We start from the raw sequence: 248,696 nt of genomic DNA, 5'->3' as shown, positions 1-248,696 counted from the left end.
CATCAAGAAACTAGGGTACGCTCAGAGATTTATTAACCTAGGTATTTTACTCAGAACCACCTTCCATATGCTCCATGTCATCTAAATTCATATGTAAGACACAGTTTAGTTATTATTAATATATAAATTGTGTTGCAATATAATAATAAAAATATGTTTGTGCAGCTACCTCTATAACATATTTATGCAATAAATCTCATATGTAACAAGACTGAAATTGCTTTTTAGTGGGGTCAAACCAGATAGTTCATTACAACTTTGCTTTGTAGACTCATCATATATTTTTGCAAATATACTGTTGTACAGTATTATGATGCAATCTAAATGACAATAAAAAGATCATTATTATATGCAAGACAATGCTTATATGGCTTTTAGATTCGAACGAGTGTACTTTAATCGAATATTTCAATAAATATTTTGTTACGTAAAATTTCAATCTAAAAACGGCTGTCAAGAAAAATAATGATTGGTGTTATTGGATTCTTCTGTAACATAAAACATTCCTGGCATGTTTTTTATTATTTTCTGAATAATAAATCATATAAACATACAAAAAGCAAAGGGAAATTCAAATCCTGTCTGGATGTATTTTATTTCGAATTACGATATCGAGTGAATAGATTTTATTTTGGCTCTTTTTATTTTCATATAAAATATTTCTCAAGAAAAATGATGAAGTTATATTTTAATGTATCGCTATATTATTTTTTAATATACGAAGAAATTTGATCATTCGGGCGTTACTAAATAAATTATGAATAACAATACACACCAATAAGGAAACGACAGAGTAAGTCTTAAGGAAAATGTTTAATATTACATAATAAAAACAGGAGTCTCGGCTGCTATTATAAAAAAATATTTTTAAATAATAACAGCTTATCATTAATAAAATTTCTTAAAATTGTAGAGATTGTTTCACCGTTGAAATGCATTAAGTTAGAATCTAAGATTTATATTAATTGAATAAATAAATATAGTCTATTTCAATTTCAATTGTATGTGTATATTGTATAAATGTGTCTGTAAATATTTTTTCTTACATTGTTTAATAGCCAATGTTATTCACTGTTCGTATTTACGCTGGCACATTAATAAATCATGTATTCCAAAAACAGTTTCACTGTATTATTAAATTTATATGTATAGTCACTTTAAGTGTCCTGCTCTTTTATTCATATGATTTTACAGTTCGTCAAAATTCTTAAAATTTCAATGTACAAATAAATTTATGACGCTAACAAAAATAGCATATATTAGAAAAATATGTTTTTTTTATATGCAGACACTAATTATTTATAACGCTAATAGAAATATCTTATATTAGAAAAATATTGTTTTTTTATATGTTCTTGAGATTATGTATTTGAGATAAACGAGAAACAAAAATGCTGTAAAATTGTATTTTTAATAATTCTCGGTCCATTGTGTGTATACCAATTTATTTATGTCTAATTAATTAACCCTTATTACCTGTTTATATAATCAAATGTTTCTACTGTCAAGAAATTTTGTTCCAAACCATTTTCTTGCATTGTTTAACGACATATCTTATCATTGTAATGTTTTATTTTTAAATTCTATTTCACACAAAAGGGTTAAATATAATAGATAAATACATAATTAGTTTGTAACATTTGATACACCTTCCGGAATTGATGAATCAGTGACAATTTAAAAAATTGGAAATACAATACAATTAAGTGACAATTTTAAGACTTCATTAATTTTTTCCATTATGTCGTTAAGGCGTAAAAAAATCAAATACTTTTTTCACAGTATCAGTATTTTTACTACAATTAAAAAAAATATTATTGAATATAAACTTTTTTGTCAGACTGATTACGTACATATATACATTAAAGTTGGTATTGTTAATATTTTAATATGAAAATGTGTTATAATACATAAATCCTAATAAATTAGTTGATACATATATTCAGCTTCAAAGAGTGTCACATTAACACATTTTTACATTCATATATCAACGTCAAGATTTTTTAAATGTAAAATACCTTTATACATGGAATATTTTTTCGAAAATGAAAACAGATGAAATTTCGTTGAATTAAATTAATATTTCGTGAACAAGTTTATATTTATTTTGCTTATTTCAAAGCATTCGTTTATATAATCTATTTAGGGTCGATTCCGAAAATCTTGTTATACATTTTTCGTTTGAAATCATATAACAAACATGGCGTGAATGACATGTTCAATGTATATTTTTGGTATAAAAAACATATATGATAAGCTTTTCTTAATAAATCATACACACGATAGAAAGTAAAATATTACGTTTAACGTTACATTATTATAGAAATTATAAAGTTAAATTTCTGCGTGTTTGAGAAATGAATTAATGAATATTATATAAGTTTATTGTTTGCCATTGTATTTTTCGCCACTATTTTTTTATCATACAACTAATTTTTTAACAAAATTTACATTCTTATAAAACACAAAAAAATAAAAAAAGAGATCTACCGGTCTCGAAAATGGAGTACCACACATAGTAAATTACAAAGATGCAATAAATATAAATATTGCATGGATCACCTAAACTAAACCTTAATCAGCCATACGTACCGCAAAAAAACTACTATTTGTAGAAATAGATGCGAGCTAGACAATGTTGTTGTATCCAAGAAGCGATGCAGTTGTCTCGCAATCTCATTTCATCCTCACTTGCGATTCGCCATAGCTGTTTTGAGTCACGGCACTAGAGACGAACCAAGAGGATCGCCCAGAGAGTATCATGAAAACACATAACCACAGATCCCAGCTGTTCCACAGACTTCATAGCCGACAAAAATACAACTCGACATGCCAACGAAGACTCTCTGATGTGGTTATTTATATGTTTATAATTTAACTATTATAAGATTATTCGGCATCTATATACCTGCAAAGTTGCACTGCTCTGAAAGTTTAAATATAAATACGAATCAGGCATGCAACAGAAAAAAACGGCAGCAGTTTAAATGGTTTCCGAATTTTTAACATTTAAGCGGAGCCGCGCTTTTCCATTGGGCGTGAATGGGTGAAAGTCAATAAATTCTTAGACGAATATACGTTCAGTATGGTGATACAGTGGCGTAGCTATGGTGGGGCGGAGGGGGCGGGCCGCCCCGGGCGGCACTTGCTTGGGGCGGCATATTCGCGATGGAATCGTCTAGTGTGGTTCTTAACTCTGAATAAACTAAAATTTATGTAAATCTACGAAATAGCAAGAGCTTAACAATAATCAATTTATTATTCTAAGAAATGCTGATTTTATGACCTTGCAAAAAATATATGGGGGGGGGGCAGCAATTTTAAGGATTGCCCCGGGCGGCACATACCCTAGCTACGCCACTGTGGTGATATCTGTCACTCCAGAAAGTATATGAATTGTAACAACAGTCTCAAATACTATGGTTAAAAGCATCGTGAAAGATAATCGCCGAGTAACAGTTGTAGGTAAATCATGGTATATAGAAGCATATTTTAATTTTGTACACTATAATATAAATAAATATTTTTATGAAATAAGAATAAAATAAAATGTTTCATTGTACTTTTATTAAGTATTATATTTACAATATAGATCACGAAACAAGCATTATTATTAATTTCTACGTAAAAATAAACAGACGTGAGATGTAATGTTCAAGAACCCTTGAATTTATTTTTAAAATATACAAAATTTCAAGTTCATATAATTTTTAGTATTTTGTTTTATATATTTTACAAGCGTACTGAATCAGAAAACGGCTACTAACCACTTATATACCATACACATCTAGACAGCATCCACTTGAAAAAATATTGATTAAATTTTAAAGCAACTTAAATTATGGCGAATAATCAAATTAAATTTAACAAAATAAGGATCGATTCGAAAAAAATTAAAATACTCAAAATGCAATCATAATTGTAAACATTGATTTTAACGATTTAGTGTTTATGATTTCATTAAAACCTAGTCATTTCTTACCAATTTCAAGGCTGGCTATGGTTTTAGACGATTCTTATAAAATTTTTGATTTAAAAACGAGCACTGTAATTGACATAATTTTTGCTTTGCACAGATACTGAAAAATAACATTTATTTATTGAAATAACTTGAAGCAGTGAGATTGTTCATTTCAGATTTTAGAATTTTAAAATATTTTAATATTGATTTTAATGGTTAGGCCTCATGAGCGAAGTTAAAAAAAGATATAGGAATTGTTATTAAATTCTTTGCCACTGTCATTTAATTCCGTGGTGAAATACAGCGACGTTTCTAAAAGAAATAACAAATTCCTCTTTTGTATTATATTACATATTGCGCATTGTTCGGTTCGCTAGTAACAGCTTTAAAATAAACATTTTTCTTGGCCGGTAGAAATGTGGTGTTAATAATTTTTTATTAATTTTGTAATGCAATCCGCTGTATAATATAAGTATACGTTCATTATCGTTTATGTTTATGTACTATAAGGTTAAATTATATATATTATATTTTTTAAAATATGGTATTTATTAAAGGCTATGCTAAAATTAAGAAGATAAGTTAAAAATAAATCAGGGTAATTTTTTCGCCTTCAATTTCCGAAAACCATACTTAGGGTGAGAAATTTGATTATAGCTATGAAACAATATGTGAGATGCTGATCATCTCACATATTTTTTCATAGCTATCACCGGCATCCATGTGATTAGAAAGCTCGATGTAAAGCTGGATGGCTCGTTCAAGAAGAGCGTTCTTAGACGCTGACGTTTTGGCCACGACGGGCAAGAATAAGGGGCGCGATCGCAACTCTTAGTGTATTCTAAAGCTTGCATCAGAAAGAGATGGATTATCAAAACCTTGGCAAATTCAATATTTGCTTCAGTGAGCAACACTCCTTAGCAACTTTAACAAGTGAATTGTATTCTAATGCTTCTAGAAAAAAGGCACAGGGATACAAATACAAGCTAAAATTTATTACTTTAGTATAATATTTACACATCTACACACAATATATGATATATCATAATATAACATTAAAGGGACTTTTTGTTATAACATACGTATGTCTTCGTAATTTATATGAATGAGCGGTCACTATAAAGTGAACTAATATGATACGATGTCTAAACTTCAATAGTAAAAGCTATATGTTTCTAATGGTTTAATTTTCAGAATCAATTATTTGTATCAAAGGTTTATGCGGTCTCAAAGGTTTTCTTTTATTCGTAAAATTCAAATAGAATGATTTTACTTTATTGTAAAGTTTATGTGAGGAGGTGTAGTAATTTGATTTTGGTATTGCGTTAATAAAAAGAACCACGATTTATGCACACTATATGTTTAACGTTTGTTCAAAGTAATTTATATTTTATTTTATACACTTATTGCAACGTTATAAAAATTTTCAATGAATTTATTTACTACGCCTTAAAGTCACAAATATTAGTTTGAAATATTTTAAATGAGAAAAAAGTCTGCTGGTAGGTTGGTGATTGGTATCAAGATCATATAACATTTTTCGACAAGAATCCGGATAATGATGCTAAACTTAAATTAGTTTGATAATGTACATTATTACTCAACGTTCATTTTGTTTAATTTTTACGAGTTTTTCGATAGTTCATTTTTTGTATCGATTTACTAACAGCTGCTATTACTGGAGTATTTTAATATAATTTTAGGAGACTATGCGTGTATGGTTGATGAGTTCAACTTATGCTAAAACATATTATTAATGAAAAAAAGGATACTAGCACTATGATTAACAAAACTAATTTCAGCCAAAATGTGTTTCTATTGCCAGCTTCCACTTCAAAAGCATCCAGATATAAAGGGTTGGTCAGCCAGGCCTTGTTTATTAGTTACATTATAAACTGAGTGCTCAGTATTTAAATATGGTTTTGAGAAGTTAAAAACGGGACTTTTTGCTGGGCATGATTATGTTCTCGATTTCATTTTGAAGGGTTGCGAAGTTAATTTAACTTGCTTATATAAAACGTATTTTTGATCTAATTCTCAAGACGTCATTATTTTCTGATCTACACGAATTTTGCATAAAGAACTATAGACCAGTTGCAGTGTAAATAGCTTCTGCTAAATTTTTTGAAATAATTATCTATAGATACATCATCAAGATTTGTTTATTATATATATGAGTATTGAGAATGCTTTCGACAAAGTTTGTCATCAATTATTATTAAAAAAATTGTCGGACCTCGATTGTTTGGATGAATTAACTTGGTTATTCTCCTCGTATATTATATTTATTTAAGCGGTAGTATATATTTAATAATTTATAAGATACCAAACGTTAAAATATATATTTAGGGCAGGCAGTATTTAATTACATACTTTTTTTAGCTATCCTCCAAGGTGATTAAGTAATTATTTAATTATTAATTATTTTTGTTCAGTGAGCAGTGAAACTTGGAGTGAAGCATGAATATTAATGCCGCTATCACGCAACTCAATTAACAATTTACTTATAGGTATGATAATAACACATGTGATGAGCTTTATTTACCATTTTTACTGAAAATAATATCGAAGCTCATTGTTGATTTGTATGAAATATAACAAATACTTATGATTATATAATTTCTAGATTTAAATCAGCATTTTATCTCACATATTATTTTGTATTTTCACAGTTAAGATTACCCGAACGTAATGTTATTTAATAAAATTATATACCACTATAAACATTACGTGTTTACTGATTCGTTTATCTTCGTTACAATTTCCACAAAAAGCAGGCCCGAATTTACTCAATAAATTTAGGGTATCAAACAACCATAAATGATTTTGATGAAAACACAATATTAGTGCAAAACTTATTGTAGGTAATATACGTGCTCGATTTCCCGCACGTGTCGTAACAAACGGAGCAATTTGTTGCGTCGTTTATTATATGGCACATAGAGATCCTTTGTACTATTTTGAGTGGAAAATATCAATTTACCTTAAAGCAAAAGTGCCTAACTTAACCGATAGCTCTATTTGATTCATCTCTATGACTTCTAAAATTAGCACACTTAGTCGACCTCAACATTATATATGGCATAATCATTATTTAATTAATATATAGCTTCAGAGCATTACCAATATATATATATATATATATATATATATATATATATATATATATATATATATATATATATATATATATATATATATATATATATATATATATATATATATATATATATATATATATATATACATATATATATCTTCGGAAATTAGTATTATGTAACACATGTTTTAATTACAAATATGACTAATTATACTTTATGAACTCAATTGTATAATTTTATTTTCAGTCTAATTCTTTAGCGGTATCATTTTAGTAATTTAGTGATTAATTCAATACACAGTTTCTTTGGTAAAGCGGTAAATATAGATTTTCTAAGAAATATAAATAGCGTTGGCTTATCAAAATCTTGAAATTTTGTTAAAAAGTCACATGTTTTTAATTTTTTCACTCGGCAAGCAACCTCTATAAGGCGCGTCGCCGAGCGTCTGTACCCCCGGATAAAGTACTCTGTTAACCGTTTCTTCAGTATTGTTCTTTTATCTATGTTTAATTAGTGCTTTCATATTTTTTTATTTAAATAATAAAGCATTCTACTCAAAAATATAATAGCTTGAATTGCACAGCTATATAAATATTGTAATCTGGTTTAAATTATAGCACAATCTTTTCAAATTTTATAGAATAAAAAGTCGGTTTTTATTCACATAGTTTATTAAAATTTAATTGAAAGAATAGTAATAATAAAAATTATTATTATTTATTTTTTTAAGAAGCTGAATTTATTGTGGCGATCGTTTTTCACACAAATCAACGTTTATATGAACCACATGGCTCATAACAGGCTATCACCGCAGCGGGCTGCCATCTACTAATCGTTCGTCCTTGGCTGGGCGCTCCCATTGCAGACTCAACTTCACTTCAGACATCCTCCAAAAAAGATTTGAAATTTCACTCATTTAGAATAATCTGTTAATTATAAGATAACTAATAAAAGGCAAACAGCAAATTGAACAGAAAAACATCTGTAAATGTTCGATCAAACGCAGAACTTTACTAGTTTTTAAAACAATTAAAAGTTGACATTTCAAAATATCTATAAACTGTCGATTCTACATTACACTACCCTTTTATATAATATTACATTCGGTTGAATTATTAAAAAATAATGGTACTAAAAAAGGCTTTAATAGCTGGCAAAGCCAGTTTGTTGGATCAGTTAAGTTTTTTTGACACAATTATGTACATAAGAGGGATGAGGGAAATTAAAAATATAAAATATATATTTCAAGCATTCTATTTCGTGATTAACTTATGATACTTATTTTTGGATATTATCATTTGGAATGCATTTATTGATTTAAACGTTTTATAGGCTATCGCCTGTTCTATTTTTGGTAATTCATTTTATACAGTTATAGATAGGATTCGACATTATTTATAAAGTTCATTGATTGAATGCACAAAAAGGCATTTATTTTTACCTTTTTAAATGAGTTTAGATTGGCAACTAATTGTCTTTCACTCCTTTCTTAAGCATGAACGTCACTTTTTCGTGTTTCAACTTCATTTTGCTTGAACATAACGTAGTTGCCATAAACATAAATCAGAGATGAGTAGTTAATTCTTTCAAACGGAAAAAATATCCATTTACAGAAACTAGCTTACTAAGGCAGAGTAAAAAATATAGCAAAATTGATTAGCTCAAGTAAAAAATAATTTTTATTTATACTTGCTTTACTTATACTTTTTGAATATTACACAAATTTACATTATTGATTTTTCATTGAATGAGTTATTAGCATTGAAAACATCATTTTTTGTTTGGTAAGCCTTGTGTGTAATGAATTGAAAAGCACGTTTGTTGCTATTAAACCGAATTTTCAAATTCGTTTTATTCTGGGAATATCTTTATGTACATATATTTTTCTTTTTTGTGCCTATTAAAACACACCAATTATAGTTAATTATGTTCCGAGCTAACTTTAGATATTTAATTGTATTCCAAAAAATCTACAATTATAATACGATGTCGTTAAAATATAATATTTATATAATGAAATTATATTTAAAGTAAACATTTCCGAGGATAAAATAGTAAGATATTTTATTTTATTATTTATTTATTGTAACTCTTCCGTAATGTAATGAAGTCGTTAGCCAAATGTTTTGCAACAGGATAAACAATCAACAATTACACGTCTGTAAATAATATTTTATTAATTATAAAGTATATGCTTTCTTCATGATTTGTGTCATAAGGTGTATGTGATCTATGGTGTGTCTGTTTGGTTTAAAACCGCATAGACACTTACTCAGGATCTCTTAACAGCAATCGCCTAATCTGTTATTATAAATTAAAAAATTATGTATTAAAAATCAAATAAACATGTTTCGTATTTGAAAATATATTTCAAGAGCAATATATTAAGGTGGACTCTCTCAATTTTTACGTAATTCATGTGACCCTCGCACATGAACATAATTCCTACTCTCGCTGTTTCCACGCAAATATGATCAAAATATGATACTACCACCTCTCGTTTAAAGCAATCGTAAATATCTATGTCTAATGCACATATGTATAGTATACGGACATATAAACTATAAAAGTAACCATAGTCTAGAAATAAGGCAATACTTTTAGCATTATAATTTATCAAAATGGTAAAATAATTTACCTAATTCATTAATTTGGATTTGTCATATCAAATAACTTTCACTAAATTTGTATCTTACTTTCTGAATTATTATTTACTGAGCCGTTTTAACGACTTTTGGGAAGCGTAATGTATACAAATAATTCGTTTCTTAATATTGGTCTGATTCAGCCTTGCTAAACCAATATAATATTCGTTCTTTGAACTTCACTTAAATCGAGGTCTTCTGTATTCATGAAATTTTAATATTATTTAATTAAAAAATAAAAAAGTAATTATTATTATTAGTATTAAATACCTTAAATAAAAATACAAACTCCATGAACAATAAACTACGACTCCCTTTTAAGCAATCATTAATTAATAAACAAATTCGTTTGTATTATCTCAGAATAGCATTTGTAAAAAAACGTGCATTTGAAAATTATTTCTTGATGATAATTTAGCCAAATATGATTTTGATTAATTATCACGATATTCAGCTGTGAGATTAGAAAAATTTAGGAAAACTTAATCTTGATAAATGATCGGAATTATAATTATATATTATCTTTCAATACTTAGTCATGGACTTACATGACTGATTTATCATGCTAGCCAATAAAGTTTTATATAATTTTTTATGTTTTTATATATTTTTCATTATAATTTAATCTTATATTATATATTTATACAGCTTGTATGTCAATAGATAATTCCTTGGTATAGTTTTAAGGCTTTCCTTAGTTTAACTTGGGTTTGGTTTGTTTGAATTTGAACAGAAATTGTACGTTTCGCAACTGCCAAATTACTTTTTATAGGCATTTTAGAGTAGCATATAATTTCACTAGCTCTAAGTTGTAATTTTGCTAGTATAAATGTATTCAGATATAATTTCACTAAAACGGTTATTAAAATTATATTTATACTAGCGAAAATAAGACTTCACAATATATACAACGTTTTAACTCATCGTATAAACTATACAAAAACATATTTCAGCCCTCTTGAGATTTGTGGCTCAAAGTCGTCCCCGTTGTTGTTTTTCATAAACGTAAGTAGCATGTGATACATAAATGAATATGTATGTAATTTAACAACATATAGACAAGACAAGGTAAAAGAATTTGTGTACGGGAATTAAATTATGAGATTTATCTTGAAAGGTAAATTGATATTTGTGAAGCTTTTATGTGTAATATATTAGATTTTTTTAATGTAAAAAAACAAACATTTTTTGTGGCTACAATTTAAGAGCAAATTTTAATAAGATAGATTAAAACGTAAACTCGTTGATATCTGATTTTTACAGTAACTCTCATGAAAAAGATTAAGAACAGTATTTTTGTGAATATTATGAAAAATACAATGTAAAGTTAAGAGAATAGTACGTTAAATTAATTTCACTTTTTAAATTGAATTTTAAAATATTTATTGTAAAAAATATTTTATTTAGTTTATAGTACATATAGGAATTTTAGGTTATTTTTTTATTTTAATAAATCTTCCGTTGTAACCTGACAGGTGTAAGCCCAATGCGTTACAATGGGGTTAATCTGTACCAACTGAGTAAGTCAAATAGATATAATGAATAACCACAAGACTAAAAGTCTGGGAATCAGTGACAAATATATTAATTAATAAATATAAATTATTATGTGTAATATAATTTATAACCAATAGATGTCACTGCAGTCAGGGCCAGTTATTTTTTATTAATAGCGCATTTTTTTAAATATAAATTCGAGTACCGCTGCCGGGGCTCGAGCCCACAACCTCATAGTTATTAGTCTGAGACGTTACGGACTACGCTATTCCGTAAATTTATTATGGTAATATTGTTTTGAGCATACTGAGTTCTTTTTGGCAGCTGATTTAGTTAATGCTTTTTACTGATTTAAAGTTAAAAATGGAAACAGTTACTGATATTATATTTTTATTAATGAAATAAATATCTTGATACATTTCGTTGTTTTTTTTATAACAAACGTATGGATAAATCTATTCATTAATCAACTGTATTTTTTATAACTTTACAGATATATTCAAATACTCAGGTATTTTATCGTTTATCATACGATATTTTTATAATTAGAAATAACGAATATTAAAAAACTGGTGATAAAGAAATATATTTTATATTAGAATTTGCTTGTTGTGGAAACAATAACTTCGTGGCTTTGTCATTTATGATTCTTATATTGATATTATCGACATTGTACTTTCAAATCTATATCGTTGACAAATATTTATTGCCAGCGATTAATTACTGCCATATCCTTGCAATATAGTAATGTAAATAAATATTAGGATATATTGAGTGATATCATAATATGGATAAGGAAACGAAAAAACGTGTTAGCGACTTTTTAGTGAGTCACCTGTTATTTCTCTTCATGCGTCTGTATCTCTTTCTTTAAATAAATATAAAATACTTTGTTTACTGAATATGAAAGCTAGTACAACAATATTTAATAATTAATAAAAAATAATACGTAAACTTATATAGAAAAAAAATTATGTAAAAATAATAATCATCAAATGACGCACCGGTGAGTTGCTGGCGTTTAAGCAAATATTCTAATGTAACTTTAGCATGATTATGTAACAAAATATCTTGAAACATATTAATATAAAAAAAGGAAATTGTAAATATGTCACACATATAAATACATTTTTAAGCAAAATTTTGTTGTATCAAGTAGTTTATTTTTTATTTTTATAAATTAATTTTTCAGGATTAATTTATATCCGTTGTCTTACTAAAATGTAATTTTGTATAGATGTTGTATATTTATTTGGTTTTCAGTATCGAAAGCTTTAGTCAAATGAAGCTGATAAACTTTAAGCTTACTTCTTATGGGAAAACGTGTTACATTACAGTCTAGTCTTACTGAAACGTACAATATGATATTCGAATACTATTGTGTTAAAAATAAAATAAAAACAACTTTAATCTTTAATCACTAAATTTACAATATACTTTCTTAGCATATATGTTTAATTTTATATATTCAGTAGCAAATACTATGTTTTGTCTGTGTGTGAAAGTTAGAAGTATGATATTATATATACAAAGATATATGATAAACTAGGTAACATTTCAAACGCACTACTAAGCTAATGGAGCTCTACACTGGAGTGTTTTGTATCATATAATCCTTATACACCTGGTATGTTAAATCGTACATGCTATATTATTATTGTGCGATAAATAAGAGGACCGTTGAGTGAAACACTGGAAAACATTTTATATATATATATATATATTAAAAAAACTTAATTTTAAGCTTTTTATATCAATATTTGTATAATTTCAAAATAAAAGTTCGAAGTAAAATATCACAAAAAGTTCATATTAAATTATTAATGTTATATAATTGAGCGAAGTAATTTTTTAAAATAAAGTAGCTGTTTCATAAAGGCACAAAATATTGTGATTATGGTGAACTTTTTTCTATTTTTAAGATCAACATTTTTTCATGTTTTTTTAAACATCTTGTCGGGTGTTTCTAATATATTTTTTTTGTAAATAAAACCACTTTTAATAATTCAGATGTGAATATAACTAGAGACGAGTAAAAGTTTTAAGTAATATGTTTCTTCACTAATACATTTATGGTTCGTTGAAAAGTTACACATAATAACATTTTCATATTTTATATAATATAATAACATGTTCTATTAAATAATAAATTATGGGATATGAATCAGAGTTTATATAAACAACGTTAAAATATTCACTTTTAATTTTTATAGCACTTGCAATAATGTTGCAAATATTCATTATATAATTAAGTATAAATAACATTCATAAATATCATAGCAAATTATAGCTTAATAATATGACAGCAAGTTAACATTTTAGAGAAATAAGCTAAGTATTTACATACATTATTTTAAAAGTTTCACGTACACATCTAGAGATGTTATTATTTCCATATTAGATAGATGATAAAACATATGCAAAGAGTATCACTTTTTTTGGTAATGAAATATGTGCTAAGCATGGAAATGAAATTGGGCAGAAAAATATCATTGTGGGAAACGAAAGTAGTGTTTTTACTGTTTGAATTATAAATCGGTGAGATGCGACTACCGTGTATAATGTTATGAGATTTCCACATTTGAAGATTGTTTTCGAAAAACATATCCGCTTAGATATCTTATATTTATAGCAATGAAAGCTAAACCATATAATTTTATTTAAGCCTATTCTAAAATAGTATTAAGATATGCAATTGATTAAAATCCACGAGAGCTTATTTTTCAAAACTCAACTAATAACTATATACAATTTTTCATTTAACACGTGTAGCACAATATAATTTATTAATCAAGGCTTATCAAAAGCTTCCTTTTTAAACTAAAGTTCACCATATAAATAAAACAAATAATAAAATGAAAGAAAAAATAAATTAAAGAATGACATTGAAATGATCATTTATAATTTTTTCTGTCTATTTTTAAGATGTATGTATTTCGGTCTTTTTTTATGTATTTTAAATGCTAACGCATTAGTAACGAAGTATTGTCCAGTGATTTACTTTATACGTATATTTAAAAATCTATTTTATACGTATATTTAATAAAAATTTATTTTATACGTATATTTAAAAATCTCTAACATTATTTATTTATTATAAAAACTTAGGATAAAAAAAATTTGTAATATTTTTAATAATGACTGTAATCGAAAAAATGTTATAAATATAATAATTTTATATTGACATTTTTTTCAGCGATTTTTTGAGGTTATTAATATAATATAAATTGACAGTGAATACAAATCTCAAACAAAGATTTTATATATACTGTAATATAAAAGCGATCCAAATAATTATTAATTTCTAAGAATTTAAATTTATATAAAATATTGATAACAATTTTGTATTATCCATTCATTTTTAAGTAACCTTCTAATGGAAACATGAATCTTATTTTAAACCTATTGAAGTATTATTACATATTTAAGATACTTTAACAAATTAATAATAATAAATTATTGTATTTAGTCATTTAATATATATAAATTATTATTTTAAATTAAAATATTTTGTTATTTATTAAAATATTTTGCTTGCTCATTTCTGTTCCGACTCGGAATTTTAACGCATTATTAAGCCTTTTGACTTATAAAAAAACCTATTGCCTTTCATAGCACTGTTTATAGTAAAAAAAATAATGTTTTTTTTTGTATGTATTTTTAGATATAAAGGATGGGTATGTAATAAAAATGTATTAATATCAGCTACATATATACAAATGTTTATAATTATACAAATAATAGATTTATGTAATATATGTATGTATTCTCTATAATTTATAGGGTGTAGTCGTTCCATTTCTCCGATAATAGCATAAATTAACCATAAACGCAAGCCTGCATAAGCAAGTAAATTCGAATGTTAATATAATATATTTGTGTATATATTAAAATTTAAGCATTCATTATTTTGTATACAATAATAATATTAATTTTACATTTTAACAATACATTTTTATCGCGAGATTTATATTTATGATCAATATTGAATGAAGAGTGACAGAGTTTTCGAAACGTCAGATGGGTGGTCATTTCTAGTTTTTGAGTATTTATAGATTTTTTGATTTTTTTAAAATTATATAGGAAAATATAAAATAAAAAATACTGTAACATTTTAAGAGCAAAAACAAGTAAATTATATATTTACAAATAAAATTGGTGAAAATACCATTTAAACCTAATTTTGTAAATAATAATTCAGTCAGCATTCATTACATATATCTATAATATATGCAAAAACATAATAATTATAATATCTTATTATATCACAGCTTCGTCCTCATCTAGTTCTAGGTAATGTACGTTTATAGCTATGAAACTTGACCGTGATGTCGCTATATCAAATGCTAACTGGAGTCGCACACAAGCATTACACAATTACTTATTTATTTTAAAGTAAATTGTATCATCTACAACTAACTATATTGTACTCAGAGCAGAACGATTTTTCAGATAATAATGTTAAAAAATATTTAATGTATCAACTAATAACAAACATAGAATTTATTAGACCATAAGAATAATAGCAAAATGAATAATAAATAATAATATCTTATAATGTATAATTGGTTGTATAAAATAATATATGATATAAAAATAATGATTATATGGTTATTAATATATTAAAATTGATAATATACAAAGGGGCTCCATAATACAGTGTTAGCATAAAATTATTTTGGCATAGGTAATATAAATAATATAACTATTGTATGTAGATAACCACAGCAAATAATAAAATTGTAATTTAAAATATTATTATTTCTTATTAATATTAATTATGAGAAAAATATTTATACGAAAAATAATAAAAGTAAAATGTAATATTACTAAAGTGCGAAAGACATCACATTTATTTTCAATTGCTTTTTTCTTTGAAAATTCAGAATATTTAATAGCTAGATATTATTCACGAAGTATCTCAAATATTTTTTTTTATATATGTGTGTATATTAATAATTTTATAAAGCGTATATCTAATTTTAAAATATACTTAAGAAAAGGATAAACATAAATCTATACGTTATTTATACGGATGTTTGTATTGACAAATTTATGTTTATTTGTATGTTAATATTTCTGGTAAAAATTTGGTACTGTGAGATTGAATTTTCTGCGAGATTGAATTTTCTCGTGGTGTTTTTATTCGATTTATCGAAGTATTCATTGAGGATATCTATTTTTAAGTCAAGGTGTAACATCGAGTCGCGGACGAACCGTAGAGAATTCGACGCCATTCTTAATGAAATATTTTGTTATATTAAAGCTTTAATGGGTACTTCTGAAACTGAGTAAGCATACGAAATTGCAGGCGTAATTTTTATAAATATATGTATATGTACTACATTATTATATCAACTATTTAGCAAAATGAGATTTTTATATTCCAATGGTTCATAAATTTCCAATTCAGCTTATTTTTCGGCATTGCAACATTTCTTCATTCTACAAAAAATATTATTTCAATGATTTTGGTGAGATTTGCAATGTTTTACAATTGTCAGATCGGTTAAAATTTGTCCAAATTATAAACCTCAGTCCAATTAACAGGCGTCGATTTAGTATCTAAAGTTATATTATCGTCGAATGGTTTTGCTCGTGTGTCTGGTCCAAATTATTGCGGTCAATTTTGTATGCTCCCTGAAACAACGCTGCTGAACAGGGAAAATGTTTAGTTTGACGAATAATGCCGTATCTTTGATCTTTAATTTTTCCATGGCGGCGATATATAAATACGTCCATTATTTGGTGGTTTTACTTTTTTCTAAGCGAAGAAATGAAACACAGTATTGAGCATGTCAATACCATATAATTTAAATGGAAATAATTATATTATTTAGTGGTTTAAATTGTAATTGTTATGCTTTTGCGAAGGTCTGGTCCTTTGATTATGTTTTTGAAATTATATATGTAATTTAAAATTATGAGAGGGATGGACAGATTTATTTAAATGCTTTTTTTGGAGTAGATCTTTTTTTAATTAATGCTAATTAAATACAGATAAAAGGATGTTAATAATATTGACATTCCCGGGAGCTATGAATTTGCAAAGCAGCTGAATAATATTTTATATTATGTTTGTTAGCTATAAAGGGTATACAAGGGTTAGCTGGAGAAATTTAGATATTTTAAAAGTCAAATAGGTATGTTTCCTAGAAATTTTCTTACAGATAAAAATCAGTCAGTTATTTTTATCAAGAATAATTATTTTGCATTTAATATTGTAATTTATGACGGTCTTTTGCGGTAATTATGCAAAAGTCATCTTGTTTAATTTTTATTATTATGTTGATATGGGATATATTTTATTACTTTTGAATTATTTTAAATTACCTGAATGTCAACTCAATTTATATTATACTAAGAATTACAATCCAATTTATATTATACTATTTAATACCTGCCTTTCATCTTTTATTTAATTTATTTACCGTATCCCAATATAATTCCTCAAGTATATTATTAGGGAAAATTTTTTTACTGGATGTATTGACTATTGACTATATCATTGAGGTAATTTGTAAGATATTGTTAAAATATGTTGAGTGATATATGTCACATTAGCCTGGTATTATTCCCAGGGCTTTTTTGTCATGGCACATTTTTTACGGTCTTTTTGATCTTTAAAAATCGATTGAAAATTTGCGTAACATTTTATTTCTTTATTTTTACGTAAATATGACGTCATAAGATAAGAAGCTACAATTTAATTTATGAAATTTTTAATAATATTACGATTTTCAATGAGTGGGAATTAAATGAAGCACATCTAAACCGAATTTCGCCCAATAGGAGAGCTCAGAAACAATTATCCCTTCTCAGAAGTCAAAAATCCACGTCAAAAGCAATAAAATGCCACGTCAAAAGCAATCAAGTGCCGTCGTAGTAGGAACGCTTGTTGCCGAGCGTACCCACTACGACGGCGCCGATACAATTTTATTGCTTTTGACGTGAATTTTTGACTTCTGAGAAGTGATAATTTTTTTGAGCCCTCATATTTCCCCAAATTTGGTTTAAATACACTTTGACTAATACTATCATATCAGAATTCCGTAGAAATATCGGTAAGGATTGCGATCTATTTTTAAAACATAGTGTTACATTTAAATGTAGACAAACTATGTGACAATATGCGAGATGCGACGACTGTCTGCACTTCTTCTTCGCTTATTTTCTCCTGAGAGATGACTTGGCTGTACTTGTATATGTATAAAACTATTAATAGTTCTAAAACTATAATTAGTTTAAAACTTTCGTTAGGTCAGGTTTGGGTTTGAGCAACAAATAGACGTTTCACGACTATCCTATATTTGCTACTAGTGTATAAATATTTGCAAAATTCAGAATCTTTCACCAGTCAAAAAAAAAAAGATTTATTTAGTTATTCTCTATGAAATTTTTTTTATAAATGGTTTACTTAATTTTTATGAGCTTTGTGACATAGTAAAAGCTGCTTTTAATGCAATTAAATGATATTTTAATATCATATTCTTTAGTAAAATGCTTGCCAAGAAGTGAGTTCCTGCATCTTTTTTGTTTATAAAAAAAAGGGCTGTATATTCTCCTTATATTATATCATTTTATAAAGTATAAGAATAATAAAAATATAAATTCAATACAATAGCTATTATTAAATATAACATGAATTAAAATTAAATTTGAGTCTAACTTAAATTGCATTAGTAAACAGAAGGATGGAAAATAATATTTATATTCTAAGACACATTTTGCAGGTTTTCACCACAAAGAAAATTGGTTATGAAGCACAACGTTGCAAAGAGACTACGTTGATGTCTGCCGAAGTAATTAGGAACTTTTAAATTAAAAAGTTAATATTATAAAATTGATATTACCATCAAAGAGTAGATATAAATAAAATACATATTAAAGTACATATAAACGAAAGCCGCTTATCTTTTGTATTTTTTACTGACTACTTCAAAAACCATATCGAATAAAAAAAATGACTTGTTTTTATCGTGTAATTTGTGATTTATTATTTGATAACCTTTGATGTATTTGATGACAATGTAATTTTGAGGCAAATGGTATAATACGCTGAAAATGAAAAGGAATACCAGATAAATAAATTCAATAAAATTAAGCACAAAATCTGTTTTTCACTGAAACTTATATATAAAAGTCTCAAATCTGGTTTATTCTCAGTATTTATTAAATTGGATTTCCGAACTTTCTAAAATTTGCCATTCTACCAAAGTTTTTCCGAGAAAACGTCGGAAAAAATACTACACATATTGTAGTAAAGAAACAGCTCGCTGGCGAATTTAATTATATGGTAGTTAAGGATGCATTATAAATTAATTTGAAACTTGTCAGTTTTCGCGAGCACGTTCATTAAAGTAGCTAATTTAAATTTGTCTGATACACTGAATAATTTCGATGAAAGATCTGGTGTCTTTGTACTCAAAATGACTTAAGTCATTATGAATTATCATGGTGTCTGATTTAGTTCAAGTGCGACTAAAATCGCCCTGGAATCGAAACAAATTACATGGGGGAGAGATCGTCATATTTTCTCCACAGCAGCTCTCAGTTGCTCGCGAACCTTTGGCGAGGTCGCACGCTTCGAATGCCACGCGTATATATACATCTCGAGTGTCCTTGTCCGCAAAGTGTTAAAACAGCAATTTGCGTTCAATTGATCGGATCAATTGACTGGCGCTAACGACTCTGCCATGAACAATTATGTGACCAGTCTTTCTGGTTTTTAGTTTTGTTGTTGTTGTTGGGAGTTTGCAATAAAAGAAAATAAACAAGAGGATTCCTGCGTCTCAATGTTAGTATTGCGATAAAATAATGATCATAATTTACAATTATTATAATTTCATTTAGTAGCTCGAACATTCCATTGTGTACTTTATAACTATATAGTTAAGATTAATCATGATGTAAAATAACTAATCACGAGGAATGTTTTGCTCAGTGTAATGATAAACATAGACATCATAAATATAGAAAAGCATAATTTAAAACACATGTAGAGAATCTCTGTATGTTTACTGTTTAAAAATAATTTGATACATATGCATATATTATTTAAGTATACAGTTATATATGTATAAACATAAATGTAATTTATAAAGGTGGAATAAACGTCAATATATCGTGAATCTTTAATGCTATAAAAGTACAAAGAATGAAACTAAATGCATACCCTCTTTAAGCCCTTTTCATTTACGTATAGCATTTTTTTTTAAAATAAGTTACCAACAACTTACATATGTTTTAAAAGTTTTACGCTACACTTCAAACTCCAACTGATGCTAAGAGGTCAAAGTTTCAAAAGAGGGATATATTATATACAAAGGATGTGAAAATACAGTTTTTCATTTCTTATCTATTATACAATAAATCAATAAAAAGGACTTGAAATGACCCTATTGGAATATTGCCTTGATGTATCAGTTGAAAGGATTTTTTTTATATATTATATAATAAGTTTTTTATTCGTATCATTAACGATTCATGAAATAATTCTGTTTTTACAGCTTGTTTTTAATGGATTATATGCTTATATAAGTGATAATATTTTCTTAAAATATTGCAATATTATGTATCACTTAAAAAAAAACGCTGAATAATTTCTTTTGCTGGATACAACATAACTGATATATTATTATATCGGTTTCATTAAATGTATTTTTGTTTTGAAATATCATCGGGAAGAATCTTAATAATCAGCACGATAAATCAGTGGTGTAAGTTAATAAATTACACATAAAACCATCAAGAACTTATATGTTTTAAAATTATTATCGTGTCTGGAAAATCGGAAATACTGATTTTAATAATTCCAATCAATCAACGCAGATTAGATTTTTATTTTCTAATCTCACAGATAAACACAGTAATGTATAATTAAAATGAGTCCCTAAATTCTATTTTTAATTAGCTATTTTAGAAGGTGCTTATAAATACATGTCAGAGACAATCTATTAAAGTTTCTGGGTAAAGTGATTTATAAACAAATTCTTTTTCCTGTGGTTAACTATGTATGATTTTCTTTCGTGTATAAAAAAATTGTAGTATTTTTATATATGTATATGCTTACAATTATATAAAGTATGAGAAACGTGGATGATTTTGGGTTATAATCAAGATAGTCTGACTTACTCAGCCAATATATAAATATAACAACAGTAGGCGTTGATATCGAATGCGTATTTGTCTGGATGGATCTCAATTAGTAATCTGAAGTAGAGAGACAAATTTGTAGTGAAGTGAATACGTGAAATAATAGTATTTGCAATTTATAAATTCTGTGTGTATTTATCTTGCGTTTTGTTTAATTTGTGTATAATTTATAAAGAGTGTATCAATTATAATACATACAAGGCTGCCGAGAGAAATTTTTCGCGTCCATGCCAATGCCCTTAAAAATCGGCAGATGTAAAAAAACACTTGTTCAGTCTTTCATACTTTTTTTTCACACTCGTCAACTCAACAGACAAAAAGAAAAAAAAAGTAAAACTGCGCTGAAAAACACATTTTGGTGTCTGTTTTGAGATAAGGGATAAACAATGGCTAATGATGGATCATTCCGACTGTTTTGTTTGTTATAATCAAACAAATTGAAAACTTAGTTATTACTTAGCTTTTCAATTTCATATTTTTATTGTGTACATATGTTTTGATTGCTTATGTCTAACAATAATTTAAAATTATAACTTTCTTAAGGTATATTTTTAGTTATTATTGAAATTAAAAAAAAACATTTACAAATTTACTAACGTGATTATTATTTGATTATCGAGAAACATAGCTAAGACTAGGTCATATGAGTTGAGCGATTCATTGATTATTTATTATTATTATGTTACAATTGGCATCCTACCGTCTGTGGTTATCGAAATTCCGCATGAAAACTTACTAATTAAACACCAATTATTATTAAATGCACTTGAATGGTTTTGCATACATTGTTATTATGGTCGTTATATAGAAGATACACGTGAAAAATTAATATGATATGTTAATTAAATGTAACGCGAGAAAAAAATGTCGGTGAAACTAGGTACTATTAAATATTATAAAATAAAACCTTAAAGCGTCGAAAAACTGATTTTATTACGTTAAAATTGTGACTAAAGAAGATTTGTGGTTCTTAAAATAATAGATTAGTGAAGAAGGTTTAAATATAACTACAATATATTAATTAACAAGTACATCTTTAACTGACTTGAGACGTGCTTAAAAAGTGTTAAATAAAAATAAGTAAAAAAATCATATTTAAATATATGAAAACTGTGAATTCAGAATAAAATATTTAATTCATTATATTCCATAATTATAAGAGTTGATACATTTTTTTATGTTTTTAATGTATTAGTTTATTAATGTAATTTCTATAAATGGTTATAACTTTTTTTCAATAACATGATTTTTGCCATTAAAATATAATTTCTGTGAATTTAATGCAAAAAATGAATTGTTTACTGTATTTTTTTACATATAATTCTGATTATTTTTTTTATTATCGATTATTGTAACGCTTTGTAATGCTATGAATAAAAAATAAGTAAAGGAATTAAGGTATGGGGAGTGTAATGGGCGTATATTAACACCCTAGTTTAATTATTTTAGCTTGTGTTGAGTCACCACCGTCACACAAAGACGCATGTCATGGTGAAAAACTTTTCTGTTACTAATTGAGATGAAACCTTTTTAAGAGAGGTGTATAATTTTGTTGATTAATTGAAATTATCTTTGGATGAAATTGTTTGTAAGTTACAAAAGTTTATAATGTACAATACTTTTGCAAACCCGCCATACACAAAGAATTTAATTTTTGCATAGATTTAAGTTTTCGTGGTACTTAATAGGATTTGTCCAAGCATACCCTAATGCCTTTTTCGTATTACGAAATGAGAAAATAAGAAATGCTTAAATAATTATATAAGTTGTTGAAAAGCTTTTATCGAGCTTATCAAATATAATATTTTTTATCTTTGCTTTGTAGTTCAAGTTTTGAGCTATAGTCTGATAAGAATGATATATTCAATCACCACTTTTTGATTGATAATTGCGGGTAACTATCACATTTATAAGAAAGGATACTTTTTATATATTATAACTCAAAATTATCATGAGGATTTGACTTTTACAAATCAAACAAACATTAGCAGCAAAAGTTTCTTACCATTATAATTATTTTATTAAGGGCACTGCCTTGTATGGAATTTGGTGTAGTAAGTCTCTTTGAATATATACTTTGTTCGTGGATATTGTAGCGGCATGATTCAAAGTTTGTATGATTATAATCATTATCATATGCATGATTATCATCATTACCATATGGATCATTCTGCAACTAGGCGAATGACATTATTTAAAGTAACCGATGCGGGGTATGCGCAAGAGCATTTCCGCATTCGCTTTAATCTGGGATATATCAGCACAACGAATACTTCGATTGTGTTTCAGATGTTTTCAGGTTACATTTATCAAAATAAGTAAATTTTAAGATTATATTGATTTAAAATAACACCTCAATCGATTAGTTGGGCAGCCCTGCTCGATTCTGTTCGTTAGCTAGGCACAACCATACAGAAAGTGGAAAGGACGCGTCCCGTATACAATAAAATAGTTTGAAAACAAATGTTCACAGAAAAATAAATTGTAAGTGTCATAAAAGAACGTCTGAACTTTTGCACCAACCCAAAACAAAGTTCACAATAATATATAATATTAATATGTCAAACAATAATATTGTATATTAACATCTAATTCTTTATTATCTATTTAATATTAATTTGATTTAAAATTAATCAAATTTACGGTCTTTCATCATATCGATTAGTAAAGAAAAATATGTATATTTATATAAAAGTTATTAAGCAGAAAATTATATTATCTTACTTGTACTTTTATTGTCGGGTTTAAATTTACCTGCATTATAATAATTTAATCTATGGTTTTAAATTTATCGATTTTTTACACCACTGTATGCCTATAATACACGACTTTATTATTATAAAAAAAATATTTATAAAGCTGTAACTCTAAATAATACACAACATAGGTTTAACGTGCAAATAAATTTATTTGATATGAGATCTAAAGTTAAATACGCAAAAGTATTATTAAAAATATTAATAATTTATAATCAGATAAAATACGATATACAAATTAAATTGTGTCGTTGTGAATTAAATCTTTAATTAACTATTTATGAAATACGTTTTTATTCACCACGTAATAAATTGTGGGAGTTGGTGTTCATATTTTTAATCACACAAAATATTTTTTTTTTTTACATAAATAATGAAAAAAAATATATTTGTATATGCTTGTATTTGAAACGCATCTGTGCCTGCTATTACCATTACTAATTTGTAACACATTTTAATTTGTATTCATATATATATTTATATACATATATATACAATAATTTTGAGCTTACAATTTATTTTAAGCTCCTAAAATTTACGAAAGATTTGCCAAATAATATCGTAAATTTATCTTTAATTATAAGAAAGCAATTTGCGGTTTCGTTATCTTAATAAAATAAATATTTTATTTCAACATCATTAATACATATTATTTTTTCATGTATTTTTATACACGTAAAATTATTTTAATGAAACATTGGTTTAACATTGCAACCGTTGTTATATAATATCAGTCTATTATTCGGTAAATTGAGCTCAACCTAATGTTTCTTAACAGATAATTGTGTCAGTATTTACTCGAGTATAGAGAAATGATGAAAAAACCTGACCCTAGAAGATCCATTAAGATTATTATGTCGCAATTATAAGTTCTAATTACTCTGGAGAATTCAAGTCAATTTATTCGTGTCTCAACAGTAGAATTCTGGTATTAGTTGTTACCGTATTTCATATTGTAAATATGAATAGTCAGTGTTTAATAATAAAACATACATTTAACATAAGTTTGATTTTTTTTTATTGAAGTAATGGAATGAGTTACTTCTTAGTGGTATACCATTTGTATTAAACATGATTTACAAATTATAATAACAAAACATATTGTATTTGTATTAATATTAACTTACACAGTTCTCAGATTTTCAGCTTAATTTTAAAATCAATCTCTCGTAAATAGCGCCCTTAGGTATACTAAAAAAATAAAGTTCTTTTAAGGATATTACAAGACATAGAGCAGCGTTTCTACGAAATTATGGAGGGAGTGTGTTGTGAGGTTAAAGGTTTGGTAAAAAAATAAAAAATAACAATGAACAGTAACTACTTTACGTGCTTAACGAGATATCAAATCTGGCAAAACTGTTTTTGAAACATTGTTTTTAAAAAAATCAGCGCTGGATAACATTTAGGCTAATTAAGCAAAAGTTAAACGACTTATATGTTCCATAAAAGTTAACATTTTTTTAAATTAAGTAGTTCTATCACACATTATTATATCAAAATTAGTAAACATTATTTTAACGAAGGTAAATCGTTCCTAATATTAGAAAAATTGTATTTATATAAGATACAAATAAAATAAAATTTGTTATATTCCTTAACGTAATATCAGTTATTATATATGTTTAAAAATATATTATGCATTTTATAAGGTCACTTGACCTTGATAGCCCGTGTCAACCCGTGTCAAAAATGATTACTTGCAAGTCAAATGGTTGGTGCCAAGTACAAAGGAATGCCTCAAGTACCTAACACATTCAGATTACACTATTATCGATTTTACTGATTCTAAAAACGTTCAACGAGATTTTTATCATAAATTATCAAATATTCCGAATGGGTTTGATTATCCCTATTATCAAGGTGTGTATCTCAAAGGGCTCGAATAAGGACTTTAATTACGGTATTATTGAATTTACTTTTGCCATAAAATATCATTTTTTTAAGCACATAGGGTCAGAAATTGCCACTATAACCACTTTGCTTTTTAGAAAAAAAGGCTTTTGGAATTTTGAAAAAATTTCTACTTGACAAGCCGAATGGAATGCGTCGATAGGTATCTAAGACTAAGATCCAATAGAAAACACAGCGTTTCCATTATCGATCGATTATTGATTCACCGTTATACAAAAGTTATTTAATTGATAATAACAAATAGTCTGTTTCCGCCCCAAATTATTGAATTGGTCAGTAATCGTAAATTGGAAATGATATTGGACTCTATTTTAAAAATAATATTAGCTTTACACGGCGAATTATTTAAATAATTTTTTCAGGAACTTTTATTAGAAATACAGTTTAGATAGAGCTGGGAATTTGCTTTGAACTTTGAATAAACAAAAGTTCAGCTGAACTTGCACCTAAGACAACTTTTGTTTAGCCAAACAGTTACATGAAACCCCAAAAGTTCAACCTGTCTTTCTATAGGACTTGGAGATTATGTAGCGCAATACTTTGTCGGGAATAAACACATATATGTATGTAACACTCATAGTTGTACAAATGGTAAATTTAAAGCTTATTTAAAATTAAAAACTTTATATCTATACAAATAAACGCGGGTGCTGTTGGGTACCGTACATGTAAAATATTTTTGATTGTTTGATTTTTGAAAATAAATTAAGCAAATATTTACATTGAGGTGTTGTATAAGCTGTTGTTCTTTTAACTGAAAATTAAATCCGAAATGGATGGTTTAATTTTTGGTCTTAATTGACAAACAGCTTACTGATCACTTTTAGCCGTCAAAACACAGCGCCATATTACCTCATTAATCTTTCTATCTAAGATGTCAAGTAGTCGCTTGTCTTGTGACAGAGATCCGTTTGTAAGCACGGATTTCTTGTACAATCTTACTTTGGTATTCCCGAAGGTCTGTATGCTTTTAAAGCCCGTTTGCCAGCATTGTATTTATTTGTTATTGGTAATAGCGAACCGAATTCTGTGAACTGCTTGAACGTTTCGAAAGTATATGTGACCTTTATTTTTTGTATTTCATTTACCTCGAGAAACATATTTCTGGTAGCTTGGCTTATACATCAAATGTATTATTTTAGCGCCGGATAAGAGGTCCATATTGTCTGCATATGCTAGTATTATTAGTAATCAATAAGCGATTTTGAATAATAAACACGCTAAGACATCATCTTGCCTTAGTTCGTGATGGTTTAATAATGGACTTAATCTGTAGCTTGCATAAGACGTTTGATATCGACATCTCAACCATTTTCATATTCTTGCAAGTTATATTCAAATATTAATTTGACACGTAGAGTTTGAGTTTTAGTAATATGCTACATACTGACTTGTCTATGAATAGGTGATGGTATCAATGTTATATTCCCACGTTTTTGAGTGTATACATATATTTGACGGTCGTTGATCTTCCAGGTACATTTTTTACATTGGTACATAACGCATATGTATTCTTAGACTCTAATATAGAAATTGAAAGTATATTATATGGTGGTATTCATTGTAGAAAAAGCAATTTGTGACATCAATTTTTTATGCGAACGGAAAATCATATTTACAACTTATTCTTCAAGATTTTCATCCCCTTAAACCGTACACTTATTGAGTTCGGTTGTATATTAGCTAGACCAAGTGCTTCATAGTGCTTTAACAACATTTCTTAGACTTGTTTTCTTATTTACTGCTATGTCAGTTGAAGATGCTATTTGGTTTATTATTATTTACTCTGTAAGCAAGCTTAAAAAAATCGTGCCATGATTTTCTATCATCGCGAAGCTTTTGATCTACCTGATCTTTTGCAATTTCTAACTTTTCCTGACCCTTAAAATTTAACCACCATATATAGGTGCTATCAAAGGGGAGATAATGTACTGTATTTCATTTGCCTTTCAAGTTAAAACAACGTTTTTTTTGCATTGTTGAATCGTATAATTTACTATTCTTCATTTTAAATTAATGTATACAATAAGAATAGAAAAATCTGGAGTTTTAGAATAACTTTGCAGTTTATAAAGCATAGTTCTGACTAAGCTATTAACTTTTATGTGAACAGCTTAAGTTAACTTTGTTTAATATTTGCAGATGTATGCTTCTTCAAAAGCAACATGGTTTCCGCAAATTTCATCTCACTGCCACTAGCCTAAAGTGATTGCTAACTTTACTTTGAAATCATTGAACTCGGATTTTAAAGATGCATTTGCTAAAGTCAATCACGAAGTTACTCTTAAATTACCTGACCGATAGATATTAGTTTGTCAAGTATGAAAACTCATTTCTAAAACGATATAATTCCCCTATTGAAATACCGCAAAAATCCAACTTGAGTCTAATGCTGTTTCTATAGTTCAATAATGACATAGAGACTCATTTTTTTATTATATGCAGAAGACTTAAAAATGTTCAGGAAAATGCAATCGATTTCAGATTTTCTCGATCTATGAAGATCTCAAATATTTATGTAAGTGGGCTTTAGTGTCATGCAATATCACACAATTTCATTCTCAAGGTTATTGATGCCGGAAGAATTCTTCTACCATCTCGGTAGATATATTCTAGACAGACCTTCCTTTACTTAGGATTTGAAGTGACATTTGAGAAGCACTGAAAATTCAGCTTGAACATTGTAGAGACTCACAAAAAATTGGTAAAGATTTACGGTTTTATCTTGAGAAATACACGCTACTTTAAGAATTGTATGGCGCACTCTTTATGATGCCCTACTCAGCAGCATACTATAATCTGGCTTTATTTTATGGATTTGAAGCGCTGGGAAGCTTTGGAAGTATTTTATTGTCAAGTAGTAGAAATATTTTTGGTGTTCTTGGACATTTGAAGCTGCTCGAGCAGCTCCAAATATTGTTCCCAGAGGGAGGTTTTATGTTGCATCCTCTGTTCTTGCCTCTACTCTACTAAGACTAGGACTAAGTCACTTGTCTCTTCTCTTCTCTGATGAAGGTCGTTCGGCTTCTCAATATGGAAAATCTTGATATTTTTCGTGCACATACGGTACGTTGGTTCAGTTCGTATGTAATAATGTGTCTGTCCTCTTTTATATATATATTTTGGATTTGTTTATGTCTACTTGTTGGAAAATTTTGCATTGCTTAACTATTAGATATTCATTTAGCATCCAACTTATATATCAATATTGTACCGAAAACCGTTTTTTTGCTGCTTTTTGATAATTTCTCTAGTATTACATACGGTATGCATAACAAAGGACTACAAAACTAGCGACCATTGTTTTATGGCGCTTTTAACGCGTAAGATTCGAAAAGTTTTTTCCTACGGCATTAAAAAATTAAAATACTTACTAATAATATAATCTACATAAGTGTAATAGGACTGTAAAATCAAAAGAAAAACATAAAGCCTATTTTAAATGTATAACTGAGAAAGTTTGTGTGCCGACTTCGCCAATGGGTAATTAATTTATTTTGACAGCTTCAAATTATTTCGTTGTATATTTTTCATATTCTTATAAATTGTTACAAGCTATATTTGCCGTTAAAATATATATAAAAAAATAACGCCGAGCAAAGTATATTTCTTGAATATGTATTATACATTATTCGTTTTGTACTTTGTATTAATAATTTTTTGTTGTGTCTTTTCTCAAAACGATGGCTGCGGTTGAACACACTTCAACCTTGATATTTTTTTCAAGAACCCATCATCAAAAAGCTACGTAAAATTCGCTTCTCGCCGATATACCGATATAATTAAAAATTAGATTATTATTTACAAATATGTGTCTATATATTATTTATTTATGTGTACATTATGTGTATTAGTAATTAGTAGGACGGGATATTAACTTTATGTTAATGTAATTTTAGTGAATTCTAAAATCCGCTCAAATAATTTATTTTTTCTATTTAGACTCACGTACTTTTATGATGTAAATAAATAAAAAGTTCAAATCAATAAAGCTCTTATTTTGTGAACCTAATAATAGTAATTAGTCGTAGACTAAACATCGACACTTGAATTAACCTCTTCAGGCTATTAAGAACAGTATATTACGAGAAATAAACTTGTTTGTTAATTACTATTTTTATAACGCCAGATCGGCTTACTAACTATCGTTATTTATTGTAATAGAAAATCATTTCATACGATTGAAAAGTATGTGAATAAATATAAATAATTTATGCTTTAAAATTAATTAGTAAGGTATAAATAAAATTGCAGTACTTAATAAATATATTTTTTAAAGAAAAGATAATAAATTATTAAATATTTTAGTTTTAAGTTTAAAATGTAAAATATTTTTAAAGTGTAGTGTAAATATTTTTTTGTGCATTAAACAAAATAAAAATTAGCAATAAATAAATATTTTTATTTATTTTTTTAACTAGACTTTACTTAAAATTATTGATATATCTTATTATATCTTATCTTAAATAAGTTACATATAATTATTCATGTTTATTACTATATTGTATTGCGATTAAATGTTATAGTTTATTTTATTACTTCAAACTTCAAACGTTTTATTTAAATGCAAATGTAATGTAATTATATATTTGTTTTTCAAAGTAGTAACTTCAAATACACAGTTTCTATTGTGAATTGTTACAAAGGCAAAATTGATTATCATAATTAAATGAAACATTTAGAAGTAAAGAAAATAGAATCACGGGAAAATGTATATAAATAATATACATAATTGACCAAGCAAGCGCTTGTTGCGCAGTGTATTTATTTTTAGTGAACAAATTATTTTATATTTATGTATGAAGATCCAAATAAGGGAACACATTAATGATAAATTAGGTATTCTGAACATAAATATCCATTTTTTTTAAATAAAAGTCAGTCATGCTTTGACCGTTGATACATGATACATTTTTTGTTAAATATTTGTTAATGCACATATTGACTTCACATTCACGAAATTTACGATGGTAGAATTATCATCTGATATTTAATATGATAAATGGCATTAGTAAAATATCATAACTTTAGAAAAAAGGGCTTACTAACCTGATTTTTGATCGACACCTAATCAATTTATATAATAATAGAAGTATTATTTATTCAATTAATTTTTACTTCAAAAAGTCTTCAGTCAAAGCATTTTATTTTATTTTCTGAGGCCCAAAAATATATTTCCTTTTTTATGAAAGGACGAATAGTTAATGAAAATTTATATATAGAAGCAACGAGACATAACTTGTAGCGAATGACACGTGTGAGCCCCAAATTAATCTTCTCACTGCTTTTTATTTTCATTTATTCGCCATGTAAAAAATATTAAATTGGTATATACGTAAATAAATATATTAAATTGCTATGTAAGAAAAAATTCTATGAAGGACTTACGTGGGTAGAAAAATGATTGAATGTTTTTAATTTAGGAACTCTTAATGAGGATATAACACAAATCGCAAAAAATTCATAAAAAAAATGATGTACTGTAAAATGTAAAAATAATCGAGTCCATAAAACAATTTGCGGATTTTGGTGAATTTAACTCAGTGATTCATGTACATCAAGCGTCAATCAACACAAAACGGAAAACCCTCTTGAAAAAGACGCTTTTCAATTAGCGGTATATATAATTTATTTTGATATAAAGTTTTTTGAACCTTTGTGTGTATAAATAAACATACTTAATACAAACAATATTCTATAAATATTAAAGTCAAAGAAAATTTGTAATATTATTTTATTTTAGTATGTAATTGTTTCTAACAATAATTTATTAAACATTAAAGCAAGCTTTATATAGAAATTAATAATTATATAAAAAAGTTGTTTTCGAAATATTTTGTTAGTTATTGTCTTACATTAATTAACAACAGGAGAAAAGTAATGTAAATATGGTAATAATGAAATGGTATAATATTCTTAAAATAAGATCGTATTGTTGATTTCTCGAAAAAATTAATAAATTTATTAGGAAAATTTTTAATGAAAATATACAATAAAACGGGACATATTATAAAACCAAGAACACGTTTTTTACTTGATGAATATTCCTTTGAAATAGTGAATTTCACAACGTGGCCCTCTGATCTTTTTTGTGGCTTGCCACCACTTAAATTACAATTTATTTTTTTAGCGCTCGAGTCCCATTGTTTCTCGCATTCAAATTTTTGCATAAACCGATGGTTAGAGCAATAATTACAAGTGGTTTTCTGTAAAGGAAACCCCTTGTAATTATTATTCCATAGTGCTGGAGTAAGTATAAACTGCAAGGGTACGTTTAAAATACATTTGCATTAATATTTCCCGTATTGAAGATTTTCCCATACTGGGAATCTAAGAAATTCCTGGATACAATAAAGTATGATAATGTTTTCCAATAAGCATTTATAATAATATATATTGTTTTTTTAAGGGTATAAATAAAACGGTATCGTTTAATGTAATATTGTCTTAAATAATATTTTAACGTTACGAAAATATGTATTGCTTATATAATATAGTTATATAATTAGATTTAAGAAAACAATGCAATCGAAGCTTCGGTCACGTGGAAGAAATCGCTTTGAGAGTAGGAAATATAATATTTCTGTTTTTCCATTTAAATATCGAGTTCCATTTTGAAGTTTTTCAGAGTAAGAGTGTTACTATTATTTTTGTATATATAAATATATACAACTATATTGTCTCAATCAGATTCAGCAGCATTTCAGCGAAATGAATAATTGTACTGATATTAATAGTGTGTTTAATAAATGTCCATATTCTTCAAGAAATAAAATATTATTTCTTTAGTAATAATTCTAGTCTTCAAGACTGTCCAAAACTGTACAGAATCAATAGAGTATTTACAATTATTTTACATCACAAATATGAGGAAGATATTAAGTTCAATGAGATGAAAGTGTTTTTTGGAGTAAACTTCAATATCGGATTATGGCATGTAAAATGAATGCCAGATTATTGGTCCACTTACCATAATTGTAATTAAGCATTTTTTTTACTTATAAAACGTTTTTTTTATTTATTAGGTAATGCCGAAATGAATGCTGTTTTTATAATAAAAAAATCACTTTAAAATGCTTAATTTAATTTAATGATTTTTTTAAAAAAAAAAATTTTCCTCCATCTGATCTTCCAAATTTTTATATCGCATGTATCTAGTTACTATTTCATTGATCAGAATAAGTGGTAGTCAGAAGGAGCAAGGTCTGAAGAATATCGTGGATGAGAATAAACCGTTTAGCCAAGTTCCTTGATTTTATCGAGAGTCAATTTTGCCACATGGTGATACGCATTGTTATTTATTGACAAGTGCATGCCTTTTTTACTTACTTGTGCACACCATATAGTTGATTACAATGAAAATTTTATGTTATTTTAAGCCAGGTTTAAGAGTTTCGTAATGCCATACACATAAAATAAACTTTTTACAATGAGCCCGAGCTTCAAAGTAGGTTTCTTACTGTTGGATAATCACTGTTTTCTACGACGATTGTTGTCATACAGTACATATTTATTATCTTCAGTCAGCAAATGATCAAGAAAAGGTGACTCAAGATCACGAGAACCGACTGGTTTTCTTCGCTCAATTCGCGTGAAACCCTTGCATCTTGCCACAATCATATTATTGTATTATATCTATGTACTCTTGTTTAATGTATTAGCCAACCGTTCTGGTTTAGTATATGAGGATACACGTCAACTCATTTTCTTCGCTCAATTTGTGTAGAACCCATACATATTGTCTCCAAGCCTTCCCAATCTATGCACTGCTAGATCGGACTAGTTTAGTTTTTCAACCAGTTCATGGATAGTTTGAGTAGGATATTCTCCCATTTCTGCAGTCAGGATATCATTTTGATATCATAATCTCCCGTTCATTTTTTTTAAACAAACTTTGCCATTAACGGATATCTTATGAATCACCTACCACTTCACAAATGTGTTTCAAGTGGTCGTAGGTGAGAATTTTTTTAATAAATTCATATAACATGCAAATTCAAATAAACTGTCCACTTCTGGCATTGTAAATTTAAGTCCCAATTTTTTATATTGGAAGATGTGCACTGACGTAGATATAACTAAATGTACCTCAAGTATCAACAGCCAAAGCACAACTGTCTGTTAAAACTTTTTTTATTTAATTAAAATTTAATCTCTCTATTCAGACATTAAGCACTTCCAATAATATATATATTTTTTTCTTAATAATGCCAATGAAGGCTTCCTTTAAATATTTAACATAAAATTAAAGTGTTTTAATTATATCTTTTTTATAATATTATTTTATTATAGATTAGTTAGTAGTACTTTTGATCTCATATTGATATCTATTTCTTAGTTTTAATATACATACACACTCAAGTCTACATTTAGTTATAACATTGTCTTTTAGCAGATTACTTGGCTGTATGTTAAGGTTTGAGTTGAGTTTTTATTCTATACAAATATTGTTTCTCTAATTGACACAGTTGCAGTGACTTAATATATAATTATTAAGCACAAACCAAAAAGCACCGATCATTAACCTGATGAATTTATTCTAGAATCTCTCGAGAATATTAATAGAGCTCTATAAGACCTCGCTAGTTTTATGAGTTATATATTAACATTTTTTTTCAATGATAAGCTTGAATTTGCTCCTGTGAACCAGTACAGTATCACATGTTTCCCATTGTTCTAAATGTGAGTTTTACAGGTGTCTTTTGTCGACATTAATTCCAAGATATACGGGAAAGTTTTCTTATGGTATCCATTTACCGTTAGAGGATAGCAGTGGACAAGTATCTTTTTTCAGCATAAATGTAATATGGATTGATTTAGTTTTATTAGCTCTGATTCGGCATGAGCTTTTAGCTTAAATTACTATTCTATATGTTAATATATATTTGACTACAAATATGATGAGTATATATACTTTTGTTGCGGTATGAAAGGATAATATTTGTTTGAGCATTTTATTGATTCACCAAGGAAATATTTAATATAATTACAGAAAGTAAACCGATGCTATATATTATATGTATATATCAATAGGATAAAGTAAAAATTTCGCTTCGTCACTGATTAGATCACCACAATAAATATTAATAATAGAGACAAATTCAATTGAAATATATTATAATAAATATCGAGTCAAAATTCACGGAAAAATAAATGTTTTTCCCAATATTTATAAATCTTTTAGATTTAATTTAATACCTATATAAAATGTTTTTTTTAAATCACTTTTTTATTAACTCACAAAGAACGTATAAACAGTTCGAAATCTTGCAGAAAACTAAATTAAATTTTGATCAGTCAAAGCAAAAAAGAATATTCTTATTATAATTCATTACTACAATTCAATATCTGCCTCTCACTTATACGATATGTGGGAAAAAGTATTGGATTATTTTTTTACCGTTTCTTCTAATCAAAAAAATATTTGTGAAAAAAACTATTTAGTATTGTCTTTAGCTAACTTTAAAATTGTATATCCTCTATGGTTGCAAAACATTATTTTTTTAATATATTTTATATCTGTTGAAAACATAGAGTAAATAAATTTCTTTACTTTACGGCTAAAACACTTAACTCGAATTTTTATTAATAAAAAAACGGCATTAGCTGTAGTGACTACTGGTTATAAATTATATTACACATAATAATTCCTGATTCCGTCTGGTGGTTAATTATTGTAGGTATTCATTATATCTCATTGACTTACTCAGTTGGTACATATTTACCCCGTTGTAACACATTTGGCATACGTCTGTTAAGTTACAAAGGAAGATTTAATAAATAAATAAAATTAAAAAGTAGTAAGGGATTGTATCTGATGAATATGGTAGCTCAGGCATCACGACGGTGTTGTGTTAATGTTAGTTAGCCCCTAATAATCTCAAACGCTTAATTGACTTTGAAATCAATTGTCTTAAAACAAGCCCTTGTAAAGTTCGTCTTCTTCAAAGGTAAACTTCTCAAAGATTCGTATTTACAAGCAGCATATATAATTAGCGCTAATGTTAAAACCAATTAAAAGCATATACAAAACATACAAAAAAAGCGTAACTAAATTTGTATATTCTAAATAAATAATATATTTGTATATTCTAAATAAATAATAATTGTTTTTATCTATATAAATAATTCTTGAAGTAAAAAAAAATAAAAATAAAAAAAATAATATTAAATAAACTTTGAAATTCATTATTATACGTGACGGTGCTAGTAACTCAAATTACTCGTATGTTAAATCAATTTTCGCGTTACGTTTTTTTGCTCGTATATCGAGACATTGCTCGAAATTGACTTACGAGCAATGTCTTTACATACGATATGTAAAATTTAAAAAAATGTTGCTCGTATTTCGAAGAAGTCGAGGTTCCACTGTATTATTAAACATGATATATATTAAATTATTATGGCGTAAAAATATACAATCGATTTAATTAAGGGCTGTTTCAAGACCTTTGCAAGATTTTATTCCACATTTTTATATTCGAAAATATTTTTTATCGTAATAGTTTTAAATATTATCTTAGCTCCTTGAGGAGTATCGCCGTACATGTACGGCGGTCGATCTTTCACTGTTTTGCGATACCCCAGATAGTTATATATTTACGTATATAACTAAAGAAATAAAAAAACATTATAATTTTTTTAAATTAAAATTTTTGTAAAAGATTTTTATTAAAAATAATACTAATAAATTAAAGAGTACGAAATAAATTACCATAGCAAAAAATATTTAAATTAATTTTATAAAAAATATTGTAAGCATCTGTATTGATATAAAAAAAATCTACAAAAGCCGAATAATATATAATAAATATGTAAAATAAATCAACAAAATTTAAACATAAGAAAGTGTATAAATAAATTATTGGAACATACTAATACAAAAAAATTGTAAAATAAATGAATAATTATAGAAAAATTTAATAATTATGGAAATATACATAAAATTAACTCTCTCCCAGGTGTATACTAACAAATTAACTCACTACTCAAAGGGTTAACTGCATTGTCCAAATTGATTAAAAATATCATTATCGACCATTTTTTATAATAGGTTGCAGAAATATTCATAAATTAGCAGTCCAAATTTGAGCTTTCATGCTCAAATGGACAAAAACAAAATCGAGGACAGTTTTATAATACATCACTTTCACATTACCCTTAATGGATATAGAATATAAGAATCACCCTCAGATCATTTGGCTATCTGCCTTAATGGCAAAAACGTAGTTAACCTGACGTATAAATTTATTTTACTCTCATCAAATAACATCGAAAACGGTCCAGCTTTTACGTAGATTGATGAATATATTGCGTATTAGAGTCAAATATACGGGTGTATATATTTATTTATTTAGCAAATGTTTTGTAAATACTCACTCGTAATATCCACATCAGTTTTACCCTTATCATGTAAGCACATTCATAGTAACACTCCATCTTTACTAAGGGATATTTTTACCTTTAAATCGATTTATTATACCCATGTTAAGTTCTTTTAGCTGTTGATTGTTTAAAACCTACAGACTGTGAAAATTGTCTTCTCAATAAACTAATTGACGAAAACACAATAATATCGCATTTCTTACTCAAAATATAAATATTTTCAAGATGAAAGCTAAATGCTAATTGGCTAAGCTATCGGTAAAAAAACAATATAAACATTCCGCTAAATGAGTGAAAAGTTCGGAAAATCCAACCAAGGATTACGGATATATCTTGAATTATAATAATTTTAAGATGTAATGCGTTTTTTGCAAGCTACTGTACACAAAGAAAAATGCGTCACCCTTTTGTTCCTTTCTAAGATGTCAAACTTATATCTAGATCATAATATTAGATCAATAAAAACTTGTATATAGATTCTCATATTATATTTTAATAATAGATTATATAAATATTACCAATTAGGAAGGCCTGAATTTTTTTTAAGTTTCAACACTCAGTCGTACTTAGGCCGTTCATATTAAAGTAGTTGTTTTGTTATTTCTGTATTAGTATAACTCTAACTACGTCTACTAAAATCATTTGTGAAGTAGTGAGTGATTCATAAGATATCCGTAAATGAAAAAGATGGTTTAAAAAATTAAAGCGAGAAATTACGATATTAAGATGGATGTGGGAGACAAGAAAAGATACAAAAAAATGTGTATTTTAGTGGGATAACAACATAACTTAACATAACTTGCTGGTTTCACACATATTGTGTACATTTGAAAAAGCATGCCAAATAATACAAAAATAAGTTTAGTTTAATATGTTTTATTACTAATTAAGAATATGTTGATGTATTTTTTGATTAGTTAATTAATGACACCACTTAAAATGTTTAATAATTTCCGTATTTTTTCTCAGATAAAATTTACATATTATTAAAATATATATAATAGTATTTAATAAAACAGCTGCGTTTATTTTCAATATGTTTTTAAATTGTAGTTATTATACCACCAATTATCTTTTTATTAATTTTTAATGAATTTAATATATCGACGTATAGATGTTAGTCAAGGTGAGCATACCACACCTGAAATAAAAAATAACAAGTAAATCTAATTAAAACAGAAATCTTTATGAATAATTTGTAATTAATTGGACAGTTTACGATGCGCGTTAGACGTTAATCGCTATTTCTTGATAAACAAATAAAGTCTCCTAATTATTATTTTTACCGTATCGAGGTTTAATTATTTTATAATAGATTATTAAACATATTTTTTAATTTATGTTCGAGAACTTTTTTTGTGTGAAAAATGAGTTTTATTATGTTAAAATTCTAATAAAATTAATTCGATTTTAATCACGGTCATTAAAGCTTTTATAAAGTTTTCATTAGTTTTATTGCGCAGCATATATTTTTTATTAGAGTTGAGCATTTTATGTCTAGAATGTCATTGCTTAATATGCTTACGTCGTATATTAATTAATAATACCTAATTAATTAATGTATAATATATGTTACAGTGAATATGCATTACCAGTAAAGTGAAAAATATATATTTAATATGGCATTTCAATGAAATCATATTGGAATTTATTTTCAGCGGATGATGTAATATAATTTGACATTACATCAGTCATTATGCTACTTAATTTTTAGAATTATATATTTTTTTTGAAACTATAAAGTAAAAGATAGTATAACTAATTTCATTTAAAAAAAATAGTTGAGCAAAATGCCAATTTAATAATATAATGTAATATAATATAAAACAGTGTTACCGCACGTGTCCTAGCAATATAATACCTGCATCATGTAAAAGGGTTAAGAAATTACCAACATGTGTTTTGCAACATATTGCTAAGAATTCCTGTAAATACGTAATAAAATATTTTTAACAGTAAATATTATATAATTTGATTATTAAAATAAAATTCACTAAACCCACCAATCTGCATTAATTCAGATAGTATTTCTGAAAATTTTCACACAAATACTATTTTTGTAGATATATTGTCAAACTTTTTTATTGAAGGTACTGTGAAAAATCGAAAGTCAACAATTTAACATTGTAATCTGTTAATATGGAACTTTTATTTGTTCTTAAATTATAGTAGCAAACAAGTTTGTTCTTTTCTTAAAAATAAATCTAATATATTATATAAAAGATTTTCAAAAATACTAGTTTGGCTTTCAAACCTCATAATTGAATTTCCGTTAACCAATTGTTTTATAATTTACGCCTTCAGTTCTCAAAAAATATTTATAAGAAAAACAATAGACTATTTCTTAAGAGTCTTGAAAAATAAATAACTTTTCACTTGCTTGGGTCCAACTCTTACAATGCTCTCTAAAACAAAGCTAATATTTATTGGTAATAGCCTATATCTTCTAAATTCAGCTTTTCAATAGAATTTTGCTTAGAAATATTACTATAAATAATAATATATATATATATATATACATATATACTTACATTGTTTGATAAGTTTAAGTCTGGTAGAAGCTCATATCAATACTTTACAATACAAAGTCAGATCGCCTTCAAATGTAAATTGCTTTAAAGCATATGCGATATATCTAATAACATTGCGACGATATTTAAAAAATATAATAATTAAAAATTAGGTGCCCCATGTCACACAAAGCCAAGGCGAAACTGGCTCTGGATATATAATATAATACATACAGGCGGCGCTTCGATAAATATTAGAGAGATCAACAATCAGAGTCTCGACTGTAGATACTATTATATATTATAAATAATGTAAATTTTGCTCTTTGAATTTAACTTTTTTTATACGGTCAAGATAAAAAACAAATAAATATTACTTATTACCATTCAATTGCAATTTTAATAATCCATCCATAATCATTGATTTAATTTAATATGCCAATAATTAAAATACTAAAATTACTTGTTATTTTTATTTTAATTATTAAATTTGAATACATACAAATTAAAATTTTTGGAATGAGGGATTAATAATTTTTAAACAGTTGGAACAACTTGCTACAAATAACACATGGAATTTTGTTTAATGCACGATACCGTAGCGTTTGCTTTCATGTCAAATAGTTACATACTCTAAAGTTTGTAATAGAATTTACTGAAAAGGAAAACTTTTTATGTTATATATTATATCTTATACATACATACTATAAATGTTACTTCTGGAAAAATATATCTTACTCTTTAATATTATTAACGATAAATTATCTTAAATTGGATACACTTATATAGCGAACAAATACGATATATATAGTATATATATATAACGGCTTATATTCCATTTCTGATTATCGTTCGAAAGGTTAATATAACTGATTAAGCGATTAGCGATAAGCTGATCCACTTAATAAAACCAAAATAAATCATTACACTTGAAACGAACGAACATGTGATAGATATATCTATATGCATAGTACAGATACAAATAATATTGAGGAACTACAGTAACTATTTAATAAAATAATATTGTTTACGGTACATTTATTTATGTTTTATATGCATCATAAAAAAATATATGAATTAATTTATCGTGGTTATAAAATGATAAAACAGTTTTAGCTAATGTTATAATTATGCACGTTAGTCGTTTGGTTTATATAATAATCCCCTGATTAATTGCTTGGATATAAAGAAAGCCCCCACATAAAGCTTCTCTATACTAAATATATAAAAGCAAAAAAAATCTGAGCGCATTTGTTTTTAGATCCTCGATCTTTTAATTAGATTACGACTTATTACATATAATATGATTACATACATAGAATAATGATGAATGGGGTTATTTATAGTTATATTATGAAATTCATAATTATTTATATGTTTACTATAATTATCTTGTGAGCAACTTATTCTGTAATATGAAAATGTACTTTAATAATATATTTACAAAATAAATTGATAGCTAGAGAAAAAATGCATAATTCATAAAAATCATAAGTATTTAATTTATATTCGTAATATTTGGTTGAATTGTTGAAAACTTTTTACCGCTTATTTATTGTTGTTTTTTAGGCAGCTTTTATTGTGAAAATATTTATAAAAACTATAATGTCATATCGGCCACAGTTTAATTTGAGTAAAAAATGCGATATTATTGTATTAGTATTAGTTTATTAGGTTATTGACAAGACACAATTTAGTACGACTATAGGTTATAAACAAATATCAGTTTAAAGACTTCGAAATCGATGCAATAAATCGGGTTAAGAGTCAAAATAAAGTAATTACCTTTGGTGAAGAATGATATTACGAATGTGCAATGTTCAAATATTACCTATATATTTATTTTTATAACTCCTTCATTTTTTCTCACTGTTTATTATGTGTTTTTATTTTATTTTTTACGTATTTTAAATAATACAAATTTATTAAAAATATATCACATTTTTTAATATATGTATTATATATGAAATATGGCGATTTCGAAAGTAAGCATTTTTTTTTCATAAAATAAAGATTATTTTATTTATTCTTATAATGGAGTATTTTATATGAAGATACTATCTCAACGTTACCTCAGCACCGTTACTTTTTATCTATACGTAATAAAAAAAAATATTTTAATAAATTTATTAGGAATGCAATTTTTTGTTGTGAACTACTAACGATAAAAGCAAATTTTATTAATAATATAATTAACACTAATGCTACAGCTGAATTATGTTATCTTATAATATTACTACGTTACGTGTTTAACAATTTAATTATACTATATCAATACCAAAAAATATATTACCAATAATATATTTCTTGGTATTGATATTTTAGCACTGTTTGCTTTATGTGATTCTTAGAATTAATTTTATTAAAATTAAAGCAGATCATTATTTATGTATGATATGTACATCTAATATAAAGCGACATAAACACAGTCTTGTTAAACTTGCTAGTCTTTTCGCCTCCATATTTTGCTTTATAGAATACATTCCTTGTAAATTCAGTATTTACGCAACAAAAATATTGCATATTTTTCATGCAACTTGATTGAAATTTAGCTTTTATATATGAAAAATATTTCACATTTCGAGTTGCCTTTTCATATGTTTTATATTTATATTCATTTATTATTTTATGAATTAAATTGTTTTTTTTTTAATTTCAGATAAATGCATCAGTTGAAAGCTCAACGATGAATTCAAAACACACTTTTGGCGTGTCAGAGATATTTTTATATGGAGCTTTTACTTTGACGCTTCGTTTTAAAATATAAATACCGTCTCTCGTTTAAACGTCAACATGGATGAAAGTTCTACAATGATGGACGACAACAATACGCTGTCGACGATCGATACGATTGCCAACTCTACGGATCTGTTCGACAATATTTTAATAGAATTCGGTCCGAGCAGAGACCCTTTATACGTAGTTTTACCAGTGACTGTTATATACGTAGTGATATTTTTCACGGGATTAATAGGTAACGTTAGCACGTGTATAGTGATCGCCAAGAACAAGTCGATGCACACGGCTACGAATTACTATTTATTCAGCTTGGCCATATCCGATCTGCTTCTGTTAATCACTGGTCTGCCTCAAGAGATATACTCGATATGGTACAAGTACTCGTACGTGTTCGGTGAAGTGTTTTGTGTGATTCGAGGATTAGCAGCTGAAACATCGGCCAATGCCACTGTGTTGACTATTACAGCTTTCACGATAGAGAGGTATGTGGCAATATGCCACCCCTTTCTTTCTCACACCATGTCCAAACTTTCCAGAGCAATCAAATTAATTTTGATTATATGGTTGGTCGCTATGCTATTTGCCGTGCCACAAGCGTTACAGTTTGGCGTGGTGACTCACAAAGGCATAGTCCTATGTGTCCAAAAAGTTGTGATTATAGAACACTCGTTCGAGATATCGACGTTCCTGTTTTTCGTTACGCCGATGACTCTCATCACTGTGTTGTACGTCTTGATCGGCCTGCGACTAAGGAGTTCAAGCATGATGAAAAAGGAAGGAGGAACGGGTCTGCAGGGATCGAGGCCTTTAAGGGCCACCGTGAGGAGCAATAATAGCTCTCGGAAAACATCGGGACAATCTTCGAGGAGGGTGTTAAAAATGCTAGGTAAGTAATTTATTAGATTTATACGTAAAGTTAGATTGTTATGTTTAAATATTTATGCCAGCAATCTTTAAGTACAGATTTTTATTTTTTAAATAGCAGTTTTTGTGATATATACGAAATATCTTAGAATTATATATTACAGGGTGTGTCATTGATAATAAGCCAAACATTTATTAAACTTGGAAAATACGGATGCATTAACTCAATTGTTGCACAAAAAATGAACAAACAATAACTTTGACTGGTTGGGAAAATATTGCAGGACAAAAAATGCTATTGCGAAATAATATTGGCGATAGTATACTATATAAAAGTTCAGTTTTCTCTTACAATTCTACGGCTCATAAAGTACTAGGGTCACTTAATCCAGGACTGCAAGCCACAATTCTACAATTAAATTGAAACTAAATCTCAGAATCTACCATTTGTCGGTCTACAGTAAAATAATATTTTTGTCGACCGACCTCAGTCATCTGAGGTCGGTCGACAAAACTGATCTTTACCAAATAGACCACAACTCTGCTTGCTTAGAGATCTGCCATACGCCGCTCATAGACCTCAGAGTGAGACTTTCAAGCTGTACCACCTTCTAAGCTAAGAACATAATAATATGTCGACGCCAACAAACGATTCTGGCTTTTAGATTTAGATCTCTTTTTACCCTGGATTTCTATTGTCGATGCGGGAATTCGGCATCAGATGAGAAAACGTCACGAAACTGTTAATCTCAACGTTTACCTGAAGTCATCAACAGTCAGCTACAATAGATTGTGCAATTGCCGATGTCTAATGCTGTAAATATTTAAGTATAGATAAAATACCATCACCCATTTTCTTGGTTAGTTCATTTTTTTAAGTACATGATATTAACATAAAATCGGTAAAATATTTATAAAAAAATACTGCACCGCAAGGCTCGTAGAATTGCAATAATGGCTCTGGCCTTTTAGGGAATTTAGAGCGGAGATCTTGCGGTGAGTTCAACTTCTGTTTTTGTCCTTTAAGGCGGTTTAACTGCGACTGGGTATTAAAGCAGAATTTCAGTCATCAGACCGATTTAAATTTTTTAATATTAATCTTTTACATATCCAATGTCATTGTAATTCCGATATTTTGCCTCCATCTATGTGACATATCTCGTCCGCCACAATATAAGATTATTTATTTATTTATAAATATTATGATTTCTATTTCAAAGCAATATAAACTAAATAAAGTAGAGTAAGCGAAATGTAATATATAAATAGATAAATATAATATATCCCGCACATCACACAAGAAATACAAGTAAAAATATAATGTTCTTCAGATTGTTGCCGAAAGTCTGTTACTTAGTCATTTATTAGTTTTAAGAGTACAACTGTATTTTATTTAAAAAAAAATCAATTATTTGTTTATTTACCAACATTTTTTTAATATTGTTATAAATATAAAAGTTGTATATTAATATATTATAAGAAATTCCGGTGAAACACATTTAAAATATCAAAGTGCTTCGTAAGTGTCTCTATTTTTAAATCTCAAAGTTAGAATAAGTTTTGGACAAACTTCGGAGCATTTTCCGCAATTATAATTTTAGTAGGTACTTTCAGAGAACAGGCTTGAGGCAACAGCTATTTTTAAAGTTTATTAAAATTATATATAAAGTGTTAATGCTTATTAAATATTTATTAAATCATAGAAAAATAAAAAACTTTTCGCGCTTTAGCACTTGCAAATTTATCTATTATTTTTGAATAATATACAATACGAGAAATTCGCTTATCTATTTTTAGCATCTCCAGTTCACTTAGTTGCTCTTGACCCATTATCAAGTTTAAATCTATTTTAGAATGATGATTTTTTCTTTTAGCCACACTTTAAGGCATTGTTAAAATAGTGGGAAGCACGATCACTGTACGAGCTTATCCAATATCAATCATTTTTCTATTTTCCCAACTCCATATTTATATATTTTTCTTTTTTAAAAATACATCTTCTTGATCCATATAATTAAATTATTATATTTTATAAAAATTCGAATAGAAAAGTAGCTTGATATCTACGTGTGATTTCATCTATTATTGAATCGAATATTTTGTAAGCTATATTATGATTTATATTTGGCTTAATTTTTTATTCTCGGTGATAACTGAATTTGTAGTTTTTAAAGATTAAATTTTAATCTCAATATTGAATTTTTAACAAACAGTGTTGCAGTATATACTTTGATTATGCGAATTGTTTATTGTAATTATTCCAGAAGTTTCAACTAAACTGTACACATACATTCAAATTTTGACATATACTTCGGCATAAATTGTAAAATTCATTTGAAGCGGGTCGTAGTGAAATCTAAGTTAGAGCCATATGCTTAACTGCGTCAATGTTTGATTAAAAATATGATTTTAACAACCACAAAAAAGCAAATAAAATTTGAGGTCAATATAATGTTAAGACTCACGAGTATATCAATAGACTGAGGAAGAACACAAAAATGCAGGTTTAATGATAGCTTGCTAAGTTATTGATCTATATTTATATTGAGTTATGTTTGTGATATTTCCATTCGATTATAACATCTTATAGACTTGTTATAAATACTAAAATACGTGAAAATTTAAATTTCAGGTGCAAGTCTTATTGAATTATTCTTAAATCAAAATTTAAGAATAATTAAAGTTGTATGTAACAATTATCTCTTTAATATTGAACATTAAAAAAAATAGATAAACACAGTTTCAATTTTTTTAGAACTATGCAATTTTTTAAGAAGCGCGTATTTAACTAATTTTGAGTTAAAAGAAAAAAGTAAAATATGTAAGGTATATGTAAATTATTTACTTAGTATCTTAATTGTTTTGAACTTCTACCATTTTATTTAGAAAACATATTTACTTAAGATCTAATATTGTGAATAACAAATTACAATATATTGTATAGGTTGATTGCGCTTTTTAAAGACAAATTGTTTTTCAGTTATATTTAATGTAAATTAATTAGTCAAAAGGAAGGAAAACAATAATACTTATCTACCCAGTTACCCGTGAACTTAGTTTAACGCTCTTTTAATTTGTTAACTTAGACTTTCAGAACGTTAATTTGCATAAATTTCTCTGGTGTGTTCGCAAAGCTCTTCTTTATACTTTATGTTGAACTGTTATTATTATTAACATAAAAGTTTCAAATGGTCAAATTATTTCAGCCTTTGCCATATTAGTGAGGCGAGTGAAACATTCTTTTAACAAGTACGTTTATATGTTTTTTTTAATAAAGTACAAACGAATTTGTCGCTTTTTACTGTATGATTGCCTATAAATAAACGTCCTGTTTCGTCGGACATTTTATTTTTTTATATTTTGTATGTATTTGGATTATTACGTAAATTTATAAAGTAACTGCAATATAAGTGCAATTAAAAAGCAAATATAATTTGATTTAATTAAGAAAGTCTAAATGGAAACATCATTAGTAAACGAATTAGTGGTTCACGTTACGCTTTTCAAAATACGGTAAAAGGGTTAAATTACTTTGTTAGCAGTAGTTAAATCGCAAAATGTTTACAAGTAGCGACTCATTTATTTAATCATAAACGGTGAGCAGAAAGGGCAAATAAATATTGTAGAGGTTGAAAAGCTTTACGTAACCCGTGATTTTTATAAAAAAAGGGATTTTTTACTAATCCAACTTTAAGATAAATTTAATTTTAAGTAACATTATATGTCCTTACATTTTTTAGAAATTGGTTTTGTGAATGTGCGTGAAAGTTTTGAGGTTTCAGGAGTAGCAAGAGTAAGAATTATGTTCATGTGCAAAGGTCACATAAATATATCTTGCTAGATCAACATTACTGATGAAAACTTTCTACTGCTTTAGGGCTAATGGTTTTGGATTGCCATGCTCAGTTTTATTATCAGATTTTCAATAGAAATGTTATATTTATCAATATGTAAGTAATTAGTTTTATATGTCTAAAATATTCAGCTGTAATTAAAGACAATGGTTTAAAAGCAACATTAATGTCTACTTATAAAAATAAAACACATTTTGGTTAATCTTCTCTATACGTATGGATATTGGTATGGTTGTATATATTATATGTATGTATATATTGCTTTATCAAATTTACTATGTAGTTAGAAAGTTTATGAAATTATAATGAAATCGTTATCAATTCTCTAAGGTAATAATATTAAATATAAAAAATGATTAACTTTTCAACAAATCTTATCCCCATAAAATGGCAAATAAATTGTTATCTTTTTAATATGTAAGCTTATTGTAGGCTATATTTTTCTCTCCATTATCTGTTTTATATTTCACTGTCAATATATAATTGCCATAAAATTTTAATGCGAATAAAAAAATATGTTTTTTACGTTCATTGTTATCTAAAAATATAATACATATTAATATATTATGAGTAGTATCTTCTTATCAATATATAACTTATCTGAGCTCTTAAAAGCCTTTGATCCAAAGGTTGAAAATCTTCAAATTGACAACGTAAGTTTTCGTTCAATTTCACTCAGTCACATGAAAAATTTACTATGCGAAAAAAATTGTTTTGCATAGCTCTAAATATTTAATTTATAATCAATGTATCAACCTATCAAATTTTATCAACTATCGTTATTTTTTTGCGTATATAATACATTAATAATTTTTACATTATGAATAATAAAAGAACCAATATAATTGTTGATTTTCAAACAAATATAAATTATAAATACGATTTGTTATACTTCGTAATAATATGATACATATTAAATGTAATATATTATTATGATAAAGTAAAAATATTACATTAAAATTAAAAATAGATATAAAAAATTTCATGTAAAATATATAGTAAATTCAAGAATGTGAAACCTTTTATGTGTATAAGGATAGGTAATCTTTTTTGCATAAGCATATGAATTGCAAATTCCTTTTTTATATAAAAAATCCTGATATAAATACACCTGACCTTAAGACTTGTCCTTCAGTAGACTGCGGTCAATAAGATGACTTTTCCATTACTTGATGAATAAAAATATTAATATGTGTAATTCATTCAATTATTAAAAATAATGTATTATTTTACAAGAGTACAAATTCCACCAAGTCTCATTATTAGGTACTGTAATAAACTTTTTTTCTTAAAACCACACGAAGTTTGTACCACGTAACCTTGGATGTCTCGTTTTTTTCATTTGATGTAAAATTAAATTTTGGACAATGCAAATCTTCATTATAAAAACGATATAATAATATTATTGTGTTTTTATTGCAAGATTAAATTTATTTGCTCATTGTATTGAAAATAACTAACTATTTAATTTACCAGAGTTTGGCAGTCGTTATTATTTGCGACTTTAAATTGACATTACTACAAAATTAATTATATCATCACATTCTTGAACTGTTATATAGTAGTTGAAATGTTATATATGAACTGAATCTTCGTTTAAGTTATATTATTTATTGATTTACTAAGGCTTATGTAAGTAATATAATATATTGTACCTATCCAGTACATATATGTATAAACTAGTTTGGTCGTGGTGTAATTAAATTTGCAAATATATTAGTTAAAATACTTAAGATGTAACTAACAGATAAACTTATTTATTTGGAAAGTTTAAGCATTTCGATATTAAACGATTATGCAATATTACATTTAAATTTTAAAACTTAGATAATACACTTTTTAATTATAATTAAAGTTTTCCCTTTTGGCACATATTGACTTTAAAATTATTTTAAAGCCACATTATGTTACTTTTTAAGTTGAGAAGAATGCTTATTTTCTTAGCCTTAATTTATCAACGCCTTTGTTGATATCCTTGAGATGAAAGTTATTTTCCATGAGCAAAATTTTTCCTCGATTCTTCAATTGTAAAATATATATTTATATATATATATATATATGTATATTAAAATAAGTTTGAATTTTGTTTGTGAAGAAATAATTTATCTTCAAAAGTATTTTTTTTTATTAAAATAGATTTCTTAGATATCTTTATATGAAGGAATACAAATGCTACCAATTTATATTTCTCACGAAACTCCCTAGAGATATGTTAAAATGGAAATTTATATTGTCGAGATTTCCTGAAAAAGCATTTCTTTAAGTCATGCGTTTGCGTTTATAAAAAAATATATTACTATATGATTCTCAGATAAGCACAGCCATCCAAATTTATACGTATATATGCTATAAGTGGCAAATAAATTTGCTCTGTTATTATCCGGACACTTACACACATGTTTTTTTGAACGGGTTAAATAATATTTCTGAGGGTTTTGCGCAATATTTATTTATTTTTTTTAAGAAATATTTTCGCTTTCTTATTATGTTTGTTTTTTAGTATTGACTATCCAAAAATTGAGCGCTCAGATCTTACACATGTCTTTGAAAAGTTCAAGTAGGGATGTTCTTTTGAGCAAAATTTGATCACTGATTTAATTTTAAGCGAAATCAATCTCGATGCTACTCTTAAGCGTATCTTTTTTTGATTCTTAAGATGTCATCATTTCCTGATCTTTGAAAATGCAGTGAAGTCTTAAGCGTTTGACAAACTGCACAGCAAGATTTATAGACTAGTCGCAATATTGCTACCTATTGCTAAATAATTCGAAATAATTATTAATGGTTATGCCTTTAATAACTTTCGTCAAATTTTGTTGGACCAACGGCATGATTTTCGTCTCACTTAATCTACACTATCTAGCCTTCTGTATTTCACCAAAACAGTGACGAAATATCTTGATGTTGAAATAAAAGGAGACGTCATAACACATATACTGATTTTAAAATAACCTTTTTTTAAAATTGTCGGACCTGGTATTTTTAATTGAATTTTGATAACCGATTTTAGAAAGAATATTTTACCTCTTTAGGAGTTTCTCATGGGTCTAACTTAGACAGTGCTTTTCTCAATATTGATTAATAACATAACGGCTGCTCATGAGCCAAATATTTATAGAAATCATGACATAAAGCCAAGAAAAAAGAAAGTTGCTGTCAACTCTGCTTTGCTCGATGATCCAATATATACTATCCAGCATAGCTTAAAACTGTTAATATTCCTGGCGCCTTGCGAAAAATAGGGCTTCTAAGAAACGTGTGACTAATAAATACTCCAATTGATAAACCCATGATTTTTATATATTTTAGAAAGGTTTTATTCACACTATTTCCTTTCTAGAAAAGTGTTTCTGAAAAACGTTGAAACATTTTATTTTTGCTGAACACTCGCCTCAGTTTAATTACACAAAATTCGCTATTTTACTTATTTATTTTGAGTAATCAGAAAATCAGTTTATTGTGTAGTATGAAATCATATTAAATAATATTTTAATTAAATGTAAATTGCGAGATTAATTATTCTAAGAGTGTTGAATATTTCATTCACTGACACTTTAATAATGAAAGTTTGATATTTTTGCGTTTAAGGACTGTGACAAAATTTAGTTTAAATCAAGCGTTCATGTCAAAGGCCTCCTGATGATTATATGAATCAGGACGCATTCGATATGTTGTCAGGTTATTAATCTGAAGTAGTGTGTCGAAATAATTGAGTTGAGTCTTAGATGCGATGATGTTAGAAACACAGTTATTTTATATGATTGATGCTTTTATTATGATATATTGACTTGAATAGCCAAGAGATTTGACTAATAGTAAACGGATTTAATTGAGCTATTTATGGCGACGGAAATTCTCGACCCCTTTTTTGTACACTAGTAAATATGAAAAATCAGAACAATGATATTTATTTCAGCGTGACAATAGCTTATAAATATTTATAACGAAAGTTTGTTGAGTGAATGAAATTTTTGTCATTTTGTGGAAGTCTCTGAGAACGTTTTTGATGATTTCACTTGAAGTTGATTTATAAAGGTATTTATGTATAAACAAATATTGTTTATTTAGTTACACAAAGGATATTATTAAAACTGGTTAGTTTAAACATCGAATTGGAAATTAAAATAAATATTTTCTTAACACCAAGTATCGAGTAGATAATATGATATTTAGCTTGGGGACTACGGATCGGATAATTTTAACCAGTGGGCCGTAAATTGTAACGTTATAAGGTGGAGAAGTGTATTTAAACTGAAATAAATATGTAGAAAATTATTAAAATAATAATATAATAAACTATAATAATAAAATATTAATAATATCCCACAATTTATAAAAATTATGAAGGCAGTGGCATTCGTTGTCTCTAATATAATATATAAAAATATGTAATAAATTAATATTTGATCATAGGCAAGATCCACCCCACTAAAAAATAATTAAATAAAAAAATAGACCAAAAAGTTTTTTTATGGATTTATAGTGCAAAGAAAATTAATTATGCATAATTTAAGAAATTTATTGCAGTATTAGGCAGCATATAGTTGACATCAAATACTCTACATTTTAGCATACAAATGGTTTTACAGACGATGTATTCCATATGATATAACCATCAATAATTATTAGGTACGTAACATTTATAGACCATAAGCTTGTCATTAAAGCATTATCATATAAAAGGGGTCAGGAAACTTTTAATGTCATTACACCAACGACACGTGTGCAGCATTTTTTCAATAGTATTGTTTTATTAAGAACAATACAAAATAATACATAGGTATATTAATATAATCATTACTACATATAAATATAGATTTGTTTACTTTAGATATATAAGAAAAACAAGTCATCTCGTTCGTTAAAAAAATAATGTATTAAAAATCAATAACAAACTCTTTATTTCTATTTAATAATTTAATAAATAATTACATGAATATGCAATTATATATTCAAAAGATTTGTATCGAACAATATAAATTAATTTATGTACATATATAGCCTTCAAAATAATTACGAAAGCAATCAGGATTAAGGAATTAAACATTGCCTGCCTAATGAATTTGTAGAAAATTAATAATAACATGTTAAATTTATCTATTATCGATGAATGATATACCGAAACAAACTTATGTTTTACACACTAACTGTTATAACGTTATATTTTAAGAACACTCTGAGGTTCAATAACAACTTCGAAAATTAAATACAAAATTAACAAAATATTTAAATGAAAAAAGTACTTTTAATTTACGTTTATTTAGAGCTACTTATATATTTTTATAATTAACTATTGCTTTTAAAAAATCACATACATGAATATAGAAGTTTTATTAAAAAAAAATTTCATTCCATTTGGGGTATTTTAACTTAGTTTTTCAACCCCTTTATTGATGTGACTGATAGGGCTGAAAAAGGATTAGCAATCGCTTATGGAAAAATTACCTGACTTTATTTTAAAGATTATCAATTCTAATGAAACCTTAAGACAATGAGATTAATTTAAAGAACAAATTTAAATATAAAAAGCTTTTTAGCTCATAAAAAGCTTTAGATATAATGCTCTTAAAGAATTAGTATTTAGAGGCGTAACAAATAAAGCTATTTATGGATGTTAAATATTTTAGCTAAAATTGTTGTTAATATTAAATATTACAAACAAAAATCTAAATTGGTTACGTTTTTATTTTGATTAATGACGTTCATAATTTATAAAATGAAATAATAAGCTTGGCATCACAATTAAATAATGTATGCTATTAAAAGATTAAATTCGATAATGAGATATTATTTAAAAAAAAAATAGTAGAAGAAAATATTTTATGAATTGCTAGATGAAGTACCAAATGATTCAGTGGAATAATTAAGAGAAAAATGATTAATTGCAAATGTGCGTTAAAAGCGTAGTCAACTAAATGTTGTTAGCCTTTAAAACTAGCCGACAAGAGCATTTTTTATTCCTATGATGTAATAAAAAATTAGGATTTATAAATATACTATAATTCCTAATATCTTAATGTTTAATTTACACAATAGATATAATATTCCTTTATACATCTTTAGGTTAAAACCTAAAGATGTATCCAAAAAACTTATCTTTGATTGTTTGGGTTTCTTTAACAGATTTTTTTAATAATATAAATTGGCAGGGCTCAGAAAGAAAAATAATTGTTGAGTGCGAAGTGCAGGAAGAATGAAGGACTTTAAGTACGTTTGATTCACCGATATTCAGATATTTAAAATTATATGAAGGTTAGTCAAGGATCTGTCTCGAGATGTTTGTTACAACTTCCAGTAGAGCTCCTCTTTATAGTAATACTTGTTGAACCAAAATAGCTATGTCAAAGTGTTTACCATGCCTTCACTTTATAATATAAAGTGAAAGAGTAATATAAAGTTTATATTAATGTATGTTTTAGTCACTAAATTTGCGGTTGTTACACGAATGAAGTTGTAACAAAACTGCGCTAGAGTTAAGTAGAAAATTATGATAAAAATAACAGTTCCATTACAAGATACGACCATTTACACTTTCTGAATAAAAATGGCAATTAATTTTACATCATCCGAATATTTTTTTTGTTATATAAGTAATAATTTTTATATTAAAAATATTATTAGAACTTTTAAAAAAATATTTAACATATCTTGACCAAATATATTTTTTTATTTAAATTTTTTTGAGCTAACAAATCAACATTAGTTTTTTATACATAATATTATTAAAAGCCGCATTGGCGGTAAGCTGTTACGATTTACAAACATTAAAAAAAAAAAAAAATAGATTATTCAAAACAATTTATTGCTGTGATTTTTCTTTGAGCTTTTAGTTTTTTTACGTTTTGTTGAAATATACATACCACTTAATCAAGACGAATTTTTTATTTAAGTTTTAGTAATATTATTATAATCCTTAAAAATTAAAAATTAAATATTTCATATTTTCTATAAATGTTAAATATATATTTGTTATATAAAAAGTAAAAAAAATAACAAATATACTATACAATGTATAATGCTCATTTACCAGCATTCATTGTTTGTAAGTGAAATATTTTAGCACTCGTATATAATATGAAGGGATCTCTAAAATACGTAAGGAACCCAACATCTACATGTAATATATACGTTTTGTGAGAAAAAATTATCATGCGTATGAATAACACGTTTTATGAATAACCATAATATTATATTTTATTAAACATAATGAATAAATTTTATGGACTATTATATTACGTGACTTTGACGAAAATCGAGTTTTTACTTAATACAGGTTAAAATGGTGTATATTTATTCGTACATTAAACTCGTCTCTTATTATCTTGACGAAAGTTGTCTTGTTGATGTGTAATAAAATGCTTTTCGGTAATTTAACTTCATTTTCGCCTTATATGAAGCCGTTTCTACTACGCGTCATAAAGCACCCTTTTTGTTCTATATAAAAAAAACATCTCCCTTTCGGCAAGTATAGCTGGATCAAATATATAACAAAGCAAGCTCGCGACAAACACAAGCTCGTATATATATATAGAATTAAACCCTAAGGTGAATGGGTTGTTTTTTGTTGCTAAGGGTAAAATATTAAATTTAATTTAATAGAAAAGTTAATAATTTCTGATCTTATTAAAATCTTTTATAACAAATACTTGGAAAAAAAATAATAACACATTTAAAAACAATATGTAATGTTATATATAAAACATAAAAAACGGGAAATATGTTTCTTCAGAAATAATGAAGTAATAAATTTAGTTTCTTATAGGCAATTTGAAGTCTGGACAATGGCCCAATCACGCGTGACCTTCGTGTGTCCAATTGTTATTAAGACCTTTATTTAATTTATTCGAATCGCAGATTCGCAACATTCCCTTGAAAATTAGGTTTCCTTTTTTCTGGGCAAGAATATTCAATTTTTACAATATAAAAGGTTAAGCTTTAAGAAAACTCTTGTGTATTCTCGTAAAAGTTTTGTTACACGTTGGCAATTTTTATTAATTTAAGAGCTTAGATTGTATTTATATTTTTATACGAAAACACGTTTTAAATACTTATATTTTAAATAAATTTGTTTCAAACTTAACAAACATTTTTATGGAATTAAAAAATATAAACATTGACTAATATTCGTTTTTGAGTTTAATATTTTCTACATAAATATGATACTTTAAAAATATTATTTAATCTATAAAAAGATAACTAAATTAAAATGTAAAATAATACATTACTTTTTACTTATTCGTTAAAGAGGCTATTTTTAAATATATATATAGTTCATTGGTTTGGTCACCAAATTACATAAAATATTAAAAAATAAAACATAAAGAAACGTACAAATCGCAAAGAGACGCTCTCAAACGTTTTTCTTACATAATCCCCTACATTTTTTTTAAATATGATAGCGGTTTTTGTTATTCATATTATATATATATTATTAGTCAAATATTTACAAAACTTAATCCTTCGTTAATTATACTATACATGGTTAAAGATTTCACGATTTATTTGGCATGTAAGCTTATTGATGTTTGGTTTCTGAAGAACAAATAAAAATAAAAGCGATTCGAGCAAAATCCAATCTACTTTTTTCTCATCTAGGGGTCAATTACGTCTATGAAAAATACCTCTTAAATTCCATTATATAAAAACCTTTTCAATACGCAAATTATTGAGTGAATGTTTATTGCACTTTGACTAATTAATAAAGAAGGATTTCGGCATATGTTGACTTTTACATAAACGGACAATATAATAAGAGTTTGTTATAAATATGATTTTTGTAACAACTGACCATTAATTTAACTTTAATGGTCCATAATTTGCACGCGCTTCTGTTTTTAACAAAATTCAATAAAATGCTAATGACTCTATGCAAAACTTTTGTAAAACCAAATCGAAAAGTAAATAATCTATTTTTTTATTATTATTACATAGTTACGATCTGTGCTTACTTTATTATATTAATCGAGATTTTAAAATTATTTTAATACGATAAATCTCAAAACTCCTATTATGCCTGACTGGTGAGTGAAAAGTAAATATTGAAATAAAATTCAATGTTAATTTGTATTGTAACATGTGATTAAAAAATAGGTTTCTTAGGAATAATTATCATGAGTTCTACAAAATATTCCTGTAGAATTACATGTGAAAATAGCGATAAAATAAAACGGCTTAAATTTAAATGAAAATTTGTTGTCATATTCTTTAGATTCAATTTGAGTCGTCTCACTGTAAATATACATTGATTAACGAAATTAATAAATATAACCAGCAAGATCTGAGCAAAATTATTTATATAAAATATTGAAAATTCTTTAATAATGCGCTACTTTAATTCAGAGAGAATCATGTATATGTTTTCAAGGCAAGAAAATATGTGACGGCATTGTGTAAATTAACAGTAAAGAAAACCTATTTACGTATTTCGTACGAGAAAAATGTTTTATCGATATCGACTATCGCCTTTCTAGCGCAAATAACGCTTTTTAAACAAGTATTTATTGCTACATTAGCACGTGTTTAATTCATGAAAGTATATACAAAAATATAGTATTCTGTCAAAACTCCAAGTAGTTATCGAAACTACAAGAACGCAAATATTTAGTCATAGTAAAATAAAATAATGAATTTTCTTGAATCGCCTAAATCACATATGATTTATTTTAGTTAGTTTTATTTTTTGGATAGATAAAGGGGCAACTTTATATAAAAGAATGTCTTATTATATTAATAAATATCATTAATCTATATTACTTTTTGAAAATATCATCTATATTATATTTCGCGGCACGAGTGGATATTAGTCGTTGATTTCCACAGCAGCTTTTCTACTTTTCTCATCAAATTTGATTACGCGAGGTAGTCACCTCTAAATTTATAGGAGTATACTCAAGCTTTGAGATGACTTGTAGGCTATATGACGCAAAGCTACTATAAGAAATATCAACTGTAGTTTGAGCTTGATGTCAATCATTTTTTATAATTTATTTTTAAATTAAGGGCGTTAAATAATTATATAAATGTATTATATATATTAATAATAATACTTTTAAAAGCATTAAATTTTTTTAATAAGACAAGTAGGAACAAGTTTATTATAATTGTTATATAAACGCTTGGAATATGCTTTATTAAGTCGGTGAAAAAAGTTTTTCAATTTTTGATAAAATGTTATTTTTCCATATAATAATTAAATTAAAAAAAAAATACATGTTACTGGCGTCTAACAAATTTTATTTTTACACTTTATTTTAATACAATTTAATTTAAAAAAGCTTTACCGGCTAGGGTTAAAAAAAGGGATTAAAGAGTAACTACAAAATGTTTTTCTAAAGATCTTGAACCATTGAAATGTAATCTTCTACGTCTAAAGAATTATTTGATTTGTGATTTCATATCCCAAATTATTTGAATTTAGTGATTTTTAGTATTATAAAAATAAAAGTTTGGTTACTATTTGGCAAATTTCAAGTGTGAAAAAATAATGTTTTTTAATCATTGGTTTTTTGAATAAAAGGTACCTTAGATTTAATTATTAATTTTAATTATTAATTTAATTTCGTTTTTCATAAAACTGTAATTCATTGCATGAACATATTTATAATGACTCTTTCAATATAATTTTATACATAAGTTAGCTAGTATACTAAATTTTTCATTGTTTAAAATTTTTTTTCCTGTTTTTCAGTCGCTGTTGTTGTGGCGTTCTTCATATGTTGGGCCCCGTTTCATGCCCAAAGGCTTGTAAATATTTATGGTACGCAAGATAACCACAAAGCTATCTCGAAAACGATGGTTGTGATCAATACCATAATGACATACATCTCCGGTGTGCTCTACTACCTGTCTACAACAATAAATCCTGTGCTTTACCACATCATGTCGAATAAGTTTAGAGAAGCCTTCAAGGTATGAATGAAACACATTTTAATTATTTTTATTACAATATTTACTAATAGTATGAATTATCTATGTATGTTATTCAAATAAAATATATATATATTTATATATATTCATAATAATTTCAATTTTACATGCCCACATACTCGGTAATAGCGATAAATAAGGAGGTGAATTAGTTATTAAATAAAATTAGAAAATATTGACACTATGAATTGCATTTTTTATCTTAGTAGATATACAGTCTCAAGCAAAAAAATGACCAGTATAACTGTAAAATTATAAAAAATTGACTAAACGGCAAAGTTCTAAAAGCTCAGTTAACATAATTAATGTTAAGATCGGCTAGCATTATTTTTCACTAATTTATAAAATTTTCAATTTGTAGCATGTTTGCGAAGTCGTAATTAATAATTATAATAAATTACACTAACTTTCATACTCATGTATGTTTCTGATTATATCATAATTTTTTCATTACTTCAGTTGCTCTACTCGTGATTATGTAATTATTATAAAATTTAATAAATATCGATATGAGATTCACAACGAGAGAAGAATTCATTGTAATTAATTTATTGTCACATTCTTGCATTTAAATAAATCAATCAATTACATTGGTTCACAATCAATCGCGTTGCTTTACACATCCTTTGAGGGTTTGATATTTTGCAGCATAATATAGTTAGTTTATGCTATGGTATATAATTTACTTGAATTAAGGGATCCTATAATATTAATTTAATCGTGTATTTCCCATTAACCAAGGAATTGATTGATAACTAAATACGATTTTAGAGATCTACCACTAAATTTCTTAGCAAGTTATAAAATTATGCTGAACATTTCTATCTTCAATACTGTAATAATATAGTAATGGTCAATATATGTAATTTAAATGTGTTTTTTAAAGCTTTTTGTATAGCACAATATGCTTTTCGCACCTTTATAAAGTATAATATGTAATAAAAAAAACTAGAAGGCGCTGTATATATGTAGGTATTTATTTTATTTCGTTCGTGCGAAATCAGTGAAATGGAATTGAGCAACCGTCAGTCGCAAAATAAGTAAAAACGCTTTTTATATATACTTTATTTAATAGTATTTTTAACGTTGTTCATATATACAAAAAATATAATATAAACCGTAAAACATTAGATAAAGTCATATTTAATAATTACAGCAATATTGTGTCGCGATCAATTGTAATCGTTGCGATTAATCGCAGATACTTATTTGTATCCCGTGGATATTTTAAGAAACGAAGTTTTTTTTCTTCGTCGGCGTAAACCAACTATCTTGCATATCTGTTAATGAACCGTAAAATACTTTTAGATTATTTCCCTTAGTGGTATTCAGTACATGGGCGGATATTTTTTTACAGTTTTAAAGCATTAAAACTATAAAAAAGCAGAGTGTTCGGTGCACATCTTCGTCGAACAGGTTGCAAACGCAGTATCTCTGAATTTATCATTCGATATAATGCCGATTTGCCGATTGCTGATTTTACCGATTTTGACAGATTTTAAATCTTACGTTAATGAGACTAATAATATCTGTTTTGGACAATAGCATATTTTTTTATATTAACCACTAAACCATTGCAACAGCAAATGTTTAATAATTATTATATACTTATTATTCTGATCGATTATCACAAATTAGGTTTAACAAAAAAATATAATAAATAAATAAAAGACAATACTAAATCATTAGCTAAATTTGAATAAAAAAAATCATAGAAAAATAATTAAAAAAACAATAACCATAAATAAAAAATAAATACATTATTACCATTTTATTACCGACACCAAATTGCCTAAAATTAATATATTTCAATATATATTTAACCCAAAATACTTAGATATTACATAGACTTTGCGATTTATGACTTCGTTCAAGATAATGACCCCAACATCGTCGGTCGAAACGTCGACATAAAAAATAATGAAATTACGAAGATTATGAACTAAAGAAACTGTGAATTGTGAAAAAACGTTGAAACTAAATGGATTTGCTAGACCTTTTCCAAAAAAATATACAGAAAACATATAACTTAAAAAAGGTAAAGACGTATTTTTCATACAGCTAAGGGATCATATACAAAATACTTCTTTTTTTCCTAAGTAGAAGTCAGAACAATTTTTAAATCGTTAAACATAATAGGATAAATTTTACTACGTGAAAGTGACAAAAATTTCAAGGAGTTCCAGGAAATAATTTAAATGTATTGTAGTTACTACATGATAAGGTTTAAGCAAAAAGTTTAAACTTGTTTTAGATTTTCTAGAAACTGAATAAAACCAACTTTTTTTTTGACAAAAAAGTGAAGTTCTGCTTGAATGTTTTTTAAGGCTTTTTGATATTCATGTATCCAAAAATATATAAACTAAAATATAACTACAAAGATAAATAAAATATAGTATAATAACTAAATGTATTACAAAGTTTTTTTGAAATTAACTTTATTTAACTTTAAGTTTAATTTATGACTGAAAACTGGGTTACAAATCAATAAAAAAACAAATATTTTAATCCGACCAATTCTTACCGTCTTGAGCAAAGTCCTAATTTTTATATCTACTGACGCAGATTTGTAGAGTAGCATCGTCGTTTTCGATTTTGTGACTGTTGCTTAATATATGCTTGTTGAGTAAAAATATGTATTCGTGTACATATAGTATATATGTATGTTTATTTATTTATATAATATTCTAAATGTAGATGAACTGCTAATATTATTGTTTTCCAATGAATTAAATTAAATGTGGTTAATAGAATATACAAGTGAAAATTATATATTATAGATCTACATACATCTTTCAATACACACGAACGAATAATACTTTTATATTATAATAACATAAATGTTTGAAATATTAGCCATTTCGTATATACGATACTAATTTATATTTTGTAAATATACAGTATATTATAACATCATTTAACATACAAATAAGAGGAATGTTACAATCAAAGCAAATATGGTAGGATTGTATCATGTTTTATTCGTTGTTTTGTTTGAGCAAAAAAATAGAACATTTAATATTAATATATATTCTGAGAAGAGAGAGAGTATGTAATACATTATTAGAAGTAGTATCAAAAAGTGCTAAATTTATATTAACAAAGTATTAATACGTTTTATATATATATATTCAAGTATTTAGCCTTGGGCAAAGGTAGACACCATAACGCATACTTGTCATTATGGATACACGAACGACTCTGATGACATTGAATGAATAAATTATACAAATCGAATATAAATGTAATTATAATGCTTTATGATATAATCGACGTGATATTGAAAATTCTTTCGTTGAGTAATCTTATACTGCAATATGAATTTAATTGTATAATTTTTTTATTTTATAGTTACAATAAATTTTGATGTTATTAAGTTTTAAATGTTAAAATGATTATATTGATTTTTTGTATCATTTTTATATTTAATATTTGGAAAACATTATTCTTTTTCTTGGGCCATGTCCGTTTCCAGAAGTTGTTGATTAGTTCCAAGTATTCCTCCCGGTCCTTGGCTGCACGTGCTTGGCAACACTTTTCGGCTTTCATTCCAGTCCATAGGCGTATATTTAAATTTTTTCATTCAACTTTTTCCATTATTAAGGTATAAAGAAGTTCATATTTTGGAATTTGAATCATGTATCCGTTTGATAGTTAAAAGGAGTTCTTGATCGCTTCCTATCATGAAAAGAATTCGGTCATTCGAGACTCTCTTAATCCATGAAACTTTCAGTATATGCTTATAAAGCCACATTTCAAATGCTTCTACTATATTTATTAATATATTTTTTAAAGTTCAAGTCTCGTATCCGCTTAATAGTACTATCCAGACATAGGACTTTTGCGAATTTAATTTTGGTTTAAAAACGTATGTGCTTGTTTGTGAGACCAGCTTTAAATTCTTAAAACTGGCTTTTATAAATTTCAAAGATTCTATCAATGTCAACGTTAATCTTTTTATCAGGGTTCATTTCGACATTTACGCAACTACCCAAGTATTTGTATTTCCGACTAATAGTAAACATACCAGGACCACGGGGGGCTTGCTTATAACCATAAATTATGTTTTATCGATGTTTATTATTTTAAATTATTTATTTACACTATCCAGGGATCTTTAAAGATCGGCAACGGTATCAGAAAATATTGTCGTGTCATCAGCATAACAAATATTTTTAATTGTCTACTGCTGATTTAATTCAATACAGATTTTTAAGAAGTATACATCTCTGTCAACTAATTCGATAGAATTTAGGCCATTAAAAGGATGATTATATTTTACTGTTTTTTTATATTTTCTAAATTTATAATGAAAATGTAACATGTTTACTGACATAAAAATAAAAAATTAGAAACATTATGATATTTTCATATACAATTTTATATGTACATATGTAATAGGTGTATGATGTAAAATATATACAACTTTTTTTTTCACCATATGATATATTTTGTTTTTTTTTTCTATTTATTTTACTTTAAGTACATTTACAATTAAAATATAATAAAAACTTTTAAATTGGTATTTAATTATGACATTTTTAATGCTTTTAAATTCTATTTAAACTTAATTGAAAAAAAACTTTTTTACGTAATTATATTGCCTTTTATGATTTAATTTTTTTTAATTATAACTTAAACGATCAACAAACTTTTGTCTGTAATTTAAATCGTTTTTACAAGTATCGTTTTAGTTATAGGTAGTTATATAATATTATTTTAAATATTAAAATTGAAATATATAAATAATTAGCAAACACTTGAGCTTCAGCATTTGCTTTCATTGAAGTGTACTATAAAGTTTCAAATTATCAAAGTCGTTCTAAGAAAATTCAATTTTCGAGTAGTGACTTTTTAATAAAAATATGAAGTAAAATATAGTACTGATACAGTCTGGCAATAATAATGTTTTATGTATTAATTAATTAGCAATTAAAATTTAAATAAGAAAATTAAACTATTTAAAATACATAATAGGGCTATGCATATGTAATAAAATATGATTAGTAATTACTCTTAATTTTGTGTAACTTAATTTTTACGCATTTACTACACACATAATCAATTTAAATAAAAATACTACTTTCTTCCTATATATATATATAGCTATATACTAAAACTATGAAAACTTTCTTTAGAAACTTTATATATTTCTCATACTTCCGTGTAAATATTAATCTCTTCACAACATTTGTAGTGTTTCTTATATACTAAAGCACAGTGTAGCTTTATTTTATTATTCTGTTTCGAATTTAGCAAACTATGGTTAAGCGAGGCTCAGCTTGAATTAGGCAAGTTTAATTAGTAAATAGAAAACAAGGATTCGGTAGTTAATTAATTTGCCATTAAACGTACTTAAGTAAAATAACTTATTTAAATACAAGTGAGCTTTACTTTTAACTTATGTTTAGTTAAGGTTGATATACTGTAGCCTATTTAAACATATATATATATATATATATATATATATATATATATATATATATATATATATATATATATATATATATATATATATATATATATATATATATATATATATATATATATATATATATATATATATATATATATATATATATATATATATATATATATATATATATATATATATATATAAATATGTAAAAAAAGTTTTTTACTGTATTAATCGGCAGCTTTTAATTAATATACATATAATACTTTGTAAGTCCTCCAGATTGTACGTTCGTCTCTTTTTCCCTAAGACACGTTACTTTATTTATATAGTGATAAATAAACAGAAAGCTCATTAGGGAATGGCAATTTCGAGTTCTACTTTTTTTAAAAGTGCCTTTATCAAGTCGATTAATTATATTTTTAGAGTGATATTTATACATTATACCTTATTAAAATACATAACATCCATTTCCAAGCATTTTTAATGAATCAAATATATGCTTAGCAATAATATTAAATTTATATTAAAATAGTCTTTAATTTTTTTGTGTAAATATAAAAACTTAATATATGACATAATAAAACAAAACCGAAAAAGTGAATTAAACATTTGATTATACATATAGATCGACCTAAAAAGGTTAAAATGTTTGTTCAGTGTAATTACTTCTATAAAATAGAGGATTTGAATCAATATGTAACAGAAATAATATGTGATGGATTTTTTGTCGAAAAAAAAATATTTTAAGCTCTTATTTTAATTCCAAATTTATAAATATATTTACACACAGCATTTGTGTTATCAGTTCTCTTTGACAAATTATTTATAATATTAAATATAACAATCTATAATATATAAACATAAAAGCTCGAGATATAAAATAAGATAGGTTGAATAATTTATGGAAAATTATAATTAAAATTATATTAATTAACTCGTACGATACTTAGCGATTGCGACTTATACATATTATAATCAAATGATATTATTCTCTCGTTTCACTGTACTTATATAAAGCTTTAAGCTTAATAATTCTGCACTCCGTATAAACAAATACATTCAATATCTATTTTAAAATTTTGTTTACGTTTGCCTTAATGAAATTTACTTACTTAATAAAATTGAAATTTGAGTTTGGGCAAGGATTATTTAAATAATGTGTTAAAAACAGACTAAGCGCAGTGTATATCGGAAAATTATACCGGAAACCATAAAAGTTATTCTATGTACAGTATATTTACAGTAAAGAGATGAATTATTCAATGTAAAAATCCATGGGCGTAAATATAACATAAAAGCATTATCATATAAAGCTTTTACGGTATTATGTATTTACCATAAGTTAAAAAGATATAATAATATATTAATTAAGTTAAAATATTGTAAACATTTATTTTACTTTCTCAGACCTAAATAATGTAAACACGATTAAACGCTTCAGTTCAACAAACACATGTAATGTTTCATTCAGGTAATATGTATCTATATATCATCATATATTAAATTTAATTCTTATGAAACTTTGCAACATTTTAATAAGCATATAACGTAACATGTAATAAAGTCATATTTAATTATATATTCTATTTTTTGAGACAGTATATCTTAACGATTTCAATAAAGTTAGTTTTTATGCAATAAAGTTAGTATTTCTACAAAGTAAATGCAGCTGTATTATGCAGCTGTATAAGTGAAATGACAAATAAATTTACTTTAATCTTGGTATCGTGAAATTTACTAAGAAAAAAATAAATTTACAAAGCAGACAACACTAACGAAATTCTTCTGGAATACTACACCTATGATTCTTACCCCAAAAGTTATTTTTCTCGCCGTCATCTACCTTATCTGGGCTCTCTACAGCTTCTGATAACTCAGATAATAGCACTGATGACTTTAAAGGATTAGATGACTAAAATGTTATTATGCATCTCTTTTTTATGAATAAACTTTGGTATTTTTAATTACGTAAATAATCAATAGCTTAAATAAATTAAATATGTTTTTGTAAGATATTTCCAAATCACATCTTTCAAATTAAATAGAATCCAATTATTAAATAATAGCCTAAAGCAATCCGAGTAAATTAGCAACAAAAATAAGATATCAATTTAACTAAACTCTGATTTGTGAAATACATTCCCATTCGGATATTAAAATATTCCATTGATGAATATATTTATAAAACAACAAATATTGGAAATATATATTACGGCTATAAAATAACAATATTATGTTTCATTATTGCGCAGTTTTTTAATTTATTTATTATATTATAATTTTAAATTATCAAAATATATCTTATAATGTTTTATAGAAAATATTGTGTTATACGTGCATTTTCTGAAACATTTTGTATGCGATGTGAAACTTTTTTCATGGCTCACTAATTTTTTTCGCTTTTCAAATGACAATTTAACAAATCGATTTAAATGTAAATTTTCGCCATATTGTGAATTCGTGTGAAATTCTAGCTCACGACATTTATATTTCGAACAAACATATCCAATAGAAAGCTCTATCTATATAATGAGAAAGCTCTATATTTATATATGGATAAAGCGAGAGCGTGCAAAATTATACAAATAAAAATCATAATGATTAAAATTGTTTTTGAAAATGCAAATAGACATAAATGTAAATTAAAATTCTTCGATATTGACATACGTGGATTCTTTTTTGTAACTTTTCAATTTCAAATTAATATCAAATATATATTGTGACAGTTTATTTACCGAAGAAAAAAAAAGATTGCCAACGATCCGAGCAATATAGTAGTACATAATAAGATGTATTATTCACACACTTTACATGCATGCAGAGCGAATGAATTAAATTCGCTGTATTTAAACATAATAAATCGATTTACTGTTTATAAATACATGATTTTATTTTTTTTAATTAAAAAACATTACAATTGTATAATTTAAAAAAAAAATAATACGCTTATAATTGGTTTTTTTAAAATCAGTCATCTCTCAAAGTGGCACAATGTACCCAACTTGTATATAGAAAATATACTTATAATACAGTATCAAAATGACAGCACTATAAAAATAGGACGTTTCGTAAGATCAAAACTTTTAGCAACATGACATTTTATGGAGTAATATTTTATTTCGTGGATGATTTAAAAGCACATGTATATACAAGTATTTATATAGATGTTCGAATATTTTTTAGATGATTTGAAAGGATATGTAGACGTGTATACATTAATATTTATATAGACGCTTATATAAATATAACTTTATTATATACCATAATAAATAAACATACAAAGAACTTCAATACATAATACACAATGATAAAATATATAAATAAACACAAAGAACTTCAGTAAACGGTTTCAGTTTCACACCAATAATCAATATTATCTATATCTTTTCAATTTCGTTTTCCACCATTTCATCACAAAATAATGTGCTGAACAATACTCAATAATGTTTATATATTGAATAACAGTAAAAAAAGAGAAAACACGTGTTTTAAAATATATTTTAGATAAAAATAAATAATAATGTATGTTTCTTATTTAATATTGGAACATCAATTATTTATTATATTGGGAATTTTAATTTGTCCAGTGCAGTGAATTACCACGCCAACCTAATATGTACTTACAAAATTTCCTTCTCGAAATAAGATCTTTTGGTATGAAGCCATATTATGCATAGATACTTTTTTCATTATATGGGAATAATGAGTTTTTATGTTTATTTTTAAAACACACCCATTTAAAAGCATATTACATACAAATAAGATCCTTTTATGCAATGGAATCAAGATAAATCCCAACAAAATACGATAATATGAAACCAGAAAACGTATTTTACAAGTATGTACACACATATTAACAACAGCAAAAATTATACTATAGAAAATTCATATTATATAATGCATTATAATGTATCAAATTTTATTATAATTATTTTATTCTGAAACCAAGCATTGCGATACATATCCTAACATTATTATGAAATATTCACATTTATATATATACATTTTATTAGCTAAATGAATATCTATTTATATAGTAATAGAAATATCAGTAAACTAATCAGTAATATGTTGATCTCAACATCGAATTTGCCTTTTCATGTGAATGGGTAAAGATAATAGTATGCGTGCATATGCTTCAGTTTCGTATTATTACGAATATATACACAATATTCATAAGGTAATCGAAAATATTTTGGCTACGAAGCGAAGAGATCATATACATATATAAGTACACAATATGTATAATAATAACATTGCTTAGTCGGTAGCGATGATACTTTTCTGATAACGACCGTGAAATAATAATATGCGTGTATGGAAAAAAAATAAGAAATACCCATGTAATTTTGACAGTTATCTAAATTTAAAATAAAAATAAAATATATTTTATTTTCAGTGGATGTTTTCGTTATGATGTTTGTAAATGTGTACTTATATAAAAATAATATATAGCACTCATATTTATGTTAACCTTAAATAGCTGTAAGCAAAAAATAAAATTTACCAAAATCAAGTTTTAATTTTAATTTAAAAAATAAAATCTATGAACTCATTTTTCTCAAGATGCTTGAGTGTTAATTCTATAATTAGCTAGAATAACTACCATTATTTAATCAGTTTAATTATAAACAAATTTAACTTATTATTACTACTATATATATTATTATTAAAAACTATTTATTTTAATATAAAAAATTATCACAAAGAACAAATTAAATAACAAAAACCACAATAAAGAGTGGACTTAAGCAATTATTGAAAATTCTTTGTTTATTTACTAACCCGATTCTAAAATTTAGTGAAGTAATTTATTGTTTTGAAGTTATATAAATTTAGGGAAATTTTATAAAATTAATTTCTTAGAAGACTTACTTTTTAGGTGATCGGATTATGATATTTGTTTGTTGCGATTATCGTAATTCAATGACTTTTATTACGAATCATTCCTAATCTAGATTTTAAAATATATCATTATATCGTTCGGTTTCTCCATTATTTTTTTCCAGAGATTTGACACTCATTTCGTATTTGAATAAATCTTCATAAAAAGCAATCCACGTGAAATACATACTGGTATATATATTTTGTTGCTGTTCAATTGTAAAAGTTAAATTCTTATTTATATTAGAGCTTTTGCCTAACAAGGCAGTAGTGCAAATATGGAAAGTAATCAGGTAGCTCATAAAAAGACCTGATTTAAAAATAGGAAGAGAAAATAATGTTTTATACGATTCAGGTGGTAAATAAAATTAAAAATATAAACGTAAACGCAAAGACAATTGTATTTCAACGTAATTTAAATGTAAATTTTGTATAAAAAGAAAATATAATATTAATTGCTTTACATAAAATAAACTTGTTACTGGATTACTTGAATGTGGAAATTACGTTTAATGATAAAATTAAGCATCTTATTATTCTTGTGATATTAATAATGTTGTAACGCGTTGTCGTGCTGAAGAATCATCTCATATAGACCATTTGATCGTCTTTAAAAAAATGCTATTGCTAGTTGTTGCAGTTTTCAGCAGTGTATTAATTATTTTATACCTCATGCCGATTTACCGATTTTTTGTGGTTCCATGTTTATTTTAAAGCACTACTTTTCATTCCCTGATACGATTAAAAAAATAAATGGCCGATCCTTTGTTAAGCAAGAAATTTCCCTCTCCACAATAGTTGTTAAAAATAAATAAATAAAAAAAACACATATTAAAAAATTATACTGTTTATTTTGAAAGTACAAAATATATTTCTTATATATTCTTATTTATAAATATATTTTTATATTGACATATATTTTTACTTAAAAATGTATTTTTGTTTAAATTAAAATTTTTCCCGAATCCAATTTAAATTTTAATAAATATGTTCCTTATAAAAAACTAAATTAGTAATTAATATAAAGTTCGCTTTATTTAACGTGATCCTTGTGTTTGATGTATACTAGTAAGTTTATTAATATCTGGTTTACAATATTGTCAGCGATAAATGAAGATTGTCTGTATTCAGAGGATCAATAAGGGAACAAGCTTTTGAGAGGAGATGCATATCTCGACTTCAATGGCAAAAGATGTGGGAAATGCAATTAAATATAAACTTGCCTTCTTGAAATGTACAGTGCTTGTTTCAGTGCTTATCCAGAACTTATCTTTATCTATCTTAAGCGTTAATATAAATTTGTTGATCATAAAACGCAGATATAAAATTTGTGGAAATTATAATTTTTTGTCCAACGATTAAGGCACTTGATAACTTCATTAGATTTAATAAACTTTGCAAACACGTGCAAGATTCGTCACGCAATCGTATATTCATACTGAATATACGATTGCGTGTGAATACAGTATGAATATACTATTCAGTAAATTGTTTACGAAATGCAATCGCATATTCAATACGATGACTTTACTTTACTTTTGAATATTATTTAAATATATTATTTTATTTAGACTGTGGCTCCCTTGCAGTTTGCTAAAGCTCCCCAAAAGCTAATTTCTCTTGATGCATTGTGTGACTCCGTGGTTGAGAAACTATTTATCGCAGACTTAATCATCTAAAGTTTAAATGATTAAGTCTGCGATAAATAGTTAAGTGTCGGTGTTGAAACCATAAGAGTCCGAAGGAATACAACACGTACAAATGAGAATCTTAATCTCAAACGTAAAATGCCATAGAATTTTTATAGGATAATAATATTCTTTGCGCGAGATAACCTAAGCTGCGTCACTTTCTTATGTGACTTGTCTTTGTTTACGTTTTCCAAAGTATATTGATTTCTAATTTTGGGTGAATTTGTTATACAATTTCTTTCGAAGGTCGATTTATTAAAATGTTTTTTAACGCAGAAGTATGTGGAATACCATACAATCATTATTACAATTTAAATTAAAATAAATACGTTATTTATATTTTTTAAATACAACCCAAAAATATAAAAATTAGCTAAAATTGTGTTTTTCATGTACATGATATTCTCTATGTGCTTAAGTATTTATTTTAACTATATATATGACTTAGTTTAATTCAAATTAATCAATACGGTATTCATACATTAGATTATAAAAATCTATAAAAACTTAATCTGGTCTAATTGATCGAATTTACAATTATATAACAATCACTAATTTTGATCTCCCAGACACGATAGAAATTGAAAAACCACAAAGGCTTATATAGAATTTGAACCCAAGTCTAACGAGTATTCGTCATTTAATAAGCATTGTCTTATAAAAACAAGACTTTATGTATTCAATTTTATGCAGGATTTTCTTTTAATTGTCTCATTAAATCAGTTATATTTGTATTTAATAAAAAGCTTCAAACAATTAATCAATTTGATAGTAATACAAATTAGACATTCATATGGATTGGCAAACAATGTATTTGTAACAACTGAGATTCTTTGGTAAACATTTTTTTTTAAATTTAAATTATACATGTTAATGAATAAAAAATATTTCTGCCAAAATTTGATACAATTTTATAAAATTAATTTAAAGAATTAAAAACAAAAAAAAATATTGCATATAATTATATTTTTAATTAGAAAATACTTTTTTAATAATAGTGTTATTTTAATGGTATATTTTACAACTACTTCACTCGTCCTAACAAAAATTTTAAGAATTTTTTCTGTAAGATAAAATTTATTTACGATTATCATATTAATAATATAGTTCATTAAGCTTTAATGTAGACAAAAGTTCCTTGTGATTAAATTGAGGAAACGTACATTTAACAATACCGTGAAATATGTTAATTCAATAGCAAAGAGTAGTTATATGTTAGACATGCGAAAAGTCGTTATTATATAACCACAAAGTCCATGGAAATACATAAATAAACAGTTATAGGAAAAAATACAGCAACATGAGAAACCTTACAGGGTGTCACTTACTTGAGTTTGATAACATGCACTAATGGTATAAACTTTTCGAGCTTTAATAACTTTACAGTAAGAATTTTTAATAGCGAAGTTGTTGTGTTTGTTAAGCTTAAAAATTAGTTGTTATTTTTATTAAAGTTAAACTAAGCTATTGCTTATATATATAAATAAAAACACGTTAAAAAGTTACGCATTTGAAAGTACTACATATATTGTTTATGTCTTGAAATAAAATCAAATTAATAATTCTAATTTTATCTTTTTTTAAATTGATACGAAAATTTTAATAATTAAACAAACATACTATATTTTACAACCTATACTTGTTACTTAATACAAATATAACAGAACAAATTCTAGAAAACCTAAAAAAGCACAATTGAGCTGTAGATAATGTAGCCATATATCAAACTAATGACTATTTTCATTATAGTACATTAAGAAATAATACCGACGAAATTAGTAAATTTTAGGTGTTTTGCGATATTTTTTTTAATATTTCATTACAAATAATAATAAGTCCATGTGGATTGAAATATTGTCGTATGGTCACAGGGTGGTCCTGACCAGGCGCGTACCGTGAGATATTTTCCCTTTCGCTTGCTCGCGTGTTAAGTGACGAGAGTTAGTGAGAGATAAGGGTGTGCGTTACATGCGTTCTGCACGCTCTTATCTCTCACTCACTCTCGTCACTTAGCACGCAAGCGAGCGAAAGGGAAAGTATCTCAACATACGCGTCTACCTGGCACAACCCTATTTGAGCAAATTGAATAAAAAAAATTTATAAGCAATTTATATTTTCCATCGGTAATTAATTAGCTGTCTTGACTTTGTAGTCACGAGGTTTTATATATCAAAGATAATTTTAAATTATTATAAAGTGTGCAGCAATTTAAAAATCACCTAGTGTGTAATTACTATCAATTCCAGTAGCCTTGTCTGCGTCTTGTTGCTGGATCAAGGTTGACGTGAAGAGGAAGTGGCTGCTTTCTCGTTCCTAGAGGAACGAGAATTGGCTTAGAAGACTTGGAAGCAAAAATGAATACGTGAAGTATTAGTTTGCTCACTAGAAATGTATTTTCAAAACGTAGCTGATATGCTAATTGAGTTTGATTTAAATGAATTTAGGTCAGCTGTGTGACCAAAGTTTATATAAAATATTTGTAAGATTTATTACAAAGGTATCTGTTTGATTAAAATTATTTTCCGAAATATTGTAAATATTGTCATAATAATGGTATTTTAAATTAAAAAAAAGAATTAATATAATTTAAAGTTCTTTAAAAACTTTTTGATATGTGCTTAATTATTTTATCTGTTTCTAGTATTAAATGCTCAATGATATCACATAGGTTATTCATGCTATTCTCGCGCATTTCACAAGATGAACTAGTTATAAAATTATTTTTTTATAATTAGAAATTGATTATGTAATTTAACCTCTTTAGGTATACTGTTTTATAATTTTTGTTAATAAATTCGCAGTGCTTCTTGTTTAGGAGACGTTGGCGAGGTGCTGGGGCAATGGCGGCCGGCGCACCTACCGTGAACTTGCGCAATCGATGCTACCAAGAGTCGGAGTCACTCCAGAAGACAGTACCACATACTCTGGTAAGTTTTGTGGCTTGGGAATAAGCATGAAAGATCTTTATGTGCCTTTGTGTTTGCGACATCGAGCGAATAACGAGCGTAGAGAGAGACGCTTTGAAGTGTCAAGAAATAGAGTGAATTCTGCTTGACGCTATTTTTTTATCAATAACAGTTACGTATATATTTGTATATGTAACAGTTTATTTAAAGATCGCTACATCAACATAAAATGTAATTCATTACTTCTCTTTGAAGCGTAAACATTTATTAAAGTAGTTGATACATATAGGTAGCACTAAAATTAACGCAATCTCTTTACAATGTCGTTTTTGTTTGTAACTTAAGTCTTGAAACAAATTTGACTGCTTCTTGCGTTAATCCCATAATATTAGTCAAAATTGCTTTCAATGAGCGGTACCATAAAATGAAACAAAAAATCAAATTAATATTACTACTAAAATTTAACGAGTTTATTGCTTGGAATTTTGGATTAAAATTATTATTTTTTTTAAATTTAATACACAATTATTTCGCAGTATTAATATTATTCACGCACTACTTGGCAGCTTAAATATCTCGTTTCCATCACGGAAAAATGTATAGAAAATCGTTTCAAGGAATTCGAGTAAGTAATTTAATTAAATGTAAAAATTCGGACGGCGCAAAATAAAATATAGCATTGCTGGAATTCGATATATTTGATGTAAATTAAAAAAAAAGGATAATATTGTGCTTAGGAAGCGGAAAATATTATTATTATTATTCTATAATATATTTTTTAAGTTCTCACTCCAATTATGTTATAGTCTGCTGAAGTAATTATGAACTTTTTAATGAAATAAAAAGTTCTTAATGAAACTTAACTAGCAATAATATATGTTTGAGCCGTTTAAAAAACTTGAATAAAATTAAAAAAAAAACATAATTTAACACTAAAAGTGATTTTCTAGACACTCCTTAGTATCATGAAAACATAGCAGTACAAAAACAATCCCATTCTTAGTGATTTTTTTAGTATTATTTTATTATTTGATCCTGAAGCAATATTTATGTCAACTACTAAAAGAAACAAACATCATCCATGTGCATTTTAGAATAAAATTTATTTGATAACACCTGCTTTAAATTCGTCTAATAGGTTTTTTATGCTCCATTTGAATATGCCATGTGCTATCAATTAAAAATTTGAATATTGTAGCTAGCATTATGGTCCTTTTTTCAGTTCTGCATTTTCTCGAAAAATTTTAATAAACGGTAAAAATATGTAATATATAGAATATGATTATAATATATTATTGTAAATATCTACATTATTTTTATTTTTGAATTAATTAACGCCAATATCTTTTTATGCAGTTTTTGTAAAACATTTAAAATTACTCGTATAAATTTAATTAAAAAAAAAAATGCGTTATGAAAATTCTTGAGAAATGTGACTTTTCGATTTGGCATTTTTCTCGAGAAATTCTTAAAAAAAAGTTTTTGAGAAGAAACATTATTTGTGACTTACCAGACTGACACTAAAGTCTAAAATTCAGTGATATCTTATTTAAGATAGATATATTAAGAGACATTAATATATGAAATGTAAAATTTGTTTTTTTAATAAAATTACAAAGATCCTCCAAGTCAGTGTTTATTACTTTCTCGCAAAGATGCAATACTATTTCAGCAAAAGTGGGTTCGATGTTGACTTTGGAAGCTTATAGATTATTACAATAAACTTTTTCATTATCAATCTATATTGATAATGAAAAAGACCCAAAACTGAAATTACTCGAGAATAATATTTATATATATTATAAAAAATCTTTCAGTAGTTTGAAGAATTGAAGGTATAGCGACATACGAGTTAATTTTTTTGCCAGAACATATCGAATCATTTTTCAATGTGTGAAATTCGAATTTTCTATAAAACTGAAGCGCCATAAGCATCCCTGTTATTCTCAGTTGACCCTACTGTTGAAACAAATTTTTATGTTAACAATTGTCGGTTGCCACCAATTTAGTGTTAACGTCTCGGTTTGTAGCTCTAGCTATTCAAAGATTAAAAATAAGGAAAACACATATTTGTAAGTAAAGAGTATTTATATTACATACGGTTATACATAATTTATGAATATGACAAGACGGTTTGAGAAGGGTCGTATGTAAATAAGCTTAGTATAATTACCTGTGCTGCAACTTCTCTTACCCAACTGTTAGAGATCGCTAAGCTAAATCTTCTATTGGTCCTACGCCTGCTCCTCTCCTGATAATAACATTACAGTTAATCTGAGTCTTTGAAAATCAAAACTATACCATCTTTGGATTTCGGTATAACTGTATTTTATACGGTTTCGTGTCACGCATACATTTGCGATGATTCGCCAATACTATCACATTCAACTAGTGTTAAGGAACTATATAAAAAATATAATATTAATAAATACATATTCTTTCGATAAGTAACAAATTCGTTGATATCATATAGCACACAGTGTGACAACACTGTTACAATACTAAATATAATTTTGATCGTAAATAATTTGCATTATAATGATAATATTAATTTATATATGCATTAATATGATAATATAAATTTACAATTTGCATTAATATGATAATATTAATGAACATTTTTGATACATTAATACAATAACAAATTAGTGTCAAAAAATAGGGTTTTAAAAAATACGTATCATATATGTATCAAATCTTATAATATACAGGCTCAAAAAAATATATAGGAAGAGTGGCACATAACAAATGCGCTGGGACACAATAATGGACACTAACAAATATTCTCACATAAAGGTTTCTCACTAACTTTTCTGCACTTTTTCAATTAAGAGAGAGAGAGGCTCCTCATGAATTTCAAATTATAGATCCTGATTAAAAAACGAGATAAAAACAGTCAATACCGGTATTACCAGTAGTATTACCGGTATTGGCATTATAACAATTAATTGGTAATAAAATAACGAAAAAAAAATTGTACCATTCACCTGAAAATTATTGTTTCGTTTTAATAAATATTTACAATGTCTACATAACTGGATGTAATTATGTTTTGTTAAATGTTTTTAATATAATACATTACAATTAAATTACAACAATACCTAATTGTCATGTTAAGTGTCTTTAAACATTGTTAACTCGGCTTAAGATGTCCATTCATTCAATGGCTGAATTATTGCTAAGTTTATGCTGTAATATATTGTTGAATGTTAATATATGCTTGTGAATTTTGCGTAACTGCGTAAATATTTAGTAACTATTGTCGTCTTCGTGTTTTTTTTGGTAATATAATAAACAAGCAGAGCAAATTTAGACTTGAGTTTGTGAATATTTCGTGTTTCAAACAATATGAAGCGTTTAAGCAAACTTTCTTATATCTATGTACTTAAAAAACACTTCATTGTGTTATTTACGAGTACCAATAAAAACTGTGTCAACAAAAACCGTTTGGTTCTACTTATTTCTTTACTTTTATTCATTCATTACATTTAAAAAAAAAATTTTAAATCGTGGGTGTCAAGTCTTTCTTCTTATAAGTCAAACATTATTTTTGAACAAATATTGTCTTTCATCGACCGAAATTAGATGCTTCCTAATTTTTATACCAGGGGCCAGAGCCAATTTATTCCAATAACATATATTCCTATATTACGCATCCCTTTTTGTCAGTTACGATTTTCCGAAATAATCTTATGAGAAAGGAGTGCGTACAATATTATAAATCTGTTCGTTCAAAATGCGACATATTTTTTTTTAAAACAGATTAATGTGATATTTACGTGATTAAGATATTGAAAAATTTAGAAATAAAAATAAAATATTATCGAAAATTCAGAAAATACAGCTCTCTGATTTTTGAACGCAACACAAGATTTGTTACATTGTATAGTAAAAATTTCAAAAACGTAGAAAAAATTATTGCAGAAGGTTTTTACAGTTATGTAACAATATCCAACCAAAATTTTATCAAAATCTTAATCTTTTCTACATCGTGTTTACATGATTAATAATAATTTTAATTAGTCAAATAGTTTGCTAGTTTCTACAATTTTTGCGACCGATTATTTATTTCGAAAGTATTATTATTATTTTAGACATATTTACGTTTAACCCATTTAACCCTTTGGGTCCTTTATCCACACGTATTGGACATCTGTGTTGCTGGCAGCTCCTATGTCCAAAACGTATGGACATATTTATAATCACATTTTTTAGTCATACTTATTTCTTATAAAGTTTTTAAAAGTACATCTTAAAATTAATAATATTATAAATAAAGTAAATAAGAAAACTAAATAAATAAAACTCTATTTAATTCAATAAGAGAAGAAATTAATGAAACAATTCTTATAAATAATGAACTTTTTAATCTAATAAGAATTTTATTAGTACATTTCTTGGATTAATATCAATTAAATTCTATTTATTTATAAAAAATAGAAATCTACTAATAAATAAATATAAGTTAAAAAAATATATTTTTAAATAATACTATTTATATTATAGCTATATTATTTAACGTTTAAAGATAATTCTGCAAATATAAAAATTATTTTTTATACTATATACCTAGAAGATATCATTTTTTTTGTATGATTTTTAATGATCAACTAATTAATAATTTAAATATATTTATTCAAAATAGCATGGAATTGGCGCAACCCTTATTAAAAACAATAATAATATATTATAACAGTTTTGTTGCAGTTGTCTCAATTGTACAGTTAACTTTAATGATCAATCGTTGCTATGTGACGTCTGTCATAACTTATTGCGCAGAAGTTAATAGCTATTCGGTCTCCTTTCGACAATACAATTGTGATGTATCATATACTGCGTTATTATGTAATATAACATATGTTTTTGTTAATCTAATCTCACATGATTATACAAAAAAAAACATTTATCATATTGTCAAAAATACACAAATATTTAAAACTAATCGATCAACATACAATGTATTTTTCAATTCGTTTTCTCATACTAAGTGTATATTTCTGATTATATGTATTAAATGTCAATCCTAGCCTTGACTTCGTATATAACATTTCCTTTAACAATTCATATTGGCGATATTTTTTGTTGAATTATATCCATCTGACAGCACATATAAGTTTTTATATACTCCGCTTGTAACTTTGCGACATAAAATTGACAATGAGATAATCCATCTTTCAAAAATATATATGTCTTATTAAGCGAGTATCTCTATAACTTATATCATATATTGTTACGGTGAAGGAAAGCTAATTGGAAATTTAAGTTGGAAATTGTTATGAATTGTGTCGTTCTAGAATTCAGTTATAATGCACTTTATAATAAGACAAAGTTAATAAGTTCGCCTTTCAAATTCATTTCGATTCCCGGAATTTAAAAAATTAAAAAGTAGATAATATATAGTTTTTTCTGTGTACCTTATACTGTCATTTAAATATAATGAGAGTGCTGCAATTAGAATTTCTTTAATCTATTATGTATTAACAAGAGTTATTTCAATATATATAATATTAATTAAGTTTGAATCACACGAAACAAAAAAACATAAAGCAGCTGATATTTTCGTAAATGTGAATTACATAAACGAAGAAGACAATAAAAATGGTGATGAAAAAGGTAAGGGTAAAAATGAAAATGATTGATAAAAATATTGATGTTTTTAATATAATACGGGCTTAGGGACACCTGGTACTTATCGGCGCTCCCTTTTTATTTGGTACCGACAGTCTCATTTGTTCATGTTCTTTTTATTATTTATTTTAACTGATAATGAATGTATGCTTAGCACGCGCTTTGGAAATCCACCGACAAAAAAACACTTTTTTTATTCTTATATTATATTCATGTGTGCTAGAATAATAGTTAATATTAACAAAATTTAATGCGCAATATTTTTATTACTAATTATAACACAAATGTAAATAACCTTTGCTTATTTTTTTTATTATCACAAAATTAACATCCGAATCCCAGATATTAAAAAACAGTTCAAGAATAGTTCATAGTAGATTGTTATAAAAAATAACCCATCAAAGAAAAATAATTTTGCGTGTATGGAATATATTCGACTTTATGTTAAATATTTTTCTACATAATTTGACATACATTTTACAAAAAATATGACATGACATGAAAATGAGACATATAAACAGAAGAACAACCATTGAGAAATACAGCAAGAATATCTATTCATATATTCAGTGTTTTTAACGCGGTCTCAAATAAGACTTTTGACATTAATTAAAATCTTAAGACACATTTTTATAATTGCTTTGGTTTTTTGAGGATTATTTTGACACGGACAGAATGGAATGTGATATATCTGTCAAAAGAGATCAAAGAAAAACTGTGTTCATTTAATATACATTGATATAAAAATAAGGACCATTAAAACGTAGCAGTAATATTTTCTCGTAAGAGATAAGCTTTAAATTAAAAATAATAATAAACCAGCGGGAAACACTAAATATTTGAAGTTTTCGTAAATTTCGTGAATTGCGCAATACAAGTATTATAAATTACTAATTCATTAAAAATAATTTTATATGCTTTCCCGGTCGCTCCCGGTATACAAAATTCACGTTTCTACTCACAAAACATTTAATTAGGAATCCTATCAAATGCAACTTGATTTGTTTACAACTCGATGTTACACTGTGACTAAATTAAATCAACAATACTGCGAGAGAAAAATATCATGATCATAAATAAAAAAAATACAGAAATATTAAATAAAAATTGAGTGAAATCCAGACAACAACTAAAAAAACCTACACTAAAATATTTAAATAATTACGCAATTGAGATACAATTATATAGGAATTGCATAAACTCTAAAATATATGCGAACTGCAAATTAACATATACATATAAAAACCGGTGGACCATATATGAATTGTGGAAAGGATCACAGAATATTATTAAAACACTATACAATTCATGAATAAAAAGTACAACAAGATGATACAAATAAAACAGCTTTATTCGTGTTTCTTTTTGTGACAATATTTGTATATTGCCATTTATTACTTAATTACAATCTTAGCAACTACTTATGTTTTAGGTAATCGCTATGTTACTTGTACTCGTAAGTCTTAAAAGTTCAAGTTTTTTAATTAAAATATTAATTCAAAAACAAAGTAATAAAAATAGTCAATTATTAAAATACTGCAATCAAAAGTCAGGAACAAGCAAAATAAAAATAAAAATATGCTCTATACATAAATTGAACTAAGCTTCAAACTTTTTAATTTTTTTTTAATTTGTATGTATTTAAGTGAGCCGAAACTTTTTTCTATATATTGTATTTTCGGACTTAAAGGAAAATGTTCAAAGTTAAAGTACCTATTTAAGGAGCACTTCGCAAATAAAATTTCCTTTAAATCAAATACTGAGCATTTAAGTTTAAGGTTCAATTAATTTGACATATTCGTACAAATATATTTAGAATTCAGAATTCAGCACGTTTAATCTAATAAATTATTTAAGTTCAAATATGCACTACACCGTCGACTTTCATTACACAATACTGTAATTAACCTTTGTAAATTTCATTATTAGATTACGAGATAGCTATAGAAATTACTTCAAAGCGATGTTGATTGAGTGGTTTTTTATCATTAAATACAATATATGCATTATAATCAATTTGTTTTTAATATATAAATATTTATAATAAAAAACAGTATCAACATTTGCTTCACATAAACAATTGTATTTTTAGACAATAGATTACTTCAATCTCTACATATAAGACTCGCAACTCATATATACAATATTGGTCCCTTGACGATGAAACGGCACACACAGATAAAATCATATGTCTTAAAGGCTTCTTGCTAAGGCATGTTAGATTCCCAGATATCGTTTTTATAACAAATTGAACTCTCAAGATCGTGCAATATAGCATTGACTAAAATGTTTCATTACGATACAAAATTGTTAATATTACTCAAAATTTATTGGATATCTATCGATGACATTAATTCCTTTCGTCATTTTATATATAAGATACATATAGCAGTTTCCTAATAGCCCATTTGGTAGAGCCAAGCTAAACAAGCAACGGACTTCAATAGATCTGAAAATAAACATGTCTGAATTCAGCGTAACGGTTAATTTTAACAAACTACAATATTCTAGTAAAGTTGATTTGTCAAAATAATTAATAAAATATTGCGTATTTCAGATTATTTTGTTAAATTAGAAGTGTTATTGAATTGACATTTCATCAATCTATATGAAACAACCAAACAATTTTTATTTTCAAAATCAAAAAGCAATACACCAATACAAAATACTAATTATGAATACTATTAAAGCTAAAGGAATGAGTATTTAACTTATATTACATAATATATTATAAATATTACAAAGTGTGATTCTCGAAAATGCATACATTTACTAGGCAATGTATGCTCTGTGAAATCACTTTAGTTACACACAAATTATTTTTTGAATAATGTAGCTATTAATTGTATACTCACAGCTTAGTGCTTGGTAAAATATTCAGAATTAAATAATTGATATATTTAAAAGGTATCTTATTTCCAATTTATTAAATCCTTCTTTTAAGTAGATTCGTAGAATCAGATTGCAGAGAATTTTCTTTCTGACCAACGTTATTTTTTTGGCTTTATTTGCTCTACGATTAGTCGCTCGCGGTTAGGTTGTTCGTTGCCGATTAAACTGGCTCGCGTCGAAGAGTTCACAAATTCACTAGTTAGTTCACAGATTCACTACTGAAAGTGTACATAAAATGTAGTATTGTAAGCTTTAACTAAAACTCAAAGTTAGTGCATACTTTTTCTAGGCATTGTATACTTTATTAAAATTTGGCACATACATATATTATGTAGTCTGATACACAATGAGTTTATTTTAATTGTTGAGTTAAGTTATTATTGAATGTAGGTACATACATATTTACCATATAAAACTTTGTAATATTTCTCTAATTACGCTTGTAAGCTGTATACATTAATTGTGCACATAATTTAATATTTTAATTCCTTAGCCTGGTTAAGTTTCAATTTTTGACATACATATTCATAAATAGTATCATATACATAAAGTCTCTCATTATAATAATAACACAGTGAACTATTAAATCAGCAATTACAAAATAGCAATATTAATAATTGTGCCACACAATACATTACCAATAACAGATTTTCGAATAGCAATTGCATACAAATTATTGACGAAAGAAAATAATATTTAATAAACATTAATTTACGGAAAAGCTACAAAAAACTGCAAAGCTCTAAAAAAGTAAATTTTACACTGATTTGCCGCAATTTAAATAACAGATTTCGAAATGCAAATGCACACAGAAAAATCACAGATAAAGAGGATATGGGAGGCATTGGTTGGTTGCGCTCCGCTTGCCTCGGTTCTTCCTATGTTTGAGGTTCACTCGTCCAGAAAAAGATAAACCATTTTTAAACCACATTAAACCACAATGCGTGATCTAAGCCTCACCAAATATCGAGCACTACTTCCAGTGGAGTACAACCAGAAATATATATTTAGTTTTTTCAGAATTAGTCGAGAGCCCAGCAGACGCATAAGAGCAGCCAATAGTCAATTCAAGATTTGAGGCGACCCGGCTACTCTCAGGCACAAAGGATCCAGTTACACTAAAATAAGTCACATATATACAAAATATTTCACATAACTTGTACGTCTCATTTATTAAATTTGAACATTAACTCAAGAAAAGTGTATTTTGCATATTGAAAGCATACAATAAACTCTAAAAATATATATTTAGTTTTATCAAGATGGCCCTAAAAATTTAATAAATATACTTATTAATTAAAACGGGAAAAACGTGACGATCGAAGATTCTGACGGATTACCTCAACAAAAGAACGGCCAGTGTTTGGCAAGCTCAAAGAAAAAAGTTCTTACAAGAAAAATAACAGACAACAACAAATCTATTTTCACTCTCAAATCGTCGCACTAGTAGAAACATCAAGAGTAAGCAGATCAAACGTACCTCCCCTTTATCGACCGGTATATATTTATAAGCGCGTACATAGCGTATATCAGACACTTCCAGGACACAATAGAGTTCATCTGAACAAGCACAAGGAGGAGCTACGCCGAGCATTGAACGAGACTTTGAAGACCAAGGAAGCAGCAAATTTTTAGTGTACTTCAATCTTCTTCAGCTGCAAAACCTACAACTTAAACCTAATTAACCAGATGACTGTATTTCACGAGGCGTATCATATGGTTATTCTAAAATTGTTGGGAATTTAATAATAATTTATATTACCAAAAACATTGCCTTAAAAAAATAACCGAGTAACCGTTAGCACGATATTATTATATTATTTTTAAAAAGCTTTATTTATGTTAAATTTGTTTTAAAACTTAAATTGATGTATCAGAGTGATTTTATTATAAGTCATAGTATTATAGAAAAAAAATAATGACAGCTAATTAATACACGAATTTAATTTAATTTAATTTAGCCTTTCTAAGTTCATTGTAAATAAATTTAATAAATTTACAATACAATAAAAAAATATTTTATAATTTTATTTTACATGTAATACTTATATAAATAATTTAAGGCTCAGCCTATACTTATTATATTAAATATGTCTAGAGCTTTTGACGATCTGAACATGAAATAAACATTTAAATGAACGTCTTTCTTATTACATCTTCAAATATATGTATGTATATACAAAAATATGTATATTAAAATATGTAATAATGATATAATTTTTCTGACGTGAAGATATATTTACTTTATAATATTTCAGTCTATCCCTTTGTTATTTTTAAATCACATGTATAAATTTATTCTTAAGAATACTTTTATTTTTTATTAAAATTAAATTAGGTTTTATATACAATAATATTTAATATATTTTATACAAACATATTTTTCTAAGTATACTGGTGTATACAAATTATAATAATAAGTAATATTCTAAAAACCAGAAAATAGTTAATTTCGTATATTCGTCACTGATTTTTTATTGTATATAATATTTTTTCAGTATCCTCCTATCAGCGGGTCAAGTAGGGGACTAAACAACAATCTTAACTAAAATGTTTCTGATATAGAAACTAAATAATTAGTGAAAGTGCGATTCTAAAAAAATTGTATTTAAAATACTATATACGTATATACAATTATAATTTATTTGAAAAAAATTTTAAGAAGCTTATATTTTAATTGGCCGATATATACTCTTTATTAGGTGTATAAATACAAAATATATCGCTTTAAAATGTTTTTGTGTAATCTGCATTGAATCAAAAATATTTCAATTATTTAAGGCGATTATTTATTATCGATAAATATTGTATTTATACTAAAAATATACTGTTATTTATGGTTAATTGAAAAAATACAAAATAATATTAAAATGTGCAAGATCTTAAAAAATACATGTACAAAGTTGGGTTTTTGAGTGCGATCTCTTAAAAATAGATTTTTCAATACATGAAAAAACTTTATTTCAAATAATGGCATTCATTTACAACACACTTCAATATGGAGATGATTTGTTATCAAAGACGCAAATAATCGAAGGAACAGAATGAATCGGTCATGGGATAAAGTAATTTCGGGCTCATATATTTATACTCGAGTCGTAGAGAAAATTGTTATTAACAACTGTTACTACTTTTTAAATTTTATATATCGAACAATATAGAAGTAAAAAACCCCTTTGGATTATTGAAAAAACGAGATTTAAATTTTATATCGTTACTCTGTGGAAAGCCTCCACACATTTTTGGAATCTGTCAATTCGCAATAATGTAGTTTTTAGATTATTAAAGTAAAGGCTAGGCCGGTTGGAGTGGTTTAGAAAAATCATAAATACTTTTTTTTGCAATTTGAATACTTCCGACTTGCATGCATTTTATCAAGCATCAGTCACGGAACCACCCTTTCATATGCAGCGGTAAAAAAATGCAGCGTTCATAAATTGTTTAAGAATGCTCATACAAATTTGACTTTTACCAAAAAAATACGAATCAGTATTTCTTAATTTGATATTTTTCTCGAGAAATTCTTGATTAATAATTCTCGAGAAGAAACTCTAAATATAATACTTCAGGCTGACAGTAAAGTATAGAAATCGACGACAGTGTATTTTAGGTACATATTTTAAGTAATATACATATTAATACAGATAGTATAGATTTAAATTTTTATAGGATTATTTTCATATTATTTTACACTCTTGTCTTGAAGACTTTGATAATTTTTTCGCAAAGATGCAACATTAGTTTAGCAAGAGCGGCTTTGGTGTTGGCTTTGGAAGCTTATAGATTATTGTTATAAACCTTATTAAATTCTCGATTTGTCATTTTTTTGGAGAAATAATTCTCAACAAGAAACACCATGCATAACCATTAAGTATTTTAATTATATTTTATATAGATACATAATATATATTTTTGTTGAACAAACGTTATTTTATTTAATGTAGTAATTAACTAGAGAACGTTACAAAAATTTTGAGCGAATAAAAATTGATGTAATTAATTATAAATACATGTTTTATGTACGTTTATATAATATATTGAAACATGTCAAGTCATGATAGTCATATTTTTAATAATAAAATAAGTCGGGTTGGAAAGTTTTATCCTTAAATAATACATTATCTGACTTTGAAACCAATAATAAAATATGTATTATTTCACTTGCGACTCACTCAGTTCATGAAAGTTTTACACGCATCTGGTTGTTCATATATTATTTACGTGCTATATATAAAATCGAAATAGTAACATTACATTTGCTTTCAGGTAATTCAGTGCGCGAAGAAAGTTTCACCAGTGGGGGCCTGCAGCGTTTTGACACAATGAAGGTGGCCAGGGGGCGAAGGACAATCTCGGGGAGCTCCGCGACTTCCGCAGATGCCACTATAGACATTTGTCTGCAGCATACCACGTCGTTGAGCCGAAATGTCCCATTGGCCTCGGACAATATTACGCCGCCTCACCTGACCAAGACCTTTGATCCTTTAATACACACGATCCCCTGCGGAAAGGTTCTTTTAGCAAATTCTCCTTGCAGGGATGAAACTTTCAACCGTTCGACCGACACTAATACTCGATTATGCAACCCGGTCGTAAAAACCAACGTTTACAGCCTTAAAAGCTTCTCAGACGATACAGCCATAGCTACCAGCAAAAAGACCGGAGCTTGGTACATATTCAGATGTCCCAAAAGAAACGAGAAACACTGTCCCATATCGCCCGCGAAAACTAGGCTCACTGTTGAGAATGAAACGCAAACTGATTTGGTTCCTTACAACATTTGCGATAGTTTTGCAGAAACCGATAGGGGAAACATTGAAGACGAGCTTACTTCTTACATGGAAGAGTTGTATCGCAGACAAAAACGCTGCAAGATGACTTAATTGCGTCATGTAAAAAATTACCCAAGTTTGTGAGATTCATTAAACGTGAAACGTTGAATTATTTATGTCTAGACTCGACTTTCTAGACTTAATTAGTGTATTATGAAAGTTTTACGTGCTTAAAATGACATTAATTGCCAAAATGTTTCGCATCAGAATATTAATAATCAGAACGTTCACATGTATCATATGCATTATATGAATATGATTGAAAATACATTTGAGTATAGGAATAATTTGTATTTACACATGTATTGTAGTATTTACATGTTATAATTGAGTACTGTACTGGCGTACATACAGGGTGATACAAACACAAAACGATATTTCTTATATATTGTATTATATATTATTATGATATATTTTCATACACTGTATGATCAGGACAATTTGAATACCCTAAGGTTTAATTACAACTACATATACATTTACTTAACCTATTTAATCGGAACAAGGTTCAGTAATTTAGAGCAATACAATATATTCATATAAAATATTTCACGGGTTATTTTATTCTAATTTATTAGGTAGGATAGTTTTGTTTATGTAACGGGAAGATAAAAATTCTATTGGTCAACATTTAACCTAAATGTGATTTCTTGAATATATACATAGATACATGACTTTTGTGAAGCATTAACTTAGAGGTACATCGATTTTGTAGAATATATGTATAGAAATATAATTTAAAAGACACTAAGATATATGTAGAGACATATCTTATACAACAATATAAAATAGTCAATTTTGTATCGATGTATTATAATAAAGGTTCTTAAGATATCACCATTTAAAATATCGTTTTATTGCTACTAATATAATAAAAATAATTACTTTTTATGTTATATCAAACAATAATTGCTGTAACTTAAGAAATTCCACTTATTTTAGAATTTAATTTCACTACTAAGCGAGAAATCTCATATAGTTCCCCTTGTTGCAAAACAAAATCTATTATGAAGGCAATTGTATATAAACAATATGGAGAAATTGACAATGAAATTATTATATTTTACAATATAATTATATTATTTTTTGATTTATATAAATATAATTTAACGAATAAAGAATTAAAAAATTAAATAAGTATGCTTTAAAAAATTTACATACTGGTTTTAGATTTTTTAATTATTGTTTGACTAAAACTATTATGTTTTGACATTTTATACCTTTTAATAAAATTTTATTTAGAAAGAGTAGTTTTTCATTATTACTATTTAAAACTAGCGATCTTTAAAAATATAAGTATACAGCATGGCTCAAATTGATATGAAGCTAAAAATCAAGAAAATCTAATTTTTTTATTTAATACATTCTCTATATTTGACTATTTATTATTAACATAATAGTATATGCATACTATTATATTTTAATATCAAATTTGTGTTCACTGAACAGGGTAATGCTAATAACGAAAATATAGCAGGGTCACGGTTATGAACAAAAACAAATTCTCAATATATATTGTATATAATTGCTGGCAATTCATATCTATTAACTATAATGGAAATTTATCTTAGTACATAATCGAAGTATTAGTGTCGTTCATTGTATAGCAAAATAATTAATATTATGATATATTTTACTATACATATGTATGTTTTATGTATACACATAAAGCATGGTTATTGTTGTCCAATTTTATTGTGAATAATAATTAGCACCTTGAAGGTGATATTTGACCTTTTCGTATGTTAATCAATGTGATATTAAGGCATTAAAACGGTGTGATATAAAAAAGATCTCATAAATAATCCGTCTAGGATCTAAATATGAATAAATGTGTATTTAAAAAATCTAATTAATTGTAATCATGATTTATAAATGTTTCTGTGTTTATATGTGTTATATGTGAAATTAAATTTTATGTATTACAATCTATGTGTATTTCTTTATGAAAAATATTGCATGAATAATAAAAACCTTTTGATTGACTTTAGAATATGTTTTATTCTGTGGGGTCCATTGATCATACAACTTATGCATTAAAAGTGCCATTAGCCAAATGTCATTAGTGTTTACGACACGGCAGAACTTATACCTATGTCTTTACCGTACGTAACAATAAAGGGATTATCTAAAAGCTCCGCTTCAACGATCGTTTGGTGGCAGTAAAAACACACGAAACTGTGAAACATTGACAAAAAGTGATTGCGAAACTACAATTATCCAAATCTCCAACGGTTTTGATTCAAATGAACGAATCTAGTTACACCCCCTAAGACTTTGTATCTTGCCGTTACGGTGAAAGTGGGCGAACAAGAGACGAATACAAGCTCAAATTCCTGTTGTAAGATAAAAAGTTCCTCTCTATCAAGTAGAGCTACGCCCACAATCGACAGAGCGGCTGGTTCTCTCTTCACGTCAACCCTAGCTTAGCTACGATAAAGATATTATTTAAGTACTTAACGTATTTATAACAATAATATTACAAATCGCACGATATTAAAAATAATAATTTATAGTAAATAATAATACCCAAGTCAGATCAAATCCAAGTAAAATTATTTAATTAATAAAATTAATAAATAATATAATATTAAATAAAATATATAAATACCCTTTTATTTTCCAATTAAACTTTAAATTAGTTTAAATAATCTTACACATTAAAAAATTTGCCTTTACAAATTGTTAATTTTCATGTGGATTTCAAACTAGTTACATTATTTGTGATAAACATTAATTCATATATATTATAAATTATTATAAAAATAAATAATCATATTATTTTCAGTCGATCGAAACTTGAGTTGTAATTAACGGCAACATAATAAATTAAAACGAGATTTCAAAGAAGAAAGAAAATAACATCAACAACGTTGACATGCCCACTGAACAAAACATAATTGTTAATGAACATCTATACCTGAAATATAATAAACAGCGTTTTGCTTAATTAAAATAAAATATTCGGTGGAAATATTTTATTTTAATTAAAATATTTGATCGACTAAAATTAAATAAATGCATGAAAATTCAATGTAATTTATTGTAAATCATTCCATTGAATATTTCATGTTTTAAATATCAAATTGTGTTTGGGTGTTTAACTTTCAATGCGTCTAAAAGTTACTCTCGCATTTTATGTATCGTTATTCGATTATAATTCCATCAAACTTAAATCATTTCAACATCAGTAAGATAAGAATGTTTTTGATTTGCATATTATTTAGAAAATCATTAAATAAATATGTATTAATATTTGGAAAACTTAGTTCATAACAACTACAAAACTAATTAGACTTTGTGTAATATTTATTAAGTACGAACATTATTTATTGAAATGGCATATAAGCATACAAAACGCGTACATTTATTTTTATCAAACACATTTTTTCTTTACAAACAAGAATTTCATATCAATTAATATTTCGAAAAAATATGTTACGTACAAAGAAAAATGTGTATTGATAAAATTTCTAAAAATAGCACTGACTATTCCACTGGTCTATCGTGCTGGTTGGTGAGAAAATATCTTCATGTTTGGATATACATACTATCAATGAATGATTTGGTTCGTTATCAGTGATTATAAAAATGAATAGCTTTCTTTATCTAGCACAAAACATTTATTAAACCAGTGTGTAATAATAATTAAAATATAAACAGATTCCCTCAAACTTTTATATTGGCTTTTTTATTAGTTATTTAAACCGATTACTTTAATTGTATGTAACATGTGACGTTTGTTTATGAGTAACAATTTAATCAGTACATCTCAAGCATTACAATAATCTCACAAGGTCCTTAGAAACTTTAAAGCCACCTACCGTTTCGTAAGTGCTAAAACCTGATTGGAGTATTCAAAACCTCTTGAATAGTGTAATCATTTCAACTAATTTCACTATAAGGAATATTTTTGAACAGCTCTCATATAAGTAGATGCAATTATATCTTTAGTTTTTAATGCGCTTGAATTCAATGATATAACCATTCTTCATTAACTGAAAATTAATGTTTCTTAGAGGATGCTCGGCTTAATTATGCAGAGCGCGTATCTCTTTAACAGTTTGTAACATTTTACGTTATGTACGATATGCTAGTTCATGGCCCAAACTTGGCGACACTTGGGTAACACTGGCGTGACAGATACTAAATAAAGCCATTATTTAGTATCCGTCACGCCAGTGTTACCCAAGTATTTCTTCTTATTGCAAAGAATTTTGTATCCTTTTGTTGGAATATAATTCATTGCAATATCTCGGCGGAGCGTCTACTCAATGAAGCATTTTTGTTGTTAAGGGGCGGTGTTGACAATCTGGTTATGCTTGGCAATTTTTAGCTGCTAGATCTAGAGTGTTTTAGAGAGTCGCAATTGCGTCCCTTGTTCTTGTCCGTCGCGGCAAGACATCAGTGCTTAAGAACGCTTATTTTGCATGAGCCATCCAGCTTCGCAACGAGCTTAAAAACCCAAGAACGATTTCGGTGCTCGTTGACGTTCAGCTGCGAGCGTTAGAATGCCGTAAGGAGTCGCAATCGCGTCCCTTATTCATGCGTGTCGTGCCCAATACGTAAGCGCTTGAGAACGCTCCTCTTGCACAAGCTATCCAATTTTTTAACGGAAAATGTATGATGTTATTATCTATGTTTCGGTAAGTATCATAATTGATTTTATGTCAATGTCTACTAAAGAGGGTGTGTATGAATATATGAGTGTTCAAATTGATGTGTAATGTATTTATGTGGAATGTTAAATATTTTTATGAAGCATTGGGTAATTCTGTTGTGTCATGATGGTCAGATTTGTTATAAAAAATAAAATTAAATAAAACGGTTTGTCAATAAGAAATCAAATGTATTATATCACCAAGTTTAACTACGCGTTATAATAAAATCAATTAAATTAAGTTTATATTTAGATTTATACTTACGCACTTTGGTTTTAAAGTGCACAATGGATGTTTTGATTGAAAGTTTGCTAATCATATTTTAAAATGTTGCAAAATTTTATTTCTTTCTAACATATTTTTGTTGATTTATCTTAAATTATATGTTAAAAAAAATATTTGATTAAATTGATATATAATACATATCCTTTCAGTGCTTGTACTAAATCTCACGAGCAATTCTACATTCAGCGTAAAAATCAAATTGAAATAGCTTTAATGTTTTTTTGTGAGAATATAGTTAAATCCGCAAGGTATAAAGTAATGACATGTTGTTAAATAAATAAAAAACAGATTGAAAATGCTGAATGTTAAAAGAGTATATAAAAAAATAGAGTAGTTATATTTGATTTATTTTATGTACGAATTAATTAAGAGAGATTAATTAATTGTAAGACTTATTGAATAATTTTCAGACATTGCACAAACTAACTTGACATCAAGAGCAATCCATTTAATTAAGTATTTTTTTAACAAGAACACGAAATTAAATTAAAAACTTATCAAAATCCTAATGTAAAAAAGTATATTCATTAGAAGAAGCTCTAGCATTTATACCCGAAACAGAATTTACAGTAAAATAACATATTTTAACTTATGAATATATTTTAGAAGCAAAAAATGCACTTTATATAATATTCTTTCTCTTATTCTTTGCAAATTTATGATAATTCCTTAGAAGAAAAAAAAATTAATTTCAAATTGCTTTTCAAAATGTGTAATTATTTATACATATGTTAATTTTTAAGCGTATTAATAATAGGACTGTTAATATTACCTTTAGATAACTAAATACATTTTAGAAGACTTGATTCGTCACCATTTTGCGCAAGTTATAAAAAACATTGTAAATATAATAACCAATCACTTATAATTTTTTGAAGTCATTTTTCACGTGACTATAATTAAAACATAAATATAATGTTTATCCCTGAGAATATAACCATCATTATTCGACCAATGGATCAATGTGTTATACATACATTTAAAAATTATTACCTATTATTGATAGACAGATCTTGATCGCAATTCTAGAGAGAGTGTGACATTTATAAAGCTGTTTAAAAACTTAGTAAAGACTAGAGTAAATTATTTTGTCTAACATGAGTAACGCATGAAATAAACTTAATCATCAGTTGGTCGAGGATAGTATGCAAACTAAAATATAACTTGTATGTTTTTAACGAACTAGCTATAATGACCAAAAAAACTGGTTCTGGAAAAAGATATTTTTTAACGAAAACGAGGAACAAAATTTTTGTTAAAATTGGGGACTAGAATTTTTTTTTCAATTTTCTGAATATTCAAATATGATCAAGAACGATCAGCGGTTTTAATTTTGTACTACGTGTTTTTAATAAGTATTGTGTACCTATATGAATCAATTATATTTTATTTTACGTATTTTTCTAAAGTGTATTTATGTAGGATCATATATTTTTTAAAAGTAGCTATATTACAAATTTTTACATTTACTTTAATCAATTTTAGTTTAATTCGATTTACTTGTTAATTCGACTTGTACAAAAACTTTGAGGCGAGAACTTACTGTATATTTAAAACATTTAAACTGAAACTATACGTTGTACATAAAAAATATATAAGCATATTATTTAACCGTGTAAATTAAGGGATATGTTACATGCTATGTAGTATTCTATATTCTTAGGCTAGGATCAGCATTCTTTTATTGTCTACTATTACAACGCATTAAGAGTAATCTACGTAAGCCATCTTCCGTTCTAACTAGTTTTATTTATTTTTGCGGGAAAAAAAGGGCAATGAGTTTAGATTGAGTCCCTAAAAGACAGTATAATAAATAAACAGTTTTCATATTCACACAACTAATTTGAAATTTATCTCTTAATATCATTACTAGTAATTTACACGACATAACTATTAATTAATTGGACCATAAGCATTGAATAATTGTGGCGCGTCACATCGGATTATCCTTTAATTCCTATTCCTCTTCGCAATTCAACTTCGTTTATCCATTTGAGTTCAAAATTACCCATAAAGACACTTCAAACTTAATACTAATAACACAATAGCAATTATCCGATAAATTATTACCATTAAACGTGTTTAGTTAATTTATTACCAACTTTTTTGAATTGCGAATTTATTTTTCAGAATATCACAAAATAATAAATTAATTTCTTTTAGTGATAATTAGAAAATGGTACTAATCAAATATAATGTTTTTTAATCCAAACTAGATAACTCTTAAATGTATGTATTAATTTAATAAAATAGGATTACGTAAATTAACATGAAATACGTGTATCCACATAATATGTTTGGAATATTTTCTAAAATAACGTAAATATTATCTTGAATACAATATATACACATTACGCATTTTAATATATTATGAAATTTACTAATTGATGAATATTAATTCAATCATGTATTAGAAACGATTAATACAATATTCATTGATACAATGTATTTTATAAATGTTTAGACAAGGTAATTATAAAATAATTTGTCTGTATGCTACTTATTAATAATAAGATAACATATTTGAAAACAAATAATAAGCAGATTGCACAATAAATCATTAAAATATATTTACTCTATAAATATATAAAATTGCTTTGCTAATAAAGTTTCATATTATAACATAAATATTATTTTATGTTTCAAGCCTTCGGGGATATTCAATAAAATCCAACAGTTGTTTTGTACCGAATACACAGTTTCACTCTATACAATTTTGTAAAGTGGTTTCTTTAGCCTATAAATACAATTTAACAGAGTTTTCGTCCTCGTTAGGTTCGTACCTTTATCGTAAAAATATGTAAAGCTCCGAGATTAAACAGATTTTCAATTTTCATATAATACTCTGGGATTTATGTAATCACGTAATTTTGAGAAGTGTAAACAAAAAAAAATGTTTAAATATTTCGTTATTAAATTTGCATATTAATTAATAAAATATAATGAAATACTATTATTAATAAACATTTTCCAGAATTTAATCTAGCCGTACTTGTTATTATAATATTGTAATTAAAATGCTAATTTGTGCCATGGTTAATTATGTGGGGGGTTATTTCCTCCAGTGAGTCACAAAATTTAATGCGGCCAAGCTGAAAAATTTTTATTCGAGAAAATAAGAGTTAAAAGTTCCGAATTTTGTTTTTCAGAAAGTCAGCATCTTCCTTTATCGCCACCGAGATTCGAGACTAAAAGTCGTCGAGGACGACAATTGGCCACACACCAGAGAGTACCAGAGCGAAGCGCCAGTGCCACCAAGGCCAAGACTAAACTATAAACTCTAGACAGGACAGATCTAATCAGAACCAAACAGCAGCTTCTATAATGATTGCCCCAACAGCAGATAATTGCAGGCAACGAAGTTGAAGTATTCATTTGTGGACGGCCAAAGATCTTTTTCAGCTGGCTGGTCCAACCCAGCTAGTGACACTGTCACAACATCACTCCCAAGCCGACGGCAGAGCGCCCGAACGCTCCCCACACTGCGAACGATCAGCAGCCATATCACGGAGGATTTGTCCCAGAACCGAGAAGTTGCAGCATTATCCAAGCTCTTCGCAACTAACTGGCGGATGATGAGACGTCCAGCTTTTTTAATATATTATTTATATGTAATAGCAAACGTAATTACTTTTCAATTAACAAGATAATAACAGTCCCTAATACTAATTAATAAATATTAATATAAATTTTGCCTACATATGCATTATTTATTTTAATTTAAATGTTTTGGTAATAAATCTTAATAATGTTTTTGTAATAAAAATTGTTAAAAAATATAAACTAATAATATTCCACAAACACTAGAACAAACTAAAAAGTCAAACGCGTGATTCGTAAAATTGACAAATTAATGCTAAATAATTAGTTTTATAATAAAATTAAAGTAAAAATCCCATGGAATTGAATGATTAGATAAAAAAATATCACTACTTATTTAAAATATATAATTAAGTTATTCTAACAAAATTACCACTGACCTTCTAAGGTTTAATAATAAAAGACAAACAGCAGTGATTTGACAATTAAAGATATATATACCAAAGTTAATTAAACATATTACAATGGTAGTTGTTCCGTTAATTTTGTTTTTCAGTTGTCGTTCAAATTTCATTAATGGATTATATTAGTAGTAATAATGTGATCAATGTTTTACTTTTGACAACAGTCTTATTGTTTTTAATTATTTTTCAGAAGCAATGATAGAATAATTTGATGATCTATAACATTGGTCGTCATATAGGTCCTATATGACGACAACGCAGAATTGGTATATATAAACAAAAAATTGAAATGACTGTCAGAAAGTATTATCTTTTTATAAGGAACATACTACATAAGTTTGATGTAACAAAATATCCTGAATTTGAAAAGAGAAATTATTTCACAGGAAAAAAATGCTAAAAAACCATGACGTAGGTACATATTTTGCCATAATGGAATTAAAAATAGCCCACTCTTAGATATTTTATCGATTATTTCAGGTATGCAATCATATATTTCTATTATCATTGTAAAATATTGTCTATTAGATAACATCCAAGAGAGTACACATTTATAAGCTGTCCGTATATATATATATATATAGCGTTCCCATTGCGACGGCGCCGATTTGATCGACATTAACATTCAATCCTCATACATACTAAGGATATATTACAGGTTCACGCTTAAAACGTATCGGATTTGCAAATTGTCAAATCTAACAAATATGTATATTAAATCAGAAACAATGATAATTTTTATGTATTGTAAAAGGAAAAACTCACTTTTGGGCCTCTGAGTCCGTCGACGGGAATCCAAAATTTGAAGATTTCATTACGAAGATTTTTGTATGATTGCTATCTAGTTTAATCAGTGTATTCTTATAATCCTTACACACAAGTATATATTTCATTTTCATAGTTATAACATACCTAGTTAATTTGCAATCCGATTATTTATATTCAGTCAAATCGAACAACGCACATGCCAAAATAATGAAAATTTTTGTCGCGTAACAAAATTATTTACAACTGTTGTCACGTTACTGTCGGCCATCTTGTTTTATATTTGAAAGCTTATTTTTCATTGGTCGAAACAACAGAATTCATTACCAGTGCCTCGGAAAGCAATAAAGCAAACTCAATTTTTATGTTTATTATTATAATTAAATTTATTTCCTTTGTTTACGTGTATTATTATATACACCGTTCATACAAAGCAATACGATTTACATAGTAGAGAATTAAACGGAGAATGTTTTATTTTAAAATATGCGCGTCCGGAAGTTACTTAGAACAATTATATTATAAAATAAGATAGAAGATAGATAGATGTCATACAAAACATACCGAAAGATATTATCCAGAATCGGTGACTACTTCAAAACCAAATTTGAATTGAAGTATACAAAGCATATGCCTAAGCACATCTTAATTAAAAACGTAAATTTAATTTCTAGTAGTTTCAGGTTTTCAGTTTAATATGTTATTACTTTACCACATGTTATCTTGTGTTTTTTTATTAATATAAGTTCTATTTCATATTTTTAATTACTTCTTGGTAACAATAACATGGTTATAAGCCAGCAACTTGTACTTAATTGTAGTGTATGTATTTCCTCTATTCTTAATATTTTTTTAAACGTATATATATAAAAAAAAATTTACCTCATGATTTTATTATAATATAATAATAACATTTATTTGGTAAAAGTATTACTTAAATTCAGACGTATGTTGCATAATTATTCATTGTTTATTATTAGATGAATTTACATAATAAGTACTTTATTCACGCTTCGATCTTTATTACCAAATAGGACAGTAATTTCGGATAATGTTTTTTATTTTTAACTTTTTAATATATAATTGTTAATATCGATAGTAAACATAAACTTGAAAGTTTCAGAATAAAGTTTACTAATCCCATAATTAATATTCCTAGTCTGAGACACAAGGATTAGATTTAATAGTTATTAGTGTTCGTCTAAAATTGTAAATCTGTACTTTCGACAATTTTTATAAGCTTAGCATAAAACAGCGAATTATAAATTATTTTTTATTGTTTTGCTATGTTTTAATTAAAGGTTAGAAAAATTAGTATAACACGTGTATATTATTAATACTGGTCTAATTATTTGTTCATTATTTAAATACCACATACTTCACACGTGCTCACCATTCTATTAAATTACACTTATGAGAGGCAAAGGTTGGTTACGGGTTGAAACTATTATGGCTTCCGTTTTATCTTTTAATTATTTAAGTTCTGCAGGGACTTTTTAAATTTAATTGAAATTGCTTTAAGATAGTAACTAATATTGCTGTGTCAGCAACGTATGTATATGCATCGATCAGGGAGGATTTTTTAATTAAATAGGATATAACTGGAATTTTTCGCGTTATCGACAGTTCATTACCTAACAAAAGTATTATGTAAATATTATTGGATTATCAGTAGTTTCAAAATTTAAAATATTAAGATAATATTTATTTATCTATCGTGCCATGCCGTATATAAAGCTTTTTTTACATTAAGCTTAAAAGACTTGTACTTTTCTTTTTATTCAAATTGCTGGAGATGTGTTTTGAAAGTTGTTTGAATGATTTTCTCGAAAACAAAATTGTTCGTTTATTATTTTACGTTTGAAGGAGTTCATTTAAAAAGCATACTTTCTTAAAGTTTGCTAAGTGGCGGTAATAAACTAATAGTTAAATAATTGTTTTATTATACAAAAAAAAATATATAAATAATTATGCTGAAAATATTAAACTAAATGAATATAGCAAATATCCCGTAGTAATTGTGTAATATATTATTGGATTGGACCTAATACATATACACAATATAAATCAACATTTGTGTCATTGTTTAAGCATTGTCGCCGTAGTCACGTCACACAAATCGATTAAAGCGGTAAGCTAATAAACGTTTTGGTTACAAACTGAATTTAGTAATGCCGAAGCACTTAACCGATTTATTATCATTATTATTGCTTTTATCTATAATATAGATTGTAGAGCACACGAAACTGTGTTTAATTGAAAATATTTTTATAAATATGACACCAAAACTAATATTTAGAATCACCCTGACACGTATCTCGTACGAATAAATAATTATTCACACAAAGGCATCTATCGATTGTTCAACCACCAAGTCTCGACATCAGCAAAGCAGAATAAATGCTACAATTAACCCTGCAGTATCAGCGCTTGCGTTTTGGAGACTAATAATAGTGCCAGACCTTACAGGCAAGGGCACCGAGAGCGAACCCGGGCCCATTGAAAATAACGATTCCGGGCCACATAACAAAAATGGCATTTTATATATTTTTTAACATCGTAATATAATTTTTTGAATAAATAATAATAGGCACAGATACCTTTCTAAGCTACAAATAAATATAAAAATTAGCCACCTTTGCGACATATTTTCTGAAATCATATTTTATGCGAAATATTTTAGTTGGGCATTAAAAATTATTAAAAATATCTACTCATAATATTTACTTTTTTTATAGATATATTTTACCTATGATTTTTTTCTAGAGTCGGGCCTCGGGAATTTGTATACTCTCACCCCCCCCCCCTCTCGGCAGGCCTGCTTACAGGTCCTAACAAAATTATTATTTATAAAGTAATTTAAAACTTTTATTATTAACGTTATAGTCATATTTTTTTCTTTATTAATTCTCATGAGGAGCATGACCATGAGAATTTGCTTCATGAAAATAGTTAAAAGTCTTTATATTAAATTCTAATTATTTTAAATTAATTAATATTCTCGTAGAATAAAGACATTCGTGCGTCGTGCGATTTGTTTTTCATCCCTTTCGGTGGAACAGCCAATTACAAAATAGTGGCGAGTTTTTGAAACATTGCCGTTGACCGAAAGAGCAAGAGAGCCTGGACGAACGTGTTATCATTTTGCAAGGCGTTTACGACGAATACCTTTATTATTTTTAATTCACGGCGAGTACTTTGATTTAATCTGCAAAAAGGTTTTCTCACGGAGGTGTCCCTTTTCTGGCTTATACGTTTAAAACCCGTTTTTGTATACCACATGTCGACTAAAGAGTTCAATTCTTGAATTGAAGAGTGGTTCAATTAGCAAACTCAAATAGTTTATATTTAAATATTAGTTTAATAGTAAGTAAAGTTCGATTGGAATTTTTTATGAGCAAAATATAGCGATATCATTCACGAATTAGGCAATGAATGATATTTGTTTAAATAATAAATCGATAGCAAAAATAATAAATTAAAGGGGTCATATGATTTAACCTGATTCTCTAAGTCTATACGATCGTTTAAATAATATTCTAGCATTCTTTCTATCCATTTTTATATAGGCTAATATAAACTGGGAACTGCTCTTTAAGTAAAATAATATTAACAATTACGTGTTTTAATATTTGGATTGAATTAGTTCGTCGAAAATTTTACTCGTGATAAGCATAAAGCTAAGTGGCCTATAAACAACGAGAAGAGTTGAAACAGTTTACATACAACTTTTATGTTTGCCTGTTTTAATGAAGAAGGAAAATATAAGTGTTAAATATAAGTATAATGACACGTTTATGATGATATTAATAAACAAAACTAATAGCAACAGGTGGAAAGAAGTCTACCTAATATTTCAATCGAAATCTATTCTAAACGGACAACGACCCGACCATTGAGAAACGAAGATAAAAAAATGATGGAATATTCTAGAAAAATGAAAGATGATATCATATGCATGTAATACAATATTTACATACATATATCTATTCAATGATAAACTAGTAAAATTAACTAGCAGTTAGATATTGACGGCCTTCATAGCAAGGTTGTGATATATTATTAAACTTATAAAGATTGCCTAATAATCTCTACTTTTTTAGAGAAGATATTCAAGTCTTTAATAGTCAAGGTTAAAATTGTCTTGATTGAGCTGCAAAACCAATATTTTTGATATTATTGATAACTTAAAGGCCGAATAGTATTCTATAGTTGGCCGTAGTTATTTTTCACAGATCGCATTCTTGGCCGTATTAAAAAAACATGTAACGAATAAAAATACTATTATGCTTACAGATGATTATATTATAATATTTTATAAATGTAGTACTATAGTGTACTTGGAAATTTCTTATAGGAAGAATACTGTAAGATGTGTATTTAAGATTAAGTTCACTAACATGCTAAATGTAATAACTAAAAATTATACGAAATAAACTTTGCATTTTTTCTAATGCGTTATTTGGTTCTCTGTCCCCACTAAATTAATCTAATTAATTGTTGATAAAAACAGGTATAAAATTACTAGTTTGCTAGTCAAAGATGATTTGACACGCAGTTGGTTCTTTAGTTGATTACTGATTGTTAATATTTATTTGATCTATCAAATTATTTACTCTGCTGATTTGTTTTAAATAGTTTAAGCTTGGAATAGTAACGTAAAACCTAGCTGCTTAAGATGTATCCACAATTACTACAGCTTTAAGTTCATATTTATACACCTTGATCTTAGGTTGCCCATGTGGCTCATTTTCAAGATTAAAATCTCAAGAACGCAATTTCTCAAACCATACTGTGTGCTTATTAAATCACATTTTCGCGAAACACGTCGTTGATATTTCGAGCTGTATTTTAGAATAATACGTTTTTTATTTTTATTTGGTTACATTAAGGTTTATCTGAAAATATAATTTGAAAGCTAATCAGAAATTAAAATATGAATGTGAAAGTTATAATATATAGCTTCACAATAAAAAAAACAAGAACTGCTAATCTGATTATTAAAATAATATTCCCAGATAAGCGAAGTTCTCCTTGCTGTAAAATAAAATTCAAAAAAAATTTCTAATATGCTTTTTTGTTGTGAGTTTTGAGTGTTGGGATACAATTTAATGTGCTCTTAGCGTAGCGTCAAATTAATGAAGTTGTTAAGGGGTGGTGTCTACAATCCGTCAATGCTCGACAACTTTCAGTTGCGAGCTATAGAGTGCTCTAGTATCGCGATCGCGTCCCATATTCTCTTGCACGAAATACCCAGCTTCCAGGATGGATAATTTTTAGCGATAGCTAGGAGGAGCTGGAAAAATATGTAGAATAATACTCATATATTTTAAGTGTGCGCCATAATTGTTTTGATTTTTTTTAAATATTATTATTTATACTCGTATAATTATTGTTTGTAAAAAAGCCATAATGACGAATTGGTAAAACATGTGAATTCTTGATGGCCGGAAATGCTATAAATTATTTTAATAATTTTAGTAGTGCTTTAATTTCGAATATAGTACTTTAATTTGAATTTAAATTAAGAGTTCACACACTCACTAGTTATAACATACATTATCTGGTGAGAGTATACACGGAATGTAGCATTGTAAGCTTAAGCTATAACTCATAGTTAGTGAATACTTTGTCTATTCATTGTACACTTTATCGAAATTTGACGTCTTAACATACATATATACATCGCTTATTAATATAACGCATATTATTATTAAACTGGTACATCTAACAAATTTGATATTATATAAGCACAAACTTATAATATTCTAGAATGATAACCATATTAAAGTAATCTGTGTTGTAGTGATAATAACGATTTTTTAGCTAAAGAAAACTCTCAATTTCCTTCTCGTACAAAAGAATACAATTAAGTTTCACATTTTTATAGCTATTATATTGTAAAATATTATTATATAAATCCGTTAAAAATAGCAATAAATTGCCAAAACACACAACAAAGAAATTTATGTATAATTTTATAATAATAATATATAATATAATAATTTTAAGTGGAAACATCACGGAACAATTAATTAATATGATAATCGATGTAATTTTTTTCTCCGTATATAAATATCGAATAAATTAATTAAAAAATAATTAATTGCTGCTTTAACATATCTTATTTACCATATTATAAATATTTATTACCCAATTATATTTTCATTATTAATTAAGTATCACTTTACAAAACATTCTTTCCGGTATTTTGCTTTTTAGTATCAATAACACATATCTAAATAATTTTGGAATTAAAAATATTTTTTATAAAATATATATATATATGTATGTAATACATACTGAGGATATCAATTCATGGGATCCTATCAAAACAATGCCTTTGTTGCTTTACGATTAATCTTCATATTTGTGACAGCCATTGGATTCTGTTTATTATGTTTCTGATATAGGTGTATCTATGACACGTGTACGGAAGTTAATATTTTACGTATGCTTTTTACATTAGAGATCAAAGAAGCAAATATTTTCTGTTTTTAATATAGTATGTGCATAAGTCAATCAATCTTTTAAAAGATGTAAGTATTTTGAATAGATCTGATTTTGCAAATTATTGAAACAACCTGCATAAATTTACGAGCTATCTGAAAGATCTTAAACAGCTGTCGTTGCCATTACAATTATGTGATTTTAAAATTATAAATTGCCATTTTCTTTTATGTTTCTAATAGTTATAATATGAATATCTATACAATAATATTTTTCAAATTGTAAAATGTTATTTAGTTCTTATCCTTAAAATTGAAAACGCTTAACTGATATTGTAGCTAATAACAAAATTGTAAATATTAAAGTTATTTTGAACCACTAATATTTATTGTATATAATATGCTTTGAAAATAAATTATTGTATTGAAACAATCGTATTATAAAAAAACATTTAATATCACCAACGAAGTATCTAAAACACCTATATTTATATTAGCAAATATAACTATTTAACAAAAAGTTGCCAAATGTTGAAAGATGCAATATAACTAAAAATCAATGTTAATAAAAGGTACGAAAAAACGATTGAGTAATATTACTATTATCTTATACTCAATAAACTTTGCAAATAATGAATTGTACAGAAAAAATCTAATAGTTGAATTACCCAATATAATATAAGACATAAACAATCTTCAAACCAAACAAGCTTACACATTTTGTCATTGAATATGTTGTCACTTTTCCAATACTCTTTAGGCATTGATAATAGACGTATGAAATAAAGCTTTGGTTTATCAATTCGTCTGAGAAGTTTTGTTACGAATATGTTGATATCAACTTTTACTGTTATTAACGTTAAATACAATTTAACACAATACAGATATAAATAAAAATACTTATTGTTCAAAGGAAACTCCAATATCCGTGAATTATTAACTTGAAGCTATATACTAAAAGATATTCACAACGTTTGAGTATTTTCTATATTTATAATCATTGATTCTAATACTAATTAATAATTAATCATTCGCGTACAACGTTATTAGGAATATAATAAAAATATTTAGTATTGCTGAAATACAATTAAATATATTTTATATCCGAACTTAAATATTAATACTTTTTACTAAAAATCTGACTTATGCATTTATCAATATTGTTTTTAAAATTTATAAGTTTTTTTATATTAAATATCTCGCAATTTCGGCGAAATGTATGTTTTCCTAAGGTGCATCGTTACGATATTATGTTTAATTTATGCAAGCAAAATTATATAATTAATTTCCGTGTTTTAACATTCGAAGAGAAGTGTTTATTTTAAATCCTTCTAGTTGAGAAATTCCCATTGTTATCCAAACGTACTTTAATTTATGAAAAACAAATGTTTTATTAAGGGTTGTATAAACATTTGACCTTTTTTAAAATACAAATTATTTTTAGAATTAGGTAGCCCAAATATAATAATATATAAATTTATTGAAAAAATATTTTAATTGTGCTACAGAAGTACAATTATTTTAATTGCATATTTTTTAAAACATACGAGTATTTTAATTTTACATGTCATACGAAATATTGCTACACACATTACATTAATTAAGTTCTATATTGGAAGTTTATGAATTGCCCACTTGAAAACCTTGAACAAATTTGTGTACATGGTTATGCACCGATAACGTTTATTAACCACTTTCATTATATATATATTTAATAAATATATAAATATTTTTTATATATTTATGTATGTATATATATATATATATATATATTTGGAATCTCGGGATTCATCGCGATTTTCGCTTACTTTCTTTCTATATTTCGGGAGCGATGCACCAGCCATGGTCACGAATTATCCGTAACTTCATTGCAGCCGAAATATAGAAATAAAATATGCGAAGATCGCGATGAATCCCGAGATTCCAATAATATTAATACTCGCGAACCTCTTAAAATCCATACACACACACACTTGTTAGACACAAATTTATACTATACACTTTATTTTTTAATATTTATTATTTTACAAAAAATTGGTTATATGTTATATAAAATATTTAAACTAGCTTTTATAAAGCCTTCATTACAATCTTTAGGAAAACATAAATAAATAGATTTTGTCAACTATTTAAGAGTGTAATGATAAATTCATATCCTAGAGTTTTGCATCTAAAGTGTTATTAATCTAAAAGTAATAATATTATTTGAAAATAAGGAAGTATAATTATTTTGTAGATATTTATAGAATGATTCAGATAAAATTCTACAATTAAAAATAAAAATAATCATATATTTCTATATTACACACATAAAATGTATACTTTTATATTTTTTACAATAAAATATTACTGGATAATATTTTTTTATATTTTTATAAATACAAAATGTAAGACTCTTTCATAAAACATGAAAGCACTGTGTCTAAAACATACCTCTTAAAACAATAACACTGGTATTTTGTTATTGAAAAGTTAATCGAAAAACCATAATCATTTTAATAATTAATTCCCAACTTAAGACAGATTAAAATGTCAATCACAAATCAAAATATAATCAGTGGTTTTGAGCATCTAAGTTTTTCATAGGTAAGATATTGTATTAATAAAATGTGCAAAGGAGATTTACCTATTCAATGACTAATTTTTAAATATAATTAATTAGAGATATTTATCTTAGGTGCAAATTTTATATGTACACAATATAAGCGGCTTTTCTCTTAAGTTACACTAATGATTCGGATATTAATAATGACGTTACAGTACATATTTTTTATTGTTTATTAATAAAATAATAAATAGCTATTTATATATAATATTTAGTAAAATGAATTGACAACTGTAAAATTTTATATAATTAGGGTGTTGTCTTCGTGGCCATTATGTTTGTATAAATAATATACTAACACATCTTCAAATATATTTTAGTATCGTCGTGTAAGATATATATCGATAAACAATATTAATATGATTTTAATAATTCATTAAGAGAATACTTATAAACATAATTTTACCCATTTAATGTTTAATCTTTGAGCAAGCGCGTCGCATATTTTACCATAAATAGAAGCTTGTACTATTTTTACGTCAAGCAATATTTGCTTTCCTACGTGATATTTTATTAATATAATATATTATGTAGTTAATAAATGTACAGGAAAATGTTATTACACAATAAATAAAATTTAAATTAAATTTATTAAATACTTTATTTACAAAAATTATCTATTGTAATCATAAATCAAACTTCAGGATAGTATTTTGGTTTGAGAGTGGCGTTTAAAAGTTAATAAGCTACATACTTTACGTTTTAGAGACAGTTTTTGATTAATATTTTGATTAAATGTTGGTCCAAAATATTATTCAGTTTTTTAAGAAATATCTCCGGGTTAAAATCCTGACATTTTTCTTGTAAAACCGTATAAAACTATGAAAAAAAATAGTGTGTGAATATTTATTAATATAATATTACAATTAATTATTTTTTTCATTCTCTTTGCGTCCTGTTAATATTGAAATTAAATAACTTACCTTTCCTTAAACTGTGTGAGTGATGTTCCATGCGAACAATATTCGTATGAGCAATCTCCTTGTAAGCGATCGATTTGTAACCAATATTAGTGTGAGCAATCTTCCTGTGATAGGTTGTCATGTGTGCAATGATCACCAAACCGGTTATGTTAGCTTTAAGTTAGATTTTCCTTGGTCTTTCAATGAATTTTATTCAATAATATTTTGATGACATAGTAAAATTTAATATTTATGTATTATATGTCCTAATATACTAAAAGTTACTATTAAATATAAATGTATATTCAGAGAATAAATATCAAATTAACTCACTTAGTGGTAGATAATTATAGTAACGTTTGAGCGGGCGCAATGTTGTAAATTTTACTAGAAATTTTGTTCACATAATAAACTTTTCTGAGAATAACAGTCGCACCAAAAGTCGCTTCTATTCTTAGATCAAAACTTTATTACGGAATTCAAAGTAACAAAAGGCTTATTTCTATGTCATTTGAAAATTATATTTTTAGTTTTTTATTGAGCTACAGATTGTTTAAATTGTTATTAAAAAATCAAAGTTATGCTCTGATCTAGCGGTCACGCGTTTATTTTTATATGGAAGGCAAAGATATTTCGTTTATAAATTATTATTAAATGTGCTACTTTTTTTTTAATCACGTATAGTTACTGTAATATTTATAAATACTTTGTTGACGTGAAGAGGGAAGCGGCTGTTTCCTCGGTCTTCTAAGCCTGGATCAATGCTTTGGCGTAGCTCTGCTTGGTGTGAGTTCGAATAATCTCTTGTGTCCCAAATAGGTACTTCTGGTGGAAGTTCTTGATGAAGCTTTGCTACGAAAGTGAATTCTTAGTGGAGGAGCTCAATATGAATGGGGTTCTTCTGTTTGGCCCAAATTGCAACTATTTGGAAATAGAATTAGATTTGTTATTTTTTTATTTCTTACAAGAATCTTTTTTGCGTAAACGTCGGAAATTGAACAAGTAGAGATTTGGCAACATCATACTGTCAATACAATAACTATCTTTTGTGTAAATGCACCGAACGGCCGTGCTTTACGGTCTATTTCGGGATGTTAATCCCTCGGAATCTCCAATCGCCACGTCCTTCAACATAACAAATGTCCTTGTCATCAATCGTAAAGACACATCCTTTCTCAGACTCTTAATTACAAAAGGCGATCAGGTACCAATAAATCAAGCAGTCAATTTCAAAATACGTATACCAGGTGATTTACTGACATTTACGTTAACTTAATCCTAAAATCCAAAAGTAAATTCCTAAGTTTTTAGACTCGTTTATTTGCTGTTAGTATTATGGGCTGAATGTTGTCGTTTTAACCACAGATTATAATATTTTGATGGATCGAAAAGTAAACCAACTAGTAACTTAAATAAATTCTAATACAACGAAGCTCTTGTTGTTTTTGAGGACTGTGTATGTGGTGCCGACTGAGACCTTATTAAAGTCATTAAAAATACATTATTAAAATAACAAAACGCAATGACACTTACACTGGGGGGAAGGGGTGGACAATATACATAAGACGCAGATGACGTGCTATTTAGCGGCTGCAGGCTGATTAACCAAGGGCGGAGCCGCGGCGGCGGGCATTCTTCTGAGTTTTGATTTTTGCTTCTTTAACTGCAAATGTGCGAATATGAATAATTTATCTCAATTCGTCATTGATGCGTCATTTCTTATATTTCCAGCTCCACCGCTTATGCCGACGGGCGCATTGTTCTCGTTTTTCCCCGTTAGTGTGACATGTCGGCCGGCGCAGGATCGTAATAAGATAAATTTGCTTTCAATCAAATTTCTGCGTGTCTTTTCGAGAATATAATTACGGCGTGTTGCAATCTGATTTTTCTAATTTCCAATTCTTCAAGTGCCAGTTTAATAATGATTTTGTAAAACGCTTTGCTATTAAGTGACTAATTTAATGACTCTCCCAATTTTAAATAAAATATATTTGGGTTAAATGCACGATTATTATAGGGTCCAAAAATCGTTATATTAATTTTTAATTTGATTGTATATTATGTGTACATAATATACGAGCTATATATATTAAAAACTTTCAGTTGAATCTTATACTATTTGTTATATTAACTAATCACATCGTGGTTGTGAATTTGGACTGAAGCTTCTTAGAAAGACGGATTATATAATTAGCTGCTCTTTCTCTTATGACTTATTAAATATACATATCTAAATCATACTCAATCGAAGCGGTGAAAATACACATCGTAATTATTTATGTATATTATAACTGTATCAAGTTTCAATGTCATAGTATATATTAAATTACTGTAAACCTCTAGTCCGTGTATCATTAATTATTCACATGTCTTATTATACCCTTGGTTGTGAAGTTTTTATGGAAAATTAACAAAGGTGTAAGCGTGTCGCTATTTTAACCTTAGTATAAATATATAATTTAAACGTCTAACCAAAATAAATGTACATGTAATACTACAAATGGACATAAATTGTATAAAGAAAATAATATAAATAAACTACTTTATACTATAAACAGTTTAAATTCTAAGCATATAAAAATCTGTTTATTTCACTAATGTTCTTAATTAGTTTAACCTCCGGTTTACATTCATAATGGTATTTTACTGATTTACTGCTATTTTTAATCGTGTTGCGCTGGATATCGGTACTACCGGTTTTACAATCCTTAATCTCGATAGAGTTATCCTCGCATAATAATCGGCCATCATGTCTCCCCTACGCAGATTAGATCTTCCAGTAAGGTACGCTTTTCTGAATTTTCTATGAAAATTCGCATAGATTCTATTGAAATTCGATAAGACGTAATCGCCGTACATGGCGATGACTTGTTATTAAAGCCTTAATAATGTCAGGACCTTGCCACGATCGAAAAATTCCTCGCGTCTTACAACTGTAAACTAATATCCTACGTATTGACGTTTTTTATATTTAAATTTTTGTGTTTCTCAATAGTTGGTGCTCTCTATCTTGAAGGATATTTATTTACTTGTTTGAATATCCTCTCTGATATTAAAACTCTGGAACTCTTTCTATGATCGAGTATCCGAGAGCCGATGCTCACGAAACTAGGTCCATTACTTGTTTTACTTCATATATTTTATTACTATTTAAATGGCACGATATCTATATCGTCAGAGTTAAAAGCTTTTTTGCATCAAAACAACTTTTTTATGAATATGAGATATGATAATAGATGTACGCCACTCAAAAGGCACGTCTTCTTATTTCTTTATAACCTCGTGTAAGTAGCATAACATCGTATTATCATAACAATAGCATAACAATTATCAAAAAAGTATATATATATACATATGTATTATATACAAATTCAAGGACTTCATAATAACTGATTTATTTAGTGTATTACATACTTGTGTGGTTGTAATTTTTCCTTAGTTATCTCAGTAAAATTGGGTAGAGTTTGTAAAATATTATGAGATTTAGGAACCCTGATGGATGAAGGCTCGTTACTTGACACCTGAGCCAACTTGTTTTAATTATATTTAGATTGCTAATTTGCTTTAATATTTTGCTAATAATTTAAAATATTTTTAGCATAACTCTTGTACATTTAAATTGCTGTACATGACTTATAAAACCTTCATATTTAGTAACGACATAAATACTTTCACGATGCAAGCACGTGTTTTGATTTATATAATACGTTTCTATGGCTGGAGATTAACTAATAAGAAAGCGGACTGTTCCTGCCATTTCCAAACTGAAATAAACATGTGCTTTTTCACCATATACGGATTTGTTTGTCAAGAAATGTAATTTATAATTTTATAAGTAATAAGTAAACAATTAAAATTAAAGACCAAGGAATAAACCGCTTCTGACTTCACATTAACCCTTGTCTAGCTTCAAAACGCAGGCGATGCTACGAGAATGTCACGTATTTATAATAATTACACAAATTTTAAGTGATACAATGTTGCACATTTAGAAATAATTTATTACTGAATAACTTTGACATAAAAATAAACGCGTGACCACTGTTGGGACATATAAATAAAACAATAAAAACTGATAAGTATTTTTTTTTAATATTTTTGTGGAAAATTTATAAAATCAATACATTAGCAAAAAATACCAATATTTTCATGATCTTTTACCATAAAAAAGCGGAAATTTTATCGATTTTTCATTTGCGCAAAAATATGTCGGATGTATCCAAAGTAAACGAAAAGTTTTCTATAAGAGCAAAATATATATCATACTAAAGAATCTTTATTACACTCATATTTCTTGCTTATCTTTTGCTGTAATGAGAACTCCTTTGCTTATTACAAACCTTCTCGCTAGTTTGTTTGTGTTTTCTCGTAATAACTTTTCAATCGAAATCGATTAAATTGAGATTTCATGATCAATATACGAATTTTCCATTTGTCAAAGCCACCGTTCGCTTGCCCACAATTTTGAAGCTTTAAGACTGTTTATCAACCAAGGTAAGCAAATTTTCAAAGTTTCAATCCGAGTAAGAAATTTTTCAATGTTTTAGTTTAAAGAGATGTTTAATTTGTTCAAAATCAGTTAAATTTTATAAATAAATATTACGCGTAAGTCTTGAATACGATATAACGGATATTAGAGAATAATATAATAATATAAACAGTTATTCAGAAGATTACGTACGTCATTTTACCTAAATACAATAACCAAAAACGATTAATAAAAACCTTGAGGAACGAAACGAAATAAATAAGACTTAATCATGCCTTGTTCTTATAATTAAAGCGGCTACAAATATAACCCAACATAATTGCTAAAAATGCTAGCATAGAAAGCCAAAAGAAATTAATTAATCATAAAAAGTAGTTCGCTGTAAAAGGTCCACCGATTTATCAAAACATCTAAAGAACTTTCTTTAATAATTCCAGTTAGCATAGAAATTCAGGACGACACATCGCAGAAACAATGACGAATAGGCTGTAGCTTAAACAACCTACTTCGGATTTCTAAATAAAAATACTTTCGTTTCGACAAGTATTATACGCATTCCAATTTGGATTCAAAACTCGGCATGAGTCATGCATTCGACCAAAGATTTATTGTTTAAAGTTAAAATCAAGTCCACCTCAGTCACATGAGACAACCAAATCTCGCTTTTGCACACATGATAAATAAATCTGATCTGCGTCGTTTTACATAGTACCACCATTTACTAATAAAATAATACGCGTAGGCTATATTTCGAGTAAAGGGTAATCTATACAAATGCATAGAGTTTCAAAATGTTGAAAAATTTGATCATTGGTCACCAAGCTAAATTAACATAGAAACTATACTCTCAAATAAATTATCTGTCGAGCTATATAATTATTATTTTTATTATTTCACGTATTCACCAAAAGTTAGGCCATAATATAGAGAATTAAGAGGAAAATTTATACATATATACAAAAATCTCACCACAAACAAAAACAGCAAAAAACACGTTATAGGATTTTAATTTAAAAATGTGGTATTTTGTATAATACAGTCGGGACAGTATATTAGTTGAATACTGTCCCGAATTACTGCGGGGCGTACAGGCAGAGAAAACTGACATATATCGGCAGTCGGCCCCGATCGATTCGACGAGGCCTTAACACTCCGAACTTAAATTTAATAAACACTTTAACAGAATTACAACGTTTTTACTCTGCGCAATTTAATACTCAACAGAAAGTAAAGCTTCTCGTGTCATTGTCTAGTATTTACTAGAACAACATATACATAAAATAATTGTAAACATTCTATTAACAGTAAAACATAGTACAATAATTTTAATAACCTACTTAAACTATACATTACAATAAAACAAACTAGTTTAAATAATTAATGAAAAGCCTCGAGATTTTCATCCATAAGTGTGTTTCAATATTTGTATTCCGCCAACATCACAGTGGTCATAGTGGAAAATGAAATCTCACAACAGTAAGTAAAATAAAACAACGACTAAACTCGGAATCCAGGTTATTTTTTAATCCGATATTTTTCCCGGTAATAATTCATGCAGTACGGCAATGTTGAATCCGGTACCGTTTTTCATAATCTATGACGTCTGGTTATATCATAAAATGTTAAGTCACACTTTAACCTTTGAGGGATTATGCTTTTCAGATCTCATAAACGGTCGGTGTTAAAATAAATATAAGAGGATTAAAAAGTTCAAACCGAATCAAAGCAAATATAACAAAAATCTGAACTCTTTCCATTCGCTATTATACTAGTCGTAAAGGCAATGCGTATCGAATAAGATTTTAACAACACAAAATCTCAAGTAAACATGGACATGACAGCTATTTACTTTCTTTATTTTTCTTTTGCTTCTCACCCTTAAAATTTATTGCTCTTCTAAATCGCCAACCGACATACTCCTATATATTTATTTATTTGTAAAGACAAATAAAAATTAATTTTATATTTATAATAATGGCTAGGATGTAAAGTTTATGTTACTTATATGCATGCATTTTACAGTATAAAGTATAAGTTGTCTTATATGCATGCATTTTACAGTATAAAATTGCAATTTTAAAAAATGTAGATGTTAATATCGTTATTTCTTTCAGACGAACTACTTAACATGCGTCATTTTTTATTTTATCAGGTATACTTTATTATTAATGACTTGGCGAAGCGCAGTTATCTTGAAAATTTATTCATATGTATATACTTTCCGACTGTCTTTAAAATCACGCCATTTTCTTGAACGAATATAGCATTATGTACCAGAAGCTTAAGTGTGTGTGCCACACAACCTATAGTAGTGATGACAGCGTGTTGACAATACGATGATAAGCTTTAGAAATTTGTGATTATGTCACTTATTATTAACTGTCACGCCCAGAACATTAGCGCTCGAGAATACTCATCTAACACGAGTCATCTAACTTTTTTAAAAGCTTGAAAAAAAACCAAAAATTTGTTCTAGTTTGTATAATTTTACTCTAGGATATCATTGGTTATGCTCAAGATTATTGAACTAATCCAAGCGCGAGTTTATAGCTTATTTTACTGTTGGCATCCGTGAGCTGTAGACGCAGGAATAAGAATATTTGTTATTAAATATGTATAAAAGACGAAATAAAAAATATAAATCCTAGAATCCCAATAGGACAGTAAAAAGAACGCAGACTTTTAATCAAAGAGAGAAGTTAAATATATATTTTCAGCGATAACTAAAACTAACTGGAACATTTTTTATGATGCGCCACTCTCTTAGACGCTGATATCATTTTTTTAATCTGTGCTATTTTTTTTTATTAGTTTTGGTATAATAACCATATTGTCTCACAATATTCCTCCCTAACAATTATATATTTAACCTTAACGTTACGTTGTTGATGTTGAATTGTTAATAAGACGGACTCAAAGTAGCATTCGCGCAATATGTTTACTAACCGTATCTATTTTATAATATTATCGTGTATTTAGTTATTAAAAGATTTAAAATTAAAACATAAGTTGTCCATTTGTTCGATATTACCCCATTTATATAATGTTTACTTTTACCTTCATTAACGCATTAAATGCTTTAAAAACAACGTTTTAAATAGCCTTAATTATTTTTATAAATGTAGATGTGTAATAATTGCTGGCTGATTTCGATCGTATTTATTTATAATTTGTAAAAAATCGCCACCGTTTGACAGTTGGTTGGAATCTGGCAACATCGGTAAGCCCACACTGGATGTATGGTGGTCGAGGGTTTGTCTGATTTGGTAGTCGGAGGGACACTGGGGGAATGCTATGGGGGCGCAGGGATCGTCTTCGTCGCTAGACGAAAAGGCTCCCCCAGCCAATCCAGCGCCCTCGCCCTCCGGCGTATTCATCTCGATAAAGATGGACACAATGGAGCTCTGCTACAGGTTTATTTGATTAATATTTATATACATAAGAATATAGAAGGAAACGAATTTACGCAGTTGTAGAATAACTATATGTGCGTAAGAAAATTATTGTCATGATAAATTATTATGCTGGAAAATGAAAGAAAATGAACTAATGTAGTAGAAAGATCTATCCAAACTTTTAAACACAAACGATCTTAATCAGGGTGATTCTTTATTATGCATATTTTTTAACATTAGAGCACAAAAAAGTAAATAGCTTACATTGTAAATCATAAACAAATGTATGTAAATCCTTGCTAATGCAGTTGACATAGATATAGGCATGCCATAATTATAAGGCTCTATGGTGTGACAGCTAAAAAAAGTCTTCTCGGACATTTTGTGAAACCGGGACCGATGTGTGCAACCGAGACGTATGGTAAGCCTACATAGATAATAACAAGCTCTAAACTTCAATATTCCATTCATTATAATTTTTGGATATCTTGTTATACCGTTTATTTATAAATCTCTGTATATAATTAAATCAAAACTTTTATTAACAATTATTTATTTCGTTCGTTCAATATTGATTTACGAACTGAACATAATGCTTTATGTGTTTTATCTTACAAGTGTAGCTTATGTTGCCCTGAAGATTTATTAGATGTGACATAGAACCCACAATGTTTTTTGTAATGTACCCATTTGCCTAATTAAGGCACAGGTGAAAGTTTTTGTCTCCAAATCCTATGCAAAAGTAAATTAATAACATTTTTTTAATAATTTCAGCATGAAATATTGACCACTCGTCAATTACAACATCCAAACATACTACCGTACTATAGTTCGTTTGTCAACGGCCTATATCTATACATTGTAACGCCTTTAATGAGCCTCGGTTCTTGTAAAGATTTGATAAATAGATATTTTAATGAAGGTCTTCCAGAACAAGCTTGCACAATTATATTACGGGACACTTTGCAAGGTTTAAATTATATTCATGAGAAGGGTTTTATTCACAGGTAACTTAATTGTTATAAAAATATTGCATTTGAAGTTATATTTAACACTGAATGAAATTTTCAGGGGTATACGATCTAGTCATGTATTAGTATGTTCTTCTGGCAAAGTGTGCCTTAGTGGTTTACGCAGCGCAGCTTCGCTACTAGTTCGAGGTAAGAGACAGAAATCGTTACACCACTTGCCTCTTCCTGAATCTGATAATACGTCGTTGCTGTGGTTGAGTCCCGAAGTCTTGGAACAGGTATAGTTTTTAGTTTCGAAAGTATTATTTTATGTAGAATTTATTAATTTATATTTTTTATATTTAGAATTTGCGCGGCTATAACGAAAAATCTGATATATATTCCATCGGTATGCTAGCGTGTACACTGGCCAATGGAGCGATTCCATTCTCAAATATTCCAACTACGTTAATGCTGACTGAGAAAGTGCGAGGGAATGTCCCTCAACTTTTGGACTGCACTACATTTAATGACGTCTTAAATGTTGATAATTATCAGGGAGGATCCGAAATGAATGGTAATTTTATTTGCTTAAATGCGATATATTTATATAAAAGAGATATTCGGAATGAACAGTCTACAAAATATTTTAAAATCATTTTATTTCGGAATTAACTATACATTTTTATTATAGTCAATGCATATTGCAAGCCTGTGAACGATTTTATTGCTTTCGATGCCATAAAAGTCTCACTTCTGCTTGATTTTTAAGCACAATAAAAAACAGCTCTAAAACTTATTGGCTGTGAATTCTATAGCACAAGGAATGTGTCATTCCATTTGCCTGGAAAATATCTCTTCTCAATCATTAATCAGTAGCAAGTTTTAAAGGTAGATATTACATGCATCAATCAATTTCAGACCAAAGCAACAGCGGAAGCAACATGGGCAGTGCTCAACGTATTGCTCATGCTTATTATACCAGAAGTTTCCATAATACATTCCATCAATTCACTACTATGTGTCTTCAAAGGTATAAAATCATTTTCACTATATATTATTTAAGACTTAGAAATATGAGTAAATGATCATTTCGCATCTTTTATTTTAGGGAACCAAATGATCGTCCTACTTGTTCACAATTACTAAATCATTCGCTTTTTAAACAAATTAAATCTGATTCCTTAGCTCATATTTTATATGAAACCAAACCTTTAGAAGAAAACAAAGGTTTGTATACAGATATAATGTGTTGTATGTGTAATTTTTTACATATTTGACATTTTACAGATAGCATTTCAGGAATGATGTTAGAAGAGCAGATGAACGAATTGGACCTAGCTAAACCTTGTGATTGGGATTTTTAATATAAATATAATGTGATACATATGTATATACTATTATAATATATTTATAACTTAGTTGATTCGGAGATTTATGTTACATCAAGATTCTAAGTTAAATATATTTTTACTGAGAATGGAGAATCTTACTTTTTAAACATCAAAGTCAGACGGAAGAGTATTATTGAGCAGTACAAGTGCACACGTTCTATGTACCTTTTCGATCTTTAAAAAGGATTCCAGGCAATTTTAATTGAAACAGATAAATTTAAAAATATTTTTGTAATCTAGAAAGTAGACCATAAATGTTCAAGATAGTTTGTGCAAAATTAATATTATAGCACTGACTAATATAAGTATATAAATTTATTTGAAAAAAATCTTGTGTATTTTTATTTTATTTAAAATATAATAATTTGATTTATTTATAATTGGCGGTATAACAATAAATCTTAAACATTTTTTAAACAATAAATTTGGTGACTTGATTAAATCTTTTAGACCGAAGAATGATGAACTACATTAATAAACATAGTCGGAACGAGTTATCAATTCTCAGAAAATATAATATATTTTTAGTAAATATCATGAAATTGTCGTGGTCCAACTTTAGCTAATAAGTTTTTTAAGTCCTCCCGTCATGTGGATTACCCCACTGAGAAATTAAAAAATATGGTTTCGAGCCGACTCGATTAGATAAATCAAATTTATTTCCCTACAATTGCAATTAAGTATTTTTTGTTTGAACGTTTTATTTTTGCAATGGTCTTTAAAATTGTTGTTAAGGCCAGATAACGGCGACGAAAAGTAGCGTGACGTCACCGGTGACAGCGCCCAGCGGAAGAGCGATGGTGAGTACCTGCAATCAATTTTCCCGACAAATTGTCGTATTTAGTTCCTATACTAGAATTTGAACGCAATTCTTCAACTAAATCCTTGTATTTGTTCCAGGCGAACTATTCCGAGGACCAGTTGGCTGGTGAGTGACATACACTTTTTGTAAGCTATTACCTCGGTTCAACGACATAACATTGGACGGACGTAACTGTCAAACTGCCATTGAGATAACTTAAAATAATACTAATACGATCTTATTGATAATAAATATCTGTTACGAACATATATTGATGTATTTCGGAGAGACTTGTGCCTAAATATTTACGCATTGTACTTGTTTGCCTATGAGTCAGTGATCGGCTGACGCGTGTCGAATGTTGGGCGTTGTGAGTCAGCAAAGATACAGTCCATAACAGGAGTCGCCCCACATTCCTTATATAGACGTATTTTGAAATACATAAGTATGAAGCAAACTCGAATGACCATGTGTATCGGCGAAGCACATTTTTTATGTCGATTCAAACGGCACACAACTGTGAACAGTTGTCCATTTTAGTACACCCTCCATCCTTCTCCCTGCAAACATCTCATCAAAGAGATGTACGAACAACCCAGTAAACTAAAGCTGACCTCTGTCGATGGTAATTATTTATACATACATATATAATTTTAATTCAATATCTCTAATTTGTTTTTTACTTACGGACAATGTTGTAAAACTCTTAGCAATAATCTTCAGTAGAATATTCTCCGAACTGAAGTTTTTTCCCTCAAAATATGTGTAGATTTTTTTATTTTTCGCTGCACTTCAACTTCAGTTTTTGCTGAAATAGTTAAATTTCGATTTGAATGATAGAATCAGTTAAATATAATGATACAAATCAAAATCATATAAAATACAATACACAAAAAACAAAAGAATAGCACAAACCTGTTTCTATATTCCACTAATTATCTTAGGAACACTATTATATAAACTAGGACTCCCTAAACTTTTTGAGAAACTGTCTGATTTAAATTTTGAAATGTATAGCATGCTAGATGAAACAATATTCTTATTTGAATCCTATTTGTAAAGTTCTCATACACTTCTTGACGATAATTATTTTGTCAATTATACCGGTATCTCAAATTCTAGTAATTAGTTGGGGTTCGTCTGTGTACTTTTAATGGATTTTGTAGAGGTCTACCACAGGTTACATTGTGAACCATGTGACGTAATTTCGGCATCTCTGATATAAACCTACAACTCCATACAATATTTACTAAGCTGTTTTCATATTCTTATACCTAGCTATTATTAAATTATCGCTATTTCTACTTATAATAACACTTGAAGTTATGTATGTCATTTGTAATTCTAGCGTTAATGACCTAAGAAACACATTAGCCTCATTTAATATCACAAAAATATGTATTTACATATAAATATATTCTACTTTGCTTAATATACAAATGTTTCTGTCTTCTGAATAGCATCATAACCAGTGACATAGTATAATAGACATTTTTCCTATTATGATTACTTAGTCATGCAAGTTTTATGTCTCGCTTGTGAAACTAAGAATTAATATAATTGATAATATTAAGAAATAGTGATGATGATTCTAGAATGAAAATTTAAAAAATCTAAGTTAACAACAAATTTATTAAAATTTATATTCATTAGCTTATTTTGCATACATTACAACACTTTTATAAAACTAACCTTATATTTTCAACATTATTTTCAAAACACTTTGTGATACTTCTCAAAACAGGTACATTTGTGGAGTAGAACGGCATAGGATGCACAGATATATCAGGTTTTGCTGCATTTTTATGCCATAAAATGATGTGTTTATAAAAAAACGTTTGTTATTCATAGAATTTTTTAATAAATATTGTTGTAGTACACATGTTCCTTAACATATGTCATTAATAATATTTATTTTGCCGCCCAACATATTCCTGTACCTGCAGATTAGTGTTAACTTCATTTATAATTTTTTATTTCAGCTCCTTTTTCATAACACTTGTGGCTTTATTATTGTCGACGTTTTCGATATTTAATATAGTCATATTTTTGTAATCGTTTGTGGTAGATTTTAATGATAAAAATACAACCACACAACGGTAACATAAGTATAGTTGAGTATTTCGTCACATGGTAAAGATCTTACTATCCACTGTTCTCATAATTCTGGCCTGAATCTTAAAATTTGTATTTTTTAAGCCGTAGATTAAATAATGTATTGTTCTCTCAGATCTTGGTTCAATAAAGCGAGTTACTAACATAATATTATGATGTATTTATTCTTTAACACCTAAGCCTATGCAGTTTAGAACTTGAATTGTTATGAACAGTTTTAATTTCAGTAATGGCAAAATAGTTTTTGATACCATGAAGCTACAAAGCCGGGTGTGCATTTTTGGATTAGCTTTTGTAGTAGTACATGAGCTATGGTTTGAAAAAACAAATTCTTATCTGTTGATTGAAAGTCTGCTGAGTTAAGCATCATCAGTATTTTTCAATCAAATTGTCATAACATTGGCTGACACATTAATTAATAAAATAATTGTTTTTAAGTAGTTTCAAAACCTAAATCAGCAATCATACCTGATTAGTGGAATGCAGTTTTTGATTCAGTATTTCCAGTGCAAGTTTTAGTAGTAAAAAACAAGATTCTCAATATGAAACCAAATTTCTCTAAATAGTAATTCTCATTGCACTTAATTTTCTTCGATATTCTGTTATCTTATATTGTCACAGATTTTTTTTCAAAGAATACATCAAATTTACGCTTCAAAGAACAGCTGAAGTATTCTCTAAAATTACAATGCAATAAAATATAAATTTATTTGTAGACTTCCAAGAGGCGTTTCAACTGTTTGATTCGCGCGGAGATGGAAAGATTCACGTGGCGCAGGTTGGAGATGCTCTGAGAGCCCTCGGTCAGAATCCTACAGAATCTGATGTCAAAAAATGCACGCATCAATTGAAATCTGACGAGAGGATATCGTTTGAAGTCTTCTTGCCGATCTATCAAGTAAGTTTTAATATTTTTTTAATATGTTATAAATATCTTCTCAAATTACACTTTTATTTAGGCAATTTCAAAAGCACGTTCCGGTGATACCGCCGATGACTTCATCGAAGGTTTGAGGCATTTCGATAAAGATGGAAACAGCGTCATTTCATCTGCTGAATTACGTCATCTACTATCGACGCTTGGAGAGAAGCTGAACGACGATGAGGTCTTATCTCTATATTTTTATTTAATACACATACATTGAACAATAATCATATATTAAATAATATATACAGGTTGAACAGTTGCTTCAGGGACAAGAAGACTCTCAGGGAAACATCAATTATGAGGAGTTTGTGAGGCTCATCATGCAGGGTTAAATATAAAACGCATTTAATTTTTTCCCCTCCATTTTATTACATATAGTATTATATTAATAGTATTTATGAATTGCTTAAAATATAATGCATTTGATATATTTTAACATTTTTTAATCCTCATCTAATGTCATCTCATCACGTTATAAGCTAACGTGTTTGTTCTAGATCTAACAATGAATGTCCGCGTTTGATCCATTCCAAATTATACTTAAATCATTCGGTTTTCTCTCTTTTATATGGTTTTATACTTGAAATTTTAGCAAGCAGTATTTTTCTTATTGTATTTCGGTTTGTATATTATTAACAATAAGAATAAAATATTTGTGATAAGATATCTTTTTTATATTATTTTAATTCCTCTAAATCCATGTGTTGAGTATTACGATTAGCGTTTTATTAATACACTACTCAATAATCCAATCGTTCAAGGATTATATTTCTTAACTCGGAATGAAAATGAAAAGATGTTCTCTTGACATACTTTATTTCGATAGCTACAAATATATAATATTTCTGTACATTTTTAAACAATTAAGACTAGGTAAACAAGTTTTGTCAGTTGTATAGAATTTTAACTGATTGCTGCAGTAGAATTTTTAAAAGACTAAAAATAATTGGATATTTTCACGTTATGTACAATGGAAGATAGTATTGTATTATCTAAAAATTAAGTTTTTATTTGTTGTTATTCAGTAACGCATTCTTTAAATCCAAATTAATAAAAAATCTAAATTAAAATAACGTTTTTTTTTATCCCATTTGGCTATCTGAGAAAATTTAAAGTATGTAGATATGTACATACATCTATTTTTTATATAGTAGATTCTTACATAACTATAATACTTTTTTATTTGAGATAAATAGGAAATTAAGTAAAATTATTATAATAATATAATTATGCAGCAACCAAAAGTAAATTATAAGCGAAAGTCATTGTGCAACCGATATTTACATGCATATAAACAATAACAGTATTCAATACAAAATATTGAAACATAATTTGTCATGGTAGTTTTACAAAAATATTTTGCTCTACATAAATTTTGCTCGACATATATGCGACTTAAAAATTAACTATATTACAAGACATTATTTGGCTGCTCTATATTTCTTTAAATATTAAAAATAAAAGCTGCAATAGATTGATAATGATTTTATTTTGACAAATCTAGAGAATCATTGCAAAAATATTAAAAAGCAATATAATGCGCATTCTTGCTTGTTTTTGAACAATTCAAGAATCTTTGGTATACCTAGTGTATAAATTCAACCATTTTCAGATTTAAAGTTTATGATTATAATATAATACAAGCGAAAAGATCAGCCATTGGTCATGGCTCTATTTTTTTAAATATAGACACGTAAGAAATGGAAGAACATTTGCTAATACAATATTTTCATAAATTATCAGTCTATTATTTTTACCTAATACTTATCATTTTGATATCTTTGGTAATTAATGAAATGGTATTACGTAACTTGATAACAATAAAATATTACAGTATAATAAGGTCTATATATACAAATCCTTAAGTTAAACAATAAAATCGATTTTAAAATACTGTTATTAGAAACAGAAGATTTTGTAGGAGAAATTGTTATTATAATTATTTATTTGATCGTATCTAATTGTGCAAATCAAGAACTCGGCATAAATGAGGAAAAACATAACGATATAGGAATGATATTTTCAGTCAGAGATATATAAAAATAAAATTTAAACCACTTCAATGAAACAGAAACTATTTAATAACACAACCATATTAAATTAATGTATTTCATGTAATAAATATGTACCAGGGTGGGTTAAATGAAAATATTCGAAATACGATAAAAAAATTTAAAACACTTGAAAATTGGCAGCAGTAATAAAGAGCCACATCGCTTTCTATAATTTTTTTGGTGGTAAAGTCACGAAATTTATTGAAATTCATTTAAAAATGAAAGTTTAGTTTTGTGATGTATGTTTGTTACTCCAGCAAGTGTAATAAATGGATTCGAAAGTTTCAAAACGGAGTGAAATAACCTCACTTCTGGACGATTAATGGACAAGCATGTCATCACATGTTCTGCAATTCTAGGAGTGTAGTAGAATTCAGATTGTATTGATTGCTTTGGGTTCATCATCACTAGCCAGAAACGAGTCAGGAATTGCATAATACTTTCTGACCAAAACTAAAGAAAATCGACAGTCAATCATATGCAAGAACATTTTTTTTTAAACGAAAGGTAATTTTGGAGACTTTTGTTAATTTGTTCTAGAATAAGATTTTCATTTGACGCACCCTCGTACATTTAGTGGCGTAACTATTGTCTGAATAGCCTGAGCGGCTGCTTTTTACACAAAACTTTACATAGTCTTAACGATTGTATTTCGTTATGTCTGTTATAAACCAAATTAGACAAATTCATATTTTGCATTTGATTAATTCAGTACAGTAGAGACTAAATATGTACGACTTTGACACTCCTGATACTTCTAGTTACGCCACTGTGTACATCTTTGCGATAAAAGTATAAGTCCACAACCAGTTATTTTTTTCTACAACAGTTATGGATTTGTACTTGTATTTAATTGTGTTTACAGGATGTTGCAAGCTCTAGATAGTCTCTGCTTTAAAGTTCTCTTCCCTTTGTCGTTTTTATTTTTTCTGTTCTTATCGTTTGGCAGCTTACCGTTGATAATGTTCGGATCATTCAAACTATCCCACATGTACTCTTCAGTCAACACTCGATGCATAACGACTCGGTAAATACCGATAATCGGACTCTTCGAATTTAAACCTATATTATCACATAACATCGTCGAATCTATACCGTATTGATGCAACTTCTCCCTCGTTTTCACTTCCAACGGATTGAGAAACGTCAAATCGTTTGTGCAAGTCGGAAGCATTATAAACCTTCCTTGTTCCACAGGCGTTCCATCCGGACACTTTAAAATTACTGCCGATTTAGATGACGGAAGCATTTGGACGTCAAACGACTGGCCTTTAGACAAGCCTGTCAACTTTTTCTTGTTTTGCACCGTCAACGTTAATTCTCCGTTATTTTGCTTTTCTTCAGCAATACTAGAAATAGTATCACTGCTGAGTTGATTGACGTTAGGCTTATTTCTATTATTGAAGTTCTTTAAAGTCGTGTCTAAAGGTGTGGTAGAACATTTTCTATAGTTCTTGTCTTGATCGTTTGAATCTGTGATTCTATTATTGGTCGAAAGCGGAGTTGATCCTCGGCGGAATCTGGTTGCTAGAGCCATTATGGAATTTTTTCTACGCCTACTGAAATCTGGAACGGGAGGCGATGGAGGCGTTTGGAACCACTCGCTCTCCATGATTTCGTCTAATGTCATGCGCTGCTTCGGTGCTTGAATCAACGTATGTTCTACGAAAAAATTAGTTTAAATTAATATGAATACAAAAACAGTGTAGTGTACGTTTTATAAAAATGGCTCACCTATGATATAACAACATTGATCACTGACAAAACCAGGAATCTGATATTTTCCTTCCAATATAAAATTTTTCAAAGCGTTCACTGTGTGCGCTCTGAACGGCATAGTCCCAGTGACCATAAAATATAATAATATTCCTAAAGCCCAGACGTCGACTAATTGACCGAAATAGCTCTCATCTCTGAATAATTCTGGAGCGGCATATGGAGGAGATCCACAGAATGTGTTAAGTGGCTGCCACATTCCTGTAAAATTAATGATATAGTAAAAAATTATGGTTTATGAAAATATAATAATGTGATCGTTCCATACCGTTCATTAATTGGGTGCTGAATCCAAAATCACCTAATTTTACAACAGTAGGTGATGCGTAAAATACGTTTTCAGCTTTGATGTCCCTATGGATAAACCCTTTGGTATGCTGAAAAATAAATATAATGTATATGAGTACTTATTGTGATATTTATAGTAACAAAATGTATATAATGGATCCACATAATATACATATGTATATATTTGTTTACAGACTATTTATTTTTAACAATAATGCTCAAAAATATTGTTCAACGGGTTATCATCACATGCTCTTAAATTTTTGCACTATAATTGGTCGGTCGCCTTGAGGGGCTGTATTGGTTTGTTGCTCTCGAGGTACCGTTGTCGAGATTATCTTATCGCCTCTTTAACTATTGTTATAGTTGTACTCATATGTTTTATTTATTATGATCGTTACGTACTTTTGTAATTATATTTATTTATATATTAAACCCTCACACATATATTTAAAATTAATCGTCAGTTTCTTAAACATTGTGAACTTTTATTATACTTTCTATGGATGCTGGCAACTATTGCACTCTGTACTCGAATTCTTAGGCTTTGCGCTTGTAAATTCGCGTTTCGCCTGACTTACAACTCATTATTTAACTAAATAATTTTCATGTATTACTTGCTAATCATATTAGTAAAGTCTAGGCATTTTAACTCCTTTAGCCGCAGCCATGTATATACCTAAATTAAAAAATACCTCTTATTTAGAATATAAAATATGTAAAAAATCTTTAATAAAAATTCAAAATACAATTACAACATAATGAGACATTTATTATCAAAACGATTTTGCTATTTATATTTATTTAACAATATTTTCTGTATCATTATTTTTTTTATATGATGCATCAAAGTAAGATTCTTAGCACATTATAGTTGCGATGATAAATAGACGCTCTAAGGCTAAGAGGGTTAAGAAAGCATAAATAGTTATAAGAATCAATGATAATGAAATTATTATAAGATTAATTTGAGTTATCGATTTGTATGCTTCTAAATATTATTTTAAATTGTATTTTTTTTATATTACATAATCATACAGGTAATGGACTTATTGAAAAATTAGCACCATAAAAATCATATAAATAGGTATAACGTTAAATCTGAAAAGCTTTTGGTTATTGCATTATTGATTTTAATTTTGTTTTCTTAAATTTAAAACACCATTAAAACATATATTAATAAACCTAAATTATTGCATGTAATTCCACTCAATAAAATATATTGAAAAATGAGTGATTTTGTACGGAAAATCCGAACTCTTTTATAGTGGACATTGGACAATATTATTGTGCAATCTCGTCATTTTGGCAAGATTTTTTTTAACGTATGTAATATTTATATTTCGAATTTTAGTGTTCTTACGATTTCTGTTTCCCTGTGAGTATAATTATCTGTGTCTTGTTTGTAATGTGGTTTTATTTCATTTTTTGTGTGAGAATCTCGGCTCAGAATATTTATTGACAATAGCTGGATTGTTTTATTTGATTATATTTAGGAAGACATTTTAATTGGACTCTGTCCACAGTACTAACCCTCTTGGTCACGCCTGATTTAGTAGGTGCGTGCGAAAAACGAAGTGTGAAGATACTATAACATTATATTTTAACAGTGATTAGCAATTGTCAATCCTCACAAAAGTTAATGAATAAGATTTTTACCTTTACTCTTATTATTTTATTCCATTATAGTATTTACTGTCAAAATTAAAATGAAAAAATACAGATATATATATACCATTAAACTTTAAAAAGGTCATGCTTTATTTTTTCACGAAGCATGATTACACTTTTCTTCCTTAAAAAATAATGTTCTATTAAAGAAAACGCAATGCTTCATTTAACTGCGCGAAGAGAAACTTTTATTCGCTTGAATATACATTATTCTCAAGCGATTAATACACGACATTCGCGGATTAATGGTTTTGAAGCAAAACAGTATTGGATTTTTTAATTTGCTTGGTTATACACTAATTAAAACGAGAAGTATAGTATTAAAAAATATTGCTCCTTAATAATTTTTAAAATTAAAATAGCACTTATTTTTTATGTACCACGAGAAAATGCATAAAATAATTTAATTTATTTTTAGATAAACTAAAAACATTTCATATTTAAATTTAATTGATAATTTCTCTAATTTAAGTAAAAAGACAAATATATTATATGTATGTGTATATATTTTACCCTTAATTATTTTAGCATTTTTATTGATCACTTTGTTTTGTAATAGTACTTTTTATCTCGTCCCTACATATTAAAAAAATAATGTTCCAAATATTTTAAATATTGGTGTAAGATTTATAGTTATTTTTTTATATATAATGCATCTTATTCTACTTTTTTAAAACTTGTATATTTAAATACATTTAAATATTTAATTGTATTAACTAATTATATTTTGCACACATAAATCATCACTTTCACATCTTTCTCATTATCTCTCTTACTATTAGTTTTGCTTACATTAAATTTTAATTTATTTTCCTCCAACTAACCATTTATCATATCCAATTCATTATGTAGCACTTCTACTGCTACGTTCATACTCTCACCTATAAATTAGCATATCAGTAAATAGATTAATTTTACATTTTTTAACTACATCCACAATATCATTTATATATGACACAAACAATAATTTTCACTCAAAGTATTCAATTTATACATTACTTTCTGCTTTGTCTTTAAACCAATCATTCTCTTTATTCTTTATGAAAGTCAATACAAACATTTTATGTATATTGTATAAAAGTAATAAGTTTTGTAATAAATTATATATTATTGAAACAAATCTACCAGAAAATTATACCAAAGACCTTTGAATTACGAATCAAATAGCATTACTACTATGTACTGACCTAATATGCAATTATACATATGTCTTAAATTATACTAACCATATGCTTAACGGCGTGTAGTACTTGCATAAACAATTTCTTGGCAACGGGCTCTTCCAATTTTCCATCCATTGATATCTTATTAAACAGCTCCCCATCTGATGCGTATTCAGTAACTAAATGAATTTTACTATACGTTTCTACCACTTCAAATAATCTGAAAGAAAACGATACATCAATTATAGACTGTAAAATGAAAGGTTTATTTGTAAATAATTTTACCTGATTATGTTCGGATGATGTACGGCTTCCATTGTGGCTATTTCTCTTGCCAACATTTTTCTAGTCTTACAGTCTAGCTTGCTTTTGTCTATGATCTTTATGGCAACTTTGTCTGCAAAATGAAATACAAACTTGACAATGAATGTGGCACAGAGTGAATGGTGCAACGGAATATCAATCAGCTTGCGACACACCATATGCAGGTAGCCGAAAATAAATAATTCGGTTCACTTTCTTACCGCGAGTCAATTGGTGGACTGCCAATTTCACTTGCGAAAAGTTGCCGCTGCCTATGTCGTTGGAGAATTTGTAGTATCCAACCCTTTTGCCCAGAGATAGCTGAGAATTTAAGGAACGCTTTTTAGTTAAAAACTTAAAGATATATGTAGTGCGATCATTGAAAAAGGCAAACCTCATGCAGCCATCTGTTGTCATGCTGAAGGCCGTGAAGAAGTTGTTCGTAGTGGGTCTTGGGCATTGACGGCACAGGTGCTATAATCGAGAGTTAAACAGATTGAATTAAAAATAAAAAATAGGAATTTAAAAAATTGTGCGATAGTTACCAACTGAGCTCCTCTGTACCAACATGTCAGCGATTTGATTTCATCTAACGCCTTCTTTCAAATCCATTAGTGAAGTTCTTATGAAAGTCATCACACGCCCATTACTATCTAGAATAAAAAAAATATATGGATAACAATCATTAAATACTGTATTTTCTACAGATACACCTTATATTTTAAATGATGTACTTCGATACTAATTCATTACAGACGACCATGAATCGTTTAAAACGAATGGTCAAGCTAAGTTGTTTATATTATAAGTGAAAGTAGATTAGCGAACACACGGGAAATGCGATCTAATCGATCATCAGATTCGAATCATCAACCACAGCTGGTCTTATCGTAATTAACAAATTTATTATAAACTGACCTTGTGTGTGTTACAGAAATACAGAATCGATAAAATAGTATTTTAGATAAAGCACCGAATTACTAATGGCGCTATCTTAACGATCACTTATTACCATACTCGTATATTAAATCGAGATAAAATTAATGTTAATGTGTTATCTTTAGATTTCAATACAGATTGTGTATATGTACTCATAGATTATAATTACATATTTATTGTGTTAGTTTTCTTAAATTATTATATGATAAATATGATTTAATAATAAAATTACAAAAATCGTTTCTTATATGTATCATCATAGTAATCAACAATTTTTTTACATTACCTCTTGTATGTTAAGTAATTTTAACCACAAATTTAATTAATCTTAAGTAACTAATTTACTCTGTTAAATCTGGAAACATATGTAGAGATATGACAAATATTTTAGTTAAAACTTCAAGACTCAATTACCTACGTAGCATTCTAATAAAATATTATTGATTGAAAATTTATTTTATTTCACATTGATTTTTAGATTAAATGGGATTTTTTATAAACTGGTTGTATATTTGGCCGCGCAGCGCAATTTTTCTGATATTTTATTTATAAATAGCTATTTGATTAATCAACAAAGTTTAATTATTTGTGCAGTAAAAATATGTGTGATTCACTTACACGGTAGCGTCATATTTCGTATATGACAAGGTATGTTATATTTTTTATAATTTTTTTACAAACTCTTTAAATCTTTATTGAAGTATTACACATAAAAAAATAAAACCTCATAAGAAGCAGAGAATTTTTTTTTTTTTATTAAATTCTAAAACAGAATGTAGGCAAAACCTATTTTAAAATCGTATATTACCACTAATAATATTATTATTTGGTTGTATTCCCTTTAGGGTGCAATACTGCTAACTATATTTTTTTTTAATTTTGACCTAAAAATATTCTATCGGTTAAATTAATGACTGTATATAGGCTAGTTAGAATTTTTTTTAATGAAGTATATTTTTTTAAATCTCATATTAATCAAAGTCTAAATTTAAATTGTGCTTTTCCATCGAAGGGATGAAATAAAAATCAGGGCAGTTTTATAATCCACCACCTTTATTGTTGATAGAGTGGACACCTTCCATTCCGAAATATAAGAAGCACTCCCAGATATTTCGATTTTTAGATTTAAATACATTTTTCTTTTTATCTTTCGCCACCTTAATGACGAATGAAGTGCACGCTATCAGACTTATATGAGAAAGTGTAATTATTCTTTAATTAAAAACAATCCAGCTTTTGTGACGATCATCCCATTTCATTTTAATAATGATTTTTTCCAGATATAAGGGTTACATGCATTCATTTCCTTATAAAATGTTTTTTCAAATACTAACAATTTTACGCCTATCACATTAGCACATTTACCAAGGGTAGTTATTTTTACCCTTAACCTGATTCATTGCACCCTTTTTGACATTTTTTTTTAATTCTTTGATCTGATGATTAGTTATATCTGTAAAATTATCTTGTCGATAACCTAAATTGTGAACGTTATGGTATTCTATTGTAATTTTTATAAATAGTTTTACCACAAAAGTTGACGGTAACCTTTTTAAAACACTATAGACACACCCCTAATGATTAAAGCATATTTTTTGAAAATACAGTCAAAATCAAGAAATATCTTTTATATACATATGAGATTCTAAATATATTATTTTGATGGATAAATAAAAATTTGTATTACTGTATGCGTTTTAATTGATATCTAGCTGGTTGACATTTATACGGTAGTTGTCTTGTCTTATTAAAATCAAATACATACTTACTAATATTTTTCATTTTTTCTTTAAATTATCAGGATCATCTATAATCATCTCACTGAAATTAGTTTTTATAATAACTATGTATTTTATTGATGAAAGCGATCAAATAATTATTAATGATTAATTAGGTTGTACAAATTATGTTTTTAAAATAGCCTCTACATATATATAATCATAATATAATATAATACAGTTAAAATAATCCAAAGATTCCAATTAAAATCATCGAGATAAATCACAACTATTTATATATGATATGTCCGATTTAGTAATGGCTTTTAAAATGAATTCTGAAATACATTATAATAATCACAAATAAGAAAAGCCCAAAGGAAATGTAAACATCATTTTTTTCTCTGGACAAACCCAAACGCCATAAATTAACCATAATTTACGTGAAAGCGTTTAGCGTTCGTGATGGCCGAATCGCATGTTGTGCCATTCTACACGTGCGATTTTAGTTTCGAATGCATTTGGACACACCCAACGTTTTGTAAAATGAATCGATATGTCCATTTGTATAACTCGAGAAAGCTTTCAAATAAATAACTCAAGAAACACCTTAACGAACCTGTGTATTTATATACGGTTACATCCTTGAAGTTCTACTAATCGATTTAATGGCACTTTCGTCGAATTTATCGCTTTAATTGTTTTGTAGTACAGTTAAAAAACAAACACTAAACAATTGTAGAAGTGTAAATATGTATCATATTATACATATGTGTAGTTTAAGTAGAAGTTTATTATTAATAATGTATTCCAGCCAAGCATTATCTCACCTGTTAATTTGTTTACACTTTAATAAGCGAAATTGTTATGAGTTATTTTGCCGCAAGGTAATAATAAAAGTTTTATATATGCGAATAAATAATATAAATAAATAGCGTAACGCTCCTTTAACAGTAGCTATTGTTTATAATAAAATATTGCGGCGTTATTAAAATAAATAAGGTGACTAATCCCTCGAAGATCCGGGCTCATATCTTATAAAGAACGTTGTTTTTAAAACATTTTTTGTAAAATCTGCTAAAAAATAAACGTAAAAATAACTATGAGGAAAATCTTGTCACATTGATTGACCATCCTTCTGTCATATGTATTGTCTGTGAGGATCGTTTCTTCGAACATAAATGTGATCAATTATTTCATAAGGAACCGCGTTATTTTACAGTTTTAGTGAATCCAAATTAATCAACTGCGTCATATTGTTAGTTCTGGCGTGCTAATTCACTTCTATTCATAGAATAAGACTGGTAGTTTCTTCTTCGTACATTTTTTTCAATGAACATGCTGCAACTGTGTTAATCTTTTCATTCAAGAAATTGTTTTCATTAATTTATACATTTATTACTCAAGTATTTCTTGAGTAAATAAATTAAATCAAAAAATGTTTTCTAAAATCTTTCCAAATCGATTGATATAGAAAAACGGCCATATAATTTGGTCAATATTGTTTACTAGATTTAATAGTACCAGGCTTCTTCCTGTGGGGCTTCCTGAAGGAAAAAGTGTACGTCAACCAGCCACAATATATACAGAAGTTGAAAGCAAATATTCGAGCGGAAATTGCTTTGATATAATAGGAAACACTAATAAAGTTAATGGAAAATTATACGAAAAGAGCGTACTCCAACGTGTAACAAAAATGGATTCCATTTACTTGATATAATTTAATGAAACATCAAATACTCTTATTTCCAACATTTTTTTTTAGAATTTTATCAAATAAACTAAAATAAAGTCTTAAAGATATGTAGTTTTGATGTATTCTGTATTATATTTTACTTTGTACTATATGAACAGAAAATTAATAAATAAATCAAAGTTATTGACGTACTTTTAAAAATACATGTTATATAATTATTTATCCATCGAGTAAACAATGCAAAATATTTCTCAGAAAAAATTAAGCTGCTTTATTACACCGCTATTGGAGGGCAGAATCGTAAATTTTTAATCTTTCCATCTACTTGCAAATCAAATATTCTGAATCAAAAGATTTCGTAGAAATTACGTATTTAATACAAAAGTAGCTTTTAATATTTATTTTTCAAGCGATTTAAAAATCCTTGTATCAACGTTGTAATGTTGTTGAATTTATAAATGTACATATTATGTCTAAACGAATCCACAGTAATGTCAATAAGAAAGGAAAAATAAATTCACATCAGTAAATATTTTTTTATTTCTATTAAATGGATTTTAATAGTATTTTAATTATCAAATCTTAAAAAAATGAAAACATAACAAACAATCAATTATTATTGATAATGACGTAATCGAAATGCGTCTGTCTTTTTTTTGGCAACAGTTTATACAATCACATCGTAAAATCCCACGCGTTACAAATTTCACAACACAACTCGTGGGAAGGCATCGACATTGCGAAAAAGTTTCAATATATCAATCCAGCATCGCAAAATATTGTGTTTGTGACATGGGAAGTTTTTCCGATGGAAATCTCTTCCGTGATCACGTAACACACGTAACATTTTTCACAATGAACACACACACAATTTTCATTTAATCTAAAGTTTAAATCAAAAACAACCAACAATTAGGGCGATTAAAAAAGGCTGGCATTAAAATCGATGGTTCGCGTGAATTAACGTTTACAGTGTATAATATGATATTTATATTGTTATAAAATAACTTTAAATGTAAACGTAACACAATTGGGCTACACACGATAAATTTAAATAATAATTTTTATTATACGTATAATGTGAATATAAACACGAGGCGGATTTCTTAACTAGAAAGCATGGAATTAAAAAATTGGGTACACGTAATAAATTACTTAATAATGCAAATTAAAACGTGAGTTATTAACGAACGTTTTGATAAATTGTGAATTTTTGTTTGTGTGTTGCGATTTTTATTTTTATATAATTCCTTTTACACGAAACCCAATTTTTTGTAAGGAAAGAAAATAAGATCTTCAGTTGCGATAAAATCTTGGAGTTTTAAATCTACTATGAGGTCAAGGGTTTTATAGGATGTGTTCTGATAAAGCATTATATTATATTTTATGAGTAAATCCAATAGCAACTTGCCTTATTTGATAGATGTAGTACAATAAAAACCTATTAATTTTGTTTTACGTATATATTTTTGTATTGCTATAGAAATGATTACATAAAAATTATATTTGGATCAGAAAAATAAGAAAAGTATGTAAAAAACATATCAATCTATTGTAGATGTCCATCAACTTCAATATTTGATTGTGTAAAAATGTTTATAAATGTATGTATATGATAAAACGTATATCAGTTATATTTCGTAATTGATTTTATATATACATAGGCTTATTTACTGAGTAAAAATGTTTGCTTGAAAATTCGTTCAAGTAATACATTAACTTTTGATGTAACACATTGTTTAATTAAATATTTTATGTATGTAGCTTTTTCCAAATTGAATGAAGTAATAATTAGAAAAAAAATTGAACATACTACGCCCCGAGATAAAATACTTTTTTAACAAACATGTGTTTTATATTGAGGTATATGTTTAATTGTATTATCGAAATTTTGTATATAAAATCTTTAACTATCATAACATAAATATATATTTATGATTAAACATGAAAATATTCTCAAAAATGTATATAGTTAGGCTTGGAAAAAATCATTTGGTTTATTACATACATGTCGATAGAAATACTACAGAATAAAAAATAATTATCCACATAAAAATAATGGCAATCGTCGCTTGGATGAGTATTTCGCTCATGCATCAATAATAACTCGAAATATTTATTATATGTTGATAACCTAAAAGGGTGTCGATAACCCCAATGTTTGGTGACTTTTGGCTGCGAGCTTTAGAATGCCCTAGAGTCGCGATCGCGTTCCTTATTCTTGCCGTTGCGGCCAGGACGTCAGCGCTTGAGAACACTCCTCTTGCTCGAGCCATCTAGCTTCTCAACGAGCTTGCAAACAAAAAGGGTGTTTTTGACGATAGCTATGAGGAAGAAAAAAATATGTGGGATGGTGCTTATCTATTTTAGATGTGCACCATAACTGTTTTATTAAATGTTTATTATTGTTTGTGTAATGATAATCGTGACGCATTATAGAAATCTGTCAAGTTATGGTGGTTTGATTTGTAATAAAAAAAAATATAAAATAGTAAAATAATTATTTGTGCAATAAGAAATCATTAATATATCAAAAAAAGCAAATTGTTGTTAGTGAAATATCAAATATTTTATTAGTAAAATCATCGTTTGAAATACCTTAAATATCTTAAAGTAGTAGACACATAAGATATTTATGAGTTAGATAACAAAACTTTTAGAATATATTAGTGTGTTTTTTATATGAACTATTTCAAATTATTTTAGTTAAAAACCACAAAAAAATGGTTATGTTTTATAAATAAATGTACAAATAATATATCTGCCTCGACTCGCTTGCTTTTTGGGTTAAACTCGTTAAAAAATAACATGAAACTTATAAAAATAAACACACATAGTTACAACTGTATCATCTCATTATATAAACAATATTAATTATAATGCTTTACATTATATAGTGTGACGAAACAAACCGCTATTTTAAATGAATAAATATAAAAACTTTTCTTCTCGATAATACAAAATTATCAAAGAAACAGTAGTAACATTTTTATATAAAAACAATATAAAAAAGATTTTTTAATTGCACAATTAAGTGAATACAATAAAACTCTTTTGTGAATTCATAAGACTAAAATTTAATTATTATTAAGTACTCGCAATTATTTTTTAAGGCGAAAAGCGTGTTTTATTCTTATAAAATTTTCACTGCTAAGTGCGATGAATTTTATTGTCGAAATATATAGGAGCTTTCTCTGTAAGCGCATTTTCACGACAGAAAGCACATAAAATCTCGTCTTGGAAACAAAGCGATTTTTCCGATCAATTGATTTTGTATTCGAACACCTAAACGGGACGAATTTTTACACCCCTATCGAACCCCCACACATTCGTGAGTTATAACCGTAGAAATATTTATCAATATTGAACGTATTTATATCTGACAATAAGTATTATAATAAACTTTTTATTGAATATTTAAACTAATATTGAAAATCAAATATTGACATACTATTTTATATTGTTTATAGATATATAGCAAATTGCTTTACAAGACAATATTAACTTTAGGATATTACTATTTATTTGTGTTGAATCACCTGGATTGGCCAAAAAATCGAGGAATAGTAGGAACGTGGTCTCCTTATTTTTTTATGGTATATAAGCCAGAATGCCTCAGATATTCACTACTTCAAGCGGAACTATTTATGCTGAATCGACCAAGATATCCCATAAAGCCAGAGAAAAGCAACCGCTTTCATTTTGATAATCTGATCAGGTCCAATAAGTCATTCTGAAACTGTAAGAGTTAAACTAGACCCTTAAGAGTACATGGAGCATTTTCCGATCAGGTAGAAACCTTTCAAATAATATTGTTACCAGATTCACGTAATGCACCTGACAGAAGCTAGAAATTAAAAATAAGATATTAAAATATAATTAATTTCTACATGCTTGGTAAAAAAAGTGTGAGAGGAGTGTCGTTGCTCTCCTCCCATTTCCCCGATCATATAAGTCGAAACGTTGTCACTTCCAATTGTAACTTTTATTTTCACTGAAACTTCCCATTTTAATGCGCTTTTCACCGGTTGATCGACACAGAAGAAAAGCAGTGGCTTTCACTGTTAATGTCGGGTGTTTTCTAACCAAGCATTAGTATATAAATCTTAGTATGAATGATTTTATAGCTCATTTTTAACAAAAATATATTTGCCATGGGAGTTTTGGTTTCAAATTCATTCTTTACAGTCTGTGCAGTAATCATGTTTTTTTAATTATAATTTATCTTTAATAGTAATTCATATTAAATGCTATCAATTGCATTCTAAGATCTTAAGAAAAATATAGTCACCACCATTTTATGGGTATTTTACCCAAAACTTTGTTTCTATTTTCACATTTATTAAAAAATATATTGCTTTATTAAAAGTAAAATTATTTGTATATTTTTTATAAATAAAATATTTTTTTATCGATATACATACATACAATACATAAATATAATACGAATGACTCTTTTGAAAAATCACAGGTATATTTACGTTGAATATTAATTCTGTGGAGAGTTATACACGTTATATTCATTTAAGGTTTCTCATAAAGTATTAAAAAATCATATATTAAAATATGTATCAATGTATAGTACAATATGTATTGTATAATATATAGATTTTCAAAAGTACCAAAATAGAACAGATTTTCCGATATTTCTCGTTAGGGCATAAATATTTCTGGTGTTATGTCATTCCAATAATAATAGGTTTCGTGAAAGCTTTCCCGTTATTCGCGACACGGGTCAAAGGAAAATGCCAAAAAACTCAAAAAGGATTTACGAAAAGCTCTCAAAAATGTCATCCTTGACTTTTCGCGTAGGCGAACGGATATTCCTCGTTTTCAATTTCCTGTCATTACGATTAATCGGGCTAATGGCTATCGATAGAGGTGTATGTAAAACTTTATAAAATATATTTTATATTTAGATATATTGTACATAAAATATAGTTGAACTTACTTTTAAAATTAAATTCCAAAATTATAAAGTTTGACGGTTTGTTCGATGGAAAAATATAAAACAATATATATATAAGAAAGGGATGTGAAGTTAAAAGTTCGACGTTTGGCGACATCGTCGTAGTTTGCTTTAAAGTTTAACTTTTTTACGTGGCGCAATTTTAATAAGTAGAACCAACACTTCTATGGTTTTAGAACGTAAACATGAACTATAAATACGTGTATTGCTATGGCAGTGAATATTTTCATATATCACTTGAAATACATATTTAACTGTTTTTAAACATATTAAGTTCCGTAACTAACCTATAAATAACTCTTTTTTTTTAGGCAAAAGTAAGAGTCTTGTGTTTAATAATATGTTCTTTTTTATGTTAATAACATATTAACACATAATAGAATATAACATTTATTTTAATCTGCGAGTATCTGAAAACGAACTGGGTTAATTTTTTGCTTGTTTGGATAATTCATATTTTATTGTTAATGAATTATTCGAAGTTGGTGTTAAAAATATAACATAAGGCTTGATTTTTCTGGTTGTATTGAGTTTTGAGTTTGGTTAATCTATATTTTAAAATTAATATTTTCTAGTTTGTTCAAATCTTTCGAATGTCGCGCTAAGAATTTGTGGAAGATCTAATGGTAATATTAACCTTAAATAAGAAATGTAAGCTTTTAGTTACATACATGCAAAGGCAATAAAAAAATATAAGAAATGTGGGCAAATAAATTTTGGATTTTACGCGACGAAAACGCACCGGTCAACACTTATCCACATATAAATATGGCATCTGCAATATTATTCTGTCCCTGCAGATTAAGAGAACATAAAAATAATAACGTTTTGCGTTCATATATTAGGTAAAGGAAATGTTACTGAATTGGTTTTAAGATTATGGCTAAATAGTGTAATTTTATAATTATTTTGCGGATTGAAAAAACTGGTTGCGTCAGTGTGTCTAATAAGAACTATTTTAAAAGGACAATATCGATATAATATAATAAATAAATGCACTCTGTTTAAATTTTTCCCTCGAGAAGAAGTCGGGGTTTTTTCTGTTTTTGCGTGCATGCATTGACCCACGTCGAAATGCCTTCTTATCAAGGATCGAAGGACCAGCGAAACATCGTAACATACATCGACTTATTTGACAACAAATATGCTTAGCACGCATCCATACTTTACGTAATCAAGCGATATAAAACCGGTTGGGAACTTTCCTGTCCAGGTTTTACAATAGAAATATTTTTAATGGATATGTCCCAAATAAATCAGATCCCTTTCTTAGTATCGCTATTTTTTCTGTCATTATACTGAATACCATATGTTTCAATATTTGCTTAATTGCACACTAGAACAATGAGAAAGTAATATTAACCACCACTTTATAACCCAACCCTTCCTAATCAAATTTATTCGAATTTTCGTACAAACAAATTGTTTTGTATTTTTTTTTGTTATTTTTTGCTTAAAGTTTTGAAGCTAAATATGGTTGTGTATTTTTCTGAAGAACCGGTTCAATAAAATTTATTTTACTATAAATTGCCAGTTTATTATAAAAAAAACTATTGATAATGAAACTTTAATGAAAAAATCTTTAATTTTATTAATAATAATTATTGAGGATGTTTTTTTTAATATTTATGTATTATAAAGCTGTGTATAAAAAAATAATTGTTGCAAATGTAAGCCATTGTATTTTTTTCTATATTTAAAGTTCTAACATATTTTACTATCTAGTTCTAAGGTAAAAAATTGGCAGAAAGTCATTTGATGACGTTGATTAAACATTATGAAAAAACGTCAGAGAATTTATTTATGAGTCAATTAGTTTTTTTTATTTTAATGTTCTTCATTTTTATAAATAGATAAAATTACGTAATATACTCGAACGAATCAGAATAACACATGACATTCTTATTAACATACACATATAGTTTTCCATTAAAAGAAAAAGTCCGCCAGGTAATCATACGTGCCGAAACGCAGAATTTTCCTTTCTAAGAATTATATTTTTTCCATTTGCGATCGATAACTTGACATGTCATTAAGTGTTTTTGATGAAGTGAATTCGTCAACGAGCTAACTTATATATTATATGTACATATAGGACATTATACATACACGTGAGCAGGTTTCGTCTATCAAAGGTAAAACCTTCGTCTTTCATCCGACCTTTCAGTATTTATAGCAAACATTCTATACCTAAAGGCATATTATAATAATTTCAAACAACGTGTTGCAAAATTAAAGCAAATTTTTCGGTGCGGCATAAACGTGGTTTATATTCCAGACATAATATGTTTTATTAACATATTTTCCATCAAGGCGATAAAAGACGGCTTTATTGTTCCCGCGAGTACTGTGAAACCCAATTCGGATACCTCTGTAAGTTGTTACCTTTAACGTTTAATTAAATTCTCCCAGATAAATAAATTCTAGTTTAAATATTGCCTTTGAATTATTTAAATAATCTGCATATAAAAAATATATAAGATACTTACCGTTGTCTTTAAATGTATATTATATAACTCTACTTTTAGGTTAGCTACTTTGTTCTCACTGTATTGATACATATTGTATTAAAATCTCACGTGCCCAAAATAACAAGCGTCTCAAGAAATCTTGATAATGCTTTTGTCACTGAAAGTATAATAGCACTGTAAAATATCTAAAAATAACTTTAACCATCAAAAATTGAACTTATGCAAATTTTATACCAGATACTTTCGTGTAAAGTTGACAATTACAAACTTATGATATAATTTATTTTATAGATTTTTTATTTATTATATATATAATTCAATAATTTAAAGTTATTAGACATTGCCATGTAATACTCATTCACTACTGCAGTACAATAAATAAAATATATTAATATTTTCGTCAGATATATTTATTTAATTATGCGTATAATTACTGCACAATCATTACGTATAATTCACTCATATTTAATTTATGAAGTCGCAATGTGTTACGAAATTAAATTTAAAGTAAAATAATTGTATACCATTACAAAACGTCCATCGAACTTGATGCTTTGATTGTCATCGCGTGTTTCATAGCACAATATGATACATATTTCGAAGGTTTCACATGCATGTAATTTTTATTGGTATCACGACTTCAAAAACCTTGGCTGTATTTATTTAAGTATATTTTTAGGATGCAGGTCGTTTGCTGATAACTAATTCCCATATTGTTTCAGTTAATACCATGTTGAAAGTTGCATTATGTTCCGATAGATATATTATTGTATACATAACTAATATATATATACGAAGCTAAATAGGTCACAGAGAAGATAATTAGTTGAAGGGAAACGTCAGGATCGATGGTAATATAATTATGTTAATGAATACAGATTGTTACGTAACTCTCAGCAAATAAGTGCTAATTATTATACCTAAGTGAACATAACTTGAAAACAGAATACAATAAATTATTGTCTTACGAAAAAAAATAAGAGCATCTTTAAATATGTTTTTAAATTAATATCAATGAGCAAATCTATTTGTATTACATTCTAAATTACTTCGGGCAAAGAGTAGTAGACTAAGTAATGGTTAAAACGAAACAATGAATGTAAATATAGTCGCGGATGTAAATTAATGGTCTCAGCAGCACAGAATGGACACTTGAAGATTGGGAAAGTCATTTGTTTCGATGAACTTAACCGTCACATATACATATATTTAAGTTGCAGTAAATAATAAATGAGTATGACGATTGTCACTCCGATGAGTATTTCGCTAATTTTGGAGTATCAAATAGATCCAATACTAGTCCTCTGCTCTTTTTGCTCTATATCAACGACAAACATGCGGCAATTAATAGCTCATAATATGCAAATGATCTAAAAGTGTTTTAGAATATTCGCACAAATTCAGATTCATTCTCTTTACAAAAAGATCTGGAGTCGCTAGAGTAAAAAAATCTGAGATATCTCTACAAGAAGGAGTACGGGTCGTATCTGTATTTATATCTTAGTGCCTTTTTGCTAAGAGCATTGGAATACAATTAACTGCATTTTCAGAGAGGAACTTACTGAGTATATATAAAAAAAATCAAGAATCTTAAAATGCTTGGAAAGTTTTGATCTGTAAATTTAAAAGTAAATTTCTATTCAATTTGTAAATCGGCGATTAGTGTTACAGCACATCTATATTCCTCTCGTCTACAAAATTATACACTCAATTGACTTTTCAGACCCTCGTTTGAGTGATTTTCAATATTATCTCCGATCGTTTCTCAAAATGCGATTCAAATGCAAATCGGACGTTTTGCGTCAGCCGAGCCCGTTCTTCCGTCAGTAAAAGTATCGCATTTGCATCCTAACTGTCGGCATTAGCATCCTGACTTAATGCGATGACGGTACCATAACCTTGAATATCTCCACGGGTCAACTAACTGCCGCCTCACAGTCACGAAGGGGTTAAAAGTTCGCGTGCACCGAGCGTCAAGGGGGTTGGTCCACTCTAATGCCACTTTAAACTTCTTCTCGACAATAAAAAATACCTACGTTTACTTTGACGAGTTTGGATTCGAAGAAAACCTTGGGGGGTAAATTGCCCGGGCGAGTACATTTCTTAATTAATATATTATATGAAATTATAAAGAAAAATATGCGCCATTGCGTGACCGCGACGAATCGAAAGGTTCTTCACCCAAATTATGTAATAGAACCTCGAACTTGATCGGAATCGAACCCTAATCGCGTTTTTGCACTGGTAAACACGAACAATAATTAACAGGGTAGTAATTTTTATTTTATGTGAGCCTTTTTTTAATTTAGCAATTTTGTAGACTTTTTTCCGCTGTTGACGTTAAAAAAGTGTGATTTAATAGCTGTCAAACACGAATCTAATAGTAAAATTTGACGGTGCGATAAAATTATCAAAATACTATATGGAATTCTAATCAAAAAAGGTTCTGCTTTATTTACATACGTCAAACTAACTTAAGCAGCACGTTTTGTACTCAGTTACATGGTCTTTAATATAAAGTGACTAACTTAAATTTTGGATAAAAATGACAACTCATTTAAAAATGACACTCACTCATATTTCTTAAATAGTTAATAAAATGTTACAACTAAGCGGAACATAAAAAGTCAAATGACTTTATTTTCTTTCATATTAAATAAATTTAATAACACACTACAATTTTTATCCTTTGTAGAATAGACAATTATAGACAATTTAGACAAAATAATTGTTTTTATCTGATAGGGTTGAAAGCTTTGTTTGTGACATTTCGATATACAACTCAATACAATTAAGCTCTTGAGTCAATTAAAGCTCGTGGAAGTCTAAACATCGCATATGTGTATAATATATAATTCCTTCATTACGTTGCACAGTTTTGGTGTATCCAAAATCCTCATTAGTATAATATGTTTAGTTTATGCTGTTCAAGACTACTTCTATTAATCGGTTTTAACCCTTTCACTGCAGATGGCTTTTATAGAAGACATCCAGAAAATCGCCAGTACTCATGTTGCACCTAAAGGTGCCATAAACCTTTGAGCCTAATAATATAGTTATTTAGTATAATTTAAGGTTGTAAATCCATTGAATTTATTGCAAGATAATATTTTAACCCACAATTATGGTAATTTTCTATCAATTGCTTTGTTTAAATAGTATTAGTCCTTATTGACCGTACCAAGTATTAATAAAAAATCATAGTGATATATACCGTTAATTAAAAAATAAATAATAATAAAAACCTTGACATTTGATCGAACTTGACGTGCTTTTTTGTCCTTGCTTTTCACGGCGCTTTCATGGAAACGATTGGACCATTGTTTTAATATCACACCCACTGCTCATGATTTCTCACCTGTTATGAGGCGTTAGAGCAATTCTATGTTATCTCACAATAACTCAGATGAAGAAATCGCCAAGCGTGAAAAAATGCGTCGTTAATATTTGGCTGTCAAGCACAAACTAACTTAGTTTAATATGGCCAAAAATTGATGTGATATATTAAAATAAATGTGTACATATTCAATCTATAAATAATATTAAATTACGTGTGTCTGAATATACATATATAATTCAATACACCTAGCTGCACACACCATGCTCCAACCCCTGCGAATTCAATTATTTGAGACGAGCGAGTGACCTCAGAATACATTGGAATCGGTCAATTAAACCCTTTTGATGCCAATTAAGCGCATTTGTGCTGGAACATAGCCGAGATATGCGAGCGTAATAATGTACATATACATAATCCTTCGTGATTTAATTTAATCACGACCAGCTCGTCTAATATCGTCCCCGAAGGCTCTAAGAATGGAATCAACCCTTTTATGTGTATATAGCATGTAATATGTATGTATTTATGTAATGAGTATGTGAAATTGTTGCAGTAGTGGGTTTAATAATGGTTTATAACTAGAATACAGCCGCAATGTGTAATCGTGGAGTATATTGGAGCAAAGAAAATTCAACAAGAAAATATATGTAATATGGACATAAACCCCAAACATTGGAACGTAATACGTACTTTACACAAACTCTGAACTTGTACCCTACTTAAATTTTCTGAGCAAACTAGAATTTATTTTGCTTGAAATATAAGAATAATAGTACACATACATACATATATAAACGTCGATAAAAATAAACAATCATCTAAACCTTCAAAAATGTATATTTTATATTACAAAACTCTAAAATTAATCACATGTTTATTCTCAGAAAATTTTATTTCGCTTCACCATAAATAATAATATATTAAATTAAATTTATTTTCTTTCTTTTTCACGATGTTAAGAAAGTGGCGTTTTATATTATATTTTATATTGTCAGTGAAAGTGCGATATTGAGTTGGTGTTATACATATACATATATGGATTTATATAGAGATCAAGCGCACTTAGTTTAATGGTGTACTTAGTGTATATGAATAGATGTATATATAACATTATATTTAGACTTGAACCGGGAAGATAAAATATGACATCTCGCATGCATCGCATTATAAAAATACGTAATTAGCATATGTACATATTTTTTTTAAAGTACATATACATACATATGTATATGGGAGTCTCTTGTTACAACAGTGTTATTAGAATGTATTCAGAACAACATAATTTGATAGGACAAATTATAATATCGATTTTAAGCTAATATAAATAAAAATTATTTTATATCGAAGCTATAAATAAACCTGAAAGTTAATAAAAGTTTTTAGTTACTGAGGGTATTTTTTAAAAGAAAACTCAAACTCCCTTCGAAACCTTTAACGATAACTTGAACCTGGTAGATTAAAAGAGTCACCGAAATTTACATCGAAACCTTCACAACTACAGGATCGACGACGACATAAAATTGATAACAGCCGTGGGATTCAACGACACAGACAAATTCACAAGCTATTTTTTAAATTGTCAGTCATGCATATGAACGATTTAACCTTTAAGCATGAAGCATATTTTTATAATTTATGTTTTTTAAAATAGATTTTTTAATATAGAAAATATATTTTTTCATTATTTTCTTTTTTTATTTAATATTTGTCTTGCGTTTCGCATCGAAGTGAACAAGAAAATATAATGAGCACGCACAATAAAATGCTTAAAATTCACATACTTCATTTACCAATACCTTGCTCCCTAGCCCTCCTTTCATGTATACACAGAATAAATTGAAATAACATTGGCTTTATAAATTGTATTACTTCATTACTTCAAAATATCCGCCTAGTAAAAGTCGTAAATTGTATTTTAAGTAGCAATAAAATGTATTGAAATATTTTATAATAATTAAATACAAACTAATATATAGGAAGAAAATGACAAAACTATCAACATTTTTTTCTTTAAAACAACCAAAGAAGTCTTTAAAGAATTACTAGTGCACATTTGAACAATATGTACATTCAAAGCATCTAGGAAAAATAACATTAGTTATAGTAGAAATAAGAGGACCAAATCTTGGCAGTATTTTATAAAAATATAATTATAAAAAATAAATTAAAATATTAAAAAAATTAGTCATCGTCTGTCGTGTTAAAACTGATGCGTTTGTAAACATTAGAGCCTTATTAAAACTATGCTTGTATATGGGTATCCGTACAAATGGCCGACAGGCATATTGTATTAACAAAGATGTTCTATAAGTTAATAGTTATTAATTAATATATTTAGAAGTGTGGAGACCACGCAGAGGCTATCGTTTGTAAGGGATCTTATTCTTGAAACTCACGTAATTACTCTGACCAAAAGTGATTATTTAGCAATTAGGATAAATAAGACAATAGTCTGATCACACAGATGCTCTCGTTACGACTAGAACTAAAGGGTTCGCCATAAATAACACGCAAGGATTCTCCGGTGCATTGAATGGATATTTCTTTGTTACGAAACGGTCACGGGAAATAATATATCACCGGAAGACACAGTTCAACCTCGGAGATATCCAGCAAGCAAATGTCACTTTCTAAAAGCGTGTACTTATTTCGTCATTCAAAGAAACGAATGCGACGATTAGCTGGATGAATGCTGCATGATTGTGATGGTGAGCAAGCTTTAAAGCCCTGAATTGACCTGGACTGAGGAGAGGGCTCACTTGGCAGTCTCCGGCAGACACTCGAAGATACAGACGCAAAGATACGACCTGAGACTCCAGAACACGATCATCGTAGCAAGAGGAACGGTCTCCAAACACTGTCACTGCCACCTACAAGACCTCTGAGGATTTTCCACAGATATCATCCCTGCGTCAGCTTCTCCACCACTGCTCAGAGAAAACGATACTCGCCCATCATAGTAGCCGCAATATATGTAATATAAACTAATTAAATTCTCACTAGTTTCCACCTGCATTTTACTGGCTGTGAAGTCACACCCTTTAGGGTTACCAAACCTTAAAAAATAAATATTCAAACTTTGCCAAAAATTATTATTTTTTACAAACTATTTTTTTTACCATGAGGCTTAAAAATATCTGATAAATAAAATAAAGATAATAGGAGCAGCATTATTGCATTAGGTTTTTTATAGTGAGCTCCTTTTTGTATGAAATTATTTTGGGTAAACTTTTTAAATCTACAAATAGATACATGATTTTAAATATCGTGAAGTTTAAGCTATAGGCTGTCGAAAAAATATAGAACAACTATATATTCATTTACTTTGTCGTTCATACGTCCGAGTAGGATTTTGTCCATGTCGGTCTAATGGTAGTGTTAGCCTTTTATTAATGTTGGCCTAGTACTTGTATCAGCCATTTGTTCTTGTTGGCCTTATGGCATTTAGTTTTTTGGGATAGACCCTTGTAGCATATGCTATAAAAATTATACAAACTTTTTATGTTTTATTTTTATTTAATAAAGAAGGGAAAATATAGCTTACAGATTCGAAAGAGTGTTCACTTAAGACGTCTAGAGGATAAGAAGAAGAGAGTTACATATGAGTGAATCCAGATGACATACAATTTATTCTTTAAAACTATTCCTATATTTTTAAAGGCCATTATTTTTTTTAAATCAAAATATAAGTTATTAAACACCATCTACAATTAATCTATCATGTTTTCTAGAATCGATAGATTCCGAGTCTTAGCTTTAGCAGTGAAATTGCATATTTAATACTCAATTTCGTTAAGAATCATTGATTTGTAAATACACACATACAATATATGTACATATACACACATACATATATAAAAATACCACTCACTATAGTGATATCGAATACTGCAGTAATACGATACGAATGGAAATAGTATTATGAAACGCAACGAAATATATTAGTTAGTTGAATATAGTATAATTGTAACATTAAACTTTTATTAAGATCTACATTTTGTCTGAATAATGCCAAGGATTTCAGGTAAACCCTAATTAAACTAAAGTGCACAAAAAACGTGCAATTCTGTTTAATTTTCATACCTCAATACTATGTTTTCTACTATGTGTTTCAAATGCAAGGTTTCGCCGACCTAAGAAACAACTTCCACTCTGGATAATGGCTTTCGTCTTGTCGGACCTCATGAGGTCGGAAAATGCGTGCACAGTAACTCAGCGGGAAAACTCGGACGAGGTCGTGGCTACTACTAGGCATATACACACTATCATCCTTTTTTGCGAAATCCAATTCAATATGTGTGGTCATGCGTGAACAGCTTTGAATAACGGAAATATTGACATGTGATAAAATACAAAAATATCAAAATCACCATCTAATACATAAATATGTGGATTTTGTTAGTGCTATATGAAATCATAAGTCTAGTGAATTTGGGTCACGAGAAACTAACTGAAGGCTAAGAAAATATATTTTGGGGGTTTGTTTGTAGCACTATCGTTTTTTCTATCTTTGAAATAATCCACCAATTAAATTCTTCAAGCATCCTTAAAAGCTGAAGCTATGCCTTTGCCGATAGATAAGCTTTGTTTGTTTTAGTAGGCTATCACCGCTCGATCTTTATACTCTGATTAGTTATGATAAATTTACTTAAAAAATAAGTTCTGACGGATGTGATAAGCATTATTATGGTCTATATAGTGTATGTATAGACCATAATACTGCTTATCACGTCCGTATCGTATATATTATATACGATCGAGGAATAAAGAAAAATCTTATGTCCAATTATATTCTCTACCCTTTGATCAATGCAGATGATTCGAGACGTAACCAGACTTTTTGTTTTTATTTAATACATATCTTATTAGACTCTTTGGAGTGTATATGTATATTTAAAATTGTGTACATTTTGCATAGTGGATATTCTCCAGAATTTGCTGTTTTGGCTTAGCCAACGATTTTAGTGCAGCACTTTTAAAAGATAGCGATAATGAACATCTGCTATAATTCTTATTGAAATTGAGAAACGTAATTCTAGTAAGGGTTTACAAGCCTTTCAAGTCTTTTGGCGCAACGATTATGAGCGATCCCGGCAACATGACTAATTTCAGTAATAGTCAAATGTTATTTTTTTCACGCCAGTATCAATTTTTTCTCAAGTAGAAAACATATTATATACTATTCGCATAAGTCACGTTCAGTGTTATCTAATAATAATTACAATAAGACTATTAATATATCAACGGATATGATATCATTTGTATGGAAACCTAATCTTTTTGTTAATTAAATATTATATATAAACTGTTATCAAACCAAAAATTATCTCCTGTTAAACCAAATGATAGTTTTATCTCACGTTTCATCTATTTATATTAAATTATGATATTAACCTAAATGATCGCCAATACGATTAAAAATACTATTGTATAACGAATTTAATTAAATAAGTGTAAAACTATTTATTTAAAGAAAAAATTAAATTAAAACACGTTCAATTAACTTTGAGTGCATGATGGATTATGATGAGAATAACATTTTTTAACATTGGCCTTCGAATGTAAAGTTTGATAGATTGCCGGCTTTTAAGCGAAAAAGAGGCAGCGATTCGTTTACTTAAAAAAACAACACGATACTCATCATATGGGCGCTTTCACTTAAACGCAGTTAAAATATAATCGATTGCGTTAACTGTGCCGTTAACTGTGTGTGACGCTCAAAATTTACAATTTTTTTCACTTTTACCTACTGTAATAAAATAACACGTTAATTGTCTCAAATTTTATGAAATATCAATTAAATGTCTATCAATCTGTAGACGTAAAAATTAAATCACAATAATAATTACTTAGATTATTTTATTTTATTAGGTAATTATTATTGTGATCAAAACATACAACTGAATCAAAAATACAACTTAAAACATTTCAATATTTTTATGGTTTTTCACAATTAAAAGTTTATTAAAAAATAATTAAAAACTTTTCCAATGCTATGAGAAAATTTCGATCCTATATTCATATTATTATCCTGCTTTGTATTAGTTGTATAGTTAAGGATCATATTAAATAATATTCTAAATATTCTTTAAATACAAACTTTCACTTTCTCTCTCACACATAATAATTGTAATTCCTTAAATATAATATATGACATTCTTAAGCAGGTATTAATTAATTTAAAACATGACTAATATATTTTTTTAGAAACAAGAATCTTTTAAATATGAGCATTATGAATTATAAAAAAATCAATTTAGATCTGATTTTATGTTAATTTTGAAACTTAATGTACATATGCACATTAAACTCAATATTATATTTAAAGCATACCAAATAAGATGATTTATTACATAATATTTTATTTAAGTTATTTTTAAATCGATTTCTATTCGTATGTGAATAATCTATACATATACATATAATTATAATAGTAGAAAATAATTTAATATAGTTTCAGTTAAAAATATACGGTTTTCGTATATTACCACACACAATTAAATCGTTTAATATATTCCATAATAGTTTAATTGCTGAGCAACCGACTAGAAAGTATGTGCAAGTTATTGAGTGATTAAACTGTGGTTAGTCTTTCACCATGCCAAGAGGGGGGGGGGAAGAGGGAAAAATTTTCCGGAGCCTGTTCTCCTTTAGGGGCAAAACTATGAAAAAAATCATTCCAAGAATATATTTATAAAAAAAGTAAAACCAATCTCAAATAGTAAATCTGAACTAAACTACAGTTGTTTGAGATGTACCTACATATATACTGATGTATTTCAGGTACAAGATCCTTCAACTTTTTTATGCACATTATACAATAAATAAAAGGAGCGGAACATTGCCTTCAAAAGCACACACTTTCTAGGTAGTACTTTCACAATGAAAAATATTATTTAAAGGGACAGATTATAGTATTTTGACGCGGCTCCGTTTGTGTTAAAATTTGTTTGCAAATTATTGTTGACTTTATTGCGTTTTTACCATTTAAGAAATATTAGATATGAAAGAAAATACAAAATATCAACAACAGTCTTGCCTAATGGCCTAATTAAAATATATTTTAATGCCTAATTAAAATATTACGCATAAAATATGATTTTAGAAAATATGTCGCAACGAAGGCTATTTTTTATATTTATTTGTAGTATAGAAAGAGTTAAACTGTACCTATTATTATTTATTCAAGAAATTATATTACGTTGTTAAAATATATATAAAATGCCATTTTTGTCATGAGGCCCGGAATCATTGTTTTCCTAGGGCCCGGGTTCACTCTCAACGGCCCTGACTATGGAAGAATACACAACTTAGTTAAATTTAAATCATTCCCAAAACACCACATCCGCTTTCAAATATTCATAGATACAAAAAAAAAACAGATAAAGTCTACTTGTTTATAAAAAGAAATATTTTTCAGCTCTGTTTATGCTGTTATTGCATTATTTCTGTATAAATCGAATCGACTGAGTCAACCTGGCCATTGTCCAGGTCTGCATATCTTGGCAGTGTCATCTTTTAGGAACGGTCCATTGTCCAACAGAGAGTTTTGACTGATTGTTGTTATCGCTTCATCGAACAAGAGAAAGGTAAGCATAATAACAAAATGCCAGATGTAATAATAACGAAGAAGTATCTAAAATATTATGTTTTCGTACTATATACTATATAATAAAACACTAGACGTCACTAGAATAATAACATGTTTTTTACATCACTAGATACGAAAAACATGTTTTTTTTCTTAATAATGACAGTTTAATTTTAACAACACATAATACTCTCCGTTAATTTTTCAACGATGCTGGTACAAAATACACAGATTCATGCATTGTTTCTATTTTAAGTATTAATCTCTCTAGGTTAAAAACATTTAAAGAACTACTGATAGTGAGAAAATATTTAGAGCGTGCACGCACATTCTAAGAAACAGAAACGTTAAAGGTTAATAGGAAAATGTGAACTGATAAAGAATCTAAAAATATGTACTAAGTGACGTATGATAGTATTGTTTTTACCATGTACTAACATGTTAGATTATAAATTCGTATTAAAATTAAATTCTGTTTAGTGCAAAATTAATTTTAATAATTATTTTTATCGACACGTATATTTAAAAGCAATACACATCTCTATTGAGCAACTGTGTAATGAATAAAGTTAATAATATATTATTAATATATGTATAATTAAAACAGTGTTGCTGACTAATTTGTATTTACTGTGAAAGGAAATCTTTGTCGGATTTCTACGAAGGTTGATTAAATATGGATGAGATATCCGAGAGGATGTTATCGAATTGTACGTGTGTCAAATATTATTAGTCTATGGATTTTTATAATTAACATATTTTAATAATTCATTTTAAAGTATCTGACATTGCCATTACATACAACATTGTATCTCAATACTATTTGTTTCTAAACAATAAATAATCTGATGCGTATGTTAGTATGTATAAGAAATGATAAATTTAAGTGATTTCTGGCCATTGAAATACATTTTAATTGCAAAAATAAACTATTTTTATCAGAATAATATATAAGAAAAATAGTACAATATTACTTAATTTAGTATACTACATATTGTTATGTGTACAGTATAATATACGAAAGACAAAGTAAATACACAAAATTAGTAAAAATGAAAGCGGTTGACAACACTATTATTTCCGTTAGAATCCTTGTGGTATTTTGCTTGACTTCTTAATTCTAATTCCTGATTACTGCAAGTTTTATTTAGTGATCTATTTAAAATATAGCTAAATGTCGTGAATTTAAAGCAGGAAATGAAGTGGATGGCCATATGTTAATACTGATAAGCTCATTCAAAAACATTCAATAAAATTTATAAATGATGACAAGATTTGTTTAGAACTTTATGAAGTAATTGTCAAAAGATAAGGCTATTGAAAACTGTAGGTTTTGGGTGCCAAAAAATAATCACAAGCGTTAGAATTGATAAACTTATTCACATGCTTACCAAATACATTAAAATAAGTATGATAAAATCGAAGGCAATCCTGAAATAAAATGCTATGACTATGCATCTGTATGTATACATATCTATACAATAAAACAGAACGTGTAATCTATAAAATAATATATTATTAAATAGATTTGGGCTTGTGGCGTACGGTATTTAACAAAGTAGTTAATAATTTATAATATAAAATATAAAATACACGTGTGTCTGTCCGTAGCGACGTGACATTTGCACGTGTCATTCTGGCTGCCATTTCTAGATCAACTGTGCTATTTTAAGCTTATAGCTTTCAACTTTTAAGTTGAAAGTTAAGCTGAACAGCGACGTGTTGACGACCGATTATGTGCTACTGCAATATGTGAAGATGGGAGACTAAGAATACTGCATACAGCTAATAAATTAAATCAATTTGTAGTAACAGAATAAATAAAATTAATTATAATAAATAATGAATGCTCACAAAATTAAGCAAAAAAATAATATTTTTAAAACTAAATAAAGAGACGTTCTAAAGCAATCCTGAAATAAAATAGTCCAGTTCATCAACACCAGCCGGCAGGTACTAACAGGTCTACAATTATTTTAGCGAAATTGACGCATTGAGAGTGAGAACTAAAACCATTTACGCTTAAGGTAATGAATCAGTTTTTAAATTTTAAATTTTAAGCTGACAACCTCGTTGTAGCAATGCGTTACAACGGGGTAAATCAGAATTAATTGGGCAAGTCAATCAAACACAAACATTACATAAAAGTAAGTGTTAACCATCAGACTGAAAGTCTAGTAATTGATAACATATATAAAGTATAAACTATTATTTAAATCATAGCGTAGCGTAAGCGTCAATAGTATCGTATTTTATAACAAAAAAATCGAGTTCGCTGCGGAGACTAGAACTCGTGCCCTATAGGTTATCAGTCCAGGTCTTGCGGACTACGCCATTTTGATCATTTAATTTTTACGACTTTCTGCAAATTCAAGACAAACGAGTCCAAATATATTCATATAATGGAGAAATTATGTCGATTGCAAGATCCTTATTTATGAATAGTGAGGTTTGTACGTAATTATAGAAGGATTTAAACTAAAAGCAAGTAGTAGCCGTTCAAGTTCTTTTCAATTGTTACGTTATACAAGATAATGTTAGGCTTAAACCCCACACAACGGTCAGACGCAATACCAAATTTACCGTGAAACCCATATATCATCATAGTTATCCGTTGCAGCAAAAAATCTCTCCTGATTGGTCATGTTTATTAAAGCGAATAAATGGCGTCTCAATAGACAGCACCAAGTTCGTACGAGCTCAATCATGTCGCCAATCAAAAAACGGAGGAGAGCAAGAACGCGTCTGCTTCTCTCTTCACGTCTAGTTCAACGTCTGGAATTCAGAATTCAACCCGCTTTAGAGACGATTTCACATTTATTTGAACATAATTATACAATTTTAAGTGAACGTTGCTCAAATTGTTGCACAATATTAATCAACAAACAAAACTACTTTTTTATATTAAACATATACACCTTTCACACAAAGACCATGACAAAATATTAGAAAAAAATATCTGAACTTTGTATCTTATAACATATTTTTGATCTAAAGTGTAAATTAGATCTTTACTACAATTTAATAAAAATACTTTGAATTTGTTTTGATATGTGTTGAATGATCAATGAAGTGAAATGATCAAAGAAATTTGTAAACGATTTTTTAACATTAAGCTAAGAAAAACTATCGAAAACTTCTATGGCGATAGTCAATAATTTTGTGCAATGGTCCACTAAATATATATTATCTGAACTGTATTATATATTTAAACTTAAGTATATATTCTATATCTTTATAATAGTTAATTTTAAAGGAAGGAGCAAAAACTGCATGATTTAACTTTTTTTTTAAATGAAGTAATAGTAAAAATATCTAAATTTTTATATTTTATTTCATGTAATATTTTCATCAGTTTTTTGACAGTTCTACATAAAAAATGTAAAAAATTGCAGTTATTTAATCTTAATAACGCTTTTTTATGATTACATTATAAGTAAGTTAGAGTTAACCTACAACCATCAATATTATATATTCGATTTAATATAATTATAATAGAGTGAGGTCTATATTTTATTCATTCACGCGATATTATCTGCTCCTAGACCACCCAGAGTGATCAGATAATATCTGATACGAGTATTGATCGGGTTTTAAATGCGTACAATTGTATTTATATAAATACAATTGTACGCATATATATATACTTATATATGTTGCTGCAATTCAGTCACCCTTATCACTGCAGCGAACAACAAACTAACTGTTAACCGTGACCGTGAACTGTCAAAGAGTCTATTTTTAAAATCTGGCATCGTCCGATTTCGCCCGCATTCATTTTCATGCATTATTTAAAACGATAAAAAAACATACACCAACTTGTCAGCAAAATGCCAGAGCGATATAACAGTAAAGCGGGGGAAATTTCTAAAAATATTACGAAATAATGGAGCAACCTAGAAAATTATGATAATATAACCAGAATGTAAAAAAATATATATACGTATGTTAAATTAAATCAGCTCCTATCAAATTAAATCAAGAGAACCTTACAATTCAAAGAAGTAAAATAAATGGTTTCGCGGATTTGAAATCAGTAAAATTATATTTTTTTCAATATATTTCGTGTTATTGGCAGTTTAAAAATAAAGTGAGATCGTATCAGTCGCCTCGGGGTTAAGTCTCGGATCAGTCGGTCAAATCGACGCGTGAAAATAAAAGCCTCGGGCGAAAAACAAATAATTCACGCCCGATCGACGCCCGTCGTCGGTTCAAGTTTAACCCTCGGGTCGCGTGGTTAAAAAAACTCGGTTAGTATCGACTGACTGGGCGATTTGAGGGTGAGTGTTGGGCCAAAGGTTACAACAGCATAAAATCAAGTTAACGTCCGACATAATGGATTTTTAACACCTACGCCCGATCAAAACACCTTTTTATATTGCCTAAAATAATAATAATACTGATATAGTGCTTTGGGCTTAGCAAACGAAACAACCAAAATTAAAATAAATGTCGGAAAGTTTGCTTTTGTTTATTTACCTTTTTAAAAATACGAGTTATAGAAGTAAGCACGTAAAAATAATTGTATACATTAATAGCTATTTATAGATGCGTTGTTTATCTTTGTTTATTGTAAATGAGGAATAGAGATAAAGCAGACTTCTAGCGTTTATAAGATACGTAAATATAGCACATGAACGTATGTGTGTTTTTATGTAATATTATCAGTACGTAATATAATAATCTAACTATATTCTTGGTATTTATAATGAAAATACAAAAATACCAATTATTCAATAAATTCTACATATATATTTTATTTATTAACGTTATTTGTAATGAATATTATAATTTGTGCAAATATTATTGTAAAAAATGCATATAATGCGTTACAATCTATTGTATACATTTTTTATTTAACATAAATCTTTCATTGCATTATAACAAACGTTAGCCCAATGCGTTACAATGGGGTAAACCTAATCAACAACTACTTAGTAAGTAGTATGGCAGCAGACTAAATTAAAATACATATATTTTAATAATTATAAACTATTATAACATCTAAATTTTGTAGTTTAGCTCAATTTTATTTTAATTATCTATCTCTATATTTATCTGTGATGTTCGGAAAATCTAGAAAAACCTAATCTATGATGATCTTTTGGAATTACAATTTTATAATAATCACCAATTCCCATTTTAAAGAAACGATACAAATTTAAAAATATTATGGTTCATATAGGATCTGTACCTATATCTTTCATGAAACGATAAATGATACATTTAGTGGTAGAATATTATCAGATTTGATTGTACTACATATTTTTATAATATCCAAATTACCTATTGTCTATAAAAAAATAAAATAAGTATAACTTTATTTACCTTAAGTACAATTGGCTCGAAATTTAAAAGTAGTTTTATGTTATTTTTAAGAAATTCAGTAGATGGAATAGATATTAGTTAAGTGATGTAGTAGATAATAATAAATAATAAAAATATATGGCCCTTTACTCTGTGTATTTGTTTTGGAACAAAATTGATAAAAGTCTCTTACTATCAATGCAAAACAAAACCTATTTTGTGTTGCTTCAGATATAATAGTATTTTTTAATATTATTATTCAAAAGCCCTGATTCATAATAAATTATGCATTATTCATGATTCATAAAGAGGGTCAAACTACTTTTTTAATAGTTGGTTTTAAGCATCTATAATATATTCCAAAATATACTATTTGCTTTATTGTGATTTTTACCATTATATTATAAGTTATAAGCACTTGTTTTTAGCACATATACGAATTTGCTATAAGAGATGTATTTAAAGCTTCAGCACACTGATATTGCAAATTGAACTTATGACTACAAATAATCGAAAAATTGTTCTAATAAAACGATCTCATTTCAAATTCTATTTTAAGATGTGGAAACACTTTTATATTAATATTCTAAAGAAGAGTCAATATTATTATCGCTGAAGATACAATAGATCCATGTATCATATATTTTTCTTTAAAATGTAAAATATTTTCTTTTTAAATCACGATAAACTTATTACAACATACTGGTATTATTTTATTAAAAACTAATTTATATGCAAGAGAAGACATTTATGAAGTTAACTATAACCTTAATGGACATAACCATAATCTTAAAATTTGAATTTTAAATATTTTAATAATATAGCCAAATATTTATAATTAAACTTTTACCACAGATCCGTAGTCATAATTATAAATAAAAAGTTCAACTTTGTTTGACTTTGAATCAATTTGGTTTTTAATTTTATTCAACGTTTTTTGTAATACCCATATAATTTAATTTCATATAGCCACTTTTGTAATTGAACAACTTAATTATATAAAAATATATTACTAAAAAAAAATATTTACGTTCATCTTTAGTTATGTTACGTCTTCAATTGTATGATATATCGCGATCTAAGTTTATGAATTACTTTTGGAAAATATAATGCATTCTTAATATCCAATTATAATTTTAAAATGCTTATAAGCATGTTGTTGTAGCTTATAAAAACAAACTGGTTTAAAGCCGCCCACTACATTATCATTCGTGGGAATTATCATATTGAAACTATCAATATATACTTCAGTTATTTTAGTATTTGTATATACGAGTATATGTAGACATTTATAAACAATTTGTTTCAAATGTAAAGTTTAAAAATAATAATAAAATATGTAGATTTTTTGGTGTGTATTATAGATTTTTGTATATCGTGCCTTTATTTTTATTTATTGCGAAATATGTACTATGTGTAAGAACTAGATGCATCGTACGACCTTGACAGGATTAACAAAAAAATTTTCCTTAAACTATATACTTTATGAATGGCAATTTCCACATAGGAAAACATGGTTAGTAGTTAATGTTATCAATTAGTGGACAACTTGTAAGTAAAAAAAACATGATTCATATTTCAAAGAAGTTTGATTCATATTTCAGTTTTGTTAGTAGTATTGGAAACATCTATGCTATAAAACAGAAAATAATGTATCCCAAACAGTACACAATAGCGACGTGAAATTTGTATTTCTCATTTTGCCAACAATTTCTATGTCAACTGTGCTCTTTTCAACTTTCAAATTTTAAATTGAAAGTTACAAGTTGAGATGAACAGCGACGTGCTATAGATAGGTTACGTGCTACTGCAATAAATTAAAATAACATACTAAAAATATTTTATTCATATTAATTTTAATAAATAAAGTATGAGTTTAAATCTATTCCTAATGAAGCTATAATTTGATAATAACAAGAAATTGATAACCAACATAGACGTCATAAAATCTTGTATATTCGCATTTGCAGTATAGATAAAGACTTTGATTTCTCAAATTCACTAGATAAAAAAATATATTTAGTTTTTTAATAAAATTCATTTAAAAGACCCTTAACCCTTTTAATAGTAAGTTAATTTAAACACGTTTGTTAATTTTTTAGTATACACTTGGGAGTGAGTTAATTTTACGGATTTTTCCATATTTATATTTGTTGCTATTTATATTGCATTTATATTAAATTATATAAAAAATGAGTGCTTCTCAACGTGTAATTGCTTTAATTTATTTTACTACTTTTCTGTGTTAGGGTGTTTTAACATTTATTTTACATATTTTTTATATGTCAATTTAGAGGATCTCAATATTTTTTTATATATTTTTTGTAATTTTAATTTATTTTTTATAAAAATAATTTACATTGAATAAAATAAAAAAACAAATAAATATAACGTTTTTTAATTATTATATTTTTAGTTATATATGTAAATTTGTAACTATCTGGGGTACATCAAAACAATGAAAGATCGACCGCCGTACATGTACGGCCATACCGCTCAAAGGGTTAAAAGTAAAGTCGAGACGCTTACTTGCAAATATTTTTGAAAAAAATATTTTGACCCCTATATAGAATTGAAGCAGCTCTCGGCATTTAACCTTTCCGAAAGTAATTACTGCAAAAACAGAATCTATCGTGCTAATAGAAATAACGAAAAAATATGCACTCTTAAAAATCAACCATTTGATACAACCCATAGACATGTCGTCAAACTTTTACAATTCCGAACGAAAGCATTTATTATAATGTTTAGAATAGGCAAATATTATAATTTTATAATATTTGCCTTTTCTAAACATTATAATATTAATTTTTATATTGATGTTTTCATATTTTTAGATCATATATATGCCAAAACGCTGTCATAAAAAATCATAATATCTAAAAAAATTATCAGAACTTCTGAAGCATTACTTGAACTACCACTACGCCAAAGAAGCAACCGATCTTTCTTCGATTGTCCGATCTGGTCCAGTCAAGCCGTCACTTTAAACCTTCAAAAATTCAACTTAATCTTCTAAACAACTTTAAGACTACTATAATGTAACACTAGGGCTACTAACTATGTAGAAATTTCATCATATTATCCACTTATTTTACAAATTATAAATTTATAACCATTATAATATCAAAAATACATTTTGAATGAATTCAGCTTAAATATTTTTTTCCTAAGATAGTGTTTAAATATATGTTATATTAATAAATGTTTATTAATGCTTACTAATTTTAATTAAGATCAAAACCCATCAAGCTCGACTAAGACCATACAAAATCACACAAGTTAAGCGGGGCGCAACTTCTTTGAAAGTTGTTACGAAAGTGTGCGTATAAAACGTGTCACGGAACTTCCGACAACTTTGAAGCAAACATAATCAAGAAGTTGAAGCTCCACAGAATCTTGACAAATCTCCAAGGATCAAACATCATGGCGGCATTCCATCAAATTAGTGAACCCTCCAGCTCGATGGAACGACGCGACGGATATTTTTCTTGTGTAATATGAGAAACCTTGGCGATTGCTTATTCATAAAAGTATGGTTTTATGGACTGTATCGTGTTTTGAGAACACCGAAACGAAAATATAATGTTTTATCATTAGTGATAGCGCGACAAGTATAAGGCATGCGAATTTCGCATAGGGTCAAATAGCTCTCCGTCACGAAAAGTATATATTAGTGACGCGGGATATATAGCCTGTGAGAATATTACCCGTGACGGCCGGAAGTCGAAGAAATTCAAGGTTGCTTCCGGTTTCGAAGTGGATTTTTGAAACACCTTTTAGCTAATGATATAGCTTATGAAAATTGAACGTTGTAAACTTCACGGATTCTCACAATGTTGAAATATTTTTTTAGTTAGATTTGTATTGAATGTGCTTCATTTAAAATATATGTTTTTAATAATTACCAGCATACTTTAATATTTAACAGCTTATTGATAATCCATTTACAGCAATCAAATATTAAAACTGTGATATATTTAACTGTAGTGTCAATCCTGGAATTAAATTGCTTCAACATATGTTTATACAAAAATTTAAAAGCACTACAAATCACCTCTATCAATGCTTTTCACAAAGTATTTTTACTAATGACTTAAATGGACATTGTTGAATAATGATAGGAAATACACAAGTACGACAATAATGAGTAAATGAGATAGTTTATCTAGCAGTTAAACAGCAAAAGGGTCACAAAACTAATATCGCGTGATCTATATTATAATTTAAAACGATTAACACTAAACAACGCAGCTCAAGAATTCAAACAGAGAGGAAAAGTGTTGCATGCCGTCAGCAGTCTCGACTATCAGCACGTGAATTATAAAATTGTATACGTTTAATAGCAATGGGTCGACTACCTTACGATTTCAGTAGTTGCCAAACATTTTTATAATATTAACAATATCGCGAAATGTAGGTCACTGAATAGGTATTGTATTTTTGGTAGCATATTGCGATCGTAAATCAGCCAAGCTAGTATTGAAATTTTGCCAAAAGGTTGGAAATTAGATCCAAATACGGTTCCGTAAAGAAAAATCTATATATGATAATCTATTTGTAATTTCTAGTATTTTTTATAAAATGTTGAGAAAAAATTCTCAGAGACTATATAATTTTAATAGTTTATAAATTGACATTTCTAGGTAAAGCATAATCTTCTATAACTCAATTACTCTCTTTTGCCAGACGGTAACTTTTAATATTTTTTAAACAATACTAAATTATGAAGTCGATCAGTTGAACTAGCTGGTTAAACTTATTTAACGCCTTATATAAAAAATATTTATCTACGGCAGAAAAATAATAAAAAACTAACGACGAACCTAATCGTATTAACTAGTACCTAAGAAAAAAAATAAAAGCTTAGTGGGTTACATTATTAGTCTAATCGACAACACCGTATAATATACATTTGATCAATAATTATAAAAAAAAAATTTACATACAGAGCATATTTTCTATTCAATAAAACTAAAACATATTTTACTGCAAAATTGTACAGTTCTAAATTATGTACATATATAGATTATTTTTTTTATAATTATATACAATTGACCCCCAATTTGATTTTTATACAGTAGACCCCCCCCCAGACCTATTTGGGTGCCTGTTACTTTATGTGTTAGCGAGCCAAAAGGATATCTCACTACAAGCACCTGATTCGTACGTACGTATTTCAAAAAATTGTATGAGTATTTTCTTGTCCCCCAACTACACGCACCCAAATAGCATGTTTCCAATTTAGCGTGCTATTGGGGGTTAACTGTATGTCATTATCTATATATTGGAGTTTTGGAAATTTATTTCAAGATAACTAAATTATAAAGCGACATCAAAAGAAATTAAGGTTTACTAAAAATTAAACGTTCAAAGTCAAATAAAAGAATACGGCATAAACAATACTGTGCACAAATAAACTATTGTTACTTATTTGAAAATCGATTGATACATATTTTTTTCACTCATGAGAATGAATCCACATATTATAAATTTAATGACAAACTGTGTTTTTGCACTGAAATTTAATAGCAAGAACTAAAGTTTGATGGTAATAATTATTAGCAAAAAATAATTTTGATCCAATAAGCATTTTCTGATAATCATAAATGAGAATCAGTTGACTTTTAATAACTTATCAATGTATATTTGCATTTTATACAGCAGAGTTAAAAGCTTAAAGATATTTTCAATTAAATGTATTCACCGGTAGTATGTGGTTAGTATGTGGTTCATTCTGTGTTTAAAATGTTTTAAGTAATTAAATAAAGAGAGAGAGAGAGAGAGAGTATGAATGTGAAGCAAGTATTTATTATGGGTGCAGGGAGTAAAAAGGGTTGAGAACTATGGATTTACATAAATTTTATATTCCAGGATAAATCATACAATTTCAATATCATACAGTCGAGTTTTAGATATTTCACAATTTGTTACTAATATTAATTTGACCAATTTAACTATGAACTGTGGCGGCCAATATGTGTCACGCGGACGGAAAAAACAATATTGAACTCATAAATATAAACTACAATAAATCATTCAAAGGGTCGAATCCCGTTTTCTAAAATATCCGCCAAAAGAGTTACATCATAACGAGAAATCTGAGCGTTAGTTGTAGTTGAGTTATGATCATTTTTCTTTTTGCCACATAATTTTTCGTCTATCTTGCGAAAATGGAATAGATGGAGAATTATATTTTTAGAAACTGCTTAACCCTTTGAGGAGCATCGCCGTACATGTACGGCGGTCGATCTTTCTATGTTTTGAGGTAGCCCAGATATATATTTACATATATAACAGGGAAAATATTTTAAAAAAAATGATGATTATATATTTTTAAAATTGGATTGAATGATTTCTATAGAAAATAAAATTAATAAATTAAAGAGTACGAAATTAATTAACATAACAAAAAATGTTTTATATTAATTTTATAAAAAATATTGAAAACCTTTGTATTGATATAAAAAATTACAAAAGCCGAATAATATATAATAAGTATGTAAAATAAATCAATGCAATAAGACGTTTAAAATCATTGATGTTTTCTATAACTTATTATAAATGCAACATAAAATAATAATATATAAATAACAACTAAAATAATAATAGAAAAATACGTAAAATTAACTCATTCTTAAGTGTATACTAACAAATGAACAAATGTTCATAAATTAACTCACTACTCAAAGGGTTAAGCGAAGATTTGTCTGCAGAATTAATTGTGGTTATATAAACATTTATTACTATTTACTACGCTGTTTAATTCTTCATAATTAAGCAATACTGCTATTTTCTAAAGATTCACTTTATTAGCAATTTTAATTAGATCGAAACGATGAAAAGTAAGCGTACATGGGAAACCAACACCGACGAACTTCGTAACGAATCACAACAAAACAAACAATTAAAAGTATTATACAACCACAAAAAATACAGAAAATGTTGAAAATTTTCAACGGCGCTCAATTTCATCATACACATTTTTTTCGTAACACGCAAAGCATTTTAAACGTATTTTTTTTATAAAATCAGTACACAGGGTTTATAAAATCATAATAATAAAAATCATTTTTGAACGCCAAACGTCACGAAAATGTCGCGTGCCAAAATATGTGAACCGTATTTTTCCTTTAGACCTAAATAAATAATAAATCGCCAAAAAGAAAAAATCGGTACGGTCATCGAACACATATTGATCATATTAAAATAATTAGTATTATTAAAGTAGCTGGTATGCTCATAATGTAGCAGAACATCAATATAAAATTATAATATTAACAATCAGGCAGTCACGCGAAGCTGGCTTAACAATTCGGTTATGTTTTAATCGAATAACTTCTACAGAATTTACTACGCTCAGCTTAATATTTATTATACCAAAGCTTAGATAAACCACGTAAAACCCGTATTTATTTCGTAACTTTTAAAATATAAATTGATTTAATTTTATTTGTTTTTATACCGGCAATAGCGCAGTGATTTAGTGCTCGTATTATGGTACGAGAGGTCTTGGGTTACATTCATATTATATTTTTGGTTAAATGAATTTGTGGATATAAATACATATGAAAGAGAGAAATATGTAAAAGTGATTCATTGATCAGACAAAACTATTCAATGATTCATTGAATATCAAAATGAAATAGTAGTTTTGTTTCAGAAATAAAGTGTAGTAATTTTGATTACTAACGCACTATTACGACTGTATAAAATAAATTATCAAAACACTTATAACACTTATAAGTCAATAGTCTCAATGATACAAGAATATTCTTGAGAGATAAATGTTACTCTCAATTGTAAGTCACAATGTCATAAGCGGTATTTTAAAAGATACGATACAAAAATAAGGCGAAGCCCAGAAATAAATACTATGATTGATTGATTCATATCGAGTATCTGACCATAATATTGATGGTCACTATTCGTGTAGCAGTCGTTAAATAAATATATGTGTGTTATCCAAACGATCGTTTTGTAATGTATCTTATTAATGTTTACCTACAGTATCGCTTAATGAATCATCAATTGGAAACTTATGCTAGTTTTCACATAAATCATGCTTACAACTAATATATTTTAATTGAAGTTTCCATATTTCCACTGATTACTGAGCTATCAGTAAATTATACTCATAATCCAATGACTGCGCATTCTTGACCTCACATATTAACTACGAATATAGAATATAGTATATCAAGTCTCACTGTTAATTATAATATCAACATTAAATTGATATTAAAATTATTTTTTATCAATTCAAAGTGTTTATTTAATAGATAAGATATTAAAATATAAGTAAAATATAATATATCTATTTATTGGCAATAAAATGTATATTTATAACAACTTAATTTTATTTTAACAAATTTAAAGTTAATTTATATTATTAATTATTAATGTAAAGAACACAAAGTAATATTTATATTAATATATTTTTTTATATATAACTGAGTTACGAGTGATTTATTAGTATTTTTGTATATACATATGTAATATACATACATATATGTAATACATATTATGTATATGATAATCATTAAATCAATAAATAAATATTTAAAGTGAATATACAAATCTCTAAATTTCGCATTGACGAGTTGTCCGGCCCTTTGCAACTTTAAAAAGTGCTTCATTGAATACGATAAATTGTATCCTTACGCTCTTATAAAAAAGGCTAAAATACAAATATAGATACGACCCTTATTCCATATTGTGGAGATATCTAAGAAATTTAAAGTAACAATGGAAGCAATTTTAAATTGTATATTAAGAAAATCTCCATCCTTGCTCAAACGTAACATAACGGAAGTATTTATGCTTAAAACACCTCCGATTAAACTGTTAGAGAATTTTGCCAGGCAAGGGGATTTGTAAAATGTGACAAAGTTACACTTGGTGATACTAAAAGGTAGTCAATTGTCGATCGACCACCTTTAAAGCGACTCTATATTTTTCTGTAAATTACAAAAAATAAAAAATATTGTTAATCTTTTATTGTAATATGGCAGGTGCTAGTTCAACGCATTACAACGGGACAAACAATGCTTCACATTTTATTTGTTCAAATATTCATTCGTGAGACTAGAAAAATCTAAGAAAATCTCATCCATGATGATGAATCAAAATTATTATTATGTGATAATTACTAATTTCGATTTCACAAACACGATAGAAATTTAAAAACTCTAGGATCCAGATGAGATTCAAACCTAGGTTTATCAGGTATATGGCAATGATTTTAGTCTCATTATTTTTAATAAAAGTGGTATTTTTTACATAAATAAATTGCATTATTGGCATGCTTATTTTTCTTAATGATTTGATCCACAAGTCAAATCTCTAATATCAATCTTAAGCAAAATATTATTCTATATAATAGTTTATTTCTCAAGCGTCGAAAAGATATTAACACATCGCACAAATTAAATTATTCGTTGGGCAAATTATGAAATTGTCGAATATCATTTGCCAACGAAGCGTAATAATAATATTATATATTAGTTATATAACTCACATTTCCATACAAAGCTTACCACATACATAGATATTATCAATTGCAATATCTAAATGCGTAGGCTTCTTTTGAATCATCTGAGCGAACAAGTGGGTTATCGTTACTAGATTAGTTATCTTACGTACATACACATTGTAAGAAAACAATTTAAAAGAAGTTTAAGCTAACAAAATTACACCATACAATTTTTTTGTGCATGTAATGGGGGTAGAGATTTAAATAGCTGGAATTTAAATTTTATTGTAAAATTAATTAGGTTTAATATGTTTTTCTTGCCCTGTACACCAAATTTGTTTATATTATACAAGATATAGTAGTTGATTTGTTTAAATGCATAACAATATTTTATATTTATTTTACAGAAATAATTTTGATGCGTTTGATACTTAAGATCTAATTCGCATAACGAAAGCAGTTTGTTAAAAGGGTAAGAAAGTAAATAGTGACAACATATTTTATTATTAACACAAAGAAAATTAAAATACTATTAAAGTAATTGATACAATTTTTTGCCAAGAATCCTCAATATTCGAAGAGTTAAATATAGTACAGCGGCACTAAACTTCTCTAAGCTTAAATATAAAATGCAACTTTAGATTAGAATATGTACTGTCCTTTTCTGGTACTGAAATAAGTGAAGACAGGAGACTAAAAATATTGTATATATCCATTTATTGAAATAAACTGGTAGTAAAAAGATGAATTAAATTAATTATATTGAATAAAGAATGAGTTCGATTTTATCCCGGGCAAATCCGAGCAATAAAGTTAGTAGTTTATAAAGTTTCACAGGTACGAGCGTAGTGAAATAGGAAGAGGAAAAGTATTGTAATAAATTTTGTTTTACAATAGTATAAAGGATACCTTAAAAAAATGCTGTCGACAAGGTACGACGCTCGGGACGTGCATATCGTGTTTATTTCGCCGAAGGGAAAAGTCGGGTGAAAATGGGGCAAAGGCGAGCTTGTGCACTCAAGAATGCTCGTCTACGGTGTAAACTTGCCCCATTCCGTAAATATGAGATACGACGAAGGGGTGGAAAAACGACCTCCACCCTCGTTGTCGGATAAGTAGCGACTCCCGACGAAATGAGATTTTCTCTCGTGACGTGGGCGGGCGGTGAAGAGAATGGAAATACTATACACACCATAGAGAGAATTATTACTCTTTGATGCGTGCCAGACGGGTTTAGGTTTTTCATCTTTGTATATGTAATAATATATATTATTTTCAAGCTATACACCCACGCGACGAAGCCTTACGTGTGTTTGTAAACATGCGTCAGAAAAATAAAGACTGCGACGAGAGAAATGCGACATCGTGAAGGGTTTATTATATTATATATTAAGAATAAGTTCTTTGTAAGGTCTTAGTCAAGTGTCCCTTGTCAAGGAAAAAACACTAATTAAGTTTATCGAATATTAATTTGAATATAATTTAGTGAACATTTTAATTGACGCCTGCTGGAACTGTATATGTCAAAAAGGAGTAATAAAGATCGTTCATTGCTAAACTAAATCTATTAACTCAATCAAATTTAAATTGCTTGTTTTGTTCTAATGAATAACCTTGTTTATTTGGTCGTTCTTATCGTGGCTCTTCATTGAAAGTGAAAGTGGTTTCTTTTCTTTGGAATTTGTTAGTGTCAACTTTATCAATTTGTTGGCAAACTTTGAGGCACTCTTGTGTATTTCTAGGTCATAAGTGGAAAGTTTCAGTGGAAGTTATTTCCATATGAGAACGTTCCAGCCTATACAAGGTTGACGCATAAATATCTTACATATTTTGAGGGGGTAAAGAAGTGGGGTATGTTTTATTCAGTAGGCTAGGTTCTGCTGTTTTCAGTACGCATAATAAGTTGGACCAATTGAAATTCGGACTTCGTTGTTCAAGCATATTATGAGAACAACCGTTCTGTAACAACGGCGCAGAGAGAATTCCATACACGCTTTGCACTCAGTTAAAATGCTTTTGTACCAAATCAAAAAACGTTTTATAATATTTGTGAAAATGAATCCATAATGAAAATAAAATTATCTGGTAGACATAGGATCGTTAGACCAAAGTCAGAATTTGAGGAGGATTCTGTATGCAAATTTAAAACTGATAATTTTATTAACTTCTCAAATGAATTAATTTTTATCTGATTGAGTTTATATTATTTTAAGATATGTGCTGATTTTGTATTCAAAATTTTAACAGATTAATGCGTCGAACTAACCACAATAAAGTTATGGAAAACGATTATAATAATAAAATTTACATCACAGTATAAATTAACTACAAAAATAAATGATAAGAAATTGGTTCTTCTTTTACTATATTTTCATTTAATTATTGTTGTGTTATGCAAAAAAAATATAATATGTATCATAGTAAATTTTAAAAATGATTTTTGTCAATAATTTGAACTTTGAAACGAGACTTTTTAGAGAAAAGTTAGCGAAGTAATGAACATATTTAAAAAATAATTTTCAGGTCATTTTATATTTTTTACGATCATATTTATACAAAAATATATAAATAGCTTGAAAAGCAAGTTCTGAGTAAAATAATAAAAGTCAACTTTACCTTTAACCAAGTACATAAAAGATATATTTAAATTATAAAATAAGATGAGTTTGCAGTATATATAGCGAGAATTATAGAAAAATAATTTATTTAATTGAGTAATTAACTTTGTTTCAAAAATATCATCACGCTCTAATTAGTACTGTTATATTATATTATAAATGATACGTTGTTAAGCCAAGAAATTCGAACGGACCTTCAAATCGGACAATTTGTAAGCACTTGTGCATCTATATATCATATATGTACTATATATATCGAGATTAGTATATACATATGCACAAACACATCCGATGCTGATTGCGTGCCGTTGATAATCGAGCGGGATTTATTGCCGGTCTTTTGCATCAAAATTTTAGCACTCGAATCCAGCAAATAAATGGTAGTTATATTCAGTGGAGATTCGGCACGACATATGAAAAATTCATGAGCCAGTAGATTTGTGCACGTGAAACTTATTACCACGCCGTTAAAATTAATTGAGAATTTTTCGAAATTTCGTCATTCAACACGCAATCGTCAAAGGTGTGAATGCGCATTTTTTTAATTGAGAAAATTAGCATGCGGTATACCTAAAGTTCCAAACTAGTTTAAGTTTATTTTAGCAGTAGTATATTAATTATTTATTCCATTGCAATATTACAGCTGTTACAAATATAATCAACAACTACTAACTTAGTAATGAGACATCACACTGAAATAAAAATCTATAAATCAGCGACATTATATTAATACTTTTAATTGATGTCTCTATGCACGAACTAGCTGATATTTATTTTAATTATGAATCGGTGAGATAAGGAAAATTAATGAAAACCTTATCTGTGATGATCGATCAAAATAATAGTTATATAATATAATAATCATTCTCCCAGACAAGATAGAAATTTAAAAACATGGAATTTGAAACCAGATCTTTCAATAGTCACCGGCTATGCTACTCGTCTATTGTTCCAGTATAATAAATGTAGCATAAATAATAATATAAAGTTTCATAGATAGTATTTCAATTTTTTTAGCTTGCTTGTGTGTTATTAACAACATATATTATGCTTGTGCTGATAAATTAAATTCCAATATAAATTCTTTATAAAGTATTTACCATACACCTTTAGGTTCCTTTAATTTAAAATTTTCTCTCGTGTTTGAAGCATTACTCTCAAGAAATGTGTTAGCCTTCGTAAACAGTAGAAAAAATGCGTGTCAAAAATATCACAATACCTATTGTAATTTCGTGGTACCGGAAATTAAACAAGTCATAAGCTGTGTATATTACATTTCAAATATTTCTTTAGTGATTATTTTATTGCGTAATTATCACATATTTATTACTAACGTTCCGGTACAAAAATACAAATAAATATATTATTATAAAATATATTTTTTGTACATACGTAAAATATATTATATATTCTGTTAAGAGAAAATAATATACAAATAAATTATAGTTTCCTAGAAAACGAAACGGAAAATCATGTTATGTAATTCGTTTCCCCAGAACATAAATGCAATTGGGTCACCGCTTTAGTATACGAGATAAAATAATAATAAAAATATGCTATTCTGATTAACATAAGTTATGAAAATAAATGGAGTTTTAGCTAAGACTATTAAAATATATTATATTTTAAGTAAGCTACATTTTTTTTTATTTGAGGTATATATTTCGAATTACTGTTATAATATATGAAACATATGTATAACACAAAGATTATATTAAATATGTTGAGTTTCTTCAACGTGAATGAATTAAACATAGAAATATTTTATATATACTAATATTGTCAAAATAAAAATAAAATTTAGGACTTATTATAATTACTATTATTATTAAACACTGTTCGGGTTTTAATCACCTGCATTATTTAATGTAAAATTTAAGGTCATTTTAACGACTATTTCGAACAAACGAAATCACGTTTTAAAAGTTAGGTCACACAGTATATTTTCGTTATTAATTGTTAATATTGCATGGACCACCTAATAGCTCATTCATCCCGAGACGTTAATTACGCTTAAGTAACGCCGAAAAAACTTAATCTTTGTTTGGAAAAGACGCGCGCTAGAAAATACGTTCTACCCTGCGCATATTATTATCGTCCCTCTATTCTTTGGTTACCATCTGGACCGTTTCTCTCTTAATGTGTTAACACATTTTTTGGATATGTCCAAGAAGCGATGCAATTGGCTCGCAAACATCTCGAACCAGATATAAAATATGTGACACCTTGTCATAAGGCTAGAGACGCCACGGAGTCACAGTAGACAGGAACACACATTAGCGAAGCGTCCTGCATCATCATGAGAACACATCACGACAGATATCATCTGAAATTACAGCCAAAAATAATACAACTCGATACTCCAACAAAGACTCTCTGACTTCCTTTGACCTGTCATTTTAACTCCAACGCCTGATAACGGCATCTACATTTCTCTTTATTTACATTTACATATATGTGGTAATTTATATATGTTTATAAAAATAAACTGTTGTCACTTATAAATCCTCTTACACAACTTTGTTGTATGATAATGTGACGACCACACATAGATGCCCACGTTTGAAAGGGTCTTATTCTCAAAACTTGATCAAAATGATCCTCCATCAACAAGGAAACAAGATATAGCGTAAAGAATGGACCATATAAAAAGCCCTCGTTGCGACCAGAAAAAATAACACGCAAGTGTTCTTACTGTAAATATTATCCGTCATTGAAAGAATATTTCTTTGTGCGAAACGGTCACGGATATAATAAATCTCTGGATATATCCATTGGAAAATGCGCTTTCTAAAGGCGTATACCTATTTCGCTGTTTCTAAAAAACAAGTACATCTATGGGGTATATGATCGCTGTATAATTGTGATTGGTCAGCAAGCTTTGCAGATCTGGATACTTAAGTCTGGTCTCCGCTGAGGAGAAGACAGACACAAACAGCCACTCAAAGACAACGCGGACAACGAGCAACACCGTAGCAGAGAGGGATTATCCTCCGCAATACTGTCGCTGCCACGCCACTTTGAGGACCTCCCACGGACACTATCCCTGCGCCAGCTTCTCCACCACCGCTCGGAGAAAACAAATCGCCATTTATCGTCAGTCGTAATTGTAATATAATCTATGAAACTTGATTCCATCAAACATCTCACTGGCTACGAATAATTTTCAGAAAATACTCGAAATTTAACTATAGGGTTTTAGAGACGGAAGAACACATATCAATGTTTGATCTAAAGTTTTTCTTTTTATTTTTATTTTTTCTTCCACTTTAATAGTAAAGTGTCTTTTAGTTTTTTTCCCTTAAATTGTAACCACTAACGATCTATTTATATTCCTATTTTTTATTATATTGTAGCTAATAACCAAATTGTAAACATGAAAATTGTTTAATGTATTATATTTCATTGTATGTTTATAAAATTAATAATCCTATTGAAATAAACGATTCATAAAAAAACAGCTGTAACTATTATTATAGTATTATCGTTCAAGTATTATCAGTTAAAAATAAGAATTTTTGGTCCAGTTTTGTTTTAATAGGTTTCAAATGCTGATAAGCTCTTTATTTAAGCATATTATCTACATATAAACAAGCAATCTAGTTAAAGACATGTTTGTTTACATCCAAGTGCAATATCCGTTGATCCATTACGCATTGCACATATTACTTTGCCCTTTTGAAGGTCCGCTCTAACCAGCACAAGGATCGCGGCTCATCCGAAGGTTAGTGTCTTGGGCCAGCTGAGGTTCGACTTTGTTGAACATATTCACAAATCGTCGATCCTAAGTGAAAAACGACCCATATCCGGCCCACTCACGTATAACAATCGAAAAGTTTGTGTTTGGTCAAGAGACATGCGAGCACAGACGGAGCGCAAAGTACATATGTAGGTATACTAGAACGATAGCAACAACTGTAAATTCTCCAAAAGAACGGAAAAGTGCGCGAGGATATGGGTCTCGGCGAACGTGGCTCGTGTGCGAACATAAATTATGGGCAAACATCGATTCGAATCCAAAGCCGACCTCGGCAAAACGGATTATGTAAACGATAGCCGTTCGACAGTTTGCAGGAGTGTAGAGACGAGGGTTTCAGGATCTGTCTGAATCTGACGTTGATGAAAAGATGAGATATGATCCGTATATACCGTGGATAATAATAAAATGAAATAAGATTATAAAGCGACCTACTTCGTGGTGCACGTTATTATGAAGTCTGTTATTTGATATTTAGTTTCTAGCATAAGAAGTTTGCTACTATGAGAATATGCAAAAATATTTTTGTATGTACTCTAACAATATATTTTTGTATAGTACGTTCTGCTGCAAATTTCTAGGACAATAAATAATGTTATGTTGGTAAGTAATCATTTAAATTAATAAAATAAAATTTATTTATATTTAGTAACGGAATTTTAAAACACTAATCGATATAGTAATACCACATACACATGAAAAAGCGTCTGAAAAATAGCAAATATATACAAAAAAAAGCGTCCGAAAAAAATGAGAGATCCATTGCCACTAAGAATAACACCGTCAAATGTATAAGAATAACTTCACTGTTTTATTCGAGAACTTATCAGAATAGTAAGAGTGCCGGGGTAGAGTATAAAAAATAAAAAGGACTATAAATCTAGGCAATTGACTATTATTTTCAATAAAAACAGTACCGTAAAGAAATTGCTAAGCAGTCTTTCAATGAAGTCGTTTGCAACGCCTCATAACAAGTGACAAATCATGAATGTATGGTCCAATCGTTTCAATGGAAGTGCCTTACAGAGCAATAACCAAAAATATTTTTATTGTTCTTCTTCCATATTTTTTTTCAATTATAACGCTATAATTCAATACAAAGTCACACCATCAAGTCATATGATCTATATGGAGTATTATAAAATGAGAGATCTAAAGAAATGAGAGAAAACTACACTATATTCACTTATTTATGTTATAAGAAATTGAAAAAACAACATTTTTCAACTATAGAAGATATAAAGGCATAGTCGCTTAATTAGTTAAATACCATATATACTGTGGAAAGTCCAAATGACCAGACAAAAACTTCACGACACTTGTGTAACGTAAAAAAAAAATAATGGAATATATTTTGATATTTGCGTAATTCAAACAAAGGGTTAACCCGCAAGAATATAACAACATATTAACACAATAGATTCAAACTGAACAGACTACGACGGTTAAACCCTCGTAATGTCCAGAGAAAAAAACAAACATAAAGGAATGTAGACAATGTGTCAAAGCACGTCATTATTACTTTGGTAATCACAAGAGAATCACATTACGCTAGCGGGCGATAGAAAAAACACCATTGTTATTACTCCTTCGCATTATTCGATCTTCGAAATGTATTCATCTAGAAAATTTCACTCTTTCAAAACGTGCATATAATTCGTTGGTCAAATATACAAGCGCAACAATTAGTCGACTGATCTCTGTATAGTTGTGATTCGCTGGAGACGTCCCAAATCAACCATACAAAAAGGAATGAGACGACGCTCTAGATGGTTTAGAGACAATCCTGCGACTAAAGGCAGCCTGCGAGTCGAGACGAGCAACGAGATCAGATCTTAGAAGACCATCCCAATGACATCATTCTTCCGCCAGCTTTTCTACCAGCGCTCAGAACAAAAAATATACAACTCTCTAATATTTGTTCAAGTATGTGTATTATAATCAAATAAATTAGAGCCATAATTAATTTTATATTTGTTTCCCTTTACCATGATAATATATGTCACAAAGACTATTTTTTTAATTATTTGATATTTTCTTTAAATCATCAGTTTTTTTGTAAAGAAATCGTATACCTATATATCAAACATCGGATAAGAGTTGGAGGAGGCGAAGGGTAGATGGAGACCGGTTTACGTGCTTGCCCGAGGGCTCTGAGTTATATTTAACAAGTTACGTGGCTTGGCTTCGCCCGGAGGCAATTTAGAGAGCTTACTATATTTTTTTAACCAGAGTAAAAAATTATAAAAAAACACATCAAATAAAATATAATAATTAGTCTTAATGTGGCCAACATCAGTATTTCTACAGAACTCAAAGCAATATGTGTTTTGCGAAACACAAGTTTATAAATAACCTGTTTTATATAACTTTCTACGAACTTTTATTGTTTGTCATGTATTTTGTCTTTGAATTTTGATACTAAATCTAATACCTTACGCGCATTATACGCTAAGGTGTGTCTGAAAGGAAACTAAAAATAAGGTATACATTCTGAAAAAATACAAGAATAACAATTGTAATTTCAATATAATAATGAATTACTAAATACAGTATAAATTATATGTGAACCTCAAGAAAAAATCCGTTTCTTATATAATCGCAGATATACAGACAAAAAATAAATTAAAATTATATACATTTTTAGAATGACAATTAATAATCAGTAGTGAAAATATATAATAAGTAAATGTATAATTTAACTCTAATAATAATATCTGGTTTAAATTTATTATTCAACGACTCTAAAATCATAAATTAACCCCTATTTATATCACAATAAATCAGTGACCTGAAAGATCTGAGTTCTAATCTCATATGAATTCTAATGTTTTTAAATTGATAGCGTGTCTGAGAAATCGGAAATAAATATATAATTAAAGTTCCGATAGATTTTCCTATTCTTGCAGATAAATACAGTGATTAATAATTTAAATAAAATCGAAGTCGTGCATAGTTAAACAATTATATTTATTAAAATAAATGTTATTATCATTCTGGTGTCTCAATAAATAGTTGTTGATTGTGTTTACACGGTTGTAACTCACTGTGCTAACACCTGTTATGTTGTAATGGAAAATTTACAATAAATAAATATATTATTCTTAAACAAATTATTTTCAAATTTTATGAAAATAAATCGGCATATTATTTATAGGATTGTTATGGAAGTATTGATGGTTTTTATATGGAATTCTACTTTTAAGAAAATATTATTTTTTGTGTAATTATTGATACAATAAACTGGCATTTTTAATGCAAATATAAGGTGAAAAAGCACGTTTTTTGCGTGTAAATATTTGGTTTTTTACTACCATTTAATCCCTTGTAAGAACAAGAATTTCTTTACTAATGGCATTCATTATTCATACAATTTAATAGCACAAGGAGTAGCGCATTTGTTAAATAATTCCACGCAAAACACCTGTGTTACATCATGAATAATTACAAAGGACATTTTTTCATACTCGTATGTATGTATTATATATGTACTATATACACACAGTAGCATCATTTATTACAATTGATTAGTCGTGCTCGTAAAATATACATAATATAATTATTTTTAATCGTAGTTAAAGCCTAATGTATGATTTTATGAAATTCATATAATATATGCTTAATTGCACATTATTTATAACACATAATTAACTGCCTAATGGTAGTACTATATTTTGAGTATTGATTCAATTTAAGGTAATATTTGTCAAGCACGTCAAGCAACTTAAAAATCTTATCTTGGCTCTTGTATTAAAAATAAAAATTTGACCTTACACAATTCGTTAACCTTTTAGTTAAATTTTCATTTATACGAAACGCGAATAATTTATTGCAAATTAGTTTAAATAATTAAAAACAAGTAATTTGTGTCAAGGCGCTATTCATTAAGGAAGTCAAATTTAACCGAAATGGTTAACTGTCGTCGAGTGTGTCTAAATTTAGATTGTTTGCTGTATCAATAATTTACATAATATATACAAATAAATATTTGTAATACTATCTAAAAAATATTATAAAATCTAATACGTATATTGTGAAATATTTATTATTTATATAAATATACCGAAAAATAATGACCTTGCTCGACACTTAATCCGTTATCAGTATTGTTGATGAAAATATACACTTCTGTTTACATAATACACAGCTAGTGAATGAAATGCATTATTTCATCATCGTTAAATATATAGTGTATCGTAAATTTCACTATATTGTTACAAAAATGTTAAAATTGGATCTGAGAAAAATTCGACACAAAGCAGAAAAACATTTTCCGATATGGTGACAACGTTGCTCATATATATATTTTTTAAATACATTCACAGGTTAAAATTTAACTTACCGATGCTTATTTGTGTGATTGAAACTACTGTGGAAGTTTGTGTGGTGATTTATTGACGAAAATGCACAATGAAAACAAAACACGGAGAGCACAAGTTGCTCACAGCGCAAAAGCGTATCGTGTACTGATCGTCTGACAACCGCGCCGGGATTTTGTGTTTCTTTACTTTTGGCCGTAGCACTATTAAATATGACCAACAATTAATAATTGTAAAATGATTTTTGTACGATATAATCATAAAGTTTAATTATTCCATTTATGTTCTTTATAAATAATATTAGTGAAGTTATTATACATATTTTAATAAAAGCAGATTAAAATTTAAATCTAGTCCCCAAGAAATATTTATTTTTCAAAGAAGATTTTAAAAATATATATTGTGTGCAACACAGAAAAAATATTTTTTTAATCAGAAATATTTTTGTAAGTAAAACTTTTTTTTAACTTGTATTTTAAACTTTAAGAAGTAGTATAGAAATAAAAACTGTGTTTTTGCTTTTTATTTTTTGCTTAAATATTATATAAACTATTTTTAGCATTAATTAAAACTCAAATAATTACTTAATTAGCAAATTATATAACTACGTACCGGCTTATTTAAATATTATATAAAAATAAAATACATATATATTTATGCGAAGGATATTCAGAATACTAAGGTTAATGAATATGGAAGCATTTTTTACTTTTTGGCAGCGCTGCTAATTTTTAGTTTGGTCCAGTATGTGATGCGTTGCACTTGAAGTGTAGGTTTAACATGTTTATGTCAATCATATAAATACCAAGTTCATTCAAAGGTTTCTTGGTGCTTAAGAAAGAAGAAACTGCTACTAAAATGTATCACCAACTAAAGTGATGTTTATGACGAAGAACTTAATAAAAGACCATCCATTATCTCTGATGAACTCAATCAATAATATAATATTTTTATTAGCATTCAACGATCTCGTAACTATATAAGTTATCAAAACTGTTCATGAAATGGTTATCAAAATAGTTCGGTGTCGGCAAAAAATGGCTTTGAAAAAACATTGAGATCTATAGTAATTATGATGTAAACTAAATATTTTTTATTTTTGTGGTTTTGATACCGAGTTGTGTGACTATGTGTGCCAAAATGAGATGATATCAATGTAAATTTATGATAGATATTATTTTTAATAATTTAATAAATAAAATTCAACCCTATACACATAAAGCAAATAAGCAAGTTAATCTATAATAATAAGCTTTCAACCTAATATTCAAATGCGTTTCACTACAACGTCGTTTTAAATATATGTATTTATCAGGTAGATTTATCTATTGTAGAGGAACTCATGTCGCCATTTTTCAATCATGGACAGTTTCCGCGACCATGACTAAAGCTTCATGGACTTTTGGCCTAACGACAATTCATCCACGACGAAAGATCTAGCCGACCATTGATTCAAACAACATTAGGTTTTTAGGTTTTGTTAATCCTAATGGGTGTGACTTCGCAGCCAGTAAGACGCAAGTGGAAACTAGTTAGAGTTTTATTAGATTATATTACATATATTGCGGCTACTATGATGGGCGAGTATCGTTTTCTCCGAGCAGTGGTAGAGAAGCTGGCGCAGGGATGATGTCTGTGGAAGATCCTCAGGGGTCTTGTAGGTGCCTGCAGTGACAGTGTCTGGAGGCAGTTACTCTTGCTGCGATGATCGTGTTCGGGAGTCTCAGGTCGTATCTTCACATTTCTCGGTAGTATGAATTTGCTAGTCTCTTCAAATGTCTGCCGGAGTCTGACAGTGACTGCTTGTGACTGTCCTCTCCTCCTTGGAGGCAAGCCTTGAATACTAAGGGCTGCAAAGCTTGCTGACGAATTCAATTAAACTTATTTTTTTTTAAATCAAAACCTTTCTGTTTTTGTATTAGTATGTCTTTAACATAATACCGAAAATGCTCATTAAATAATTTTCCAAGATTTTGAGTTTCAAAAAATTTTAAAATTTAATCTTTCTTAGAAGCCTGAATTTTTAATCTCTATTATGTTTAGGATGCTTACACTTATGTTTGTACGTCAAGAATTTAAAAGTAGTTAACCTATGACAATACTCTTATTGTGAATATTTTACCGTGTGCTGAGGGAATCGAATAATATTTAACCTTTTAGCTGCCCAGACTTTTTTCGACATTGACCTAAAATTAAAATATTATACATATAAAATTGTATAGGGACATCTATAAAAAAATATTATTGAGAATATAATTGATGATTATTAACAAATAGTATTAAAGAAAATAATTTTAGAAACCTTCCACAGATGTCAGTAAAATATATTTTACATATTTTTAAATTATTTATAAAAAATGTTTAAATAAATTGAATGATTATTAATATTATTAAAATAATAAATTCACGGAAAAATCTCAAATACAATTAGCGCCAACATATATTATTAATATTAATAATGTTAATATAAAAAAAATACCATCTATATACAGTATATATAAAAAACAAATTGAGTTATTACTCTCTCGCCTTTTTCGCCTTTGACATTTTGCCTCGACCGAGTTGGAAAATCTTTCACCATGGCCGTCACTTCTACTCTTTGGACCAGATTCGTCCAAGCACATGTTATGAGAAAATGGAACCGCTAATGTCAGTGTGCGGCTGCACGCCGCCCGGGCAGGTTGTTCGCGGTTTTGCCGCCGCTAGATGTTTTTGCTTTATCGATCGTTTTTTATAGTTCAACCCTTATACATACACAACATTTGTAAATAAAATACACCATACAAAATTGTGTCCAACATGAGACGGAACGTTAAATATTTACTAGTGCTCGGCACGCTCTGGATTTTCGTGATCCTGTTCCTCACGCAGATACCTTCGTCGGCCAACAAGGTTTGTTTTTAAATTAAGCAACCCTTAACCTGAAAATTCAGCACCCTTCTGCTTTAACGTCGATCAAATGCTACACATATAATCAACGAAAACGCGATAAGTGTAACGCCCCCACAAATGCACGTGCTCCGAGTTAATATTTATATACAATATGGTTTAGTTATCACGTAACATAAATCTCGGTTTATTATTATATGCCTACGGTTTCTTTATACATGTGAGACGTGGAGACAATCGCGAAACGTTGCAGAACAGCATCCAGGAGATCGATAAAAACCAATTCCACCCTCGGCCTATTTGTGCGGTCCTCCCCCTTTTATGTTAGTACAAATGGCTAAATGTTGCACTGTAACTTTTCGCGAAGATGTAAGAGGGTTTCTACCGTTGACACATAAATTATATTGGTGCGTTATGTAGTAGTTCCGAGATAGGCAGAGGAAAAGCTTTTTGTGCTTACTTTTCCGTTATTTTTATGTAACGTCTTATGCTACATACATAAATGTATAATATGTATTCGCTAACATATTTAGTTCAGGAGCTTTGAAACTATACAGTATACGGAAATTTTAATAGCACTTCCTATTTTGTTTTTTTTTTAATTTTTCGGAAAATAAAAGAATATTTATTTTCAAAATATATATTTAATTGAATTAAAAACATCTTCTAATCATTTAATCTGCATGTCAATTTTTCTTTAAATACATATTTTCAAGCTAGAGTAAAACATGAAATAATCATAATTTAAAAATATTAATACCAAGTATATTTAATTTTTCCCCTAAAGGAAAGGATTTATTTATTTTTATTATTAAAATCAGAAATAATATAGCTCTTTATTTATTTAATCAAAAGTATTTTAAGCTTAATTTTGTGATATTTAAATAATTACAAATTTATTTGTATTTTCACCATTTATAGCTTTATTATAAGGATCGACATTAAAAAATCACTTAGATACATATGTTTTTTTAAATTTATATATTTATTTAATTTTATAAAAAATATGAAGTTGGTTTTAATACTATTGCTGAATATTTTTTACTAATAATAGCTATTTTTATGAAGGTAAAATTGACAAAACCTTAATTATTATTTCCATATTTTTTTGCTAAAACCAAATTTAATATAAATTAATTCTTTCACAGATTCATGAAATATACATTTTTCTTCTTGAATATTAAAATCTGATCAATGGATCTAAATTAAAAAAATAAATGTGTATACTGCTTTATATTTTAAAATGTAGAAAATTTGCAAAAATTTAATCAGTATAGTAGATGATATTATGTATATATAGATATTATCTACATTATATACAATTATTGATTTACTCAGTGTTAAACTAGTTTTTCTCAGACTACAAAACACAAAAAAAATGGAACATGTTTTAAATTAAATGTATTTTTTAAATCTACATAAGAAAGTTACAGTCATCGACCGATTATAACACTAATCTGAATATTAATATCCATTACTTGTCTTATCATTATCATGTACGTAAAAAACTAGTACTTCCACTTTTTTTATTGAAATCTTTATTTGATTTAACGTGTGATACGCTCGATTAAATGTGCAAGACAATATTAAATATGCGTCTTTAAATCTAGACTGAAACATAAATTTTTTATTGTAATTCGTTTTCACTTGACTTTTGCAAAATTATACTATGAAATTACAGCAATTGAAAACGTAGAAAGTATGCTAAATTTAAATTTTATACAGATTGATTTTTGCCAAGAAATTATTCGTAAACAATACCAAATAATTTAAGCTTTAAGTACGATAAAGCATTATACTTTTATGTTCTTTTACTATTTTAGATTATTTAATTATTTTAATCATGAACTATACTATCGTGCAACGAACTTAAAAATACATATAGCTTCATCAACGTTACTATCTATCTCTGACATTAGATAGTTATTATATTGATTAATTGCTACCGTAAATTATCACAGCATGCAATCGTTACTTTGCATCTAATATATAGAACGCACGTTTATATTTTTTAATAACCATGCAAGTCGAGACGAAATGGCAGTAGTATCTTACCGTTTATCGATCACTTTTACTTTCACTACAACTACTATTCTGGTTTGCGGCCGATTCGCGTTTAATTACTGGGTACCAGTAGCAATCGAAGCTTCCTCACTTTATTGTTCTGTATTGTGGCGAAACGAAATAATTACATATGGTCTATACGCTATGTGTATAGTTACGATTTGAGCCCAAGAACGATTAAGTAAGGTATGGTACATTTGCAGTTAGAGAGAGGCGTCTCTCGCTTCCTGTTTTATTCTTGGCTTAAAGCGGATCGATGGACTTTAGGATGGGATGGGACTTATAGAATATGTATACATACGCTAACTATATTTATTACATTAAGTAACGTATGTGTTCGTAGGTATGCTCGTACATAAAAAGTTTTAGCAAAATTTAACAGATAATCTCTGGGGGAAACTCCAAAGCTCATACATCATTGTCTAAACGTATATATTTTGCTTCAAGGGTGAAATAATGAAAATCTGCTTCTATTGTTTATTTTATGGTATAGTACCTTATTAATAAACGTTTTTCGACTATATATTTTTAAATGCTGCCTCGTTTGAGATAATAGTACTCTAGTTAACGACGTGTGAAATGGTAAGAAAATGCACAATTGCATTATACGTGTCCCCACTCTCACCAGCGACCTATAGATGTCTTTAGAAATAATCACTTGAATTTAGATCGCTGCGTTTCTAGTTTTCTTATAATAAGCTGTACTTTTTCTTGTTAAATTATAAATCACTCATAGTATGCACACGTAAAGAAAAAGGGCGATGCGTGTTATCTCAATATATAAAATTCAATTTGTGTCACAAGTAAAATCAAACCATAATAGTTAGTCAAAGACTTAACAATTTGTGAGCGAGACTTACAATTATAGATATAAATTATATGCGGATGCAAAAATAAATTAAATAAATAATTTTAGGTATTCATAAAATTGCAAGTGTTTAATAATTATCTAGTTAGTATGATATAAAAATACACAAACAAAATTAGTAAATGATTTTAGATTTCATAACGAAATATAATTAAAAATAGATAATGATCAAACGATTGGTGTGAATTAAAAGAGAAATCAAACAATGACAAATTTGGTAATACTAATAAAATATTTTCAGAATAACTGTCGAGAATTTAAAAAAAAATATATAATGCATATAATGCAAAGAGAACAAAGTTCAATAGAATAATGATATGATAAATTATTAAATATGTTCATATTTCGAACAAGATAAAGATTTTTTAGATAATTAAATATTCTGTAAATTATTGAAAAAACGAATTTTAAATGTGTCGACAGGCAAATATGGCGTAACTCTGTGGAAACCCCCAATCATTTTTACAATCTACAGATTCTCACGTGAAGCAGTTTTGTTTTATCTGATTAGCAATATACTTCCTAAATTAAGGTAGTTGAGAAATTCGTAAACAAATATTTCCGATCTATATTAAAAGCTTTTAAAGCTTTCAAACATCTAGCACGGACATAGCATTTCTTATGTAGTGGTTTAAAAAAATGTTGCGGTAGTAAAACTTTTTAAAATACTCATATAAATTTATATTCTAACTAAAATTTTTAATTTTGTAATTTTCCTAGGAATTTTTCTAAATATAATTTTCGATACAAAACTATATAAAAATATTTTTTTTCCTTATAAACAAAAACAGTATTAAAATTTCGCACATTTTAGTAAAAGTTATCATTAATTAACATATCTCATTGCTCCTTACTTTTATTTATTATGATATTGTAAGCCAGATTTATAATCTAATATCTATTATATTTCAATTGAATACTTTTGAACCTAACTGTGTTATTAATAAATCTATCGTGCGTCGAACGCAACAGGTTTTTATAATCAACACTCTATTAATATTCATTAAAGGTTATATAAATACATTAATTAATATGTAGCTTAACATGAGATTAAATCTAAATGCAAAGAAAATATAAAAATAATACTGTACCACGAGGAAAGATGAAAAAGAGCTTCGTTCACCTTTCACACATAATACGACTTGTATAAGTTTTTAACTCAATTTCGCAATTCTCGCATCGCTGAAAAGCCCATTTCCCTCAACGTTTGAAAAGCGCTTTTTGAGTTTGAAAAATTACTTTATATATGTATGTATACAACTAATGGTTTTTTAGAGTCAAAGCCCTAATCTAGACTGCTCTGCCTTTTTTTAATGCAAATAAACAACACAATTAAAATGAAAGATTGTATAACATGGATTACTTTTTATGCTTTGTCAGACTAGATTGGAAGTTACAGATTGGTATCACGTTTAAAATGAGTTTCCAACTCTACGAACCAGTCAAGCATTATCATGATATTATTAATTTGTATAATTTATACTTTTAATTCATAATTAAAAGGCGTTCTTTAAGGGTAAAATAAAAATATTTTAGCAATGTTATTTTGTACTACTTTTATTTTATTCCTTTACAATCTACCACATTTCATTGTACAGTATTTGCGAAACGAATTTCTCAACAGCATAATAAAGCTAGAAACCTTGTGGGCTATTTTATTATATTGTAATACATATGGATTCAGGGAATTCTGGTGCAACTGGATACCTAATAGCTGTTTTTTTGTGCAAAACCTTTTCAATTTATTAAAATAAATTATGCAATGGCATCATCAATGATTTCATCAACTTTCATATTTATTAGCGTAACTATTGTTCTTACTTTTAATGCTATGTGTTGTATGTTGTATATACTTTAACAGCATATTTAAAATTTGTTTCGAAAAACAATGAAACTTCATTAGAAATATCAAAGTAAGATAATAAACATGTTTTTTTAAAGCCCGGTACTTAAACTAAAATGTATTGTTGTAAATGAAATAATTATTTTAGTTAAAATTGTAGTAGTGCGTTCTAAAAAAATCATATACTTAAGAGTGTTTCAACACGTAAATTTTCACACGACTACTTATAACGGATGCTGTGTATATTTTTCCTCTTTGCTCAACTTTTTGAACTTTAACTATGATTTCGTCCGTATCGGAGATTGTTATTGGTTCGTGATCCAGATCCGAGTTGCGACACAAAACTACTGTAACTAAATTTGGCCATACCTTCTATTGTTGCGCCAAATCGCCTATCGAATTTTTAGGTGAGCAGGAAGTCAAAACGTGAGTTAATTATTAAAAAGGAATTATTTCAGCGCTTTCCGACTGATATTATATTGTGATATGGACGGAGGTATGGCGAGTACTTTATAATGATGTAGCCCCTTCCGTTCATGGATCGATTTTGTAACGTTTAAAAATTTATATGATAGCAAACAATACAGCAAACTCAATTTTAAAAGACACCATAAAGAAATCTTACGTATTATATAATAATATTGTCTGTTGCAGACACGAATGCGCATTGCAGATATCCGATTTTTACGAACGTATTGTAATTCAATTTTATCGATTGTTAAGCAATCGTTTATTACCATATTAAATAGTCACACTTGCTACTTAAAAAAACAATGGTGTATTTGTAATGCATATATTACACTTTGGCTGTAAAAAATACCGTTTTGTAAGAATATTTTTATGATATACCAAATAGCGTTGATTGTGGCAAATAACATATTTCCTGAAATTATGGGTTGATAATAAAAATATAAACACCCTGAATCATCTATATGCGCATTTTTTCTGGCCTACCTTTAAAGGTCACATGAAAAAATGGTAATACCAATATTTAATGAACGGTCGTTCTGCATGAGATCACGACTTTATATCTCAATGATTCAAGCACCTATATTGCGTAAATTCGATCGCGGAAATCAACATTTTGACAGATTTGAACAATTGATTTGTGTATTACAAACTAGGCTTCAAATATTAGGCTAAATTTGTATTGTATTACAATTTTATCTACAGTAAAACCTATATTTTATGATTCTAAAGTACAGTTTTTCTGTTTTATCTATGCTGAAATATATGCTGATTAACCAATCGAGATGACTTTAAAACGTTACTTAACAAATTATGTCTAACTTTGAGGATAATGAATTAACATTACTGCGTTGTAAAATTATGGACTGTACAGTCCAAATTTGCAAAAAAATATCATATGTAAAATTATACATTCACGTGCTACATTTGTAGCCTTATTATTATTATGTCCACCGTTAGATAACATAGCCTTAAAACATATGTTGTTAATAAGGATAAGCAAATTCGACATTTGAGAATTTTAGTACTAAAATCCTACTAAAGTTTTTTTATATATAATATAATTATTAAACTAGACAGCATGATCAAATTGTTTTCGAACAAGACACTAAAATTAGTCTTTTTATTTTGTATGGTGATTTTGACTTATAATATAAATTACCAAAATATATAAAATAGTGTTAAAATTTTTGTAATAAATTAAAAAAATAATTTGTAGCCAATTCGTAATTGTTTTATTATACATATTTTAATAAGGTCCTTGATTTCTTGATGTGCTTATTATTTTTTAATCTTTTATGTATGATACATATGTATATACATATTAAGTTTTATTATAATTGTGTTCATTAGATATTTACATATATTTAATCATTTTACATTTAAATAATAAAAAATAAGTAAGTTATTTATTTGCAATAATGTAAGTAGATAAAACATTATATGTATTTATGGCAAAGAAATGTATACAATGTAGCATAGAAATGTACATATATAAAGAAATTTTTATATTTTATAATATCTTTTTTTTTTTCTTCACGCATAAATAACCTGTAAGGTTAAAATGCTCTTATTATAAAAATATCAATAATGAAACACATACCCAGATTCGTATTTAATGCATGAAATTATCCACAAATAAAATGTTAAATGTTTAAGTATGATATCTATAATAAAAATATATAGAAAACGTTATCACATGATAATATATTTTATAGTAAATCTACATATTATATACTGATTATCAAGCATTTAAAAAAAATCTACTACAATTATTTTCGATCAGCTTATAAATATTTAGAATTATAATAAGAGTTTGTAAATTATATTATCAACATTATTTTTAATTGGTAATAAATATATAGACAATATTAATTAAATTTATACACTTTGTATATACTCTTCGTTTTAAAAAGGTAATACAATTTGAGTCAATACTCGATTAATATTACATTAGTATTGTAGGATATTAAATTTAATTTGTACGTATAAATATAAATCTTACACGCAATTACAACACATATGGTATTTAATTATTCCATGCTATTAAAATGTATCAAATTGATGATACATTAGTAGTTCGTGTAATTCATCAAAAACATTTTTTTACATATCCACGCACGTTCTATTTTTTCTCCACTCCAATAATTGCCTCAGTACTTTCATTAGTTTCATACAAACAACAATTTAGATGCGTACAAGAACAACACTGTGCTAAAACGACTAAAGAATACTTTCTTCCAACTGAAAGTGAAGAATAATCGATAGGCATTAATCACGAATGTTCTCATTCATATTCTTCTCTACGATTCGCTGTGTCGAATTGCTAATTGCCGTAATTGCTAATCTCACTCGGTATTATGGTTGTTTATTAAAACACGCATATTATTTACAACAAATAATGTAATTTGATTAGTAAAGGCCGTAAAAGCATTTCGATCAAAATTAAACTGGCGAGCGAAGCCATGGTACAGTTTTTATCGGATCGGGTTTAACTCCCAGGTTAATAATTTATATTCAATTAATCGCGGGTTATTATTATAATGGTACGATGATAAAATTACAGCAATTATTATTTTTAATCATTTCTCCACACGTGTCGAGCTTTTAATTTATTGAACGCGGCGGGGGTATCGATTGGTATTCATAATACGCTGCGAGAGCTTCCTTCCGTTCATAATTGTTATATTATAATTACATAAAAATATTTGTGATGGGTCATCTCAAATCAAAACTGGTCTTATCCACTTTCGAAGTGAAACTTGATTATTATTGTGTTATGTTTTAATTTGCCTCCTTGTGAATAGCAAAAAAATGCATATATTTAGCTAATTTAAATTAATATATTATTAGGTATTATTTATTTTATTAATCTATAAACATACTTATTTTTGGAATGAATTAATTAGCTCTAAATATTTAAATTTCAAATTAAATATCTTTTATGTTGGTAGTTTAATAATTGTTATGCTATTTTTTTATAGGAAAAAATCTAAAGAGCAACATTTTTTTGATACATCTTTGACTTAAGTGTGATGTATAAACTATGTATATAATTAATTGCGCAAATGAGCAATTATTTATATTAAGTAGTATTTATTTTCGAGAAAAATCGAGAGCCGAATCAAGAATTTATATTTTATATAGAATTTTCATCATTTAAATTTTTGTTAAAATTATTTTGTACAAATATTATGTTTTGAAAATGCTGCATAAATATGAGTTAGTCCGTGCCAGATGTTTAAAAAGATACATGCTTTCTCGAAAGTTTTAAAAATAGATCGAAATATTTGAATGGCAATTGTTTTCAATTTTCTCAACTGCTCTAATCAGCCTAATCTAAGAACTACATTGATAATCAAATAATAATAAATAACTCTGCGCAAGAATCAGCAGATTATAAAACTCTATGGAGACTTTTCACAGAGTTCCGTCATAAAATGTTTCAAAAATATTTTAAAAATATATAATTATATAATTTATGCCAATATAAATATAAAATAAATTATGATCTTGGGGGGGGGGTGGAGAAGAAAAAAGTTCGCATTAAAATCTCTATGTTGAAAGAATTGCATAATTTAATTTATTAATTTATATAATTATTTACAAATACATCTATAATCATTATTGAGTGGACCAAAAACGTTTTCGTCCGCGTCTTTTCACGGTCACTAACCTTTAATGCTTCACTAAAGCAATGATACTAAAATCTTAGTTGACATTATTATGGCAAATTTCACAAAGCATTTGACAGAGTGTGTTATGATATTATTATTCAAAAACTAAAATACCCAATTAGCTTACTCTCAAGTTACTTAAGGCCGCCATTAATATGTATTTTTTTGTTCAAGAGTATCGCATGGATACAAAATTTATTTATCTGCTTTTCTTTTTTGTCAATGACATAAATGCAACAATTGAGAATGTTTAAATCATTATGATTTAAAAGTGTATTTGCACAAATGCGGACTCGTTGTCTTTACAAAAAGTCCTTGAATCACTGTGGTGGTAAGCAACCACAACCGTCTACCTTTTAGCATTTTTAAGATTTTTTATGTGTTTTAACCAGGAATACTTCCGTCGAAGGCTTGGGAGTAGTTCGAACCATAGTCAAAATTGATCTGCCTCTGATCTTATGTGTAACTTTAACAATTAACTCGCGTCGAATATGGCTCGATTCTTTGGAATCGCAGTAAAAATTAAAACACCTTGTTGTCGGAAAAGATTCAAATGAAAACTTTTAGAGCTTTACAAGACAGAGTAGCTAAGCAGATTGAATCATAGGACAAACGTATTTTGTCATATTTGCTTAGTCAGTTAAATGTCATTCATACACTTTTAAGTATATACGTACAACCCAAGGCCTACTAAGTTATAGGCAGAATTTAGTTTTTTATATTAATTTTAAATTCACAAAATTTCGTGACACTTATTTAAACAACATGTTTAAATAAATATTTAGGTTTAAGTCTTATATTGTCCATGTATATTTTTATATATTATCATATTTTATTATTTTAATTTATGCAAAAATATGTAGCATAAATCTTTCTCGCATTCAACCTCTTTCAAAGGCACATTTGAGCGTTTCGTTTCAATTAAATAAATTCATAAACGTTACCAATTGAGTCTTTGACACTTTTATACACTCGAACGTTCATTCAATTTATATCGCCAGCCGTTAAGATCGTAATATACGTAAGTGTATGTGTGTATATAAAATCCGTTCACAGTTTAAACGTTTCGTAAAATATATTGCTTCTACTTTACTCAATTGAGGTTTAAAAATTACAGAAAAAAATCATATATCAAACACCACATAATACTGAACATTTCCCATTGAAGGAACAATGCGAAAAAATATTGGATGAAATAAAAAAAGTAACTTCAACGTGTGTTATATAACGCGTTTTATAACACTAAAAATATATATCTTCATTGTTCGTTTGGTTTTTCAGTTCGCAACGTTACGTTTCGCTGACAACAATCGCATTTCTAATTCTCACGCTTATGGGAAATCGTTTTTCTCGGGGACTTATCGCGTTTTGACATTCCATAAGTAGATATTAAATAAATCACTAATTGCTTACAGTCGTATGTGACTTTTCAACTCGACCTACCGTTGCGAAAACTTAACACTTTCGACTGCTGCATAAATCATCTTAACGAGTTTATCCTCGCTCGTATAACAAGTTTAAGGAGCAATCTTTGACTTTTTTATAATTGAAATTTATGATCGAAAAATGAAAGCTTTTTATGTATATTCTATATGGGGAGCTTAGATGTAAAAGCACTTTATCAATAAAATGCATTTTTGAGAAATTATTTTGCAGATTTATTTATATATATGTATTAAATATAAATTGTTTTGTGAATTATACACAACAATGAAACACTCTCATATAATATATGAGAGTATTTCTGATTTCCTTAAAATATTTTTGGAGAGAGACGCTATTGCATATTGCATGTAGAATATAAATTGTGAATTTCTCTGAATTAATAAATAATATTTAGGTGCTTTTTACAATGAGATTCGATTTTTAAGACTTTCTCCTAATTTATTTATTTAAATAGTATCTGAGAAGTATATAATATAAAAAAATAGGTTAATTCGGATTGTATGTAAAATTATACACTGATTTACAATCTATCAGTATCTATAAATTATACTTTAAAACTTTTTCCTTTGCTCTAAAATATTTTTTCTATATGCATTTTCATAGTATATTTATTAAAGCTTTCGGTTCTTAATTTAAATTTAAGAAAAATATAGTTTGTAGCTATAATAAATTTACAATCAACTTATAGCAAAAATGGAGGAAATACTAATTCTATAAATAATAATAACTATCATGTGTTTAATTCAAAATTAATTTGGAGATTATAGACCTTCAGGTCACATTTTTATTTGCTGTACATATGTATTTCATAACTTAACTGTCTTACATGCATATTTTTTAATATAATCAACTTGCATGTCAGTGAGTTGTTTTGCTTGCAAATGCATGTTTAGCTCTATAGTTTGTTATTTATGTCAAAAGAAACCTTTCATGTTGCATAAATTTATACACATTCATATATACATATGTATGTATTAGAAACATTAAAATTTAACATCCGATTTTGAGTATACAATCATTATCAACGTTTCTCAAAATTATTTAATTTCTACAATCTTAATTTGATTATTCGTCTCCATGTTTAGAAGCTGTTTGATATTGGAACATAAATGACATTATATGTAAAATAGGTAGCACATTGTATATATAATATTTATAAATTATAGTTAAATTTGAACCGAATTTATAACATAACTTTTCACGTCGTAGATAAACAAGACCCGGTTACCTATGTCTGAATTAAGGTTAAACACAGCTTACGGTGAATAAGTCAAACAGAAATGCTTGCTCGAATACTTAACACCATATTATGATTTATTTATAATATTGACATATTTATAAATTAATATTTTGCCGTCTGCATTTGATGGGGCTCTTCCTCTTGACGTTTCGTCAAAAATCTTTTGCAGCATCTTTAGAAGAATTTATATTACGCTTTTTCAACCGCAGATCACAATACTTGTATTAAAGTAATAAAGAAAGTTATTTCTCTATAGATTCTGAAAGAGATTTTTGACGAAACGTCAAGAGTTAAACTAAACAAAATTTTGTTTTAAACCTGCGTTAAAAAATATTTTAAATAATACTTTTTTTACTTTATAAATACATTTACGAGAGCAATAGAATTTTCGCTATAGAAAAATATCGGCTTTTACATTAGGATACTGAAGAATAAACCCTTTTTGTTACCCTTCGAGATTCGATAACTATCAAAAAGAATCGTTATAAAATGACAAATTGGAATGAAAGCTTACTTATCTGTAACGTTATCCTTTTAGAGTACCAATAAAGGTTCTCTATATAAAATATGAGTTATTCACAGAATAAATTTATTATAAATAAATTATTTATTGAGTTCTCTCTAGCTATTTTTCAGTATTATTATAAATTTCATCGTCAGATTGTTTATATGGACTCAAAACCACCGCGACCGCAATATTTCGATTGGATGCGATTTACACTATATATAAGGTACTTACTTTTTCATATATACATATATCATCGTACCGGATAAAATCACGTACGCGATTCAATGTCGAAATTTATAAGTAGCCATTAAATATCGAAGTTATAATTTTGCTTTTATGCGCTCTTTTCTTAGGTAACTGTCTGTTCATTCGTGTTCCTTTCGTCGCTTTAAGTCAATTTGTATTTATTAAGTCATAAATGCATAAGGTGAAGTTGCCTAATATGCAGAAATGATTTTAAAAGATGCAATTCGCAATATTGTAACAAAAATTATTTAATTAGGAACAACACTAGATGTATTTTTAACTAGGCATTAAAATATTTATATTATAAATATAATAAAATTTCTCTTTTACTGTCCATCTGTCTATCTTTTTCCTAATTTAATCCCATTAATACCACAGACCAGTTAGGTGATTAATTAAATTGTTGATAATTTTTAATTGCTCAATTTAGAAATTCTACAATTGATTAAGCATAGTATATATTATTATAACTATCTAGATTGAATTGTGCTGTGGATACTTATTGATAAGGAAACTTGAGTATTGTGTAGTATAATAAACTACTTCTAAAACTTCAATATAGGATTTTATATACCCTCCTGTATTGTATTGTAAATGCATGAAGAAAAACTAATATATTTTACATAATTATCTAAGTAGATAATAGATCTCACGATAAAAGTCTAAGAGATATTTTTATCTCAAATTAAATTAAATCAAATTGCTTAATAAAAAACAATTACCACTAAATAATGCAATGCATGTAGGGGAATCAGATTCGTAAGAAATATGTCTATTACCCATATTAAACACTGTATTAAAATATTTAAGATTATTTTAAGATCTCATAATCATAATATAAGTTATTTGCATACATAATGAATTATATTATTTATATATACATAGAGCATATTATTTCATTAAAATATAACGTTCATTCATTCCACATTCTGAATAATAAATTTAACCTGTAAACCTCAATATCTATTTCATTAAAACAATCTTACGATGGTATAAAATTTTGGCGTAACATACTTACATATTATTAATAATGCTAATCAATATACATTAAAGGAATAAATTATTGATATAGTAAAATTTTCGGTCAATCTATGGAATTTTTAAAGTATGTGGTTTATCGTATGGACTAAATTTACAATATTCTGGTCAGTGTTTTTGGCAATGTATGCAAATTAAATTCACTTTCAAAAGTCAACATTTAAGAATAAATTTACACATGGATGTATATTGATACTTGTGCACTTTCACCTGGGAAGTGTATAGAACACGATCTCGATTCTACGTTAGCGCCTTATGGGAATTTAAATTGATTGTAAATCATCTCACGGCTATAGAAATTCGTTTCAAGTGCCTTGTTTTATTGAACAGCCCTGTTGTCAAACTGGTGAGAGCTGAAGCAGGTTTTTTGCACTATTTTTTTTTATAAATAATACATTTATCTATAGCTTAAATGATTAGACTTCAATTTAAAATAATTTTATATAACATTGAATTGTGTTATTGAACCTGAACTACATATTCATTTGAATTATATTATATGAAGCATAATATATTATCCAACATGCTTAACATCCACGTGATCAAATTGTCATCTAAATATATGCAAATTAGAACATTCGTGAACCATGAAATCATTGCACACGATCCAATTCACATTTTCGAATTTGTTTTCGTATTGCGGTCAAACGTTCGTGTGTTATTATTATTATTTATAAATAATTATGCTTAAAATGCAGCGCTTGTTCATATCTAATGGTTGATAAATGACCATTTATCATAGTACATACATATGTGTTTTTTTCATACTTTAATTTAATCGTGTAAATGTTATAATTTTGTTTGGGCAAAACGCTTAATACGATCGTGACGCGTTTACATACGAATCTCATAGTTCTTCCTGCAAATTACTTTTGATTTCACTTTTTAATGCGTGTTTTTACTAAGTGATAGTGAATGAATGTTACCTTTCATTATTTAAGGAAAAAAAAACATAAAGAACGCACCGTATTAGCGATTTAATTTTTTTTCGTACTTATGTATTATCTTTATTTTATTTAGTTTCTTTACAATTCAGAAAAAAAACGAATTTTATTTTAGATTTATATATGACAGTTTTAAGTTAAGGTTTAAAAGGTTGTTTCTAAATAAAATTTGTACAACATATAACAATAATAATACATAATATGAGGTTATATAAATTTTCATAATAATACATAATATGAGGTAATATTTACAAAAAATGTTGGGAAAAATAAATATTTAAAGTACACAGTTTTTTGCATTTTACTCAGAAGTAGGTAAAAATATTGATTTTAGCCATCACATTTATTCTCATTTTTTACCTTATTTTTTTAGAGTTGTTTTATTTTTTAATAAAAAAAATTTAATTTCCTTACTTTTATTCCCTAGTTTATATTTATATATATATATATATATATATATATATATATATTACTTATCCGAAAATAAAATTAATTGACAAAATTGCATAAATTTGAAGTTAATGTAGAACATTTCAAGACTCTTAACTAATATCTAGAAATGTTTATTATTATTTTATTAATTTATTAATTAATTTATTAATTTATGTCTCATAACAATGAAATGTTATGAGACATTTTATATAGTAAATAAGTCAAAGCTCAGCGTTTGGCTTCTGCATATTTTGACACAAAAGAGTTTTTAATAGTGGATTGTGTATAATAATGTTATATGAAAACCTCCAGTAAACCTGTGAAACATTTCCCTTTTAAGCCATAAATAATTGCACCAAGAAAAGTTATATTGTGTGTATAGAGAAATATTAGGTTATTATAATTATGGACTTTTGAAATCGAACGAAACAATAAATGCGATAGGTACTGTGGCACTGATTAAAAAACGTCTGCATTTAGTATAAAGAAAGATTTTTTTACCTCGAAAATGTCAGATTATTTTACAGAACATCTTTTATACTCTCTGGACTTTAGCACATAACGACTAACATTTATTCTAATCCCTAAAAAAGTATCTTAATGGTATATTTTTAATTCTATGCGGGAAGTCAAAAAACTCCATGAGTTTTTTACCCAAATACTTCGTAGAAATGAAGAAGGTTGTATATAATAAATGCAAGTTTTTTTTTTCTTTATTAACACACGACATTTTTTAAATAAATAACCTTTGAACTCATTAAGCTGGAGATTTCGTATAAGACTTATTTATATACAATTTACTATATACAATATCTCTAGCTTATTTAATTTATAAAAAAAAATAGTTTGATATGTTTTCTTTGTAGTGGTAGATAATAAGACAAGAGCTTTGCTTTTATTTGAAACCATCAGTTAAATTAATTAAAAACGTAGTATACGTCTAATAATATATTCGTATATGGTTAACTAAAGGGTTAAAATGATTCATGCGAAACAAAATTGTAGTTTGCAAAGTATTACTTAGAAACCAACGCACCAGCTCGTGCAGCTATAAGTATGGCACTTTCTCTCAGAAGGGTTCCATCTTCAGATCTTCACGGTTGCCATATAACTATGGTGATGAAGGAGGCGTCATACGGCGCCGTCGGGCGTCATGATTGAGGTGCCCACTCTTGATTGATATGTAAAAACCGTCACGACCATTCGGACATGTTTTCATGTGTACCGAAAATTCTGCTCCCAGATACCCAGTACTTTCTAAAACGTTAATCGGTATATTCAAATCAGGTGAAATGCTGCACGTCCTAATGAGGTGTTGTATGTACTTACGTAACAATTTCCTGGCACGTGTCACGGTCCTAAATCATCTTTTCAAAATAAAGTTATCACATATTTTCGTGCGCCGGCATTATGCTATGTGTGACACTTAAAACATAATACTTACGTATGTACATGCATACCTATGTCCACTTAAACCGTAATTGTTATTCAACTCGAGCTGGTGAAATTCTAGATTTCTAATTATGTTTTTTAATTCTCTTGAGATGAATCATGACATTTATGACAAGTTGTCTGAGAAAACCAGATCTACTGAAAAAATGTATTGGAAAGACGTTTGGTAATATTTTTTTGTAATCTGATATTCACAATGATTGATAGTGTGTTGTGTAGAGCTAATATCATAATTTAATACAAAAACAAATATTATAATTCACAGGTAACCCATAAAAAAAGTAGTTTGTGGCTGAAAATTTTCGGCAGCAAAAGAAAAATGCTGTTGTGAAATTAAAGCAGTAAGGCGAGTCGTTCGCAATAAAAAAGGATCATTCTTAGTCACTGATCAGTTTTGGAATTATAGGAAAAATCTTTTAGATAGGCGTTAAGCATTTGATGAACCTTCTTACTATTTTTGCTCATTTAGTAGCACTACCGATTCCGCTAGTGCGAGCGTAACGTGAGAGAAATGTTTTATTTCTCATCCGGTGAAGTGTGAGGCTCATCAAGTCGTTATTTTATGCAAAAGGATAAATTGCTGCTTAGATTTAATGCCATATTGTTTCTGTTAATGGCAATACCTTTCTGAATATATCAAAATGTGACAAAATTATGTGGTAGTACTTTGCAAAAAATGACACTTGAATCATAAAATGTATTGAATTAAAATAAAATAAAATAAAGGGGTGTTCTAAAGATATTAAAAGCTTATTCAAACATAATTTCTTTATTCCGAAAACTAAATATAGAAAAGTAGTGTGACAGGCAATTTGTTGTTACTGATCAATTCACTTGAAATTTAAGATTTATTTTTATAGGCGTTTATTAGTCAACAAATCTTATTGTGAATATTAAGAAAAATCCAAAACTGATATTAATAAAACAGTTATTCAAAGAGTTAATCATAAACTGTGCGCGTTGGGTGCCGAAAAAGAGTAAGAGACTTATACACAACTTAAATAAAACATTTTTAAAATATCTAAGTTTAATAAAAAACGAGAATCGTGATTTAAGATTAAATAAATATGGTTTTACTTTTATTTTTAATTTATTTATGGAATGTGCTAATATTATAATATTCTAATTTGTACCGAAAGCACTCAAAATATTGTATCATTAATTATAGATTATATTATCTTACTCTTATAGATTATATTATCTTACAATATTTTAGAATTAAATATTGTAAGATAAAGATTTTTTTTTTGTAATTTGTGCAATTTTACCTATTGTATTGTAGAAAGAAAGTTTAATATTATATAAGATTTAATTCATATTTTCTAAACAGCTGATTTACCCGTTCTTTAATTAATCTTACGTTTATATTTTTCCTCAAATTAGATTAAAGTTTTTAGTTATTTGTATATTGATTGATTTATTGTAAATATAAAGTTGCAATATAACACGCGTTACTTCTATCTTGCATCTGTGAAGGTCGATTTAAAATTAAAATTTATTTTAAGTATTAGTCACTGACTTCTCTCGTGCTTTATTTATATATAAGATATTACATAACATCTTATTATTTTATGAATGAATATAGTGCTTCGGTTATTTTTAGTCTATCTTATACAGTTGTATAGGATAGAGCAAAAATAAATATATTTTTTTATTTTAACCACGAATTGACGGCATTCAATGATAAATGACTTTTGTACCTAAGCAATGAATCAAAAAATATTTTAATGTTGTATATTCACAATGTTGTTATAAATATTATTTTGTATTAGTGCAAAATTAAGTATTTAATAATTAGTAAATATAGTTAGAAATTATGAACGTAACATAAACTGTTTTAGCTGTGTTCCTTAATGGAAGGTTAGAGAAAGACAAATAATCATTGAATCGTACAAGATTAATTTTTCAATATTTTTGCAACTATTATTATAAAATCAATAATACAATATTTTAATTTAAGCCTAAATAAAACTAAGAGAATATATGTTGTAATAATTTTCTATTTGTTGCAGTATTAATAAAATGGGTTAGAATTTTCTCATCTATTTTTGATATAAAAAAATTATAAAATTATTATCATTTATTTATAAGTTAGACTCTAAGTAAAAATCGTGGATTTAAAATTACCCCAATAATATTTTTTCAAGAATTAAATGATATATGAATATAGGTTATGGTTTAGCACTAGTATATATTGCAAATATATTGTAACATTTTTAATTAAAAAATATAAAATATTAAAATTGGAACAGTAATCAATATTCTAATTATTTATAGTTGTTTCGTGAATCGCCGCGCTTCGTAACCAAAGCTAATTTATATTTTTTTTATTTTCGTTACACATGATAAATTAATGTATGTGAAAAAGGTTTTATACAGATGTATTTTTATTGTTATGGTTTATAATTGAATTTTAATAATACATTATTTTATACCGTAAAAACGGTACGGAATTCTATTTCTCTGCCCAATTTCAGAACTTCTAATCTGCTTCCGGTACGACCGTGAATGATGATGAAGAATACGATGTCAAATTACTATACACGCATCAGTGGATTTCTTTCTAATTGCATGTCAAGTACAAATTTGATATACACGAGTACATTTGTAATGTTTACTTTCGACGTTAACACATGCGTGTCATGTTTGCTATATATGTAAAATAATAAGAATATATGTAGATATATTGTATCTATTATTTGTATAGTCATGAGTATTTCTAGAATACATTGGGGTAGAAAAAAAGTATTTATCATTGAAATGATATTTCTATGGTTAAAATATAGAGTGTTGATTCGAGCCCTTAAACATTTAAGTTTTCTTAAGAATCATATTATTGCACTACACTTATGGTAATTTTTAATACTGTAAAGATGTTTTAGAGACGCCTTTTATACACTAAATAATTGTAGTTGCCATGAATAAATGTGTCTGTAAAATAATATATTTGATTTAAAAAGATCAAAAAATACAGCCATCAAAAACGTTTGCGAATTAGTTGGTCCTTCATATCCGCAAATGTCAAATATGGTTTAAGATATTTCATACAGAAAAATACGATATTAAGAATAGTTCTTGATTTGCGAAACTAGCAAAGATAGACAATGTGTCTTGGCTGCAGAAATATAATCAAATTCTACTCAAACTTTTTATCAGTTTGCAAAGAAATAAAATCAGTTCGATTCTACAGTACATAGACACATAAGATTAGAGTATTTTTTCTGTACATTAAAGTTCTGAGCTTGTAACAGGAAAATACAAAATTATCCTCAAATTTTTTTTCCTAATTATGATTTAATCATGAATTTCTCTAATTTTACTTATATTACATGTTAAAGTAAGATTTTTAGATCGAATTTGTAATAATATGTTATTATATTAATTCCTTATAATTGATTTAAAATAATTTTTGGAAAAATATATTAAATTATTAATAGTACAATAAATTCATAAAATACAACTTACTTTCATATATGGTATTTGGCAAATAAATTATACAAAAATAGATTAAAAATAAAGTTTAACGAGAGTCGGATATTCACTGATAAAATCACATTATAAACACAAATTTGTTATATAAATGTTTTAATTCGTGTATATCAAATTAATATTTATTTTGGTATTAAAATGTTATTATTTAGATTGCAGAAAGCTTGTTTAAATCAATTGACTTTTAAACTATTGTTTTTCATGCGAAGAATTATTTTATGTGCAATTTATTTTTATTTTTATACGTAGGTATATATATATTTTTAGGACAGGTAGAGATTTATATGAAGTACTAATCTTTTATTGATGCTGTTTCTTTTGCTTTTGAGCTAACTGATATTATTTTGCAATTATAAAATCCAATACTCAACAATTAAATTATGAAAATCGCATGCTCTGCTCTTCAAATACTTTTTAAGGCTTTTCAGATTCAGATTCGCCAATGGCAGGAAATATTTCAGTCGTGCTTAATAGTTAGATAGTAAAAAATAATAAAACACTAGTATTCTCTACTGAAACTCTACTGCGTTTTAAAAAATGTCATTAACAAGTAAATGCCTCATCTTTTCGAGTTTTTCCTTAATAGCATCTCGCTGTTTATGTAATTTAGCTTCGCATTTACAGCGGTAATTCTCTCTTTAAAATATGTCGGGTCTGATTCTTGTGTATTATTTTCTATATACATATTTGCACGTATTTAGCATTATATCATATTGAATGCAGTATACATGAAATGTAATTTATTATGCAAGCAATATGATGTCGTGACTTGAATTCATGTTTTATAATAATATTATATGTTTTTTTATAACCTAAATGTGTTTTTTTTCATCAACTAACTCCTTTCATTTAAAATTTTAATTATATCATAATATATATTATAATGCATTTTTACAACGTTCTACGTTTATATGAATATATTTACAATAGATATTAATAATATTATGTTTATATGGATTTTTTTTAAATATTTATATCTAACGGATCATTAAGTCACTGATGCGTTTTTTACAAATTGACTCGTTCATAATCATATTTTGATTTATAGCTTGCATAATAATTTAATTATCATTACGTGTCGGTGCATTCTCAGAGAGTTTTCTCCACTCATACGAATTAATTCACGATTCGTCGTGAATTTCCTCTATAAGCGAGTGAAAACGACTTGGAACCCGGTTAAGTGACCTCGTAAATTCGCGAATGACCTTGCTGCATGTCCACTTAACCGGCCATCTGCCGAAACTGTGATTGTAAATCACTTTCTTTTTTTGCTTCGATTATGTATGTATGTACATACACACGTCACTGTAGTGTCTTACCTCTTGTGCCAGATCCCATTGTAAATTTGCGACCTTAACAGCTTGAGCGCCGCGCGGTTAAAGTGGTTATTTGTACCACAAGGCCGCGTGATTTTGTTAAATTGTTTATTTTTTATGAAAACAGAGTAAATTGGTTATGTTATTAGAAAATAAAAAACTTTGTTTAGTGGCATTCATTATAAAAAATAATAATTATAACTTAATATATCTTTGTAGAAAAACAGAATTTTGAATGAATTTACTTTTCTTTATATTTTTTAGAAAATGCTTAAAATTACTTTATCTAGATATGTAACAGTCAATCGTTGACCATTACATTTGAAAAAAAAACAGTTTAACACTTTGGTTGCCGAAATCCAATAAGTCACCATTGAATATACTTAATGGTGACTTATCGGCTATTGAATATTTACTGCTACGAATAATATTTATTGTGCATTTAGACAGCAATTTTAAAATGTTTGGAAATTGAAGATAACTGAAAATAAATTGTTTTACAATAGTTTAACATATTATTTATACGTAATCTACATTGTTGAATTTCTAATGCTTTAAATAACATCTTAACAACACACGTTCACAAAAAAAGAGACAATTTATATAATACATATATGTATATGTGAAATACTTTAATCATCATATTGTTTTCAATAGATTTGCAGATATAGATTAAATATAGAATTGTTGCCACAAAGATAAGATTTCTGGAATCTACATGATATTTTTAATTATTTCTTTAAAAATATCGTTTTCTTTATAAATTTACCACTTTTTTTTTTAATTTAGGTAAATTTTTTTGGCTCTTTTGCTTTAAAAAAATACTCTTACCTTTAAGATTTTTATTATTTAACTGTAATTATGTGTTTTAGATTATAATTATAATTTTAAAAATAAAAACAATAGTACTATTTTAATACACTAAACTTCTGTAGCAATGATTTGTTTTTACTGCTACAAATAACACAGCTTTCACTACATAATTTTACTGGAATTTCACTAAATAAAAAAATTCAAAATCATGCACTGATTTAAAATATTTTTACCATTATATTATTAAATGATAAAAAATCCGTATATATAGTTAAAAAACACTATCATAAAAACTGTAACTGTTATATTAAAAATTATTTGCAATCAGAGCATAATTTTACATATAAAAAAATTGAATCAAGCTAAGATTGAACAACCACGTTATTGAATCTTAGACTTATATTTATAAATTGTAACTATATTCTCAATGCTATCAGAAGAAATTTTATGTGAATGTTTAAGTAAGCTATTTAAATATTAGGTTGTCAAAAGTCTCTAAACAAGACTTTTGTAGAAAAAACTATATTTTTTATTCATTTCACAAGGGGTGTAGTGTTTATTTTTTTATTTGCATTTAGACTAGTTTCTTTTTTTTGGGCTTATGATGTCGACCAAAACTTACACTTTCTATATTGTACGAGTTGAAACTTAACATAATACGGTGCAGGTCACGAGAGACATACATTTTGGATTTAGCAAGAATACTTATGTATTTCTTACTGGCGATATGAACCTTGAAAAAAAGCACAGTGTAAAATCTGTTGATAAAGAAAAAATAAAAAAAAATATTAATATAGCTTATCCACAAAAAATGTTTAGGTATTCGCAGCAGATTTATTGGTTTTTCCCGCAAGTGATTACGACATCAGTTACCATAGTAAATGTAAAAAAATATATACATGTTTTTTAAGTTTATCTCGTTAGTTCTCAGAAACAATAGTAAAACATTCGATTATTACCTACTATGAAAAATGGATTATCTATAATAACCAGAAGAGATCAGGGTAAAACATGCTCTGGAACCAAGTTTGCAGCTCTCTGATCGTTACTTAAGCTAGGCTTGACTATTACAGCAAAAGCGTACAGTGTGAAAATTTAAAGCATGCTTCAAAAACAAACATAAAACATCTGATTTTGGTAAAACAGACTTGGAGCAATAATGCGAGACATTATATATTTCATTAATTACTGCTGCAAAATCAAACGAATTTGGTACAGAAATTTCACACCATACCCCATATTCCTCTGAGATTTAAATTATGAAAGCCTTTGCTAACTTCACAACTTCTAAAACTATTTTATTTTAAAATAAATCATTAGTAATAAACCATTTCCGTGAGTGAAGCATATTTCGAATGATAAAATTGTAGTTAAAAATACAGCGTTTTATATCGCACTAAAAAACTCGGTGACTTTGTATTAAACAAGCTGTAATAATAGTCAGATTTTCTGTATTATATAAATTTATATATTTTCCTTATTACTGATGTTTTATAATGAGAAAAAAATACTATACTCTTTGATACATTTTTTGAGAAGCTATATAAATGTATTAATATATGTAAATTTGATTTCGCTTCTCCTTTTAATATTACTTTTATTATAGTTCTATAGAGTTATATATTTATAATGTAGCAAATTTGCATAACTCAATTCAGTTTATTTCACTTTCAAAAGCTGCGGTTTCATATTAAGAATTAATTTATGTGAAACTAACTTATCTTATTATACATCCTGTTGCATCCAGGTTACATATAACTTGTAAGAAGTTAACCCGTACCAACAATTGTGAGATTTATTTAACTATATAGATAGATTGAAACCATATTATTTATTTAAAAATGTAATTGTAAATAATTTTAGGCGTTCTATTAATCTGTTAATATTGTAGAACGCCTCTGCCGCAATTTCGATTCAAGGTCTGCACTTTTCCAAATGATTACCATATGTGCAACGGTGATTGTAGTATTTTACAAATAAAACATAAAATTGCGCAAACAATACGGTAATACTTGATAAATGTTACGTTCAGATCACAGTTTGATATTTCATCACACTTTGTTTTATAACGTTATAATGTATAAAATTATTTTACGTTCACTTCTATTACGGGATGCTCTCGTACTTTCTCATCGATGCGGAAGACTCGATAGAACTCGAATAATTTAAGATCGTGCTTTATGAAGGTACTGCTGAAGAAGACGAAAAGCTTGTTGAAGAAAACCGGATAGATCGCTCGGGAAAGCTACTATCTTCGTTTTTGCGCGAGACTACCTTCCATTAATCTCGTAAACTTTCGCCTCCTAACTGGTAAGCGATATCTTTAAAGGACATGAGACTTTCAATGATGTAAACATGTATGTTATAAATGAGCGAGAAATGATATTTTATGTATATATATTCTTTCTGTATTAAGCTATTCAAAATGGTAATGGTACAGTGACTCAAAAGTACAACAAATATATAAATAAAATATGTCTCGAGGCAGCTCAAATAATCTCTAAAGCGTCGTATTTTAATAAGGATTGGAGTTTCAACAAGAGCCGAATTGCTTTCTTAATTTCCCTGTGGATTATATTTATAGCGCGTACCTCATTGCGAGCAAGGACGCTAGGGTTACTCCATAAAGCTAAAAATAAATGCCAATTTAAGGCTTCGTCATGAAGTTCGATTTATATTTTTTTAGTTTAATGGGGTTCGTATGTAAAAATGATATGCCCCATAGGCGCACTTATATATCCTTCTTTATATATTTCAAATAAATATACATCACATTCACAAAACTCGATAGGTTGTAGAACAGCGTTTCTCTTATTTGCCAACAATAAAGAACTGATAAAATACTACCATGTCTAACGCTAAAGTTTCCGTATTTTACAAACCGCTGGTTGTGCGACATTCCAACGATCGAAAGCTCTTATGCTTTTATATATCGCATTGTTTCACTTTCAAGTCATAGTTTATTTGCGACGCCTGTTAAAGATTAAATATCAAACATGTCACATTTACTAACTTTGGGTTATAAAAAAAAATTGTACACGTTACTGGTCATTAGATGATATTTACAGTTTTATTTATATGCATCATCATATCAATGACCTTCAGTAAAAATTACTTAATAATTATATTTTGATAATATGCTAAAAACTCAGGTAATTCACTAAAAAATATCTAAAAATAACCAGCATTTGGATTAATAAATAAAATTTATGTGGATGAACTGATGAAAATTTTACCCAAAAACAGAGCATAAGATTAATCAAGCTGATCTTTCTGTTACTTAGTCTTAATAAATTCGATTAAACCACATAAAAACCACGTAAAATGTACAATTATGATTAACCAATTTAAAGGTGTACGTAAGAAAATGAATATTAATGGCTTAAAGTGTAAAATTATTAACTCCATATTTGACAACTTTACAAGAGAAACAAAAAACTAAATAGGCAACTTGAAAATATAAAGATAAAACAATTAAGTTCAATTGAAGATTTTTGAGATAACAATTTTTTAAGCATTAAAGGTACAATTGCTAAGTCATCTTCACCCAAAAGTGAAATTAGCATATTTACACTTTAAGCCATCGATATGTATTATAAGTAATAAAAAATCATGATATAGTACTTTTAATTTAATTTTTAGTTTTACCCATGTATTTGGACTATTTTATGTCTGACAATTAAACTAGCTTAAAAAAACAAGATATAAAACAAATTTATTAAAACAACGCCATTGGTTGTTATTTCATTTATCACATAAACACGAGATTTTAAATAATTTGTGAAGTATATTTGCTCAAAATTACTTTAAATAAGTTTAATTATTAATTCATACAAGACTTCTCTGTATTTAATATTTAACCTAAGTTTCGCAATTTATTTAATTAAAAAATCAATCTGAAAAGCTTTATATTTTTTACTTTTATAATATATAATACTTTCTTATATGTATTCGTTCAGACATAATGAATGCATATAAGAAAGTATTATCCACCTGACAATATTATAAATTAGTATGTGTACTATAATTTAAAATCAATATATGTCACTTTGCAGCTGGGGACGGTTTTGAATAATAGCGTATTTTTATAAATAAAAATTTGAGTGTGCTACTGTAACTCGAACCCGCGACCTCTGGATTATCAGTCTGAGACTTTGCGGACTATTTTTAACTTTGATGTGTTTTTGAGTCTAAAAAATAAGGGCGACTGTTAAAAATATCTATGCAATCAATGGATATGGATTAAACAATAATACAGAAATAATTATCATTGTAATACAAATTCAGAAAAAATAGACAAATATAACCCTATTTGAAGATTTTAAGCGATTTAACTATTTTTCGGAATCTTAGGTTAGGTAAAGCATACGAAATTTCAGTTATTTACAATATAGCATATCACTTAATTCAATCGCATTGTAATAAATATAAAACACTAAAAGAAGAAGGTACTAGTTTGCATTGTTACAATGCCATTGGGGTAACAACTTACAAAGCATATTATTCAGGGGGACAGACCCTTGGTGACGCACTATCTATGTGTTGTTGATTGGTGCATATTCCTGGCTGAACATCTAATGTATACCTTGCTATGTGATACAGATGTCTTTAATGGGAGTGACTGGCCAGTGTCGAAAGCTTAGCTAATAATGGCCCACTATAAAGCCTGCAATGAAAGCCCGACAAACAAAAGTTAAAAAAAAACCCTAGCGGCAGGCCATTAAAAATTTAAGTACGCTGTTGCCTCTGTTCTGGTCGACGACCTAAGATCAACTATCTAGCGTTACCCACAACTCTTACAATCCCTGGCATCTGGCGAAAAGAGTAGAATCACAAAATCACCCAAAAACGTATGACTATTCAAAATGTCTTTAGATAAGCCAAAGCTTTACAAATATTTAAAAACATATCTTTCTCTAAAAGCAGTCTTTAAGTGATTTTGAGAATTGAAAATTGAGTTACATGTTTTTGAAAAGCGTTCTTATCTTATTTGCGAATTGCTGGAAAATATTTATTTAAAAAACTGTTATTAGATGCAACGGAAAAAATAGCAAAGTTTAGGAAAAAACAAAGATTTTAATTTAAGAATACAATGGAATTATTCATATGATTTTTTCTTTCGATTTATTCGAAGTTTGGTCGATGCAGAAAATTGTTTTTAGAATGGATAGCTTGATTCATATTTATGTCAAGGGTAGATAATAAGATATAAATAGGAAATAAGGCAAGATATATGTTTTGTTCTGTATATTCTAAATAATAACTACATCAATTTAATTGAATCATATTCAAACACTTTTTGACCAACTCACTTTCGTACCACAGCTTCTAAAGTTATGTAGAGGGCATCTTCTTGTACACATATACTAATATTTAAATATTTATCGTTTCCTTATAAACAACTAGTGTTTTTGCTACATATTATGCAAGCCCTAAAATTGATATATTATATACTCATACTTTTTATTTTGCCATTTGAATCAATTGACTTTATTATTAAGGACACTAAAATATCTAATTTGAAAGCATTACTCTTTAATACTTTACTATAATTTTATAAGACATTACCGGTTCTTCCGCTGACCTATTCATCTCACAGGTATTAAATCCCTGACATTTAAATCGAGTCATGTGTATGCACGTCGTTAAGATACCGTCGAGTCTGAATATGAATTGATGTATCTATCAGATGTTGATCATATTAAGATAATATAGATTAAATTCATATAAAGATACAATGTACAGTTTCCAAAATAAAAAAAAACAAAACCATCTCATCGCATCGCATAGCATTGGATGAACCGGACTGAAATCCGCTTTCACCGTCGGTTTTGCACAAATCTTCCAGCGGCTATAATCTCAATAATAACGACGATAATAATAATGGGCACACTCTCCGTTTCATAACTGCGAGTCGAGAGTGATTTTACTAAACCGGCCGATATATAAATCATGTCGGAATAGCCGGACGCCTCTGAGATGACTTGCAACTATAGACACCAAAGGCCATTCGGTGACCAGAAGTGGATTAGTTGTTTTTTTAACCACTTATGTATTTCTTTTTGCATTCGTAAGCTAGTTAGTTGATTGGCTGGATTTGCTTTCATCAATTTCTAATCTGAGTGTATCCACTTCAAAGAAGGCGCTCTGTAATATGTTCATATATTATTATTCAGGTATAGTGCGACAAGAAAGTGTCTGAACAAAGTCACGGTCACTTAACATCTTAAATTTTAGTCAAGAAACACTCATGCGTTTATCAATTAGCATTTCTGAACAAAGCTTTAACGTGTGTCATTCAGAAGCAGACATAGGCTCTGTCCTTCTGGAACAAATTTAATAGCTATGTTTGCCTTCAAGCCAATCAATGGTTTTGTGTTTCGTGACTAATGATCGTGGCTCATCTAACGCGTACTTCACAATATTAGCATAACAATATGTAGTATTATTTTAGTTGAAATATTCGCTTTGTACTAGTAAAATATCATAATTAGTAAAACGCTGTTTTAGATGGAGGGTTATTGTATTTAATCTACTACAAATTAGTCATATTAAAGCTTTTACATCTTAGCGCTTTTAAAGATTTTCTTTTTTCATTCAGTGTAATGCTTGAGTAAACACTTGTTCATAAGTTTTAATGACGGTACTTAGAAGTCCCACTTTTCTTCAAGCTTTTTTATTTAGATGACCTTATGAGTGACATTTGGGGGAAGCAACGTCTGGGGAATATAAATGGTGTTTGAAAACATATTTTACTAATGTTAAAATATATGCAATTTTCTGTTTGATATTTAAATTATATCATTTTAACTAATATAAAGCTTGTTAGTGTGTCATTTGTTTAATTAAACATTACACATGTACCTATTTTTGATACAGTGTCTAAACATACGTCTTTATAAAAAATAATGGATACCTATTGTTCTCTTATGATTTCATTGTATTACTCAAAGCGCAAAATACAATAACACGTTAAATTTCTATCGTTGTTAATCTCTGTAATGTCTCGATTTATGATATCTAATTGTTCTTAAGTTTAAAAAAAATGCAATACTGTATGTTATTTTCTTTTCTTCTAAAACACAATAGATTTTATCCACATCTTTTCAATTGCTAATGAAAAGAATACCTGAATGCGTGAAAACATTTATAAAAAATATGTTTAAATTCATATTTGTACTCAACGATGCAGTTTAGTTTGAAACCAAGTTTATTCTTAATCAGGGTACTGTCTATACACGTAGCTATTAAGTTTTCAAGTAAATAAAGTTGTTCAATCTAAATAAATATTTGTTTCTATTGCTGATATTAAATCAAGAATAATTAATAATTATATACTGTGCAAAATTATTTGATGTATCAATACATTACCAATAAAATCGCTTACCAAACCACCACTTATTAAAAAAAATATTTGTACAAATACACGAAAACTGTCTTCGTGGATGACCGAAGTCAAAACAGAAAAGTACTTATGGTAGCAATTTCTGAATCAGTAATTGAATCGTCGGTCGGGATTACGTCTGGCTTGTCGGCGACGAGATTTCATCCAGCATCCGCTGCTGCGATATCAATGGGATGATTGGACTGAATGTGGAATGGGATCCGATGAATCCAGCTGCTTTATTTTCACCGTGTCTGCATATGGACGCAGTGCTTTATTATGCATATCAAAGAATAACATGATTGAAATGAATAACACGTGGCCTAGTATTGGATTTAATTATGATTTTATTACAATAAATTATACAATAAACAATATACCCTTTCATCTTAATTTGATAATATCATAATTTAGGGGCTCACATTTTTTTGAAAAGGTTATATTATATTATTTATATTGTACAATGACTGTATGCTAGATTTTTTAATAGACCGCACAGACCTTCGGTCACTGCCAGTGAGCTATAATTACTTGCACTTGCATATAATCTAAATTAACTTATTGAGCACACATTACAAAAATACCTTAAATCAACAGATATCCGGATATAATCATGGAAATGCCATTAATGTACGAAATATTAGAACAGAAAAATAAGTGCTAAGAAGAGAACAAATCGCTTCTAGCAATAGAAGCACTTCTTGAAAAAAATGTGTTTAATATCTATAGTTATTTAGAGAAGTTTTAAATTAAAATCAGGTATTAAAAACTATTTTTTACTTCAATATCCTGTGGAAAAATAAACATAGCTTCGATCTAATGTTTACGTATATAAATCGGGCTTCTTTTGTATTTATTTATGTATATTTAAGTTGAGTGTATACGAAATAAATTTACTTAATCGATTAATTTTCATCCTGATATATTTAGCATAGAGCGATAAATCAAATATAAAATCATTACCTGAATTATATTTATGAGTTTATTATTAGCCTATTAAAAAAATTACATTTCTCAATTGATTAACACAAGTTTATAACTTATTTAATTATGGTAGACTTTTAATTTTGATTTTATCTGAAATGATCGATATATGTTTTTAATTTCGAAATCAAGAAACAAACAGATCCATGTAAAATGTTATGAAGTTAGTCGCGAATAAAATAATAAATTTAAAAATATGTTTTGCTCATTCGTAGATTGTATATAATAACAAACTGTTAATAAATTATATGAATACATTAAAGTCATACATTATAATTGATTAAGCGTGTTTTAAAGCCTGTTTTTTTAGTATAAAATATAACGATATTCTCTAGCAGTTTAGCAGTTAGCATTTATGGTTATATTTATTAACACTTTTATTTAATATTTTTTTTAATATTGTAATCGGATCACTTCTTTGTTTTGTTCTCTTCGATGATTTTTTTACATAATATATTTTTAAATGCGTTTTATAAATCCTGAGATTTTTTTTATAAAAAGCTTCATTGTATATACTAAAAATATATCACATGTTATTCAATATGAAAATTTGCCTTGAAAAAAACATTATTGTTTTCTTCTATAAAAAGTAAATCACATTCTATAAATATTTCTATCGAAGGTATTTCGTTATTAAGACAAAGTTAAGACCCACGGAAAATTCAATATAGAACATTTATGACTCAGCTTATAACAATCTGAAAGTTGGCAGTAACTTTAGAAGGTTACGTTCTGTTCATTTTTTTAATGATTTCCTATTTTTAAAAACAATTTTTTATCATGTGAAACTATACGCTATGAATTGAAAATTATGCAAAGCAAATCGGTTAAAGTAGTGAAACCATAGAATAAAATTTAAACTGAAAATCGATAATAATCACAGTGATTACATTTACAATATATCTTATTTAATTGCCTTCCGATTCATCGATAATTAAATTATTAAAAAAATGAAAACGCATCGGGCTTAATGTTTAGATTTTACTTTCCACGACACACTTATGTTCATTGATAAGCAATTCCAAATTGTTAATTTACACAAGCAACAGAGCGTCAAATGACAACGTAAAGTTGTGGTATAAAAACATCTTGGATGAAAATAATAGACAGAAAAAAAACATATAAACAACTAATTTGGCATGTCTAGTAATGGTTCGCGAGTTGAACCGTTATCTCTTTTGTGTCCAAATGTGACGTTGACTGACCGAGCAAGATCAGTTTCAAAACCGTTATAATGTTCGACAAAATATAAATGGCATACGTAGTAAAACCTCAATTCAATCAAATGAGTAGGTTAAAAATATGAATTTTAATAATAATAGTAAATGAACGTTTGAAATTGCTTAATATATTTTCTTACAATTATATTTGCCCCTTGAATACTATTGTATTTATTGATATTATTTTTAATACTCAATATTCTTAGATGCTGTGACGTAATGACACACTCTAAGATTCCATCTTTGGGTCAAGGTTGACCACAAAGTCGAAACCCGGCTCTAATAATGAACAATTTTCACTTTCCATTAGTTTTAATCTCATTACTCACAACTATGATTACATGTCACAGAAATTAAATTGTCAATTATTATTATTATATATATATATATATATATATATATATATATATATATATATATATATATATATATATATATATATATATATATATATATATATATATATATATATATATATATATTATATTTTTAACATGTGTATTTATTATTAATTGAAAAATATTTTTAATTATTTATTTTAAGAGTATTAGTTGTGCTTAAATAATAATAATAGAAAATCTCTACAATTTATTTTTAAATCGCGTAGGGTGAAAATTATCTTAGAAGTTTTTCTTTATTTAATTTTTATGTTAAGTGTGTTAATTTTGAAAATAAAATAAATAATAAGCTACAAAAATATTTTAATAATTGGTAAAATGGTGTGATATTTAATTTCATTCTGACCCTAAGCACAATAAAATTAATCTTTAAAATCAGTATGTATATATAGTATATATACAATATATAATGGAGCACCCCATAAAATGGTGTGTAACTCTTTACAAGTGCATAATCTGACCGAAATATTTTAGCAGGTAGTTTTAACCATAATTCTGAGAACTATACAAAAGAATTTGTCGTTTTTAATTGCTCACTTGAGTTTAATAAAATATTACAAGTCAAGTTGTTCAGTGTCGCTTAAGTGACAGTTCAGTTGCGTGATTTCGGCCTTTATTTGTCGTTCTATTTTTTTTATTTATCAATTAATTTTGTATATTATAAAAATATTTTAAAAATACCAAAAAACTGAAGTTATAATAGCGAATTTAATTTTATTGCATTCGTATAATGCATATTATTGACTGAATATATCGGAAATTAGTAAACACATTAATTGTTTACGACACGCTGTCCAAAATGCTTTAAAACGGCTCAACGAATGTGTTTCTTACAAATCAAAGCCAAGAAATGAAAGAAAACGAAAGACATCTGCCTAGGAAGATCGAATGTTGCTTTGCAAGTCCCTTAAAAGCTGGCTGCTGAAGACCATAAAGCCATCCATTTTTTCGCAGACGGTGATAAGAAGGTTCAACAATGTGGAACTCAAAGGTTGTAAAGCTCGACACAAACCGTGACTTTCAAAAATAAATAAAGCTCGAAGGTTAAAGTAGGCCCGAAAACACTGAGATCAGACATCTGAAGATTAGACGAAGGTCCGATGAATCCAACATTAATATAATTTTAAAAAAACATTAAAAACTATTATATAACAATTATTTTTTAAAATAATCATACTTTACTTTACTAGTTTTTGCGACCCCTAGTGTAGTAAAAGAATAACTGATTGCGTAGGACCAAAAGTCAAATATAATGGCGAAAGCGTTATGGTCTGGGGTTGCATGGCAGCAGCAGAGGTAAGAAACATATACACTTGCGAGGGTAGTATGAATAGTGACATCACTTTAATGGATTACTACTGGAAAATATTTTCAAGCACAGAAAACGTTATCATCCGATTCCAGCAAGAAAATGCTACATACCATACTTCGCTAAAAAGCAAGGGTGATGGATGGCCTACATTTGTACCAGATCTAAATTATATATAGAATTTATGGTCAAAATTGAGAGAAAAGTATGCCCAACACAATTGCAAATCCAAAATTAAGCTGCGAGAAAAATTTCAGATGAAATAGAGAAAATTGTCTCCGTCCACCTGCAGGTTATTAGTTGACAGTATGCCAAAAAGGGTTGCAGCTGTAATTATAGCTAAGGGTGGGCCTACTAAATATTAATAATAAACTTAAAATAAACACTTTAAACAACCTTAGTCGGTTTTTATTTATATTTTCACGATTTTTTAAGATATATTACATTTATTGAGGTGCCCCATTATTATGGCCAAGCCTGTATATATGTGTATATAAATGTAAATGTTTTTTTAGAAGAATTATTAAGGTAAACCCTCGCGCCGAATCGAAAAAATAATACGCCTGTAGATATTTATCGTCACCATTTTAAGGGATCAATCCTAAAAGTAATAAAATGTGCAAAAGCCCTGCATGTGTTTAAATTACTAAAAGTATAAATGTAGAATTTTACATATGTATTTATTGGGTTAAATAAAAAAAACTTGAATAATTTGTTTATCTGGCTTTTAATTCACTAAACTTAACATTATGTATACCTATTTAGTAAATAATCTTTCGTAAACAATCAAAAGTCTAAAATATACAGCACGAATCAATACTAAAGATTATATTTTTAATAAATCGTTGGTATTACATGAATCTCGTGAATTTAATTTAATATTCATGTAAGTCTCAAAGTTTATATTCTACTTTCAAGTATAAGTTTAATAATTAGTCTTCCGGTTAGAGCATTAGGAAATGTGTGGTTCCATAACTCACAAGTTAATTTGTTACAGAAACAAACTCACACACGGCTTTGAATCAAGTAAGCTTATTTATAAAGCTCTTAATCTGCGGTATTTAACTAAAGATTTATTATTTTGTAATATTTATTGAATTTTAGAATATCGTAAAATCTAAAATTACACTCCTTTCTGAAAGAATTTTATTTTATAAAAGTAATAATAAATATAAAGTTTTTTTAAATGATATTAGAATTACCCATTTTATTATATAGTGCTATTTTTTAATTATTTAATTAAACCTATTTAATTAATAGTCAATCTTTCATTGTTTTCTTTTAGTCTTTTCATTGTTTTTTTTAAACTATTTTTCTACGCTTTTTAAACGATTCATTAAAATTTATGCCATGAATTTCATTTATAAACAATATAAATCGTATTATTTAGTTGTGTATGACTTCATATATTGTTAGGTATTAATTCTGATATTATCATTAAAATCGATAAAAGGTGATATAAAACGAGAATATAAATTATTAAAACCGAAAAAGCTTCTTAGAATAAGCTCTTAATTTGCAATTGAAAACGATCCATTTCCGACAGTTATGTAAAGTTACAGACTTGAAAATGAGCTTTTATTATATCTATGTTTTCTAAGAACCTTTCTTCATGTAGCAAAAAATTAAATCTCTAACTAAACCTGAATTATGTTTTAAAAAAATATCATAACATTTTTCTTCATTTTTAAATGTAATACAATTCACTGTCATAACCACATAAGACATAACCTAAATTGTAAAAAGCCTCACAGCCCACAAGCAGGATTAAAATATATTTCCATCATTTTTTCTCACCATTAGGAAAATTCTCTTCCATGTTTCCTTATAAACAATGTATAATAAAAATGCGAAATGAGATCTTTCCTCTCGTCAGCCGTCAAAATAAATTCGCTTTTGACATTCGAGCTTTACGGATCTTATTTTTATTTTTATCCCGTGTACTCGCAGAGCCTGTTTACGGATATATATTTTTGGGTATAAACCAGTGGCGTACGGTGGGTGTTAATATTGGGTGTGCTATAAAAATAAACATACATTTTTTCATTTTTATTAGCCGAGGTTTTGACATGCCTAAACTGCCTTGCAGCTTTTTCCCATATATAAATAAATAAATAAACATCAAACCTAATCTAAAATATTATTATATAAAAATATCAAATTTCCAATAAACATAAAATTATAATTATTTATATATAAAATCTTATCTTCTTTCTTTAATCATAAATTTTTCTATCACGCTGTCATAAAAAGTGCTCTTCTTTTTAATATCCATAAGGATCCCTTTTTCTATTGAAATCAAGCTAAGGCCACATAGCCTTTCTTGGCCTTGGGTACTTCGATAACAATTATTAATTCGTTTCAGAGCAGAAAATGAACGTTCTGCTGAAGCAGTACTGCTTGGAAGAGTTAATATTAGTTTGCCTAATTTATCTATTTCCTGAAAACCTGACTCAAGATTATTTGTGTTCATAAATTGTACAAGCTCATGAACAGATTTCTCTGCAAATTTAGGTAAATGATAAAGAACAGCAAACTCATTTTTTAAACTTATATAATCAAATAATGCTCCATAGAATTGTTGCAGTTTGGTAAGTAATTCATTTGGAAATTTTTCTTTATATTGCTCATATTTTTCTTTCTCCAGAAGGTGAAAATATTCCAATTTGGACATTGAAGAAAAACGGTTTTCAATTTGCTTACATATATTATCAACTATTGTATTAAATAGTTGGCTAAACGCGTGCTTTTGGATAATTTTCTTCCGTTACATAAGAATCCCATAATGTTTCATAATTATTTTCCTGTTCATGTCTGAGTTGTTGCAAAATTTCGGTAACTTTCTTACAGCAATATAATATGTCAAAAGATTTGGATTGTAAAATGTTGTATAACACATCAGTTTTTCCAAAAAGGTTTGAAAATATGTGGAGAAGTTTTCTTGTTTCAAAATCTTCCAAAAAGCTAAGAAAACCTCGTGCTTTTATTAGTGTCGGGGTCCCATAGTTCACAATTTTTCACGACGTCTCGAAAAAAGTCCGTAAATTCATTTCTGTATTTTTGCACTGTGTTACTTAACCGTGTGTATAATTCCATCTTGTAGGTGTAACAGAAGGAAGTCTTCTAGCTACAAACTCTTGTAAAGCATTTATTCGTTTGGAAGATTTCGAAAAGAATGCAGACAATCCATTTAAAATTTGAAAGAATGATTTGCACACTTTTATATTGGAAAGACCTTGTTGTAATGTTAAATTCAACATATGAGCATAGCAGTGTGTAAAAATGGCCAGTGGATAAACTTCGAGTACTTTGGCTTGCAAACCATTAATATGCCCACTCATTACACTCGCCCCATCATAAGTCTGTCCAACTAATTTTTCTTGAATTTGAAATTCTTCAATTATATTTACAACGTGGCAAAATAAGCCATCGGCTGTTTAATCAGAGCTAACGTCTGTAAAACCAATAAACCGCTCGTAAACTTTACCTTCATAAACAAAACGCAAAACTGTCGAGAGCTGTGAGTTCGTCATTATATCTGAAGTTTCGTCAAAAATAATAGCGACAAAATTTGCTGAATTTACTTCTTCCTTAATATGATCTTTAATAACATCACCAATTGCTTCAATTATGTCATTCTGTATGGATGGGAAAGTACCACAAAACACCGTTGCAGTATTTAAATGAGTATCCAAAACAGAATCGTATTCTCGAAGTGCATTTAAAAATTCAAGGTAATTTCCTTTGTTTAGTGAATTACAGGATTCATCGTGGCCTCGAAAAGGTTGTTCTTGTTTTCCTAGATATACTACTGCGTCAATCATTCCTTTTAATATTTCTCTATTTTTATGAACTTGTTCATTATGTTGACTTATATTAGCTTTACGTTGAGCGTCAATCATGACTTCAATTCGTTGTTTTCCAAACATTTTGAGAGAAAAAAAATTATTGAACGTGTGACTGCGCTCTTTTGTGTTTTTTCAGTGCCGTTATCAGATGACTAAGGTCAGCAAATCCACTTTTACTCCACACGCTTCTTTCTTTGGAAAACAATATACATGGCCAATAGAACAATCTAGATCGAAGTTCGCAGCCTGTTAACCACTCAGTTCGTTCATATGATGAAAATGAAAAATGTCTTGTATATTCACATTTATTGTCTTTATGCTTCATAAATAAATTGGGAAGAGGTGGACGTGGTTTGGCAATTTTGATTATCTTCAATTTAATTTCATAACTTCTTTTTGAAAATGGATTATTCAGAATATCTTCAACAGTATTTTTCATCATTATTGGGGTAAATAAAAAAATATAATCTAGAATTGAAAATTAAATATTGATCATATGTAAATAAGATAATAAACTATTTTACGCCAAAATATAAAAAATGAGTGATATAATGTAATAAAAAAGCAGCGACGGACGCAAGAGTTTTTGAAGTACGCGCACCAAATTCGAGACCAATTTTACTACTGAGCGCTGCCAGCCGACAGATCGACTTCAGCCGTTAAATCTCGGAACAATTTACTTTAGTCGGCGGCCGCGCGCAAGGTCGGCGCGTTATATGTGTTGTTCCAAAACGATCGCTCGCGCGAAAACGTTCAGAGCGAATGACAAATACCAATGCATACTATACACTGCATATTAAAATTTTATAATTTTGCATACTACTGTATGCAAAATGATGTCGCTTTACGCCCTAAATTTTCTAAATTTCTAAATTTATATTTTTGATGGTTTTGTGGGTGTGCGCCGCACACCTAGCACACCCTGAATATACGCCCCTGGTATAAACACAAACGAGAGCAGTGGTTCCATGTGATCGATTGGCATATGCCGGTATAACGAGTTGTCCGAATAACCCAGTCGCTTTCATCTACTATTATATGTATACACACGCTCCACATAGGGAAAATATGAAAGTGGTCTTGAGAGGGACATTACGCGACCTTGAAACTTCGGGTCACGACTTGCAGTTCGAACGAAAATTGCATTACTCTTGATTCAGAGTTGCTTTCTGTCTGACCTTGAGACATAGTCATTGTTTTTCTTATGATTCTGTTAGCCATAGGCTTAAAGATGGTGATTTACTTAGCCATTAATTGGAAATGGATTACTACATTGTGTTTTCCATTTGCATTATATAAGGAAAGTTAACTTAGTGTTTCATCGGAATACATTAAAGTATGTTATACTATCTTGCAGCTTAACTTGACTCGTGCAAGTGCAAAATATTAAAAAATATATCAAATATATCAATGAAGACTTTGAAAATTAAAATATGGCACCCTGGACTACTCTACAAAATTAAGAGACTGCTTTCACTCGGTACCTTAATAATTCAGTCCTACCTGAAAAATAAACACTTACAAATTTTTAGATCGGAGAAGTAAACACAAAATTATACCAAATATCATGGGAGGTCTCAGAGATCTCTTGAGGTTTTATAGACCAATGTTATATTTGTAATAGTTCTTCACTCACAATAGATCTTCCTCAAACGAACTTACGAATAATTTTTACATTATCCGATGCCAGTACAATAATGGCGTCTGATAAATAGCATCGAAAAGACTGCAAGATCATATTTCAAAAGTCGAAGCATGACTTTGACGAATCAAAGATAATAAGAGTAAATCAATCCATGTTACATTTACGTTGAATAAAAATACTTGTTCTCCAGTATCTCTTAACGGGAAATGTATACCACAAGGTAATTCCGCCAAATATATTGTAATTCATCTCGACAGAAGACTGACATTTATTTACAATAAACAGAAACATCTGGGACTTCAACTTTGAAGACAGTGCTGGCCCACAGGACCAAATTCAGTTCGTGATCTTATCGAGCTCAAATTTAGAGTGTGACCTCCATATCTAATATCAATATTCTTGAGAAATTCCAGAATGAATTCCTCAGACTGATGACAGGAGCTCCTTACTTTGCGCCTAACAAGTATATATGTGTCAGTGTAAAAGAAACAGTTAAAATGATAAGTGATCTTTAGGGTTTGGAAACTTAGGGGTGATTGATATTGTGGCCAATGAGACTCAACGTGAAATCTAGTAGTTTTTTATTACAATATTTAAATATGTGCGAGACATTTTCTCGAAGCGGTGGTGAAGCTGGCGCAGGGATGATGTCAGAGTTCTTGTAGCTGTCTGCAGCGAGTGTCAGGAGGCAGTTCCTCTTGCTGCGATGATCGTTCGGTCGGCTCTTTGCGTCTATCGGTGGAGGAGCGTCTGCCAGGCGGGGTGAATCTGATATTTGCTAGTATTAATTGAAATTGTGCTATAAATAATATACCGTTATTAAATATATATTTTTAATTACCAGAGCTTAAAAGTATTGTATACGCTGAAACATTTTGTCAATAAAATTTAATCCGAATCGAAATGTAATTACCTTCATCAATTCGGATAGAAATTATAAACTGCGAGGTTCGTGTATGATATACAGATCATTAAAATAAATTCTCTCTCTTGATTTCTCGATTGAAAATTCCAATTAAATTTGTTCTTAATCGTTATAATTTCAAAATAAAGTTATTATTTTTTAACTGCTTTTATTATCTGTTTTTCTATTTTGTAAAAATTTATAGAAAGACGTTTCAATAAATTTGATCCAAAGTAGACTTGGTAGCAATGATAACAAATATGAGTTTAATTAAACCTTGAAATTTTCCTAGTTGTATATATAATATATAATATATACGAATGTATAATTTCTCTTATTTATTGAAATATATATACAAGAATTTGACATTAAAATTTATTTTATAATAAAAATGTGATGATATTTAACAGAAACTCGAGACATAATTAATTTAATTTTGCTAAGGTACGTAAAATCTGATTAGGAGGAGGATATTTAAGAGCTGTTAAGTAAAGCTTTAATTGATTTTTTTATGAAAAGTAAATGAATCGAAGGTAATGATAAAATATTATATATCAACTAATTAAAAAATATATTAAAGCATTAAGTAGCAGAGATAACAAAATGATGTCAACTGAAGTATCTATTAACTAATATAAATTGCTAAAAGTGCTTAAAATTAAAATAAAAGTCTAGATTACATCACAGATTTATTTTCATTGGGCAACAAAACTAATGATGAACTTTTCTCATCAAATTAAAAAAAATTGGTCATTTAGTACTGACGAAAATCTTAATGAAGAAATGTAAACGATTGCTAAGCTGTTACAGGATAAATTTTGAAACAAATTGTATACCGAAAATATGATATATTAATTAAAAAATATATTTGTGAGTAACATTTGTAATATAAAACTTGCACTGCCATCAAAAATTGCACTACTGATTCAAAAACGACTAGCATTACTTTATTCAAGTGACAAGATATTGGATGTAATCCAAGTTGTACTAAACTTATTTTTGTCTAGTAGCTACGACACTTGCAAACTAATTTTAAGCAGTTGCAACAAAAAGTGGATATATTTATTAAATAATTGAGAAATTAAAACAAATTGCTTTATGGCACAAATTGTATTATGACCACAGATTGGGCTGTAAAACTTTCGATGATTAATTAGGGTAGTGAATCAAAACGTTTCCTAATGATAATAATGGTATTTTATAGAGGTGATGATTATGGCGGAGAAAGCATATTAGCGGAATTTATGCTGATAAAACCATATATGTAGAAAGCTTTATTCCATTTTAAAACTTTTTCTTTGTTAGTAATGAATTGATCGATGAGATTTTCTAGTTTTTCTTTAGTCAAAAATTTATGTGGGATTTCAATATCCCTATTAATAAAAATGTCTGGCGAACTTGGAGATCAAATATTCCGATTTTTCCCTCAAAATTTTATCTTAACAAACTTTTAGCATAACTCGATTTGATAGATCTTCTGTATTCAAGTGGATTAAAGTTATATTTTAAATTTTCATACATTAATAAAAAGTAATTATTTGTCTAACAATTATATTGATATTATTATATTTGTAGATAAATCACTTCAGTTCTTTGAAATATCAGTAAAATACTTTTGACTGATTTGTAAAATTAACTTTAAATTAAAAATATAATTTGAAAGCTTTACATATTTAAACATATTTAAACATCATATACTAAACATTGTAAAAAAATATGGATATATTTGCTATGCTTTGTATCTTTGTATCTATTATATACGTACGCATCTCAAGTAATTGTAGGAATTCATACTAATAAAAAATAATCACTAATGAATGTTTTTAATACATAATTGTTTTTCTAATTTAAAAATTCGTATAATATATCTAGGGCTTTGAATTGCTAAATAAGTATCATTTTTAAATATATATATATATATATATCATCAAAGCTTGAGTATAAGTTTAACTTCTTTAATTTTTAGTGTTTTAAAGATGATATGTATCATGTAATTATATGATGACAGTAGTAATACTTATAATTTTTATAGCTTTACCAGTGCCATACCTTTTTATATAAGTAGATAATTGTTTATTTACTTAAAAAAATATTCAGCGTCTGCATAAAATCGTATAGTACATCTAAAAATAGCATGCAGAATCACGTAGTATTCAAAAGCAGCTTACTTTATATTGTTATTAAACCATGATATATATTGTAACAAAGGTATGCCTCTTCATTTTAGTATTTGGAATAACGAAACAGTTGACACGTTTCAAGATTGGTATGTAAATTGTAGAGAATGTCAGGAGATTGTTACGTTGTATTATCGTATTATTTGTATCACTCGAGCAAAATTTGATTGCCTTATGTATGAATTACGTAACCAAACCTTAAATGCATGTATAATGTCTGAAAATCAATAGTGGTAAATAAACTCTTGTTCCAGTTTGTTCCTGCGATAATTGCCTCCATTGTCGTAGTTGTTTTCTTTTCTCTAATTAACTACGTTTTTCATGGTTTCGTTCAGAATTAATTAGTGCAGAAGCTGCAAAACGTCGCAAACCGAACGAACCGTGAAAAGACAATACGAAAACCCATCGGTGTGAAGTTGAAGTAAATCAAGTTAACCGCGTTGACTAACTACAAGCGGAAAATTGCATAATTCCTTCTCACAACGTAAAACATTCAGCGTTATCGATCAAACATGGCACTCCCAACGTTTGCTTATATGTTAATCATATGTTTGCTCAATTTTGTGGTATTCTATAGTACCAAATATATCAATTATACCAGCCAACGATTAAAAATTTGTGAAAATATTTTTCTTATCGCAATACTCACAATTACTTTGAGAACTGATTGTCAGATTTTTTCAGCGGCTTTCTCCATTATATTATGAGTTTTTTAAATTAGTTAAAATAAATTGTGAGATTAAGATAAATATTTGTCAATTTTTTTAATAAAATTTAAATTTCTATTTTTATACATATATAGTTTATTATAACGAATATTGATTATTTATGTTATACATATATTAGTTAAAATAAACTATCAGTAAAATAACTAAAATCTTGTTTTACTACATCCTGATACTCTCATATCTCTTATATCTTCTTATTCGAGTGAACACACTCAACTATCCGCAAACTTTTATGATGAGTTGTCTGAGCTTTGAGTGGTTATTTAACAGATGTTCCAAAACTAGAACATGCCTTTTCTTTATAAATACATTAATGTTTTTATTAACAACTCAATAAAAATATATTTAGGAGCTTCTCGGATTATTGTTTTATTCAAGTACCTACACTTTAGCAATACAAAAAAATTACATATTTACTGATTATCCTTTAAGAAATTTCTCACTAATTTCACATAAAATAATATATGAAAATTTAACCATAATTATATATATTATATGTACGTGTCTATAATTTTCCGTTTAAGGTCTCATTTTTGGTAATATCATTTTGTAACAGTTTTGCTTTGAGAAATATTTAAAAATCGTTTCAATTATATTTTTATGATTTACTATGCTTTGATACGATATATATAATATATATTGAATTCGTTAATGTATGAGTTTTAAGCTCTAGCTTTAAACTATAGACTTATAAATAGCAAAGGTGAAATTCTTAAATATTTTCAAAAGTAATAAACAAATTAACTTTTGTAGTTATTTATTTTTTGCTATTATAGTTGAATTGATCATTTTTACCACTACGTGTTTAATTTAATATTTTTTGCAATTAATATTTATGTATATATAAAAATATGCATTGATTATAGCTATTACAGTTTTTTTAATGATCTTAATTAATTAAAAAAACAAGTAGAATTTATTTTTTTAAATTCTAGTAAATTATATTGTATATAAACATACACAAATGTAGATTGTATAGTATATAAACATTTACAAATGTACATAGATTGTATAATTTAAATGTATTTATATATATTTATATATGCATACATACATATATATATATATACATAGAGAAAGGTTTTCCAAAAGCATATATAGTAAATACACAAGAAAAGCTAAGGTAACTCAGTAATCCCATAATCTTGTTTATGTGTGCTTACGTATAAGTTTTCATGTTCCAATTAGAGCTATGTATATTTGGAACACAATCTAATATATAATTTTTTCCCCCTATATAAATTAATTTTTTTGGGTCATTTAAATTGTAAACCATTATTAAGATATTTTAAACTAAATACGAGATGTAATGTATGAAACATCTAACAGTAGTCTAATTAAGAATTCGTTCATTTGATTTTTCGGTTAACTAACTATTCGTCTGACGATTATACAAGGCGTAATCGCATTAACCTTTTCGACCTTTTTATACCTGCTTTCGTTTCGCTTTCAACGTGTCCATTAGTTTTCACTCCTTCAAAATCCTCGTTCATTCATAATTCATTCACACTTTGCTCGATCTAAATAACAGTACGTCGTTATACATTTTGCAAGTTAATTGGTAATAAATAGCTCCATAACTTGTTGAATCATCGTCGGGAAATTGTAGTGCAACTGCCGTGCCGGTTGTGAAACACGTTTCACTATCTGACCTCTCGTCTTCCTGACCGACAGATAGCATTGTGTCTAAATGCCCGAAATAACTACCCAAAACAATGGTCTATTGTGCTAAGAAACTGGCAAATTGTTCGAGACTGCACACCTCCAGCGTGAATTATGAAATAGTAATAAGAAAAGTTTCGATTGTTTCTCTTCGTTAAGATGTCTGCCTAAAATGGCAATATATATCTAAGGAATCTTTAAAAAAATATGTATTAAATACTCACATCTTCACATAAGTACTATATCTATCAAAGATAATTTTCTAGTGAGATTCGACCGTGTTTCGTAAGATAGAAAGCATGGACGGTATTTACCTCAGCTTTGTATTACTATAATTAAAAACGCATTACTATCACTTCATCATATCGTTTAGTTATAAATCTTTATTTAATAATCAATTGTTTTTTTCGATAGTCATGCGAATAAGCATTTAACCATTGTTCACTAATATGTTAAAGATATTTTAATATAATTTATATAGAAATGTTTTAAAGCAGATCATAGACCGCGGTAATAATCTGCAACTTTAGATACTATGTATGTATGTAATTTATGGCTTTAGATACTATGGATATCAATCATATCAAAACATTACCTGGTATGATATTTGATTCTCTGAAATATTATTTACTAAGTAATAGCACCTCTAGGCTGTGTTGATATTCCTCAAAAGCCATGTACCACACTTCACAGTTTTGAAAAAAATATTCTTAAATTTGTCATAGCACTAGAAGTTCAAATTTAGGTTATGTAAAATGATATCTCAAGATCGTACTTTACCCAAATTCTTTTGTGGGTTTTTCAGTGGTCCAATATGGGTCCTCTGCTCTTCGCGTTATTTATATCACGTTATAAATTAAAATTTTCTTCTGTATGCAGATGATTTAAAATTGTTAAAATCAGATTTAATCTGATGAGGACTCCTCTCTACAGGGGCGCCAGTCCACCACATGCTAGACTCCCGCCATACATCAGTGTGGGGGTCAAGGGCTAAATCCCAAACCCTTGAGGGGAGAGACCTCTCGGGCTCGAGGAACTACCTAGGACGAACAAAGCATAGCAAAGTAACACAAACAGGCCAAAAGGCTCGGCCTCTCCTAGGGTCCGAAGGCTAAAGTCTGCGGTAGCATAAACTAAATTGACCTGGGGGGTGATGCTATTACTAGGATGAAACGCAATGCAATTGCAATGCCGGCTAAGCAACTGAGCGCTCGGGAGAAAAATAATATATCTCCAATAACATATTTAGTACTACGACGGGTAGGGAACCGCTCACCCGGCCGTCACAAGCTGGGTGCCCACCCGTAGGGTTGGCCTTATTAGCGGTAATGGCACGCAATGGATTCCATGTATTTAAAACCTTTATCTTCTCTACATATTGATTTAAATTCTCTATGAAAATGGATTTATGTCAACTGTCTGTCTTTAAGTGTAAATAATGAAAAGTGCTATACGCTCGGTGGAAATATTTTGGCTAGAGAAACTTTCACTAAAGATTTCAGAATCATTTTTGAAAGCAAGTGGAGGTTCTTTCTATACGAAAACGACGTCTGCAATAAATATTCCAAGATGTAACGCATTTCACTTTGACGATCCGTCCTCTATGAGACTTTAATATAAAATCAATAATTTTAAATCCACAAATAACCAAATACTCCCTCTCAATCAAAAAAGTTTAGAAAGATTTCCTACATTTGCGTATATTTTTAATAATAAAAATTCGAGTGTCACTGCTAGAACTCGAACTCATAACCTCAGCGTTATTAGTCTGAGACGTTACGGACTACGTATGTACATTAATGTGTTTTAGATGTTACATTACGACATAAAATTGACTATTGTTATATAGTATATCTTACAAGAGATTAACTATTTATTGCTTACATCACACTGTTTTTATGACCAATTTTTGCTATGAAATTAAAAACGAAGAGGAAACAATTGGATTTAATAAATAAACACATTCTCACCATAAAAAGGTCAGGATCTTTACCTCAATCATATACAATCAACAGCATTCATATACACATTTTTTAAGATTCCATATCCTCCATAAGCATAATAAAGCTACCAACATTAATGGTTAATTTGTGCTATGGAAATAGTGTAATTCAGTTCATTTGATACCTTAACTAGATACTTATGTTTTATCCCATATTTTGTCGATGGGTAAAATAATCTTGCGACAACTAACATCATCTCTAGAATATCGAAATTTCTTTCATTGATTTTTTTAGATATCTAAAAAAATTAAATATTTTTCTTTAAAGATATTTTTAAGTAGAGTATAATGTTATAATTTAAATAATTATCAAATTAACCTACCTACATAATTTTGAAAAAAAAATTGCGTTGATCTAAAAATTAGCAGGAGAACTTTCTGTAAATATATTCTTAACAAGCAGACAATGTTTGAGAATTTTTTTATAAATTAGGATTAATTTAAAGATTTAATTAATTTATTATTATTATTTTTAATCTAATACATTTCTTTTGTTTATTTCCAGGAAGAAAATGCTGCTTTACGATTGGACAGAACTGCGGTGGCAACCAGCGGTGTATCCAGCGGCACCGGAACCGTCACGGACGGCTGGAGTTACTTTGATGAAGCCAGATACGTAGCAGGGGGTGCTTTGAAGCCAGGGGAAGATGCTTACCACAGGAACAGGTTCAATCAAGCGGCGTCGGATGCTCTTTCAAGTGACAGGGCTGTACCCGATACTAGAAATCCGATGTAAGTATTATATTATTCAGAAGTGACACTTTGCAAGGATGAGATTCAGCCATCTCCCCAACCCTAAGATGTATTTTATTAAAAGCAGCGTCTGGTGAAATTTCATCCCTTTTTCTAAAGTTTCATAAGAGTAAATCAATCATCATACATTATATCTGTCAATTATCGATATGTGTCAAGATTATATGTCTATACCTCGTATGCAGTCGGTTGCTACGCTTCACGGTTACGTAACTATGATAGAATGTTGTCACGTTACCTGTCGTGTGCTTTTATTTCTGTTATAATCACTGTAAACTCCCGGAACTTGGACGATGATGATGTAGCATATTATTCAACGTTATGCTATTTTCTCGGATTGCCTTTGTATCATTCGTTTTTGCTTTCCAATGACCTTGCGATTTCACTTTAGTACATATGCACAAAAAAACATATGTTATTACTACATATATATCACATATTATTATTATAAAATACCTATTTATCATATTTAAAATAATTCATATTATATAAATATGTAAATTAACTTCTAAATTTTGGCAAAACGTCTATTTAAATAATATATGTATGTATAAATTATTAACTAAAATATTTAATTAATATATTTGTTATTAAAAAATAATATCATAATATAGTTGTGTAAAGATTGCATTTATATGAAACCTTTATTATGCATTTGACTCATCTTACTTCCGATAGAGAGGCCAGTGGTTCTCTTTTTGCATCGAATATAACCATTGTTATATCACAACTGTTATAGAACTCCGACGAGCTTGGTTTAATATGGTTATTGTATACGTTATAATAGGAAGAATCTATAAAAAATAGAATTGAAAATTATATTATTCGGTGTTTTCGATCTTTTAGACGATATTGAAATTCATGTGAGATTGTAGCTCTCGACTCAGTTAAAAATATGTGAGATTAAATAAAATTGGAGAAATCTAATAACGTTTAATTTTACGTAATTATAATTATTAAAAATAATTCTGATGACAGTTAGAAAAAAAGCTTTACCTGTGGTGAGATACTATTTCAATTATTCAGGAATTGTCATTTAGGTACTGTGATGATAATGTGAAATGTTATATTATTCATTAATTTTATGTTTCATTTAAATATAATATATGTGACGCAGGCTCTCTGGTGACGCAGCATCTAGAGACTGCAATCACTGGAGGAGTGCTCTGATTGTGTGGCTCCTCTGAAGGGAGTATGACCTCTATGTTGAGGGTACCCAGGCTTTCTAGTAATTTGTTTTCTAGAAGCAATAAAAAGAATGGCGACTAAAATCACTCTTTCCAGATAAAATTTGCTTATACTCAGCTCAACCCGATGATCTCCATTTTACGTACAATATCATTTCTAAAGATTCTGATACATTAACAGAATCAATTTTAATAATTCTTTTTACTGTATGATTTAAATGATATTGTAGTGCAAAACTAGCTTTTATATCTGTAACAGTTATTCCATCAGGATAGCATTCTGCTTTAGCTTCTCCTAATTTTTTGTATTATGGGAGAACTTTACAGTTTTTTCTATCAAGAACATTTTTAATAGCTAGTAATTGTCTTTAGATATATTTATATCAATCAAAAAAGCTTAGTCTTCTTCTTTGGATAAAAACAGTACATATTATATATGATCAAGTCGAGGTAATAAACTTTTCATTGATTCAGGTGACAAATCTTTTACTTTTTCAATAATATTAGCTTGTGTTGTTTTACTAATAGATCTCAGTCCTTGCATACATGAAAATCTAATTTGATCGACTCTAGAATGTCGAATCAATTTTATGGCTCTTCTTTTCTTTGTTACTTCGGAAGATTCTGCATAATTTTTAAGTCTACCTCTTTTAATTCCAGATTCTGTTAACATTTCTGATCAAGATCCTTCTGTATTTTCGAATCCTTCCGTATTTTTTTTGATGCAGCAGCCCAAAAGTATTTTTTTGTATATAAGCTTTAACGCAGATATATTGTGTCTCAGTCAAGTTAAGATGCTCGTTTAAGAATATTTCTGCAGTTAAGATGTGTTTTTCATGTTCAATAAAAACCATACAAAGGTCTGAAATCTTCACAACAGCCATGATATTTCAAGTTAAATGAATTATTAGATGCGGAAAAACTTTTACCGTAGTAATAAAAGCCACAAAATTTCATTTTAGTGATGTGTGCCAAATGTTTTCAACTTCTTATTGTAGTAAAATGGTTTATAGGGTCAGGTTAAAACTATCTATAATGATAATAATCATGTGAACAGCTTACCTTAACTTCCTGATAATTCAATCGATAATTTAAGAAATCAATTAAAGCTTTTTATTTAATGCGAATTTTACAGTAATTTTATATTTTATTATATTTTATTATAATACGCAAAATAAAAATGATACTTGCAATATTCAATAATATGTATTTTATTTTATTTTACCTATGCTACAAACGACTAATACTGTTTTATTATTATTAAATTTTTGAGAAGGAGATTTTATGAAAAATTGATGTTTATAAAATGTATTTTTAATGTACTAAAACTTATATTTTTTTATGTTTTTATTAAGATTTTAGTAAATTATAAGAATATATATATTCATCAACCTTTATACCAAATTTCATATTGATACTCCCATAGGTTTCTGTGATTTTGTATTTTGAGATGATTTAGAGCAGCGGTTTCCAACCTGGGAGGCGCGCCTCCCAGGGGAGGCGCGGACTATTGCCAGGGGAGGCGCCAACATTTTTTAATGAATTATTTTTTATACTATAATATCTACAAATGAATAAAACTTGATATATTAACGTAACAGTGAAAATTCAGTGCATGAATGGTCATTTTTTTACATTCACATATATTTAATTCCTATTAAAAAAATTATCTGGAGCGGAGAAATTTAAAAATGGCGCGTTTGCAAATGCTCTGTTTCGGTAATACACAAAACGACCGCTAGTTGCATAAAACAATAACCTCAAATTTAAATGTCACTCGTGTCAACTGAAGCGTGTCGGCAGGGCGTGATATTGTTTTTTTTAATTGTTTCTGACGTGATTTCTTCTTGAAAATAATCGTTAGTATATTTTAAACTTCATTTTTTTTATTTAAACTATCATTGATTTTAATTTATATCAATAAAATATTTTTTAGACGAATGGATAAATTTTTGAGTGGTTACAAGAGAAAAGTCAATAATAATGAAGATACTGATGCTGATACTAGTGGGAATAAAATCAAAAAAGTACAAGGAAGTAAAGCTCCCAAGAAAAGACAATACAGTTCATCCTATTTATCATTAGGATTCACTAGTGTCATTATAGATGGCTTGGAAAAACCAATGTGTTTGTTGTGTTCGAAAGTTTTGGCTTCAGATAGTATGAGACCAGTCAAATTAAAACGGCACCATGAAACTCTACATTCTGAATACGTTGATAAGTCCATAGAATATTTTGAAAGAAAATTGGATGAGCTTAATAATCAAAAGCAAACGTTCAAAAATATTCTTTCTGTATCACCAAATGCATTATTGGCTTCGTACCATGTCTCTTACCGAATCGCAAAATGTAAGAAACCACATACAATAGGAGAAATTCTAATTTTACCAGCAGCTATTGATATGGTTCGAATAATGTTCGGCGAATCATATGCAAAACAAATTCCGCTTGCTGATAATACAGTCGGAAGAAGAATCAATTAGTTTCTCGGCTGCGTACTTCGAAATTCGCCATACAAGTAGATGAGGCAACTGATATAGCTAAAGATGCCCATTTAATTGCATATGTTCGATATGTTGTGGAAAATAATATATTAGAAGATATATTATTTTGCAAACCCATTCCTGGAAAGACCACATCCATTGAAATTTTTAATATAATGGACAGTTTTTTTAAAGAAAACGACATAACGTGGAGTAATTGTATTGGACTGTGTACTGACGGAGCTCACTCAATGTCCGGACACAAAGCAGGTCTTCAAGCATTAGTTAAAAAGAAAGCACCACATGCTATCTGGACGCACTGTATGCTTCACAGAGCAGCTCTAGTAAGCGAGGAACTTAACAACATTTTTACAAAAATTATAAAAATTATAAACTACATTAAGAACAGTCCTTTGAGATCTAGGCTGTTTGCAAAGTTGTGTGTAGATATGGAAGCTAATTATACCTCACTTCTGTATTATTGTGAAGTTCGCTGGCTATCTCGTGCAAAAGCGATTCAAAGGGTATTTGAACTCAAAAAAGAAATAACAGCCTTTCTCGAAGAAAATCACCACGAAGAGGCACATTTGTGGACGAACGATAATTTCCTTGTTAATCTTGCCTATCTAGTTGAAAGTTTTGGAAAATTGAGCAGTTTCAATAAATCAATGCAGGGATCACAAATGCATCCACTTGTTCAAAAAGACAAAGTAAAAGCTTTCATTAAAAAGTTATGGAAATCAAATTTACAAAAGAATGAGTTGGACATGTTTTCACTGTCAAAAGATTTCTGGGCCACAGCCAATATTGAAACAAGCAAGATTATTTTTATTGAACACTTGGATGGTCTAGTGCTGCATTTTTCAAATTATTTTAAAGACCTTGATTTCTCAAAGTTTTTGTGGGTACAGAATCCATTTATCGACGATGAAAACGACAAATTTGAGCTGACAACCATTGAAAAGGAAAAACTTATAGAATTATCATGCGATAGCCTACTAAAACAAAAGTTTCAAAATGAAACCTTAATTCAATTTTGGATGAATCTTAAAGAAGAGTATGAATCTTTGTATTGCAAAGCAATGCAAGTGCTTCTACCGTTTGTAACGTCGTATTTATGCGAAACGGGCTTTTCGGCACTGGCTGCAATGAAAACTAAATATCGCAACAGGTTAGTAGTCGAAAAAGAGATACGAGTGGCACTCTCCACATTGCCCCCAAGATTTGATAAGCTTTGTGCTAATAAACAACAACAACCGTCGCATTAAATTTTTATGCGATAGATGTAGTTGGTTTAATTGTTTAAAAAAACTTATATATAAAAATAAATATACACGTATGTGTATGTTATAACTAAACCTTGTTATTATTCTGTTAATTGTGGTTTTCAGTTTATTTTTGTAATAAAGTTTTTATTATTTAAAACGTGTCTATATTATTTAATCTATTAAAAAAATAAAAGGTAAGGGAGGCGCGGAATTTTTTTTTTTTTTTTTGCGGAGGCGTAGTAACAAAAAGGTTGGAAACCGCTGATTTAGAGCGTTTCGCTCTAATGTGCGCCGTCACGATTTTATTACTTTTGACGTGGATTTTTGACTTCTGAGAAAAAAAGTTTTTTGCGCCCTCATATTGACCAAAACTCGGTTTGAAAATACTTTTATTAATACTCTCATATCAAAAGTCCGTAGTAAAATCATATATTTTTACAACATAGTGTGATATCCATGTGCAGATAAATTATGGAGCAATATGCAAGATGCGACGTCTGTCTACTTCTTCTTCTGCTGCTTATTTTCCCCTGAGAGATTAGTTGACTTAAATTGTATTATGGTCTTGACCTTATGAAGGTTCTAAAGCAATAATTAATTTTAGAACTTTTGTTAGGTTTGGATTAGGACAGCAAGTGGACGTTTCGCAACTGTCAAATTGAGTTTCATAGACATTTTAGAACAGCATATATTTTCAGTTAATTTATATTTTGACTAGTAGAAATAAATATCTATTGGGGAAAATATATTTGGACTTCACTAGAGAAAATATACCTTCACTGTAACATTTGTGCATAACATGTATTAGTTAGAGACATTTTTAATAACCCTTTTCCACATAATATCTCTATAGTCAGTAACTCTACAAATCTATGTATCGGTCTTTAAAAATAAATTATGTTACATAACATCGGCTAAGCGCTAATAAATACAAATGCTACAATGGATACTCCATACTCAAATTAACGTTTCGTAAACGGTTTGTTTGACATCACTAACCTAACCCAACTCGATTAACGGTGAAAGGATCCACCGTCCAATAATGTATCAAAAGAGACTCCACCGCAATTCATATACATTATTAGCGATAAATTAAGCGCGTTGCGAAAATTGTTTTGCTCATATTAACATGCAAAATTAATACGATTGTATGTCGCGTGCATAGTTCAAAGATATTTCCACATTTCCCTTTTGCCAATTAATGAAGAGAGTGTATATGAATATCGGATGTTGAACAAATATTGGTGAAATAATTCGTTTTATTATTATTAGCAACTCTTTCGTGACTATCTGATAAAAACAGGTTTGGCCAACTGTTTAAAATATAGCCAATTATCATAGGTATTGACTTCTTATACACTTACAATTATATAAATAACTTTGAACTAATATCAATCAAATAATATAACATGTGTGTGGAAAATAGCAGATACATTTTGTATATATGTATAATACATATCATACAATATAACATTTTTGTTGAGAAATTCAAAGAAAAATAATTATGAAATATATTTTACATCCAGCTGTAAAATATCTTAAAAAACTATATATACAAAAGTTTTCCATATTTACATAAATCAATCTTTTTTGGCTTACATAAATGTGATGTTTTATATCTTCATTGATATATTTAATGACACAACTTGTATCAAACCCGTTAAAAAATCAACGTAGAGAATATTATTATTTTTCTTCCTAGGCTCTCCATGAATATCTTCACAAACACTTTTCACTGGTCATAGAAAGATTAAAGGATATATTAAATATATTAGCTAACTTTCAAATCATTAAAACAACGTTTATTATGTAATACTTTATAAACGCTTCGCACAGATATAATGTTTTTATATTAATAATAAATATTTATAGAATCTTATTAATAACTTCGTCATACATATATACAGAAATAATAGAAAAACATATTACATATGTATACATTCTTTGTTATGTCATAAAATAAGACCAATATAAAACATATAATATTTGAAAACCACTTGAAACACAATATGTTTATTTTAATCAAAAGGATTTTTTATCGAACAATATCCTCTTCTTTATTATCTACTTATATCCGGTGAAAGGTAAACCTTAATATTTATATCAAGTATTAAAAAAAGATTTTCTCGATGTCATAAAAATATCAATATAATCTCAAACCTCATTTTTTTCTCATCATCTTCATAAAATAAGGTAGAAAGTCAAAAACCATAATAAGAAACTTATTAATTAATTTTTAAGTGAATGCATTATTTTTGATATTGTAATAAAATTTATAGGTGCCGATTGAAGACTTTCCGCCAAGATCTTCCACAAACCAGTGTCATTATTACATTTCACAACGAAGCCAGGTCAACTTTACTTAGGACCGTAGTCAGGTGTGTATATTTTATCAACTTATTTTAACATGGAAATATTTTAACATAAAAAGAGTCAGCCTACTTGTAAATACAATATTAATACTAGGTGATTTGAAGAAAAGATCAACGTAAAATACTCTGCTAAATTTTATATTTATTTATTTATTTATTGAATCAAAAAATAAACATGATGTGTTAAATATAATTACAAAATTTTATTTTACAGTGTACTAAACAGAAGCCCTGAGCATCTAATTAAAGAAATTATTTTAGTAGACGATTTCAGTGACAACCGTAAGCTACAATTCTTATCTTATTGCAGTAGTTATAAAGTACATGATCGAATCAATATTTTAATTGTTTATTGCAGCTGATGGATCTGAATTAGCTGCAGTACGTAAAGTGCGAGTTCTTCGAAATTCCAAAAGAGAAGGGCTTGTTCGTTCAAGGGCTCGTGGTGCATCTGCTGCAACAGCTCCTGTCCTCACATTTTTGGATTCTCACGTAGAATGCAACGAACATTGGTTGGAACCACTTTTAGAGCGAGTTGCTGAGGTAAGTGTTCATAAAAAATAATTTTACTGACGCGTGAATGGAGCATTAAAAATAACTGTCTTTTGAATGAATTGCACAGATAAGTTTGCAATTAAAATGCCGAAAAATATAGGTTAATAGCTTAAGTAGTTTTGATTTGAGGTGATGATACAGAATGGAACTACTAGTTGTTTTTTATGTTTATTGGTATATAAATATACTTTGGATAATTCAGTATAATTATAATGATGTTGTATTTTTTTATTATTATGATGACAATAATAAAGTTTAGATGGTTATGCTGAGAGTATAAATTAATTTAGAATAATATGTATATAAAAGAAAGTAGAATTAATTCTAAATAGACATTTTTTCGTTCAGTTTGAAATTTGTATTTAAGTTACATTATTATTCAACTTAAATTTTGATATATATTAAAATACAATCAATCAATTGTTAGTAAATATTTATTGAATCGGTTCGCTATAATGGTTTCATATTGATACAATAACTTTGCTTTTATAGTTTGTAACTAATGTTTTGATAAACGTTTTAATCGATATTGAAAAATTAATTGATTAACATTGAATTCAGAGATATTACAATAACCTGTGAAAGTTAATTAAGGTTTGCTTTTGATATATAGTAATAATAACAAATAGTTTTTAAGCTAAATAACTTTATTTTATACATATTTAATAATACTGAATATGAAAAAATCGTTTTCAATCGATTTTTATGAATAATTCTAATTTTTAAATGAGCTTTAAAACAGTTTTAACAATCAAATATCTGTTTGTATAATTTTTTTAAGGTATATTGTTTTATACAAATACTTATATATAATATGATTATATGTATATTTAAAATATAATTAAATGCCATGGTTTTCAAATGGTCCAAAGCAATCGAAGTTTCAAATTACTGCTTTTATTAAATGTATTGCCTGAAATTTAGTCAGGTATGGTATTTTTTTTATAAATATTTATTTAACGTAAAGTAATAATGCCAGTTATTTACTGATAAAAATGACTGACTTTTATTTTAAGTAAATCTGAAAAATATGTTTTGGTTTTTACGTTTTTAAAAAATGTGCAAAAAAGATTAGTATTTTCTAAAATAAATAAAACAGTTCCAAGCAATCAGCTTAAAATAACTGCCCTTTTTAATTATCTTTTCTTAATTTTTTTAAATAAGCATAATATTGCTTATAAATATTGATTGATCTTAAAGTAACATTGCCAGTTAATCACTGATTAAAATATCGACCCTATTTTTAGGTTTTAAAATATTCAATAAATTCAACTTGCAAATCATATATAGGCTAATCAATCATTTTAACAAATAGCTGGATCAATTATTAAAGGCTTTATATATTCAACAAAAAATGCTAGCTTGATTCAGCCTGAAGAATGGCAGGCGGAAATTATCCATTTGTGCTCGTTCCATTAATTCCTCTCCCATAGTTTATTTGGGGAAACAATCGAGCGAAGAATCTACAAAGTATCGCATGAACACATTGCCGTAAAACTGGAATTAATTTACCTCTTTCTAATGTGTTTGTAGAGATTTTCTATTTATTTTAATGTTGATCATTTTATTATGCTGTAGTATAATCTCCATATAAACTTCGGTGAATTAAGTTTAAAAATGGTCATAGAAACGATCTTATTATCTCAAGAAAAACTTTTGGTATACATTCAGCAGTTCATTGTTCAAGTCATAAAAATACATTATCGCATTAAAGGGTGTACAAAATTATTTTAGCGTGTTCTATTTTAATACAAAATTTACTTATTCAGTATAATTTATTTTTACTAAATTCTTAATTGCACTCTTTGGAACGCCATAAACTTTTGATATTATCCAAAATCCACGTTCTTGTTTTACCGCAGCGTTTACAGCAAGTAACATAACATCTTTATTTTATGTTTTCCTTTGAGAAACCGTAACCAACTACAAAGGATATCATAAAACATATCGTATGGTCTCAGTATGTGGTTTCTGAAAGTATTATTTATATCGTCGTCAGCTTAAATTGTTAATAAATTTCAACATGCAATATATGTATATGTATAATACTGACAAGCAACTAGAAAATCCAAAGCAGAACTTTAGGCAAACACGATTGGTTTTAAACAATGACATTGAAATTGTCGTGTGTTTGAATACAGCACCTACGTTTTAAGATATCTGCCTCATATCATTGCCATTCTCCTACAATTTGAACAACCTTCAAGTTTGCTTTAATATAATATGAATGGTTTACTCCTCTATTTTATTATTGATTATTAAAAATAAGAGTAAACACAAATTCCATTGATGTATAAAGTTTCGTATCTGTGATACCTGGTACATTTTCATATTCACCTTCATTTCATAAAAGCTTTATTAGACAAAGATCCGGAGTGTTTTGTAGCATTACCAACTTTCTCACGCATGCCCCAATATTGCCATATCATAATATAAAAACACGCGATGCAAATCTGTAAAATTTGTATCCGACATCTCGCAACAACCCATCCGTACCGTGTGATTGAAACCTGAGAGTAGTGCTGCTGCGGTTTTAGAACCTGTTCGGTTCCGCTTCAGATGTCGCGATACTCTCGCGAGAGACTCGACACTTCTAATCTCACCTTTCACGTGTATATATGTATGTACAAGGTACACTAGCAAAGATACCGAATTGTGCAAGTAGACATTGAGACTGAAAGTGAACGGTCATCTCACGGGATGACACCGAAGAATTTAACCTCCTTTCGTTATTGCACACCATATAGATCATCTTTGGGTAACGGTTGCGCAATAATCGCATGCCGTAGATTTTTTTTAACTCTCTCACTCTCTCTCTGTGTGTTTTGAATAAAATCAGTATTATCATTATTTACAAGTAAGCATACTACACTTAAATTAAATCATGACTAATGAAATACTCTGACATGATTCGCTACTACATTTTTAAAAGGTAAATCGAAATTAAATAGTCAGTTTTTTTAAATGAATGGTATGTAACTTTGGCTAGTACTATTATTCATATATATAAATGATTAATAGTACTTAACATTTCATAATAATAGTACTAACCATATGGTCAGTTAAATATATTTTTTTTAAAGGATTATATGTAAGTTAAGTATAATTTTTTTATATTCGATTCATTAGTTTAACAACGAGTAATTTCGATACCTATTAAAAAATCAGCAGTAGATCAAAATATGACTACCATTTAATTTATCAACAGTACTTTAATATTAAAAACAGAACTTTTCATAATTACTAACTATACACTAGATTAACTACTGACTATTTAATTGAATCATTGATCAAAAACAAAAAAAATCATTAGCCCAATAAAAACAGGCCATTGAAAAGTTCCTTACTGATTAAAACAGTTAGATTTTAGCGGTATAAGGCATAATAATTAAATGCAAAATAATTGCCTTATTAGCAAATATTTTTTTTTTATTTTTAAGCTGAAAATTCTCTAAAATGTTATATTACTAATGATATAATAATGATATTCAACAAAACTTCGTAAAAGGTTGTGACCTTTTCACAAACGAGTAACAATCAAAACTATGAGTTAATCAGTATTTATTTAATTATTACTTATTTATAAAAAGGTCAGAAAATCACGTGAAAACGTCACGAGATTGTGTTTAAAAATATCATATTTAACTCCATATCTCTATTGGATTTGCAGCTTTTAAAGTTAAAGTAAAAAATCAATTTGGATTTTATTTGTTAATGTGGCAATCACTTACAACTATGCAATAATTTTGATTTAATGACGAAAATTTGAATCAATTTTATTCCAATCTTTTAGCACAAAGATAAGAAACGTGAAAGTATACGTTGATTTTCACATTATTATTGTTTTATTCCTGAATGTCTTTTTATTATTAAATATTGTTAATTATTGGTAAATTAGTATTATTAAAATTCATTTTGAGAAATAATAAATATTATTTTGTATTATTTCAATGTGAAGATACACAGTGTTTTACAAAACTTATACATTTTTATCAATAAGTTAAATGAATATGTCTGGTTTTTATTGGGTCAGTAAATTAATTAAACTTTCAGTAGTTTTAAGGATTTGTTTTTAAATTAGTCGGCTAACTAAATTGACAATGAATTAAAAATATGCGTTAAAATACGAGAAATCAAGCATAAAATATAATTATATCAAAATCACAGATAATCTCTTAAATTGTATAGTTAGAATTTAGGTAAATATAAATAAATAATTAAAAAGTAATTGTTATATTATCAATATCGTAACTTTACTGACCATTTATGACAATGTTATCTAGGTTTTTTATCGATGATATAATTCAATAACTTATTGAATCTTTGTAAACAAAAAACACACTATAAGAAATAAGTTAAATAAAATAAAAAAAGCAGATTATTGCATTATTCTAAATTCATCAACTTAATAAAAAAAATACTTTATCTGTAAAATAAATATTTCTTATTTTTTTTTCTGAAATCTGTAATTATAATCTTAAACCCAAAGTTTAGATTTATTATACTGTATTATGTAATATACACTCTTTTTTTTCACGGATTTTTTTACACGATTTTGAAATAACACGGTCCAAAAAAAATAATGAATACATATTTGTATGAGCTCGATTCCCAGAAATTACAACTCGAAAGAGACGAGCTATTTCTTTGGATCATCTTGGGAGAGGCGAAGATTTCACATTTGTGGGTAAAGGTTTTGGTCTGAGCGTATCAACTATTAAAACAATTAGGAATAATGAGGTTTTTTGTGGAACGTATCCACCGTGTAAAAAAGATTTGGGTGTATTATTTACTCGTACAAAATATATAACACATTATATTTAATATAACCATCATGATATACAAATTGAACATAATATGTAAGTCAGTGATTAACACCCGAAAGAACTTAGTTCGAATCCCATATAGGGAGATCAGAATTATTGATTAATATATGATTATAATTCCGAATTGTCATCACAGAATATGTTTATCTAGATTTTTCTAATCTTATGGATGAATACTGTAATAAATAATTAAAATAAAAGCGACCTAAGTGGTGTATAGTGACATCTATTAATTGTAAGCTTAATTTATTATAATAGATGTCACTGATGATTTTAGTATTATGTCACACTACTTAGTATTTGTTGATTGTGTTACACCCTGATGTAACGTATTTGACTTACGTCTAAAAATTTTAGAATAAATAAATTAATAAAAAAAATCATCTTATAATTTTGCATGGATACACAATTATTTTATATTAACGCCAAAACTATTTTTGTAGTAATTCTTAATATTTAAATAATATTTATTTATAAAAATTAATAATTTATTTACATGAAAATTAAGCAATGATATATTTGGATTATCATAGTTTATGGATGAATGTGAACTTTTCTCGTTTATACTTCTATGCTTATGCTTCTAATTAATGTAGCATAAAGTAAAATATTTTATAATATAACTTTTAATTAACTAACTTTCACGTTTCACATTTATTTATTAAAAAAAATATATAAAAAAAGATATAAAATCAAACTTTACCAACTTTAAGCGAATAACTAGCAAAACATGTATATTTTTTAATTTCTATTTCTAAATGATTGCCGTTTACAAAATAAGTAAGGACCTTACCATACTTAGATAATCATAAATGGCAACTAATTTGACCATGAAATTATTTGCTCTTCTACTTAATATACATTTACATGTCCATGACATGACGAACTTTTAAAAAGTTTATAAAAATTAACTCACGATTTAAAATACACATGTTCATAACTAACTTTCAACAAACGACCTCGACATTAGTTATATTATATTTATACATTCATTAAATATATGGTTTTGTAATAGTATAAAATAAATGGGACACAATAATTTTGTATATAGTGGTATGAAAGTGTTACTGATTGTATTACAATTTATTTTGCACACTTATATAGTACATTTATAGCGCAGTAAATACATTTATTCCAATTTCGTAAAGAAAACCGATGAAAATCAATGGATTGGAAAGGCAATGTAAGAAATACGTTTATAGCATACACTATATACATTTTACACTTTGAACTCAAATGGAGTGCTAGTACGTGTATAAAATACATACATTGCTATACTATCAGGTATAAAATACAAATTTTGTATGTTCCAATTAACTTGTTCAGAAATATATTGCTATATATAAATATATTATAATATATCATGACTGAACTTGCCATTACTTATTACTCAAAATCTTTATGATATTATGACACGTAATGCTACACGTCATATATGTACGCAAATGTTAATAGGTACTCTCGATTATCATTTTATTACTATTACTATATTATATAGCTATTTTGTAATACTCATAAAAACATTCACAGAGTGCATCAATTAGAACATCATCTGGGTTCATTTGAAATTATTGCCACGCTCTTAATTAACGAAAATACACATTCAATTTTAATATGCTACATCGTTAACAACGTGACTTTCGCTTTTTTCGACAAAAATCTCGATTCGAAGCACGTGGGAGAGTGGTGGAAAAAACGAGATGAATCCGCGGCATGCGAAAGTTGCGCAACCGCTATCTATTCAGAAATGATCTATATGATGTAAAATAACGAGGGAATGTTATGCGAACGTTGTCATTTTTCTGTCATCAAGAGATGATCAATCGTACGTAATGTTTCATTTTACATATCAAATTAAAAATAAATATATTAGCAATAACACTCTAACATTTATTCAGTAATTATTATATTAGTAATATTTATAAAGAACGGTGTAATGTTTTTGCACTCCTATTAATGTATATTACTTTTTAATTTTTGATTAGATTATAAACAATTTAGTAATATTTTGCCATAAAGATAAGATAATTTATTCATATGGAAATTACGCGATAGCTGAAGATCGATCGTTCGTAATGTTTCGTTTGACACAATTTTGTAACGGTGTGTACATGAAATGAAAAGTTGGTTATAGAACGCTTATTTTATATTGTAAACAATTTCTACATATAGATAAGATAATTGATACATACATATAATGGCTTTCGTTTTTTTCATAATATAAAATATAATCCATCCGACAAAAGCCACGTGAATAAGGTAGATTTATGTAGTAAAAAGTGTGTCAAAAACGTTTTTAATTTCTATTACGTAATACAATAAAATATTTTTGACCTTTCAACATTTTTTTCAAAGATTTTTTGGAATCAAATTATAAGTTTTTAATTTATTTAAATAAATATAAAATACTTGGTTTACTGATTAAGAAGCTAGTACAAAAAGCTTTAATAAAAAATATTTTTTAAATAATTTGTAAACTAGTTTTAAAAATTTAATTTGTTTATAAAAATGATCATCAAATGACGCGCTGGTGAGGCTCTGGCGTTTAAGTGGTTAATAAACTATTTTTAAAAAAAAGTTATTTTCTATTATAAAACCTTTTTTTGAATTTTCCTCTCAATTTTTGTATAAGGTTGCGATTTTTTAATATTTGATTTGTCACAATTCTACCGAGATACTTACGAAGTCTATTTCAAGAACAAGTTTAATGTCAATATAATAAAGACTAAAGCTTATCCTCATATTATATTAAAGAAAAAGTTTAATTCAATATAAATTACTAACAAATGTTAAAAAAAACTTTTTATAAATTTTATTATAAAATGTTTTTACCTCTTTACTCTTTTCTACTGAGTTACGAATTTTTCAATTTTGAAACAAGATGACGGATCGGTTTGACTAAGGAAGTTAGCCGAGATACTCACAAGATCTAATTGTATTTGTTTTATGTCAATATAAAAAAACTTTAGCCGTTATATGGTCCTTAAATTTAGTAATATACTATATATAATATAATATGTGCATACATACGTATGTATATAAAGATCACTATCTCGAATTAACATCAAACTTATCTTTTTTTTATTACTCTATATAATCATTAATTACATTGTAAATAATAGTGAACTATTGAACATAACGATAAGATCATTTATTTGCACTTAAATTACACGCTGGTTTAAAATTCATGTGACATCATATTCTTGTCATTTTTTTTTAATTTGTTCCTATTATAATTGTACATATTGTTTTTATTTTAACCCTAATTTTAGGCTCTTGATTATATTTATGAATAAAAATCATTATTTAAAATTGATTAAAATTATAGTATAGTGCACGATATTTTTTTATTAATTTTTTATTATCAAAGATTTTATTAATCGATAACTTATTAAATCTATGACCAAAAATCAAATTATCTTGCAAATTGCTAGAAAAAAATAATACATAATAAAAATTGTAGTTGCCAAAATACCTCATTAGATTTGCATTCCTCAAGTATTAATTATTTATTATTATTTAAATAACAATATTTTTATTATACATGATTACCCATAAATTCTAGTTATTTTATTTTAAAAACCTAACATAAGTTAATACCTTGGTTTATCAGTAGAAATATACAAAAATATATATATTTTTATATACATACATATATTAACGATATTCTCTATAAGCATATTATTAGATATGTTTATACTGAATATTTATGACCTAGTTCGATTTAAATGATTCATCACGATATTACTCCGTGAGATTAGAAAAATATAAGAAAACATAATTTGTGACGATCGACAAAAAGTATTAAGATAGTAGCGAGACACAAGACTAAATTTAAAGTCTGTAAATCAATGACATCTAATTTAATAATTATAAAGTAATTATATAGATTATAATTATAAGGTTTTGTAACTCTACGGGGTGTCAGTAAGATGCAGGTGGAAACTAGTAAGAATTTTATCAGATATATTACATATTGCGACGGACTATGAATGGCGAGATGTTTTCTCGGAACAGTTGTGGAGAAACTGACGCAGGGATGTTGTTCGTGGAAGGTCCTTAGACGACAGTATAGCAGAGGTTTATCCCTCTTTATTGCGGTGGTGCTCATATGGAGAAGTCCTTCTCAGGACGTGAGCCTCCATGACCGTATGTTGTCTGCGGGCGAGCGGGCGTCTTCTAGTCTTTTCGAGTGTCTGCCGGAATCTGCCAGATGACTGCCTGTGACTGCCTTCTCATTGGAGTCCTGGCTTAAATATCCAGGACTACAAATCTTATTGACCAATCGCTGCACTCGCTTCTTAGACCGACGAAATAAGTATTCGCCTTTAGAAAGTGTCATTTGCTTGATGGATATCTTCAAGGTTGAATTGTGTATGTGTAACGGGAATTTTTTCTATTTGTCTTCTGGTGATCTATTGTTTCCCGTGACCATTTCGTGCTTATTTGTTCTCTTATTTTAATGCTTATTTTATTGTCTTATTTAATTTATTTTTCGGTCACAAAGATTCAATAGTTTTATTTGATCTATCACATGTTCTATTTATTTCCTATCATTTAAAAAAAATCACCACTCTAAAAAAATTTCCGATGTTCTAAAATGGCACAAAAATATTCGCGTTACGTAAAGTTATGTAACAAACATGCAATTTTCCTTCGTATCCCATTCGGCTGTGGGAATCGAAGTGCCGACTCACCATAATCGCGATTTCTCGGCCTATTGAGCCACTTTCGGCTCGATTGGTATCGTTTTTCGGTCGTCCATTGTTTCCTAGAGCGACGCAATCGGGTGAAAGGTGCACCAAATCGTGTGCTTCTTTTTCAATAACTTCCTAATTAAATTTCTTCCACTGCACAACACCATTACAGCTTTAAAATGCGATTGAAAAAGCTCCACGAGAGTGAGCCCATTAGTAAACCGGCGTCTGATCTCGTAACGATCCGATCGTACTTCAGTCGTGGGAATGGCTTTGCGGAACCGAAAATGATTCTTTTTTTAATCTAAATTGCATCTTCCATCAGTAACTTTCTTATCCTTTATGTGGGTAATATATTCGCGTAACACTACGATGTTTGTTTTATTCCATCGTGATTCAATTACGTTCTTCGCTAACGAAGGAGTTCCTATAATCAGTCAGCTTCCATTGTGATACTGAATAACGTCAAGCCGGAAAAGAAAATGCATGAATAATAAAAAAAAATGAGTGTCGTACTGAACACGCGATTTTATCATTTCATTCTCTTTTTTTGTTGAAAAATCAAAATGAATATTATGTAAGATGATGTGCATCACGATTCTAATTATTGATATAATATTTTTTAATTCGAATTTTACTACATAGTAAAAGGCAAGGTGTTCTATACTTGTTTCATTTTTCGCAACAATGATGTCATTACGTTTTGGAACAGCTTATATAGAATATTAACAATTTTAACAATTAATACTATTCAACTATGTTTATTTTTTATTTTGGCATCATATTCTTCAACCTTAAAGAAAAATATTAAACAAATTAATCATTCACTGTGATTACACTATGCTTCATAAAATTAACTAAATTAAATGACAAAAAATCACAATAGGTCCCATAGTATTCAAAAACATTTCAATAACTTTGCTGTAGATTATCTAGCAACGGGTTGAGTTTATCCTTTACAATTTCAGTGCATTATATGTAAGTATACTTTCCAATAAATAAGTCGCTTAGTATTTCACTATATATTTTAGTCGTATTAAAAAATAAAATTACCAAGACTATAGAGTTATTTTTATACATGTATATATGCATAAACATATCGAAAGACGATTCTTTAGAAGGAGTACTAAACATCAACTGAAAATAACAAAGAGATTAAAACAAAACTACATATTTTTAATTTTTTATCTACGCGATATATTAAAGAATTTACAAACCTTGAAGTTGGCATGACAAAGCATTGCAATTCTTACTGTAGATATATATGGGCGACCAGCATGGTACTAGTAGATTTTGATTTATATACTATTTAACTGATATGTTCTTACCTACCGGTCTGTTCAAATCCATCACAAAATTCTTCTAGTGATGTATGCTCTTACATACCACCACTCTTTGTCTTGCGATGATAGCAATATCTTCGACTCTTAAAAGTTCTTATATTCCGAGTAATATTACTCTGCTTTGGCGCATTAGGCTAATGAAAACATATTCTAATATAAATATACAGCTAATTTTAATTATTTACATTTCTAGTTTCAAATTCATGTCTAACGAAAATTACCAAGAAAAAAATTTTGGATGATTAAATATTTCTTCGTATAATATATTTTTAATACGTCAATTTTATTGATTAGATTCTTCAAATTGTGTCATGGACGTTTGAAAAAAAGTCGAAATTATACATTGAAAATATATTACATGTCTAATACGATATTCAGTGATAGTATGTCGTTAATAATAAATGTTAAACCGTATTAGCCATTACTTTCAGAAGTCGTTGTAACATAATTACAAATCAATATTTAACGTTCACTTTTTAGTGAGTAAATACATTAAAAATTTATAACAAACGTCATGAAAAGGTCAAGAATGTTATATAACGTAATTTATAAGTTCATATAATTTTTACTATGTTGAGCTAGATCAAAACTTCTATCAAACATTGCATAACATTGATGTGTTTAATGATGTTTCAGAATCCGACAAGAGTGGTTTGTCCAGTGATTGACGTGATAAGCATGGACACTTTCCAATACATTGGAGCTTCTGCCGATTTGAGAGGAGGCTTCGATTGGAACCTAGTGTTCAAGGTATAATTGCGTTTCGACATTACTTGTGTAACTCCCAATCAATATGATAAATTGCTCATTAATAACATTTCAGTGGGAATATCTGAGCGCACAAGAAAGAACAGCTCGTCTCAGAGACCCCACCGGCATAATCGAGACTCCTATGATTGCCGGCGGACTCTTCTCTATGGATAGGAAGTATTTTGAGAAATTAGGAACGTATGACATGAAGATGGACGTTTGGGGTGGTGAAAATCTAGAAATTTCATTTAGGTATATAATATGAATAATTTCTAATGTTTTATTATAATATACATTTCATATTTTTGATGATTTGCAGAGTGTGGCAATGTGGAGGTTCTTTAGAAATAGTGCCATGTAGTCGTGTAGGACATGTATTTAGAAAACGTCATCCTTATTCGTTCCCTGGTGGATCAGGCAACGTTTTTGCTCGGAATACGAGGAGAGCTGCTGAAGTATGGATGGATGATTACAAACAATTTTATTATGAAGCTCAACCATTGGCTAAAACCGTTGCATTTGGAGAGTAAGTATTTTTAACATTAAGGCTATAAATAAATTTCGTTAAGACTGTGCTTTGACGTAGTGACATCTATCATACAGTAAAATTATATTAATATAATAATAAATTATACAAAAATATATATAGTGACATCTATGATCAAGAATGTGTTACTTAAAAATAGATGCATGTCATATTTAAATAAAATATCTAAAAATAAGCAGTGCCGACGTATTTTGTATAAACAGACATACATAAATATTTATTACATTTATTAGTAGTATTTTTATAATTTTTTAGTGTATTATTAAATATGATTTAAAACTTGGCTAATTATAATAATAATGTATTTGAAAGATTTTTACAGTCCCTATTATATATACTATATTATTCAACCCATTGAAAAATCAATGATACATACAGGTCTTAATTTATTCTCTTTTAAAATATATTGTATTTCTTTTTAAAGATATTCATCTAATCCTAAATAATTATGAACTTTTTTCAACTATTTGTAAGACTGTTTAAAATCGACTCAATCAATTAAGACGCATGAGAATAATTTTGTTGTATTTTATAAAATTTGACAGTTAATATTATATTGTAAATAGAACTACAATCTAAATTAAATCCAATTAGTTTTACATGCGTATGTAAGTAGCAATAAATAAAATATTTAATTAATCTGAAAATAAATTTAGTCAAGTTTAAAACCATCAATAACATATTTATTATTTCACTCGTGACTAACTTTATGAGTTAATATGCAGATCTGTGAATCTCATTTCTTATATTTTTTTCAATATTTCTACATATGAATTTATTTTATGTGTTTTATCTAAATAGCTTATGTTATAGTTAAAAAATATAACTTTCTTTACATAATATCGGTGGTAAGCTAATTCGTAACTTGTACTTAGACCGTACTAGAACTTGTTTTTTTATTATTTTCTACTTGATCACTAAAATGTATATGAAACGTATTCTATGGATTTATAATATTTAATTGCACTCCGTGTGTTACGTATTTAGTTACTCACCCACAGGCTGGAAGGAAATTTTTTAATACTAATTCATATTTATAAAAAATTAAAGTACTATTGTAATATTTGTTTCTAATTTTCCCATCATGGTTAGCTCAGATTCACTTTCTGAAATTCCCAGATGAGCAAATAATTCACGCACACTGGCAAAATAAATAAAAAATAAAATGTTAAACATAATGCTAATTCAATTATTATATTGGTAGTATGAAAAGCATTAGCTGTGCACAGCCAGTAATACATTCTTAGAACAATCAGAGTGTATATAGCATATTACTAAATCAACAATAGGTTGATTTCAAACATAAAAGGTACCTAGTGGTATGAATATAAATCAAATCGCCCTCAAACTGTTTGATTGGCTTATGATCAATGATCAATTATTAAGATTACAGTTCCTAATCTTAAAAATAAGCATAAATATTACTTGTTTGAATATGTGTTCTTAAAATGAAAACCTTTTTTTTAGTATTCAAGATCGTCTTGAGCTGAAGAGAAAGCTCGGCTGCAAACCATTCAAATGGTATCTAGATAATGTGTATCCGGAATTGGCTATACCTAAAACGCACTCAACAAAATCATATGGCAGTCATACAATTAAACAAGGTTTGATGTGCTTGGATACTTTAGGAAATCTCATTCAAGGAACAGTTGGTGAGTATTCAGTAAAAAATATTTTATATACATATAAGTATGAGTCAAGTGGAAACCTTAAGTATATTTTATATAGTGATTTATTAAAAGAAAAGGGTTCAATGCCACTAAAGCGCATAGAATAAATCGGTTTAGTGTGCAGTTACTCGTGGATTGACATATTTTAGTAAGACCTAAACCTGTTTTCTCCTACTGCCTCTTTCAGCGTTCCTAGTGGGGTAAGATCTAGCGAGTATGAGTATAGCAGACGTTCAATTCAGTCGAAGAGCAGATCTCACAGTGTTTAAAAACTTTCTAGTCAACTCATATACCCACTGGACTGAAAAACATACATAGATTACCAAACTCAATTAATTTTAATGAGTTTTATTCCTCTACTACACAGAAAATGAATGACAGCACTATTCCATTTTAGCATATGCTGCAAGTGTGATGGCTATTTTAAGCTACTGCTGTGTCTTAGTGTTGCATGTCTGATTCGCATTATTGCCAGTTGGCTATTCTTCAAATCATATATTATGCTGCCAATCTACAAGACAATCGAGCGGTGTTTTAAATTTTTATGGCCCTTTTAAGGTTTCATTTGACTCAGCCTACATAAAATTGTTCTTTAATATGATTTTTTTTATTTCAGGAATGTATCCATGTCACAGTACAGGCGGCAACCAAGAATGGTTGGTAACGTCTCTTGGTCACATAAAACATCATAATCTTTGTTTGACGCTAACGCGATTCGAAGAGTCCGCTCCCGTCGTCATGATGCCATGCGAGGGCGAAGATAACGTGAATCAAATTTGGAAACCTTTGCAAGGCGGAAGGATAAGACATTCGAAAATTAATTATTGTCTAGATGCCAAATTAAAGACTCTCATAGCGCAACCCTGTAATATATCAGAAGTTAGTCAGCAATTTGATTATAAAATGGTTTAAAATCGACTAGGTGCGGTTAGTATGTTATGAAATTTTTCGAAAATCTTCTTTCCCCTATGATACATATATGTTTAACAAGCTTTTTACGAACCTCACTGTGACGCAGCTATTTTACAAACTGTGATATGTACGATAAAAGTAACGTTGACGGATTTATAACGCTGTATAATAAGTTTTTTGGTATAAAGATACGATACACTGATTTATATACACAACATTGCAATACGTTGCAATTTTGAAATCAAGAATACATAAATCATAAGTTTTATAACTGAATCTGATGGTTTATTAATGTATAATTGCATAAATTTAAAGCTAATTTAGAAGAGTTGTTGTTTACCTAGTTATATAATTTTTTTGCGTCGATTTTATTATTATCAGCCAATGTGATTTTTAATTTTGTAAGATTGTTTTGTACTGAATTAAGCAAATCTTAACACTAATGTGTGGTTGTATTTCTACGATTGTTTATGGTAGATTAAATAAAAATATTAGTTAATGATTACATCAATGAATATAAATCTTGCAAAACTACACATTAAATTAGCCATTCTCTTTTTTATATATATATATCATATGTATAT

At 27.8% G+C, this 248,696-nt stretch overlaps 5 protein-coding genes and 1 long non-coding RNA gene across 14 annotated transcripts; 5 read left to right on the top strand and 1 right to left on the bottom strand.

Moving 5' to 3' along the window:
• Nucleotides 1–19,756: 19,756 nt before the first annotated feature.
• Nucleotides 19,757–94,904, top strand: LOC148236851 (pyrokinin-1 receptor-like). Of its 8 annotated transcripts, none has more exons than XM_088183205.1 (5): nt 19,757–20,001; nt 42,581–43,546; nt 58,066–58,286; nt 73,114–73,225; nt 82,736–82,967. In XM_088183205.1, exons 2-5 carry the CDS (start codon nt 42,715–42,717, stop codon nt 82,771–82,773), a joined length of 1,203 nt encoding a protein of 400 aa, XP_088039331.1. In that variant the 5' UTR covers nt 19,757–20,001; nt 42,581–42,714; the 3' UTR covers nt 82,774–82,967. The 8 variants fall into 8 exon arrangements, with proteins under 8 accessions (XP_088039331.1, XP_088039329.1, XP_088039327.1 ...); XM_088183203.1 differs by lacking the exon at nt 82,736–82,967 and adding an exon at nt 94,652–94,904 and having other exon boundaries at nt 19,758–20,001; XM_088183201.1 differs by lacking the exon at nt 82,736–82,967 and adding an exon at nt 85,991–86,752 and having other exon boundaries at nt 19,758–20,001.
• A 19,002-nt stretch (nt 94,905–113,906) lies between these two features.
• Stlk (Ste20-like kinase) lies at nt 113,907–116,539 on the top strand. 2 transcript variants are annotated; one of them, XR_015808961.1, is made up of 7 exons: nt 113,907–114,129; nt 114,886–115,118; nt 115,183–115,360; nt 115,428–115,638; nt 115,756–116,094; nt 116,173–116,291; nt 116,352–116,539. XR_015808961.1 is itself a non-coding variant. In XM_088182082.1 (7 exons), the coding sequence occupies exons 1-7, from the start codon at nt 113,956–113,958 to the stop codon at nt 116,426–116,428; spliced, it is 1,104 nt and encodes a 367-aa protein (XP_088038208.1). In that variant the 5' UTR covers nt 113,907–113,955; the 3' UTR covers nt 116,429–116,539. The 2 variants fall into 2 exon arrangements, 1 of the variants encoding a protein (XP_088038208.1); XM_088182082.1 differs by having other exon boundaries at nt 115,983–116,094.
• A 679-nt stretch (nt 116,540–117,218) lies between these two features.
• On the top strand, nt 117,219–120,964 carry Mlc-c (Myosin light chain cytoplasmic). Its single transcript, XM_088181933.1, has 5 exons — nt 117,219–117,255; nt 117,356–117,383; nt 120,089–120,270; nt 120,332–120,478; nt 120,549–120,964. The coding sequence occupies exons 1-5, from the start codon at nt 117,253–117,255 to the stop codon at nt 120,630–120,632; spliced, it is 444 nt and encodes a 147-aa protein (XP_088038059.1). The 5' UTR covers nt 117,219–117,252; the 3' UTR covers nt 120,633–120,964.
• A 135-nt stretch (nt 120,965–121,099) lies between these two features.
• Nucleotides 121,100–175,908, bottom strand: LOC148236848 (serine/threonine-protein kinase NIM1). The gene is made up of 9 exons (XM_088181932.1): nt 175,779–175,908; nt 128,101–128,208; nt 127,950–128,029; nt 127,777–127,876; nt 127,538–127,649; nt 127,316–127,472; nt 124,399–124,507; nt 124,089–124,331; nt 121,100–124,016 (listed from the first exon to the last, which is right to left on the bottom strand). Exons 2-9 carry the CDS (start codon nt 128,123–128,125, stop codon nt 123,214–123,216), a joined length of 1,629 nt encoding a protein of 542 aa, XP_088038058.1. The 5' UTR covers nt 128,126–128,208; nt 175,779–175,908; the 3' UTR covers nt 121,100–123,213.
• A 2,496-nt stretch (nt 175,909–178,404) lies between these two features.
• Pgant2 (polypeptide N-acetylgalactosaminyltransferase 2) lies at nt 178,405–248,431 on the top strand. The gene is made up of 10 exons (XM_088183254.1): nt 178,405–178,647; nt 225,255–225,481; nt 232,720–232,818; nt 233,027–233,094; nt 233,171–233,355; nt 244,870–244,983; nt 245,057–245,235; nt 245,303–245,509; nt 246,998–247,182; nt 247,817–248,431. Exons 1-10 carry the CDS (start codon nt 178,555–178,557, stop codon nt 248,110–248,112), a joined length of 1,653 nt encoding a protein of 550 aa, XP_088039380.1. The 5' UTR covers nt 178,405–178,554; the 3' UTR covers nt 248,113–248,431.
• On the top strand, nt 228,485–229,550 carry LOC148236847 (uncharacterized). Its single transcript, XR_015809114.1, has 2 exons — nt 228,485–228,548; nt 228,626–229,550. It is a non-coding gene; the product is annotated as an uncharacterized LOC148236847 (long non-coding RNA).
• Nucleotides 248,432–248,696: the final 265 nt, after the last annotated feature.

Source organism: Plectrocnemia conspersa, unplaced genomic scaffold (genome assembly GCF_051122295.1).
Source record: "Plectrocnemia conspersa isolate PC_06_02 unplaced genomic scaffold, ASM5112229v1 ptg000003l, whole genome shotgun sequence".
In the NCBI taxonomy this organism is placed as follows: Eukaryota; Metazoa; Arthropoda; class Insecta; order Trichoptera; family Polycentropodidae; genus Plectrocnemia; species Plectrocnemia conspersa.
Note: the sequence above shows the minus strand (reverse complement) of the source record. Positions and strands in the feature narration are given on the sequence as shown.

Excerpts from the sequence above, each read along its gene's own strand:
- Mlc-c (XM_088181933.1), top strand. Across the intron at positions 117,384-120,088 it reads TTCCGAGGACCAGTTGGCTG|ACTTCCAAGAGGCGTTTCAA; the intron begins GTGAGTGACATA and ends ATTTATTTGTAG. Across the intron at positions 120,479-120,548 it reads AGAAGCTGAACGACGATGAG|GTTGAACAGTTGCTTCAGGG; the intron begins GTCTTATCTCTA and ends TAATATATACAG.
- LOC148236848 (XM_088181932.1), bottom strand. The coding sequence starts at position 128,125 with ATGTTGGTACAGAGGAGCTCAGTTG. Across the intron at positions 127,650-127,776 it reads AGTCCACCAATTGACTCGCG|ACAAAGTTGCCATAAAGATC; the intron begins GTAAGAAAGTGA and ends TTCATTTTGCAG. Across the intron at positions 124,508-127,315 it reads TACACGCCGTTAAGCATATG|CATACCAAAGGGTTTATCCA; the intron begins GTTAGTATAATT and ends TTTATTTTTCAG.
- Stlk (XM_088182082.1), top strand. The coding sequence starts at position 113,956 with ATGGTGGTCGAGGGTTTGTCTGATTTGGTAGTCGGAGGGACACTGGGG. Across the intron at positions 114,130-114,885 it reads ACAATGGAGCTCTGCTACAG|CATGAAATATTGACCACTCG; the intron begins GTTTATTTGATT and ends TAATAATTTCAG. Across the intron at positions 116,292-116,351 it reads ACCTTTAGAAGAAAACAAAG|ATAGCATTTCAGGAATGATG; the intron begins GTTTGTATACAG and ends GACATTTTACAG.
- Pgant2 (XM_088183254.1), top strand. The coding sequence starts at position 178,555 with ATGAGACGGAACGTTAAATATTTACTAGTGCTCGGCACGCTCTGGATT. Across the intron at positions 178,648-225,254 it reads TACCTTCGTCGGCCAACAAG|GAAGAAAATGCTGCTTTACG; the intron begins GTTTGTTTTTAA and ends GTTTATTTCCAG. Across the intron at positions 245,236-245,302 it reads AATCTAGAAATTTCATTTAG|AGTGTGGCAATGTGGAGGTT; the intron begins GTATATAATATG and ends GATGATTTGCAG.
- LOC148236851 (XM_088183201.1), top strand. The coding sequence starts at position 42,715 with ATGGATGAAAGTTCTACAATGATGGACGACAACAATACGCTGTCGACG. Across the intron at positions 43,547-58,065 it reads GAGGGTGTTAAAAATGCTAG|TCGCTGTTGTTGTGGCGTTC; the intron begins GTAAGTAATTTA and ends CCTGTTTTTCAG. Across the intron at positions 58,287-73,113 it reads AGTTTAGAGAAGCCTTCAAG|GAGACGTTGGCGAGGTGCTG; the intron begins GTATGAATGAAA and ends CTTCTTGTTTAG.